The sequence below is a fragment of the Centrocercus urophasianus genome, unplaced genomic scaffold, assembly GCF_019232065.1.
Source record: "Centrocercus urophasianus isolate 14NV4802_14NV808 unplaced genomic scaffold, USGS_Curo_1.0 seq_22, whole genome shotgun sequence".
Lineage (NCBI taxonomy): Eukaryota > Metazoa > Chordata > Aves > Galliformes > Phasianidae > Centrocercus > Centrocercus urophasianus.
The window spans coordinates 3,010,780-3,287,589 of NW_024884778.1; the positions used below are offsets into that span (position 1 = coordinate 3,010,780).

Consider the following 276,810-nt stretch of genomic DNA (forward strand, 5'->3'; position numbering starts at 1 on the left):
GCAATGCTTCTGTTTTCATTTCTCAGCATTTCCTTTCTGCATTTAGCATTGAAGTCAACATCACAGGTAAGGGAAGCAGTACACACGCAACAGGGAGTCTTCTTAGATGTTAGCACATCCTGTGGCCTTACTAGTCAGAGCATCTTATAAAACTGTTTTAAAAATCCATGAGTATGATTGGAAAGCTTTCTGCCTCCAGGGGTGGCTGCTCAGTACCGTGAAATGTGTCATACAGCTCAGATGGCAGTGATATATTCACATACAGAGGTAACAATGCGACGTGGGAAATGGAGGTGTTATCATCCTTCTTATAAATAGAGTAAATTTGGGGAGAAAAATGGAGAAATGAAAGAAACAGAAAGGGCAGCAATAGTAGCAATAGGAGTTCTTCATCCCAGGTGAATAATTCAGCACTAAGGTTTAATTTCTGCTTAGAATAAGTATTTATATGAATGCGCCAAAAGATAAATGCTCCACCTAAGATTTGGCTTTTGTTTTCAAGAGATTGCCCATGAAGCCAGTACTAATGTGATTCATCACAACCTACATGCTACTGAAATAATTTCTTGTAGAGTTCTGCCAAGCACAATCATCAATCTGACAAACTGCAGCACTCATGTATGCATATCTTCTAAAATAAAGTAATATAAAAAGAAACCGTGGACTTCTAGGAGCCAGTTCAAAAAAAAAAAAAAAAAAAAAAAACACCTCTTCTTTTTGGAACAGAGTGCAGACACTCACATATCGATTGAAATAATTAAATATCTGTGGGGTTTTCTCTACACACTGTCCTGCATGGGGACTGAATCTGCATTCATACCCTTTCAAAGGCATCCTTGTTAAGCAACACGCAAAAAGAACGGGGCCACGTTGATGTATAAGCCTACTGAATATTGGCACGTTGTATGTATTGTCAGCTTAATATTGAACTAATATTTGCTAATGGAAGTTTATTCATTTATGTTATGTTCAGTAAGTCCATAAAGTGAAAAATAAACTTCCAGTAACACATACGTCATTCACTATTACACAATAAAAGACATTTCTCATAAGAGATTTAGATTCAGATAGAAGCTATAAATTAAGGCCCACGTAATGAAGAATTACAACTAGTGAAAAGTTTACCTTTGACTTTCACAAGCATAAGCTTAAGCTTCTAAGAAAAATGCACTAACATTATTACAAGATCACGTGGGACTTACAGATACTGAGCACATCACAGCACAGAAGTCATTCCTTCAGGTGAGTGCTGGTTTTCCATTGAAGATAGTCAAGTACTTTTTTGGAAATTAGTACATTTTCCTCTTAATACAATGTGAGCAAAACAGATGGAGCTATTCATAACGTAAAATGTATGTTAAGATGGAAAAGAAGTAAAAAAAAAAATCTTTCCCTTTTAGAGTATTAGAAGTCTGGCTTGGATCTGCATATCTTATCAGGTAATTGGCTCAGTCAGATAAAAATCTCCTGTAGATGTGTTTTTTTGCTCATTGCCTTTCTAGTAAATCAATCCTTGTAATAGTATATAAAACCCAACCACTACCTAGATGAGTCCTACTTATCAGGTCATTTGATGACACATTGCCTAAATTAATTTCATTTATAAAGCCTTCCCTTACCCTTTCAAGGCCAAGATTCATGGCTAATATGCCTGAATGTGCAGCATTCATAATTGGCAGAAGTCTAACATATTTGGTACACAGACAAAGTGAAGAACAGGTAAATGTACCTTATGCATTTGATGCACGCATCATGAATGAAAATTACTTGTGGTGCTACTATCTACCCAATGGCAATGAACTCATCTGCTGCACCAGATATTGTCACGAGGCCAACAACTATGGAAAAAGTTATTGCCTCTCAACATTGGCTCCTTCGGACGAGTCATTCCATGGGGACAGGAATTTCCAACTCTAAACTGGGAAGAACTTGCAGGAGGCAGTTGAATCTGAAACTGAATCATTTTGTCATCTTCTTGGTTCATGAATTGTTCGTGCACAGATCACCATGTTTTCAACTGGATTCGCTATTTAAAACATTAGGTTTATTTTGGCAAGAAACACATTTTCATTCAGTGATTATTTACAAATTACTACTTCATATTTGCAAGGGATCTTAGTCATGTGAGAGGTCTCATCTCACGTCCCTTCAATCACCCAAAAGCGCAGTGTACACAGCATGGTGTGATTACATTACTCTACATTCATATATGCCCTCAACAGGTTTTTCCAATAGTTTCATCACACCTTGAGGACAAATCACAAAGGTATGTAGGAAGTCTACCTCTCCCTGTGCAGGTTTCTCTTTCTCCTTTACTCAGAGACGATCAGCTCTGACTAGATGCCTGAATCTCAGACAGCTAACTTAGCAAGATGAATTCCAAAAGTAGCATTTCCCCCATATGCTCATAAGAGTTTTTCCATCATGAAATGCACGAGCAACAAAAAGTATTTATCACATTAAAACATTTTCCTTACTCAAAATCCAGAATGTAACCATTACATCTGCCCTGCAGGACCGAAGGGACTCGCACCACAGCTCAAAATGCTCACAGACATTTCAGTCAGAGCTGTGCCTATATTCTAGCATAGAATCAAGTAGCTAGGAAGAAACTACATCCCACTTTCATGACTACAACTACTGCTATGATGATTTGTTTCTGATCATACTGATAATACTTACTCACATGTACATCTTTGTACCTAAGTGGGGCAGAACCTTTCATCCTTTCTACAACCTTGCCAAGCGTGCTGCCAGCATCACTGATTGCAGCATAATTCCTTACACTTTCCAAGTTACATTAACATTATTTGTATTCTTTTCCCGGAACTTTTTGGGTGCAATTTCTTTTCCCAAGGAAAAGACAATAACAAAACTCTAACACAGAATTGGTTTATTTAGTGTAGAGTAGTGCTCCCTTGCTTGTTCAGTTGTGCAGAACTAATCTACACTGCAACCTCTCACTGTTAAGAGCAGATACTCTTCACCCCAGGGATAACATATCCCTGTTAGAAAACCTAACCTGCTATTAAGAAACTTTCCACATCAACAGATATTGCCATGCATGTCTTGTCTTAGATTTGCCACCAAGATGAAGCACCTCTGATAAATATTCGCAAGGAGAGACTTTCCACCCTTATTCTAATGTCTTTTTAGCCTTGCCTTTAGAGATGCAGAGATGATGATATTTACTCAGCCATTTCACCTTTCCCCTCCACTTCTCTGAGTGGCTCTGATAAATACTGGTAATTTCAAGATTTAATTTTGAGTCACTCCTCCCCTAACAAAAATGATAGTGTCATTTTCTACCCCAGAGAGAAGATTTTTGAAACAATATTAACTTGTTTTTCTGAGGCAGAAAAGCTGTTTGTACATTGATAGCAAATTCTGTTTAGTGTTTTATTATGCGCAGTGGATAAATATTAAATAGATCAATAGGAAAATAAAGCTGTTGCAAGTTGATCTCCATGGAGCGAGAAGAAATGCAATGAAAATAAGAATTATTAGGGAAAAAGAAAATTAAATTTTCACATTTGAGATCATAAAGCATGTCACGTATGCTCAGCAGTTTCCCTAATCTAGCCTTACTTAATTGCGTTCTCTGTAAAGACACATTGTTTCATTTCTTCCCCCAATAGATCTTTTTTTGCTGGGTGAGTATATAGCGTAATTACCAGCTCCCAGCATTATCTCTACTTTTATTACAAAATGTCATGATTCTGAAAAGGAAAATTTCATGCATTATATAATGTCAATCATGTGTCTTTATGAGATGGAACAGCATTCAATTTGTTCAAAATGGTTTCAAGGGAGGGGGAAAAATGTCTTTCATGAACGGTCATTCTTAAAAAGCTCTACTCCAATCCACTCAGCTCAAGAGCACGTTATGATCACTCACTTCAACAGAGATTTGCACATGTCAGTAAGAGCTTTTAAGTCCAGATGTACAAAGTTCATAAAGAGATAGGAGGAAAAATTTCAATCCTTTTTCACAAACTTCAAAGCTCTGTTTCCATTTAGGATCTCTGTAATTAAAACGTAAGTCACCGTAAGCACATAGCAACTGAAACTTACCTTGAGAAATGTGATACTTCCGTAATTATTTCTTTCACCAAAGAAATCACAAGGAGAAAGCAAAGACTTGTTTATAGCTCCTAAAACTCTAGCTCTCCAAAATAATGACAACGTATTACATTTATAGGGCATTCTGACCACACAAGGTTTTGATCCATTACACAGCACAGGGGAAAGCAGGTGACAGATATGAAGCAGAGGCTGGTATTTAGCCAAGGGGCAGTGCTAACATCCACACTCACTGTTTGGCTATGCTCCAAAGTTCTCTACTATTTAGCAAACATTTCTGGAAGTGTTGCTTGGCATTAGATAGCCTGACCCTGTAATCCATGCTCAACTAAAACTCCCACATAAGCCATGACATTTTGTAACAAAAAAATGCATCAATCACTGGAGTTCTACATTTACACATTGACCACAATGGGGCCTGAAATGTCACTGAAAATACAGAAATCTCCCAAACCAAAACAAGAGAGCAAAGGGTGATAGATCATAACTACTGATATCACAGAAATAAATAGGTTGGCCTTGACTTTACCGTGTTTTGGACTGGGGGAAATCACTGTAACAAAACTAATAGAATACCCGTGGCTTCATTAGAATATCTAAATATTACTGAGTATCAGAAAAGTCCGAGGTTGTCAGTAGAGATTTATCTTATTTATACTGTGTATCTATGCCAGTTACATACTTAAGAATATGTGTATATGCAGAACTTACAATAAACTTGCAATAAATAATTCATTCAGGTTAAAAAACAATTTATTTGCATTATTTGAATGTATTTCTGAACATATTTACTATGGGCCATATGTAGAGCTCAGGACAACATCCAAACAGTGAAGGCTACTGTCCTTAATGCAGATTCTGCTGTAGCTGTTACTTTCCTATACTGATGAATACACATCAGTTCTTTCCTCCCAGCATACACAAATTCTCCCAAGCCTGCGTTTCCATTCTGTAAAGCCAAGATTTACACATTTCAAACTCTATATTACTATGGAAAACAGCTTCATTTTAAGAGACCTCTAAGTTTTCTATACCTTTTACCTGTCACTCCATTACTTGGTAGGGTGGACCTACCATCTTCTGTTGCTGAGCAATCACATCATACAGGTTAAAGTGAAAACAAACAAAAAAGATAACTAAGGACTCTCCAGCCACCAAAAGAATTAAGTCTCAATGGGAAGCTATCCATTTGTAAATGAGAGTTTGGGGTTTTATCTTAAGTCCCACACTATTGCAGCACTGGTTGTTCAAGACAAATGATTAACTAGAAAAAAAAACTACTGAAAAAAAGATTGCAGCCATTTCCCACACATCTGAATGGAAAAGATTAGTGTAAGATGAATACTTAAAGAAATTACAGAGCATCTAGAACAGTGATACATAAAGCTATTCTTCGGATGAGGTATTTTTAGGGAGCTCACTGTGCTGGAGAGCATTATCTAATGTATGCCTGCGGTGATTACACTCCAGACAAGTCACGTTGCTGGAAGTGAAGCATCTAATTCCTCTCCTGAAGCTATGCCATCTTACAACACACATCAGAGAGCCAGGTCTCCACGGGGATGTGCCTACATCTTCTGTTTTATTACTGGACCTGCAGGAGATCAGGAATATCTTCTGTTCCAGGTGACAGCATGAGCTTGAGGGTCACTGAGCATTTTTCAGGGTTTCACACCAGCACCAATGCTACAGAGGCTTGCTGAGCGAGCAACAGACAAACCTCTATTTCATTTTTTTTCCTCAATAAAGTTGTGCTAGCTTTAATAAATTAGTACTTGGACATTGCTTAAAAACAGAATTTATCTAAACATTTTTACTCATTTACAGCAAAACCAATAATCTTTATAACAGCCAACTCATGCCAGATACTGGAAGCCACTCAAGCCTTTAAGAGCATCTGCTTGAGTTTAGGACAAGAATCATCTTTTAGCACAAATGAAGAGAAAGCCATTACTCTGCTGTGACCACAGGCAGCTCGAGATTGGGGAGCAGGTGTGCTCAAGGCAGTACCATTGGATGAGGTCAGTATTTTGTTTGCAGATACTCAAGAAAGGCTTAGCTGCAGGCGCAAGATACATGGAGGACATACCTCACCCTCAAAATAAATCAGTATCAGATCACTATTCAGGATTCTCTGGCCCACTGGAGTATAGTCCTGACAACTTGCAGACATTAAACATCAGGCAGTTTATTCTCCTGAAAATCCATCCCCTGTCTGGGGAGGGACAAAGCATTTTGCTTGCTGGCTATAATTTAAATGGAGCAAAGTTAATCTTCTGTTATCAGTGCCTCCTTCTAGGGGAGGAATCAAAATAGCTGCCCACCCAAATTAATTGTGTGTGGAGTGGTGGGACGGGCAGCAGAGGCACATTGTTATTTCCCTGTGAAGATTGTACTGTCATCATGAGCTAAGACAGCATCCTCAGTCCTTTATGGCTGAAAGTCTCCTTGTTTCATCCAGGCCAGGTTAAATTCTTAGCTTGTATAAAGCTGGGAGCCTCCCTACACTCAGTAGGGTGGGCTGATGAGCACCACCAGAACAGCTCTAGCTGTGCATCTTGTCAGCAGGAGTTGGGTGCTGTGAACTTCAAGACCTGCACAAACTGCTAGGGCTGGACTTGGGTAGAGACAAGCCAGATGTCAGGCTGCCTCAACCACCAAGCTCCTGCTCCTCTGCTTGGCCCTGGCAAGCTCCTCAGACCATGCTGTGCTTTTTGCCATCTGCCATTTACCACCAGAAACAGAGGTGGTCAGTTGAAGGCTTGCAGTGTATGCCTGCTTTGGATTTAACCTCCACATATCTAACATGACAGACACTTTCTTTAGACTGATCTTCCAAGCTGATCTCAATGGGACTGAGAGAACCCAAAGCGAGTTGTTAGCTACAGCCAGGAAAGCATGACATGGTGTCTTCAATAACTTTAACACTAATGGCATTAATTTTCCCAAAACATTCAAACTCTGAGGTACACAGTGTGTTAATCTGATCATGTGTTTTCCTTGGGCTGTTTCTGAATATTATTCACTTGACTGTCGGGCTCTGAACTTTTGTGCAATCTGTGTAGTTCTGAGTCATCACAACACATTAGTTTATACAGCTCTATCAGTGGTAAAATAACTTCAAACTGTGTGTCAATCACTTGTGGCTTTTCCACAGAGTGTTTGGCCCTGCTGACATTTGCTGTTCTCTTCAAAAACAGTGAGTGGCTCTGCAAGCCACAGCAAGAGCATTCCAAGCTTCTATTTCGTGATGACTACCATCATCACAAAAACAAACCAGCTATTTTATGAACCTTAGTATGGTCTATCCAGCACATGGAAAACGAGCAGGAAAAAGTTAACTTCTCACAACATTCTCCCTCCAACGGCCTGTAATTCCTCATGGTGAACAAGGAACGAAATCAAAGTTTAACATAAAATAAACTTGTATTTATTAATGCATTTCCAGGAGGAGTTTTATTAAGGGGCCAGAAGTTAAACTGCCTTCTGATGGGTAATAATAAAGACTATACATTACAATTTCTGGTAATATTGGCTTAGATTTAAACATACAGCTAAAGTAACCTTCTATTCCTCTTCTTTCATATAAAAGGCTACTGAAAACACTGGAGAATAAAAGAGACTGTCATTAGTTGTCATACTGTGTCTATAATTGCTTACTCTGTTCCTGAAGCCATTACCATGATAAATTTGCAGTTTTTCCCCATCTGCCAGGAGTAGTAATGTGCAATACATTTAACAACTGAATTTGCATATAGAAAGTATCATTGACCTTTGAATTTAAAAGGACAAAGATTTACAAGGACACTCTTTTGAAGCAAAGTGCTTAGTTTAGGCAAAACAAAACACCGGAATAAAACACTATCTCCTAAATATAAGAAAAGTTGAAGCTTTTATGGGCAAGACATTCAAAATCCCTAAGAAATAGCTCCCTACGAGTGGTCACACAATCAAGGAAACAAGAGTCTACCACAGGAAAAATACCAAGGCAGAATTTGCAATGCTTGGCACCAGTTAAACAGGATGCTGAAGTGCAAGTGGCTTGGCTGGAAGGTGATTCCAGCCCCCCAGAAGAAAGGACCAGCACTTCAGATAGTAATCAGACTACAGGAATAAAAGTTTTTTTTAATTATGCAACAGAGTAAAATCTTTCTAGATTTTAACTATCCTAATAGCTCAGGTATTTGATGTGCATTTTTTGAACACTGATGTCACTGAACGAATGTGTTTGTGGAACTATGTTATCGTTTTGCTACCAAATCTTACTCCCAAATGCCAGTTCCATGCAATTCCCACCTTCAGTAACTCTATCCTTTCATGAATCTGCTATGGGCAGCCATTATCAAGATAAGAACAATCAACCAACAAACAAACACTAAATCTATAAACTTCGGTACATTCCTATGAGGCTGCAGGCAGACCTTCCCCCCCCCTCCTCCTCCAGTCTCTCTCTACTGACACCCTTTTGTTAACATTGATTTTTGTCTTGCCAATAGTTCTTCCAAATAACTGTTGGGGAGAAATTGCTATAGTTCAGCTTACCATGTCATGAATGAATTATTCATAAATGTCATTCTGTCTCATAAAAACTTAAGATATTAGTTCAGAATATCATCATAAATACAACTTTAACATAGACTGCACAGACTTCAACTCCTACACCACAACGCTTTCTTGGTAAGATATGATGATTCAGGATGAAATGACATATGCAAAAGCAGGTTACAAGACTCAGAGATGACTGCTGAATTCAGAATTGCTTAGAACATGGTTATTTGGTCAACCTTAAGAGGACTTGCCAAGTCTTGTTACCGCATCCCCTTCCAGTCCTCCCCAGAACACTGTGTGCAGCTGCAGGGCACTCATTTTTCCCCATGTTTACACCACCAAAGACAAAGAATCAACACACTCATTTCCTACAATATATTCCCTTCTGACTCAAATTCCATGCGTGTTGGCATGCAGTGGTGCCTCAGCAGGCTGGAGAGCAGCATTGGCTGTATTGCAAATCATTCACAGATAGGAGATAAAAGAGTAAGTGCAGACTCCAGAGATCCTAGAAAAGTTTCTTTCCCAGCTACAAGATTATCAATCGAAGATGCACCACACACGTACAGTATCTCCATTATTTCATTTCTGATTGTGACAAACTGACTGAGAAAGGACCCTTCCTTCTCAGCAAACACATTTGAAACAGGAGGTCATTAGAAATAGAAAAACACACACCTAAGGCATATAAGAATGACTGACTGCCTACTCCCCAGCACAGAACAAGTTGCTGCGAGAAAACAAAACCTATCTGCAAGCAACAGTACAGTAGTAGACCTGAAAAAGAAAAGACTGCCTACCTATTATTCATTTAATGTTATGGCTTTCAATGGATTTTCCCCATGCTCTTTTCAAACACACTGACTTTGGGGGAGTTTTTACCAATATCCCCCCATTACAGTTTAGAGCAGTTGCAGCAACAAATTCTTAGTTTGTCTGATCTTAATCCAGTGGATTACCTACATGTTACCTCAATTTATCCCCTCTTCCATCTGTCAAAGATTTCCTTGCATTAGCACATGTGCCAGGCTTTCTGGCACATACTGGATTGATCTGTTCTTGCACGAAATTTACAGTTAATGCCTGAACAGCAGTTCATTTTAAATAGACTTGAAGACTCTCCCAACTCTAGCAATTTCTTTGCTTAAGCTTTATATGCAGTAATCGCATCTGGTATGAAAAAAAAAAAAAACCATACTAAAATCTCTTTTTCACAACTGCTTCTCTAACATCTTCTGCATTAGCAAACATCTGCTGTGAAAAGGACTTTTTGGAAAGCTTACAAGCAGCAACAAAAGAGATAGGAGTTTGTGACAAGACAGGGACAATACACAGGAACAATTTTCAGAGGTGCTCACTTAACTCCACAAAGCAAAATGAAACTGCAGAATGATGCACTGAGCTGAGTAACATTAGTAGGCATAGTTACACTCTTATCTTTCACCAGATGTGAGGTTGGCCTGCTGACTGGAAGATGTGTGGTAGCTTGGGCTCCTACACCGAGCATATGGTGGAGTTAGATTGGGAGCAGTGAGAGAAACTGTCTCTACGCAGTAACTGTGGTCAATTTTCCCAGATCTGCCTTCTATTGGCTTGCTAACAAAAACAAAATCAAACACCTGTGTACCAGATATAGAGTTGTTCAAGTGCCAGCACTGATCCATCTGCAGAGCACATCATTAGCCAACTTCTTTTCTTTGGGTGAGATGCAAGACAGATTAATCAGAGCAAACCCACAGCACCACTAAGGGAACAATGCATGCTCCCAGCCTACTGCTCTGTTTCTCTCTGTGACTTTTCATGGTACCATAATCATGATGACTCGTGATAAAGTATTCATTTCTCTCCTCATCAGGTAATTCTCCAGGCTCTGGGCCAGCATGCTGTGAGCCTCATCCCATCTTCTTTACCAGCCCACCTGCCACTTTACTGACACATCCTTCCAGCATGCCATTCCCTCAAGCAGCTTCTCCTCCTGCACTCTACAGGATAACTGAGATTTTCAACACTATTTAATGCCACAGTTAATGTCATTAATAGAGAACCGAACAGGAAGATTAGAGGGATTTGATTCAATTACCATCTTATTCAAACTAGTTGCTAAAATGATACCTAATTCAGGTTGTTCTGCTCCCGTGTGGGTATGGGCTCCTCTACTTCCACCCATCCTGACAGCTTGCAGAAAGGTCAGACCCTACCTTGGGCTGGAGTAACTCTTCAGTGCCCATGAGGCCCTTGTTTTTCCAGCACATCTCCTCAGGGAATCATAGAACCACCAAGGTTGGAAAAGACCTAAAAGATCATCCAGTCCAACCGTTCACCTATTCCCAATAGCTCCCACTAAACCATGCCCCTCAACACAACATCCAGCCTTTCCTTGAACACCCCCAGGGTCGGTGACTCCACCACCTCCCTGGGCAGTCCATTCCAGGGAGTGCACAGTCTTCTCTTAACATGTGTCATGATTTTCTCACAACTTTTGATCATCTTTCCTCACAATTACAGAGGTACGTCCTATATATTTTCATTGTTCTTTCAGAAATAAGTAGCTGCAGTGATACATCATTATCATCTAAATAAAGGTTTGTCCCAGTTTCTCTGACAGAAAAGGAATATTGCTCTCAGCTATTTTTTTTCCATAAATACACAAAACTGCAAGCGACAGAAAGAAGTATTGATTAGCTATTACCATCCTTTAATTTACCAAAACTACGATCGCTTAAAAACTTGGAAGGCTCTTGTTCGTTGCAAGTGTGCGCAAAACAATTTGGGCAAGCAGCAGCAGACAGAAAAGTGCCACAGAAGACTAGCTGAGAAACACAGATGTACACCGGCGTAACATCCAGGCCATCAGCTGCTTTTTAAGCCATGGGTCATTGTGCACGCTCCCTAGGACCACAGCCAGGAAGCTCCTTGCTCAACACACTGTTCTACTGCTGCTATATCCATCCCTAAGTTCTATATCTACTAATCCCATAATGAAACAGCCTCACACACAACTCACAGAAACAAGTTATCTGTAGGAACTTCACTAAGGAAAAAGCTACTATCACCATCCTAGCAGGAAAGCATAAGAGAAAGGGTGAACAATTTCTGTCACTCCTCTTATCCAGCTTCAAATGCTTGTTGCCTGTCTGAATGCCAGCCCAAGGCCGGCAGTGCATGCTGGGAACCCACTTCCACCTCACTCAGAGCTCAGCAACACACACCCAAGATGCTTCTGTATCCAAAGCACACCATCCAAACCAAGGCACGTACGCACAGTACTCCGCACACGTCAGAAAATAAGAAATAAAGTTAAGTTTGCAGAGAACAAGAAGTGGAGATTCTCTAGGGAGGAAGTTGCTTGCTCATCCCTTTATTCAGTTCTAAGATTACAGTTCAGTTTATCCTCTGTCGCTCACTCCTAACCTTTAGACAAAGATCTAGAGTAACAGAGCTATCAGGCTGGGATTACTTTTATATTTATCCTTGGATAACAGGCGCTGTTCTTTTGACCAGTTTATGAATAAATGGCTGGCAATTTTCTTATCTACACACTCCTGTTCACAGTTATTCAGTTATTCTAGCTATAAGTAAATACTAACTCCTATATGGAGAAGAGTGCTATTACAGAAATGAGATGCTTTCATCTCCGTCAGTAGTGATGAATCCTGAGGGTGAAGACCACCTCAGATAAATGTGAAAGGCAGAACAAACCAAGCACCTACAGCCTTATATTTTCTTGATACAGCACGGTGAAGTCAGCAGAATTTCTCTTTCAGTACATTTGGGACCAAGCCTAAATCCTGCCCCATTCTCATCCCATAGTACTCAGACCACCTCTGCTACAGAAAGACAAGGCACAGCCTGCAGACACAGCACAGAGTGAGCCACGGACAGACAGAGCTGTCAACGCAAAGATGCAACTTAGTCACAGCAGTTTCCTTGGACTAAGCTACATTACAAAGTTACTGCTCGAATGGGCAGTCCTCGCTGTGTCCTCTATGTCCGTAATCCCCATCACTTCTCCTGGGTCAGGGTACACATACTTAACCTTCATAGAGTACTGACTTGGCAGCAAACCAACCCAGAAAAGCACTTTGTTATCATTATTGTTCAAAACATTCGTTTGCTGAAGCAGAGCAGCAAATAAATACGATTCACAGTGCCACCACAGCCACTAACAGACAGGACACAGACAGCTTCAGCTTACTATGGAATTCTCCTCAGACTTGCAGAATTGTGCTCTGGCACATCAGACACATGTGGGATGGAACAGCTCAGCAGGAAAGAGGCAGAGAGAGAAGGAATCCTCTGACAGAAGCATCCATCCTTGCTGCCTTCCCCAGTACTGATGCTGGAGTGAGCCATTGACCCAGCACCTGCTCTGGCTATAGAGCAGCCATCAGGATCATTTCCTTCTACACAACTATTTGGATGATGCTCTGAAAAAGGCTTTCAATGACTCACTTTATTGAATTGGTAGATGAGCAAATGCAGAAAGGCCTGTTTTTTGAGACTGCAAATGGCATTTTGTTAAAAACTGGACTTACTTGATAATAAATCCATTTGCAAGCAAAGGAATCACAAAACCACAGGAAAAATGACAGTGAGGAGACCAGGAATAGGAAATTGCCTCCTAAATAAAGCAGGTTCCTCGACCTCCACCAAAAAAAAAAAAAAAAAAAAAAAAAAAGATTTTGAATGATCCAGGGTTTAAAGGTTATAGTACTGACACAAAGACAAAGCAGATTTATCCAGTTCAGTGTAGCATGCAGTAAATTGAAGTTAGTATTCCTGCAATACGTATTGATTGTTGCTTTATTGTTACCATGCTCTTAAGCATATTTTTACTCTACACAGGATAAAGAACAGAGCACTTGGATTAACTTCAGATCTCCTGCTTAAATTCTTACTCCAGACTGAGCACTCTTGGAAAGCAACACGTAATCAAGTCTGTATGTGCATTTCTGCAGGATATTCCCAAGCAGGAACCAATTTCCACATTATCTTTCCCATCACAGAGATGCTGATGATGCTGATCAGAGAAACAATGCAGGAAGATTAACAGAAACATTCAACTTTCACGTAAAATAAAAGCAGGTAGGATCAAAGCAAGGGTTTTGCCTGGCTCCTGCACTAAGTTCTGCAAATTGTATAGAGTAAAATACCACTTTTTTTTTTTTTTTTTTTTACCATCTTACTATTAAATGCTTTTCAACAATGTGCATTAATTTCTTCTGAAATAAGAATGGGATAATTGCATGCAGACTTTAATATTAATTGCCATGTAAGCTGTTTTAAAAAGGTTTGCTATCTCACAACTCCCACATAGGAAAAGCAAGGCACAGCTACCTTGGTGGCCAAGGTAACACTGCAGTAAAAGAAGCCTTAAATCAATGGGACAGCAGTAAGCCTTTATTTAAGAAGCGTTGCTCATTGCAGGTGATCGGAACACAATGAACTAACACTGCTACCTGCAACTGAAGGAGCTTTTAAAACCTGTGGGGCAGCACTCAAGTCAATGCACCAACCTTTTTGATTTCTTCAGCAACCTATGTCTGGATAATTCTTTCTAAATTCTAGAAGACAGACAAAATAAAGAACTACAGAGAAAAAAGAAAAAGTCAATTCCCAAGTTCTACTCCATAGGCAATAAGAAGTTGGAAACAATAATTCTAGAACAGAATTCACATGATCTCAAAATATTGCTTTCCAAGATACGTTTGACCACTCGAGAGCATAAAAAAGTTCTTAGGACTTCTCTTGGAAGTAATCAGGATACACATTAATTTATCTTAATGTTATCATTTTCTTACTCACTGTTAACTTGATTATCTTAGCAATGTTTCTCAAAAGTATTTCACTGAATAGCATAACGTAATTGGAATCCACCAGAATGAATGGACAAGCATCCATGCATGAGAGGAGCATAATACATTGGCTTTTCTCCTAAGAAACAGTTTCCTAATGGAAACAAAGATATTTTCATTAACAAGAGATATACTTTTAAAGACAGGCACAACAGGTCAAAAGTGAAGTGAAGATCATTATGCCATGCCAAATTTCTTAAGTGGTACATCCTTATTTTCAGCTGTTCTCACATTTGGGGTTACAGAATCCACTAATATGCACCTAAAGAGCAGCATTTTCCAGGCATGCTGGTTGCACCCCGTTGGCCTGTTCTGCAAGCTCTTCTCCATCTCCAGCCCCTCTATGCAGAATACAAATGGACAAATGTCATTTGACTCAGTGGACAAATGACTGCTTCCAAGCATTTGATCAGGTAGGAAGACGCCCGTAGAGCCAACTTGCTGACCCTGATCTACAGTCAACAGTTCAGTGAATTTTTAATTGCAGACTCAGCTAAAGCTGTCAGCTGGGTTACAAACCTACAGGACAGCTCTCCAGGCATTCAGCACACCAGAAGGCTTTTAGCATGAGTAGTGCAGTATGCGTAATAAAAGAAACAACACCACAAAAACCCAAGGCTCCTCTCCTCAACAACAACAAAGAAAGAGAAGAAAGGCCTGCTGCCATACAGGGCAAAGAGACAAAACAACTCCTTAGCAGCTAAGGAAGAGACAGACCTAACACTGGAAAACAGAAGAACTTAGCCTGACCTAGGGATGGTGAATTGCAACTCGGAAAGGACAAAATAATGGAAATGCAAGCAGCTGCTCCACGTTCAGCTACAACCTTTCACCTGGGTCCTCGCTGCCCAGGCTCCCTTTTGCTCTGCCACATCTGCCATATCCAGGGCCATTTCCTGCTGTGGGCACTGGTGAGCAACACTCAACATTCTATTTCCAGCACTGCCTGGGAGCTATTGAAAACACTACAGTAGAGATTCAGCTAAACTTCCCTGAACCCATCTCTCCTCCTCTTGCCACCCTAATATGGACAATTTTCCTGTTAGTCTGCTGGCAGGTTTGGCTGGCAACACAAGAAAGGTGCCTCATGGAGAAGCACCTTCTGATGCATCACTCCAGAGAGCAATTCAATTATTTATTATATTGCAAAGATCTCACTTTCTGCTACAACACTTTACTACTTATTGTTAAAAAGAAACTATATCCTTAGCAGTGCCCGCTATCACTGAATATAATGCTCTTAAGCTGTCACCTTAATGCTCAGTATTTATTTGAACTGGATTACACTGCACAGTCCTATTTAAATGGAACACACAGTAAGATTGCAAAGTAAGTGCGTGCCAATGCAGTGCTCTGAAATGTGTTTCCATTTTATCTGATTGCATATTTTAGCATTCTCTAGGACCCTCTCCTCATCAATACACCTCTCATTATATGATAATATGTCAGGAAAAACATATTAGTTGTGAGAAAACACCTCTAGACTTTCCTTTCAAATTATCTCTCCATCAAACTACTGGCCTCTAACTTTCAATCACAATGAATAATGTGTAAAAAAATTCTAAGTTCTTTTCTCCCTCTTGCAGAAAACTGTTTTCTGATTTATACCTACTGTCACATTTATCTATCAATTTTCTGTACATCAGTAACTGCTGTTGGGAAAAAATCAACAAAGAGTGACAATAATTAAATATCTATCAGTGCTGCTTAGAAAGTAACAAAGAATTTGAAGGTTTTCCTGTACCAAGCAATGCTGAAGGTGTGTTAAAATTAATTTTAGCTTCTTTTGCTTTTAAAAATTTTTGTAAAGTTATTAGAACTTCTATTCTATTTCCAGAAGAAAACAGAACATCTTTAGAGTGCTGAACACTTTTTAAGCAGTGATCTCTATCAAAAAGTCCATCTTTTCCAAACCTGATTTAAAATACATTTTAATATATCGGTTCAAATTTTAGAGCAAAATAAAAGCATGGAAAGAAAATCCAGCACTTAAACACTGTATTAAAATATGAGAGGATATTACTAAGCTGGAGAGAAAAGTGGCCCGAGAGGGAGTGTAAAAAGTTAATTTCAAAATGGAACATTAAGTATGATGGGGAGAGTCTCTATAATAATTGAATAAAACAATCATTAAGAACCTAATTTCTTGTGTAGTAAGTCTTCAAATTTTTAACTAAATGAAGAAACAACATTAAGCTAAATTGGGAGAGAAATGACGTTGCATTATTAAACTTATTAAAAGATAAACTCATAAATTAATGGGAATTCAAAAGCTAGTAGTCTCACAAATGCATCCTCACCCACAAAGCAAGCAAGTGCAATCTGCAGGTGAAACAGCACTCAGCAAAGAAAGCAGCCCTGCATGAGCTGCAGGCAGCAGCCTCTTGCTGGCAGCAGGCTGTGGCCGTGCCCTCAGCATTTCATTTCAAGCAGGCTGTAGGCATCCCAGGTGGTGTGGGGCTGGCTCACACAGACACCAAAGAGCCCTGGGCTGCCTGCACACCGCAAACACAAAAAATGTGCTGAAATAATTGGTTTTCCAGAACTTTTCAGCCTGACAAGGAGGCTACAGCCCAGCCTGGCTGCTGTGAGATATCCCATGTTTGAGAATCCAGAAGCAAATTGGGTAAAACGGGGTGGGACTGGGAACTGGCAACAACATCTAATAACTGGCAAGGCCTTCAAGGAAAGACTACTGCTTAGCCTAATTTTAGGCTGGGAAATGCTCATGCACCAGTATTGCATATTGAGTCAGTTATAAATAATTCAAAGGCTCTTGCTGTGAGAGATAGAGTACGTAGCCACTGGTAGCACTTTTCAGAAAACAAGAAATTGTGATACTGATAAGCTGAGTACAGCTTAATTCACCAAAATCCCTTTTGCTGAGAACCTTGGTGCTAGCAGTTGCTGGTTTACTGTAATCAACAGTGCCTCTACACAACTGTATTCAGCACTTTGACCTTACAGTTGACTTCGTTGTGGTGAACGTGTTCATGAATTAGGCTCATGCTGCTGCACACTGCCCGTGCTGTCCCCAGCCTCATGGCAATGAAGGACACAAAGCCAGGTGTGCAGTGAATTCTGCCACTTTTCTAGTTGTTTCTCATCAACCTGCAAATTCAATTTGCGATAATGAGAAGAAAAACAGCCTGCAATAGGTCAAAAGCAACATCTGACTAGTAACATACCCTCCCAGTGCCCAGATCCTGCCTTAAGCAGGTCTAACCACTCCTAGGGGGTCTGATGCACTGAACCAAAACCATTTCCATCCAATGAAATAGATGATAAAAAACACACCCAAACCAGAGAAACTTCTCCCTGATCTCTATTCAAGTCAGCAACACAAGCATGAACTGACCCTAAGGCTACCAGTGAGCACCCTGAAACTTTACTATCAGCCTATCTGAAAGCACACAGAGTGTTAGACTGTTGAAAAAGACACCAATCGCATACATAAGCCAAATTATATGTAAGCCAAAAGCACAGAATCTGAGATTAGACTTAATTGTATCTAAAACCCTTTTTGCCAGGCACAAGATTGCCTTAGACGACACAAGAGGCACCTGGAAGTGCAAGGAATTTGGCTTGTGATTTCCAAGGCCAAGAAGTTGTATTTCATCTGGTGCTCTCACCAGTAGCAAATGTGACTACCGCTACTCACAGGTAGTAGATAGAGTCTTTTTCCAAGGAGGTTTGGGATTCAAGTGAATAATAGAGCTATTCCAATTTAAAGTTCCAGCTGGAAGAAGTGCCTGACAATAAGAAAATTTTACCCTCCCATCATACTCCCAAGAGGAGAGCAACATTAATGCTTCTAACTGCAAGTTCTGCCACCAACAGCTCGTTCTCCCGCATGCCTTCAGAAAGCCATGCATCGTACTGCTTTTAACTAGGAGTTTATACTGCATCCATTTCTAATGGTTCCTTGAGAAAACAACAGATTACAACACCAGCAGCTTCTGATGCTTATAGCTACAATTAACCGACTGTGTGCATCGAAAACACGTATCAGGCAATGAATGGTGGCACTCCCAAGAGCCAGAAGCGAGCAGCTCCAGTGCTCAGGCAAATGAAGAAAGGCTAAGAAATCAGTGTGACTAAAGGACAAGTGAAATGTCCTTTTTCCAAGCTTCTAGTAACTGAAATACTGAACAGGGTAGAAATACCAGCCTTCTGCCAGACAGCTATTCTCAGAAGAGTTTAAGCATTTCCCCACGTACAATCTTCACCAATAAAAAGAAAAATGAAGTAGCGATTCTATTCCCGATTATGATATGCACCAGTGATTCCTGAAACAGCAGGCAAAGCAGATGTTGAGCTAACTTCATGCAACGCCATGCGACAGCCACCTTGATTGCCCTTTTTCAGCCATTTAATTCAGTAACTGGGGGAAGCAGTGACACCAATACATCTGCAAGTTCCATGTGTTCCCATAAATCAAGCATTTATATATCTTTTTTTTCCCAGGAAAAACATAAACCCTATTTGGAATGTACGTTATGGAATATTGCAGTACCAGAAGTGCCAGCAGGTGTAATGTAACGTGGCCCTGACAGCTCCAGAGCAGACAAACTGCCTGATAAAGCCAAGCATTTGCACACAACTGTGGATTCACATCGTTGTGGGGAAATACAGCCCTATCAAGTTATCACCTAGGAAGATTCATGACAGTCACCCGAGAGAAAATTCATCAACGACAATAAGCTGTCAGCAGTTCTGTCCATCTGCACATCTGCATATGGGCAACCCCCCATTCCTTATGTCCAATACCCATCAGAGGTAACAAAAAATTGCTACTGATGTATGTATTTTTTCAGCAGTGTGTTCATAGGGGATATTTCAAAGAGTTGTGTTAATTTATTTTCAATCCTAAACCTGTGCAAGTCATGGTACGCAAGACGCAGCACTAGTACAAGACAAAGAGTAAGAAAGGCTTCAATGGATGACTCCAAAATAAAAAGTCTATTTCAAATATATCAAAATATATTGTTATATATATTAAGTATCAGTAATATGATATTAAGAACAGAAGATATCAGTCTTACAAAGGCACTAGTCTCACTTTCCACAGCTCAAAATAAGGAACAAGATTTTCAGGCCAAGATTTTCTCTCTTTTTAAAAAGCCCTTCCATCTTCCTCTCATTCTGTCCAACGCATTTCTCACCCTGAGGAAAAAAATACCTGTGCTTTTTAACCAGGCAGAAATAAATGTATTGTGTAATATTGCTGATGAAGTTCAAGAGTAGGGGAATCCACTTTGTCACAGTCACTTTCAATGAACAATCCAGTTTATGATAAGTTTCATAAAAACTGCTTAATTCAACATTTATGAAAGTACTGAAGATAGATGAAAGGTGTAGGAATTCAAATCTTGCCAATCAATCATTCTGTAGAAAATGAGCACCCAGAATGATAGGAATGAAGATAGGCTTTTCATGTGCATATGGTCCACTAGATAGAATGATTGAATGTTCTTGCATTTTTAATCAAAATGTTCGTACCATTTCACTATCACATTGAAATTATTTTCTTCCATCACCACTGAATATTAGTCTTCTTTTTTTCCCCTTTTTTTGGGGGATTAAGTTGCTCGCAACATTTTCAATGAGAAAAGGAAACATTCTTTTTGAAAAGCTGCTTGATAAAAGATTCTCTCTGAAAAAGTTATATATATATATATATATATATATATATATATATATATATTTAAAAATCTTTTCAAAATGAAAGATCAGAGGCCCAGCTTTCAACCAATATAACAAAAGAGAACAAAACTGCATTGTGCCATATCTCACAACTGGAATCTCAAAGTATGCATCCTAGCAAAATTTTAGGGCAGAGACAGTCTGTTAGAAATGAATTTTTACAGATTCCCATACAAGAAATCTTTGCCAGAAATTACGCTCCTAAGTGTAACCATGCTACAAAGACTACTGATAACAACCTGAGTGGCTGGGTGCAACAGTGCTACATTACAGGGCAGATAATACCTTCTTCCTTCTATTTATCAGACTGTTTGAGAGCTAAGAGCCCAGCTGGTAATGGGGCTGGGAACTTAGCTCAGGCAGCTCCTTAGTCAGTGCTCCAACCCGAGCACAACCATGAGGAAAGCCTTATTTATTGGCTCCAAATCATTTGCAAACTATTTTTTTCCTGTATCTCCTCTATAAAAAGAGCCCTAGGCAGCTTAGCTTTGCACAGAAAGTAGGTGATAGATAGGGTGAAGGAGTATTGCCACTCCTTTTGTGTTTTTTAGAGACTACAGGAAGCAGGCTCCACTTTCCAAAAGATAAGGAAGAGAACCAAGTGTGAACTGATTTTAATATTAATCTATTTCCCCTTCACTGAAATCATGAAAGTTGCAGTTTGATACTTAAGTGATAACATATGGTGCAATAGACACTATTATCAGCTTGATGAGTTATTGCTAATAACCAGGATTACTGAACCATTTTCAGGGAGTTGAACAAGCTGGAACCAAATGCAAACTCGTTATAATTTCACATGTGGGAACATTTATCACGGTGAAGTTTTGATTGATTTTTGCCAGTTAATACCACATAAGTGCCAATGTTCTCTTTCTAGGCTTGGAATATCTAGTTGAAGAGGGAATGATTTCCTTCACATTTTGATTTTCCCATTCGGCTGATAAGACAAGTTCATAATTTGTAAATAGTATGAGACAAAAGCATAGATACAGTGAAACACAATTCATTCCACACAAGCCGAGTGTGTACCACTTCAAATAACATGCACTGGATTCTTATGTACTTACTCCTGCATAAATTCACAGAAAGGCTTAGGCTGGAAAGAACCTTAAACATCATCTAAGCTCCAGTGCCCCTGCAGTGGGGGCAGGGTTGCCAGCCATTAGATGCCCAAAACACCTCCCAAACTGATCCCCATTGTCTGATTTTTCATTTGGTGCCGCTCCTGTTGTGACTGAGATCAGATCAATACAGTTCATCTCACAACCTTCGAGTCTTTAACTGCACAGTATTCACACTAGGATGTCCTACAAGATACACTTAGCTGCAAATAATTAGAAAATATCTTCGCCCTTGTTAACTCCAGCCTGAGCTTCCATTGCACAAAAAAGGTGCATGCTGATGAAAAATAGGAAAATGCTCTCAATTTGGAGACTTTTTTGAACATTCTGAAATCCTTTTCCAAACTAAAAAAATGTAGTGGCTGCCTATTCATGCCATCAGTTGTAGCCTTTCCATTGATTTCAGAAGGTCTTGCCAAGACAGGTGAGAGTTCATCACTCTGGAGTCAGCCCTTCCTCCACTGAATTGATGCTACAAAGAAGATGCATGAACCACAGAACAAGTAAAGCCTCCTTTGCATTACTCTGTGTGTTGCGTTGCATTCCCTAAGACCTCCTGAATTCTGTGTTCTGGTTTGCAACATCCATAACACTTACAACTTCTTCACCGCAGACAGATCATCAGATAGACTGATAATAGATTGATCCTGGGTTTTAGGCTTCTGCCTGACTGTGAATACAGATAGAAAAGAGGAATCCTAGACATTGACTTTCATAAAAATTGTAGGAATTTAAGTTTCTGAAAGCTCTACCTCCTGCAGCATCTGGCAGGGGTTAAAAGCAGAGCACCCATTTGGCGCAGTCCTGCATAAACACCTGCCTCCTTAGAAAACAACACTAAAACCTCCAAACACTGACTTGCTTTGTCTGCCACAGCAGAGAAACTGCGAACAAAACACAAGGATAGAGCAGCACTCTGTGATGCCTGGCAGAGGAGCAGAGCCCACCAGGAGCTGGGATGGGCTTCAGGTCACCTCTCCCCCAGCAGTGACACAATGCACCAAAAGGCAGCCTCACACAGCTGTGCTCCTGCTTTAAGCAAGGGACCACCCATCCTCCCCGCATCCAAAAACATTGCTCAGTGACTCTCTGCTTCTGCAACTTGCCACAGCCTCTGGAAATCGTTGCTATTTTATAGAGGTAGAAAATACAGCCAATAAAATAAATCCAGTCCGATTATTTTGAAAAGGACAAAGGCAGCAGAGGTGACAGAGGTGTAATTGTTAGCCAACCTTACAGCACTTTCCAGTAGAGCTATTTAAACAGCTGATTCTATTGATAAGAAAAATAATAAACAAAGTTATTATGAAACTGTTCTATCTGGCAGCCAAAAGTCCAGTGAATCATTTATGACCATATACCTGCGTCTCCTGCCTTTTCTGTTCTTTTTCTTCCCATCACAAACTGAAGGCAGTGATTGTTAGAAAAATAAAGTGTTGTTTTTATTTCTTGAATCAACCCAAAGGGAATAAAATATTGAGATGAGCAGAAATACAAAATAAATGTTTGCAGTTCTGTAATTCTCCAAAATGTCAAAGAAAAACATAAAAACGTATGCTCCGTAAGTTTTCAGCTGAACTTGGCATGACAGTCTATCTATTATTTAAAAGATGTTGAAACTCAATTCATGAATTATTAAATTCTTGTTACATTTAGTTTCCAAGGGGAAAAAAAATTTCATTCACTAAAGAAAATTCAACTTGCTGTACAGTACTTTCCTAAAGAAGAAAACATGGAAATTTCTAAAAACTTATTAAAAAATGTAAGAAATTACTATCCCCAGTTCTACAGCTTATGTAACCACCTCATTAAAAGGATGTGCTGTTTATCCAACAGCCATCAGCAACACTTCAGCATTCCCACATCCACTGCACAAATGTTCTGCATGTGAAGTAACCTGCCATGTAAGAGTGGGGTTAGCAATAGCTCCTCATACAGAACTACCTCCTGACTCATCCAGCACCCACGGGGTCCTGCAGCCTGCTTCTTTTCCTTCCCCTGCAAATACAGAACTACATACGTCAGCCTTCACTCACAGCAAACTTTATCATTGCTTGGTTCAGCCAATAGCATCTCTGCTTCAGACTTCTGAAACTTCATTTTTAGCCTTGCTAATACAGGATCAGTTATGCTCTAGAACCAGTATTTAACAACCACAGGGATTCAAAACGAACAGCTAACTGAACTGATTTAATGAGAGAGACAAAACAAACTCAATGACTCTGCTTATAAAATCTAATAAAGTTATCTTAATGTACTCTGGAGGTTAGCTATTCAATTGGCTTCTCAAATCTATGCCAATATTCCTAGAAAGCTCTGTACACCAAGCTGACAGGTGCAGTGGTTACTCTGTATGACAAGGATTTCAAATGCAGCTACTTGAGCATATGATCCCAGTGACGGAAGACATAATAAAAGCTTATTATTATGAAGCTGCCATAACTGTCAACCAAAATTACAATAACTAGCTGATTATCTTGCACAGATAAATATCCCAAAAACACCCACTGGGGCATGTTTCCTAGAAAGAAAAAACAAATACAAAAACCACCACAGTGTGTTTGCTACATTTTTCAAATAAATTGTCTAACTTTCCAGTATTTCAAAGCCAAAAGAACTGTTGCCATTCAACAACAAACCCTACATAAAAACAGAGTTAAATACAAACCTTTTGAAACGTTCTTCCTTCAGCCAAAAATTAATTTTCATCAGAGCTTATTTTGACAAGTTATCATCGTAAGCGTAAGATACAGAAGCATTACAATTATTTTCCTGGAGTGTTTTAACCACTTTAACACTATTGGTCTGCTGACATTCCTTTTGCATCCAGCTCCTAAATGTTCCCCACTTCCATATCCAGGCTGGATGTCATGCAGCACACCTCTCCCATCCCTAGGATGCACAGTCAGAACAGGCCCAAAGAGCTTTGGCTTTTCCACTGATGGGGCTGCCTATCAACAACGCTCCTGAACAAAAACCATTCACCCAACACCCCTAGGCACCCACCCTGACTGAGAGCAGGACAAAAGGACTGACATCATTGCAGAGGGGTCAAGGATCTCACAAACATGAGAGCAGCAGAGAGCTGACTTACCAGCTTCTCATTCAAGCTGTGAAGCTTATGGTCTGTGTTCTCCTCATTAACATCAGCACTAGCATTAACATCAGACTCTCTAGCTCCTGAAGCAAAATCTTTTGCCCTTCTTTTAAATGCAATCAAAGGATGAGCAACGGGTCCTGTTTCCCAGATTACATCACCGACTGACAAGGAAAGAGCTTCCTGTTCAACTGTTATTCCTTTCGTTGTGTGTGATACACTGTATCGGTCTCAAAGAAAAATGATTTAGTCTTCTATGTAAATAGTTACTGACTAGAATGTATTTTATCCTGCATTGTCATTTGCTTTTAATAGCATTTTTAATATTCTTGCTGCAGTCAAACCCTATAAAATTTTGTTTTTGCTCTGAGGTCTTTGCAAAGATTCATGGTACAGCCCAATCTTTCAGCTTGGAAGCATACTGAAAAAGAAATAAAGATGCCTGTTGAATATCAAGTATGTCTGTTTTTCTTTAGATATTCTGCTTTATAGGTCCAAACCTACAAATATGGGACATAGTCAAAGCAGAAGGAATAAAGCACCTCCAGGCTGGGCTGGGCAATGCTGCATGATGGAGACCGTGTCACTCCAGTCTTTACAAGGGCAAGGAGGAGGAGGCCAATCACTCACCTCCATCCCTGAGAAGGTGATGGAACAGGTTATCCTGGATGCCACCTCCAAGAAAGCAGAATAAAAGGTTATCAGGAGTAGTCAACATGGATTCACAAAAGGGAAATCATGCTTGACCAAACTGACAGCCTGTGATGTCATGACCAGCTGGGTAGGGGAGGGAAGAGCATCTCCTGTACATGGAGAATCTGAGAGAGTGGGGACTGTTCAGCCTAGAGAAAACTGAGCGGGGGGATCTCAGCGTTTGTACATACCTGGTGGGCAGGAGTTAAATGAATGGGGCCAGGCTCTCTTCAGCAGTGCCCAACAAGAGAAAAGAGAAAATGCGCACAAACAGGAAGATACAAAGCTCTGTACAAAGATGAGGAAAAAATTCTTTACCTTGAGGAAGGCACAGCACTGGAACAAACTACCCAGAGAGGTTGCAGAGCCTACATTTTTCAGAGCTATTCCAAAACCCATCAGGATGCTTTCCTGTGGAGCATGCTTTAGCAGAGGGTTGGACTAGATGATCTCCAGAGGTCCTTCCCATCCCCTACGAGTCTGTGAATATTGTCTTGCAAACATACTACAAGACTTCCCTACCAACCATTACTATATCAGCGTTTAATAAAGAAAACCAACTTTTTAAAATTAACATAGTAGAGAGAGAAGCAGCAATAACATTCTCTCCACACTGTTAAAGATACAAAGTCAAGCACTCCAACATTAGAAACGCCACAATTGAGATTGACTGTGCAACCTTAATTCGCCCCCATGTGCTTGTGCATAATTATATCGTCTCTAATTAAATAAACACAAACTTCAATTAGAAGATCCTGCCTTGTTCAGCAGTACTGGATGAATGAGGAGTGAAGAGCACGCCTATAGGACAACCTTATGTCACAGGAGTGGGAAATCCTTTAAATTGACAACTGGAGTTCGAGGGAAGCAAAAATTTGGTCTCGTCTTCATGGAAATCAACAGAACCATTCCACTTCATGCTATGAACAAACAGGAACAGTCACCAAACAGGACACAACTGGTGTATAATGCTGGATGGAGAAAGTTTATGGAAATTCTTCCATCTAAAGAAGAATCGCTACTTTTCTGCCCAATCCTGGCCAAATTCTCCCACATTCACTCCGCTTTTCCTTTCATCTCATACTTTGTTATGTGGGCAATACACATTAAGCCAACTGAAATGAAATCCATGCTGATATAAACCTGAAGAAACTGAGAAGCTCTGCCCTTACCTTCCTTCAGCACCAAAAAGGGCTACAAATTCAGAGTAATTTGTCCCATCACTCCCCCCCAGCTCTTACAGGAGCCACAAATCCCTGGTTACTTTTGATTTACAATAGAAGCAAGGTCATCCTTATAATGAAAAAAAAACAAGGTCTATATTTTCAGATACTGAGATACAATTTATCACAGAGATCAATGACACTTTTATTCTCTACAGAGATGAACTATCCATTTTGCAGTAAAATTATCAAAGCATTTTTCTCCTTTTTTCCCTGTTTTTGCTGTTGTTTTTCTAAAGCCTGTTGCAGGAACTGCACCATTTGAAAACCAACTCATAAAAGTGCTGAAGAACTTCTTAGCATTAACATCCAGTCCTCCCAGCTCTAAAACATAGCTTATTTTTCTTCTACTGGTGGGCAAAAGAAAAGGGAATAGTGAAATGAGTGAAACAGGACCTGTTTGGGATGGTAGAAGGTGATACCAATGGCACCCCCTGAGTCAAGAGATGCTGAGTGAAGCTAAGCTCCTTCAATCAGATTTGCCCCTTCCCAGCCCTCAGGCCTTTCACCAAAGCAGTCACCTCTAGAGTCTGCACCAGACAGAAGAAGCCACAATGAATTATCCACGTGGTTTCCCAACATTACCTTTTGTCCCTGATAGGACACACTAAAAAAGCCTTACACAAAACACTCCACTCGAGCCCAGCCAAACATGTTTTGGACCTTGAGCTCAGCAGCACTTCTGAGCATCCAAAATCCAGTTCAGATCTTTGTATGTACAAAACTGGCTACCTGTCCAGTGCCTTTGAGTTGATTTAGAACTGTTCAGTTGCCCACTTGTTTTGGAGGAACAAATACACTACGTAGACGTATCTTGTAAGAGACACACATCCACAAGGCCATCACAGACACGCTTACTGCAGTTGACTTGCCAGTGGTAACCAGGGTTCAGCCTTTGCTACGGTGGCATCCTCTAACATCTCATGGAGAAAAAACACTTACCCACAAGCACAGCCACCACATTATCAACACCGCTGACACAGTTACAACCACATGAAAAGAAAATTTCTTAGCCATCTTTTCAAACAGTGCGAACTACGTTATGAAGGATGCGATGAACAGGTAATCACTTGGTGGCACACACCATACCTGCACCAGGCAGCTGTATCAGCAGAAACTACAGAAGAAACAGCCTAAATCTTCTGAAAGGCAATAACGTGCATTCCCACGCTGTTTGAGTTACAGTCTTTGACTTCTATTCCCACTGCATCCCATAGAAAGATCAGCCTATTAAGGAGATTTCATTTTTTAAAGAAAAATTAAATTAAAAAATCATCTGAATTTCCCTGAAGATATACACTCTCCCTAAGCTGCAATCATTACTTTCAGAAAAGGACAGGCTAGAATTTTTTGTTTCTTTCTTTGATTTTTTTTTTTTTTTTTTGGTGGAATTTTTCTTGTGTTTCTCTTCCTTTGATACAGATTTACAATGCACATTCAATATTTTCAGCCTTTAGTATTTGAATACTAGCACTTCCAAAATAATTTTCTGTTCAGTTATTTAAGACTGGGGAACGCACCTACATTTATACCATTCTCTGCTACTTCTGCATACATTTCTTGTCAAACTGTTATGGACAGACCCACATTTGCATCTTCACAGGGATCTCCTTATTTCGATGGTTTCCAGATAAAAGTTGAGAGACTAAAGGGACCTTTTTATTTCCTGTACCGTCATGCTAATTAGCCACATATCTGATATACACATTCATCAAGCACAACAATCTGGGAGAAAAAAAAAAAAATGACTTCCTTCTTCATATTTTTTCATTGTAATTACAATTCATTCATATTTCTCCAGGCCTCTGCATCAATGACTAATGTAAACACTGTGGATGCACTTACTTTTGCATGGCCTTTTACGGAGAACAGATGCTAGAGGACAACAATTTGGATGTCTTAGAACATCTTTAACCTTCCTAGGTCACTTTGTAGTACATCATCACGGAAAATCTCTATAAAATGATGAACAGCAAAAACTGTTTTTCTTTTGGCACATATTAAAAATAAGCTCCTCTAATAAAAAACGTTTGGGGCCCTGATTCAGCTCTTTGTGCTCTGTGTTCATTTGTAACTGCATGAGGAGAGAAAACGAGTGCAAAGCACCATTAAAACCACCTGCTTGTTGTATTTCACAATCACTTTACAATCAGCTACAAGGTATTAAATTATTGCAGAAGTGCATGACAATGGAGAAGCAAAGAAATTGAGATACAATGAAATCGTATGCTTGATCCAGCTGCGCCCTGAACACCATCATTTCTGTTCCATAAGCACATTTGTAGGAGTGAACTACTCAGCTTTTAGGAATGAAAAACACCAGTGGATATTCTCTGTCATCATAGATCATCAGAAACATTTTTGGACAGTTGCTGCTCTTGGCTGAAGTACTGCCCAGTGTGGAAGCACCAATCTCCCCAGAACATTCTGTGTGCCTGTGAAAGAAATACTGGAGCTGCTCTCTGCCACCAGTAAAATACTTGCAACTTTTGATTTCATGACTTCAGATAACCCCAAACCCAAAGCATCAGCCAGTTATCCTTCCAAAAGCAGACAGAAATTTGACTTACGTTGCACGATGAAGTTGCCTTACACTGAAGAAAACACCTTGGCTTCTGCAGTTTGGGAATGGACTAATGGAATCAATTTTAAAGCTGTAATGCACCAACACAACAAAAGCAGCAACCATCCAGCCCAGAGCCACACTGACCATCTCCTCTCTGGGGCTTTGCATGTTTGTCCTTCCCTGCCCTGGGCCAGGCAGTCATAAAGCTAGCAGGAAGCAGATTACCCTCAGCCATCGGATTCTGCAGTTCTAAGCAACAGCTCTGCAGTGATTTAACGGCAAATGAAAAAGCAAGGTCTCTTTGCTAAGTGTAAACTTTATCATCTGCCTACCTAACAAGCTGTTAACAAATTCACATCAGAATGAATTAATACAGGAGAGATATTATTGCACAGGCTAGCAGAAAAAGTGTGTGGGTTTTTTTTCTTCCAAACAAGTAATGTTTCCTTTTGTCTGTTCGACTTCACCAAATTTCCTAATGCCTACATATTTCATGGGTAGTCATCCGCAAGAGGGTCAGCCTCTGAGATAAGACAAGATCTGCTTGTCAGGCACATGCCAGAGCAAAGCACCTCAGTGTTTCAGTATTCAGAAGCCAGCATTAAATTTATCAGAGGTAGCAGCAGATGGGAGATGATCATAGAAAGCGTACTTTCTAATTCACAAAACATATGTGCTGATGCAGTGCAGCATCTATGCAACTTACATTAAAAATCCCGTACACAGGAAACTAATTTATGTTCACACATCTCACTTTTTGGACAGATTTTTAAATGGAATATGTAAAATGGGTACATTAAAGTACACTGGATGAAACAGAAGGCAGCATCATGTCCACATACATTTAAAGTTTGCTTTTAGATAGAACCAAGACCAAAGCTGAAAGCAAAAGCATGAAAACTGAGTTCAAAAAGCTACTGGAAGAAGAAGAAGAAAAAAAGAAAGACCCACAAAGAGATAAACCTGAGAAGAAATGAGCATGAGCTGTTTGCAGTTTTAGAAAACATAACACAAGCAGGCAGATGGCATTTCACAACTCCTTTAATTCAATGTCTACAGCTAAGCCATACGTATTCCCAGAACTCCTATCAGTGATATAAAATAGCTTACATCGCTATGGACTTGCATTTCCAGGTGCTAGACGTTAAAAGAAAGTAATAAAGGCTGCTGCATATTCTGGAGGCTCAAGCCCCCTGGTGTTTACTTACAGCTACAACCAGGTAAGGCATCCTCTAAAAAAGAGAGCGGAGAGCAGCCAGCTGACTGTCAGATCCTAGCCTGCACTGACAAGTTAAAAAACAAAACCCTCACACTGATGCATTCAGCTAGCTGTGGGCACCCACCAGACAGAACACCCTGTGCAAACTGCCCTGCCATCTTTTTCTTCAACTGTCCTCTGGTGCAAAGCCACTTGCATGGACTCCATCTTACACAACCCAATGGCAGTCTCTCCAGCCTTGTGTAAGCTGGTGATCTGGGCCAGGCCTCAGCTCAACACTGGCTGAGAGCATGTCCAGATTCTAACAGAGCTGGCAATGAGGCTCACCTCACACCTCGGGCAATCAGAGGGGTCTTGAGACACCCACTTTATGTGTGCTTTGTAGACTCTATGACCTTCTTCAAGAATTTTACATCAATTCTATTGATCCTATCAATGACAATAGATTTAAAAATAATAATAATTAAAAAAAAAAAAAGGACTGTTTTTCACATTGCCCAGTGCAAAATGGAACAGTAAAGCTCTTGAGAGGTCAGAGGTGGCACTAAACAGGAGACAAAATTCTTCAAATCTTGTTTAACAAAGTTAGCCCTAGAGAGAGGGAAATACCTGCTGTGGGAAAGCTGAAAAGTGAACATATTTCTCAGGTAGCACGTAGCATAGGGTCATGAAGCTCATTATCACCGCTGAGCAATCATCCAAGCATGACCTCTGAAATGTAGCACCATTTAAGACAACCGAAGCAATGGGTTTGCAGGATACTGAACTAATGAAAGCAGGAGGCAGACCTACTTTTTTTTTTAATTCTTCTGTCAGTCCTAACAGAAGCAGAAAGAAAAACAAGGCTAGGTAACTACATCTAGAAACTTGCTGTGCAGTGCTGAGGGAATAAGGAAAACTCAGTGCTTGGAGCAGCACCAAGGGGGCAATGGGGCTGGATGCAACCTCAGTTCCAAAATGTAGCCCAGTTCACACTGCACCACAGTGCAGCACCTCTGCATGCCCTAAAAAACAAGGACCACGAGCTCCCCCTCTCCAACACACATTCTGCCAGCACCTATCTTCCTGACAGACACATAGTCAAACACTACTCGGGGTGACAGCCCAAACCAGCTGGTCATGGTACTCTGAATTGCCCCCCCTTTGGCTTTCTGATGGGGGACAAAAAAAGAAAAAACAGCCTTGTAACAGAAACCATCACTGTCACTGTCATTTGCTTTCTTTTAGCACAATCAGATTTTAGATGTTTGGTCTGTAGTTCACTTTGCAGGCATCTTGTGTTTTAACAGGTTCTTCTTGGCTGTTTCTCCCTTTGGAAACAGTTACCCTATTTCCTCGTACTCTGTGATACACACATAGTGGATTTGTGCCTTTGTTCTCCTTTACGTCTTTAAATCCTCACGCTGTGCTAAGCCAACATACAGTAAAATAGAGAATCAAAGTCCTCACTGCAATGAATGATATTTTTCATTAATGATGTACAAAGTCTTATCTTCTGCTTTCTTAACCCTTTACCCTCCCCTACCCTTTATGCTTTGTGATGTACATGAACTTTTGCGTTACAAACTCTTCAAAGACATCATTACACTTTTATGCAATGAAATATCTTTGTAATCTATGATCAAAGGCTTGGCTATATCTGGCTGCTTTCATTTTCTTTATTTATTCTTCTTCTATTTTCATTTGTATTAACTTTTACTACGATGCTGTGCTTTCTAATTTATCAAATCAAAAAGTCAAGGCAGTTCCAACCCACGTAGGTCAGTATGCTGGTGATCTGACCACTGGGCACATCCATGGAAACACACAAGGCACGACTTAGTTTCACCCATCATTGAAATAGAGAGGTAACCATTGTTTTAAAGCAGCTCATTTCACATTAAACTCCTTTTTTCCTTAAGGTCACTAACTGATGTCCCCAGAACAAAACCCACTTCCCTTTGAGCTTTCCCCAAAGCCCACTTGGCAGAAATGTAAACACTATCTATGGATGCACAGCCACACACACTAAAAACACAAAAGCCAATACTTAAACCACAATAAATAAAGATCCCAATACCTCGTGTACATTCCCAGTGCAGTCCATCTGAATTACAGACATTCTGAAGACAGACCACACCTTTGATCAGGGAATTTTTTTCCTACATATTTTCATTTCTATTGGCAATCTGTTGGAATGAAGGCCAAACACAAACACTTGGCCTAACCAAGTATATGGATGATTACTGCCACTCCATAGTGAGACTGTGAGGTCCAGGGAGCACAAAACATCATTCTGTGAGCCACTGCCTTTTTTTTCCCCCAGCCTGTAAAATACTGAACACCCTTCATAGTTTTAATTCATACACATTCTTTTGATTTTTTAATATTTATGTTCTGCCATCCATTTCTGACCAGTTCCTTTTTTTATCACATTTTCATTTCCTTAGTCTTTCATTTCACAAAGTTGGAACTTCCCCATAATCAAATCCCTCTTCATGCACCAACTCTGGATGCTGAACTTTGTCACGAATGCTTTCAGAGCCCAACTTTTCATTTGAAAACACGCATCCAAGTTCTGAAATATTTTTCAGCTCTTCACAGTTATGTCATGAAGCTATTCTACATCATTATTCTACATTGCAACCTTCTACATCAATATGCCTGTCTAAAACAGGTGGCTTGTTCAACGGGAGCTTTTTGTTGATTCTGTGTTTTCATAAGTGGGCTGTCTGGGTAGAGGATTACTGAAGTGCAGTTCTGTAGGTAACTAGAACTGTAACTAATGCAACAAAATAGACAGTTTCATAAATAACATGGAAGCAGTAAATAAATATTATTAAATTGCAATTACTGAGCCCATATTTTTTTGAAAAAGCACATTTATTTAGCCTCAGAGCTGCATTACTGAATTTCAAGAGCACCAGAAGAAAACATGTCTAAAGAATGAGTAGACACATCAATGAAAATACGCATCCAATGCTTTCAACCCAAAAATACAGACTATAGAGCTCAATGACCATGTCCAAACCACTGCAAAGCACAGATCTTTTGATATCGCTAACTGGCAGGTTCAACAGCAGTTAAATTTAGCATCACTTGTTCTACACTGTGATTCTATTGTTTTTAATGCAGTTCTGTGCATTTGGCAATAAAATTAAAATAAAATACTATTAGCTTTGCACTCTGTTGCTCTACCCAGGAATTTAGCAGAACGGAACCTGACTTCACGCCACACGTGGCCCTTCCACAGCCTGACTTTGCCACAGAAGCTAAGACAGGTTTGTGGTTATTTTAAGCTACCCTACCCAGGCCCTTCTTTTTCTTCTTTCACAGCAAGGATGCCACCAGGCTAGCACTTCTGTTTGCAACAGCACACTCCTATAAGCAAGAGGGAACACTGCTCTAAACTCTGTACAGCGCATAACCCCTATGGGGTGCCTGAAGCTGCCCCTGCACACCACTGAGGTATTTCATCCCCAAGCACTAGCAGAGAAATGACTAAAGTAGACATTTGTACTATGACGTAGTAGAAGCCATTAAAATACAGACAGTTGCTGAATACACTGAATAAAAAAAATGGAGCAAAACACCGTGGTAAATTTAATTACTGAACGTAATAAATGTGCAGATTTTATTAGTATTCCCCATCTGCAGCTCTGCAAACCCTTTGTGAACAGCAGCACTATGTGTGGCACCGTGTCTGAAGAGCCAGCTCTGCTGCAAAGGGTCAGGGATGCAAAGAGGTGTTAACCACCAGAATGAAGGACGTGGAGATCAATCTTGGGTTGCTGCAGTGAGTCAGCAGCTTCTATCAAAACCAGTGCTAGGATCAATCAATATCCCTGGATGTAACTCTCATGCTCATTCAGCTCTTTAGGAACAAAATATACATAGGGTGAAGTTCTTCTTGCCCAATATAATACTATGGATGATCACAGCATCAGCCACTTGAGCAATAACCTCAGTAAACTCTAACAGCCTCAATAAATAGCAATTCTAGCTTTGACGTGATAGTATAACAAAAAAACCCTCAACATTTTATACCTTTCAGTGCATTAATAAACAAAAATAATCAACCCGTGCAGATGCTGGAAACGTGTATTTGAAAATGGATTAGCACCATTTTAAAGCAGAATGCAATATTACTTAAAACATCATTCTCTGGAGTTAACAGACCACAAGCCAGATTCCACCCCTGAACAAGACGTTAACAGCAATCAGAGCAATCTATATGCTTTATATGGTAAAAGTCAGCTCCAAAGAGAGGAATTCAACTAGTTGTCATTGATGTTGGGCCAAAAAAAAAAAAAAACCTTTCTGGTTACAGCATTTTTCTCTACAAGGTCAGAGGTGAGAACAATTCTTTTATTACTGCTCATAGTTCATTTTATCTGAATCATGCATGAATACAGTCCAAGAAGCTAATTAAAGGCACAAAACTTCTCTTGGATTGGACTACAGGTTGTTGTCAATTTGTTCTTACTGGAGAAGGATAATTCTTTACTGCTTGAAGTGAAGTTACATATTTCCACAAGACAACACAGAATGAAAAAGGGAAACAAAGAAATACATGCTGTACCAAAAGCCAATAAAAAGGAGACAGATTAGCTTTCAATCATCCTCAAATGGGTCAAAGAAGTAAATCCAACTTTGCAGATACATAAAGTAAAGATTCATCTTTGTCCCTGTGGTTTAAATCAAAGTTTGGCAAGAAACTTAGTATGAAAGAGAGAAGATTTGTAAAATATTTTTGTAAAACTAAATAACTGAAACAAGCCAAAGACCTCAGGAACGACTGCAGTTCCATTCCAACATGGAAAAAACATGCTGCTGAATTTAGTATGGTATGCAGACCATCACTGAACACCAAACTCTTCAGAAAGCCAGCTTGGCAAATTCAGAAGCTCCAGAGCCTTACAAAAACTGGCTAAGTGTTACAGCTTCAGCACCTTCAGCCCCATGCATGCATTCTAATCAGGGGTGATACAGATGCAGCACACTTTGCAAGTGTAAGACTGAGCCCAATATCTCCTTACGAAGTTTCTCTGCCTTGACTGCTTTGTAGCACCTCATTTACACAAGCACAACGATGAGAGGAAATTTGCTGAGAAAGATCAAGACACACTCAGAAGTGACAACCTTCTCTAGAAGCTCCAGGCACACATCCTGAAGAACAAAGTTGCTGAGAAAATAACCATAGCTTAGGTAATAAGGTAAATTTCATTCAGCTATAACTCAGGTGGTCATTTCCTTCTGCAATTGCAGCACAGAAAGGTTCATTTCTGGCCCTGTCACAGAAGCAATTTCCATAAAAACCTTTCCAAAATGTATTTTCTCACCTTAAACCCAGAATGTTCAGCACTCAGAAACTCAAATGCAAGACAAAAAAAAAAAAAAAAAAAAAAAAAAAAGAAAGAATCTTTCAGGGATCCACTTAGAATGTCTCACTCACACACGTGAGAGCTAAACTGACCGCTCATGGAAGGAATTATCCTTGCTGGACTGCCTGATGGGTACTTTGAAGTTGGGAAAGCAACTCGTTTCCTAGCACCAACCAGACTTTTTAGCTAGAAAATTCGCTGCTAATTCAGTAGTTCAAGACATCAGCAAGAGCTTCATATTTCTTTCTTCCCCTCTGGCACTTCCAATTTTTTTTTTTTCCTACTTTGGTGTTAAAGATCTCCAGTTTGTTACCATGCTCAGAGCAGCCTTATGGTGTTACTTGCCAGGCGAGAGCCAGAGGGTGAGTGGAAAATTCTGGATTGGTTTTAAGGGATCAAATGGTCTTCTTTAATCTCAAATTTTTACTGACATTTTATCATTGTCAGTTATATCTCTAGCAGGGTATCTGCATTCCTCAGCTGTGAGTGACTAACAAATTGTTCCAGGTTCTACCATTGCAGCTTTATATTGTCCCACCTTGATTAATTGAGCCTGGCTTTCTCAAAGCCGCTTAGTGCAATACCTGGTTCCATAGGATCTTAAGTTGTTGCTTTGAAATGAGGGCAAATTATTTGGCCAGCCTGCTTACCAGCTTTTGAACACTGATCTAATGTGATTACTACCTCACATTTTTATGTTTTGTCTTAGCCAAGACTGCAATTTCAAATACTATTTGACATTCCTCTCCTGATGAGTTCAAAAGAAACAAAAGGCAGTAACTAAGATGAAAGCTTTAATTGCAGGAGGAAGAAAAGACACCACAGAAATTTCACGTGGCACCATCAGCGATACACGGCATTTGTCATGAAACAGGCTGTCATGTCAGAGTGTGTGCAAATGAGGACCGAGCATCTTCAGAGCCAGGGAGCACTGCACACCGGCTGTGAGATTTGGAACTTGTTATAAAGAATTGAAACACACACAAAAAAATAGCAATCATTACTAGACACATTGGGCATTCACAAGACAAACAGGAAAAGGTGCTTACCAATGGGAAGGGAGGAAGGTAAATGTCAGTTAAAAAAAGGTCAGAGACAAAGCAGCTTGGATCCAAATCACTGAGGAAAAACACTAAGATGAGTACTTTTGAAGCTGGCTCTAGAACACCCATTGCAGTGCATTCATATACCTGTCTCCTAACTGATATTCTGCATTACTTTTGTTATTACAGAATACTAATCTCCCAATTGCAGGGGAAAAAAAAAAAAAGAAAGTTAAAGAATTATTATTATGGAAATTAAGTAAAATAGTAAATACTAAATGCTTTTAACTGTTACTGAATCAAAGGTGGGTCATGGGTTCTGTTTTAGACAGGTGAGAAAGATATTCTGGATCAAGAGAAATACAAACTAACCAGGGAGTGCAGCAGGAGTGCAACCAGGCTAATGAGAGATTCACCAAACATGACATGAAAGAAGATTAGCAACATTAGAGCTGCATACCCTAAAGAGAAGGAGGCTCACTGGGGGGCTGCAACACCTTCACATGCAAGGAGTGAAATATAATCTTTTATCCATACCTGGGACAGATAAGTTACTTAGTTTTCCTGACTAATTACAAGGAGGAAGATTTAGGGCAAACATTAGAAAGTCTTTCCAATGTCAGGGATGAGGAGGCAGAATTGATTAGCTGAGAGCTTCTCCACCATAGGAGATCTCTCAGAACAGATTGAAAAAAATATCTGTCAGGATTAATATACAGTTGATCCTGCCTTGGGGCTGATGGATGTGTTACACGACCTCTCCAACACCTTTTCAGATTATTCTACCACAATTCTGTTATGTGGTTGCCCACAAAGTCTGGAACTGGATTTGATAATGTGAAATGTTGTTTCCAAGGTTCTCTAGGAACTCACAATTGATGCAAGATAACTGTCATTTTCAGGTACCACAGAGCTATTTGTTTCCCTGCTGTAGCAACTGTCATCTTCATGCAGCTGGGAAAACATGCATAGAATTTAGAGTAATTATTATTTGGTTTGCAAGCCAGTTCTGAAGAGTGGTAGATTAGCTGTATTGCAAATATACTAAGGGACATTTCTGAATGAAATTTTTTTTTGTCAAAATCATCCTTGAAATATAGAGATCTTTAAATATTTCAAATTGCCTACTAGAAAGACTTCGTTTTTGCAGAGGTGTTATAGGTCTAACATAGCTTGATGCCTAAACTGGTTGATCTCTGGGTAAAACAAAGGATTTAGACAGCATTTTGGAAGAGATCTTGCATCCAGCTTCTCCAAGTCATTTACTGAGAAGGCTTCCAAACCAGTTCTGATTAATATCTGATTCAGTTAATTCTACCTTCAATACAAACAGAAGACTTCCACAATCCTTACTGATAAACAGAATCTCCAGTCTAAAATCTAGTTCGTAAGAAGATTGAATATCTTTTCAATAAAGTTTCCACTTGCGGCAATCATTTCTGCTAGAGAAGCTGGCAGTGATCTTAAGGTATCTATACTCCTAGTTACTCTCGTCCTGTATATAATGAACACCCACACTTCTGAAAATCTGCAATTAGAACTATGTTAACAAATCTTTCAGGCTCTAGGAAGAGAAGGGCCTTACAGTTACTTATTAATTGTGGCTACAACTGACTTATGACAGACACTTCATATTCAGCCAAAGCAGTCCTCTCATACCAGGTGTGTACTACACTGCATGAAATGTGTATCTCGTGTAGCATGCAGTTGTCTCTATACTACCTCTAACCCCATCAAAAATATAACTGAACTGAGTTGTCTGCAAGCTGCTCTTCAGTCATGAACTCTGTAGAAGATAAACCACCTGCATCACAGCCTGCACACTTCTGCTGGAGGTCAGTCTCAGCCTGTGACATGAGCTCTGTTCCCTCAGCATCACTCTGAACCTGTTTACAATGCAATCTGCTTTGATCACACAGGTTCATCTAGATCCCACGCAAATTAATTTAAAGCCTCAGCTTTAATCAAAACCATTCTTGTTCATGTTACAAGATGTGTATTTTGATCTTATCATAGCCCAAGTTTTAGACCCCTCAGAGTACTTCGTCATTAGTGGCACATGGCTTTGCTCACCAGTTTACAGCTAACTCCTGAAGCTTCATTATGAAATAACAATAATAAATACAAAAGAACAACAAACAAGAGAAAACTCTTACTGGGATGCTTCCTTTAGGACTCACCAACTCAATCCTATGCTGACAGAAATGAATCAACAAAGACCTGACACTTCACAACTATTCAAACTCTACAATAACCTGTTTTTCTTCTCTCTAAAATAAAGGTGTTGCAAAACAAGGTGCCAGTAGCTATTAAAATGATCAGCTGAATTTACAATGGCAAAAGTTCACGTTAAAAATCTCATTTCTTACCTCGTTATGAGAAACTGCACAGTGAAAAGGATTGGCCAGTGCTGTACAGTGATGTGTTAGATGACATTTTCTCCCAAATCCTAGTGTAAAACCTTACTTTACCCTGCATTACTCAACAGAAGGGAACAGTCACGTAAACTGCTTTCCAGAGCAGCTTGTTTGTTAACAGCTGTTTAAGGATGAGGTAATGTTGGATAGCAGCTTTACAACCTCAATGTACTGCTGCAGGTTTCATCTTGGTTATAAATCCCTTTCAGAAAGGGAAAGAAGAAGGTTATTACCTCTGCTAGTTCGCTTAACTTGCTGGGATACTGCACTTTGTGTTTTCTATCCAATCTCTCCAAGAAGAAAAATGTCACAAAATAACCATCTAAGTCCTTCAGAATGATAATGCAAACTCACATATAAGAAGTTTCGGTCTAGTTAGGATTTTCAGAGCAATAAAACATCTATTATGCAGCTCATGGACTGAAACGGTGCTTTTGAGGCTACTTCAGCTAGCAGTTAAAAATAAATAATAATAATAAAAAAAAAATCAATGTGTATTTTAAAGAGAAGAGATACATTATTAACTAGGCAACAGAATAAAGGGGCTTCCTTGGAATTAATCCAGTCTGTCACTAAAAAGCTTACTCAGAACATAATCCTGAACAGAACTCCTCAGCAACTCAAGGGAGGACTTCACTCAGCAAGCTCAGTGGCCAGCCTTTCAAGAAAAGGGTACAGGACAGAATCTCTTCTCTCTTTAGTTTATGCTGAGCACAGTTAGAGTTCAGGGAATGGACTAGGGACAAATGACACTGCTTAGTCCCTACAAGTTAAAAGCAGAATGAAGAGTGCTTGTGGGATTGCCTGAGCAAGTTTTACCCTTTTTTTTGTCACACTTGAAAGTCACTGATTTCTTCTGAGAAAGATTCACAACCCACAGCCATGACAGAAGAACCAGCAAATACCACCCAACGCTGCCATGTTCCTTCAACAGTTGAAGGACGTTACCACTTGAAGTGTTAAATCCACAGTCCAATTAGAGTTACAGAACAAACAACGCACGTTAGTTTGATGAATACATTCTAAATTTGTTCACACTCACCTTGTAGGCCCAGCTCTGATCCTGCTGACAACGTACCGTAGAACTGGAAACTAGGAGCACTCAATTTAGTAGATGAAGGATGTTTTCAAAAATGCTTTCTTAGTCATAGAGGCAAAGATGTCCTTGGTGCAAATTAAAACAATCTGTATGCCATTTCCAGCTCGTGTTTACTGACACCACCAATGCAACACGGACAGACGCAGAGAAAAACCAGCACGGACCTAAAAGGAACAACAGAGAGAACAGTTAGCACAGCAGCCAAAGAAGTACGCCACTCTTCTTTAGGGTGTTACATAATCATGTTTATACTCAGAGACATGTAAAACAATATTCACTCATACCTTGCAGAAGCATAAATGAAAACACAAGTTTCAGGTAACGGAGCATGAGCCATTGACTTCTTGATAGAGCACAAAACAGAAGCTTACCAGAAAATTGACTCTTGCCTGTTTGGACAAGACAGCTGGCAAGCCTGATTTAACTGGGAAGCAGAGACAGGCAACCTAAACACGCACCTACAGCCCCAACTCAGAGAATCCCTGGATGCGGGAACAGTGAGTAATTAACACCACTGCCTTTGAGGAGTACCTCTGTATGTGACCTCACGCTCACACATAAATCAAGTGGGCACAGCTTAAGCAGCTCCTGTGCAGCAGCTGTCTACAAGCATGGCCAACAAGTGCAAGGAAACACAGCCTGGCCTCACTGGCAATGAAAGAGTATCAGCTCACTTGAATTGTAAGTCACTACTCGAGGCCATAAGCCCACTGAAGTTAAGCTGTGTTTGACCATCAAGCATTCCTACTGACAAACTTTTTATTCTTTCCATCCCCAGAAAGAACTAAAATTCCCCTGAACATCTTGTATTCAGCAAAGGCCAATGCCAGCTGAATGAAAGGACAAGTCATATCTGCTTCCATGCAGATCAGCCTACAGAGAAAACCAGAGTGCCCATGCATGCACCATGCCCCCAGCTAGAGGGCACACAGCTGCCAGTTTGAGGCTACAGAAAACCCAGTCAGTGAAGTGCTGGAAAACAGCAGCACACTGCTGGGCATCCAGACTTATTCAGCTTCTTGCAAAAACACCATCAAGCAGAATAGCTTCTTCTCACAAACATGTCCTTGTGCCAAATTGCTTTTGTATTATCACAGCAAACAATGAGGTTCTTCACACTGATCTCCTGTATAACATAGGCCAGATAGGACATCCCATAAATAACACTAGAATTAGATTTGAGCTTCAATAAAGGCAACTGATCCTCATTACTATAATGCCCAAGTGGATTATACTAACCAGCCAATCTGCCTCTTTTACTTCTCTTCATAGATGTGAGCTCCTCAAACCCACCACCATCCCAGAGAATTAAGGGTGTTAGCACCCAGCTTACCCACCCCATCAGATGCCTGTGGTGCAGAGTGGGGTGTGCTCCAGATAAACATTTCCATGTGTACACTTCAAATATATGTTTCCAGCTGACTGGTCCACACAGAATACAGAAGCTCAGAAGTGCACTGCAAATGCATTTGGATGCCACGTCACTTTCTGACAGGTGCTGGAAGCAATTCAGGAAAGTTGCATTAATGCAACTTTAAAGCAAGAGGACTCCAGGCTAAATAGAAAAAAAATAAAATCCAGAGGGAAGTACATACAAACTGACAGGGCTCTTATGTCAGGCTGGTCATTTTGCCTTTTCTCCTTTCCTTTTTACTTCTCCCTTCCAGAGGGACTCAGGCATTAGGCTGAGTGTTGAACTGTCAGTTCAGATTTTCAGCCTTACGAGATGGATTTCCTCATGACTTGAGTCATGCCCGTGCTAACCTTTTGTGGCTGTGTGTGTGTACTTAATCATATGCAGCTACACTGAACTTGATTGTCAAAAGGCTGAGTAAATATAACTACACCCTCGTTATTTTGATTAAAGGTGGAAAGATGAATCTGGATGCTAACACGAAATACTGATTCAATGAATAAGCCTGAAATGTAGTGGTTTTCAATTACACTAAGAAATTGGTCTTTTGAATTTCCAAATTACGCGAGGTGAAGCACGTTCCATTTAACCTATATGTGGGGGATATATTTGCCATCTTCATAGCACTCTATGACAGTCAGTAATAACTACAAGGCAAGTGAAAAAATGTAATGTTGGCTGTTAGTGCCCTCCAGGGGCTGTGCAGAGTATAGCTTTCAGTCAAAACATCCATTTTTCTTGTATTTTAGCATGTACAATAAATTTCACATATTACGGCCCTGCTATAAGAGCATGGGTGCTACTATTCACATTATCCTCAGAGGAAAAATTCTATCTGTGGTCCCACAGACACTGGGGTGTTAAATCAAATAGGAGCAATGCAAAGGATGTAGGCATTTGTATCTGAGTACTCCAATTTCCTTTGCCCGGATTCCTGTGAAAATAAGGCTCATATACAATCATGTTGTGCATTGGTCTGCTCCCTTCCATTAACCTGGAATTCTTTGCCTGGATTCCAGTGAGCATGGGGGGGGGGGGGGGAAGTAAAGGTCATGAATATACTACATGCTGCTTGAATTCATGAAAATAGGCTTTGAGAAATGAAAGCAAATGAAAGTAATGTCCTGAGCACTGTGAGACTCAGTCCCTGTCACTGCAGAATGAGCCTTAAGGTGCAAAACCCAAAGGAAACTCAAACTCATAGCTTCTCTACCTGACACGAGTTGTTACTCGAGCCCATTTTGGGCTGCAGCTTTACAAGGATTCCTTTACTTTCCAGCCTAATTTGGAATAGTAACTACCCATCGAACACGCTCATTCTGCAAAATTAGAGCTCAAACCTTAAGTGTGCTAAAGGTAACCATGCCATATTAAAACCACATCTCCTTTCCATCCTCACAGCATTATTACCCAATGAAATTGTAGCTGTGGACTGCTCCCCTTTCACTAAAGTTGGTATTGAACAACTACTTTGTGTCAGGGATCAGGGACTGAATTTTGTGTACTTGCTAAGAGTTTTCAGCCCACTGTGCCTGAACACTTAAAAGCTTTCCTTTCAAGTTTGTTTAAGAACTAGGAGAACTCAAAGACTTTGATGTAATTAATATCAGATAATTGTTCCTAGTCTTTCTTCTACCAATTTCAAGCGGAAATAAGTCTGCAGAGCTAGAGAAGATCATCTTGGTGCCATTACGATTTATGATGAACAATCCAGCTTCAGCAGCTCTCCTCAAGCTACAGCACAATGATTCTAAACAGGAAACCTGTAGCAGCAATGACATAACATCAATTCCCAGTATTTAACATGCCTACAAGCTAGAACATACCTTCTTGGTTTGCTGCTACATTTGACCACATAGTTCATGGATGAAAAATTACTTCAGAAATCAGAATGGCAGGTAATTAGCAACACATTCATGTCTTCCATTACTTTGTTTTGTTCCCCTTAAATCATTTCCCATCCAATGCTTTCTCATTGTTTTCAAGGTTTATTTGTAGGTACTCCCAAACTCAAAAGCAGCTTTGCTTCTGGCAATGCTACTGCACTGTTTATGCAACCTGAGACGTTTGAGTTGAGCACAGTCATACACAACTAAAATCACATTAATAAGCAGTCGAAAACCTGAACAGATTTTCTGAACTAGTCCAACCTCAGTGGAAATAGAACTCTGTACTGTCATACATCAATTATTATGAGGTCAGTACCAGCTAACACCTAAAACAATACACCAAAGCATCTGAATTTTGGCCCGCAGGGGTCCTCAGAAACTGCTAGGGCTGCACGCCCTTATTTCTGTGAAGGCAACAAGAAGGGAAGTTTTAAACCACTGAGCCTGCTTCATCTGAGTCACTTCCACTTACACCCTTGAGATGAACACAGACGTTCTTGAAGAACGATCTCTAACATTCACTGCTGAAATACAAGAAGTATGCGTGCACAAGTATCTTCATCACCTGCAAATCAACGTGAGACAGTTCAGCAGCTTTTCCTGAGCTGCCCCTGGTGAGAAGCACACTCTCAGCCCAGCGCCTGCAGGTGGCATCGTTTTCTTGCATACTTCCAATCTATGCCCTACAGTCGTACTCCGAGGGGGAGTGGAACAAACAGCAAACTTTCTGAATGAGAAGAGGTTGCAAACACGACGTACTGATTTATCTTGTTCAAAACCATCAATTTAAACAATTGCTTTGTTTTCCACAGGCTGAGCTGGATGTGGTTTAGAAAATATTAGCAAGAAAACGTTAATGCTGGAGAGCACAAAATGAATTTGAGCAGATTGACAACAAAATCCACAACACAGAGCTCTGAACTGCAGAATATGAGGGCTCATGAAAGCACAATTCACATGCATCATCATAGTAGCAAACATTTTCAAATGACAAAGTTACTCCAAACTTTGGAATTCAAGTGCAGCTGGTGTTTCCACATAGATGGCATTTCATTACAAAGCTTTTGCAGAATGACTGACCTTTTCTTGAGATATTTTACATCTACTGCCAGTTAATCACACAGTGCTGGTGTAGCCTCTCATTATCCCTTACCTCCAGGTGGAAGAAATTGAAAATCAATATTTCAGGTGGCTTAAGTTGTGTGCATTTAACTTGAAACACCTTTTAAAACATTGTATCCACTTTCAAGAAAGCAGCATTTGTATTTTGCCTTTCTTCAGCCACTTGAGAAAAGTTAACCCAGCACACAGCGAGGTCTCTAACATCAGCATGCTGACAGCATTAAGGACTTTTACACACCAAGCTTTTCAACTTGTGATTAGTTTTCATCATATTCCCACACGCTTTGGCACGTGGTAAAGAAAAAAATACTTCTTTTTTTTTCAGGTAAAGTGCTCAGACCATGCAGCTGCAGGGCCATGTCAGCCAGCAGAGCTAGCAGGGACGGCAGATGGAGCAGCGCAGAGACAGGAACACCTTCAACTCCACAGTACTTTACCAGCCTCATGGCCACTATCAGATGTAGGATCTCAGAGTATTTACATTGAAAGTACCAGGACACTGATTGCAGTAGGAAAATACGCACAGATAGGTTTATGCTCGGCTCTGCTGCCAAACTGCCTAAAAATGGGAAAGAACATTTGAGGCCTAGCCACTAAAATTAATGGCTCTGTAGAAAGGCTGCAATACCTTGGCCACAGAACTGAGTGATTCAAAGCACGTGACAGTATTTCAGTAATCATAACTTCTTTTGAAAGCAAAGCTACAGCTACTCAGGGTGGTCTTGTTTGCCTTAAATACATTAAGAAGTTGTGAGTTCAAGCGCTCATTACATCAACACAGCACTTCTTAAGCACTGACAGCAGTGGATAACTTGAAGGGCTTTCAAGATGCTGATACTCTTGTCCTGTGGTCATTTCCTTAATGGCCCAATTACTTCATTCAACAGCTAGAAACATTAAGCTTCTAGTTTTTCTGCTCAAGGCTTCCTGCTGCCCTTCACTGGCACGAAGTCTTGCTGAGCTCGGAAAGGAAATCAGACAACCCATACGTATCAGCATATTTTCTCCCCCGAGTCCAAATTTAAGGCAGACAACTTACACTAGAATACTAATTTAGATTAGGTATTTCAGAACAGCAGAGTAGTTTCCCAAAGTTTTCCTCCTCTTGCTTCTCGCTTCATTAATCAACTCAGCCCTGCCAAAGTACACTGTAGGAAGATTTCTGCAGCTACTGTGGTCTGGGCATAATCATACCTCTGAGATGAATGTTTACAATCCTGTCTCCTCTTTTAACAAAAAGACAAGCAACCAGCTGCCTGGCAGCTGCACAATGCTGCAGTTAACTCCTCCAGCACTAAGACAATTCTTGTACTAAAAGGGGAGTGAAGCAAAGGGAAGAGCAGCACATAAAATGCAACAAGTGCAAGGAAAGTAGCAGCCCTTGAAGAGTGTGTTCAGTGAGAGAAGTCTGCAGAAAAAGCCATTGCTTACCAGGCATCCAGCCTGGCTCTAAAGTGGAAGGGGGGATCTGCATACACGTCAGTAAACATGGCAATGTTGGGAACACAGCAGAACCCAGCTCTCCTCCATCCTTAGTAGTCTCTGCATAACCTCTTACTGTGAGGTACACTGCCAAGCAGCAGGATCCTGCTGTGGGGACACCACACGCATCTCCCCCTACTGCTCCACACCAGGGGCTGTATGACAAAAGTTCACCACCATAGAGCCAAGGGGAGGAAATAACAGAGTAACAGCTGCAATGCCAAGAAGCTCCTGAGATCTGCAGTATTTGAGCAGGTAAGTTTTCATTGCTCTGTTCTTACATAGGACACAGCACAACGAGCTTAAACACATGCCAGAAATCTCCCGAACTTCATGCTCCTCCAGAATCCCAGCACATGCCCTCTGCTAGCTGCCTCCCCTGCATGCAAGGCACACCTGAGTTCTCTGATCACCCTGATGGTCTCAGCCTCACTGATTAGGCTAAAAATAGGAATGGCCATCTTGTTAGCACCAGAGCACAGCTAACAAGAAAAACCTCATGACATTTCAATTTCAAAAGGTTTCTTGGTATTTTATTTCTGATTTACATTTTCCAACTTTATGGTGATAGCCACAAGAAATTGTAGCAGAAATTTTGTTGTTTATAACACTCTTGGTTTCTGTTACAGCAGCAGCACAAGGTACCAGCTCCACACTATAAGTGATAGAATACTTAAAGCATTCACACTAAAGCATGCAAAAATTAGTAAAAGCCTCCAAATACTTTATCAGATCTGGACAGACGTGTCTAATTTTAACACACTTGCACACTCTGACCTTTGCATGCCACAACTCTTGCTTCTCAGCTGAGAGTTGGAAGCAGTTCTTGCACTGCTTATCTTTGCAATGATCAAATCTGTTAAGTACCAGCAGGGCCATGCACATGCTGAAGGATATACCCTCTGTAGATTTCCAGATGCAGTTCTTCACATTCCCCTCAGATATGATACAAAGAGAATTAGCAAGAGTTCTGCATGCCGTTCCAAGAAAGATACATTTGTTGGACACTGAACTTTCATCAGCCTTATAAAATTTTTGCCAAGCTTAATCAGCTCAGGACCGACAGGATATAATGGTAAATATATGCTCTTAATCTGTACAAGAACTCCACAGCAGAGACTAAGCTTCTCCCTTGCTAGGTGCTTCAGTAGGCATTGTGCCCATACACGTGGTCTTACAGCCTGATCCATCACAGCTTGCATACTCTCAAAAAGCCCTGCAGAGGAGCCATTTTGCAGCATTAAGGCTCAAATTATTTCAAATATATCCCTCCCGCTTTCTGGATCAATCATTTCCATTTACATCACCATCCACCTGGGCAGAAAACTGGCAATTATGCTTTTATATAGATTAGATATTCAACATTCACTGATGATACTTAGTGCTCAGACTCAGACACACCAGTTCAGAGCAGAAAATTATTGCCATTTTCCCCAGAGAAAAGCATTTGTGTTTGCTGAACAGAATAACTATTTTCCCCTACAAAAACTGCACTGGCTGAAGACCAAGAGCAAACAGATTTCAAACCTGTTCCAAAAACTTCCCCTTTAAATGCCCCTGGAAGAAAAGAAAGAGTTCCTATTGGAATTACTGCTAGAGCTTAAAGACCTTCACATATCAAGCCCTGGAATTATTCAGTTATTCTGCACTGAAAGAGCAATTTCAGAGCAGTTGTAGAGGTATTTTTAAACATTAATTAGTAAGCTTCTCTCTCACTCCCAGGTCTGTGAGAACACATTCTGCACAAGTGGAATCAAAGCTAGGCTTGTAGAGGAATTAACACTTGAAGTCTTTGAGGATTTTGTTCTTTTTCCTCTCAACACAAAGACATTGCTAATTCTCACACACGCATCAACACACCATCCCAAGGCAGCATGACTCACAGTGCACAGAAAAGCCTCGTACTCACCCGTTCAGAGGATGGAGATGAGGCTAACACCAAGAAACAAACCACATCCTGCCATGCTGGAGACAAAAGCGAAAATCAAACTTCTACAGCCCTCGAACAAGGCACAGAAACTATGCCACAGCTCAGGCTGCAGCTACCCTATGTGGAGGTCAGCCCTCTTCATACTCATCACCTCCAGCTGCAGGAGGACCAGCACCTGCTGCACGTTACCAGCCCAACCCCGCCTGCTTGACACAGCTGTGCTGCAGGCTGTGGGCTCCAAGGCCATGTCCCCAGCATCAGGCAGGCTTGCTGCTGGTTACTCACCATGTCTCTTTTGGGGGATAATCTCAGGGATACTCCTGTGCACCCCTGGAGCTTTGTGCAGAGGTAACACCAGACACACAACATCAGGATTTGTCTCTCTGGAAGCCTCAGGGCAGCTCAGCTCACTGCTTTTAGACTTTTTTATTCTATGAAAAAATGTTCTAAGTTCAATTATTATTTTTTTTTTCCAACTCAGAAGAAATTGCTTAAATATTTGGATTCTTATCAGGTTAAAGCGTTCAGGATTTTGAACACCTTAACTTCTTTCCTTGTGCCAGCACGTGTATGTAGTACATGTACAGCAACAAACCAATTTAACAAGCCCACCACTTGCAAAGACTTACCTACAGATTTGAATGAGTATTCACTTAAGCTTGGTAAACACATTGAGACCAGGTGAACGTCACTGATGTAATTTAAACGATGCTGTAAAATACTCAGCTGTGACTTCAATCCAGCAGCACAATTCAAGGCTCACTGCTATGCCCGAAGGAGAACCTCCATATACCTGTTCTGTGTTGTGCTACAGCAGCTTCCCACTCTTGCTGCTCTCACCCACCATTCCCATTTTCAATTGCCTAAAGAGAAATCACCTACAAGGCAGGCTGATAGATTATTCCTAAGAATTAGGCTGGAATCTTGGCATTCTTTGTCTGATCTACTGAGCAGAAGGCATTTCATGAACACTACTTGTTCCCTTTCTTAAAAATCTTTAAGCTCTTCCAGGTTTCCTTCAGTAAATTGGAGACTATTGTGCACGTGGAAAAAATAAGATAAGCATCTGCTATAATCAAACATTTCAGTGCTGTTAGTTTGGAACAAAAATGTATAAAGTGTACAACGTAATTCACATCAGATGGAAACTGTGCTGCGTTTTTTTAAATAAAAGTTGAACAGAGTCCTTCCCTTACTGTTACATTTCCTGATATGCTTTTCAGTCATCTATGGACAATGCTTCCTTTGTGAGAAACAGTGATACTGATACAGCATAGAAATACTGCATAAAGAATTAAAGTTTTTTCATTTACAGATACTATGTTCACCTCTACCAGCACGAGCAGGGTCAGCTCTTATTTCAAAAGTCAGACTGAATGGACTTAAAAGAAAGACACATTTCTTTCCAGGAATGAAACAATTAAGCAGCCAGGATTTGTTCCTGTTTGGGAATCTCTTCCTTAGAAAATAATAAACGGTACAAATGGGTTTTACATGGGTGCCCATCTCCTGACTTATGTCTCAGTGAAGGTCCTGAGTGGTACCTGAAGTGCTCTTTCTTTCTCAAATTATGAAACGAGGAGGAATTCAGAATTTGAAAGTAGCCCACTGAAATAACCCAACCATGTTTGCTAATGGTCCACTTCACTGCTTTCAGCAAGGGAATGCTATAAGATTCCTTAATCTACCTGCAAATTGATGATTTCAACTTGCTTTCAGCAACCAGGTATGTGCACGAACTGTATTCCCTGACGAGCCAGCCACCCTTGCGGGACTGATCAGCATCCTACCTTGGGTGTATCAGAAATGCAATGATATGACAAATTCTCTTCTGGCTGTTAACACAAAGCAGGTGTAAAGTGGAAGAATAAAAAATGCCAGCCGTCATGGCAGATATTGGAGAAGAGGACTGTGAACAAAGGGCTAACAGAAAGAATCCCTAGGGCCTGGCATTCTGCAAATAGGTCTGTCTGAAAGGCCTTCCCTTTCCCCGGCAGACAGTCAATCACAGGATAATTCATTCCAATTGTATCACATTGAACTGTTAGTTGGGTTACACCTAGAGCTATGTTTCATCAGTCTTCAACAAGTTACAAGACATCAGAGTAAACTTTTCCTCACCCACAGCTCCACAAAGCACATTTGCTGGTCTCAGCAGGATGATCTATCTGTATTACTGCACAAACGACAGCCAGACTCAAAACATTCTTCACGTCTTCCAAGTTTTATGTGGCTCTTGTCTACATATGTATGTCCCACCTGGTACCAAAGAAGGATATGTGTGTTTGAAATATGCTTTCTGCCTTTTTAGGCTCCTGATTAGCTTTGAAAATACCACCTGCAGAGATGACACTCAAAATCACAGGACTGTTTTAGGACACGTACCACTGATGCCATCTACACAGACTGGTAATACCAAGAAAGCACACTCTCACCACTCGAGGCAGCAATCAAAACTGAAGATTTCTGACTGATTTGCAAAGTAGCAAAGAAATGATGTCCCCAGGCTTCTGATCCCTGGTGAAGGACATTAAGATTAGCAATTGTCTCAGCACTTTTAAGAAATGGCTTAGGCCACAGCTTAGAAAAACAGGAGACTGCTTTTGATGTAATCATCACTGGTGAACTTCTGCTTGCTCATTTGTGCTCCAAGGTAGTATTATGTCACGGTCAATTTGGATGCGCTGAAACATTAGAGTTAACTGACTGTAATCCCATCTTCCCAACATTTATTGCAAGCTATCTCAACTAATGCAGCAGATTTGCACAGAGGAACAAAATTTTCTACGTGCATGCATTGCAGATAATGACTTTAGTTTGCATCCAGCTGTGCAAAAGTTGCACTGAAGTACAATAGTAGGACACCTCAGGTGTGGTGTAAGATGCAACCTTCTCAAAAGTCAGGGCGACACATCTTGCCCTCCTTCACTCAAGCAAGGCCTCAAACTCTCCTCTAGTGTGTTAAGACCTGAACCTTAACGTCCTGTTCAATATCTCTCTTTCAGAAATCACACAATGAAATCATTTCTAAAGGCCACTGCCGGCAGCGCACACGAAATACAAGTAAAAGTGCAGGGCCCTTGCTTTTTCTGAGATGAAAATTGAAAAATTATTGTTTTCTTAGGCAAACTATTATCTGGGGCAGTGGTGCTTTATTCTATAGCAGACAATAATCACTGATTTACCTTCAGTCTCACTAATAAAAGCAAAAAATGTTGCTATGGTACCTTCTGCTGGTACCTCTTCAGTCAGCTTTGTAATTTCCAGTGCCCTTTGAGTTAGTAGAATCCAAGCACTGTAACTGCCTCTCTTGCTTGGCACAGTCCTGAACTGAAGTCCACTCAGGCTGATAGGAGCCCTTACTCCAACAGTTTGGAGAAATATGCTCTGAAACCTACCAAAGTTAATAACAGAATATTCACTCACTACACTCGATCCCGAGTTAAGATTTTCTTTCTCATGCCTGATCCATGACCTGTGCTCTCTATGAGAGCTTATCTGCAGCTACATCTTTCCCATTTTTGCTCTGAGGCCTTTACACAGAATGTTTTCAAATACAGACCACATGTGTTTTAATATACTGAACTTAAATTTCATTTTACAGAACCCAAGCAACTGTACTTAGTAATTTCTTTTCCCTTAGATCTACCCATTTGTTTTTTGCTTTTTTGCTTTTTATTTTAATACCAGCCATGTACTTACTGTACTTTAATTTTCTGATGTGGCCTCACTTCAAGTTTTGACATTTTGCTGAAAAGCTTCAACAGCAATTAGTCAAAACACGATGGGATTTTGATTTTCAGCTTAATCCATACCAGAGCATAGACCGAAGCAGTTTTCTTCCAGTGAATCCAGACTTTCTAATTACACTGACTAATCACAGGAGTTGTAAGAGCGTTAGAGGTGGAGCAGTGCCTCTCTGGGTGCATGGCCCAGCCTAATGAGCAGGATTCAATGCTCACTGAAGCTAACTGGCAGTTTCCACACCAGCAGCTGTGCAAGAAAGCACGTGGGAAGTAGGCTCCCCTCCCTCCCTTGGGAAACCTTGGCTCCATTTCACAAGTTCTCATCGACCCCCCCTGCATTTAGACTTCTCTCTTTCCTTTAGAATCAGCTTTGATGATCTCCCAACACTTTCTGGTTTAACCTTTTGCTACTTTTAAGAAATATGCTGACTGTAACCAATTGAATTAACTTACCCAGAGCTGAGCAGCAATGTCTCCAGTGGTTATGGCACAGACTGGATGACCAGAAACTGAGACTGATGTAGGGCTTCGTCTCCAATCTCATTGCTAAAGGAGGATATTTAACTCTATCCCTTAACCGGTGCTGAGTTAACTCTGAATCCTGAACATGCCTAGGGCCTCTGGGCTTTAAAATCCATGCAGCTGCCATCTCGCTTCTAAACACAGAAAATACTGTTTCTGTAATACTGTTCATTTTCTCCCATTTTGGGAATGTTGCATCTGTACTGGAGATGCACAAATACTGAAGATCCCAATTCAGATATTCATACAAAACTTAAAGCCAGACAGATTTCCAGGAACCAGGACAGAAGCTGTGGCACAACCCAGCATGCTCCTCATGCTGGGGGGAAGATTGCAGGAGATTGCAGCCTGCACTGCCAGCACTGTTTCAGCCAGGGACAGAGCGATTCCAACTACCATGATAAGTCAGTTTTCCAGATGGCAAGTGCTATCAGCCAGCAGCAGGAGAGGTGCCCAGGCCAACATGCAATACATGGCCACACAAGCTGTAACAGCAGTGAGACAACACAGTGTGAGCCAACGAGCCTGTGCCCTTAGCTAACAGTGATACAAATCAAGAGCCATGCCATAAAATTACAGAACTTCTCTCTCCCCTGTATTTACACATAAAGGATAACTACCTTTAAAAACATCCCCCAGGCTGCAGCAAAGTTGCCCACGTCAGCATTGCCTCTAAAGCATCCCTGAAAATCTCTAAATGACGGAGAGGGAAGTGTGACAAAATTCCTGTTGAAGTTTGTGTTCATTTCCAACCTAAAAAGATCGAAACTAGGAAAATATGGAATTCTGTAACATAATCACCTACCTGAAAACAAGAGTGCATATGTAATGTAAGGGCTAGCTCAGCTCCCACTGAAGCAAAGGGGAATTATCCCAGTGTGACTATAGCAGGACATACAGACCATACACTGCAACAGCAAAGCTCCTTGAGGGACTCAACATTTTGCTAGGGAAGCTCACCCTTGAAATGCAATTCCCATTGTCCTTTGTATCAGGGAGAACACTTTATGCTGGCTCTGATTAGCTGACAGGGAAGAGCTTAAAGCAATGGCAGAATGAAGGATAGACAGTTGTTGCCATAAAATCACTAGGTGATGGTTTCCAAGGCCCAGGAATTTATTCTCACCATCAGTAGTTGAAACTGTCCCAGCATCCTGGGTGCTGCTGGCACAACACTGTGCAGCCATTAAAAAGCTGAAGAACACAGCACAACCAAGTGCTGAAGGGACAAGCTTTAAAGCACCAACTTCAAGTCGATGTGATACATCAATACATAAGCATGTCTTTTATCCATAACATTGACCAAGCAATTCCCTTCATGTCCTCAATACTGCTATGTGGAATCCGCAGCTGTTTGAGATAATTAAGTACTTCAGATTATTTCATAGCTCCTTTTATAAATAAATTATGCTTTTATGGTATGCTTCACAAAACTGAACTACCCCATAGCAGGTAGGAAAATGGAAAAGGCCATGAAAATATAGGGGTGGAAAACAAAAAAAAAAGGAGAAATGGTAAAATGAAAGAAAATTTGTGACACGAAATCCTGTTCCTTACTTGCTTAAAATGTTTTTTCCTTTTTCTGAAACACCAGAACTTTCTATAAAACACACAGTTGGTAAAAACTATCTTTAATGCAAAAAACAAAAAAACAAAAAAACAAAAAACAAACCACAAACTTTTCTTCAAAAGGAATGGCAATAAATAAGTTGTGTTCAATAGGTACATTTTTTATTCTTACACAAATTCTAATGCAAAAATTTTGGATTTGGAAGTATCCTGACTACCTCACTTATTTGTTAATGTAAGCATAACAAGTTATCTGATATCACCTAGCTGAAGCTATTAGGCTGCAGTTAATAATTTACTGCTCATCTTTATTCTGAACATGAAAATCATGAACTGATTACAGGTTTTCTGCAGTCATCTGTGTCAATGACTACTCTTGCCACTCATTTCTGCCTCCTTTTCCATTCGTCTGTCAATCAGCTCTACTTGGTGATGCCAAAATAACATCCCATGTTTGTGCTGGTTGTGGAATGCCAGAGCTCCAATGAAAGCACAGAGCAGCAGCCCATACAACAGGAATGCAGCCTGTCAGGTGTGATGCTGCCATGGGGGATGCATGGTGTTCACTGGCCTTTTGGTGCTTCTGGAACACGATACAAAAAGTGCACAACACAAAACACTGGTCCTATGAGCACAAAGAGACTGCAAGAAGCCATAAACTGGAACAACTCTCAGGTTCTTTGCATATCTGCTCTCATGCCTGCAGGTCAATAAAGGTAGAAAGGATGGCTGGATGTACGGAGATACCAGAGTACTAAACAGGATGCATTTCACATATACCAGGCACAGGGCTACATCCCCCTTTTTGACACCTGGCTCTTGCTGACACAAGGGTATTCTGGCAGCTTCACACAGGCAGTGCAGGGCCACGCTTTGCACAGTATAGCTATGATACCAGCCAGTGATGTGAACCTGAAGTGCTTTGTCCACAAGACCCCATATACAAAGTGCTTCTGCATCGCTGCACAGAAGGTAATGCATGCTGTTTGGCTGCATGGACTGCCAACATTCTAAGGTGGGTATTTCCTTGTTGTAATACTTACCCTGTGTAGTAAATATAGCAGAGATCTTTATAGCAAAGGAACACCTCAAAAGATTTCCTTAAAAAGGTTTCTGGTTGCACATGAAAAACTCCTTTTGACAGAGGACAGAAAGGAAAATATTGATAAAATAACTGTTCCACCCTAAGGATTTGGAAAGAAATGGAACAGCAGCAGGTGCCTCCTGGCAAGGCAGATGCTAACATATGAGTCTAGACGAACTTCAAGATTTGCAGCAGCTTTACCCATTTTTCCATCACACATCAAGAATGGATTACTCATAGTTTCCTGCTATCTGCTAAACCAACAGTTAGTTAAGTCATGGTAAAAAGCCAGGATATTTGGCTGTATTTATTTTCTTACAGGCTGTGTTTTTAGTCTTGTAAGAAACCATTCGACAGCTTTATCTCTAGCTTTGAAAAACCTACCGCCAAATCCCTGTGCTTGGCATGGCTGCGTTAGGAAGGGGGGCAGGAAAAGCCTGTCTAATTTCAGAGCTTTGCTGACAAGATAGCACCAGTACATCCAGCCACAGGACAGGCCTCTCACGCTCAGTAGGGCAGATCATTTACCAGCAGTACGTACTGCACTATCATGAAGGCAATGGAAATGTACAGTGTTTGCATTCTATTCTGAAGTCACAAATCGATACACTAAAAAGGACAACAATAAGTCAGAAAATTGGTCCCTTTTTGTTTGCTTTTAGTATAATGATTCTGTTTTTTTTTTCTGTTTGTTTGTTTGTTTTTTGTGTTCTTTTGTTTCTTCATTGTTTTTAATTACAAATGAGCATTACATCTTCAGTATTTTTCCTACCACTCTGAAGGCAGATTTTTCCCTTGGTGAGTCTGGTAAAGCATCTTCACTCCAGAAACAGAGACTTTAAGAAAACACATCACAGCTTAGCAAATCAAAAGGTATTTGAATGACTAATTCCCCTTGGTTTCAATGTGTGTGAACAGTCTGAATAATTCTGAGATCTTGGGGTGAAAATAGAGGACTCGCTAAAAATATGTTCTGGTTGTACTTGCTTCAGCTCTTACACCTCAGGATAGGGTACCCCAAATCTCTGTCATTTTTCCCCAGAGCTCTTCCATTCTGCCAAGCAGAGAAGCAGTTATTTTTTCTGCAGGCTGCCTGCTGATCTCCTCAGACAGCTTTGAAATTTTTCCAGTCCACCTCCCTGATTTTAGTGATGAAAAGGGACTGGGAGAATGACACACTCACATCCACGTAGAGTCACATCTGCAGGCAATTCTCCAGCATTCAATCTTTTGATTTGGCTGCAGAGAAGTAGGTCTTGATTGCATAGAACTTTGAAGTTTAACATTCATTTGAACATGTGCTGCCAGGCAGTGTCACTGCCACGTTCGTACCAGAAGTTGATCATCCATTGAAAGGAGGTCTGCTTATATGTTTACTTCCACTTTTGCTCATACAGGGGAAAGAAAAGGGAAATTAACAAATGAAAGTGCCAGATGTGACAAATAGTTATAAAAGTAAGACAAGAAAGGGTCCAGATCAATTATGTCTGCTGATTTGGAATAAGCCTGATATTGTCTTTTCTATTGTAGAGTTACTTTGACTCCGACGGTAAAAAAGATTTATTAGGGAACAGAAAACCTGAGTTTCTCATCACTGAGCCTTTACATTCATATGACAGTATTGTTTCTTGTACACAGTTGCATGATAGTACCAAAAGAACAACATAAATCCCCTCTGGTACTCGTCAGTCCACGTTCAAAGATGTGAAGTATTTGCTATACAAGATTTATGCACCAAGGTGATTCTCTAACAAATTATGTCAAGACATCTGAAAGTCATCATTTCTGTGCACACACATGCATTTTAAAAGAAAATCTACACAAGGATCAAAAACAAGATTAAACCACATCTGCTTGGGTTTAAACTACATTGTCTGCAGAGTTCAAAGTTGTTTCCCTTCATCTAAAAAAAATGTACCCAGCTGTTTTTTATCTTAAATTCCTACCACTATCAAGGAGCTGTTTTCATTGGCCAACTAATGTTATTTCTAGAAGTTGAACTAGTTGGGAATGGAGCTAAGTAAGAAAATATGCTTTATTCATCAAAGGTCTACCCTCCGTGACTTGACTTGACACACTGTGAAAATTAATAGAGAGGTTTCATCAGGTTTTAATGGGAGCAGTGTATCTACTGTATGTCATCATGCCATAAATTAGCTCCTCAATCTTTTTACACAAGTAATTGACTACAACTGACGCCGATAAGAAAAACACAAGAAAGAATGAAATGGAAGAGACAGAAATTGTATAACAAACAAATACAGCACAAATTCTATGCATGAGAAAGATAAATATTTTGGAAACTGTCATCAATCAGTGAATGTTCTAGATAAATGCAGGTGTTGTAGCAGTAGTGCTATAACAGTGTCAGCTACCACTGACAAATGTACACAACCAGGTACACATGTACGTGTATGTATACATGCATACACACACATAGGAACTGAGGACCTTGAATGCCTGAGGCTCTTTGTTAAACATAGAGTATAACAGGTAGTACAACAGGACAGCTTCCATCACACTGCAGTGCTGAGTGTTAAAGTGAGAAAGAAATATGAAGTTAATCTAAAGGCATAAGATGCAACAGCTGCAAGCCAAACAATCAATTTCTCTTTTCTTTATACCCTCCAAGTAGTATGAAAAGGTCTTTTTCACAGAGCAGAGACCTAGTTGCACTCCATTGGGAACCGGCCAAAGCCTCTCCTGAACCAGGTTATGTCCTAACTCACAATCTCCTAAATCCTAAGGCCAGTCTGGATTCACAAACTGAGCAGAAAAGAAGCAGTTCTCAGAGCTACTCACTGCCCTTCCCAAAACATACAGCCAGGGAAAGAGGCACGCACTGTGCTTCCAGCCAGGAGCCCTGCAAGAAGCTGCAAACCCCTGCAGAGCTCAAGCAGCCAGGAGTTGTGCAGGCTGGGAACTGAGGGCCCCAATCCTGAATTTTAGGAGCTAAGCACCCCGTAGTTTTCTTCACTTTGCAGACCTGTCCCTATTCTTTCTGATGGCAGGAATATAACTCGTTTTTATTATGCAGCAACAGGAAAACTGAACAGTTGGGCACCCTACAGCTGGTCTACTAACATCACAATCTCTTCAATATGTTCATTATTCAGTTGTCACAGATTCATACATTTGATAGCTCTGGATCTGCAGATCATTCATATCATGACCTAACAGCTGGCATTTCATGCCATAACGCTGTAACTATGTACCCATAATGTACAGAACATATGGAGCTAACTTTGCTCACCAACTGAGTAAATACTATTTGCTCCACAGTGAAATACAATTTTACACCTTTCCAATTTACATTTAACATTGTGTGGGATAAACCAATACATCATTTGGCCTGGAAAGAGGAACAGTACCAGCTAATTTATGCAACTAATCAGAAACATATTATTTTTGTTGTTGTTTGTTTTCAGTGAAATCTTGAGCTTGAAAATATTTTGGGTGGTCTTTGCTCTACATTTGTTCCTCTTCTCTTTCAAAAATCCAGCAATTCAGAGTAACCCCTTTTTATCCTATCTGCTCCACACAAATAGACCAAAACAGTGATTCAGTCTGCTGACATCTGGCTGAGAGACCACTCACAGAAGGTTGGCCTGCTGCATGCTATACTGGATGAAACTATAACTGGATTATCCAAAGGGGGAAAGTTCAGGAATGAAAATAAATCAAAGTAAAGAACAATAAGAAAATATGCTGTCAATTTATTCAGACATCTTCTGGCATACAGCAAGAAAAATAGCCCCACCACTACTTAATGCAATTCTCCTTTTCCCAGTCACGGTAATATATGTTCCAACCACTGCCTGAAAATGAAATACAAAGCTGGCCAGACACAGAATTTACACAGCTCCAAGGGAATGTGTTCAATAATGCCCAAGTGACTTAGAAATTTACGTCAAATTTTCAAAGTCCCAAAGCTGCATTTAGGCCCAATTCCAGAGTTTAAGTTTCATGCCCTTCAGTATCTTTATGCATTTGGCTTAGGCCAGCAAGCGCATTCAGCTGTAGTTACACAAGCTGAATTTTTATGGAAAAACCATGCAACTCCACGGGAGATCTTCCAATGAGCAGCCATAACGTGGCCTAGAGATTGCAACACAGCAAAATCCAATCTGTTTAAAAATTTGCTACCATTGAGCCTCACTGATGCTTCAGAGCCCTGCATGGGAGGTGAGCCGAGGACAGAAAATGAGCAGCAAAACCCCAGCTCTACCCACTGCACATAACAACTCCTTTCAGTGCTGTTTTAGGGAATTTCTTTCCCCTGCCCATATCAATACGCCCTTCATAATTTCAAAGACGGATGGATGCCCACTGTGGGGGCTGAGGTTTTTGGTTGAGTAATAGCAGTAAGGGCCATCCAACTATTCTGAACTTCAAATCTATGGAGGAGCTGGAGGGCAGCCCTTGGTGGATGGCTGGTCATAACTGTCTGTGCAGCAAATATTACTGTGTGTTCACTTTCTAAAGCATTTTTACTTAGAAGAAGACAAGTCTTGCTTAGGAAAACAATTTACAGTAATCTGCAGCCCTTCACTAACCCTCACTGCAGACCTTGAAAACTCTGTGAACAAAGAATGAGTTTTGTTTAGAAAAATCTTACGAGTAAATATTGTATAATATATGGAATAGGTGTTTATAAGGCTTATGTGTGTCTGACTCACATACGTATGCTCACAGACATGCAAATTCCTAAGAGCCTTTTGCACCACTGACACTACAAGGGAAGACATAGGCATGCTATGGCAGCAGCACACTCTCACTAACAGTCCCCTTGTCATAGGAGAGAATCTCAATAGCCAGAAGCAACAGGCATCTCCAGTTGTGCAAAGATGGTTTTTGCCTACCGACTAGAGATCAGAGTATTCCCTTTTGCCTGGGCAACTCACACCACAGATAACATCAAACACTCAGCTTAGTATTCAGTCCTCTCAGTCCCACAGAGCTGCTAACAGTCCCACAGTCATTAAGTGCCTATTTTCAAGCATCTGAATACCAAAAAATATGAAATTTTTTCCCCAACAAGATTATAGTGTTTGACTTCAGTAGCAGTGCTTGTCTTATGTAAACTTTGAATGCTATAGTTATGGGAAGGCATTGCAACCTTCCTTGCCAGAGTGGTACAAAATTAAGCAGAACCCTTTTCAAACTACAGGGATGAACCATCTGTTGTCTTTTAAAGCACACACCCCAGAGCCAGCTATTCAGCTTCATTCTCACCTACAAAGCCCTGCAAGGAGGAGGTGTGATGCGTAACAGCTCTGCACCGCCCTCCTCAACGGCAGCGTATTGCCTTCCACAAGCAGCTTTAATAACAGAGTGCTCCGGGGGGAGAAACAGCCTCAAACAAAACCCTTTTGTTTAATCACTCAAAAACATTATAAACATTCCAAAAGAGCTTAATGATCTGAGGCACAATCTCGTTGATTGGAAAGCAATTTCAGAGTTACTTGCTGTCTGAATAGACACTTTCAAACATTCTCAGATCTCCAAAACGTTCTTATTATTTCTCCAACCGCAGGGCCTGTAAGCTCTGGTCAAGTGCTCTGACCTTACTGTACAAGGACTTGAAGATAGAAACCATCACTAAACAGTCTGCAATTAAAACAGGCCAAGAGACAAGGAAGGGATATAGGCAAGCCAGGAGTGCTTCCAAGGCACAGGCAATCACCCTGATAAGCTGTTGTGGTTTAACCCAGCAGGGATCAGCAGCACACACTTCCCCTTTCCCAGTGGGATGGGGGAGAGAATTGAGAAAAACAAAGTATAACTCACAGATTGAAATGCAACTGTTTAATAAGATAAAGAAAAGGAAAAAGATAATAATTACAACAAAAACACATATATATAAATGTATACAACAAGTGAAGCACCCCCAGACCTCTGTACAACACTGTTTAGCAGCAACTATAAACATCAGTGTGTTATCGACATTGGTTTTCTCCTAGAGCATCATACCAGGCACTCTAAAGAAAATGATTCTGTCCCAGATTAAATAAGACAGTAGAGGCTGAAGGACTAATTGACACAGTACAAGCTCCTCACACCTCAGAAGCCTGATGTTAGCAGAAGATATGAAATGAATTGCTGTTCTTCAAGTAAAAGGAGATATTTTAGTAGCTTGAATTATCACTGTGCAAGTGTAAAGAAAATATGCTTATTTTCTTTTTTATATACCAGGAAACATGTGGAACCTGGATAATATTTGTCCCAGCCTGCCAGTATTTTAAATTTATAGAACCCAAATCCTTTGGGGAATGTAATAAATTTGCATGCATTCTCAAGTGCTAATGCTTGCATCTTTAGATTAGCAGATCCATGTGCAAAAGCCCATATGTATAAGCACCTCTGCAGAGGCCTCGCACACATGGAAGCCAATGGGGGGGGATGCTTCGTATGTCAGCTGTGCTCAGCCTGCATTGGATCAGAAGCTCTTCACTCCGTGCTGGCACAGCTCCTCAGAGGGCATCTCCTTTGAGGATCGATCAGCACCAGCAGTACACAGTTCCTCATTTGATTAGCATGCATCATCTAAGATGCAATAAAAAGGCTTTCCAGGCTCTGTTACCCATTAAAACACTAACGTTTCTCTTTTCAGATGATGCTAAAATTTGGTCCTAAGAATACCAGCCACAGCCCACTCTGTTCTACAATGACCGAGTCTTTCTCACCAGTGCATTTAAATAATGAAAAATTCTCACTTCCAGTTATCCTTTCATTATAATTGTTCTATTCACTGTCTCCTGATGCAAGTCAAACCAGTTTATACGTTGAACAAGAATTTGTGTTTTGCAAATATTTCCTGAGAATCTTTTCCTCAACAGAAGCATTTGAAAGCTAGCCTATTTCTATGAAATGAAGGCCTTTTTTTTCCCCTCATCCTCATGCACACGTGCTGCAGGAAACAAAGCTAACATCTGACCCAGGAATATAAAAATCCCATGAGAGCTGTCAGAGCAGTTCCCTCCAAAGCGTGCACATAGCCAGGGGTTTGTACCTGCAAAACCTGCTGTCTGCGTGTGGATCTGTGACATGCAGACTTGAAGCAGCCCACACCTGCGCGCTGTGCTAGCAGAAGGTGGCAGTGTTGGATCCACCATCTCGCCGAGCCGCTGCAAGCAGCAGCTGGCGGAACAAATGCAGCTTTAAGAGTGACAAATGACACATCCGCTGCTCGATCAGTCATCAGACATATTGTGATCTCTGTCAGGCGGCTGCAATCAAAATCTTTAATACTGAATTATCTGTTTTGTTTCCAAACTACTACTAATAATAATTTCAAAATCATCTCACTAACGCTGCTGGGGAGGTGGGAACCAACAGAGCCACAGACCATTAGCCCTGCTAGAGGGAATGTCTCTTATTTTGGGCATAGCCCTTGGGGTGCCCCAACCATTTCAGGGCATGCCAGGGTCCTGTCTGGCTGCAGTATCATTTAGGCACCAGGATAAGGAACACCTTCAGAAAATGAGATGCTTGTTCTTAAGTCAGTTAAGTCTTACAACAGCAAGTGGAGCCACGTCTAGGTATCCTTGAAAATGTGAGCTTCAGTATGAGCCCGCTGGCCTCACCATCTGGCGCAGTCAGTCCCAAAATCAACACTGGATTCAGGGTTTGCACAGAAACACTAGAACTTCCCCTTCCACCACAGGACACCGTGTCCAGGTGGTGAACTTCTGCCTCATGTCACATCTGAAGGACTCAGGCACTGAGGAGCAGCTTGCAAGCGCTCGTTCACCCACTCTGTGGAAATGCTGGAGGAAGTGGCTGCTGCTCCGACAGTCACAGGCAAACAATCTGGCTCCCAACAGAAACATAACACCAGCTGATTCCGAGCTCTTTAGCATATGAATGTGTAAATTTGCTGTGACAGGTGGGATGTTTCAATGACTTTCAATAGAAAACCAACTGCTACTCACTCATCATTGGAAATTTGTCTCCGAAATGCCAAAGACTGGTGCCCCATGCTGGGGAATGGAGCTCTGAATTGGTTTTTAAAAAGAGAGAGCGAGAGCAACAAAAATCAATGCCCCTGCTGGGTGATTTCCTGATCAGAGCACAACTAGCAAAATATTTGTTCATGCAAATGTTTCCTGCCATGAACAGCTTAACAATATCAATGTGTTTCATGCAGGCAAATAAACAGCAAATAATGGAAAGCACATGAGGCAAATGGAAGTATTTGGAATCCTCCAAATCGCAGCAATCTTCACTTTAAGGAAACACTCAGGGAGTCCAGCAGCCCAGCACTGACCTCACTCTGTAATACAGCCAGGGCAGGAAGCAGCTTTGGAAGAGATTTCCAAGACAGCTGAGCTCTTACACCTCTTTGTCAGACCTTCAGGGGGATTCTGCATGGAGCAAATATTCCAGAGGCAGCTGAGCCTCAGCAAGGAGCTCAGGCTGTCCCTCCCCATGCTGGGCCCCAGCCTCCCTTCCCAGCCGGCTGCACCCACCCTGCTTCAATGGGGTGCATAGCCAGCTCTGCAGGGCTGGAAGGTCTGACCTGCTGTCCACCGTGTGTTGGGATGCTCCTGGCTTCAGGAAGCTGCAGGGCGCTCCTCCACTGCTGCTCTGCTGCTGCAGGGCAGCTTGACACCAAGCACTGGAGCCCTGAGTCTTTGGGCCACTCCACACCACCACTTGCAAGTATGAGTGGCAAAATCTCACCAGATGAGTCTCCTGGAAAGTATCCATAGGATGTGGACACGTTTCAAGGACTTGCTCATACTTTTTGGTGGCTCCTATCCAACAGCCAGCACACAGAAAAAGAGCCTGTGTATTTTCACTCTGCTGCAATAATAGAGAAAAGTTCCCATCTGTCTCCTACAGCTCTGTTCCCCATCCAAGAGGAGTAACAACAGATCTCCAGCTGATTCTGCTTGGCTGCAAGAAGGTGCAAAATGGCCCAGTGGTCACATCAGCAGTTCAGGACAGTCCTGAAATCCTCATTGGGTCCTACTCCCCACAGCCACCTCAGTCCCCTACCATTACCACCTTCAGTCCCTGTTTCAGTTTGCTTCAACTTGTTTTTATTAACATGAACACAAACAGAGGGGCTCAGAAATTACACTACCCAAGTGACACAACTGAAGACAGATCCATATACCAATGCCTGGGAGACCTGCAACAACATGAGCTAGAACAGAGCGTTTCTTTCCTCTTTCTCTGAGCAGAATCAGTATTCAAGGGACAGAAGTGACTTTTCTTAGAACTAGATGAGCACTATTTGCAATGACCTAGCAGAGTCATGCTCGGTGAACCAACTGTCATGCTCTAAGTACACCAAGTGCTACACTAAGTGAAACCAAACAAATGAATGAAAAAAGATTAACAGCTCTAAAGCTAAAAGACATGAAGCCTTTTATGTCTCTCTCTCCAGGATATCTGGGACATTTGTTGTGAACACAAGTATACTGCACATGATTACAATTTATTGAATTAAACCCAGAATAGTTTCTGTTGTATAAAGTAGCACTTTCTTCTCTTATAATGCAGATGAAATGTTGAACTTCAATGCCCATCTGCAATACCGTGTTCCATTACAAATACATTGAGCAAATTAAACTAAGCTCATCTGGAATGTTTTTTCTTCTGGTTTGGTTTTTGAGGTTATGAGCAGGGCTTCAGGCAGCTGCTGCAATCAGTCTGTAAGTTAAATGTTGGTTTCATGGTGGTTGATGACCTAACAGAAACTGCAAATGTTGAACACTAGGGGAAAATAGTAGAATCCTGTTTAACAATGTTACATTTCCCTTCTTTTTTTTTTTTTTTTCCCCTTTTTTTTTTTTTTTTTTGTCTGAAGAAATTGCTTTTCTAAAAAGAGAAGGAAAACTTCTGCCATTCTGGAGCAACAGCCCCACAGCCTTTGGTTTCAACCCATAAAAAGCACAGTGGGGAGATTCATTTTGCTTAACAATCAACTGGAAAAGTTTCCTTTAAACAAGATACACTGCATTTAGCTTTGAAGTTCAGATGTTAGCTTCAGTTTGAATCTAACAGCCAAGGAAGTTTTGAATAGCACACTGGCAGCTTGGCTTTGCCTGCAGTGGAAGATTTATGCATGGGCATTTAGTCACAAATCCTTGTGAGTACCATGGCCCATAAGCAAAATGGCAGTGAATGCACACAAACTAACAACACACACCAAAGCTGCTGCTAATGTTTACATTACTCCCAGAGCTGCCTTGTCTCCCTGCTACCAGCTCAGCACATGGCAGCATTCACCAGGGAGTGCTTGCTGGTGCAGGCAATGTAGTGATAGCAGTGAGCAATAGCGGGCACAGAGGGAGCTGAGGAATTCCACTTCTGAGATGCACAGAGGATGTGCAGCTCTGGCCAGGCAAACAGGGATCAGGTCAGACTGGGAAGAAGTACAGAACTGCTGTATCCCTACTCTGGGAAATGCTGCAAGGAACAGGAACAGCTAAGCAACCTTGGACTTGCAGGGAAGCTGCATGGGAATGCACAGAGATACAGCCACTGCAGGCCCTCCCATGCAGGGAAAGTGTGCCAGGGACTATGCAGTGTTTCTCATCTGAAGTGTATCAGATACGGCCTGACACATCAGAAATTATGATTTACATCTAGCGTTTCAGAAAGCTCTTGCACAGATTGTTCATCTTGTTTGGTCCTGCTCACCCAAAAGGCATCCAAAATGCATCAGCTACCAAAAAGACAACTTCAAAGCTACAGGAAAAGAAAAAAAAAAAAAAGTTAAAAAAAAAAAAAACAAAAAAAAAAACCCAATAAATAAACATCTAAAGCCCAAATGGAGGCAGACAACTACACACAGTGCTCCAGGAAGTGTCACTTTACAATACGCAAAGTCTGTGGAGGTGATGACATTAACACTCACAGCAGAATGTTGCTCCCAATGCTGCTAAGAAGCAGTTGAGAAGCCCACAGCTCTGCTCCAAGGTGTCTCTTGAAGTCTCTTGTATTGTTTTGCACTTCCATGACAATAGCTCACTGTAGCTCTCTCATAACACTGCATATTGTGAAATCAGTTATTAGCTAAGATAACAGGGTAGAAAATAACCCTGAGCCTTCTTCCTTAGATCTTGGAAAACTGTTTGACTCAGCTCTATTTTGTTACCATGAGTGCAAAAAAATAGGCACTGAAAGAGTTTACAAACCCTTTTCATGTGGAGAGAAGGAACGTGAGTTTCCTTTAATCTTTCATAGCTTGTGTGTGTTAACTGCACACTTAAAGAGTGCCAGCTGATCTGAATTTTGCAAGGGATATTCAGGGACCACCAGAGTCAAAGACGGCCTGTTCTTGTGATGAGAAGGCAGCTGCAGCAGCCAGAGCAGAGGTGACTGTGAGGAATGTCATCTAGAAAAAGACAATGTGCTGAGACTCCCACAAGAGCAGGCGCTAGCTGAAAGACCTGGAGGCCGATGTCTCACACTCACAAGTTGGGTCTACCATACAGCATAGGAAGGCAGGCTTTCCTGCTCTCCGCTGCTCATTCCATACCTACAACATGCCAGGAGGGAGGAAAAAAACTGTCTCACTTAAGCACAGGTACTTTTGCAAAGAGTGCAGTTTTTACTCCACTGATAAGGAGCAACTTTAGTTTGTGATGGGTGGCTCCCTGTGAAAGTAAAGATTAATTATTATTTAAGATAGAAGAAAGTTTAAAAATGGGATAAAGCGCAGCCAACAGAGAGCAGCCAACAGACTATGTCCCTAAAGTTCCAGGGCTGCCACTGTTACAGAATGGCTAGACTTACACTTCAGCCAACCTTTGATCACTTCTCTCAGTCAAAGTACTGAAACATTTTTTAAGTACTTTCAATAGTTTCATGTTATTCTGAACACCACAGAAACATAGAATGGTTTGGGTTGGAAGGGACCTTTAAGATCGTTCAGTTCCAACCTCCCTGCTGGATGCAAGGAAAGCTTCCTTGCAAGGACAGATTTTAGTAAAGAGATACTTGCACAATGAGCAACTCCTGACAGTGGGATGCCTATTGTTGTGCCACTGCAGACAACTTGTGCGTGCTGTGAGGTGTGATGCAACAAGCTTGCTGCCTCCAGCTACCTGAATGCTGGGCTCCAGCCTCTCAGCTGTGACTTGCCATGGACAAACTGACTGTATTCAGAGATTTCTCTACTGAGCAGTATCAATGTGAATTTTATCACATTGCAGTTCTCCATATTTGGGTTGAAAATTGGCAATATTCCCGAGAAAAGTATTCCATAAAGCTAAGGAAACAAGTAATGTCTCATGTGAAGTCTGCCAAGTAATGCAAGATGGAGCTGCTATGAATTTTTCCATCAGGACATTCCTCCAGGAGGAAATTTTGTTTCCTTGAATCCCAAATGTTTTCAGGAATGTGTCATTTTCAATGACACCATGCTCTGAAACATACTGGAAGACAGCTTAGGTTGAAATTGAACATCCAGACTTTCCTGGAGTTGAATTTTTCTGCTTTCAAATACATACTTCCAATCCCTTTAATCTTATGTTCTGCCATATAAAACAGAAAAATCAAATTCAAATCTTAATTACATTATATTGAAAAGTTTCTGTTGTTATAAAGTATATACATTGTTATAAAGTAATACATCCCTCACAAAAACTCATGTCACAAGAATTCAAAACCATGTGCAAAAATCTCACTGTAGAGTAGGAAACGATGTGAAATCTTCATAAAATCATGTGAAATGGAACCCTCTGCTTCTGCATGAGAAGCCCCTGGTTGTGACTCTCATTCACAAATGAAATATATATGCAATGAAGAATTGGCCAGCTGGTCTGAAATGCAGTTACAAGTGTAGGTTCATGGATATGCTATCCATGTGATTAGTGATTAAGAGATAATTACAGATGATATTCTAAAATTACTGTAGACAGCAGTGTTACAATCCATAGAGTTCTGAAAAGATCTTGAGACATTCCTGCCCCAGTTCTGCTTCTCACTTCACTGGCTCTGACCCACAAGACCTGTCGAGCACAAGTCATGCTTGTAAACAAATGGCTGTGTACTAGCAATTACCAGTGATTCCCAGATTTCAAAGCCAGAAGGGATCACACAGGCTCAACAGTTGCATAACACAGCATTGGCATTCTCGATTTTAACACTTAGGTCCCACAGCCCAGGTTGCAAAGCCTCATGAATTTTTGCCAAGTGGTAGATTCTGGCCAGGACGAGAGCTGCTCTCCCAGTCACATGAGAACTTTCTACTTTCTCAGAAATTTTAGCCAAGCTGAAGGAAATTTCAACCAACCTTTCTGACGAATTGTTTATCCTAGCGTCTGCTTCCCAGGATGGAAGTTGTAGCCAAGTTCCCAAGATCAGGCAGTGCCCTCTTCACTCCCATCAGTAACCTAATACCACTCTGACAAGGAAGGAAGGGGGGAATGGAGATAGATAAAGATCAGCAGATAAATAGGATCTGGTTTCAAACACAGGAAGTAACTCTTTGGGCTGCCTTTTCACCCTCAGTTCTGTTTCCTTCTCCACCCTGGCTGGTTTGAAAAGGAAAGGAACTGGGCTCCTGCTGCATATCTCTCTTCACTGACTTAGACAAAGAAAGACTCCTTCCGACTCGTCTAGCCCAAGAGCACCCCATAATGCTGAAAGAGAATTGGTTTAATGACTCGGTTGCTGGGGCCATACAGCATGTCTTCCCTGGATTCAGCCTTGGCTCTCCCTCTAAACAAGAACCTGGGAAAGCATCGGGTACACATGTGAATACAAACCAATGCAACAGCCCTTGGAAGACCTTTTCCAACGTGTTTTAAGGCTGGTAATGCATTCTACAGATAACAGAAGAATACAGTATTGTTTCCTAATGCGAACTACCAGCAGTAAAAGAGATGAGTTCGTCATGAAAGGTCATGTACAAGCTGTACAAAGTCACCAGGAAGCTGAAGGGCCTGTAGATCTGGAAAGTGAGAGGGACTACATGAAATAACAAAAGCAACTGAGCTGTCATGGCTATCACAGTTTATCAGATCTTCTTCCCTAATAATTTGAATCTAAATAAAAGGCTCTGTGGAAGTATTGGATAAGAAAATACTGCAGGCATTACCCATTTTTAACAACTGCCTGGGAGTGATTATTTACATGTGAGTGCCAGAGAATTTGACATGATGGATTAGGAAGTAAAGCCAAATTCTGCTGTCAAGGAAATCAGCAGAAATTTGAAGGAATGTACTGGATTTCAACAGAGCAACTGTACATTCATATTATGTTTTCACAAGCACATTTGGTCCTTTTTGAAAAGCTCAAGGAAAGAAAATGGGGATCATTTAAGTCCAGTGTCTTAAATGATCATCAAATGGAAGAGAAGAAAAGGTCCATGTTCTGCTATCCAAGCTCCTTTCTGTTTGTTGGAAGAATCTTCCCCTATCATGCCCAACTACTATTTAGTTGGATTCTGATGCTCATCCAAGGCTCAGTTTAGCTAGTAAGAAATAAGCTTCAAAGAAAATTAGCCCTTTTAAAGGGTTTGGATGTGGTTTTGTTTTCGGGTTTTTTTTTTCCTCCAGTAGCTTTCACAGCCTTTTCACTTCATTCAGCATTTAAGATTTCAAACTTAAACAAGCATGTAATCTTTAGTCTATTGGAGCCAGTGGCAAAATTCCCATTTATTCGGATCATCCCACAATTTCATGCTACATGTTTTGCCCATGCTTTACAGTAATCAAAGCTTCTTTGTTGCTCTAGTTAATAGCAGACTGCTTCCAGATTCTGGCATTCCTAATATGAAGATAAAGAGCTACAAAATTGAAATAATACTGGAAAAGAAGGCAGTGCTTGAGCAGAAGCAATCACATTGACTGGAGGATTAAGAGAAAAGTCATATAGGTGTATGAGTGGAATATTTATAGTCATACTACAACTCAGATGCATGTTATTTGTACTGCTCTGGGGACAGCCTGCTCAAAAAGACCTCAACAGAGATCTTTTACCATCAGCTTCCTCTATTGAGCTGACACCCGGAATAATGATAAAAGCTGAAGAGTTGAAAAATGGAATCAAATATTAAAAGTATACATGTAAAAAATAATAAATAACAGAATTTGTTGACCAATGCAAAAAAAAAAACCCAAAACCCAAAAACAAAACAAAACAAAAAAAGAAATAAGCAAGAGAGCAGGTGAGGTAACTGGACACAGAGAAAGAGAGCATTTTGCTCAGATGGCAAGAAAACAGCAAGGTGAGGTATCTTCCAGTAGTGCAGTGATTTGCTTTCACGTGGAGTTAGGAGGTCTGCCAGAAGACCAGGCACCAAAATCACATTAATTTGTTTATTCCAGAAGGGGCTTTGGGATCACAGCTAAATTGAAAGAGCTTCTTCTTGGAAACCCCAAGAGCCTTTCGCTTTTTTTTTCCACCAGAGATTGTCTATTCTCACAGCTTTTGCCTACCAAACCACAATCCTGCCTATCATAGAATTAAAATTAGTCCCTTTGTTCTGAGAAATGGAAAAGGTTAGATTACAGACTTCAAGCAAGTATGAAAGTATCTATATTATGTTGACCATAACGTCAACGTTTCCTCATCTATACATACTAGTTAAATATAAAACTCAAAATACAAATGTATGTTTGTATGTACAGTCTGCTATTTCATTAAACACTTACTAGGCAGCTAACAGCACAATGTAAGAATAAATAAAGAAATAAAGGGGCTGTTCTGTGTTCAGACCAGTTGCTGGTCAAGTCTGCACTTCTTATCCTAATGCACCCAAATGGGTTAGGAAGAATACTTTAATTCACAAAAAAAAAACCAGACTACTAAAAGTTATTGAGGGTAATAAACAGGATTTACTTCTTCAATTACTCTCTTAGCATTTGCAGAACATTCTAGAAGGAACTGTAGCCCTAACTACATCTGCCACGTGAATCTAAACTCGAAGCTGTGCACAGATACAGAACAGAGAAGAGCCAATCATGTGGAACACTTTAACTTTGCTCTTTCTTTCTAGTTTTTTCAGCATTTAGTTGTCAGGTCACAATACAGTCCTAGTGAGGCTGTTTGTGTGGGATTCATGGCAGTGGGCATTCACAGGGCCTCGTGTGCCCATTAGTGTTAGCAGCTGATCTTTAGGCTAAGTCCTGCTCTTAGTAAATCCACACTTTTTTTCAACAACTCTCTGTTTTGGAGGTTAGAAATCCTCACTGTTCTCACTTGAGTGTTGCAGGACCACACTGCAGCAATACAGTGCCTTCTTATTCTCTGAATTAGACAGTGTGGATTACCCACCCCTAAAAGAGCAGATGCACCCACTGGACTAAGGAAAAATGGACAAAGCCTGTGACGGTGAGACATGGCCTAATTCAGTTTGCTCATGGGGTAGCAGAGCCCCCATACAAATAAGTTCTGCAAGAACAAAGCTTTACCTGAATCATGTAGGTCACGTCTAGACACTACTGCTCACATTCCACATAATCAAATAATTCTTAATAAGAAGTTGCCTAAATAATGGATCCAGTTCTGGCACCTTAATTCAGATAAAATAATCACTGACTCCAGAAGTCACCAATGGATTTCAGTTAGAATAAGCCACCATCCAGCAAACCTGGCAGGGTCCACTTCAATATGGTTTCAATTACTTGTTTAAAGGCAAGCATATCCTCATGACCAAAGTACATTTTAATAAATATTTTCCCTTAAATGTCTAGTAAGGCTCATGGTAATCTACTTAAGCATTATTTTCTGGAAGGTTTAAGATTCCTATAAGCTGAATTACATGTGGAAAGTTACATTAATGTGTCTCCATATAAACTGAAAGTTTATTGTTTTATTATTATAGAAAAACCATAAAAAGATTTGTCTGAAGCTATTGGTTATTGTGCTACACACATCTGGTGGAATGTCAGTTATTACAATAACTCCTTCAGAGCACCCAAATGAAGCCCAAGGCTAAAAATGAAACTAAGTAATACGATAATACTGTAAAAAGATGTTATGGAATCACAAAGAAATGCTGAGCCAAATCCAGCTGTCAAGGGAAAAAAAATCTGGCTGAGTTTTAAAAATAGCATTAACTTAGGAAGGAAAAAAAAGGTTAGAAACCCCACGACCAAGCCATATCCTCAGCCAAATCCTGGGTGCTGTTACAGCATGCTAGCAAGATGAGAAGCGCTAGAGCCAACTGCAAAGGTTCCCTGGCTAGTCTGATGTTGACAGTGTCACTTCTATTGCCAGAGATAATTAAAGGCTTCCCAGAAATATTGGCTGAACTTGATTTTGTGCCAGTCACAGATCAGGTCTGGGGACAGTAAGAGCAAGAAGAGACTGCCAAGAGCCAGCTGGAATCAAAGGAGGTGAAGATGGGCGTGAGAGGCTGAGAAATGGGAAGTTTTGAGGGGTTGTGAGCAAAAAGAGGCTGCTGAGGAGAGAAGCTCTCTCCCCCATTCCAATCCCCCTGATACAGCAGCAATCCATCCCACTGCTGAGGACCCCCCACCAGCATGGGGCCCTGAAAGGAATCCCCAGCACAGGGAAGGGCTGTGCAGCAGGACAGCAGGGGCAGCCACGCAAATTTAAGTCTGCAACAGCTGATCTTCATCTCCTCGAGCAAAGGCAAAATATGCAGCCTGTCAACCCTGCATCTGCCGCCTTAATCTCTTACAACCTTTGTTAGAGGCAACATCTATTTTCTGGTGGAAAAGAAATGCAGACAGGACTACACCAGTTGCCTAAAAAAAGGTGGTATAACTGAAAGCAGTCTTGAATGCTTTTACTTCTGCAAAAGGCCCAGACCAGTTCCAGCAACCAATGTCTATATTTATATTTATTGCTCTCCTGATCCAGCGCATATTTACCATGGGAGCTAATGGAGCAATATTTCTTCTCCTATCACCACTGCCTGCTGTGGAGTCTGGGTCTGTGGCAAAGCAGCATCATGCTGTTGCACAGCTTTCCTTCCCCTCATCTTGAAGTCAGTATTGCTTTCACGTCCAATTCCAAATTTGCCTCTTCCAAGAAACTAATCTGTTTACAATATTTTTGGGGTTATGGCAGGAAATGAACCAAAAACAGTTCACAGAGACAAACTTCCCCACATGTATTAATCTTGTTGTTTTATCTAAATCTTAAAGCTCTTTCATATCATTTACCTGAACATCCATCTTCTCCAGATGTTTAATGCTTCATGCCAGTGGCATATTGCATCTGCATCTAATAAAGTTACTGATAATTGTCCTTATGGAAGAGACTTTTTTCTTTTTTGGATCAACTACATTAATATTGTTGGCTTTTCAAAAGGCCACAAAATAATATAATTAATAATGATATTAGAGAGAGAAAACAAAATTGATAGTCTTATTGTAGAAAATGCTCAGTAACCAACTAATCTATTAATAAGCACACGTTAGAAATGTGCCCTAAGTCTAGACTTATCTCTGAACAGAAAATGAAAAATCAGGAAAAGGGGTTAAGGATAAATAAGCTAACTAGAAACATCTGCCTTTAATATTCCATTTTGACGTCAGTGAATCTTTATTGGCCTCCCAAAATAGTATTCAGTTTTGAGAAACAAGCAGCAAACAAAACATACTGTTATCCAGTTTTTAAAAGATTTTCCATTGATGATAGAAAGTACTAATCATCACTATTTAATTTTTAAAAACATGCTTTTGTGCTGCACTGATAGGAAAGCTCAGGCCAATACACGACCCTAAGGGCTATCCTGTTTCACCTGAATATTACTTGCAGCTTTCATTAAACCCACTCACAGTCTTCATAGGATAAATATTGTTTTTCCTTTGACTGTTTAGTTGCACTTGGAGGAGCACCAGCAGCCTGCAGCTCTTCTCTGACGGGCTGCTCTCAATCTCACCTAGAAGCCCAAATCCCACTGTAACTGGAGATACAGCCTCGTAAAGCATTTCTGGTGAAGAAAGAAGTAAAAAACAGCAATGCTGTGGCTATGGAATCACATTAGGCAGGCCTGCAGCCTCGGCAGCTTCTTTGCTCTACCGACTATGGAACAAATTGCATAGGGCAAAAGCTGATCCAATGCCTTCCTATCACTAGAGTCCAGCACAGCTTCACACCAGCTGAAGAGGACTCCCACATCACGCAGCTGGGACTCCAGGCTGCCTCCAGAATTGGCTGGCACAAACTACCAGTATGTACTTGAGACAGAAAAGCCACAGGCAGGCTGTGGTTGTGCAGACCCAGTCAGTTCCACTCCCCGTGCAAGCTGCATACCACTCCTGTGACTAATGGTCTGGGGCTGGGGCAGAAGGGGAGTGCTATGCAGCTAGTATTTCCTTCAGGAGGTCTCTAACACATCTGCAAAAGAAAGTGTCTGTACATCAGTTAGGAAGGATAGATTTCAGACAGCAGGAAGATGTGGCCTATTTCAGGGAAATGTAACACTTCTAACACCTAAGGAAGACAGAAACAGAAGGAAGTCACTGTGATCATGATTTTCTCTTCTGTATAAACATTTCCTTTTGAAAACCTCTTCATATCATTCCAAGCACATTTTTAATAGGTTCAGAAAAATCCCTCCTCCTCTGCATACAGAGCAAAAAACAGAACACATTTCTGCAAGCCACAACACAAAGTTTAATGACATTCCAAGCCTGATGCACATCTAGGACTGATGATGTGGCAACAACAGCCCTGCAACAACTGGAAGTGATGTGAAGAAATGGAACTGTTCTCTAAACAAAACGCTTTTGATCTCTTTTCCCTTGGACAGAAGCGTGAGCTTGCTGCTCTCCTTGGGAATTATGAAATCACTTTCTAAAACTTGAGTTTTCTGTAAACAAGGAAAGCATTTTGTCAAAACAATGCAAAAGAAACTGTTTGAAAAATACTTGGATTTTCATAACTCATTCAACAAATACTAATAACTGTGGTAGGTCAGTCAAGCCCTTCTTTAAAGAGAGTATTGCAACCTGAATCTTCTATGATAACTACTTCTCATGATTCGATTTCAGGAATGTAAATGTTAAAGAACTAGGTTAAGATCGTGGAATTTCTATTTGTCCTTTCCAGCAGCCAACACAGATTGCTTATAGCAATGGCTGTGTTAGAGCTGTAGTTCAGCCTGCTGGAACAAAGAGGACCCCACTGTCAACAGAAACACACACTGAGTTAACAATCCACTTTTGAACTCGGAAGCACAACCACCCCACGAATTGGCCCTCATATAAATATTAAATTCTATCCTTCTACATCAGCCCACACATTTCTCTCTTCCTTTACGCACAAGCCAACCCTTCTTTTTCAAATCTGTTAACTACCATAGCAATTTAACTGTTTTTTCAATCAATCATGCTGTTGTGCATTCAGGGTTCAGAGTGATACCTTCATCATGGACTTCTAATTTGGATGCTCAGCTTGAGAGATGCCGTCCACTTGCATCTCCCATGGCTTCAAATCAATGCATGCCCCAGTTTCTTCTCCTTAATTATAGCTGAAAGCAAATATTGAATGAAATTGAGATTTTCAATTTCAAAGGCAAACTCCCTCGAGTTCTCTTCTCTCTTATATTACTGTTTCTCACATTTCAAATAACTCTCTTTTAGGGCTTGTGCTTTACGCTGAGCAGCAGATCAGCAGGATTCCAGCAGACCCCCCAGAACACAGTTCTCCTCAAAACCAAATTTATGTCCCTGTTTACAGCTGCCACTCTGACACAGCTTGGATGTCAGACACTGGCCGTATTTATTATCACTTCTGTCCCAAAAGAGAAGGCTGCAGCAGAGACCCAAGTGGTTCTCTGACAAGTCTGCTATGTTTCAACTGTGTCTGTGTGTGTCTCGAAGCAAAGTTCCCTCCATGACCCACTCAACATATTCATGATGTATTGGCCTCATGGAGACAATGGTGGTTGCTAGAAGCTTTGTTTGCAAGGTGGTTCACATATTCAGAATCAAACTGCAACGTCTGATGGAGTAGCAGGGAGTGGCCATAGAAAAGGGAAGATTTGCACCAAAAACAACCCCATAACTTCACACAGGCCTGTGAAGACACACAAGATTACCAGCACGTTGCCCTATGAGCTCCACATAACCTTCGATCTGTGCTCACACTTCAATGAGAAAAGGATAAAGGCTAGAAATACTAGTTTTGGCACAGAGGTTGGGATTTCTTCCCAGTAGACCTTGTGTAAGAGCCAAGGATAAATCCATAACCAGCTGTGCCAGCTCTGAAATGCCCATCCTCACAAACATAGTTAGCAGAAGCAGTACAAATGGTTGCAGTCATAAAATCCTTTGTTCAAGATTGCTGTGTTTCCCACATTCTCTGAGCAGCCTGGAGCCTTACTCTAACTTCTCAGCTCTCCACTTAACTTTCCATCAGTGCCAACCCAGGCCACCAATTTATGCCGTCCTTGGGTAACAAACAAAGGACATGAATGACCTTTCTTTCTTCCATTTTGATTTATCCATGATTTACTGTACATTATCTAGTGCCCTCTCCATGAAGACCGCACCGTAAATATTGTCTTAATCTGCCAGGAAGCCTCTTGCTACTTTAATAACCCATCAGTACCTATTATATATAGCATAACACATAATGAAATCCAATAGCACATTAAAATAATTGGCAACTATAGACACCCTTATCTTTCACCTTCTTACATTGGAAACTTGCCCATTTCACACATCTTATACCTCCTGAGACCAATGTTTCCTTTCTCCTAACAGGAGTTTAATTGCTTTGTCCAGAAAGAAAAAAATATTCCCCTAACAAATCAGTTATGTGTTTGTTTAAAGCCTACAAGGCCTATGAATCTCTTTTATCTCACTTAGTCTTTATCTCCCTCAGTCTTTTCTAATGAAAAACAAAATAATCATTGCCTTTCAGATGACCTAGTCTGTGAAGTCAGGAATACATTACTTATTTTATGAACCTACAGATCAAAGGGCTACAGTAGCTCAGGTTACATTCTCCAGTTGGAAGTGCGTGCCTTTCTCTAATTCATTAAGAGTTAATTCCGTATTTCAACTCTTCCCATTGATGCAAAACATTTATAAAAGTTTCACATACAAACGTTGAGTCAGACATTATATACTGCTTCTTTTTTCCCATGGAATTTTCAAAATCCTCTCTATCATCCAGACTCTCTCCGGATTATAGTCTTCTCATTTCTCTAATTTAAATTAATTAAGATGACGAATGTTTTGAACTGACACTTGTTGCAGTTATAATCATTGCCAGGTATCCTTTGTAAGAGGTCAAATATTTTAGTTGTCAGCGAAGTTAGTGGGAGGAACAGCACAGGTTAGGGCAGCACCATACAGCAACACAAAGAACAGAATTTATCCTGAAAAATTTCTTTAGACATTTTCAGATAGGCGGAAGCTGTAAGACAGTATATATGCAAATGTAGAAATAGAAGTGCCCAACAATACTTCTGCTATTATAACTTCCTGAAATGCTACGTAAAGGTCTGTGATTTAAGGATCAAAGGACTGAAGTCTGAAGTAGCGAGGAGTGTGATTTTAGCTATATTACAGTAATGTGCCCTTTCATCCTGAAAAAAAAGGGTGTATCTTGCAATTATTAGTACTGTGGGGACAGGTATTCAGTTATATTCTGAATGGCAAACCATTTTAAGGATAGTGGGCTTAAGTAGCTGCTTGAGTAATTGCTCAAAATTTCACCAATTCAAAAAAGCTTCTTCTGTTTACAAGAGCAAAGATTCAGATCCTCTCCTATGTTTATCAAATTGTCTTTAAGTAATAATTGCATATACATATATGAACATTTTCCTACAAACAGACACTGTAATCGGGAAAGAAGAGATGCTGCTTTTTCCTCTGCAGGCCTTCACATTCTTTTCAAAAGAAGCTGGATATCATTTTGTCTTCATTTGAAACACATCAAAGAGATGTGAAATAATTTACTCAATATAATTCCCTGCAACTATAGAAGAAAAGGACACTTTGGGAGTACACATTCCTAGCTCTCCAGGTGGTAGGAAAAGTCACAACTTTAAAAGAAAAATGAAAAGAAAACTGAAAACTAGAAAGCACACAAGAATACAAGCACAGGGGCTTTATGGAGCCCTCCTTGTGTAGTACTGCAGCAATTTAGGAAATCTTCAGAGCTGCTTAAAATATGCTGCTGATTTAAAGCACAATATTTTAGAAGATAAGCAAGTCTCCATTATTGAGAGGACCCAGTCACTGCCCATTACACTCTGCTGTCCATCATTTAGGCTAAAAAATGCGCTGAGTATTCAGAATCATCAGCCTGTATCACAACCTTGCTCAGACATATCTTAGACCTGACTTTAATGTAATAGAAAATATTGTGATACTACAGAACCATACTGTGACATTTGAGCCATTAACTCCAGTGTAAGCCATTCAAATCTCCTATCAGTCAAGTAAGCTTTTTCTCACTCATTTGAAAAAGCCCTTCCACCAGGATGTGAAGTGCCTGATGATCTCTTCAGATCCTCCCACCTCCTCATGCCTGTTTCTGCTGGTCAGGCCAGGCATAGAGCAGATGATTTCAGACCAAACAAATAAGACAAAAACACATAGGTCAAACAGAATTATTTTTCTAAAGAGAAAATGTTTAGGGTTTAAACCAATGATAACAAAGAGAATTGATAAGGTGAGATGAAAAGAATGTCACTTTCTCAACCTACACACTAGCACAGCCCATTGCTATACTACTAGACATTTTTTTCCCATTGCTAAAACTCCCCAGAATCTTCTAAGTCAGCCCAGTGGGAACATCCAGGTGCAGTGACACAGCCCAAAACATCAGTTGCTGGAATTCAAGGTGTTGTGGAATGAGTATAGAGTGCACATGGTTGAGCTACATTTTAAGGACATTAGCAACATGTACTGGCAATTTATTTGCACCAGCCTGGATGTTTGGTGTGGGTGAATTTACTGATTGATTACAGACAGCTAGATAGACTCATCAGAGCTTGCATCTCATTAATACAGAGAAATTAAATCACTTCAGTTACACAGCTAAGGTTGAAGATGCAAAATGCTGTTACAAATACTGTGAGACTTAGCAAGCAGTACTTACCTTCACAGATCTATGCTCAAAGCAAAGGGAGTAAGTTATCTTTCTTTCAAACAACAAACTTCACTTTCAAGGCTGTGTAGTTTTTCCATGATTACCTCTGCTAATCAAAACTCTAAAGATCCATGCCTAGAACAGCTGTAGATTAGCCATGCATGGCAATCAGAAACACAGATCCCATGAATTCATTTAACATTTTTACCAGAACATTCATTTATCACTTTATTTGCCTTCTCACATCTGCCCAGACTCAGATACAATAACCTTTGAGGCAGGACTATGAGACAGTATGATACATGGTGTGAGCTGAAGTTTCAGCTGGCCAACTGTGACCAAGGAAAAGACCGCCAGACAGAAACAACAGCTGAATGCCTGACAAAAGGAAATTAAAACACAAAAATAGCTGCCAGTGGTGGCGTATTTAGTAGGAAGAATTCACATAAGAGAAATAAGAGACCATCCTCTCTCCAGCCAGCCATTCACTGTCCCTACTCACTTTTCTCCACCTTCACAGTCCTATACACGCCATAGTTACACCACTGCCTAAAACTTCAGTCTATCATCTCTGTACCCAAAAGTGCTATGTATTCCATGAACACAGAGCAAGCGTAATATGAGGGGAAAAAAAGAGTGTCCACTCTAGGAATAAAGTTTTTTTTCCACCTTTTCATTAATGTAAGTTTTAAAATATGAGCTGCTACTTCTTAATACAAACGCAGGTACCTACGGCCACTTTTCACTCAGAATGTCTGAAAGCTCTTCTACCAAAAAGATGCAACATTAAAATGATTGGAGAAAATATCAAGGCAAATATTTAGACTTCACAAGCACTGGGAATAACTGCTGCAACAAGCTTATACGCCGAGCACTTAATTCTGATGCAGTGCTGTTGAGCATTTATAAGCTGGTGTGGATTCTGTGTCAGCAATGAAGGGTAGTTTCACACCATGCTATGGGATGACAGAAGCTGGGACTCTGTATCCAGTTTCTGCTGGGGTTTAACAAAGCCAATTTTATGCTGTCACTTATTCTTATTGAGGAACTGTAGCAAGAGAGATGAAACAGCAATAACTGTAAACCAGAAGATCTGAAGCGAGGCAGGACATTCACGGTTGGAATTTTGGTATGCAATACTTCATGAATAAGTAAATATTTTTTTTTTCAGTAATGTAAGTCTTAAATTATAACATTTAGAACTTCAAAACCACAATGAATCTTAAAAGCTGGGCTTTGTAAACTAAGAGAAACCAAATATTCTAAAACATTGTCTGACACCACAGGTAACCCTTCCATTCCTTCTTTTTTTTATTCTTGCTTGGAACAGGGAGTACCTCCCATCGTTAAACTAAAGAATTCCTCACTGAATCATCCAAAGCATAACACTGATGAGATACAGCTAACCTGTTCTCCTGTCTGCTGTGGAGCAGAGGAATAAAAGCTTTCTGATATGTAACTCAAAGCAATGGACTTTTTAACAGATTTGAAGAGTTGTCTTGGGAATGCACATTTGTGAATACTGATACACTGCCTTTGTCTGCTGGAACAATGTGACAATGTGCCTTTCTTTTCCACATTTGCCCCGATTATTCAATTTCTTCAGAAAACTTTTTCAATAAATACTGAGGACTCTTGCAGCCAGAAGGCTTTGAAACGTCTCTGAAAAAAACTCATTGGGCACAGTCAATAAGGAAGATATTAGGACTTTACATTCAATTTAAAGTAGAGTTTGGAACTGTAGTTTACCCTTATCATGTTCTATTTGGAATTCAAGCAGTCAGAGAAACAAAGGCAAAATGGCATATCCCCACCTCTGACTGGATTCTTCAATCCAAAATGGGAACAAGTGTCAAAGAGCACTCTTAATTGCATTTACTGAGCTGTCCTATATATCATCTCTGTATTCTGACATACACAAAATAATCTGACTCTGGACTGCAGGCACACCCAGCTACTGACCATGACTGGCGCCAAAACTACTTCTTCACTAGTGATAAGCAATTTGTTGTTGTTGTTCCTTAGGATTCCTCTATAGAAACAAAATAACTTGAAATCAGAATTTAGGCAAATTTTTAAATATCCTAATACCAGCTGCTACTGTATATGAAGCTTTCTTGCCACAGACATTTAGTCTGTTTGATTATTCTCTATGGGAAGAAACAATATCAATTTCACTGATTTATGCCATTTCCTGAAATAAACAGCAAGAAAGGGAAAAGAAGCAGCTTATATTCATGAACAAAAAGGTGATGATAGAGTTTTTTTCCAAATGTTTGATCATATGATAGCATTTTTGAGAAGCACTCAAAAACATTCTTTTTTCCTTAAAAAGTACTGACTGCACCCCACGTGCTGCACAGAAGAAAAGAAATGGAGATACAAAATGCAGCAGCAGCAGTCACAGAAGACAACAAAAAAGCAGCTGAGATAACACAAATTAGACAAACCTCCCCCCTTTTTAAGTATTTAGACCATATGGAAGCTTCTATTTATACAAGTGCAAGACTTTTTCTACCATAAATATATTTTCTATAAAAATATAAGGACGACATAGAATCTGCAAGGATTTATCATTCATTTCCTTATTGTTCTTACACAGTCACGTCCCTTCAAATCTAGTTTCAATTATACTCACAGCTCCTGAAGGTAAAATTTATTTTTTTTTCTCACCATGCCAACTTCAGCTAAGACTTTCTTAAATACCACAGTTTCAGTCACATCAGCTCTGTGTAACTTCTCCTGTCTCGCAGTTTGAAGTCTAAGCCTGCGTTGTTCCTTCCCACATCTCTGTCAAGCCTACGTTCGCCCTGCTCCCACCACCTCCTGGTGGACGGGCAAAACACGCACTGTGTACCTGCAGACCTCATGCTGTCTCCAGTCCTCTGCATGTAGTAAGCTCTGTTATTAGTTTTGGTTGATTGATTAGGCTTGTTTAAGAATATGCAGCCATAAGGGCTGTCCATGTAAGTAACGAGAAGGGCAGAATGGAGAGGCAATACTTTTCACCAAGCTGATATATTTGGAACAGATAACCTATGAGGAATACAAGAGCAATAAAAACATTTTATTTGTCTTTATTTCTTCCATCTCATTTTCTTCCACTTCCATCTAAACTAGAGTCAGCTTGAAGAATACACAGACCCAATCTACTTAATGCCAGTGGTCACCTAGCAGGCAAGTGGCAAAGTCAGGAGTATACATACCTCAATTCTCAGCCCCAGATTTACACCCAACTCTATGCAGACTGGTCAGCACGCTTTGAGCTGTATGAGGTTCTTGTCAGTTCAGATTGTTGCACAGCATACAGGCCACGCACCAAGCATCACCCATTGCAAAAAGAACTAGAAAAAGTCACTTTTTTTCTCCATTCACCTTCATTAGTTGGTTAATTATAACTGGCCTTCAGGAAGGATCCCAGTTTCCATTCTATTCCCACAGGTTTGACTGCAGACATGCATGGTCAAGCTCTTTAGCACTGATACACAGCTAGGGCATGCAGCACGAAGACATAACAGCGTGAATTTCGATGCATATTGGGTCTCTGAGGATAACCATGGAGCACATCTATACTGAAATTGTCACCATTCAGCTTTCAGTACTGCTGCTCATAGCAGTTATATTAAATGCCCTAGGTAGCTTTCCTATGAAATCAAACCTTTGTTATCTATACAGAGATATACTCTAAGGTATGAATTAACTAACAGACGTGTTAGTAACTTTGTCAAATAATTGTGAATAATCTTTTATAATATAATTGCTAATCATCTTCCTCTCTTTCCTAGATTAATTTAAAATATCTTTAAAATGCAAACACTGTTCTCAGTACATAACATTTTCCAGGATTCCTTGTTGATTGTTTGCTGAGACAATGCCACAATGTAAAAAGCTTTGGTCCTACAAATTGAATTGTAAACTCTACCTGATAATATACTCCTTAACTGCTCTTAAACTGCACTTAATTTCAGGCATTTACATGCCTTGCCATCTTTACTTCCTACTGCTGTATTACTGAGCTCAGTACTCAGAAAAAGGAGTCCTAACGTACTGTAACATATACAGTGCAATACACTGCTGACTGATGTTGAAAAAAATATCTACTGACAAAAAGTCAGCTGCTCTCTAGACTAATCTAGGAGATGAATAATGATTTATTGGACAAATACAAGATTTTTAACATACAGAACCCTGCAAAGTGCTTGCTTCTTTTCCATTGTAATCAAACTCTACACAGCAATTCTGCCCAGAGGCATGTTGTACAGTTAGTGTCAGGAAGATGGATGGAAAGTTGAGCTTCATCAGAACAGTCAGACAGGGCTGGAGAAAAATGTCTCTTTCCTGACATCAAAGAATCAGTAAGCAGCACTTACATTTTAAGTTCTTAGTGACAAATGCAGATAGACAACATTTTAATGCTTGTTTTCCTTCTTATAAAATATTTCTAATTAGCTCAGCTTTTTTTTCCATCTACGCAAAGTAATTTGGAGGTATTTTCTCACAGCATAAGCTCATGTTCTTTGTCTGTTTCTTTTTTCTAGGGTCTGCACAGACAAATTCCACAGCAACATCTGATGATAAGATCAGACAGTGGTAGCAGAGACATGTTTCAATGATATTTACAATACATCCCCTCCAGGCCAACCAACGAGCAATTTTTTTTTAGAACAATACATATTGGCAATTTTTGAGCTCCATTTAAAGACAATTTTAGCTCTTCAGTGTCATGCAAATACTCAGGGCTTTTCTCAGATGAAACTGCTGTCAAGGTACTGGGAGCTCTGCCAGGAAAAGAGCAAACAGTTTCCTAAGAGAAGTTCATCTTGAGGAAGGCTTCTATCGTGTGAAATAGCGCATTGCATTCGTCTTTAAAAAACCAATGACTGTGTGTTTTTAAAAGTAAAAAAGGAAAAGGCACTAAAACCTATTGGTTTCTGAAAGTTCCTAGAATTCCCCTATATTCGTACCCCTGGACCACTTCTAGGTGCTGTGGTCTGAGGGGAAAGGACAACTGTGGTTGGCAGACCATTTCCAGCATCTCTCTGGAAAAGGTTTCGATTCATAAGAAGGGGACAGAGGGAGAAGCTACATAAGCTTTTTAACCTTTGACCAATAAAATAAAGCACTTCTGTGCTCCAGACATCAAACTTGTCACTGCTCAATACAGCAGACACTGAGATAAAAACAACACTGTAGATCAGCAGCTGGATATGGATAATGGCAGCAAGACCATTCGCCACTGCATTAGATAACCTTGCCATAATCACATCATAAAAACTCCTGCTTTCTGATACGCACACACAGCTGAAGTTATGAATATCTTCTGCATTGGAAGGATGCTACAGCACTGCCATCTGAGTGGTTTCCTTGTCTGTAAAACAAGTGACACTTCGCACTGTTGCAGGAAGACTCTTGGACAAGGTTCTGCAGACTGACCGAAATCAGCAAACAGCTCCAAAAGGAGAGGGAAAACCTTTGTTATCGAATTAATGAGAAGAACTGCTAACTTGGTCTTGAAATATTTCCCTCTGCAAATACACACCCTCTGCACCACATCCTCAGCAGAAAAGGCTCTTCATAGACCTTGCTAAACTTAAACTTTCCTCCGTGATGGAACAGTTGCCTTGCTTTGCTCAAAGACCACCAGATAAAGCAAACAGCCATTAGTACAGTTCCTTAATTACACCGTAATTCGAGAGGATCTTTGCAGATGAAAATGATGTAAATATGAGATTATCTAGTATTTTATTGCAATTTTATGGTCCTGTCTGTATACAGTGTCTTAAAACTTTGCAAACCCTTTTCTTGTTTGGCTTTCAGTGCCTTTTGGAGTCTTGCTAAATTTATAATCCCTTTCATTAGCTTCTTTTTCTATCTCTTTACTTGAAGATCTGGCATGCAATGAATCAAAGGAGGGATATTTATACCCATACTGTGAGAATGTTTACAGTATACAGAAAATTCTGTCTGTGGCTTTGTCATTGTATATTTCCAGAATAAATGACAGTTTTCTAAACGTACTATATTACCGTTGAGTCCACAGAATCTGTATTTATGTAACTAAAATGCTTTTATTTAGGCCTCAGCAACAAGCCAAAATTAAAAAAATATTTTAATGAATGAATCAAAAGTAGCACAGTAAAAAAAATCTGCAACGTATTACTGCTTCAAAACAAAGATTTCTGTTAAAAATCAGATACAAGGAGTCTGTTTTACAAAAAGTAATTTTGTTATTTTTATGCCCATTATTTTAATAACAGAAACTTTGATCTCAAAACTATTTTAGCATGAAACATGAATATGGTAATAGCCAAAGTTTCCATTTAGCTGCTGCTTCATGTTCCAAGAATATTGGGTTCCACTACAAGCACTACTTAATAATTTTCATATGGTCTCCAGGAAACCTCCTAGGGATTCTGATGCACTCTTTGAGCTCTCTAAAGTTTTACTCAGGTACGCAGATTTTCAAAGTTGAGACTATCAGTAACATCATTAAGGGCCTGACTTAATTTTTTCCAATGTCACCGTTTGGTTTAATGAACCTGAATTTTTATGGGAGAGTGTTCCAGTCAATCATGCTGACATTATGCACACCACGGCCTCCCCAAATTTTATTTGCAGAACTCCCTAACAAAGATAAGAAGTCATTACATTACTCAAACATCTTGTATTAAATTCAGCCCCCAGTGAAGTTTTGGAAACAAAGGAAGCAGGTACGAATACTCCATTTCCTTACTCCTCTTCTAAGCGCCATGAAAACATTCAGAATTGATGGACGAAGTCTGTTTTATTGTAATGCATTTGCCTCTTTAGGCCTACTTACAGTCTAGGTACAACATCCCACCTCCACTGTGGAGGATTCTGTAAATTCATCCTGCTCTTCCAGATGTCAAGGAGCCCAGTCTGACCACGTGTGGGTCGGCTCTATCACACACCTGTCATGAGGGCAGTGCCTCTGACACTGCCAGTCTGGTGATGTATGTGTGAGTAAATGGATACTGATGGATTTATTGAGCGTGTGCAAATCGTCCCTACAGCACGCTGTATATCAGAAGTCTAACATTTACAGAAGCATCAGTTCTGCTGTATGTTCCCTACTGAAATGAACCAGAAATGCTTCCGGGATTCCCAGCAGTGGATGCTGCTGGGGTGCAAGCAGCTCAGGCCAGGGAGGCTGTAGATCATATTTTCAGATAAGATCCAACACAGAGAAATTAAAGTGGCTGGCAGCACTGGGGGGTATTCTGAGCAATCAAGAGACAACCAGATTTACTTTAAAAGCCACTGTATGAACATAGCTACACTGGGGCTAGGTAGAAGGTGTCTTAGGAGACTGATGTTGAGTGGAATGGCACTGTGCACTAAAATTTACTCTTCATTAAGCAATAAGTTTCTAATAAGCTGAAGCCTTCATCACATCCCAAGTCAAGTTATATGTGCATTCTTTGAGTTTGTACACCTTTCCAAGATCCTTGAGGTGAACAGATAAATCTTACAAATGAATATATGCCTCTAATAATACCTCTTGAAAGGAAGCCGAATGTAATAAATTCTAGTTAATCTTGATGGATGGGTTGGAAGTAAGGTATGCAAGAGACAGCAAGCAAAAGCATTAGCACCAGACATTTCCATTACCATTAAACATGCCACCCTGCCCTTGAAAGCTGATTAACATCAACACTTCAGAGAAAATACTGGAAAATCTCCAGCATCAGATGTGACCTCGCAGTGCTGCAGTGCATGGCAGCTGCAGAAAACAGCGAGTCCTCTGAGAATGTTTTTTAATTTTCAGTTATGATATGAATATCATTAACATTTTAGAGGGCTCCAAAATTAGAAAGCTACTTTCTTCTCTCCTGCTCCCCATCAGTAAAGAGGACATACACTTGGATTTAACTTGTTTATGAAAACAATAATACAGACATTTCCCAATTGTAACTAGAGAGCAGGCTGCCACTGTGCTTCAAGAGATCGCAGCACACAGCACACTTTGGTCAAGGCACCAATCCTGACAACTGACTCCAAACTTGGGCAGCACAAAGGCAGAACCCGCTCATTCATTCTTTGAATTCAATCCTAACAAATAGGTTCTGCACTTTGAACAACATTGGCTTAGTACAGCTCAAAGTAAATTAAGTGATTATAATATAGTTACTGACACTGGAGAAGCCTGAAATCGTATCCTTTTAGATGTTACGTCCAAGCAAGATTAACCATACTAGCAACACTGGAAAGTTTATATTGCTACTGAATGGAAATAGCCTTTGTAGAGCAAAGGGCATTTGCAGCTATAAAATAGATGGAATATTTCAGTGCAGCCACTTTTACATTTAAAATAGTGGAGTTCAGCATATATTTCAGATCCAGTACTCCAATAACAAAAAGAATATTCAATTCAGAGAAAGAATGAATTGCAGTGCACTCCAAAACTCCACTGGAAGAGATGAGATGTTCACACTATTTTCATTGCAAATGTTTTTCATGTTCCTCAACAAACAACTTTTGTGTTAAAGATTTCCAACCTCAACTTTACTAACATTGATAAGACCCCCTAAGCCCAGCTTGGCTTTGCCAGCTCCCTCAACCCCTTGCCATAGCAGAGATGCTCGTATCCTTTCAGCACCTTGGTGGGCCCCCACTGAGCTCTCTCCAGTCTGTTCAGGTCTCTCTAGTGCTGGGATACCAGCACAGGACCCATGTACTCCATGTGCAGCCTCACCAGCACTTGAGCAGAAGGGAGAGATCACCTCGACCTGCTAGCAGTGCTCTGGCTGAGGCAGCCCAGGACAGTGTCAACCTTCTTCATGGCAAGCTCAAATTCAGTTGTACTGCAGGCATTATAATGTATGCAGTAAAGGTCTCCTTTGATGCACACAATTGAAGGGGCCTATTCTTATGCACATTTAAAAACATCAGAATCTTTGCTGAAGGCTGATTCTAAAAATCTCAGAGGCACCTCATCAACCACAGGCAGCTCCCACACACCATTGCCAGCACCGCACCCAGGAAGTTCTGATGGAAGAGTAAGGTTCCCAACTTGCTTCTAAGCAGCTGCAGCTGGATGTGGGAGGACCAGCACAACATCAGGGCACTGCGGCAGGCCCTGGATTTGGGGCACAGGCAGCAATGTGCTCCCCATGCTTCTCCTCCTCTCCCCTAGGGACGGGCGGCCGCCGTGCTCCGAGCACACAGCAGAACGCAGGTATGACTGCAGCAGGATGCAGCCAGCCCAGCTGCAGCAGCGCTCCCTGTTCAGATGGAAAAAAACCATCTGGATTGCACAGTTCACAAGTGGGGCAGGCATTCCAGTGTAGCCAGGCTCCCACTGACTTTCACTTTGGTTCCTTTAAAACAGACCAAGCTGCTGTCAGTTTTCCTATGACTTTCTCCCGTTTAATTTTACATCCCATGCAAACTCTGCAAACTTTTTCCACTAGAATAAGCCAGGGAAAAAGTTTTTGCCTCGTGGCATTCAGAGAACATTGAGTTATGCAAGGAGGTTGGGTTTGTTTTAAGTCTGTTGTTTTTTTTTTTTTAATTTTATTATTTCTTTAATGAACCTTAAAAAAAAATGATAGGCTTTATTTGTGCTAAAGCTGTGGTTACTAAGTAGCAGAGAAGGGTTAGAATGGAATCTTTTAGAAATTACTACTACATTTTGCAAATCCCAATTAGAATTATGGAATTAATTCCAGAGGAAATTATCAGAACATATATAGTTGTTGGCTCACTGGCTCATAGTGAGTATGAGGATGCAAACTATCATGACTGCATAGCCTGGCACACATCTGTGTCCATATACATTCCCTTCTGTGATGCAAGCAAAATCCTCCACGATTTTGGTAAGTTATCCCTGCAGAGTAATTCCATGTAGTGTCCTGCAGTTTTTAAAAGGAAGCTCCATAAATATCCCAGTAATTCTAACTTTCCTCTAGCATTAGTAGCTTGAGAAATGAGTGACTTTAGCTGCCACAGCAGTTGGTTTACAGCTGTGCCTCAGATTAAAAACCAGAGAGAAGCCACAAGAATATTTTAAAGCGAGAAAGTGTCAAACAGCCAAAATAAAATTTAATAAATGTCCATACATCAGATGACGTTCTTTGCTACCATAAGATCTACCTCAGTGTTTACTGTTGCTCGGGTTTTTAAAAGAGAAAATTCCTGAGCACTGTGGCTCTAATATCCACTTTAACATAACCAGGTTCTACTTGACAGAAAACTGATTTTTCTTCAACCATTTACTGATCCCTTTTAGGATAAACTGCACAGTGAGAGGGATCTGTGCGCTTTCACAAGCAGTCTTGATCCTGGTATCAGTGCTCCTAGGAAGCAGCGTGCATTAAAAGAGCAACACTTGTGTGTTCTCTCAGGGGACACAGCCTTGCTATGATTTCACATGAAGGTAGACTGGGAGACCAAAGAAAAGAATGCAATTCATTTTTTCCTAAATATCCCAAACCCAACCATATACAGGCAATCCTGAGGCCTTGTAAGTGAACATGACCTTCATGGCTATTTCTTCTCCAAAACAGCAGTGGCCACAACTTTGCTGGATGTTATGGAGTGAAAATAGAACACACCCATGGGATTTCTGTGCAACGGCTGTCTAGTGACATTATTCTTTTAAAACTGCAATGAATATGAGACGTGGTGTGAAGCTTTTAATTCCCGAGTGAAGGTTTATGACTTCAAATAGCAAAGATTCCACGTAAATCAGAAATGTCACCCTCGACGAGACTGTCTAAGAATAAGAGGGAGGCAAGGTCTGTAGGATGTAATGTTGTTTAGGAGACTAAATTATGCAGCAAAAAAACAACCCAAAGTTGGGGCACATAAATCATCCTTAATGTCATTGAAGAAACACTGAAGAATCCCACAAAGACTTTTTCAAAAGGGCTTGTGTGCCAGAAAACTTTGTGTTCTTTCTAACTAATTGGTCTAATAAAAGATTGAAAATTACTTTGCCTTAAAGGATTGTGCTACTCTCAACAAATTGGTTACTTGGACTGCGATAGGCCATTCAATCCAATTTAAAATAACTCCTACCACACTGCAAACAGACAGAAAAGAATATATACGAATTTATACAAAGATGACACACATCCATTGGCCAAAATAACCAGAAAACATTTTCTGTGTGTTTCACAAGTCACAGGACAGCTCAGTTAGAGCATTCAGCAGAAGCACTCAGGTGACAGTTACCCATGATAAATGATAATGCATTCGTTTCCTTTGGCAAAAGAAGAACCTAAACTGCATTACAAACATGTAAGCAGAGCTGGCGCAAACATTAACAAGCACAAGGATTTCTGGTTGAAAAATATTTGTCAGAAAATTTCAGTGAGAAATTTCTACTGAATTATTAAGACATCTATCATGGCTTGATGTCCAGTTCTGTGAACAAAACTGTTCCTGAGTTCCCCCACTTCAGGTGCTGCTCTCCGACTCCTGCAAGCTGTGTGAACTTCAGGAGGAACACTGGACCCCCAGTATGGCATTTCTGGACTACCCATGCTAGTCCTATATATACATACATATGGTCCTAAAAAGAACTATTCCTCCATACAGTGAAATCCTCCCCTCTTTTGGTTGTGCTCTGATTCCACTGAGTGAAGGAAGATGTTAATCAATTAGCTGAGATATGAACATAGCATCTATTTGAAGAAACAATATACTAGTTCTGGTAGAAATGATAAAAAGTACACTCAAAAATATCAAAATACTCAGCATTCATCACATACATTTTTTGTGTGATTACCTCTATGAACAAGAGGTAGCGTAGGAGAATCTGCATTGGTTCAGCTTTATACTACAAGTCCAAGGATTTCACACAGGTGCAACAGTTCCTTTGGTGGCAAGCAGTATGCAGGACTAACAACTCGACACTTACACTCATAATTTCTGCACTGTGAACTGTTCTTATTTGTATTTTTATCCTTCTTTCCACCTCCTGCTTTTCAATCCACCTAAAACACACCAGCTAAGGGTAACCCCCTGCAAACTAGTGCTGTTGCTTCCTGGCAGCTGTATTTTTTTCCATTAAAATAATTAGTCATACAGGCTTTTTCCTAGGGGCAAATCTAGCCAGTTAATAATTAAATAACTAAATTGTTCAACTAGTTACAGGAACTCTGACCCATCCCCAGGCATCATTTGGCTTCCACAGTGAACAGGCACAGAGAAGATGCAGCCACCTGCTACGGCGAGTGGCTCTGCACAGCTCCCAGCCAAAGCAAAGGGACTGAGGGAAGGGCCGTGCTGCAGCACACTCCGCCCCACTCCTGCTGCTAACAAACCCGCAGGACTGGCAGTCTTCTGCAACCTGCTCTCCACCACTCTGAATCTATTTCCAGATGGAAGCCTGCCTGGAAGTAACGTTGACCCCTCCACTCCTCCTGGGGGGAACTGTGGCACAGAAACCTTTCAGATGTTGTGGCAGCAGCACAAATGATAGAAAGCTGTACCACCCTCGGTAGGGCACAGCAAAGCTGTACGGGGCTCAGGTCCTCCACATGGATTTTTCAGACTTACAGAGACTGTGGAAGAGGCCTGCCACGTTTGGATAGAAGCCTGCTCTGAGCGAGAAGGGCTTTGTTATTTATATAAGGACGCTAAACAGCTCCCTCAGGGAGGATCTAAATGTAAACTTGTTTATGTGAAACGTGAAAACTAACTGTAAACTCACAAAGTTGCCATTGCACTGCAGCAGTGCAGAACAGATGCCTTCTTATTTAGGCATCCAACTATTACCTGCAACCTAGATCTTTTCCTCAGCTGTATGTTCACAATGAATTCATTAAAAAGTCAAAGCATGAAAATAGCAAACTAAACTGGACTAAATCAACCTTGAACAAGAAATGCATGGTGACTGCTGCAGAATTCGTTGTGATTCTTAAAGCTCAGGAACATTCAAATCATAGAATAATAGAATGGCCTGGGTTGAAAAGGACCACAGTGATCATCTGGTTCCAACCCCCTGCTATGTGCAACCAGCAGACCAGGCTGCCCAGAGCCACATCCAGCCTGGCCTTGAATGCCTCCAGGGATGGGGCATCCACAGCCTCCTTGGGCAACCTGTTCCAGTGCATCACCACCCTCTGTGTGAAATAATGTTAGCAGCACAAAAAGATACTCCTTTCCTTGGGTTCGCATAGCAGGAGACAAAAGAACTTCGACATCTCATTTCAGCTCATCACAGAACAAAGACAGCAAAGGTGCCTCACAAGAAGGCATCGTTTACGAATGCAACCATGACTTTGTATAGCAAGGACAATGTTGTCCCTTTCTATGAATCCTAAGTCTGGTTTATATGAAGACTGATGATCTCTTTCACAAGCCTGCCATTTCCAGTGACTAGTTTATTCTTGCTAGGATTAAGTAGATAGCATGAATAACGGGCTACAGTAGATGTTGTCAGCCAATTGAAGTGGATCATGACCTGATACTGATAATATAGATCCTACGGAATATTACTCAGATTTAAAAACATTAAATGCTAAAAGCAATGTCTGGGATATTGTTCCAGTCCAGTATTATCTCTCAAACATTTATACGATTATATACTTACACAGCTAGTTTTATCTGGAGCAATGGTTCCTCCAGGCTGATTTAAGGAACTCAAACATTGAGCCTTGAATCCTATCCTGTTATTGTTTAGAAACAATTTATAGGGAAGGGAAGAGTAGTTGGTGAACTACTTTGTGAGGCAGGTCAGCTCTGCGTGACTGTACATCCACACAGCCCAAATTCCTCATGCTGCAGACAGCTAATCATTTCTTCTTTAGCACACAGGTATATTGAAAAACACTTCAAATGATCTGCTTATATTTTATTCAATACATTCAGAGCCTAATCCAAAGCCTGTCAATGCCAACGGAAAACCAAAGTGTCACGCTGCATATTTGGAGTAGCCTGAATTAAAATACTACAAGTATCTGATTTCCTTTGGAGCTGATACGAAAAAAAAAAAAAACAACCAAAAGACTCTCAAAAAACCAAATTCTTCAGAAGTTCTGTGGAGCAGCAGTTTTTGGTGGAGAGGAATGCTGGGCACTTATTTTCATCCAAAAATCAGAGCAGTCACTTCATTCTTTTGTAGAAAGCAACCTCCCTGCTATGTTTAATGTCACAAAAATGCTAACGGTTCATGGAGGAAATATTAGATCAGTGCTAAAATACAGCTGGGAAAGACCAGGGGAAACATTGCACAAGATCTGCAAGCATTTCGTGGAATATTTAGCTGGCACTTTTCTGGACTGTGTGTGATCATTTTCTGATATTTCTGAAGGCATGATGGGAAAATGCTATGGGAAAATAACAGTCAAGTAGTAAAGCCATATGAAAAATATCAACAACAAATAATAGTGAAAGAAGCCAATTTATTCCCCAGATAAATCAATGCTATAGCAGAATTACACTTTTTGTAGCAGTATTTCTTCACAGGAAAAGCACAAGCCTAAGCTGTGTTATTTCTGTAATGGGTTGCCTTTATTACTACTCCCATCAAGCTTCTGGCATTCAGCTGCAAATGAAAGAGGCATCACTGTGACCACATATTTCAAGATACCCACCAGTATCTTACTTTCCTGTGTCCTGTCATTAACTAACTTATCATTTTTTTTCTAATTTTCTGGAATGCAATCACTGATGCATTCTCTTGTGTGGAATGAGCAGCATTTCATCAACTTATATTCACTGAACTTGTAGTTGACTCCTCAGATCTTATCACTTGAGACAGATTTCTTCTTCAAAGTTTCATTTGATATGATTACACATCAGTCTTCCCTAGCACAGCACCTACCTCCACCCCTCTCCCCTTTCCTATTTTAAAGTTTTCTCTGTAGGTTCATCACTTTTAAAGCTATGTAGATCATTTCCTGCTCTAATTTCCCCAGGTCACTTTGATTTTGCTCTCTTATGTGTTTTTCTTTAGTGTCTGGGAACAGTCTTTCCCTCTGAGGCAGGCATAAGTCCAGAGACAGAGAACTTCTACAAAATGCCACCAACAGAGTGCAGATAGAGTTTGAGCATTAACATTTACCATCCAAGGCCCCAGAAGGGTGTATATTCCAGTAACATGCCAACCCCTTGAGCAATAATAATATCCTGCCAAGGACAGCCAAGTAAAACCAGATGCCGTGGGTTGGAAAGATACAGAATGCACTAATAGACAGCATGATATGAGAATATAAGGAGAGAACAAGGAAACAAGTGGAGAAATAAAGGAAGAGACAAAAGAAGTAACAGTGATAGTATGAGAAAAGCAGGCTGTGTAGGAAAGAAAAGGAAGGCAGATATGGCTGCAAAAGGGAGAAAAATGCTTTTTAGATACATATGAAGAAAACATTGCTAGCTGTAATATTGTTGCCTGTGTAAAAGTAATTTAGCAATTAGGATCTTTGAGACAAAAATTAATGTTTTCTACAAATGTATGCCTTATTAAACGTTTGGGAAAATATGAAGTACATTTGACTGTATAAAGCTCTGACCTTTCCTTTATTACCTACAGTTCTACCCTTAATTTTGCCACTGCCATGAATGGTGCCAGCCTATTTCAATCCATCTTCAATAAATTCCCGATAATCGCATGTGTGTTAACCTTACACAGCAGATGTCAATATTGTCCTCTTACTGGGGCTAATACTGAGGGGATGAAAAATGTACAACTTAAATAAATTTCAGTAACTTGAAAATGCTCTGCATGTCTCCTGAAATAATTCCTAACACCACTTCAGTACATTAACCTTTGCCTTTAGAATAGCTATAGTCAGATAAATCATTTAACTCTACCATCAAGACTGTTACCTTTGGCTTTTTCCATTACTTTCTATCTTGTTATTCAATTACTTAAATCAGTCACTAGAGACTACTTCATAAAACTTAAATAATCTATAAAACAACCACTTATATACAATGATTTTGTCACGATTTTTCCACAGTCGGCCCAATTTTCTTTGCGAATTTTACCAAATTTCTCTTTACATTAGGAAAAAAAAAGTCATTCCTAGAGTAGCTAATGAAAAAACTACTGGCAGACACAAAGCTACTGCAGAATAAACACTCCTGTTTAGGTAGCATCTGCCTTCGGAATCAGATACATCAGTCTTTGAAGACTGGGGCTGCAGGGCCAGGCTCTGGATTCGGAGTTACCTGGGTGTGTAGCAACACAAATCCACTGTGATGGCTCATAGCCAGAAACAGTGCAGAGCAGCCAATGGCTTTACACAAACATGTATCGGGAAGATGCGACTGGTTTGCTCTTCCCATAATATCTCAGCTAGAGTTCTGATGATCAAACAGGCAGAGATGGAAAAGCACTTCCATTCCCCCAAATACATCTGATTAAGTAGGAAATGTTGAGAAGGTCCCTAAAGCAAACTTTTCAACATGCAGGATGCTGGATGCAGTCAAAATTGTAGCTTGCAAATAGCACAAAGGTTTTGCCCTTGCCTGACGTACCATAGGGGAAAAGTCTCCCTGACTTTATTGCATAAGGTTCTCTCGCAAAGAACAGTTATCTTAACAAGGGTATGGAAAATTCTTGTTGCCGTTTTTATAAATGCTGTCAAATGGAAAATGAATTAACAGAACTTGAAGAGTAGGTATGAGAGCAATTTCATAATGTCCTCATTGTTAGAAAGCAATGAACAAACATACAGAGTTAGCCATTATATTGAAAACAATCATTTTCCTAAAATAGCCCGCAGCAGTAAACAGCTACAGAAAGGGATTTGTTACCAATCATACAACACTGTGTACTAACTACTAGTTAGATCTTCTCCTGATACTTAGCAGGCTTCTCTGCTTTGCAGTCTGAGAAAGCACTGATCATAAATAAATAGCCAAGTTTCTAGCCTCCTAATTTAGCTATACAGTGAAGAACATAAACTGCAGGGAAAAGAGAAGGGGAATGAGAAGGAATGCCTGTGGAACTGATATTTAGACCATTTTTGAAACTTCATTCCTGTTGTGATATCAGCGGGAATTTTCACAGAGTATAAAATTGGGGCAGCTCTGGAGACAACTGTATCAATGCATTTCTTTGAAAACATGGAGATTTGAAACTAAAAGGATTTCACACGGACACCCCAGCTCTCTTCCTAAAGGAAGGTTTGTTGCAGAGGAGCCATATTGAAGGCCTAGGAGACTGGCATGCCAGGACCACAGACCTCAGCTCTCTGGTAGTTACCTTACCCTACATGAGGCCCTAAATGTGTCTCTACTACTTCACGTACGTTGAATTGGGGAACAAACTGTAGGGCATTAACGAGTAAAAGCACGAAAAGCTAGAGAGAAAATGTGACCTGATGTAGTGGAGCTTATGGTCTTGCGGTTATCCATGAAAGTGTTAAACCTAGATACAAATGCAGATCTCCTAGGACAAAACACATCACAATTTCCACACTAGACCAGCCTTGCACTCTGTAGGAGACTCTTCACTTCCTAGAGCATATCAGCTGCCTCCTCTGAAGTCTCTGTGAGTTCTCTTTTCTATACAACTTCCTAAGACATAAATCTCCATCTTCACCTCCCTCATCATCAGAGCTGCCAATCCTACTCACGTGCCTTCAACAGGGAGAACAGACAGATGCCGAATGAGGAGCACAGTCCTTATTTCAGCCTTGACTTACATGGATATCCATCTGGTCCTCTCTCCAAACCAGCCTCTCTCCTCTTCTCCAATATCAGAAATGTCAGCCTCATGAGTAAGCTCTCCTACAAACACAAAAACAAGAAATATGTTCCTTCATGCTCGTGGTAACTGCTCCTTTATATTACAATACCTGATTGAAAGTGTTCAGACGATTTTCAATTTTTTTAATGCCTTTAAAAATTGTTCTTGGTTATTGTTTGTTTGTTTTCAAATAGAAATAGTGTTAGCTGTATTATTAGCATTTGTTAGTTAATTTTCCAGATAAAACATTTTGCTTTTATTTTATGTGGCATTCTGGTTAACGAAACTAATTGCTCGGAAAGAAAAAATATATCTATCTCTGTACAATTAGGGATTTTTTTCCCTTGGCTTATAGAAATTGTAACAGTGCTGTAAATATACGTACAGGGCAACTGCTGAGCTAGCAAACAGTGGATGACCACAAAACTTGCTTGTCAAATACACCTTGTGCAAGTATTGAGAACAGTTTATTTTGGAAAATGTACAAAAACATCTTGCAATACCCCAGTGCTACCGATGTGGAGAAAAACAGAGCATTCCACATTATTCACAACCATCCGAAAAACAAACAAAACAAAACAAAACAAAACAAAAAAAAGAAAGAAAAAAAAAGTCAACTGATTTCCATTTTTCTTACTGAAAATAGGAATGTTTTTCCCATTTTCAAGAGAAAATGGTTGAGGTTCAATACTTTCAGAAATGCATATATGCAGACACAGTCACAGATAAAGACACAGCATCACCTCAGACCATTCAGGATCCTATTCATGAGGCCAGACTATCAAATAAGAGCAACCCAAAGGCTTTTGGATTCATCAGCTGCATCATCCTAACCACACCTATCCATGCAAAATGCCATTTGTTAGTCCTATCCGACAGATTCACATCTGTGAGTACAGAAATAGGAGAAAAGATGCTGAGCAGTGTGTGCTCACTTGCACCGTTCTCTGAGACATTGGCTGACCTCCACTATTACTGAATTCATCATAAAACCTCCTACAGAAGATGCCTTTTAATTACAGCTTGCATTTTATGTCCCACCCATTACCACTGAGTTAACTACAGTCTGGATTTAAACATTATCATTAGCTTCAACATTTAAGACGTGTAAAAGGGAATTAAGAATAGATAATGACAGTTCACTCTCTCTAAATATTTAAGTACGGGAAGAAAAGACAACGAAATGATATGGTACAGAATGCGGGGGTCTGCATCATAATTTGGTACCTTCTGCACATTTTTATATTGCAGAGGAATTTCCAAGATGCAGCATTTGTGGTCTCAGGCCAGAGCACAGGAACGGAGGCTTTTTGGGATTTCCACTGAAATTTGGCATCCTTTGGTAGTTTCAGGCAACCAGCAGCCACGTCTGGGCCTCTGTCATGTGCTCAGATCACAGACTCGCAAGTAAAAAGCAGCTGCTCACCAAAACTAGCTCCAACATCAAGTGAAGAACAGCTCAAGAAAAGCAGTATTCAATCGCTAGTATGAAGACCAAGACTGAATTACAGTGGGTACTTCCATTATTCCTGCACTTCATGAAGCCCAGACTTAAAACAGAATTCTCCTTGACAGTACAGAGGAGTGATCATAATAAAAAGGAAAAAAAAAATAGCTTCAATACTCTCAGACATCGTGGAGAGAAATTAATATAACTATCTGGATAGAGAGCACTGAATGTGAGCAATTGAAAAAATCCCCTAAAAAGCCCCAGAAATAAGCATTATTTTGCATTTATCTTTATTTGTATGAATTTAGGAATGTGTTCTTAGAGCCAAAATTCTTCTGGCCCTTGTTTCTTAATAAATAAAATACAAGCATCACTGTGACTTTAGTTGTGTGAAGAGATGAGGAGGAGGAGGAAGCAAGCTATGAAATGAGCACAAATGATGCCCATCTTTCAACTGAGGTTTCCAAGGCATTTAAGCAGCTGTTAATCAACTACACAAAAATATGTACGGAACATCAAGAGAGGACATTTATGTTTGTGCTGGATGCTATCTTCCACTTCTTGCTCAAACATTCCTTCTGATAGAAGGATTGATTCCTATTTTTTTATGCTTGTTCTGTTGCTGATCTACAATTACCTTTCAGCATCTGCTCTATTATTCCATCAACCGGCTCTCTGTACACACAAAATCATGGAATCCAAGCTCTATGCCAAGCCACAGTGTAAGCTCTTACAAAATACTTGAAATGAGTGTCATGTCAATCATCATTGTGAGCTGTCTGTGCTGTGCTTGATGCTATGCTCCACCATCATAAGGCAGAACATTTGGTCCACGCTCGCCAGCTGTTCTGCTATCCTCTGTTAACCCAACTTAGATTTCTACCAGCAGTAAAACAAAGGATTTGTATTTTGCTGATACACGTCTAAAATATATACAGTACAACAAAGCTCATAAAATCTCAGAGAATACAGAACCTTTCAAATTTAGCAAGCTCTACAGCACCAGGCAATGAACAGAATGCTGGTAAAATTGTGATGTTTTAGGTACACATTCAGTATAAGGCACGTATTACAAATATGCTAAAGATATTTCAAATATGCTCATGAGCACAGTGGCAGAAAAAAACACATACTGAACAAAACCTTATTTTTGCAGTCTTCCTGTGTCTGTGCTGCATCCCAAAGCACAGCAACGACGTGCCCGTATCCTTACAATGGGACAGCAGAATTAAATGACTGCCCTATAATTTCAGAATTGCTCCAGCCCCAGCACACCACCTCTGATGGGCAGAACCGACCACACACAAACCATCTTCCTCAGCTGTGGCAATGTAATTTCAGCCCTGCTGGCAACATGTTGGAAACCAAACCTCCTTTCAGTTTCAAACCTCAGCCTTTGAAAGTAACATTAAAGGCTCTTGTTGAGAGACTGCTTTTTAATTTGTGTTTTGCTTTGTTTTTAAAGGGAGAACTGAAATCTAAGTGTCTCCAGTAGGAAGGCTCTATTTGTGCCTTCTCCCTCAGATAATGGCAGCAGGGAGAGGGGAGCTTTGGTTCCCTGTCAGCCTTCCCAACTGCTGCCTAAATACAAGACCGCAGTGGCCTTTGAAAGCTTCCATCATACTTGATTTATAAATAAAGTATCCATTCCTACATAAACGTCACATTAAAGGGCGTCACAGAACTCAGCACAGCATCTGCCTAGCCACGACTTCACATGTAAACGTTATTCAAGCTCTTGCCCATATTTTCCATCCAAATATTTGTACAGTTTCAGATGGCTTCAGGAGCCCGGTACTGACATCACTGCTGAAATCAATAAAGCTCTGCCTCCAGCTCCACCGGGCCGGCCGTGCATCCTGCACACACAGCTGGGAGCAGCAGCCCCAAACTGCCAGGATGTCGGTGATGGACACTGCGTTATCATCCCTACCTGCTGCAGCCCGCTCCTCAGCATGTGAGGAAGCACTTTATGCTCATCTAAGGAAGGTCGCAAGGTGGTGGTCACAAAGGGCTCTGATTTAGAGCAGCTATCTCCAAACAGCCTGCAGCAAAACTTCCCTAATCGCGTACCCAACTCGCTGCATGTACAGATGCACGCTGCCTTTAGCTTTATGGATCATGAGTAGCTGGAGTGAAACGAGCTACAGACGGAACTCAGCTGGAGAAGCGGACGCCTTGGTGCTAAACGTGCGTGCCTGAGGCACCCCGGAGCACAGCCACGTGCGTACCGGCCAGGCACCTCCCAGCGGTCGGGCAGAGGACGACAACACCCCAGAGGCTCAGAAATCACTGCCCCGCGATGATGTGTGCGTGGAGGCCACTGAAGCTGACGCTTCTAGTTGGGCTTCTGTCTTACCATGAAGGAAAACACGTTACGAGAAGGACGGAGCGGCTCCCCCCGGGCCCGGCACGCCACGTGCCCCCCAGCGCTCCCGGTGCTCCCCATCACCTGCAGAGGCACGGCAGCTGCACATCGCCCCGCCCGAGAGCACAAAGCCGCCCTTGTGCCTCACCGGGGGCCCTGGGGGCCGTTCCGTCGGGGCTGCGAGGGGCAGCGAGAGGCTGTGAAGGGCTCTGAGGGCGGCACGGAGCCGCGACGGGCGGCGCACCTCCGACGGGCTCTGAGGGGCAGCACGGGGCTGCGATCGGGCTGAGGGGCGGCACGAGCTGCGAGGGGCCCGGGGGGCGGCGCGAGCTGAGGGGCGGTGCGGGCCGGGCCGGGGCGGGGCGCGCGCCGGGCTGGGTGCGGGCGGCGCCGGCAGTGCAGCGAGCGGGGCAGCGGGGCCGGGCGCTCCGCGGGAGCGGCGGACAACGAGCGGCCGTTCCGTGACGGCGCTGCGGGCCGGACTGCGCGCGGGGAGCTGGGGCTGCCGGTTCTGCTTTGCTTCCCCCGTCCCGCTCGCGCTTTGCTTACTTCGGCTGGGCTTTTTTTTTTTTCTCTCTTTTTTAAATCGTTATTATTTTTTGGAAAACGGAAGGAGGATGGGATTCGAGCTGGATCGCTTCAGCGGGGAAGTGGACCCCGACTTCAAGTGCAACCTGTGCAACAAGGTTCTGGAGGACCCGCTGACCACCCCCTGCGGCCACGTGTTCTGCGCCGGCTGCGTGCTGCCCTGGGTGGTGCAGCAGGGCAGCTGCCCCGCCAACTGCCAGCGCATCTCCGCCAAGGAGCTCAACCACGTCCTGCCGCTCAAGAGCCTCATCCTCAAGCTGGACATCAAATGCGACAACCACGCGCGGGGCTGCGAGGCGGTGGTGCCGCTGCAGCACCTGGGAGAGCACGCCGAGACCTGCGACTTCTCCCCCGCCAAGTGCCGCAACCGCGGCTGCCGCCAGGTGCTCAACCTGCGCGACGTGGAGGCGCACATGCGGGAGCGCTGCGAGGCGCGGCCGGCCGGGCTGTGCGAGCAGGGCTGCGGCCTGATGCTCACGCACGGCGAGCGCCGGAGCGGCGGCCACAGCTGCCTGCGGGCCCTGCGCGCCCACGGGGCCGCTCTGCAAGCGCGGGCGGCGGCGCTGGAAAAGGCGCTGAAGAAGGAGGCGCTGCGCGCCGGGAAGCGGGAGCAGTCGCTGCTGTCGCGGCTGGCGGCGGCGCAGCTGGAGCTGCAGGTGACGGCGCTGCGCTACCAGAAGCGCTTCACGCAGTACAGCGCCCGCCTGGACGCCCTGGCCCGCGCCCGCTCCGCATCGCCCGGCAAGGTAAGGGCGGCCCCGCGGTGACAGCGCGCCCGCCCGCGGCACCCGGCGTGTGTTCTCCGTTCTCTCCCCGTAACGAAACTGGAGTTTCCGGGGCTGGAAATGGCGCTAAGCCTCCAGGGGCTGGGGGGTCCTGGGCGGGTGTTCGGTGCCCTGGGGGCACGCTGTGCTGTCTGCGTGCCGGGGTCAGACACCTGCTCAGTCCCTGCATTTTGTCCTTAAAAGATCAATTTCTGAGGAGAAAAATTAACTTGATTCCAGGCAGTCAGAAATAGGCTATTTATAAAGGGCCCAGAATCAAAAGGCAGAGCTGCAACAACCCCCGAGCTCTAATTGGAAAGGGGCTCCCCAGCGAGGGAGGCGCTCGGAGCCAATTATCTTTTAAATGAAGAGACTCGGAGCCCTCCCGGTGACCCGAAATGCGCTGCCACATCCCGGCACGGCCACATACCGGCACAATCACATCCCTGCATGGCAGTTCTCAGTTGCTCGGACTGTCACAGCCGTGTCTCCGCCGCGATGGTGCTGGGGCAGCAGGAGCTGTGCAAGGGAGACAAAACTCATTGTTACATTGTGTTTTCTTCTTAGAGAGGCCACCATTTCAGGGTTTTGCCAACACGGAAAGTATCTTAACACTGAGCCGACTCTCCTGACTTGGGCAGTTCTGGGAGGGATGCTGACCCACACGGAGCCCCCGCACAGCCCTGCTGCCTCCACACACCTCAGCTCTGCTCTGCTCCTAGCAGCACAGCTTTCTCTTATGCTGCTCCATGGCCAGTGCTGGTCGTGTTGCTTATGTGCTATTTCACTCTGTGAAGTTAGTGAGCTGCACCAAAGGTGCTACTACCAATAACTGTAAGCTAACAGCAAAATTTCTTATCAAACTGATGGATGCAGCTGGCCAGAAGGACCGGGCTGGATTTCAGCCCTATTACAAAAGGCTGCTATGCAGCTTTCTGAAGCAGTGCCTAATCCGAAGAAAGCTGGAAGGTGTCATGTCACCACAGGCTTGTGGCTCAGCGGTCAATCACATGTCTTTCACAGCAGTTTGGGCAGCCCTCCAACACCAACAGCTTATGTCTGCCTTGTGCCCAAAGAAGTACAATCAGGAAACTTGCATCTTTGTGCTCTGGAGAGAGTTTTGAAAAGCCTTTGGTAATCACCTAGCGCAGGGGATGCTTTCCAGTTTGGGGATGTGGCCTGCTTCCAAGCTGTTCCTTAGGGGCTGTTTGCTCAGAGGTTCTAGCACAGGCTGCACAGTGTAGGATGCCGGTTATAAACACTTGGCAGGGCATTGTGTGCTTGCCTGAGGATTAGATTCCTCGCTGCCTGCATTACATGTATGATAATATAGAATAACAGACCTCAACTTCAGAGGAAATTGTATATCCAAAGCGTGCAGCACCACTGCTGTCATTATTTTATTATGAAAATACTCATACTAGATAGGTTTTGCTATAAACTGTAATTATCCTGTGTTAAAACACCTAGCACTAATGAATGGTTCAGAATGTGGTGATTCTCAAACTTATTGTAGGATGTTCTGGATTCTCTGCAGATGGAGAAAAAGGGATGTTCTGACTGCTGATGGGTGGTTGCTTGTTTCTGGAGATGTAGAAGCAGACTAGAATAAATCAGAGGTTGTTCCTTCCAGTCAAAACAAAGTGCCCACTTACAGTTCCGTTTAAAGGCTTAGTTAAGGGGAAATATGATAGTGATGGATGAAAGACCCATCATGAAGGACCCAAACTTTTGGCCGTTTGGCTGGGCGAGCTCCACACACGTAGATTTGCATTAACACAGCCTTTCTTTGTGGCATTGCATTTGTCACTCAGCTTTCCCACGTTGTTGCCATAAAAATATCCACACACAAAATATATATTTTATATACACTCAGAGAGTCTTCTGATAATACCTCCCAGTTCTGTTAGTGCATTAAACAGGTGGCTGTTAAATAATTCTAGTTCTGTTTACCACGTGTACGCTTTTCCATCCTCTTAGCCACTGAGGGAACACTTCAATTTCACAGTGTATTTACTGGATGTCTGACCCATGCTTATTCCAAAAGACAAATCTGAAGGCTTATTTAGAGGGAGACTTTATCCCTCGGTTGAGAGGTGACGCTTATTGTGGACAAGCTTAAGGAGGGAGTGGTGGAGAAGGCAGCATGTCTTACTCAAAATTATTGTTCCCTTTGATCAGACCTGTCCATCCTGAAACATCAAAGTCTAAGTAAGCAAGAAAAACCTCATACTATTCAAACAGTGCTTAATCCTTGCTGAAACATACCACTGTTCACACCTATTGATAAGCTGATGTAGTCGAGCCTTTATGTACACAGCCATCAAAGTCCTCTGGGAAGCTGTAGGAGGGAATCTGAACCAGCTCTTGGTGCTGGTTCCAGTCTGCAGTGTCAAAGCTGTGCCTGGCAAGGTGTGCTTTCAGGGTGGCATTTATACTGTACAAATGTCAGTCTGTCAAAGGTGAATGAAGGCTTTGAGGCGTGGCAAAGCACAGTCTTTGGAAGTCCGGTCTTAAGCCCTTTTGCTTTACTGGCTACAGGAACCAATTCATGATCTGGTGTTTAAGACCTGTGGTTTAGTGCCTATGTGGAGGTAGTAGCACAGGTTTTAATTGCATGAATGCCAAAGGAAGCCCTTTAAGACATGATTGTGTTCTTTCTCAGGCTGACCCAAACAGGCTCAGCTGGGCTGCAGTCAATAAACAAGGGGCTGAAGTGTTTCCTGTTACAGACAGAGCTTCCTAACCACTGTATTACCAAAGAAATCAGTCTTGCAATACATGAAGCAAAAGGCAGTCTATTAGATCTCCATTACTCAGCTGGGAAGAACAGGGAGCTGCAGCATTTCCAGTTATCTCACCGCCTAATGATTGCTTCACTGGAATGCTAGACATATTAGAGGAGGAAAGAATGGCAGAGCTCTGGAAGAGTAATTTACATCATGGCTTCCTTATGAAGCAAAAGCAGTTGTGAAAGAAATTGCTAAGACTGAGAGGAGAATCTGCAAAAGTAACCAATTGGCAAAGCAATGCACTGCTGCCTTCCATGTGCTTGGCTGTTCAGCACAGATGGTGGAGTTATCACTGAATGACATGAGGGGTTTGTCTATAACGCTACTCTGCTGCCAAAGGGACGCTGCAGACAGGGTACAGATCTGTCAGGTCTGAGCGGAAAGTTTCTTAACACCCCTGAGTTCATTTTTCAGGAATACTAAAGAAAAACACTGCAGTGGAGTGTTTGGGTTTTTTCCACAACTTTTGGCTACCTGCTTTACTACTTTTTCTGCTAGGCATACAGGCATCAAATCGTAGCCACATAAGGAGGCTTTAATGAAAGCATTCAATTCTAATTAGAGGAAGTGTCTCAAGAGCAATGTTGTAATTGTTTCTTGATTGTTCTAATTGATTTGCCTTTTTAAAAGGCATAACAGTGGAAGTAAACAGTGACACTATCACATCCCTGTCTTTCAAATGCTGAGTTATCAGTCCATGAAAGCAGCCCCACAGGACTGTAAGTTTGCTCCTTGAAATGCTGTCTGACATACAGGTTTGAAGGCTCACAGTGCAACAGCCTTTACTTCATTTTCCAGTCCTCCTCTGAGTACCTGATTCTTACTGATGCTGAGTGTAGGCAAATTAAAATAAAATTAGTTGGAACTCATTCACATTTCTCTGTAATAGGCCCAAGTGTACTTACTATGGGACCTATAGGAAAGATAAGATCACAATCTGACAAGAAAATTGTAAACCACATTTTCAGGTGAAGCCTGTTGGCTCAGCAGCTCTGTGGTCAGCAGAGCTCCACCAGCTTACACCAGGAGAAATTTGGGCTTTGTAATCTTCCCAAAATCTATGAGAGTAATTCAGTAATCCAGGATTACTTGGACATTTTTTTATGAGTTTAATAGACATTAATATTCGATTGGCAACTTCAAACTGATATGTTAGAAGAAAAATGCACAAACTAAAACCAGCTGCATCAAATTACAATGCAACTGTTGTAATTTCTGTCATTAATTGGTTATGAAAACCAGACTTGTAAGATAACTTCCTCAAACCTTCTTTGTGTTCATAACTTTTCCACCCTATGGATAAAACAAAGAAAAAATCTCAGAGGTAGAAATGTTCACAGATATCTGTGGATGCACACCGTACAGCTGGGAGTACCCTGTTCTTATTTCTGAAGAAGAGACTATTATTTAGATGGCTTTTTGTAATTGTGAGCTGTTGTATAGTCTTGTAGTGTTTTGCTGTGAATGACAGCACTTAATTGAGTCTGATTACACTGTGAGGATTTAGTTGTATTCTGTAGTGTGTGCATGCAGGTTTGTCCTAGCAAAATGCAGAGGCCTAAGTAGCATCACACTGTCACAAAGGAGATTTTGTATACGTTTATAGAAGATGTACCTTTTACGAGCACATCTGTGCTTAGGAACAAGCTTGGGTAAGTCAGGATAGCAAATGATGTGTGCACAGTCCTTCGGATATTACAAGGCTGTCCTGCCTTTCTCTGTTGGGCATTTTTTTTTTTTTTATTTTTTTTTTTTTTTTTTTTTTTTTGCATAATCAGACATTTGTTCACTGCAGAATTTCATGTTTTAGAGAATTAATACAACAGTTTTCAGTGCTGAGGGATTTGTGTTTTGCTAGTGTTAAAATTCCGAAGAAAATTGTGCTCAGCATCTCTTTCCAGCAGGCGCTGTGAATGGCAATTAGCACCACAGCCCCTCTGCAAAATTTGTAGCAGTTTTGTTTAAAGCTGTTTCTAAAGCTCGCCAGAGATTTGCTGTTGTATCACAGTTCATATTCGATACTGTTTAAAACAATGTATTGCAGCTAGCGCCAGAGAGCAACAACATAAAAATGCAGCCCTTCAGACACCCTCAAGCACTGGAAAAGTCAAGAATCTGACTACTGGAGCCGCGGAGTATTTTACATAACAGATCACATATGACTGGGTCAAGTAGTTGCAGGAACAGTATTGCATATAAATATCTTCTGTTGCTGTTAAGTGTCTCACTGTAGATCTCAATAAAAAATACGCATAAATCTCCAGGGCGGGTTTTGCAGAGGCGCCGTGGGGTGGCTGGAGCCGGGGCTGCTGCCTTCCCAGCTCTCCCGCAGAATTGTTCTACACTTCATGGGAAAAGGAACTAACAAAGCGACCCAACAGACCGGGATAGAAGTGTTATCTGTCCTGCTCATCAGCGCACACAAATGCTTTGAATGCATCTCTCTGTTCTTTACAGGGTGAAGAAACTAAAGCACTGACTCTCGTCCTTCATCGTGACTCAGGCTCTCTTGGATTTAATATTATTGGTGGCCGACCGTGCGTGGTATGTTAATTGTTAAAATATGTTTGCCCTTTCCAGTTGGGAAAAGCATGGAGGTCAACACTTAGAGGAAAAATGCTGCTGACAACTATTTGGCTCTCTTGGGATTCTTTCAGAGCAAATCTTACATTCAGATTAGTATTGGAGGTCTATTGACTGTGTGTTCTTGTCTCTCACATCTTCAGTCTCGCACACGGTCACAGCTAGTGACACTGACACAGGTGGGATGTCACTCCCAAAACGCTGAAAGCCCCGGTATCTTTTTTCTCAGACCATACTGTTTCAAAGATAGTGCACAAGTTCAGGACCGCAGCTTTAGACCTTTTACAGTTCATTAAGAAATGGATATTTACTCTCCTTTCCACCAGAGACCAGGCTGCCCTCTGTGCAGGTGAAGGGATGTAATTTAAACAACCTACGTTTGAATTCCATGATTTCAGCAGATGTTTCCTGCACACACACTCACTAATGTATTTTTTCTTGATGCTTGCTGGCAGGAGCTGCTGCATCTGACTTTAATTAGATCAAGGAGTGGAATATACCTTGTCCTAGTAATTTAGAAAAGTACTCAGAACTACTCCTTGGACTGTCGGAAATGTGACATTAATGACAATTTATTCCTGGTGAATTCACTTGAAAGTTATTGTTTATAGTTAACATTTTTCAGTTCCTTTTCTGAGAAACTGATCTGCACCAATAGCTGATTTCACAATAGACAGGGATATGAAGATACCTTATTAGTTAGAGGTTGTTTTTCACAGTTTTCTTTTCAAGGTTCCAGAGGAAGAGCCGTGCAGCTAAAAATAAAAACGCACTGTTGCTTTCTGTTTGATGTGCAATCAGGCTGCTGTCTCACTGGATTCTACATTACCATAATTATAATGACAGCTACTAGTGAGCTGGCCTAAGTCAGAAGAAAACAATTATCCTGCAAATGATGAGCCTAATGAAAGTCCATTCCTGGCTGTACAGTTACTCAGAATGGGAGGATCAGGTGTTCTCATTAGTCCAAATAGTCCCATATTAAGACATCACTAAGAATATTTATTCTGAATTACATGCACTGCTGTGGCACAGGCAAGTTTTAGCTCAGCACAGATTAGAGTTACTTCAAGGTTCAGTAACGTGTTTTTCATTTCATCTTTAAAGGACAATCAAGATGGTTCAGCCAGCGAAGGAATTTTTGTATCAAAAATAGTTGACACTGGGCCTGCTGCTAAGGAAGGAGGGCTCCAAATTCATGACAGGATTATTGAGGTATGTGAGTACACTATCCAGCCTCTTTTAATAGTCCGAGTTCTGTTGTCATGTCTTCAAATGGCATGAAGTTTAGCGTGGGTTCAGGAGAAATGTACCCTGGTAAACACTGTCTAGAAGACATGTCTGCTAAAATATGCTCGACTTGATTCAGTGCTGACCTCTGTGGCTTTAGGTATAGTTCTTACCTAAATATAGAAACCAGATTATGGTTGGTATGTGCATGTCCTGACTTTCTGAGGAGCGAGTATCTATCTGGTATGCCGTAGATATTTCTTTTTAAAGCTATTGGAAACTTGTAAGTTATTTAGTTAAAACCATATGTGAAATATCTGTAGTGTAAACCTTGATTTTATTTATCCTGGTTTCTAAGACCAAAGGTAATAAATGTTTCGAATGGCCAGAAAATATTCTACTCTGCAGTTTCTGTAGGATTTATTATAAACCTGCCTGAGGTACTCCATTACTGTTGTTTGTAACTACTTGTATTATTCCGTTTGGAGTCTGAATTTCTTCTCATTTTGCCAAAGTCTTGACATCAATAAAAAGGCCTTTCTGTGAAAGTGATGGTTGCTTGAAATGTTTGTTTGGGAAAAAAGATCTTTTTTTTTGAGAGAGAGAGAGAAAGGAGGTTGGTTTTCATGAAATGCAGCTGAGTGTGAGTCCGTTTCCTTTGTTTAGCATTTTACAGTTTAAAAAAGTGTTCTTTGCTGTCTTATTTCTGTAGGCTGGAGAAACTTTGAAACTTTGAGAGTCTGTTGTTCCAAAAGATAAGTGCTGTGTTTGTTGCCAAGGATATCATGGAGCAACCAGTTTCTCTAAGTAATGGAATTCTATTGCTCTTATGTTTTGCAAATGAGCAGTAAACAGCTGCTAAGGATTTTCTGTTGGCAGAAGACAATGTGTATTTGCTATTTTCTGTGCTGTTATGGTAAATCGTATTCACAATTTAGTAAGGATATAAAATATTAATTAAGTTTCTTCATATGGAAAGGAGTGGAGCCACAGTAGCAGAACTATAAAAAGATAAGAAGCTGAGCTGTGAAATGATCCAGAGTTGCTTAAACCATATTTATGGTATAACATAATTGGGAAAAGGTCTGCAATTTTTGTTTGAACTAGGATTTTTCCCATAGGCACATATTTCCCCAAAGCGTGTTTGAAAAGCTGACATCCGTTTCTGAAGTAGCGCATAATCACACGAACAAAACAACTATGAAAAACAAAACGTTGGAAAATCAAACTCCCCAAAGTAAGGAGATGTCCTGGTTTTCAATCTTCTTGAGTGTTAGCACTGTAACTCAGCCTGGAATTGCAACCATATGGCAGTTTGTTATAGGAGTTGCCAGGAGAAAACGAAGGCAGCTGACCTCCACAGGCCCTATAGATTCTGCTCTCTTGCAAGCAATTTTGGTCCTTACTGCTTTTCTCTGCTCCATTTTTCCAAAGTTCAGTATTTGGCACTGGTAGCACAGACCAGGCTGAGCAACTAAATACTGCTATGGTGTTTGTGCCAACAGTAAGAACCCAAGAAGAACATAGCAGGGTGAGATTCCATGCTGTGTTTCTTGGCTGCTCTGTGAGTGCAGTCTTACCTCTGTCAGTAGCATTTGGGCAGAGTTCTTCCCACAGTTCCAAGCTACATTCTCTCATAAGACAGAACTCCAGAATGAAAACACAAGGAGAACTGGTTGTATGTGTAGCATGCTAAGGGTAGCAGAAGCCCAATTGAATGCTGTGTGTTGACAGCCTGTGCTGTCTGCAAATTCGTTTTCATATTCACTCATTTCTAAATACACACAAAAGGCTGATGAAAATTCAGCAAAACGGTTACAAAATCAATGACTTTGGATGTGTGAGTTTGGATTAGGAATGCCTTGTTGAAGGCAATCTCTGGGAGACACCCAGCTGATGAGTTTTGATTCCCACTGTGGAGCAGTCACTGAGTGTGCTAATAGGTTCTTTTCAGATCAAACGGCTGAATATAAGGCCCCCCAGCCACTACAGGCATCCGGTTCACAGAACTAGAGTGGTCTGATGCAAAGCCCTAGAAATCCTTGTACTGGGGACATCAGCACCTAAAAACTACTGTATACTTTTTGACTCTGTGAAATTTGTATTTATTGCACTGTATTTAACCCTATTCTAGGTAAGGAAGAAAAGGGATACCTCTTGCATCAAGGCATCTAACCCAGCTTTGTCATACTAGACAATTAGATAGATAATTAGATAGATAATTGAAATACCCTGTAAATTACCTAGCTGAAGATCAGTAAACATTTAATGATAGTCTCTAATGAAGCAAAACCCAAAGTTCATAACTACGTCTGGCAGTTCAGCAGATGTAGGTGTAAATGACAAGATGCAATCAAAAGCCTCAGGTGGAACCCATCACAGACAATAGAGCATGCTAATGGGTCACATTTGCTTTGAAAAGCACGAGAGATGACAAAGAAACAGGATAATTATCTAGAACTGAGTTTGGCTATCTAGAACTTATTTGATTTGCTCTTAATATTATAGTTTTAAGTAACACCAGCAGGATTTTAAATAGACCCCCTCACAGAGAACTCTCATTCTAACATAAGATGCTGAGCATAAGATCTCCAAAATGATTCCAGAGTTCATGGCAGTGAACTTAAAATGGAGTAAGATAGAAATAATTTTATTTCCTTTTGAAAATGTTTCTTTATTGTGGATCTCCTGGCAGGCATATTTTGGAGCTTATGTAAAATAAGAGCATTGTTTCTCATTTTCAAAACTGTCAAAACATTTCTCAGTACTTAGCAGGGATTACACAGTGTGCAATTTGGATGCATGGTGCTGTTTATAGCTGATAGCAAATGTTGCTTGGAAGTTCTTTCCCCTGACAAACTATACTGAGATAAACCTTGAATTATGTCTGAGATAATTATAAATCGTATTTTCCCACTGGTTCGGATTTCCTATTTTACACATTTTAAAAGAATAAATATAAAAAAGTAAATCAGGTCTAATGGCTGTCTTGAATTATCAGTAAAAGCATTTTTTGGACTGTATTTCAGTAACACAGGCAGTGCCACTGTGAAGTGCTTCCACTGCTAAATGGCATACATCATCGAGATGAATGCTGCATGATCTGTGCTGCTCAGCCTTGAAAGCAGCACACGACAGAAACACAAACACATCCTTTTCCTTCGTATTTCATTTTACCAATTCTGTAACATAATAAGGATATTTAGTGTTTACACAGGACCTTCAGGAATATCTTATAGCTGTTTCCTTTGCTGTTTTATCTTATTATCCTTATTTTGCAATTGTGTAAGCTGAAGTATACCAGAAAGTATCTTCCCAAATTATCAGGTCAGAGTGAAAGACTTGGATCTTGGTCTGTTCATTATTGCTCTATGTAAATCAATGCTTTTCACCTGTATCTGTTTCCAGGTATTTCACAACTACTCTAGAAGTGAGGAAGTAATGATATTATGAGACTTTCTATAGTGTGGCTACAGGATTTTCATGTATGTCTGTGACTTATTTATTCAAAGCAAACAGCTGATTTAAAGTGATATTCTGAATTATTGTTCCATAGCAAATTGCCATATTAAAAACATGCTGAAACTATTGATTTTATTACAGAGGAATTACTATTTTCATAGAATACATTTTTGTCAGGGCAACAGAATGGTCCTAATTTCCTCTTGTAGCAGAGTTGGTTCAAGTCCCAGCCATGAAGGACTCCTCTATGCAGCTGCCTGGCATTTCTTAAGACAAAGTTTTTATTTTTAAGCACATCAGCTCTGAAAGATTATGAATTAAGTACAGCATTCTCTTCTCACTGACGAGTAAACTCATTTGTTTAGCTTCAGAGGCTAAACAGAAAGGAGGCTTGAAATGCTGACTGCCTGCCACCTTAAAGTGTTTTTAGTACAATTAGGGTACTGATGCAGTATCATAAACTGTCATAGCTGCACCAAAACCACAAGAATTTATTCCACCTGAGCTTGCCCAATGTCTCATGCTGCTCGCAGAAGGATCATTAGTTTAGGAGTTGAGAATTTGTCTCAGTGCATTTGATTGATTTTCCCCAAAGTGCACTCATTTGCTACACATTACGGGCTGCCTTTCTGTTAGGTGAGTTTCTTCACAGGTTACTCAAAGGAACAATGAAACTTTTTAGCAAATCATCTACTGTATGTTTGTAAATAAAATGTCCAATTTGCTCTGGATTCTCCATTCAGCCTGTAGTACACAGGCAGTTCTAGCAGAACAACTTTCTGCTTTTTTCTCAGCAAACCACACTGGGTATCAGAGTTAGCAGTGTAGCTTTCAGAAAGTCAGATCAGCACAGAAAGCACATCAGCCAGGCAGGAGGGCAGGGAAAGGAGTGCTCACAGCAGCACAGCATACATTGCCCTGTTGGGGAAATATGTGGGCCAAGAAAGATCTGCTGCTTTGTAGTGGACTGAAAGAGTAAATGAAGAAACTTTTCACGTGCTCTGCTGGCATGGGACAGGATCTGGTTTTTCCATGAGGTTGAGTATTTGGGCTGGAAGAGTTCCATGTACTGCCAGCCCAGCTTTCCTGCCAGCATAGAGTTGTTCCCCCAGCTGCACGCCCACTGCAGCTTATCACCACTTGCAGACTGTTCACAGGAGACTTCCACAAGTAATCAGTAAATGTAATAACTGAGCAGAGCTTTCAGTTTCTCATTTGCTGGTGCACTTTCTAAAATCAGCTTTAACATGATAAACTTTTGCATTTTCTTGCAAAAGGCTCACTGCATGCACTAACTGAACTCCGATAGGCAGAGAGGCTGAACAGAATTTTTCATTGTCGTGAATGGAAGAGTTCAGCTCTGCAAACAAGATTTACTATGCAGATACATGCACTTAGGAATTAATTTTCTGGAAAAGAACTATTTTAAGACAGCAACTTAAAATTGACTGTTCCTGTTCCTGCCAGGACATGCAAGCACACTTGAGTATTTCTGGAGAGGGAACATAGTGGGGAAATGAGTACAGTTATAGCAAAGTCAGCTTTTTTTGGTGTCTAACTTGCAGAACATTTTCCAAGCCCTTTGTCCGTATCTGCTCATGTATCACGAAGCATCCTCATGTCTGTGCTAAAGCATAGGTCTTGCAGGTTGCTCAGTGTTAAAAGGGAGTTTTAATAGTCTTAAGGGGAAAATGGAAATGAAAACAGAAGATGTTGGTTATCACTGCATTTTTTCATCTCGTAAATGGATTTGCCTGATTCCCCATCAGTGCTGCATTCTGAGCTGTGGGAAAGAGGGCAATAAACCAGACAGCAAGAGGGGGATGAACCAAAGATGTGTAGTACATGCTTTACAGTAAATATTGAATCATCATCCTTCCCACAAGCAGCAAAAAAAAAAAAAAAGAAAAAAAAGAAAAGAAAGAAAGAAAGAAAAATCCATTGGATGGATTGGAAATATAAAGTTCTGTAAAGAAGGAAACAATTGTTTCTACCCTAGTGGATGAGGAATATACTTTCTAAGTCATATGCTTATGCATCAAACTTCCTGACTGTAGGAAAATGGGAGAGAAAAATGCCAGCAATGAGACAGCCTTTTATAAGACCTTAAAAACCAAATCACTCAAGGCATGGACTGAACAACATGTGCCCCACCTCCCAAAATTCTTTGGTGTGATGATGAACTTGCTTAGTACCATGAAAAACAGGACTTGGAGAGGAAATGCAAACTGCTTTGATAACTTCCAGGCCTGCCAAACCTCACGTGAAGTGTGGGACCCAGACAGGCGACTTGTGTTGCAAGATCATAGGCTTGTCAAGCATCTCATCCTGCCTCCCACCCTCATGTTTACCATTTCCAGTGAGTGAACCCACGCTTGGTTTGGTTTCCTCTTGCTAACATCTTGTCAGCATCCCAAGGACACCGGCTCAGCATATGCAGCCCCTTGCCAGGCTGTTCTGTGCCAAGGCAGGACGAGGTCACCCACAGCCTGGGAAGGCACAGTGTGAAGGTTCTCCTGCCTGGTGTCACCTCATGGGCTGCAGGAGCAGTCACAGTGCTGTGCACAAGCCTGAGCCCTGGGCATGAACTCCAGGGAGAAAATACAACTTGAGAAATTCAGATGCTGGCTTTATGAATTATCGCTCGTTCAAAGTGAAAAATAGCTGTTCCATATTCTTTTTAGCTGAGCAAAAAGAAATGCATCAAGTTCCAACAAATACTTTTTAAAAAGATGAACATAAAGCCTTTAACAATGGGGCAATTTAATCCTTTCACATGTGGCACAATTTTTTGCATTTTAAATCATCTCCTGTTCAGTTTTCCACTTTGAAAGCCAAACCATTATGATGAACTGTTAGATTTTATTTTTAGATTTTTGAATGCTCTGAATCTTTTTAGAGAGAGCACACAGAACGTCCTATCAACTATTTTCACACATTTTGTTTGTATCACAATAATGGAGCAATCAGATGCAATCATCTCTAGTTTAGTACATATGTAGTACATTACCATGTCAATCGTATGAAAAGATATGCAAAAAGCGAGTGCAAATTAACTGGGGGGAAAAAAAAGCAAGCTCAGATCATTGCCATTCAAAATGCACTTGAGTAAAATTTGCATTAACTTTTAATTTAGAATTACAGGAAAGATGGAATTTGTCCAGTAAATGTGCAGAAAAGTTGTATGTATGTGTGAGGTCAGCAGGCCTTTCCAAAAATCCTCCACATGGAGCAGCTCACCCTGCAGTGCTAACCTGGTCTGTGCCACTGGTGGGATTTGTCTTCAAACCAAGAGCATGGTATGGAGACCTGCCTGTTGTGAGCACTTCATTTGTCTGCATTTCACAATAGCACAGTTTCCTTTTTTCTCACACATATAATATGAAAATTGAAATGAAATCCTAGAATCTGTTCTGGTAACACCTACAATGCAGTCGCTTCTAGACAATGGTCTTTATAGTGTTTAAGTCAACTTCTTCTTAATAGAGCATGTTTTCCAGCATGAAGTATTGGGTTGTTTTATTCCTTTTCCTAATTTATTCTTTATACCACGAAAATCCAAAAGCTGTTTACAATTAACCACAGTTCTGTGCTTTAAACACTGAGAGGGGACAACTTATCAGCACTGTGACTCTAATTCCAATGCTGTTGACCACTTCTCTACTTTATGCATGATGTTGATAATTTTTAAAGCAATACAACTTTGCTATATTATGTTTCACTACAAAGCACAACTACAGGACTTATAAAGTTTTTAGACTCTCATAAACAGAAATGGTACTGGGCTGATAATAATAGTATAGAGATGTTTTGCTTCAGTACTGGGGCTTTTAAATGAGTGCAGTATGTAAGTTGTTGCTTTTATAATGTTGTAGAAGTTGTGTGTTTTTTTTTAACGCTATTTGTAAAATCTTATGCCTGTGAAGGGAATTTTCCACTGAAAGTGGAATTTGGCTTTTAAAGACTGAGGGAGAATAATGTTGCAAAAATGGGAAGTTGTGAATTGCTCTGAAGAAGGGGACTGGTACAAACACTGTGTGTGAGAGACACACATCCCATCCCTGTGCAGCAGCCATTCTTCTGGAGAAGGGCCAGGTGATCACTGCGCTTTGGGCCACACAATTCCATACAGCCCAAATGTTGCAAATATCTTTTCTGCATCTAAAATGGCGCATTAATGGTGGAACGCATTTCAGTTGTGCAAGGCAGGTGCAAGAAAGTCACGTTATGCAAAATACTATCTTCTGTTGGTGCAAGCTCCTTGCTACTAGCCTTCTCAAGCCTTGTGTTAAAATATTCTTTCAAAATGATCACTGATTTATATAGCCTCGGTCGTAGAACTTCACCTATGGATATCAGGAACTGCATGTGCTCTGGCAGGCTGCTCTTGTACACCCTTTCACAATGACAAAATATAGATGGTTATCGTCTGTAACCTCAGTATACTATCCATTATTACTTCCAGTTCATCTACCAGCAGTACAAAATAACTAAAAATTGGGTTTAAGTGACATATCCAGAGGCATGACAGGTCTCTTAATTGTAAAGAGTTTTATATGGAAACACTTCAGTTTTTCTTCTGTCTGTTTTTCTTCTGCCAAAATCCAAGTAACTTTGAACTACACAAAAGTCTAAGTAACTCTGAAAGCATCACAGGGATATGGGTAATTGTGAGGTCCCACCTCCAAGTTTAACAAACAGAGTGAAATCTTGCTTCCCAGGGTGACAGAATGACAGAGGTTGGAGAGGATCTCTGCGTTGCTCAGAGCAGGGCAAGCTGAAGCCTGGTGCCCAGGGTCCTTCCTTGGGATGTAGAATAGAAGCATGCACACCCTGGGTTTGTGAATAGGCCTTTTGGGCTGTGGGGCTGGGCAGGAATCTCAGCTGCAAACTGGTAAATATTATGTATGTTTGATTGATTGGATGAACATGAGAAAGAAACCAGCAACAGGAAGGGAGAGTGAAAATGTTTCCTGAATCATTTGGGGGAAAAAAAAAAAAGAGCTTTTCAGTGCTGTTGTTTTTTTTTTTTCTCTGTCAGTTCTGCAGGCTTCCCAGCTCAGGAAGATTTAGTTTATTTCTCAAAAGGTCTTGCTTATAAAGCAGATCTTTCTCTGGCTCCAGCCAGCTCTAATAAAAATTAGCAGTAACCTTAGCAGCTGCCGTGCCACATGACTGCTTGGGATTGCATAACTGCTTTTTCCTTCTAAAGAAACACACAAAGAGATCATCTGATCTCCTGCCTTGCAGCATTCTCTGTGAAGTGTTTCTCTAGCTTGATTCCTAAACAAAAATCTTTTTCTTCTTTCTTCTAACAGTCCTCTCTTTTTAAGACCAAAGTCTGTCCATAAATAGTAACGGACTGTAGGCAGAACTTCCTTGACTTAAGCCCATGAATGAATTGGGTGATTTTTTTTTCTGTTACTCAAACTATTACTGTTTATCAACAGTAAGGCACGTCTCGAATAAAAGCTAATGTCAGCCTGAAGTCATTCAAAGAAATATTTTGCTGCTGAAACTGAGGCTTTTTAGGACTGTTAGTATTCCTGAGAGTATGCTTTTGGATGGAGATGCATTGTGGTTTGACAAGAAGATAAAGAAAGAAAAGAATCCTGTGGCCATATAATAGATGTAAACTGAACACACTCTTGGCTCGGTGCAGGTCCCAGTTAATTCACTGGAAATCCCAGTGTATTTAACCTGATCCACAAGCACAGAACAGTTGGAAGTTTAAATTACTCTTCCTGTGTGGCATGTGGAGATGGACCATTGTTTTCTGACTAATTGGTTTTCCCTCTAGCAAAAAGGGAAAAAAAAAAAAAAAAATTAAATGCTTATTCCATGCAGCAGCATTGTACCACTTCTGCAGAGCACTACACAGTGTCAAAGAAAAAGGTGGAACTGATCTATGAGCAGACGCTGCTCTGTATGAAGATGCAGTGCAACCTGTTAGATTCGATGTGGCTAAGGGCAGGGTGAGAAGCAAAATGCCTTTTGCTGGTCCAGCAGTGTTGGGGCAAACACACCAGTGTCCCACTGCACAAGTGCTTCCTGGAGCCAAAAGTCTCAGGCAAACTTGTAAGCACTTCTTTTATAAGAAATACTTGGTGGAGGCTAGCATTCATTTACTGCAATTGTTAAGGAAATCTCAGGTCTCCAGCTTGAATCCTTAAGTCAATTAAGTGTGCTTTGAAAAGAGTGCCAACTCTTCATAGCTCAGTTCATTCCAAGTGTGAAGCAGCAAAAGTGAGACAATGATAATGTCACAGAATATGAGATGTTGCTAAAAATAATGGGCAAGTTCTCATGCACTGAAGCCTTGGAACCTGCACATTTCAAGGGCACTGGCTTGCAGCAGTCAGATTCCCCTCATCCACTTGAGCTGAAGCAGTCAACCTAACCAGAGGATTGCAGAAGACTGAATTTATAGAATTTTCATGTTTGCATCTTCCCCTTTTTTCTGCCGCAGTCTTTCTTTTTCCATCACTTTTCGGGAAGACCTAGTTCTCATTTTGAATCAAAAGTTTTGGCTCCTTTTATAACATAGACTGAAGAGTTTCTAGAATCGTTCCTTTGGTAGAGGTTACCATCAAATAACTTGGAACATAAAGAAGTGAGCAGTCTTCAGATGCAGTTGCAGTTGACAAGTTTCCTGCTAGCAACTTGTATTAATTTAATTTCACACAGCCAACTCTGGTTCCTTCTTGTATTTGAAAGAGTTTTTTTTTAAATATAACCTCTCCTTGTTTTTCTTTCATTTTGGCCTCCTTTTCTCTTGCTTTGTAGGCAGTTTCCTTTGCAGCAGGGGAATTGCTGTTTCTATTACAAACCTTTCTCTGGCAACTGGAACTTTTCTTTCAGTTTTAGCCCCTGCTGATAATTAAAGTTTTCTCTTACTCTCTCTTTGCTTTACATTTACCAAAAATAAAGTTTGTTTGCTCTCTGAGGATTTCACATCACAGAAGATTTTTGCAGGCTTTCAGAGCTGCTGACTTGAACCAAGTAATAAACGTAGGAATGAGGAGGGGTGTCAGAGAGTGATAGATAATATATTAGCCTCTTGCTGGGTCTAGCAAATCTCCAAGTTTTATAGACTATTAAAGGCTGCTTTCACTGGGCTGACATTGTGCATCTCAGCTCATTTTCCCAGCTTCCCTTCCTCAGACAATCTGAGCAGTTGGATACCCGAATTCATTAGATTAATCAGAAGCATTTTAGTAATGTATCTCAGGCAGAAATAGAGAGGTCAGGGGGTCAATAAGATGCTGTGACGTTTTCTGTGGGGCTAAAATGAATTCCATGCATACGCAAAAGAATCAGGAAGAGCAGTGCCCCGACAGCCTTCTGGTGTTTGAGCCATTTGCTGTTAAGTGGTGCTGGTCTCTTGATTAGGTTTTATGCTTGCTTTTGCATAATGTGTTATAATGTGAATAGATTTGTGGAACAAAGGAACCAAAACCCCACAGCGAGAGCTAAGGCGACACACTTCTCCCTGATCCTGTTCCTTTTTGCCCTGAGTAATAATTTACCCTAAAAATAATTTCTTTTCCTTTTGTTTGTTCCGTACTCCGAGGTTCTGATCAGCATGAACAAGGGTTGCAGAGTCCAGCCCATTCTACTTGTATGTGTCTGACTGCAACCATTTAATTCCTTTCCTTTAGAAAACCTTTTTTTAAAAACAAAAACAAAAACCTAAGCCCAAAAGCTTTTATCTACTTAGAAAGTGTTTTCCTGCAGTTTCAGGAAGAAATGCAATTAGCATGGCTGCTTAATTAAACTGAGCTGTCAATGAAGCGATAAACCACGGTACAATTAACTTATCCTTGGAGAAGAATGCAAATTAAGGCTATAACTGGAGGTCTTGGGAAAGGTCTTGACTGCTTTCTGCCACCAGCCTGATAATCACACTAAGTCATTCATATTCTCAGGCCATTAGATGATGTACACCATCTTTTGCAGGAAAAAAAAGAACTATGGGAATATGTATGCAATCACAGCATCAGATGGATGCTAAAAGACTTAAGGCTTTTCATATCTATCATTGATACATTACCTGTGAGTTGTTACCTGTAATTCACATGTCAAATCATGAAAGCCCTTTCTCAAAGGGAATTGTCTTTAAGTAGCCAAGGGCAGCAGGACAGTATTTTAAAAACTGACAAAATCCAAAGACAAATCCTGACCTGAAGCAACAAGCACAGTGACCAATTAATTTGGTATCTGCTAGTGCAAAAACCTTGGTTAGCTGAAGTCAGCAGTGAAGGTTTCACCTTCACTGGCAATTTTTGTACCAAATAAAGATCAATAATGAAGTTATACCCACTTGCACTGGTGGATCTGTGGGAACTGATGGCCTCATTTGTAAAATCTTTCCTAATCTGATAACAAAAAGTAAATCTGAAAGTATTCATTCTGTTATTTTATGTTCCATGCAAACCTATAGTACAGTTTGGAACCGAATGGGAACCCCTTGGCATAAAGCTGTCTGTAGCACAAGTAGCATTGCCATAAGCTGTCTACTGCAGAAAAAAGCCTGAACATGTAAACATGCTTAACTTTAAGTACAGAATTGACTTTACTAAAGCCAAAGGGACTACTCATAGAACGGTGGAATTCCTTGTGCTGTGGGAGACCTTAAAGCCCATCCATTTCCAACCCCTGCCGTGGGCTGGCTGCCACCCAGCCTGGCCTTGGGCACCTCCAGGGATGGGGCACCCACAGCTCTGGGCAGCAGTGCCAGGGCCTCACTGTGCTCTGTGAGAAATTTTTTCCCATAATATTAAATCTAAATCTCCACTCTCCTAGCTTAAAATCTTTTGCACTTGTCCTGTCACTATGAACCCATTTACAAATCATTCTCCTTCCTATTTATAAGCTCCCTTTCAATAGTGGAAGGCTGCAATGCGGTCCCCTGGAGCCTTCTCTTCTCCAGGCTGAACAAACCTCAATTTCATATATGTAATATGGATTTATGTGTTTATAAATGTGCAGAGATACACGTATGTATGAGTATATAATATTTATATACTTTTTTATATGAGTATATTTATATGAGTATATTTATATGAGTGTAAAATATGTAGTTGTCTATTATCTAAGTGTATATATCTGAATAGATACATATTTATTGATTTATAAATATGTAAAAGTGCTGCCCACATTTCTTCCTTCTGCTTCTCAGAAAAGTCAGTAATTTTTGTGTATCAGAGTCTAACTAGATTTATTATGTACAAGTTTACAGTTAGGTTTCCTTTCGGTTGGATGTACAAATTAAACAAACTCTGGATCAAGTTCAGTTCTAAATCTACAGCCTGTTGGAAAACCTTTATCGTCGTTATTGCCTCCTAGCCATTTTGTTATCTAAATAGCCTCTGGATTAAATTATACTATTATGTTAAGAAATGTAACATTTAGAGCATTAAAAGCACTAAGTGTGTCTTTAACTCACAAGTGGGCCTGATTTTTGTTTTGCTTTATCCTTTACTGTGTCAGACAGAGGATTTCCTACCGCTGCTTGTGAAAGGAAAGCTGGGCTTGGAATTAGAAAGGAAAGCATAAAACTAATTGTTTGATGGTTTCATGTTACAGACCACCTACACTGAGGAGGCTGAGAGTTTAAGTAAATTGAAACTGTAAAGAATGAAACAGTTAAAGGCTAGCGACAAACAAACAGGTAAAACTTAGTGCAAAATTAGGGGAGCAACGAGACAATATAATTGCATTTTGTTAGCAGTTTGGTACTTGGCTTTACATGCATGAAAATATGAAAGCTAAAGGAGGAGGCACTTAGCAGAAAAGTGGCTAAATCCATTCCATATCCTGTCAGCTCTCACTGGAATGCTATGCGCAGTGCTTTGTTTATTTTCTAAATATAGATATTTAAAGTTTTCATATACAGAGCTGACAGAATTAATTTGCACTCCTAACAATCATCTTGTGATAAAAACTATGTATATTCAGATACTGCTTTACATAATTCCTTTAAAATAAAGAGAAACATACAGTAAACATGTAAGGGAGGGGAGAAAACCAAAAGCACACATATGCCAAGGAGAGACTTGTTTAAAAAAAAAAAAGAAAGCACAGGGCAAAATTATTGTTTTACTTCTTTTGGGACCTCAACAAACAATTTATCCAGAAAGTATTAAGAGTGGCTGAAATACAGAAGTCAGCTTCAAGGAAGAGACATCTGTCAGTGCACTGCATAGTTTGAAAAAATGTAATTGCAGTCCTCCTTATCAGACTTGAAAACACAACTCTTGCATGGAATTACATTTAAAATTTACTTCCGGGTGAAATATTTACCTACTTAGGATCGCTCCTAAAGCAGTTTGCTGTAGGGCCATCGTGCTACTTTATAGACATAGCTGATTAATGGCTCTGTACTATCACACTTTAACTTCTTTGTCTAGAGGGATTTCAAACAGTAACAGAGGACTTCTCTCAAAACAGGGGAATCTGATTGTAAAACTACAGACTGTTACGCAGTGTGAGCTCAAAGCCAGCACTGCCATGGATTAGATTAAGGAAGTTTAGCTTAGTGAAAATGAAAAACTTCAGATGATAAAGAAATTAAAAAGCTGTGAACTGAAGTTTAATTGCACTCGGGCTATTTTTCAGAGACAGCGCTTACACTTTGTTACTATTTGTCTGGCGGTTGGGTTCCACGATGATAACATTGTGTAGGAATTTGCACAGAGCGGGCTAAAACCTTTCATCCCCAAGCACATTTATCTTTGTCTCCATCACTCGGGTGTCTCACAGCTCAAGAGCAGGAGGCCAAGCAGATACATCTTCGCTTGTGCCAGAAACAGGTCCTACGTGCTAAGGAGCAAAACGCTCTTTCTGCTTTGGTAACCCTGGGAGAGATGTAATTTTTAGTTGTGCTCTCTTCTTTTGGGGTGGGTCTGAATCAATCTATTGTTTCATCGAAGGACAGCTGCAGAGGACATGAGGGAAGGTGGAATGAGAAAGGAGAAATTGATTCTTGTTCAAGACAGAACTAGAAGTTTTCTTAGTGCAGATGTTTCTGGAGTGGCAGCTCTCTGCAGACACCATCAGTTATGAGCTTGTAAAGGCCAATAGGTTCAGCAGAGCAAAGCGATGCCTGATGCATTTTAACAGGTGCCAGGGGAAGCCTTCTCACCTCACACACTTAAACCAAAGTAAGCTTTCAGTTATGACCTGAAGCGGACGTTTTCCCCAATCACGAAAAGAAGAATTTCACATCAGCAGCTGCCGGGCTGCTGAGCAGGCTGACACTGCCTTTCCTTTCCAGGTGCGGAGTGTTATTGTTTCAAATGCCCCTTTTAGAGACCTCTTTCAAAAAGCCCTGGGATATGGAAAGACGCTGGAAACTATTCTGAATCCTTGCAACAGGTGGTTAGAGTCAAACTGCACTGCATAAAAGTTGTAGTCCTTCCAACACTTCCATTTTAGCTGCATGAATTATGTCTTATGCAGCTTAAGCAAGTTGCACTCAATTTTCATGTGCTTTTCATAATAAGCAACCAGGGCAAATGTTATTTTAGTTCTTTCTCCTTCAAAACACACATGGACAAACAAACATCTCCTCTTGTGCTATTGCAGCGCAATAACTAGTTGTCTTGTTTATGCTTTACTTAAAATATTTTTCTTCAGGCCTGTAGGACAAAAGTTCTTTCCACTTGAAAGATGTTTGCACTTAGGCAATTAAAAGACCGTTAATGATAGAGCTGGATGAGCCATCGTGTACAGTTGCTTACTAACTGTGCTATCAATTCATTATATGGAGTTCTTTGTATTTGTGTCAAACACATCCGCATGAACTTATTGCACGGCCTGATGTGTGTGATTATCTAAGCTCAGCTCCCATGTCTGTTGACTTTGTTCTTCCTCTGGATGGAAGCAGGATTTGGGTCCCAAGATGCAGTGAGAGCACAAGTACTGCATAAAGGCTGACTTAAGCACACCTTTCAGCTCCTCAGTATCAGAATGCTCTCAAGACATTTTCCATTCCTATTTTTAGGTGGAACAAAAGGCATCAGAAACTGTCAAGTATGCAGGGCTCATGGCTCTCATTTGCAGTGTCCGCTGTCAGTTCTGAAGCCCACCAAGCCCAAGTCTGAAATCTTTATCTAAAGAGTTGTTCTCGTGTAATTACTCACATAGCAATGTCTTTGTGGAGTATTTTCAGTGCCTACATGTTTTCTCTGCTGCAGTCAGCACGAAGCCACACTGATACCATTTCTTTTCCAGTGGTAAAAGGCCTTTGATCAAATACTGGTGATAACTCCTAAAACTAATTTTGTTTGCTACCAGTGCTAAACAGAGAAATTAGTTCAGTGGCAACAACTGACCAGACTCTAGAAACAGAAGGTAAATAATGCAAGACTATTTTACATAAGTGCCAAATATTTGACAGTTTTACAACTGCCTTGTTATTTACAACAACTGTTGGTTAGGATAAGAGCATTTGCTCTTTCCATTTCTGGCCTTCTCACACCCTTAAAACCATTCATGCCTGGAGGATGTGCTAAGAAACTGTGCCTTTGTGTTAATTCCACTTGGTCATCTGAAAGACTATTTATCATTCAGCTATCACAGTAGACCCAAAGGTTTACTTGAGCAGTTCAATTCACCAGAAAGAAATAAACAAACCGGGTTGTCATTTAAGGTAGGGGCTCATAGTGGCTTTGGTGGGCTTGTTTCATGGGTAGTCAGAGAGGAGTCATATTTTTTTCTGCTTGCACTGGAGAGGACAGGCACCTTCTGCCTGACTTAACCTTTAAGCCACAGTATAAAAGTTACATGAGATCCAATGCTGTTGGTCATCTTTTATTATTATTACCCTAGCAAGGCCTGAGGAACCCTCACTGAAACCGAATTCCCATTGGCAGTAATGCCTGTCTCCAAAAACATGTGGTGTAAATATTCAAAACACACAGAAGGACGGAGTGAAGAGGGGTTGTATCATCATAGCCACCAGGGAACCGAGGCACAGACTACTTCACACAGTGTCACTTCTCAGCCAGGTGAAGAACCCACACCTGTCAATCCAGCAAGGTACTTAACCACCCTATTACTGTATATGCTGAGCTAATTGAGGGAAAGTTTAGGGGAACATCACTTCTAATGTGACCAACTGAGCCTCTATTAAAGTATGCACCACCACATCTACACCATTTTAATACATGTTTGAGCAGATCAGCTAACAAATGTTAACAGTTTATGTCAATGGAGTTATAACAGCACGAAGTGTTAGAAAATGGTCAGAGACAAGTTATCCAAACTATTTTATCAGTGAACAAAATATTCTGTGGGATTTTACTAATTCTTAGAATATAAATCAGCTACCTTGAGACTAAAAACATGGGAAATATGAAACAAAATAAGAATCTTTTCAGAAAAGTAATGAAAACAAAAGCTTACATTGTTAAAATGCTTTTAAGTCATAGCTACAGCACCTGCACTCATATGCCATAGAAACAAGCTATACCTACAACTGCTCCAAATTCCCATTTTTTTATCCATAAATTCTAAATCCAACTGCAGCTTCTAACTGCTATCCACTTCTAACAGCAATTAATAATAACCTTTTTAAAAAGAGCAAAATGTGAATCTGTTTATGGATAGAGAGAGCATTCATTCTTTGTATACCTAAGACTCCCAGTGGGAGATTTGGCAGTTTGAGGAATGTGGGGTGGGGTGGACTGTGGCTTCCCTTCAGCCCATGACATGAGATTAGCCCTGAATTACTGTTTCTGCTGCCATTTTTAGTGATTTGGTATCAGCAGCGACAGACTCGTCCATGATAAGAAGGGAGCATGTAGGCTCTGAGGGGTTCTCGTTCGGGTGCAGGACTATATCAGTCTGGCAGCTGTTGCTTTGATTGAAAAGGTATGCTGACAGTTCAGGGCAAGCTCCAACAAATGGCACCAGCTTCTGAAAAATGCACTTCCAACAGAACTACCCCCAAAGGACTGTTTATTTAAGGATTTCAGTGTTGTTATGTCTGACATTTGTGCTGAAACCTGAGTTTTTACAGTGTGAAATGTAGTAACATTAAAATGCTTGTAGAAAATATCTTTAAGGGTGTATAATAAACAGTAAACCATTACTCAGTGAGGATCTGTTGACATATGTGATCTATAGCACTAACACATTATTGCTGGTTTTAACCAAAGGAACACTTGGAGAGCATGTATTATTTATACATGAGAAGTCTTGCAGAAGAGTGATAAGATGGTAGCTGAACAGATGAATCAGAGACCTGAAGTTCCTAACGAGTCCTCCATTCTGGGACACTGATAGTGGTTCCCAGAAACAGAGATCAGCTGAGAAACTGAGATCCAGACCAGACACTCCTACAGGTCTGGGAGTCATTAAATCAAAATTGAAACTCTCAGAACATATCAGTGGTATTCAGGCTCAGAAGAAACCATTATTTCAGATAAATTTTCCCCTGGGTCACATTCTCCATTACCATGCCCCTTGTGTGGTCATTTTATTTAAAGTGAAAAGCATGTAAAACACAATTGTTCTCACTGATGGTGCCTCACTCTCACAGCAATTTAAATGACTGCACATGGTGCAAGGTAGGAGGGAGAGAGACCCAGGGGAAGTTGATATCTGGTGCAGAGAAGATGCTTATGGATTTTTTTGTCTCCAGATATCACGTTCTCATCTCACCACTAACACCTGATGATTCACACCCACGCTGTTTTGCAAAATCAGAGAGACATCTGTTACACAGAGCTTTGACTTGTATCACAAGGAAACCTGGGAGCAGACACATCACTTCCACCTGCCTACCAACAGCAGCACTGCAGGCTGTGTGTGTGAGCCTGAGCACATCTCATGGGGAAGGATTTGGGCCGTTTGCTTTGGGAAGAGACAGACAGACTCCAAGCACTTCACCCATAATAGGCAGATGGGTGCTGAGGTCGCTGCCCAGACAGACCTGTCTTTGTGCGCTGAGCCTGCCTGCTGGCGATTTTCATTAGCAGCTTCATTGTTATCAAAACCAGCTATTTACCAAAAATGTGGTGAAGAAATTTAACATGTTTCTTTATCCAGAGAGTGGAAGATGAGAGGATCACCCTTCCTTGTCACTGCTCAGGTGAAGCTGGAGTGAGGGGTAGCTCCCTCCATTGAAGCAAGAGACTTTGGAAGGAATACAAGGAGAAGGTCCAGAAGGAAAGGAGGAAGGATTAATTCTGCTTCCTGGCTACTGTGTGCACAGTCCGTGAAAGTTCTGTGGTCTGAACCTGCCCTTGATGTTTCTATGCCCCATTTCCCTGAGCTAAGTACTGCCAGGCCAATCAGTCTGCCCATGTGACTTTTGTGCTGTTCGAGGATTACTGTTATATACATCCACACACACAAATTTTACCCGTGTCATTTATCTTCTGAGACTCTAATCTTGGTGAAGTTTCTCAGATGTCTTTAAAATAATGAACATTTTTTCCACTCAAAGCATGTAAACTATTCTTGAGCCATCACTGCTTTGCTGCTGAGCATCATTTTGAGCTGCTCAGCACCAAGCATTGTTCACAGCTTGTAGACCTACAGGATACTCATGAAACCACCATTTTCAGAAACACAGCAGATAAAACCTAAGCTATATTGCTGACTTTAAAGAAATATATGATCAATTTTCCAGAGCAAACATTCAAAGATATAATGAAAAGCTGCTGTAACAACAATTCTCCCTGCAAAACTGCTGTTATGAAGTTGAATATGCCATTTGTAAGGTTTAAATTGCTTTTGCAGTCAAGTGTTGTAATCCATTAGTGATAAGAAAAGGTATTTGTCTATCGGTTGTGGTTAACTTCATTCCTTGTATTAAAAACAATTTAGTCTCTTAGGTGAACCCAGTGCAGGAAATTGTTTAGAGAGTCTGGCTGCAGAGCTGGAAAAATAAAGCAGTTAATGCTCCCTTCCCCCAGCAGTACCACGGTGTGTTACTGAACGGTGACAGCTAACAACTTAACCTTTAAGAGTTTTGCACAGAACAGCACTGCATACTTTTACTCAAAGGATTTCAACTACTTCACTCAATAAGTCTTCCTGAGTAAAGTTGTGTTGAAAAAGTCGTGCTTTTCAACTCTTCCTGCTTTGTTTTCTCTTAAATCATGTTACTTGAAGGGTTTAGATGATATCATTACTCTTATAACAAACAAATCCTAAATCTCTGGGCAAATGGAGGAAAACTAGGAATGCCTTCTTGTAAATGGGAATTGCAACTTCTCTTTAAAAATAAGCTATCAGATTTGCTACCAACCGCATTACTTTCCTTTGGGTTTTGGAACAGCTCTTGCTGAATATTATCAGCTTTGCGTGTTTGGCTAAACATTAGTAGGGAATCAGTACATTTCCTAGGGTTCCTTTTCTATAAAGATGCTGACAAATGTTGTAACAGCCCTCTAACATATGATCTAACACTGTAAGGCACGACACATATTACGTATCGCAGACTCATCGAAATTAGAGATTGGAAAGGCATATCAGATGGTAACATCAGCCTCATACTGGCACTGAACTGGTATACTAATAATCTTGGCTACTGCCTGGTACCCATTTTATTAGTGTCTCATAGCAGAATGCAGAATTAGAAAATAGGTTTGGATCCATAATATACTACATGTGTACAAGGCAGGATTTTTTCTAAACTTTTTAATGTAATAATTCAAAAGCACTGAACCTTAAGTGTTTCTGACTGTAATGCAGTCATCTCCTTACATGTTTATTATTACAAATAAGTTTCATTTTGAAATGGAGTTGGTCTCACAGGAAAGCAGGGTCAGCAGCCTGCTGGAGTCCAATCTCAACCTATCCTGAAACCCAAAAGCAGCCTTCCTGTGGGACTGAGAGCTGCATCTGTTCCAGCAATTTCAAGATGTGTCAACAAAAGCTTAGCACCCAGACAAAAGCTGCAGTCATTGGATTGGACAGTACTTCATAGTGAACATTGGATCTCTGTATCCTGCTGCTGCTGAGCACAAGGCTTTTATGCTTCAAGGTGCTCCCTGTTTGATGGCAGCATTTGCTTTGTCCTGTGAAACACCTGAATTCCATTTTTGGCAGAGAAATTGGAATACGAATGTTGTAGACAGGTCAACTCTCTCATCCGATGCACCTGACAGGAAGAGCTTTGACCATGAGACAGGATGGCTGTACCTCCAGAGGAGGGGGGTTTACAGTCTCAGCAAGTGGTGAAAGAGAGGTCCAACAGAACGCGCGATAGAGTTCACTTGTTTATCTGGAGTACTGCAGAACTTTATCGAGTTCTGAAGAGCACCAGGCTATGCCAGCATACCATCTTCCTGACAAAAGCAAGGCGTATAGCCATGTGGTGATAGCATATCATTCACAGCAAATAATCACATTAATTCTTTCTTGAGGAAAGTGTTTGGGAACCATACATCATCATTTAACATGACTGCTTCCTGATATTCCAGTGCCAGCATGCTCCTGGTAAAGCCTGCAGGCAGGAATGGACTGTGAGTGATGGTGGAGGGCACTAATGCCACAGCATCTGCGTGGGTCAGATTTCTCTTGTGGTTTTAATCTATGGTCATCTGACAGTGATTCTGACTTGTTTGAATTGAATGTAACCATATGTTCAGTTTTCAACAACACGAAAAAGGGCACTGGCTGTAAGCTGAAAGGCCTGGACAGAGAGAAGGACGGTGCTGTGTGTGCACTGCCATTGGTTCTTGATCTTCAAAGGCCAGCTTCGATTTATTGCGCCTGTCAGTCATCTCTAAGCACTTAGCCCATTTTTCCTTCTGTGTAAGTCACATCCATCAAACCTACTTCTGTCAAGCAGATAGCAAAAGGCATCAGCCCCTCTAAAAGGCCTCTCAAGCTGGAAGCAAAACAAGCACCTGCCAACCCGCCGGCAGCACTGCAGAATATAAATATAAATACCTGCAGCCTGCAGGCTAAGAACAGCTACAGGGAAGCTAAATGCCAGTCTGCTTTGCCCAGTGCACATGAGAAGACCCTGCTTTCTTGTGCCTCTTGTGCTTCTAAAACACTTTTTTTTCCTCTTATATTTACTTTGCCTCCATGCTTCAGGAGAAAGAGTTAAATCCTCCTGCAGCACCTCTGCTTGATGTGCAGGGAGATCCCTGCTGGTCTCAGACAGTCCCTGCTCCACAGCCAGAGGCAGCACAGTGAGCACTGCTGACAGGCAGTACTGGCTGCTGCTGCACCCAATGCAAGCTCACAGCATCCAAGGGACAAACTCCATTCCACTTTTATCTCACATCCTGTTTCACACAAAGGCTGAGCAGAATTATGTAGTTGGTACTCACCTGACAGATAAATATCCCACTAGCTGTAAATAGGAAACCCAATCAGTATTAGGCCATAAATATTGTTGTATGAAATGGTAACTACGGGAGGGCAGACTTCAGGCTCCCTATTGTAAACATTGTCAGATGCAAAAAATAGGTCCTGGTTTGTATACATGGTATTAGGCTATCAAGTTGTGATTACCAGGCATATGTGTTTTAGAAGCCATTTAGTTTGCAGCTGAACACTGCTTTTGATTCATGAAGACCTTTTTTTTTTTTTTTTTTTTTTTTTTTTAAAGACACGTTTTGGCAAGTTTTAGCACTTGGCTAACTAATCTCACCAGGAATACTGTAAGCATGGTTTCCATTTATAGCAAAATGGATTAAACTGATTTAGAAACACTCGATGCTGACAGTACTATTTAAAAGACTGGACAATTTGCTCCTTTTTTCTTCATGACAAAAATGAGTGGTAAACATCAAATTCCGTGCATCAGAAGGCTATCCTCTCCTTTCTGTAAAGATCAGCATAATCTTTTCCAGTAATAAAACAGAATCCCAAGCATCCTGATTTATTGTGCTTTGCTATCCTCAAAAGGCACTGAGGCATCTATGCAGCCCTTTCCAGGCAGTCACTGTATGTCTCTGCATGATGTTTCACCCACTGATCATCACTGCGACTGAGTTCACAACACAAGACATTATTTAATTGCCATTATTTGGTGATTTTCCATTCACTGAATGGTTTATGCTAGTGCAACTTCAAGCATCAAGAGATTTATGACAATGTAAAACTGATGCAAAAGGGGAAGAATCACATTCTGCTTGCTATTAACATGTCTTGTTGGAGCCTCTGTAATTACACTGAAAATCTGTGCTTTATGGTAAGAAGTATCTCTTGTAGAATTCTGTAGTAGAATAGAAACAATTCCTGAATAAAAGATGCTTGTCTGTATACTTAAATACACACAAGTGGTATGCCCATCTAGAATGAAATAAAAGTATTCATAATCAACACAAAAGAGAGTTTTTAAATTCACCTGAAAGCCATTAGTCAGTAAGTGGCAGCTAAGCCGTTTTCCGCTGTTCATGTTGATGTCAAGCAGTTTCTGACTGCGGTTATCCCTACTGACTTTGATTAAGTTGAAATGGATTACATGTACTGAAGTAAATTACAGAGAATTTCTTAATGACTGTAGGCAATATACTAGCCTATTAAAGTCCCAGTTGTCCAGCAAATATACATAAGTACTTACAAGACACAGGAATTGATCTTTTGCTTGCAATACTGGAAGAGCAGCTGACTGTCATCATTCAAATTAACTGTAGAATAATGTTACATTGCTTTCTGTGTGATTAGTTATTCTGGATCCCCCCAGTACACAATAACATAGCAACTATTGTTCAAATGGCAGAACTGTATCTGCGCCTGCCAGCATCACCTGCCAACCTGCAGGTCAGATTTGTGACAGAAGTGCAGTTCACCCTCCACACAGCTGTAATAATGAATGGCACAACAGCACAGAGAAAGCTGCCACCAAGCACAAGTTGTGTCTGTCCTCTCGGGCAGTGAGGTGACATCTACTGCAGGATATGGGCTGTGGTCAGTGAGCAAATCACAGGCCCTGCCCTCAAGAGTAGAAGTGAATAGTAATATTTTTCACTTGCTGTAAACACATTGAACAGGAAAACTCCAAATCCTCTGACTTTCAACAAGCAGGGACCAAAAGCATTTTAAGCTGAAGTCAGTGAAACTGTGTGCCTACATGATCTGATACTCAACTCCATCTGCAGTCACACTACCCATCTGCTGACTGCAGTGCATTACAGTGAATGAATAACACCGTGATACTTTCTTACAAACTTGCTAGGCTAATGCCATGAATACTTTTGTTAATGATCCAGAACGTTCCATCTGCTTTAATTATTTTTTCTCCTCTTTATATCTCAGCAGCATTAAACCACACGTCTCCAATCTGCCTGGTGGGTTGGCCAGATAAGCAGATAGCTCACCTCCCAGCATCCTACCTCTGTTCTTCCTCTCAGGGCCCTACTCACCTTTGCCACACACTTCATGTGATCTAATTGTTCTGGAGTTACAAGACAGTTATGGACAAGTGCTGTCTAAATTCAGATATGCACACGCTCCATTTTCATGGAATGACAGCAAGCATCCTAACATTTACACTCTGTTTCTCATGGAAAACCAAGAGTCAGGTTCAGATCTGCATTAAAGATCAGTCCAGTTGCTGACAAAGCTCTGGATTCCCTCAAACACTTGTATGACTGTCGCTACATAAGTCAGATATTAACCAATAGATACATTACATTAATTTATATATATTTATATATGCATACACATATGCATATTAGAATTTGTGTATACATCTTGAACAAGATTTTCAGAGCGTTGTCTTTATGATTTAGTGCTTTCACCAAAATAGATGCATGTGTCTGCTGGAATATCTTACCCTTAGGAGATCTAAAAAATATGAATAATCATGCCATATTTTTGAGAGGGAGTCTTTCTTATTCTGGCATCTTATTGCACTCTGTTATGGATACGAAAGTATCTTGAGGGCTAAGCACACGGAAATTATTCTAATCCAATTGTGCTGAAATATTTAACAGAATTTGTTGCTGTAAGAGCATTCCATTTGGCTCAGTCAAAACACAGAGCCAGAATCTTTTCAGAAATAAAAACTATGGCTTTTATCCAACTTTTATAAAAGCAAATGGCAAGGCTATCATGTTTGAATTGGTCTTGGATTGGACTCTGCGTTGCACTACCTGGTTCAGTCATTAAACAAAATGAGTTACCAATGTTAATAACAGTTTACACAAGGTGTACAAAGAGATAGCAATGATCAGCTGGTTTGCTGTGCCAGGCAGGTATCTGAGAAAAGCAAGGAAGGCCACATTTCAGTCTAACCTTTCATTAAGTGCCTGACATGCTGTACCCACAGTCTAGCTTTTATCACCTCTGGAGTTCCATCTGACTGTGGGATGAACATACTTCCCTACCTGTGTTGTTGTATTGCCTATTTATATATATTTTAATAGAGATAAATGATATGTATAATTTCATACACGTCATTTTCAGATGTTCATATTCTAGAGATCTGGATAAATTCTGATTAAATTAACTTTTCAGCTATATGAAGGTCTCAGTCATGTACTGCAAATCAGAATTTCTCATTTTAAGTTACTCAGGTGCATCGCAAATATAAGGCCTAGCTTTGAGAAAACAGCTATGAATGTTTCAAACATTGATTAAAATGACTGCAACTGCCTCTTTGGGCTTTGGGCACAGAAACCTCTCAGATGTTACCAAAAAAAAAAAATAATAATAATAAAGTCCCCTCAGTTACTTGTACCAGCAGGAAATTATCTTGTGAGCACATCCCCTTAGACTGTAATAAAATATATTTTGGCCTCCGTGAAGTTGCTGTGAGGTGTTGATGCTGACTAACATGCTACATGTTCACACAAAGCAGTAATCTGAAGGAATACAGACCCCTAAGTCTGTTACTGATGAACCATGGAGATGTTTTTCCTTCCAACCTTCCTAATCTCAGTGACTTGTGTAGGGTCAAAAGCATCCTGCTTTTATGTAGCCCTATGGCTCAAAACAGTAGGCTATGCTTACATTGATATTGTAATGATATTTATGTCCATTTTTTGCCTTTAAATGTAATATCCTGGTTTGGAGGTTATTTCACTCACAGAGGGGTTTAGTGTTGCCTTCTGATTTTAAACTTCGGTTTTGACCCAAAGGCAAACTAAGAACAAAGGGGATACAGTAGATATTGCCACTGTCAAACCTTTGAGCACTTTGTGCTGGGTGGTGTCTCTTATGGGAGCTGTTCTCCATGGCTGTTATACACAGCTGAGATGCATCCTGCAGTTCCAGGCTGGTGGGAGCACAGGGTATTTTTATTGGTAACAACCGTTATCACTAACGAGCAATCTGCATCAGGGGAATGAATGAGGCACTAAGGAATTCACAGGAGGAATTCTTAAGAGAAAAGGTGCCCTGTTAGCAGAACGTTATGAAGGGAAAATCATGAGAGAAAAATCTACAGCAAAAACACAGCTGAATAAAAAGTTATGCTCTTTAATCATCTTCTTCTATGGCAGTTAAATGTTTTCTAAATAGCCATACAAGGTATTTAAGGTGATGTGAACACATATTAGTTAATATTTGAGAACTGTTTTGAAACTCCTTAGATGAAGTCCTGCTTTCAGTATTCACCTCTACTAATGGAGATCAGAGATAAATTGTGACCACATGGTCAATTTATTACTGAAGTCAGAACGAGGAAACATGCTGACGGAAATCAGTTCAGAAATATTCACTGAAATATTTCCAGATTTCCTAACCTAAGGCCGATGACCCAGTTCCAAGAAAAGATAATGCAAATTTTATAAATGCAGAACAGCTGCTTTCTTTAAATCAGCATGTTTGCTTTCAGAAATGGGCCAGAGAGCTCAGCACACTGACGAATAAATTTGCATTGTTAGTTTCGAAACAACTAGCATTTATCTGTAGCCATCTTGTAAATCACTGCACTTTCAGGCTTAAGATCTTACCAAAATTCCACTTTGAAATCTCCATTAAATAGAACAGTGTGCTGTCCTAACTAGTGCATTCATAGTTGTGTATGTTCTAACAAAACCAGCTAATGTTCCTTGACATCTCTTATTCCGCTTTCAGTATCTAAGTCATACAAGATAGGGCTGTTAGCAAAATGAAATCAGGATGCTAAGCATAACATGCTTTTTCTTCATATTTCTGGGATACAGATACATAAGCTGCTGGTATGTCTCCCACTCTCCTGCTTGAGATTATCTTCCACAGTTCTCTATAAGAACAAACAACAACACAACCCTAAAGAGCCCTTCTGGTTTATCCTCAAGGCTCGCTTTTGGCAGTGAAGCTTTGAACTGCTATTATGCTCTGTGTGAGTAGAGCACTATTCAGCTCTTGGCTTTTCCATAGCTGGCAGTGGGTGACATATCTTCTGGCACAAGAAACTGTTTTCAGTTAAGGTCTGTATCATATTTAACTTCAAGGAAATACTCAAGTTGTCAATTTTTGTGCCTTGTTTCAGTAGGATTCATAGGCATGTCCTAGTTCCTGGTACTTCCCTAAGGCTAGACACCTTACATGTACTCTAGCCAAAGCTCCTTCTGTGTTTGTATTGATCTGTGAGAAGAGGGATTTTTATTTTTTTTTTAATCATCTTTAAAAAGCTTTATGACTGACATAAATAGGCCTCAGGATGATACAAGCAACGAAGTAGACTTGGAAAGTAAACTCAGAGCTCTTAAATCCTATGCTGGTACAGCAAGCTTAGTTTTTGCTATGTGGCTTGTGCTGAAAATATCATTTTCATCTGTATTTCTTGCATTCCTATGAATTATGAGAGTTAGATAAACAGTTTTCCCAGTCAGAATGGTTAGTTTACTGACTACCTTCATGCAGAGTTCATGGGCTGTGCTACCCAAATACTCCAGGAAGTATCTGGCACTGTCAGTAATTTTATCTTCCACAAAGCAGCTTATCTGTAAACCCAATTGCAATGGCCACAAAGCAGCTCACCTCATTCAAACCAAAGAGAAGATGATGATTTTTAGCAGTTTCAAAGGGGCCGTTGGTAGTCTGCAACCTCATGGAAATGGCTTCAGAAAATCATTGCTCTTTCTTCTAGTGATCTCCAGCAAGTAAAACAGCCCTTCAGACTACGAGAAACTGTGCATGTGCTAGAGCAAATCTGAATTGCTTTCTGTCAAGATCTCAGTCAGTCTTCTCAATTAAAGAATGTGAAGACTTGTTTAACCTCTGCTATCAGGAGAAGTCTCAGCTTCTTAAACCTAATACTCAGTGCCTGCTGGAAAAACTTCAGCAAAAGCTCAAGTCTAGACACAAACTGAGGCAAGAGAAGTAAGCCTTTTCACTCCCACCAAAATACAACTTATCCTAATTCAGTTTTATGCCAATGCTCGCCTTAACAATTAGGCTCCTAGGGACGCAACTAACCTAACAGGCAATGTACTCAAAGCTAGAAAGATCCAACCAAAGACAGCAACTCTTAACCAACTACAAGGTGATTGTGATAGCAATATAAAGCATTATTAAAAAAAAAAAAAGCAGGGCAAAACAGTGATAAAGCAGTACAGTGATGGCAATATGTCTTACTGGCAGTCTAGTGATCACCAGGCAGATGCAAGGAAGGCAGCAAGCCAGGTCTGTGGTCATGATAGCTATCCAGACAGGTCAAGAACAAAGCTGGGGACCACTACCCCTCCAGTGCAGCTCAGGAAAGGGCTGATGCCCTGAAGCTAAGCTTAAGTGGGCTGCTGGGCCCCTAGAGGGGTGGGCAGAGGCCCCAGGTGAGGCTGGTTGGGGCTATAGAGACTCTGAGCACTACAGGCTGTCTGTCTTTCCTAGGGCAGGACAAAGACTGCCATTTGTTTAGGTATGATGACTTGACTGTCTCAGAGCTATAATCTCCTCTCACAGGTCTTGCAGTAAAAATCCAGAGTGAATTTGTTGCATTGTACCACACTTAAACTACCACGTCTTCTGTGCTGTCAAGAAGCAGCACAGCTTTTCTTCCCAAGTTCTCCCTCTCCTTAATCACTCTGTGAACACATTGCTCTTTCTTAAAGCAATCTGTGCCATCGTTGGAACCCCAGCCCGTGTAGTGTCCACATCCCCAGGACACAGGCAGGTCCAGAGGGATTGCTCCACAATCTTTTTAAGTTGGCTCCAGCTGCTGTACCTTCCCTCTTAAAGCAGATCTACGTGCACTTAAGCAGAGCTTTATCCTTGTATGAGAAACAGGTGGGGGGGAAAGCCTGGTGCTGACCTGTGGTAGAACTAGCAGCCCTGCTTTCCTAGAAGGGTGATGAATTGGAACTTGTGTGCTTGTCCCCAGTTCCACATACAAACGTATAGAAGTTGCTGATGTGTCCTTACTAAAGTATTTTACAACAGTATGTACCCCAATGAGGCTTGCTTTCTGAATTTAGACTAAAATACACAGAAAACATCCCAAAATGCTGGGGGTTGGTGCTGTTTTTCCCTCTCTTGCTATGAGCCCCTTGGCAAAGCTCTACAAGCCAGTGACCGCGGCAGTTCTGTGTGCGCTCACATGTGCACATTCCCCCGCGCTGGTAGCACGCAGCCCTGCCTGTTCCCACTCTGCCAGCCCAGACCTGGATGAATGGTCCCACTGATGTCAGCCCGCAGAATGGGGCCTTGTCGCCAACCTGCACAAACTGCTTTGCTCCCTGCTTTCTTCCCTTCCTCCTGCCTGGGGCGGTCGGCTCTCGCCATGCTCGGCGGCTGTAACCGGAGCTCCTCGCTGCTCGCTGTGCTGCACTTTGTTTTTCTTGGCACTCCGCTCGCTGAGACACTTTAAAACAGAAAGCAAGTCAAAGCGCTCTTGGCTTACTTCCTTGCTTCTTTTCTCCCTTTCCTTTCTTGAACCAACTTATGAATAGAACAATATTCTCTCCTAAAAGCATTCAGCTCCGATTCTGAGATCCGAGTTGTAAAGTCTTGTTTTCCATACTCAAAATTTGCAGATATCTGACACAGGCACACAGGGAGAAACCCATCCAGGATTGCTGCGTGGGGACGTGAAGGTGCAGGCTGGATTTGTGGTGGAAACACAAATCCCTGTAGATCACTCGCTGCGTATTTTAATGACATTTAACCATAACCAGATACAATTAATACTTGAGAAGCGGGGAGCTATTCTAAGCAGCGGGATCTGAAAGTGCTCTGTTCAACTGAAGACTTATTCACCATTCACTTAGAAATATGCTGAAAACAGTCTGCAGGAAATTAACTAAAATAACATTTTACCCAAATGGAATATTTTAATTCATGCTCATGTGAAATGCAAAGAAAATGCATGTATCTGTAAGGGATTCTTGTAAGCATAGAACAAATGATCCTTCCTGTGCTTCTTTCTCAGCACCACCAATGCTTCTAGAAAATATGCAGGAATTTTAATCTCTCATGACTGTGTAGCACAGAGCTTGAGCCTATGTGGGGGATGGAAAATTTACATGTACCTGGAAGCAGCTATAAATCACAGTCAGCACAGTCTCCGGCTCCACAGACCCCTCCAGCAGACAGCCACGCATTGCACCTCATTCCAGACATTTTCAAGATGAGAATATCTACTTCTTTTTTTTAACATGACAACACGGTGCCTTGTGTATTCACACAACTCCCAGTAATCTGTTGTCCATTTTTATGCAAGTGTCTATTGAAGAACGGAAATAAAGCTACACTGTATAACATGTCTTGAAGACTGTAAGCTTTTCTGGTTGCAGTTGTGATGCCACGAAGAAAATTTAACAGCCAAAGGCCTTGACAGTTTTTTTCATCATTCAGATTCACTTCTGGGTCGTGATCACTGATGCAGGCAGCTCTGACAAGCTGGCCAGCTCTCAGTGTGGCAGGGCTGGTACACTGAGCTTGTGTGCTAAGTGCATAGTGCAGGCTGTATGGCACGGCTCACTGCTGACCGGTGGTTGCAGTCACTAAGTAATCAGTTGGATTAGCAGAAGACAGAACCAGGATCCACAATCCAGAGCACTGTCCAGCTCGTGCCCCATGCTGTAGGTGAGGAGTTCCCCTGCTCTGCAGCGCAGCACTGCCAGCTGGGGGGGTGGGGATGGGGGGTGGCTCTGGTCCCTCCCCAGAGCAGGCATGTGAAGGGGGCAGGAGTGGTCCTGAATCTCATTAGGACAAAGCATTGGAGAATGCTATGTTTGGTAAGAAGATGATGTCTTTTAAACTCGTATTCTGAAAACCCACAAAAACTGGTTTGAAAGATATTGCTAAGTTAAGTTCTCCATCATTTGTTCTGTTTGAACTCAGTGTAGTGTTAATAAATGTAAACAACTGCCTTTTATTAATAAGAAAATAATTTTAATTACTGGTGCCTCTGCTTAATTTGATGAAACTGTTTTACATCACTGGTATGTGTGCTCAGGGGATGGTACTTATTAAAGAAGTAAGTGTATGCCAATGGATGGTAGTTATTAAAAAATCAGTGTGTGCCAAAAGCTGTCCAGCCAGCTTACTGTTGAATAAGGGGTGGCATAAACATTTGTGTTTAACAAACAGGAGAGAATTAAGGCAAAAGCAGTAACACTGGACTGCCACACAATGTGTTTCTTCTATAGAACTGGTCTTCAAGATCACAATATTGACTGTTCCTTAATCACACTGTTTTCATGAGTTTCTTCTACGTGTATGAGATTGTACTGCACAGGAGCAGCACTCTCATACAGAATGCTGTGAAGTCAATCTTGCAAACAGGGATAGCATGCAGTGCATGATGTGTGTGCATGTATGTCCTCGTGAGCACTGGAGTGCCAGAGAGCATTTTAACTGCATAAAATGAGACATGCTTTCAATCAGTGAAGTCTTTCCAGTGGCTGTTAATAGCTCAAAATGAATCCCTAAGAAAAACATTTTAGGAACTTTCTGCTCCAGTATTTCTCCTGTGACTGTGTTGTCTTCTGTTGCATGGACCTTCTTCTGCTCCTCTGAAGCTCTCAACAGCTTCTCTTTCACTGTTGCTTGTGCTGTGCAGTGAGTTACCCCATCTTCTGCAGCTAAAATGAGGGAACCACTCATTTCCAGATGTGAAGACAGAGTACCTCTGGCTCAGAATATTATCAAATACCACAATGACAACTCATTTTATGGATCCTATTGCTGTAGGAAGACGCAGATGAAGTCTGACTGCTTTGTATGATCCTGTCTACTTAACAGAGAGCTTGTAGGAGAATGGGACACAGGAGAATACAATTCTGTGTAAAAAACTGGAGGAGTCACACCCCACACTATTCTTTTGCCAATTTAGAATACAATTACAGAGAAGAGGCTTTGCTTGAACCACACACATTGAAAAAAGTGGAATTAGAGGGAAGTGATTAAGAGAAGGGTTAAGACAGGGAAGATGTAAAATGCAGCCTCCTGGGCTTTGTTTAGAAATGTTTGGCAAGCAAGACTTCCATAACAAGTCAAAAAGCACATTTGCATTTTGAAGCCATGACAGAATACATGTTGTGCTCAGTAATGTTACACTTTGGCAGTTTCAGTTGGTTTTAATTAAGTTTATACATTACATGTATACATGCAGATGCACAAATGCACGGCCCAAGTTAACTATTTATCGCCTGATTTACAGGAGGTTCATAATGAAATGGCATCACAGCATTTTACCACTGAAAGTTTGATAGCCACATTTGTCTCAAGACAATCTCACATTACATACTGCATTGCATATGAACCAGGAAAAATAGCTAAAAAGAATGGAAACTGTCTTCCATCTTAGGGTGATCAAAGAGGTAACAAAAATTGCAGGTCCAGTAGCTTCTGTTCAGATCTCTCAAGTATAAATTGAGATCAGTGAAAGTTGGTAAAATTTTTTAGATAGCCAAAAGTAAAAAAAAAGAAAAGATGGAGAATGAACAAGTGCTTAACTTGCACTGAAGAAGGTATATATGTTATGAATCCAAAAGGGTACTTTTTTCAGAGCCAGGCACTGTAAAGTTGGAAGGACTAAAGGTGACTAAAAGTAATTAGAGGTTGCAGTGATAGTTTTATGTGTTATCTTTCACATTATTTCCACATTCGACTTGCTTGTTTCTTTCTCTGCGTTGGCTGATTGCCCTGTAACATCTCCCACCTCATCGGAGTGTCTCAGAATAAGGACAAATTCCATTGGGCTCCCTTCTTGATGAGCATCTTCTACGCAGTCACTGAGAGCTGCTGGAAAGGCCCTCACTTTCTGAAGTAGGAAAATAACCCTCCACAATGGAAGTCTTAAAATACAGACCAAATAAGCAAAAAGATGTCCTCAGGTTAAAGTGAGCTACTTTGGCATAGGCCTCTGAGCATTAGTTCCTGCCAGCAATACTTAGAAAAAACATAAGTCTAATTAGGACAGAAGGACTGATGTGAGTATTGGCCTTACTTTTATAAATCCTTCAATGTTGCTCCATTTAACCCTGCCAATGAATCTTTTTCTTTGATCTTGCACTAACAGGATTAAAATCAACTTGTTAAAATTGAGTCCTGAGGTCAGAGTGAAGATTCACTGAGGCAGAACTTTGTTAGTTACTGTGTTTTCTTTTAGGAAAGCAAAAAGTATTTTCTATGGGTTTTCTTTTTCCAGAAAGGTTTTATTTCAGATTTCTTTAATTATGGTGGTAGATACTACTAATAATTTTACAGTCAGCAATTTCTTTCTTAGTTAAGACTTGGAGCTGTTTGTCATCCTTCACCCCTTCAGTCTCGGGCCAGAAAGGGCTCTGTCCCCAGCACGTCATGGCATCTTTGTGTTCAGGAGGACTGACATCCCCCCTGGCATTCCCTGGAGCTCCTACTCTGTTCATAATGGAAATAAGTGGAAGTTTGAAAATTATTTTCACAGCCTTGATACTTCCTTGTATCACATGCATGCTTGAAAAGTAAAGCTGAATTGCTTTACAGAGTTAATCCATAAACAAACCACAATACATCATCTTTTGCATGGTGAAACCATATGGAAGTGGTGCCTGAGATTGTCTGGCAGGTTCCAGTGCAGTATATAATGTTACTGGAAATCTCAGAGTTACAGGGAATTCTACCCCAATTTTGTAATGAGCACTAAGCTATAAAGCACTATATCATTTGATTCCAACATCTATACAGAAACTTTATGTTTGAAGCATTGGCAGCAGCCTTGAGGTTACTCACATTAATAACAACCTCTGTAACAACGTTTACTGCTACACAGAATTTAATAGGGAAATTAAACATAGTAGTGGGTTCATTATTTATTAGTGGCCTTACGTAACAATTTTATTTTTATTAGCAGGGGTGTTATATTGTAAAAACTGCCTATGTTATGAAGTACAAAACTGTGCTATAAACCTTTGTGTGGAGGCCAGTCGACCACGTGCAACTGCTGCATTCCAGAATCAACACACTAACTTAGTCTCATGTCTAACATCATTTAGTGTACAGCTAACATGAGTAAGTCATGAGAGACATAAAGGGTTCGTATTTATGTAGGAATCATGAACTTTACTCCTTTACAATGAGTTGTCATGGAATATATGTGCCTGGAAGTAATGCTAAATGAGTAAAGCGCAGCCGTGAGATTAATTCATAGCAATTATTTCATACAGATGAAATTCTGTAACAGCTCAGCACTGTTTTAGGAAAATGCTGAAGAATCTCTTTTATAGGAAGGCCTTGAAAAGCTGTCATCATGTCATTAGTTTGTTGGAAAAAAAATATGGTCAGTTTAAAAAATTATGGGTTAGGCTTTTAGTTATTGTAAATCTTGGCTTTTTCTATTCAACAGAAAAAGAGCACTCAACCAGAAGATCTGTCCTATTCTTTCTTTTGTTTTGACATCATCTTTTCCTTTTTGTTACAACCAAATTAAAAGAGATTTCTCAGTTTTCACATTACTTAGTTTAATTTGTTTGAAAGCTGCTTGACTATTTACTTTCTTATTCCAATTAAGGATCTGTGGAGTTATGGGTACTGTTTATTTGCCTAGTCAGTTGGCTTGGGTTTTGATCTGCTTTAGCATTATATGCTGAAGCCCTCTGAAGTCACATAATATTTACTTGTAGCCTTGCTTGGGTGCAAATGAAAATCCAAATTCACATTTGTGACTTATTGAAGATTAATCAAATCCAATACACAGATCTGAACAAGGCAAGATGTGGGTCAAATTGGCTTCCTGTAAGATTTTGTTAGAACTGATTACAGAGTTGAGTAGGAAAAGAAGCATTATTTTACCCACTGATTGCATTAATGTGCTCTGCATACCTTCAAAACTCTTCATTACTGAGTATTTATACCAACAGTATAAATATTAGTGAATAAATTAGTGGCTTACAAAGTTGACTGGCGGTGATAAAATTTCCTTATAACTGAAAAAATATGCTGTTTCTCATCAGCATAATTTATAAATAGTTCAGGGTGCACTTTGAAGAAGAAAGAAGATACTAGCATAGAAAATGAGAAGTACATTTAATCCATAAATATTTGCACTGTGAAAGACGTTTTCTGCTAAGATGGAAAAATACTTCTAGTTGCAAAAAACTGCTGTCATCTTTTCACACTTTCAAACTAATGGCTGATGTGTTGGTAAGAAGTTGGCTTATTTCTCTGGACCATCTACAAATAAGTATGAATAAGCAAGTTGTAAAAGTTCCAAGCTCACATCAAAATACCAGTAACAGTTTAGGGCAGAGGTTCCAAATGAATTTCCAGTACCCTCATGTCACAGAGCCAGCCATTCATTTCAGTGCAGAAAAGCACAGAAACATTCAGAACTTGCACTCTCACGTCACAGAAAGGCTGTTGGGATTAAAACATCAGCATGAGTGGTCTGTTAAACCCGAAGTAGATGCCCCCAAGCTGTAAAGTAACTCTGAAGAGCAGCCCTGAACAGTGGATGTGCTTTTGATCAGTGGAAGTGCTTTAGCTGTGAGTCTTAACATGTGGCAAAGCTTAAGAGTATAAATGAAAGTGCAAACTACCAGAACAAAAACTAGTAAACAGTTCTGTACTGAGGATAATTTTAGGTTGCACCACTTCAAAATACAGGTTTTTCTCATGTTATGTATCAGATCTCCTTCAATAAGAGGAAGACTTAATTTAGAAACCACAGGTGGAAAGTACAGAGACCATCTTGGAAGTTTATTAAGATAATTGCACGTCTTGATTTGTACTACCTAGCTCAGTACATTGTCCCACAGACTGAAGTGATCAGGATGCAGAGAGAGGATTAGAAGGAATGAAAAGTTCGGGAGCATATTTTTCCTGTAGTTACTTTTAACTTCCAAGTTTAGCAGCAAAAAGTGTTCAGATTAATGAGAGAATTGAAGTATGAGAAGGAGGTACTTTAGTAGTTCTTGGTTGCCATAAGAAATGGTAACTCCAAGAACATGCTTATCTGAAAAAGAGACTCCCCCAGATTACATCTCTTTACAACAGAAAAGCACCAGTTCAAGTGGAATGCAACTACAGAGAAGGAGAAACAGTTCAGAAAACCTTGCGGTGCTTTCTAGATGAGACGGGATAGCTTCTCAGTTATTGCCAAATCCTCTTTTAAACTGAAAAACATATCTGAAATGCTGCAAAGCTGGGCTCTACAGCCCTTAATGAAGATCCTCGCTGTCTAACGAAATCTAGATCCCTACTTTAGGCACCCAGCTACCTGCTCAGTGCAGTGTGAAGAGGTAAGCACATGCACACACTGCACAGCATGGAGCTCACGACAAGCTGCCTCCCAGCACCTCGTGATTTGTCCCCTTTATGCACCTGAACATGACTTCCACTGCTGAGTCAGCATTACAAATGTCACTGTTATCCTTTGGTTTTCAAAAGCTTGAAGGAGAAAGTGGTGTGTCATCTTGAATGTTAGCATCTTCCTCAAGAGGCAATAATGAAAGTGTCAGTCAGATACTACCCTAATAATAATTCAGGCATGCCAGCTTTCCATAGGGAACATGAAAGATTGACTAAGGAGAAGAAACAGTGAATATCAGAGTAGCCTTTTCCTCCTAGCTTTGTAGCATTATCCCCAGATGAGAAATATTATCTATATTGGTTTATTGCTTTGTATAATCCTTGTTGACTACTCACTTGAAGCGTCTCTGGAACTCGCAAAACTGATGTTCAGATCCTTCCTGTGTCTTATTTCTCTTTCAAATACATTCTCAGTACTCCTTAACACTTTAAAAATTACATCAGCATTTTCCTGTGAACCACAGGGGGAAAAAATCAGGTAGTTTTAATCTTTACTTCATGAAAGCAGTCACTGGGCCGTTTGAGGGATTAACCAAGAGGAGCTTTAAACTCGACACAGATGCAAGCATTGTCCCACCAGATCCAATGGAGCATGAAGGGCCGCAGCCGCTGGTGGCAGCTGTGTTAGGGAGTGCTCTGCATCACATGCTGCTTGGGGCTGTGGTGGAAGGCCTTGACATCAGACAGAGCTGAACTCTGACCTTGGCCCTTGCAGCCCTGATTATCAACAAAGCAATTTGTTAAGGGTTACTTTGTGTGCAGTTGGGCATTTAGGAATTTCTAAAGCAAACAGCAAGGAACTACAAATGCACCACCTACAGAGGGCTTTCATGTTTAATTCATGAAGCACACGTTATGCACAAATTACATTAAAAGATGGCTAAGTTGTACATGGAATGGCTCAACAGCTAGGACAGCTGTGTATTCTTTTCTTTATTTCTGTGATCAGATTCTAATCCCCACTCTGGGCATAGCAGTGCTGGCTGTACCGAGCAGCTTTCAGCACTCCTGTGCTGCTGTACAGTCAGCCAGTACTGCTCACTGATTACTGACACTGTCTGAACTTTGCTTTAAATACAGAATTGCTAATTTTGCCACAGTTGTCCCATTTTGTGGAGTTTTCCCAAATGTTTATTAATCTTCCCACTGCAGAGCGAGATGATACTAAGAGGCAGGAAATATACGCAGGAAAGTCATCCTGCATTGGGTGACAGGTCAGAGCTGACAGCTCCTAAGCACTACACCCGATCCCCCAAGGCATTTGGGGTTGTGTAGTCACTTTGAATGTGCAAGCAGGACAAAAACATGAACAAAAGTGAAGTTGTGGGGTGCCAGCACTCCCACGGATCATCCAGATTAGGGCAGCCAGATGGGTATTAGCACATCAGGGAACGTTCAGCTTTTGGCCACCTGTGAAAAGCTCATTTGGAGCGATATGCTCAGCTGAACACCAGAACCAGCACAGCAGTGCTGCCCTGTTTGAAAAACAGGCTACATTTCCCTCCAGAGCCAGCCCACCATGGTCCACCTGTATGTGAAAGGAGAGGCCTGAAGTCCCAATTCAGTCTGCAAAGCTATTTTCCCCTATGTACATTCTCACAAACACATGGGCATTTCTTTTTTTTTTTTTTTCCTTGAAAATTGCTCCTCAAAACTGAACATGAAGCAAAAATCCTGCGTTGACAATTTCAGCCTCCTGGGTAAAACTGGTAAAGTGCAAGTAAGTGCACTTTATGATCAGAAAAGCTATCAAAGATGATAAATTGTGGGTATTTGTCCCAGTCCTACCTAATGGGAGGTGATGTTCAAAAGGGAATTGTGAAATACTGTTGTTCAGGATCCCCCAGTTCATGCTATATGTAAAAATGATGGAAATTCTCAGTAATGCTTATTCTGCAGCCAGGCATTGAACAAAACATACTTATGTTGAGAAATATTCCTATGACTCTATTTCAGTTTTCCAGAAAGTGGTAAGAATGAAGCAAGAGGGATAGCAAACCCATTAATTACAGCAGTAAATTGAGACTGGAGGGTTGCACGTGAAAAAATAGACATCCAGACAGAAATGGCATGTGGGATATGGCACAGAAGAGGAAACCAGCAGACTGATGCTGAAGCCAAGTGGAAATGCAGGCAGCATGCAAAGAATCAGGCCTCACCAGAGCATGCCACAGCCTGGGGAAGTACTGTAAGTGTCCTTCAGCCCAGTGTCCCTGGTGCAAGGACCTGCTTCTGGGTACCTCCTGCTTCAGTCCTTACTGGTGATTTCAGTAGCTGACAGAAATAAGTAGATCTGCACTAGGTTTTTTTTGTTCAAATCTGATGTTCTTTTTATGTAATTTACCATTTTAATTTATGAACTGATGAACAGTGGATTTTCATTTAATGGGACACGTTTCTTTAAATAATCTACTTAGGACAGAAGTGCATTTTTTGTCATGAAGAAATATTTCTGTTCCCCAGTGTCTCAGGAACACCACAGACTTGAAAGCATAAGTATTTGTTGTATAAGCAAAAAAAAATGTGCATAGTAAAGCTGAATTTTCTTGATTGTTTTCCTTGAAAATATCAGCTAAACTTTCCAAGGGAATACATTTTAAAAATCCACATTGGTTGATTAGAAACAAATCAAACCAGATGCACTAATAGGCTTCATATGCAAATTCCCAAGCTAGACTAAGTCATACGTTGGAACTGAAATTCTGTAGCAGCCTGAAACCTGGAGACTGAGAAAATATGTTCTATTCTCTTGTCACTAAGCATTACCCTTGAATAAACTCACACGTTTTACGGAGCTGCCCAGCAAAGGGTGCATGCTGTCTTGTGTAGGCTACAGAAAGGAACTCTGCGTGTGTTTCCAGCTTTCAGACTGGCAGCTCTGCCACGTGCCGCCCTCCCCTAGTTGGGTATTTAGTGACAAACCAGTCTCTAATTCTTGGAGAAAGGCGTTCTGGATTTGCAGCTGTATGTTTGTTTAGATGCATAAAGTTACTCTCTAAAGTTACCTGCAAGGTCAGGACCTATGTTGTCTCAGAGTAGCAAACATGAGCCACGTGTGAATACTGAAACTGACACGCGTACAGTAGTATAGCATCAGTAGAGAAATGCCTTCCAAGAGGGAATCTATAATGAGTGAGATGTATAATGAACAGAAATCACTGTAATGGCTGTAAGATTAGTATATGGTATCATTTGCTGAACTACTTTCGTGTCATTCTGCCAAAAATGGATTTTTCATAAATACAGTAATTGAAATGGTTTGTTAGATACTTCTTTTTTTAATTAATGCTGCACTGCTGAGGTAATGGATTGGCTCCGTTTGTGAGATCCCACCTCAATCACACACATTTAAATGTGCCTGGGAGAACACTCTTGAGCACACAAATCCATGGCGCAGGTCTTTAACGATTCTGATTTACACCAGCACAGGCATCATTTCCCTTCTGACAAACAATGCCTGTAAATACTGAATAGAAGATGAAGTATTTAGCATTTGAATATTTGAGAAAACATCTTGAAGAAAACAAAAAATTAAAAGGGAACATCTTTGTTATTCAGGGTGCCTTTGCCCAACTCTGCACCCATTTCAATCCAAGAAAAGGCTCCTGTGAGTTATCTGCTTTGACCCATATGGCACTTAGCAAAAGCTTTCAAGGGAGGTATCACCCATTATGAAAAAATAATTATTTGGCATTAAATAGCATCGTATTTTCTGATATGGTGGCTTTTAAAGTATTGGCCCCTTGCTATAAATTTCATTTGATTACAAACTCCCTTTTAATGTTGCATTTCCTATCACAAATGCAACTAATATAGGTTATCAGCTTATAAATCTGAGTTAATTAAATTGGAATATACCACTGAAAGCAATCTCTTTCTAAATACAGACTCTTTGGGTACTGAAAATCCCTCTTATTAGGAATAAATGCTGTTACTTCAAAGCAGCTAGTGAAAACCAAGTGCTCTTTCATTTTTAATAAAGAGATTTTCTGGTCTAAGGGGGCACACCTGATATTGTTTGCATCCAAAGTAAGTGGTCTGTAAGAAGTGGCCCAATGGAAGTTTAAGCCTGCTTTCAAGGGTCATCGGCTTTTCTGACTGTTACTTGATCTGTTTAGAACTGGCTAATTTGTTAATCAGAGCAAAGCTTCAAACTTACTGTGATCACCTCCTGAATGCTGTTTTCACACACTAATCATTAAAGCAAAAATTCTACATGAGATTGTCATATGCTTTACTAAAAGACAAATACATACACATCTGGCGTAATGTTAGATCATGCCTCAGATGTCAGAAGTTCGGCCTGTTCATACAGGGATTTAAAACTCATTTTCTCCTCATATTTTGCATCAGTGATTTTCCTTTTCATCTTACATACTACGTATCAGATTGAGTTGATTTTCATCTCTCACCGTTTTATGTCTGTGTGTTTCAGTGGAATTAATGCCTATTCAGATGGTGTGTAATGCAAAACAGACTCACTATTCCAGTGTATCCTAAGGCCAGTCTGCGTGGTTGCAGAAAGCATCTCAAAATGGCAGACAATTTCAGGGTTTGGCTGCATGAAAAAGTCACCGTGATAGAATTTGGATCTGATTTAAAAAAAAACAACAAAACCCACAGTTAATTGGTGCCAAACGCCAGCTTCCAGTTTGAACTTTCCCATTTAGTTGAGCTGAACCCTTTCCTAAGAACTTCACATTAAATCACAACATTCCAGTCTTCAACAACAAAGTGTCCACACAAATTTCTTACTTAAATTTTGCGAGAAGAATCTGAGTTGTACCAGTTTCATTTTCTCATATAAACTACTTCCCGTGTAACAATATGCCTCTGTGTGTAAGGGAAATAGAAAATCGTGGAATACAACATGTATGTCAGCTGGAAAATAAGTGACCTGCTTCTGAGAATATTTATGCATTTTCTCCTGACTTGGCTTGGAGAAGAAAACATCTTGACAAAACATCAGCTGTGAGCAGGATGTTTCTGCCATCGAAAATCCACATACTTGAGAGGCTTCTGGAAAAATTAAATGCTGTAGTTTAGAGTTGGGAGAGTTTATTGGAAAGGCATCTGCCCTAACATCCGCCAAGCAGGAACTGCTTTCCAGAGCAGTTATCATGCTCTGCCTGTTTGAACCGGTCACTTAGGAGTTACCATAATAGTGTGTGCTCTCAGTTGTTTTATGCATAATTAGCTGGCAAGAGAAATACACTGTGAAATCGTTCATAAAAAATACTTTCACACTTATATGTATTTCCCAGGTTTTTTAGACCCCCTGCCAGTAGGATGTTTGAAAAGGAAGATATGTTCACCACATCATGTCTTCATCTTCCTTATTCTGGGTGCATATAAATCACTGGGAAAAAAATGCTGTAAAGTTCAGAATCATTGTTCTTTATAGTCTTTCCAGTCTGGAAGTCAGATACATGACTGCAGACCAGTCTCATTGCATGAAATAAAATATTTTTCCGGAACACCACGGTTAGTCTTTAACTGATTTACTGTAGTTAAACAGTAACAGTGAGAGTGTTCATACTACTAAGACTGGTGGCAAAACCACCCTTACAAACAAGCCATTCACGAGAACAGGGGAGCCTTGGAACAGTCTGAGCTTTTTCTCAGCATTGCACTGTGGGGCAAGACTAGCAAGGAAACGTCAGCCCAGCTCTGCAGTCCAGCTGGAATAAATTCTAAAATGAAAGCTCTCAAGATACCAAGTAAGACCATTCGTGTTTTGAACGTTACATGGGGAAAGATCAGTCTGTGCATGAACATCTGCAGCATGGGGAAATCACCACAATGCCCTGGCAGCCTTGCTATGCAGGAGATTAAAAACACGAGAATCTCCAGCACTGAGGACAGTCGGCATCGCTGCACTGCAGAGTGAGGTGATCTGTTATGAACAAGAGCTTCTCTTTTTTGAACTGGCTAGAGAGGGGAGCTGACAAATAAAAATAATGAGGATTATTAAATCTGTTCAAGGTACGTGAGCTAGTCTTTCATTCCATCCATTTCCACTGCACTGGTCAAAATACTTTTGGAAAGCAAGCTACTGAATGCTCTGCTAAGTTCCCATTTCACAGAAAGAGTCTTCTTGTCTGATAGGTGATGATCTGTTTATTACATGAAAACTGTTCCAGTCGAGATAGCTTGAGAAATGGCTTCTCACCCACTTTCGCCTTTCTCTGTCCATCCTTATCGTGAGCACCCCTTCCCTTCTGCTTGGCACCTCACTAAGTTACACTGTGCTACTGGTGCATAGGCAATGCTGATACAGTTTTGCAAACGTCCAGAGAATGTTTTATATGAACCTTGGTGGCACTGAACCAGGCATTATAATAAGAATTTGTTTGAAGACTTTGGGTAATTCTGTGGTATTTAAATACCAGACTGCCTGATTGCTTATGGACATATTAGTATCTGTTAACCCCATGGCCTTTCAAAATGTCTGCACTTCTGCACAATTCTTTGTGTCAACACCAAAGAGCAGCTTAAGTGTGGTGGTAGCTGAGGGCACATGGGGCCAGCAGAGCCCAGTCGTGTTCCTGCCATGCTGCAGCTCAGCTCCAGGGCTCCCTACAGGGCACTGGGTCACTGCTGAGCCTGAAACTTCATCTCATCATGAAGAAACATTCCTCCTTAAAGCAATGATCAGAGCGCAAAATAAATACCCTACCTGGGGTGGAAAGGATAAAGCAGTGGTTATTTAATAACAGTGCCACATGCACAAGGAAATCTCAGCTCAAACCCCCTCTCTTTTAGGCTCTCATGAGTAATGCCCAGTGCTTCCCTTTGGAGAGGCATTTTGCACAGCTGAAGCCTGCTCAAAACAGGTGGTCATGGTTGTTTTGGTGTTTGTTTGGGGGAGCTTTACAGCAGAACTACAGCTGCCATGTTTTAGTTTTCAACACATTCAGAAAACAGAAACAAGTAGTCTTTGTAGAGCTACAGACAGTCACAATAAGCCAAGTTTTAAGGCTGATTCAGTGTTTGTGCAGTTCTCACCAAGGGAAATTTTTTTGGTATGAGCAGTAAGATTTTTCTGATTGCTTTTTGCGCTCAGATCACAGCTTTGAAAGCTGTTGACACACATGCACAACAGACTTTGCCTTTTATTTTTTTCTGCCCAATTGAAAGCAGCTTTTCTTTCCTTAGATTTATGATATCTTGTTTTCCTGAGTATTAAAATACTTCGAAAAAAGACAGAAAAAGATCTTAATTTTCCATAGGCAATATGTTTTAGTAGAAAATTGTGAATACTTATTTCAATCCGAACAGTGAAAGCTATTAGGACACAGAACTACAGTATGAGCAAGCAAGCTGCACAGAATAGTGTTAGGCAAGAAAAACATGAAAACAGCTCCCAAACCTGAGTAAATTTTCTGGAAAAGTTTAACTTCACTTGTAAGCATGTGCAGCAGGATGCACACAGGATGTGTTTATCATGTCCTTTAATGAATCTGTGCTATTATTTGGAAATGAGTTCAAGCTGCATCATCTGTCCCCATAGAATGCAACAGAGCCCAAGTCTTACGTGGGAGCTGGAGAGCCACTCCTTGCAGCAGAATCAGCTTTCATCCTCAAACTCCTACCTCTCTTCAGAGATGTGCCCAAATGCACCTTGGAGCTCCTGGCATAGCTGTTCTGAAGTGCATGGTTTATGCCTTTCACGTGGTATTTGCCAAAAATGAAGAAAATATTCAGGTTTCTGCTCATAGGTAACTCAGAATGCTGAAGAATACTGTTTTATCTGCTGGTCTGTAACTCTGTGTGTCCTTCAGATGAATTTAATGGTCTTCAGTAGAATTCCCTGTTGTCAGGTTTGCCTGCTTGTGCTCCCTGCCCCATTCGTGCCAAGTTCCACAGTCAGCCAGTTCAGGTCTTCATTCTGCTCAAGACTGATGGGCATTAAATCACAACAATAATTACATTATTTTCCTTAGAATCAGGAATTCTTCTCAATTCAGGGTATGGTTCTGAGTCTTTTTGACACAAAAGTAAGTTCTACCAGTGTGACAAAAATAATTATGCATGTGGTGTGCAGTTTCTTGGAGGAAAGCCTGAGGATTTGTCTACGATTTGCATCTTGCCCCTTGGCTTTTACATAATTAGGTACATCTCTAGGTTTGTTTTTCAAATTGAGACCGTGAGAGGAGTCGCAGTGAATTCCTGTGTGAGCCCACAGGGCTCAGGGCTCTGTCTGCCAAGGTGCAAGGCTTTTCCCAGGAAAGGAAACAAAGCCTTCATTTTAGTTAACTTAATAGTGTGTCCTTTAGAAAAGATGGGGGAATATGTTAACAAGGAATGAATATAAGAGAAACTGAGAAATTTAATTTGTATATCCGATAGAATGATCTTCTTGGGTTTTAAGCTTTTAAATCTTAAGATGTTCTTGGAGGGGAAGTCAAGTTCTCATTTTAGGGAAAAACATCAAGATGACTAAGATTGCATGCATTTAATCTAACTCCACCGATGTTTATAGCGCTGGACACACAGTGTTTTACTGCCATAAGATGAATATTTATTAACAATTCAGAATGATCTGTTCCAAAGCGCACAGTGCTCTCACAGTGATGTTTTACCACAGAAGTCCAGGTGTTTCCTGTCTCAGCTTGGAACAGCTGCGAGCTTATGATAGGTTTACTGAGCAATGCTTTTATAAGTTTAATGTGCAGCAAAATAACATTTTACTCTATCTTATCCCTGAAAATGCAGATGATTAAAATCTTTAATGATAGTATTGCCTAATGTAATGTGGAGGATGGACTTGATGTGCACAGGGAATAGTCAGCATACTTAATTTCAACATCCCCACGGTAGTTGCAGAAAGATAGAATAGGAAAGTGAAAAACTCTGTGGAAATTGAGTTTTTCTGCATCGTGTCTCCTTGTGACATTTGCGTTGAAGGCAATTCCAATTGAAGTATTTGGAGCTTTGTTGAACTGTCCAGCTAGGCATACAAGCCCATTTGGTTGCTTGCATCTGAGCAAAGAGTTTCAACTCCATTAAGGCAACCTGCCTGAGCAGTAATACATATGTGTCGAATACATCCAGAAAGAGTTTTGATTATGACCGTCCTTGCAGGAGATTGCAGCTCCACACTCTCCTTACCCAGAGGGATGTGAAGTTGCATTGAGAGAGCAGAGCTGACCTGACGAGGCAGTGCTGTGCACTGCAGTCCCTCTCCCAGCCCAGCACCGGGGGCTGCTCACACTGGCAGCTTTCCTTGGGAGAAGCGGGAGCAGGGAAACAAACACTGAGATGATGCACGGGGTGCCCTGACATACAGTAGCCAGAGCATCCATGCTCCAGGAGCAGAAAAACTCCCAGGGCCAACAGTTGTCATGTAGCTCTCATTAAAGGGTTAGAGACTTTGGTTTTCACAGTGATTGTAATCTTGATAGAATTTTACTTACATCTGAAACCTGTCATTGTAGAGCTTGAACTATAGAGTGCATTGTGCCAGCATTTCCTCGTTACCAGTGTATGTGTCCAAGCCACTGAGCACATGTCCAGCAGTAAGCAAACTGACCTACTTCTCCATGCTCCCAGATGGAAAGTTTTACCTTAGGATTAGAAGTGCATGCCATGTTTAGGAAGTATGCTCTTCTATCTGTTGGTTTACAGAAGAAATTAGGTTTTTGTTTATTTCTGCTTATTGCCAGTAGGCCAGTAAATCTCCCAAGCTGTAGATGCTCTAAGAAACTCAGAGCTGTACTTCTGTCAACAGTTGTGCACTCATGTGATCACCACATCATGACTCGGAAAGAGTTCAGCACTGCTCAGCTGCTTACCAGGTTCCTTTCTTCTGAAGAGCCAGCCTTGCCAGTAGCTGAAACCGTGGGTTGAGTTACAGGCAATGGAAAGTGGTTTCCTTCACAGGGCTTCCCTGGGAGACAAACATCAGCAGGACAACTGCTGAAAGACATTGGCCATTATTCTAAGTTCATTATAATAAGAAGAAATTATAAGAAGCCAGGAACAAGCCAAGGGAAACCAATTAATGCCAATTAAGGTGGCTCCCAGCTAAGTTAGCTCTGTGCTGTAATGCTGTGAGCGTGGTAGAAAGGAGGAAATTCCTCCTGGTCCTGCCTGTGCTCACAGGGCTCCTGCCGGCTCCAAACCCAGCACGCTACGTGGTGCTTTGGTGGCTGCGCTCCATTTTAAGAACTGCTCTGTGAGTAGGAGGGAACAAAAAGCCTGGGCAAAATCCTAAGCCAGGAAGTGAAGATATTATTAGAAAGTTCATCTGAAAAAAAAAAGAAAAAAAGGCACTATTCCTTCAGCTGTCCAGTGAAGATGAGATTGCAGAGCTGGGCGGACTGGTGCAGAGCAAATTATTTGGTGGCGTTCTTGCCACGTGGAGAGAAGAAAAATTGCTCTGAGAATACACTCGTCATAAATCACCCCACGCACCCAGCTCAGCGCTTTTCCCGCGGCGCACAGGGCTCCGAGAACTTCAACCCCCCTTTCTGAGAAGGCCGTGACGTTTTGTACTCCCGCTCCCACCGCGTCCCAGCGGATCCCGGCGGATCCAGCCGCCGCCCCAGGCCGAGCCTCGGCAGCCACCTTGCGGACAGGGCGCGCGTGGCAGCTCCGCAGCGGGGACGTGGGGCTGCAGCGGAGTCACGGCGGCTCTTTTCGCATGGCTGCGACGGGCAGAGAGGAGGGCACGCCGCATCCCGCCGGCTGGTGCCTTCTCGTTGCCGTTGCTTGGGTGCATGGGGTGCTCTGAGGGAGGCAGGCAGCACGTCTGGACGTGCAACGCGCTGGAGTTCCCTAACTTCTGCCAGCTCTCCCCTCTGACTTCTTTTTCAGTCTCACATTATAGTCTTGAAGCTGTTCGTCCTATGCTTGGGAATAGTGGATATTGGGAGCACTATTATGCAAAGCATCCTAATCCTTATATCAAGAAATGTGCATATGAACAGTGTCCTTATCCTTGCATGTTTTACCCTGCACGCCCAGGAAGGTGTGTCAGATACCCGGTTATGTTCTTCTGCTACAAGAAAGCCTTTCTGGAGGCTGACCAAGCGCCCTGCCGTGCATCCCCCCGTTCAGCTCTGCCCCCAGGAAGACAGCCCCTTGTTAATTCAGGATTTGCTAATTGTTCTTTTGGTTTGGAACACTGGAAAGGAGTGCACACCTATCCCTCTACTTTCGCTGACTCCGGCTCTTTTTGGCTCAGGCACCCCAGGGAAGTGGTGATTCAGCCATCCAATCATGGAACAACGTGGGATTTAATGAGTAACACATTCGTACTTTCCATTCTCGGTCTGAGAAAAAGGCCTATAAATAAAGCAGATTTGCTCTAAGATCAAGAAAACCTTTTTCATAGATTTTCATTAAATTTGAAATTAGATGTACAGGCAATTATGGATGAAAATGTTAAATACCCTATAACCTATGGATATGACCTAGTTTAATAGAATTTTATAAATGCTTGAATTCAATTAAATAAAAACTTTTTGTCTAACGTTTGAACTGTTTGCTTAGCTCTCCCCAGAGCTCACAGTAGGTTACTGCGAGCCAAACAGCATTACGGCATTTGTTTAAAATGCCAAAAGGCTTAGGATAGATCCCATACACTTCTAGCTGAATCCCTGGTCACCAAACAGCAATTTCTGGGCAGAAGCTGCTGTACTAAATAATTGCTAGCTAATAAATATATTTTAGACACATTATAAACCTGGATGATAAACCTGCTAGAGTAAATGAAATGTTTATTGCAGAGAAATAGAAAATTTGCTGTTTTGACCTAGGTGCGTTGTCATGGAAACCAAAATCTTTCTTGTGCCATAAAAAATCTGCTTGTCATCTGATTTGAGCTAGTTATTTGCACAGGTGGTTTTCTTAGCAGACAAGTACTTAGTAAAAACAAATCCATTCTTTCTCAATAGTTCCATTATGTGTTCCCACAACAATGTGTTTCATTTCACTGGCTTTGTAATTAATGATCCATTATCAACTAATTAAATCACATTGAGATTTTATGTGAGTTCATCTGTTACACAACACTTGCTCACCAATCCTATTTCCTGGGTGTGTTAACCTTGGAAAAGATTTAATTAATGGTGAGAATGAAGTACTGTAGGTTGCACGGTACTTCAGACAGCCTAAAGTAATAACAAATGTGAGCACATAAATATATCCAACAATTTAATACCAATTTCCTTAAATGAAATAAAGCAGCAGTAGGAATAACTGAAATCAGATTTCCAATCTGTACGTAAAACTGTTGTAAAATATCAAGTTCATATGGCGGCAGACAATGGAAACTGAAATGTGAACTATGCTAACAGTTCCAAAATGTCATCCAAAAGAAAATTTAACTTAATAGACAACATCTTTGCTGTTAGGCCTGCTCCAGCCCTCACTGAGATCAGTGAAAAGAACCTTCATTAACTGATCCTGGATCAAACCCTTGATTTGCAGTCCTTGGGGCAGGGCTGTCTCCGGCTGTGACAGCACATCACACAGTACAGCCATTTTCTAATTCTGGTTTGGCTTTTCTACAGCATTATAAAAAGCAGTAGTAGTAGAACGAAGTTGGAAGCGGCTATTAAGGCATAAGAAAGAACTTCTGATCATGTACTCTATTTTCCACAGAAACTTTTAGACAAAGACAACACATTGATAGAGTTTTCAAAGCAATTCCTGTACAATTTCCCTGGCATCTGGCAAACTATTTGTACTTGAGACTAACGATATCCGTAATCAAATGAGACCCTGAGACAATTTATCATTTATGTCTCAATCATATATCTCTTAAGTTATTTAATAGATAGCAGTGGCACCTCTGCACAGATTTACGAAGACTGGCAGGCTATTCGTGAGCCTCCCTGAGCTGGTTCCTACCTCAGCCTTCTCATTATGGCATCTCCATGTGTTCTGCAGCACTGCCTTGGACCACTTCTTTCCTGAAAGCCTCACATGTGCAGCTGTGGCTCGCTGTACTGACCACAGTGCATGGGGCCACACATTGCAATGTGCAGAAGTGTCCCACAGGGTAGCAGGAACCAAGGCGGAGGGGGCCGAGGAGAAAATGCCAAATCCTGCTTGGAAGGGGAGGGAAGGGTTAAATGTGAGATTTCCCATTTGAAGCTACTGGATCTGGAGGTGTTTTTGCTGGCATCTGCTATAAATAAGAAGCTATGCAGGAGTAAAGATTTTGAGAGCATATTCTAGGTAAATAACCGGCCTTTACACATTCCTTTTGCAAATGTGGCAAATAGTGTAAACAGCTTTTTGAGACCAATTATACAAGCTATGTGTTTAGTCTGCAAACTGGATGCAGTTAACTGAAGCTCCTTTGTCTGTACTTGGAAAGGATTTGTCAAAGATTTAGGAATTAGGTTTTATACATGTGATGGAATGTTAGCTCATGTGCAGCCCGGGTGCCTTGGAAACGCAATGCTTTGGGGTACTTGAAGAAATCACACTGGTTAAAAAAATTATTTTCTATATTCCTACAGAATTCATCACTGAATTTGGCACATTCGTAGAGAACAACAGCATATATGCTCTGTAACGCATTTAGATTAATACTGAAAAAGGACTTTTCTCACATTATTCTAATATTTGCTATATCTGTATGCCGCTAGATGGCACTAGAATACTGCAAGCGTTGGAAGGACATAATTTTGCTCCTGCATTTGGAGTTTATCTACACTTTTACTTTTGTAATTCATTCTAGGTGTGATGCTGATGAGTATGCAGTCTGAACTCACACACATTGATTCTCTATCTCCCTCAGATGGACACAAACACATACACACCACATGGGAAGGTCAAAAGCTGAAAGTCTCAAAGTCTCTCAGCAGAGAGACTTAAGGGGAACTGTAAGTGGAAGCATTTCCATCTCCAGTAATAAAGGGGGGAAGAAACAACTGTGCAGTGTGCATAGCAGCACAGGTTTCAAAAGTTTTGAAAGGAGTCAGGAAAAGAGGGGACTGTGGCTGAGAAAGCCACAGCTTTAACACTTTAAAAACACCCCTAAACTGGGAAAGGCTGTGTTTATAGAACAGAAATTCTACAACAGGCTTAGGAAAGAAGAAAGACTTTCCAGATTGAATCTGAGGGTAGATAAGAGTTACTCTAGGGATATTATATTTCCTTATCTTGGAGAAGGAAAGTGTTCTGTCCATAATCTTATGCCTTCCCAGGAGATTAATGAACGGCAAACTAGGGCCAGCTCTTCATCTGCTGTTGGCTTTCATGGCTCCTCTGACAAAAGTGAAGTCATTCTGACTTAAAACAGATGAGGATCAGACCTCTGTATGTTTGAAGCATTTATCAAGCAAGCAGATAACATCTTCTATTGAAAGTTTGTTGTGTTTTGGTTTGGGTTTGGGTTTTTGTTTTTTTTTTTTTTTTCTCCAAAGAACAGTATTAAATTATGTGCAAAGTTTAGGATTTTGTATTTTTTCTAAATTGTGCTAACAATATGCTTTTCATTGAAGCACTCAGAGGTTCTGGTTATACTTGCATTTTTCTCCAGTTGATCTCATCCAGGCTAATTCGTTGTATTTAAGTAGTAATCCTGTGGTTCCAAACACAGGAGACTAAAAGCACAAACTGTGTACCCTGACAGATAAGACTTGACAGCTTTAGCTGTAGTGGCTTAAGAGGTGACCACCTCCAGCTGTTCTCCCCATACCTCTGCCTTCCAGCATCATCGTCCACTGGAAAGGTTGACAGAATGGAACATGTGTCAACACTTCAGGTGCCCAGTTCGCAGCCTGGCCTTTCAGCCTAAAGCGTTGGTGAGGAGGTGTGAAGTACAGCAATAAGCTGGACAAACAGACAGACGGACATACAGATATGCTCCCTGCACAGTGGCAGGAGTCAGCATCAGCACTAGCAGGCAGCTGGGATAGGAACAACTGCCCCAGCCACATCTGTCAGAGCCTGATAATGGGAGCCCAGGACATTGACAGACCTGCAAAGCACACACTTAAATCCAGCCCTGTTAACGTAACATTTGAGCACCTTCTCACAGTGTTGACTTCACGGATCTAAACTAAAGCCAGTCAAAACTCCCCAACTAACTTCTGCTGAATTCTGAATTAGGAGGTAAAATATTTTTTGTCCACAGTGCAGTAATGTTACTTCACAGTAGTGAATAGCTGTCTTGTGAAGGCTGTCCTCTTGCACTCACAGGAAAGTGTCACTAGGGTGGCTGCAGAGAAGCCTGAAGCACAGAGTTGTTTTTTTATAAAAAAAAATAGTTACCCAGCATTTGCAAGCCTGGTAATTGTAGGGTTTTTTTGTTGTTGTTGCTATTGATTCAGTGAAAAAGTGTCAAAATTAGCTTTAGGCTTCCTTGTGTGGGGCATACCTTTAGCATCTGAACTATTATTATACTATAATCTGGTATTATACTGACTGCAAGTCACCGAGTAAAGAAAAACCGTTATCAAAGTACAAACTACTCAGTTTCTGCCGTATGGCTGTTGATCTTAGTAGTGGACGTCTCAGTATGAGTTCTGTGTGGTTAAGATTGTTGCATTTAATCTGGCTCTTCAGCTTCTGGTCAAAGCAGTTGAAAGATGCTGCCTTGCTGCAGAGAACGCATGTGATATTCATTCATCTGCAATGAAGTTTCCAATTAGTTCATGTCCAATTGAGACTGCTGAGACATGTATCCTGGCTTCCCCGGACAACTTGTCTTTTTACAGCCAGAAGCATTGACAAGTGGAGGCAGAGCAATTTAGCCATTTGGTCAGGATTAAAAGACTTTGCATTGCAAATAGAATGCTGGTGTACAGAAGTCTGGGAATCTGTACCTTTGGCCCCAGCCTAGGGTGGACAATGAAGGCCAGATGGCCAATGAAGACTTTGCTTGGAAGGAAGAAGCAGTCATTGCAAAGAGGACTGAAGTAGCTCAGAGATGCTGTGGGAGCTGGTTTAGGGAGCAGGTGAGATTGGTGCCTTGGTGTCAGGGTGGATTCCAGGGGGGACCCTCAGCAGCACTTCCCACTGGGGTGGTTGGGATCCTGGAGAAGACTTAAGGAGCTCAGTGACTGCTGTCACAGGGAGCAGTGCTGGTTAAACAGAAAGCACTTCTGTATCACCTTCATATGTGTGACATACAATTGCTTCAGGTTGAGAAAGCACATATAATTAGGTATCTGAATATTAAGCCTCATTTACTTGGAAATGTTAACAGAGCTGTAACCCTGTGCAGTATGGCAAACACTTCATGGCATGGGAGGCTTGAGTGTCTCTGCTTTTTTCCCCTGCATATGGATGGTGTTTGTTAAAATAATAGTGAAATACCAAAAAACGTCAGGGACAGTGATTCTTAAAAAACAGTGTAATAGAATTTGTTGTTAAACTTCATCACTGTGTACCCATGAATATTTACATATTTTTATGGGCCTATTCACTGGCCACAGCTGATTCAAAGCAGTCTGATGCTTGAAAGTGTCAGTAAATAACAACACTGGTGTGGATTCCATGCTTTAATAACTGTGTTTGTTTAAATGCTCTTTCTGTAGTCAGCTGCATATTCTAAATGATCGGAATGATCAGGGGGTTCTCCAGACAGATACGTGAAAACATTATCTGACCCACTTGTCATATATTGGATTTTTCTTTATAATCTCATTAAAAAGTGTGCAGTGAACACAAAACCACAATTTACCTGGTGTTGTAGATTCATTAAACATCAAAAGGGTGTTTGATGGAGTAGAATAATCCTATTCTGCATCCTTCATTGAATGTCTTTCAGAATAAGTTTATTCATTTAATTAGAAGGTTTTTGTAAGTGAAGATTGCACTGGTTTTACCAGTCCAACTGCACTGCCTCTTGTGATCCCAAGCACCCTCTATTTCACTGTACTTAGTGTACGTGTGTCAGAATATACAGTAGGAAATATCCCCACAAAATGGGACTTACTTTCAAAATTGTGTTAATTCTAATTCAAAAGTGAAGGATCTGAGAAGCTCCATTATCTTTTAAAGTGGAATTTTCCCTTCAAATCCGTGGATTAGTCATGGCAGACAATGAAATGTTGAACTCAACATTAAACGGGATTATTAAATATCTTTTCAAGGTAGAAAATCACATGCATTATTCTATTCCCAGAACAAAAGGACTACGAATTAGTTCCTCTCTTCATTCTGCATAAAGCAATGAATACTGCCGTGGTCATATTTGAGCCTCAGAGAACTTTGCTGATTCACATACACAGAAAAATATCTGGGTCATTTCAACATGAAGGTGACATTCTCTGTGATTAAAACTTGGTGTTGCTACAGTGCTGGGAAGGTTTGTAGATGCTGGGATATTGCAAATCGGGATGTTGTAGCTAAGGCACATTTTGACTCTCCATCATAGTCTTGTATGCAGAGAAACAATTTTGGAAAGAGGCCGTACATTGTCATTTACAGCTCAGCACTCTGGAGGAAGCGTAAAGCCATTTCATTTCCATTTTTCTCTTTTACATTTCTGACTTTTGGGAATGTGACCTTTTTCACATCTAGATCAATACGTCTGTAACCATTAATTCTAGGAAATCCAGGGCCTGCTTGTAACATTTGAGGTCTGGATACATCAGACACAAGTCTCTCACTGCTCAGGTTGGTGGTTAACCAGGCAGATCTCTTCCTGATTGATGCCACTGGCTTCCCAGGGAAAGGATGCACGCATGCAGGAGAGGTGCAGAGTGCCTGTCAGTATCCGAGCGAGCAAGAAGGGAATGAGGCTGCAATACCCACCCTAGCAGCTTAAAGCAAATGTTTTCTTCCATAGTATATGACTCTCTTACACCTGTACTGGGTTAGCTCTAAATTTACTTCATGAACCAAATAAATGGAAAAAATATCGGATGGAAATTATGTCGGCCTTGAAGGAACCTTTGTTTTTGCATGGATATGTGAAAGGGTCTTTGGAAGTAGGGCTGTTAATGAGATCATTTGAATAGGCTCTGTAAGTGGCTGCTGATCCCAGGAGGCTGAAGGAAGTGCTCATCTTTCACCTTTTGGCCCAATTCACTTTGAACAATGACAAGGTTGCATGAAATGTATTCCATGGGGACTGCTTTAGAGAAAATGAGGTGAAAGGCATTGGCTAGCTTTTCCAACTACTCCTCAGTTGCTGAAGGATGCCTCTGAGGAAAACTTTCCCTTTGCCCACAGCTGGAGGCCACAGCCCACATGGTACAGAATGTCCTTCAACTGCAGAAAGCAGTTCATTTTGATTCAAGATTGCTTCAAAACTCCGTACATTTTTGTACTGAACCATTCATGGGTAGACAGGCACGAAGAAGTCTTACTTGTGGTGCACAGCATCTGCTGTGAGCAGGTTAGAGATTTATTACGAATTGACACGGTGCAGTGCTTAGAACTGAGGCATAAAGTTGCTCTTGTGTTTTTGGGATGCACCGGTGAAGAGGAAGAGGCATCAAAAGTAGCCAATTGTGTCCAGGTGCTTGATTCTTTTGTTATTGTAATTACTACTTGGAGGCAGGGTAGTAATCTGGTGTTTTTGTTACACAAATCCATATTAGCCCAATGGAATTGCCATATAGTTTGAGGAGATGACAGGTGTTAGAAATGCTCAGGCCAGTGAATGAGGCACAGCCCTCTTGGAGAAGCTCATAGCAAGCAGAGCAATAAACCAGGGTTCATCTCTAACCCACCCCACATACAGGGAATGACACAGCTGGTTATCTAGGCAGGAATTTGATGGAGAGAAAGAACTGAGTCTGAATACAAAATATTTTGGATAGGGGAGATGTTGCTGAGTATTTTCAGCTAGTTTTTATCACCTTTTTAAAGCTCCATCATTTCATGGTATGAAATAAAGTTTAACTAAAGTATTTTACTCTGTATTTTTCAAGTCATAAATCAAGCTTCGATGTGCTTCCAATCATTTCTTGTTCTGCCACTGTGTCCTGGCTATCCTGCGACCTCCATTTCCATGTTTGTTAGCAGATTTGTCTCACTTAGCTTCTGTACAATCCCTGCTTAAGGCTGTGGCAAGTAAAACAAGAGAGGTACAAAGTCATGCCAAAAATCAGTCCCTGAGCTAAGGTTTTAGATTGAGTCAGCATGTGGTGGGGTTCATCAGGCTGGCGGTGTTTTTCTGGGGTTGCTGCCATGTGTACTTCAGCAGCGAACCACGCACTTTTGAGACAGTGTGGGTGTAAACCTATCCCCATTAAGTCAGTGGCAAAATTCCCATCAACTTCAAGGAGATGAGGGTGTCTTCTCAAATCTCTGGGCTCAGTGTGATATTTCTTCTACCTATTCTGCTGTGCCAGCACTGTGCTTCTCCTTTGTTTCCCTGATACGACAACTCTTGTTCAATGCTCAGCCCTATTTTGTTGCTGTTTGGTTTTTTTATTTTTATTTTGTGGTGCTTCCATCCACCCCTTTCCTAAAAAATAAAACATTTGCTATGATGACAAAGTAATTGTCTTGTCCCTTTGGATATGAAATAAATCTTCAATATAAAAACCAAAAAGCACTGAAGGTGAAGCAGCTCTCAGAGCAACAAGGCATGGCACAGCTGTGAGTGGTTTAGGAATGAAGACCGACTGACTAATGTGTCTGCAGCACTAGTGATAAAAACTCTTCTATTTGAAGGCTTTTCTATATGATAGTTTCCTATATTTTATCAGCTCTATTTCACATAGTTACCTATGCATGGTTGCTGAGAGAAACAAATCCAAGTTTGTTTTAAATGGATTAGTTGAACTTCACTAAATGCTTGTGTCGACATTCTCATTGGAATTAAAGCAGCATTAATTCACTTTCATTCACTTAGAAAATTGATTAACTCTATGGGCAGAGCATTGCAAGCAATAATATTACCACAGCTTAATGAGTGCCCATCCATCAGCTGACCTTCAATAACTTCTTGTCTGTAAGTTCCCGTTCCACACACTTGCAGGGCTTTGCTGTGTAGTTGTTGGGGCTGACAGCCTGCATGGGGCCGGGCAAACAGTTAGGCTGACAGGCTGGGCCTGTAAATCTCCATTGCCTCGGAGTCTGACCCCAATCTGTCTGAAGCAGAGACAAGCCTTAACTTTTGTTCAGCCTTCAGACTTCTGGAAAGAAGCTGCGAGGCCTTGGGGAGTGCTGATGCTGCAGTCCTGTGTGACTCTGGGAGCCAGAGAATCTGGGGAGCGGTGACACATTTCAGGTTGACGGTCTGTAGGAAGGCACACATAGATGGGTAACAGTCTGGCCTGCGAGGTGCTGGCTGGAGGCCTGCTAACCCCTGGGCAGAGCAGAGATGAGCCGACCCGCTGCTCTGCCCAGCAGGGCTGGCTGCAAGCATACAGCACGGGCACCATGGGCGGTGCTCAGCTCAGCGCAGCAGCCCAGGTTGACAGCAGTGTATTTTCAGCTTTGTCTTCGTTATTTCCGACAAGCTGACCGATAATTTAAGAACTCTACAAAGTTGACTATACACTGAAACAACTTGAATTATATAATTTCAATTAATGAGCCTCAGTGAAGGAACTGAGATGAACAAGGAAGGCAAGCCCATGCAGTTAGCAGTAGCTGGCATGGCGGGGCTTAGGAGATGTGAAAGGCACATGAGGAGAGAAGGGGGATCACAGACAGAGGAGCAGTAACATTGGTTGTGGTAGAAGCAAGGACACTGGTCTTTTAATTAGATAAAGCTGACAGAATTAGTTGCTTATTACAAAAAGCCACCAAAGGATATACTTTTAAAAACTTATTCAGCTCTCCTTTCATCCAGCAAAGGCCTGTTTCGCTAGTTCAGCTCTATGAAATTTGGTATTTTAACTGAAAACGTTCCAGTTCCATTCACCTCTTTCCCACCTTTGCCTCTTCTCCCGAACTGACCAAAAATAAAGACACAATTAAGGGCGAGAAAAATCTCAACACGAATCCTACTATTGTGTTCATCTGAGTGTTGCTTTAAAATAGCTATCGTGGAGTCTTTGCCATTATCTATGGAAAGCATGTAATTGTGGGCATTTTTAAAGGTCCCATCTGGCTCCCCAGTACATTCATTCTAATTGTGGAAAAGCAGGGATACTCTTGCCTCTCATTAGTATAAGCCTGCTTGCTGTGGTTTCTTTCTCATAACAACATAGGTCAAAGAGGAGGCACCTTAATGAGATTCTTGGTATCATAAACAGGAAATACAGTTCATTTTATCTTCATTTGCAACTCAAAACTTCATACTCAAATGAAAACACTAATTTTCTTTAATTGCTTCTTTCTTTTTTTTTTTCTTTCTCTTGGCCCTTCATCTATTAAGTGGGGCAATTATAGGAAGCATTTTTATTATAAGTATTAATATTCCCATTTATGAATTAATTTACCAGCATAGGAGCCAGGAACTAAAGGATAATATAATTTTAATTCTTTGGTTTTATCTCTGGAAGCAGTTGTTTGCACTTCTTCAACCTCACGCTAGTCAGAAAGGAAGAATTACATAGAGTTAATGCTGAGATGATCAAAAAGAAAAGAGCAGGGCACTTTGGCCTTCTGTCAGCACATATTTCATGCACATCTTCTCCATAGCCATACTGAGGCCAAAGATAACAATTAGCCGTATTTCCTCTAGATGCTGGGAAGGAAGAATAGTAATAGTGCTTCAAGATTGCCATTTTATTTCTTACATCCACAAGACAATGCTTAGGAGGTGGTTATTCACTGTGTTATGCACTGCAGTGCTAAGCTGGGTGTATGGGAGAAATAGAAATCAAATCAAACAATCCCTCTTCAAGTTTACTTATGCTGCAGTTCAACATACATTGCTTAGCTAGCAAAAGCTGGCTGCAGCTACAGAGCAAGCAGGAATGCCAGCGGAGAGCTGGGTGAGTGGTTCACGTTGGAGCTGGCAGATCAGGGCAAGGTTAGCGGGTTCAGGTGCATTGCTCTCCTCTCACGCAACCCCACATGGCAGGCTTCGAGCTCATCTCTTCATTTGAGCTGAGGCTCAAATGTGTCATGTCCCATCTCAGTTTCACCCACACTAATTTGCAATCCAGGCACAACATTGCTTTCAGTTGTGTGGTGTCACAAGCAGCAGCTTGCAGTAGTGAGGTTCACAAGCTACTTGCACAATCCTATTCTTCAGCTTAGGTGTTGCTACCAGTGCAGGGCACAAACTCAAAGAGTTTTGTAACTAAATTTACTCTTTTATGAAGACAAACCAGGATGTTGCCGGTTGTAAAAAGTTCATTGTGAAAATTTCCTTATGTTTCTTCTGCTCTTATTGATCCTGGGGTATGAAACAAAATAATATATACCCAGTTGCTGCATATTTAGTAGTCAGTGTAAAATATGTGTATTTCCTGATAAAAAATAGTGAAGCTGAGAGAACTTAATCCGTTGGCATCTGGGAAATATGAAGTTATACAAACAGGATTGCACACACGTTGCTCAGCTGTGTTGCATTTCTGCTTATTTGAGATTGCATTAAGCTTTGTTAGTTCCACAAAGCTTATCAGGGGAAGACTGGGCACAAAACTGAAGCCATTTTCTAGAGCAAGTAACTCAAGTGGGAGGTCAGCCAGTGGCCAAAGCCAGCACTGCAGCCAGCACTGAACATCCTAGTTTTAGAAATTTAGATCTGGATCCAGAAGTTACAGTGAAAGCTGACTTCTTCACAACAGTTGTATCTACAGGTACATCATCTACAGAGTAGCCAACTATGTAAAGCTGTCTTTTCTATGTTACATACATTGGCTTGAAGTAACTACAAAACTTGTTAAGCCTTTGTGCACTACATCTCTTTTAATTTGTCGGGATCAAGCTATTCGTATTTTTAAGCATGTATTTTCTGCATACCTCATAGCTATTAGGTGTGCTATGAAAATTCAGACCTGAAAATTGCCTATGGTTTGATACTGGATGAAATTTTGCCTGAAAAGTTGTCATACTTTTAATGAACAAATTGTCTTTGAATTGTCTCATTTGGACATTTAGAATTAATGTTTTCCCAATCAAATGGCAATTTAATTGAGTTTAAATTAAATACTAAATACAACAGCTATAGAGTTTTCATATGCTCCTTCAAATTACTGCGTGTTAGCATAAAAGTAGGTTACTATCCCTTTTGGGAGTGGGATCATCCCATGAAATCAAGTGGCAAAACCTCACCAAAGTCACTTCTACTGCAGCATTTAATTGAAGAACGAAGTACACAATCACTGCATGCTTTTTCATACAGCTGCTCTAGGGATGACATGTGGAAATAATTTATGTCTGATTTATACAAGGTCATTAGCACTCATACAGAATACAAATAATGATACTCATATAACATTTATCATGTTAGCAAAATATGCTTTTTTTGTGAAAAAAATAATGGCAAAGGGTGTATCTTTGGAAATAGAATATTTAAAGGTTGCTGTCTGTTTGAAGCAGCTCTGTCTGTTAGTTCCTAATGGTTTATTTTAAAAATACTGCAGCTAATACATCCACAGTGCTCTAGTATTTGCTGTCCTTAGGAAGAAAACTTAGTGCAGTATTCTCCTCAAATCCACCCTATTCACAAAGCAGGTGAATGCCTTATCCTTCTGTAAACAATGCTTTTCTGTCTTTTCTATTGAACTTGTGCTCTCACTGAGTCAGATCTTTCCTCAGCTGTGTTTTCTTGCATCACTCTCACGGTCGCATCACAATATATTAGCATATATACACTGTTTTATGATGGTTATATGTCACTGCTATTTTCTAACAAAAATGGTAGGGTAATGTCATGAGTGCTCAGAGCAGCAAACACTGATTGTATAGAGACATTTTCTTCATTTAAATCCCTCCTGTGACTGTTCCACTCACTCAGACCTCTGCATGTGGTGGAATGTTCTTTTCCCCCATCATCCTGTCTTTGCATGTCAGAAAGGCAATTTACAGAGTGTTCGGGACATGCATTCACTGGGACCATCTTACCCATATCAGTCTGGCCACAAAAAACATCATCTGCTAGTTAGAGCCATACAATGCAAGTAGCAGCAATGCCATTAATGTGCAAGGCTCTGCATCTTCTTATCCATTATCTCAGCCCTTTCCTGCTAAGCACACATATCTCTCACTACCTGGCAGCTGGATCCGCTCAGACGCGCTTCCTCAAGACTGTCCATATTCACTGATTAAGATAAAATTTTGCGAACAAAAGCTGCAAAGCAATATCTCATATGCTGTTTATTGTTAAGGGGATATCTAATAGCTTTTAAATTCATTTAAGAAAATGGGAGCAGTGAGTCACATGTAATTATTCCCAGATAGATCATTAATTACTTGATAAAGTTTCTACATAATGCTGCCTTTTGCTTTTTTTGCCTTAATGATGGGTTGTTTCTCATTTATCTCAGTTTGCTTGTCAGTTATTCCAGTTCCCTTTCATCCCCTATCTGTGATATGTATGTAAATATTACAGATTGAGATTGATAAAGGTTTAAAAAAAGGCCGTTGCTTTATTGGATTACAGAAGAGTTTATGAGAAACTCATTTGATTATTGTGTTACAATGGTACCATTTGCACCAATACAAGTATGGATGTTTTGGTACCTAAAACAGGGACTGCGTTCTTCATAGGTTTGTAATTCAGCTCTAGAAATTTTAGTTTGACAAAGCCAAACAGGCACCAATAAAAACATTACATTTGCAACTAAAATTGCTCTTTTAAAAAAGTTCACCTGGCTACACAAGGCTCGATGCATTTAATCACAGCTTCAGACCAAGTCCTTACAACTTTAAACACGCACTGGAAAGAAAAGAGAGAGGTTGCAAGTGCCTGTGTTCTGCATGAGCACTCAGTTCCTGCTATATCTAACATTCCCTCAGTGTAAGACAGGACCTTCTCAAAGACTACATTCAATTACAGGCAGCTCTTATTTGTACTGCCTTTGGAAATCAGACGTAATCAGAATATCTGCTCCGACATCCTTCAAAGATCAGATTGACACAGATGGATGAGTACTTCTATACCAAACAAAACCAGCACTGAGTGGTCAGAGGGCTGACAGCAACCAGAGCAGAGTCCGACTTCCACCTCCCACCACTGCTGTGCCCAGCTGCTTTCAGTGCCTCACTTCACACAGCTCCCCAGCACCAAACACCTGCAGCAAACCTGAAGCAGAGTAGCTGCAACTTGCTGAGAAGCAGTTGAACTCTGGGAATAAATCCTCCATAAATCCTCCTCCATAAACACTTGGACATTTACAAGTGTAGGCTGCTTTCATGCTCCGATACCCCCAATGCTATTGTGAGGTCATTACAAAGTTGTTATTATGCTGCCAACTAAAACACGTCTAGCTGAAACATTTTAGATTAGCTTCACAGTTCCACATTACTCTCTTTATTTCTCCATAAATAAACGAAAGTGAAAGAACTACCACAGAGAAGTGTAGAGAGCTGAACTCAAACATCTAAACTGTGTTTGAATCCTGACTGCTCTCAGTATCCCAGACACTGAGCGCTTTACCCTGTGGCTGTAGATCTTTACACTGTGAGGGATGCAGTGCTGCTACAGTAATCATTTCAAAGTGTCTTTCCTAAAGATAGAAAGGATCATCTGCTGTCTCATGAACTGATAACAAGACCATCATTTTTGTTGCACTATTGCCCTACATCTGCTCTCAATTATTCGGCAGTTAACTTAGTGCAAAACTTGGTGGGATGTATGTCAGTAGCAACTCTTAAAACTGTCTGCAGAAGCTAAACAAAGCTTAGCAAAGTTAAACACTTGCAAAGATGCCCGGTTGTCACTGATAACCAAGCTCAGCTGCCTCTCCAAGCTTCAGACATCTCAGGACTGAAGTGAAGTCAGAGCAGGCTGAGACTGTGCGCATCCCAGGCAGAGACATTAAGGAACGTTTATGGTGCAGGATTGGGAACAAGGCTCAACTGTTAAGTCTTTAGCCCTCCACAAATTGTGTTCATATCAACCACAGAGATAATCTCTGATGTAGTGTGGTCATAAAATAAACTAAGGCAACATCTGATTTTCTGGACTCTTTGATATTTTCTTCAAGTTCTCATGGGATGCATGCACTCCCCAGAACCCGATACAAAGGCCTTTGAAGTCCACATAAATCTTTCTACTGAGTCCACAAAGCTTTGGACTGGGCTTCTGAGAGTATGGCTGTAGACACATTCCCTATCTCTGGATCAATATCATAAGCTTCCCTCACTTTTAAGGAGAAGTTCTGTTTTTAGAGAAGCACAGTACTTTGTAGACCAGCCAGAAATAGAGCAAACTTTCTCCCTTACCACTTCAGCACAAGATGGAAACTTGTTTTAGAGCAACAGGCCACTATTGTCCCAGCTTAGCATCTTACTGTGCTTTAGGGCACTGGTTGCTGCGGGATTTGAATGCCATTCCCGCAGGACAGCAACTAGCTCAGCCCGCTGGGCTGCTCAACTGGCATAAATCAAAGCCATAGCACTGAGATAAAACCTTTTCCAGCTGTCAGCCTACCAGTCAACTCATCTTCTTGATACAGATGTATTTGACATGTGAAACTTTGCAGCTTATTAGCAAAGCTCTCCTGTACGAGAGGCAGAGCTTTCCAAAATCAGACTTACTGAGGTTTTGTAGTATAACCCTTTTGTGCAATACATAAATATGAGCCACTAATCAGCATGTGGTACTTACCTCCATCAGCAGGGGAAAAGTGATCTCTGTATTTCATGTTAATGACTGCAAAACAGTTACAACTTATACTCATTTCATCTTTAAATTTTCTAAATATGTCGTTAAATATTGGGAAATAATATAGAAAAGGTCCAAACATTTTATTTTCACAGCATATCATCAGTTTATGAAATAAGCTGTTTTAGTCCTAATTTGATTCTCACAGAAGTCCATGACTGAGTTGACTGAGGCAAATATTTCACTTGGGGGCCCACTGTAAGTTTTAGAACACGAAGGAAATTTTTAAATAATTCAAATAAATTTAATCTAAGTGAAAATAAGTGAACTCTGTTGAATTAAAAAGGAGCCAAAGGTAACTCTTACACATAGTTCATTAATTACTGTACCTTGATTTGCATGATCCATGCCATGATTCCAGGGCTGTTGTAGCTGTACCCCAGTGCAGTGCCAGGCAGTGAAGGTGGATGTAGTTACAAGCCATGGGAGAGCAATCAGTTGGACGGGCATTTCCTTCATGACTCAAGTTCTAATATTTTTGCTTTCTTAAGTTTTCCTTTCTACCCACTGTTCATATATTTATCCTTATCTTCCAGATATTTCTTGCTTTTTTTTCCATTTTCATTCACTTACCAAGTTTCTTTACATAATAAAATAAGTAAAGGGCCTTAAATACCTCACGCTGATTGTTTTCACTGAATGACTTATTTTCTTAGCTTTAAGAAAAAAAACCTTTGAACATAATAATGGCATTTGCTATATTCCTGAAACTGGAGGAAAATTATAGGGCTGAGCTATTTTAATGCAGCCATCATCTCCCTTGATTTCTTTTGGGGAAAAAAAAAAAAAAAAAAAAAAAAGAAGCAAGAGACTGTATTTATCATTGTCAATAATGTTTGATTTATTATTTAATATACGTCATGGCATAGGAATGGGTTTGGGGACATAAATTTAAATTCCACTTTTAGCAGGAGGTTTGCGATATAAATTATTTTTCACTGAAACATTAATGGCTGAAGTGTTGGAAAACAGTCTGGTGTTGTACGATCCTTTCTAGAGGGCTGCATAATATTTGTTAAATATTTGTTCAATCTTTTTGATTTGAGTTTTGATTTTACTTCGTTAGCCATTCAGAACTAGGTTCCTTGCTTCTTTCTTTTTCACCTCCTAACTGAATTGGTAGTAGGGAAGAAAAGAAAAGGCTGCTTTGTTTTTTGAACCCGAATGTAAAGAGGCCATTTACATGTTACTGCTGGGGATTAAAGCTGTGGTGTTTGAACCTTCTGGGCACGTTCTCAAATATCAGGCAAGCTGAGCATGGCATAAACCCAAAGAGCAAGTACAGATTACAGCTACCTGGAAAGTCCTCTCAGATCTCAGTGTGGCCTTGCAGACAGTGTAAAACAGGGCAGCATCCACAGGCTTCTTCATACCTCATTCACTGTTCTTTCTAGAACAGATTAAAAAAAAATCCAGGTGAGCATTTCATAAATAAGTACATAACTGAAGTGATCCCCAGACCAAATTTGTTTACTTAGTAGCTCACCAGTGTAACTTCTAGAGAAATGCTAACATGCAGCAACAGTGTGCAAACCTTTCAAAATAGGTATTTATCTGCAGAATGCACTGCACCCATAGTCCTTCATGCAACAGCTGATGCCACATAGAAATTTCATGAGAGCAGAGTCAGTGTACTGTCATTTCTGGAATAAGAAGTTGATGAAGTCCATTGAAGCCAGAGCTGCTGATTACACCAAGGACAGACCATGAGAACAGCCAAAAGTTTGAGTATATTTAGGGATAGCAAGATAGGACGTGAGCAACCTAGGAGAGGTGATTGACCATGGGAAAGTCATGATTTGAGTGAACCTAGTAGAAAAATAATTGAAAGACTTTTAAAGAGCTTTCAAAATCATTTTTTAAATTAACTTACTTAAAATGTCAAGTGCTTCGGTTGTTATAGAAGAAAAGGAAAGGACCTTCTGGGTATCTGAGGAGCAGGAGGAACCTAGAAACCCACTGAACTTCAGAGAAAGGATGAGGGGCTGAGAGCCCACGAGGACAAGCTGGTGTACGAGTCAGCTGCCTGTGAAGGAAATCTTTCTTCTGCTTTAGGGGAGGATGCAGGGGGGACCTGTTATTCATCTCTGCTCCTAGAGCTGCTGGCTCTACTGCTCCACCTTTGAAATAAACGTGTTCTATGTGAGATACTTACTGAGGGTGGTGGTGAATGGGGTTGGGCTTTTTCACCTATTTTCCATCTTAAAACTTGTCCAAACCTCAGCATGTACAACATACTAATAACTCCACAACAGATGTATTTCTATTAGACTTTCTATTGAACACCAGTCTAATACCTGTGCTTTCTTTATTTATGATGAGATTGTTTCCAGCTACCGTTAATTTATTTTACACAGCCCATGATGTAATCGTTAAGCAGTTGTAATGAAGATTGAAGGTTTAATAATGCCAAGTGTTACAAATTTCTATTTAATCATTCCTAAATCGATTAGTTACTTTCACCCAAATGTCGTGCCATTGAAACACAGAGAGCTAAAGATACAAACCACTGTGGCCAGCGTTTGATAAATGTTATTTTGGTGCAGTGGTAATTGAGTTATTGAATTTACTCATCTTCCAAATGATGTTTGCATTGTCTCAGCCATATGTGTTTAGGGCCAGGGGAAGGTCATTAGGAGCTTCAGACCGGGGGCATGTTTGGGTTAAAGTGATTTTGAACAGCCAGTGTCGAGGTTAGTCAATTAAAAGAAATAGCACAGTGAGATGCTACAGGAGGGCATGTTATAGGCTGGTCAGCAAGGAGGTCCCAAAGGCCTATTTAAAATAGTCTAAAGATTCTCTAAGTGAATGTCTATGCCTAGCCCCAGGCCCTTTAGCCACTGACAAATTGCTGTGTAAGATGTCCCTCACTTAAAAGAAGTTGTGGCAATAAACAGATGTCACGCTCTTATGGCTACACACACGACAAGCCATTAAAGACCAAGGTAATACATAAAATGGTTATACCTTTAATGTAAAGAAATACATCCTTAAGTGAACTTTCCTAAGAGAAAATGAAGGCTGCAGATGAGGAACAGCAAATTGTTTGTACCTTTGGTGGTAGGGACCATCCAGGGCAGAGTCTCAGCAGTGACCCATCACTGCTGGGCCCCATGTGCTGAGCGACTGCACCACATTCAGGGGATTATTACTTTGATAAAGCTGTTTCAGAGATATAGTGCAATAGATAATGTATGTATATCTATATGCTTGCACACAAAGCATGTGAAGGCTTTGTTCTCCCAAAAGAGTGCATCATTTCTGCATAAGACTATGTGCTAATGAGTGCATCTCTGGCAGATCACCTTTCACTGCAGTGGAGAGGACATTTCCTCTCTTCATTAGATAGCCCCTTTCCTGAGCACCCAAGAACCATTTTCAGTGGAGTTCAAATATCCAACCCGTGATTGCTGCCTGCATTTGGGAACAGTGTAGGATTCAAAAGAAGGGAGTTCTGTCATTTTTCAGTTGTTTATGAACAGACTGTCAGGACCAGATGAGAGCAACAAGCAGAAAAAGTCCATGTTTCTGTGTTCTCACATAATTGCAAAGATTTTCAGGAGGCCTGATATCCTCTGCTCTGAACAGTCAGTGGGAAGAACATCAGTCTCACTTAAGGTGAAAAATGGGGCCGCTTCATTTCTAATACTCAGCCAGCTGCTGTAGTAGAGGCTATCCCTGAGTTCTAAAACACTGGGAAAAGTCTCATACTCTTCAATATTTCTGATGTGCAGTCCTTAAAAAAATCTATTGTTGTATAAATAGTGTTTTGTATTTGATTTCTGTCCCCTAAACACTATTTAAATCAGAAGTAATAATTTCTAATCCTGTAAAATGCCCAAAGCTTAAATCAATAAACATTTGATGAATACATAACCCGGGGACATTCTACATGGCTGATAAATGCTCATTGTAGGAGTGCCTGGCAGCTTTGGTGGTTAAACCTTCACTTTTATATAATTTAATAGCTGGCGTCTTCCAGCACTGGACACATCTTAATGATAACTGCACAAGGAGTAGAAGAGATTATTGTGGACAAATGAAGCAAAGCCCTTTCCCTTGGTGCCAGTAAATGAGCAGCTGGAGCTGGGGCCACGGGGCTTTGTGCTGGCAGCCATCAGGACGTCCTGCCCCCATCCCTGACACTGCCCATCCCCTTCAGCCTTCTTTGTCTCTTTCCTTTTACCCAGTGAAGCTGCCCCAATATATCCATGAGGTTTCTTCCTCTCCAGCCTCCCCTGTACCAGCAACTCTACCTCCAGTAAATCAAAACAGTTTTATATATTGAGGTTCCAAAAGGAGAGGTTTCCTTACACGCAGAAGGGTATCCTGTCCTGTGTTGTCTAGCTGCTCACTCATTGTCAGCCTCCTCAGTTACTCTACCATCTGCCAAATTTGTAAAACCTTGTACACAATCTTTTTTCTTCTTTTAGCTGAGGGCAGCTCTTTAGGAGAGAAATATGGAGCTGACAATTACACTGCTTCCTGCTGTGAATGAAGCATAGGACATCCCTAGCCATCAGGCTTTACAGGGGACCTAGAAGTATCTTTAGCCTTTCTTACATGTGTTGATGAAGTTACAGAGACACAAGCAGTTTGACTCTAGCAATAGAAATCAGCTGGGCAGTATATCCTGTTTTAATGTAGGTCAGTTGTTGACTTCTGCATCACCCAAGCAGAAACGATAGGGGAAAAAAAGTAGAAGAAAATGAAACACTAATTATTCTTATCTCTAATGATCAACGGCAAAATAAACAGAGCATTTAGAGATTCTGGCACATATGGGATTCTGTGCATTTGTTTTTTCTATTATTCTAGCCACCGTGTCACCACATCTCACATTACAAGGAGCAATTAAGTGAAAATGTGAGCAGGCAGTGCCCCTGCCAAACTGAATCATGGCCCTTCTTTTGGCAGCCTCATGCATGAATCCCTCCCCTTGGGGAACACCAAGCAGTAACTGATTTGCCAACTGACATGATACATTTATTTTTTGGTGCATGTGTGTCATCTTAGTGACATTACGCACCCATTGCAAACAGAGCTTTTGTGCCAGCACAGTGCTCTATTTTTAATATTGCTTTAATGTTCAGAGATTAACAGTAAGTTCCAAGGAGAAAGGAAGTGTCTTTTCATAGGTGTTTGCTTTGTTCCAAATTGAAATTCATAGCCATTTGATTTTAAAATACACCTTACAATATATACAGATGTAGCTGTATTAAATTACCTAGTTTGAATATAAACAGCTGCAGATGTAGTAGCTGAGAGCACCTGGGGAGTTATATTCTACAGACTTTGGATTTTCTGTACAATTTATTCAATTAAAGTGTGAAATGTGTCTAAAAGAGTTATTTGAAGGGCTTTCGTTCTCCTGCCTCCTTCCTACTCTCCTCTTTGTTTTGTATGGAAGTCCCCGAACACAGTTTGTAAGGAGAAGAAGAGGCATCTTTTGCTGAGGAAAGCACGTGGCTGCACAGCAAAGCAAACCAGGCAATGCCACTTCCAGTTATCTGGTACATTAGAGAAGCTTTGAATATTTAACATAAAGCTATTCACTTAAATTCAGCTTTTTTATATTTCCTCCACAGCAAATACTTTATTTCAAATCAAGACAACTCACTAGCTAAAGGAATACTGCAATGATATACGGATCAAAGCACACACCGAACCTAGTACGAAGCTTTATACAGAATCACATCTCATCTGTGGAAATGAGTATTTAAGGTATCTAGCTATAGCTACAGATCAGCTTGTTCCAACTGCCTGAGCACCTTGGCAATAGCAGTTATACACCACCATTCAGTGGCCTGAACCTGGAAGCTTGCTGGCACTTAGGCACTGTGAACAGTCTGAGTAGGTCTCCATATCCTGATTCACAGGGCTGCAGGTCCTCCTAAGTCCTGCATTCTGTCTGTGGGTGTGAGGATGTCAAGATATCTGAGATGGATATCTGTATTTTGGGAAAAACAACCCTACTACTTTAATACTCAGAAATACCATTGATATACGGCAAACTTTACAGTTATTCCACAGTAAGCTTTTGTCTATTTAATACAGTAGCTGAGTCTGTGCCTTTGTACGGTTATAGCATTACCAGGATCTTGGTATCCAAAGTGAAAGTGCAGAGCAGACACACCTGGCAAGCGTTGAGAGATAAAACATGAGCTGGCTGCTGTTGTCCCTTCACTTTTCCAGCTGCTTTTTGTGCGAGGGAAGATTTCCATTTGCTCACTTTTCAGTTTTGACATTGTGTATCTTCTGCTTCTCAGCAAATGTATCCATAAGTGCTCATAGCCTTTCACAGCATAAGGGCTATTAAAGTGGCATGCTTCCTGATCATTTAAAAAAGTTTCAAGCAGCAATTTAAGCAGTCAGAATTGTCAGCCTTGGGGAGAGGTATTGAATAATTCCCTGGCTGTGATACTTGATGGAGGAAATAGAAATGTGACTTCTTCCCAACAGAAGTTCAGTCCTGCACTTGCTGCTGATGTGGATCAGGACTTTCAGGACAAACTTCTCAAAGTTGAACAGCTGTTCAAAGCCAACATGCAGTTCCAAAGCCTTTAATACAAGCACTGTTCAACTTATTGTACTTTTAATAAAACATAATAAATTTAATAAATAGACCCCCTGTGGAAGGAAGATTTAATATTTTTTTTTCCTAATTAGACTTCAGACAATGTTATATTATGTGATTAAGGGAATGGAACTTTGACTCAAATTTCAAAGTGGTGAATCTCAGGTTAATTCTGCTAATGGCAGTTAACACAGATGGCTAAAAAGAGTAATTATCTGCTTTAGCTTTCTGCCAGCTGCCACAAGCGAACTTTTAAAGCGTTTTCCTTAACTGCTCAGAATTACACTTAATCACACAAAACAGATACTTAATCCTGATCAGATACTGCAACTCAAGAGTCAGATTTTAACCCTAAGCATGTGACTTAAGAAATTACCATCGTGTTCAGCAGCACAACACAGGCAGTGCGCTGAGACAGTTGAAAAGATTCATCCTTTCTCTTCCAGGTAGGAGCAAAGTTTGCAGGATAATCACAGAAGCTCTGTAGTCTGATCCAAGTAATTACAGAGGAACCAAAAGGCTGCATCTGCAGCAGCAGGAAAAAAATCACACAATTTCTTCCTGCTGATACGTTTTCTCTGGCAAATGGTCACTTTTAAAAGCCACAAAATCAAATGAATAAGTCACCTTAAAAATGACTTACTCAACAACTTAAAGATGCAACGTTAAGTATATCTGAGTGATGAGTCAAGGCTTTTCTAAGTTCCTAAGATATATTTTAACAGAGATAATAATCCCATTTCTGTTGGGGCAGCATTTTGCATTAAATTGATGTTGGGCATTTAAAAATCACAACATGACACCTTTTGGAAGTTTCTGGCTATATTATATTTTATAATAGCAATGCTGGCTCTCCCACCATTCAGAAGTGTTGTATTTGTTGGAAGAAACAGCAAGTCTTCCCTTTCTTCTTTACTCTTGATGTGTGGGCTCAACAAGGACAAGTTCAGACTGCAGAACTGAGAAGTCTTCTAATTCTGCTCACTGACAGCAGAAATTGGCTTTAAGCTGAATCACCACAATGAGCTGCAAAGGCTGTAATGCAAATCCTGAGCTCCAGATAAAGTGTTTGGGAGAACAGGATAAAAAAAAAAAAAAAAAAAAAAAAAAAGGGAAAAAAAATACTATTCCAAGAATTGCTAAGTCAATAATTCTCCATTACCAGTTCTCCTAAATTCATTAGAGAAAGTTCCCAACACAATGCACAAGGTGTTAAGAGGAAAGTAAATTCTTTACACGTAAATGAAAACCAAATCTGGGAGCAGTTGCACATCTCAGTATAAAATCCTTGCACTCGGTAGGAGTGACCTGTGCTGTGTGTAGTACAGCTGTGTGTGAAGGCACGTTGCTTTTTGAAATGTATTCTGTGATTTTGAAATAAAATAAATTCATGAACCCTGTGATTTAGCATCTCTGTGCTTTCACAGCTCTGCATGTTCAGTGTATGAATGGCAGTGTGAAAGGAAAGCCCTTCAGAAGCGCAGACCTGGAAGGCAGCCTTTAGAAGCTTGTGCTTCTTCACCAATCCGAGGAGAAAGAGAGACCTAAAATATGAAATCAGTGCTGGCTGATAAACGTCACAGAAAAGTATTCCTGAACTTGATCTTTATGGAAAAGCATTATCTTTGGCACTAAGATGGATATCAGGGCTTGTCACTGTGCTCCATCCCAGTTCTGTTTCATGAATTCCTTTAATGGAGCTGACTGCCACTTCTAAGGCTGCCTGCCTCAGCTGCATGAGATGCCCATGAGTAGGTGTGAGAAAGCAAGGGTCTGAGCGCATCGTTTACGCTGTGTGTTCATAACCTGGCAGGGAATGTTAGACTGATAGCAGTACTTGCCTTTGTTGCTTAGTAAATAACAAACTACTGTGGCACAAGATTAGCAATGGTCAAGGTCCACTTTTTTTTCCTCTATAAGGAACATGTTACTCTATTTCTAGCTTCAGTTAAAAATGCTTTTTGTAAAGTAGCATTTCAGACATTTGAGAGTATCAAAAATTATGACACACGGAATTTAACTGTAAAAGAGTTTTTCCAGTGAAGCTATCCTTATTATCATCTGCCTCCAGCTTTCATGTGTTGGTTACAAAAGTAATAATGATAAGAGTTCATAAAACAGAGATATATTCTTACAAATATTGCCAAAAGGACAATAGCTCCTTATAATCAGCTCTGGCGCTGGGCAGCGGGTGCTCGCTGCGTTTTGTTGCTGGTGGTGCTCACTGCTCACAGGAAATGAAAGCAACTGCAGGCAGAGGAAAGATTAAATACAATCAGTGCATCCCTGCACGATAAGTAACGGGCTTTCTGAGTTTTAATGGACTAAATAGTGTAATGTGTTTAGTTTGGTAACCTCAGAGTTTAATCAAGTATTTTTAAATTCTTAAACAGGAAATGGCCTTTTCTCGGGAGGATATTCATATTTGCAGTGCATAAATCAATCCTTGAGTCACACGGATCCTGAGCTCAGCCTTTTCTCTGCCATTAGCATGAATTCTTTTTCTGAACAAACTCCCGGTCATTCTGGCAGTGTAATGTGATTTGATGAGTTGCTGCTGCTGTTTTTCCAATGGTTTGTTCCATTCAAAGCCTTGCCTTAACGCTGCTTCTCCAAGCCGATGTCAGGCTGTGGATTATCACAGACTGCTTCCCAGGGGTTACTTTGGGGAACTGGATGCTAACTGGGTGCTGCTGGCGCAGGCTGCTTGCCCCAGCAAAGACCTCCTGTGCTGTGCCCTGGTGGACAGAATGCCATCTTGCCCACTGCAACAGGTGCTGCAGACAGCACTGTAAAGTCTCGTTTTTTCTCACCTTTCACTTCTAAACCTTCTCCACAGTGTGACTGTTTGGTTCAGTCAAACTTGAAAGGTTTTGAGTCCCACTGCCATGCACAAATGTCCTCAGCTCCAGCTGATGTTGAGGGGAGTGGGCACACTCTCACTGAGCACAGTAGGTAGCTTTTTAACACTGCACGAGTGTCAGATTTTAGACCAGATAGCATGTAGCTATGACAGCTGTCTTTTAAATTATGCAGAAGAACAAGCTGAGGACAAGTGTAACTGAACAGTGGCTTGTTAAAGGAATCTGCCTAATGCAGCAGTGTTGATTCCTCCAGAAAGCACAAATACAGGATCGTTTTGCAATAAAATTAGGTAAAATTGTAGGTGCACGTATTTTCTGACATGCTTGCTAGGTACCATGATTTAAATGTTTATTTCCAAACATAAAATATGCACATACACTCACATACATATCTCTCTCTTCTGAGATTACTGATAATTTATCCTGTTCCAAAATGAGACAGAAAATCTACCAAACGTGTATCATTAATATATCCACTCAATGTATGTTTTTGAAAAATCTAATTCATAAATTATGCATTAAGCTAGCAACTATACATGCATGCATTGACAGGATATTATTATGACAAAGGCAGCTATCTTTTCAAGAAGTAGGGGACATTAAAACACTACTGAATGACAAGCAGAATCAGGAGCCTTTCAGCAGAATTTAATCAGAGACTGTTCTGGAAGCTAAGAGACAGTGCTGGGAGTTCCATTCTTTCCAAAGAATCAGATGCCTCTGAGTATAATCTGCATACAAATCCCTGGTTTACATGTGAGGATCCCCACAGACTATTGGCTGTGGTACCTCACGCACAAGAAATATTTTCAATATTACAGCTCGAATTTAGAAAGGTCTTATTATCCAAGGTTGTTGTTTTTCTTTTCTTTCCTTCAAATTCAAAACAAAATTAAACTTATAATATAAAGAAGGAACTCTGAGTGCAGAGATGGAAAATATTTGCAATGCTTTCAAGTAAACACTTAATCTAAATGGAAAGTGTTTGAAATGTTCCTGTGTAAGTTATGGGAAAGGTTTGCTGAAGCAACTTTCAGTTGAGGAAGACACAGTAGATACATCAAATCTACCAGAGAAAAAGAATCTAGCTCTGAATACAGCATTACTGTGCTTCCAAATGTTTCTGAGTGAAATACCAGCGTGCACAGCTTCATGTAATCAGCTGGCACACTAAGAATTATGAACTGCTCAAGAAAAAAAAAAAAAGAAAAGATAGCAGGGAAACGTGCATTAATTTACAACATTTGTTATGAATTTCATGATTTTTAAAAAGCAGGAAATACTGAATGAAAAAGGTGCACCCGATATTTGAGCTCATAAAACTGTATTTTGGAAGATAACCTTTTACAGCTATTATATTCATTGACATTTGTTTTCTGTTCATTTGTTCTTCACTACTGTTTTTGTGGTATCATGCCACCATGACCAAAGTGACAGACTTTCGTCTCTGCTGGATTAATCAGTGTGTTCTTTGATCCATAACATATGCTCCTGGTAGACATTTAGAGTCAACGTATTCAAGATTTGTGGTCTGGCAGTTCAGTGCCTGACGTTAACCCAGCTGACAGTTTAAAGTGTTTAAATTTTTTATTTGAGCCTGTCTTTTGTACGTAAGAGAAGTTAAACAATGGAACAAACACGCGTTGCTATATGTTTGGGTTAATATCTTTGCTTAGAGATTCCTTTTTTCTGGCAATGTGAGGTTGCCCAGACAAATCTCACACCCACGTAAGCACCATGCGTACATTTTTCTGCACATCAGAGGTCCAGGATTCCCGTATTCACGGCCAGGTCAGTCTGCCTGCATGGAGGAGGACACGGACTGCACACCGTGGCTTTGAGGTGGCGGGGTCTGTCAAGGGCACTGCTCTGCTGGCACTGCGGGGGCACAGCCAGTTGCTGCAGCCAATGGAGGAGCCCTGGGAGCAGATACTGAAGGTGCTCAAAATTGCCCTGCTGTGACTTAGAGGACTTTGTGTTGAGAACCCAGAACCAGTCCTGTGAGATGGTGCTGGAAGACAGTGCAGGATGCAGAAGGAGCTGGGCTCTGCACTCAGCTCTCCACCAGGAGCTTTGCTCCTGGCCCTGCTCGTCAGCACAGGATGAGGACTTGGATTGAGCTGCAGAAGCAGATGATTGATCCCAAGTTTGCTCTGCTCAGGGAGCTGTGTTAAACTTGTTAAATGGTTGCCTCAAAGAAAACTGGGTGGGATAAAGGTGACAGAAGGAGCAGGGTGGTAACCGAAGATATTTTTCTTTAGAATTTCAATTAAATTCATTGATGAGTTTCAAACTATTTAATTATTTTTTTTTACTGGGAGGTATAGAATATGATTTATGGCCCAGCCCCTCCTATTCTGATCATACTGCTGTAAAATGCTGCATAATATATTACTTTCTATTATGACATGCACAGATAGAAATGGCATTAAGCTATTCTCAGAATAGTCTGGTCTTGAAATTACCTACATAAGGCCAGTGCTGAAACTCCCTTTGACCTCAGGGTGCTGAATTATGTCCCTATCCCCATCTTCAACTACAGTGGCTGACCTGTATTGGGCCCCAAGATATATACTGTGCAATACAGAGAAGATTGCTTCGTGGCTTTATATAAGAAAAAAAAAAAAGCATTGTCCTGCCATGAAGAATTAAACAGAAAATGAATGGAGAAACCAAATGTCAGCTGCTTCCTTAGACTTCAAGGTTCAGGAAACTCTACTTTGTGGGAGTGGGAAAAGAGTGGCAGGCTGGATTGTAAGAGAGTAATTGTATTATAAGAAGATTATGGAAGATTATTTTGCTTGCGGGCCCCAGATTTCTGCAAAAACAATCCTGAATTGCATCTTACAAGGCAAAATGAATTCACCCATTCCTCTAAATGACAGGGTTTTATTAACGGCACATTCATTTGGTGTGCTTAAAATTAAAAGTAGACTCAGTACAAAACGTTACATGTGTCTTTCTTTCATCTGACAACATGGAGCTCGATGAGATTAACAGTGTGGCAGTTCATAGCAAGAAAAAAAATAATTGTTTTTTCAATAGACAAGCCCTATAATAATTCAGAAATCAATATGCATCCTCAGAGAATTTCCCCCAACAGAGGTTTGGAGAAAGCAGGGTGCCCTGCCTGCATTTCCTTATGAATGTGGAGCTGCTGAAGTCGTGGCTAGCCTGACTTCTTGTTTTTTTTAATGTTTAACTATAACCACTGGGACTGGAATCATAGCTTCTACTGGCCTCATATGAATATTAATAAGACACCAGGCCATGGAGCTCCTCGCTGATTTTGACAGTTTAAAGGATCAGTTAGTTAATTAGAAGATGACATGGCACATCTCATCCCTCGGCTCCGTCCTGCCTTCTGTCTCCTCTTTTCATTTTCTTTTTTGACACGTTAGATTACATCATTACTCGTAGTTTCACTTGTTAGCCACACCATGAAATGAGAATATTTTAAGGTTTAATTATTTTGTTTTCTGTTCGCTGCTAAGAACATGAAACTCAAAGAAAGCACACAGAAACTTGAATACGAAGGACCCAGGAATATGGGTTTGGCAGTTTGTAACTGCAAAATACAGCCAATAAACAGGAAGGGATTTTAAGTAGCAGAGAAAATCATGTTGATCACCGTATTAGCAACTAAGCTGTTAAGTAGGTGCCCTCATTGTCTGTGTTTTATTTGTGAGTTGTTCGATGTTTTCATAGGTGCCTTTCTCAGTAACCTGAAATTTCTTCCCTCCAGCCATGAGCTGACTGTGCCTCCAGACATGTACATGTAGAATCCAGTATGTTCATTCCACTGTGCCACCCTCAGAAAACGTGTGTGAGTTGTCTGTCATCATCACAGTCAGAACAGGCAAAAATAATTGGAACAGAAAACATGGCACTATGCAGCAGCCCTCATTTTTGAAAAGGAGGAAGGATAACAAAGATGGGCAGTGGATAACATGTTTCACTACAACGTTTGCGTATTTCTCGATACTCCGACATAGACAACCCATATCCCAAAATATAAAAACAAATAAAAATGAAGCTCCAAATCATACAGTAAACCATAAAAACTTGAACATTTTACAGCCCGGAAATGACAGAAATTCTGGACTTGCAATGGTAGTTTGAAAGAACCAAAATCATTTATTTTGTGTATGACTAAATGATCTTGTTAAGTAATACTTGTCTTTTAAGTCAAAATTCTATCTGTAAAATTCTTATCAAAGATGTTGATCTATTCTCACAGAGAAAGCAAAAGAAACATGTGCAGCTCACTTTCTTGGTAGGCTTTCCAGTCTGAGAAAGAAGATTCTGCAGGAAAATCTCATTCCACTTCCTGCATTGTGGAGAGCCTGCAGCTATGGGGCTTCACTTTAAATTATGAGAGTAGTGGGTGACTGTGCGTTCCAATAGGAATGAGTATTTCTAGGTTATTATGGATATTCATCACTGTGTCTGTCTGTGTACTTTCATATTTCTCTTATCAAACATTTATATTTCTGTATTCATTTCAATTCTCCTTAATCAATACTGGTTCTCAGAGTATGTATACTGAAGGAGGGGATAGCAGAGAAAGTACATCTACACAGTAATTCTGTGTGGTTAGCCAATACAATAACCTGTGTAAGTAATTTATTTTTTTCATTAAGGCAAATGTGTGCCACTGATTCACAGGGCTGCACAAACAATACAGTGCTAATAAGAAGTGGAAATAGCTTCCACCACCACTTACGATCGAGGTAGATCAAGTTAACTTAGAAGGAGCAACACTGAGTTTTGTGGTCTCCAGGAATGAACTGTACTCATTGGACCAGAATTGCTTGTTCAAAGTGAGCAAAGTTAGATGTGAAAAGTTTCCTTCCTGTGCTAAAGAAGGAACTGTGGCTCCAGAATATCTTCTATCAAATCAGTGACACCACAATAGTATTGATTTCATAATGGAACAAGAAATGAACAGTGTAGCTGCAGTTTTGTAGGCTGGCAAGATTATACTGTGAACGGGATAAATGGAAACCAAGCACCACACAAAATTGTTGGTGTATTTTATACACTGAACAGTAGAGAACTCAGAGTGCACTAGAACACTCAGCAGGACTGTAGCCATTTTCTGTGTTCTTCTGTATTTGGAAGAAGACCGTTTCAAGATTATGTCTCTGTTGGCACTAGGAAAACACAGATGAAGTTCACAGCACTGGCACAGCCTGTCCCTGTGGCTGCAAACCACTCGAGTCACCATGAGCCTCAGTCACTTGTCTCCTACCCACTGGGTCTGATCTGTTTTGACAGCACTTTGCTGAAGCAGAGATGACTGCTGCTTCATGCGTGCAGGACCCAGCATGGCTCAGGCTCTGCTGGCCCCTCTGTGTGCCCATGTTGGAATGAATCACAGACCAATTCTGATCTAGTGCCTATCACCTTCAGAGGAAATGCAGCTTTCCCACCTTCAAAGACAAAAATAAATAGTTACATTTCCTTTGTTCCTAAGAGCCTTAGATTTCATTTCATTCAAGGTCTGCTCATCTTCTGGGTTTTTTTCTGCTAAGGAGGGATAGAAACCAGATATCTCATGTGTACCTGGACCTAGAAATGGATACAAAGGCAAACATATCAGCAACTTTTTTCATACAGACTGCTATTTACCATTAATACTTAATATTCCCACATATCCTTTTCATGAGCTGGTTAATATAAAACCTAATGAACCATAGATGGCATTCCTGTTTTGCTCTGTTTCAAATTAAGAGTGGAACAGCACAAACTGAGAAATGAAAGCTAGTATCTTTTCAAATAGAGAAGGCTTAAAATTCATTATATGAATACGGTAGCTAAAATATAAGACTTAGTAGAGGCTGTGATACTTAGCAGCTCTTGGTAATTTCTGACCGTATGTTATTGTTATTCTGCTGACCTTACAGGGAGCTCATCAGGAGCCGTTCAGGTCAAAGAGTAGAAGCTTTTGGACACAGCCAAATGGATTTTACACCTTTGTCTCTTTCTGACATTACTGTTGTGCTTCAGCAAACTGCCTCATATTAGATAAATCCTATTGGCTACCTTTCTAAATCACTTCAATTTTCTTTGTCCCTGGGCTACAGTTATACGATCGAGATCCAAAGCTATCACAGTCTGTGATATACTATTTTACTTGCTCGTTTATATTAGAATGAACTTTATTAGCTTTTGGGCACGTGTCTATCAGTTTTAAAGATTAAGTATTATGTCGATAGATTCTATGCAGCATTCAAGTACACTGAATCATTTTGCCTGCTCTGAAATTATAAAAGAGCATTATTGCTTTTACAAAAAACATTTTGATTTTGAAATGAACCATCACTCACAGCAGTCTGTGCTTACCAATGCTATCCTTCTAAAGTGATATTTCACAGAAAAAGCAAAGTGGAGATAGAAGCTCTGTAAGTAATTTTAGATTTGACAACACATGAACCTTGTAAACACAAGCGTATAACTGCCAAGCAACTCTACACTCATATTCTTTCATGATCTGCTTTCATCATTCATATATTCTTAATTTTCAATTTAATTTTCTTGTAAGAGTGCTAACAATGGTCACAGTGTTCTTACCATGTAAAAAGTTACACTTGGTGCAGCCTTAAATTTGCAATTCTTCTTAAACAGAAAGTATCTAGTTAAATCACCTGTAAAAAATTACAAAGGCAAGATTGCCTGTTTCAGCATCAAACCCAAGAAATCAAAGATGCTTTTTGAGAGGAAGCTGAGGTTTCTTCCAACACAGAAGAAGCTTTTAGAGCACAAATCCTATAATAAGATTTTCTCATTTCCTTGCCAGTCTTCCATACTTCTGGGTTTGTGTTTTAGTGGCTGAATACAGTTTGGGACAAATGGGAAAATGGGCAACGATGCTGTGTCCAGGACTTGAGCTAAAGTACAGCTCCTTAAAGCTGTGCCTCCAGGTCCCTCACTCTGGCATTGCTGGATTGGAATTACTGCTGGTGGTGATTTTGGAATTGCTTTATTAGTATGTGAAAGAGCATTTCTTTTTTGATTAGTTCATTGTTGGTCCTCTAGCAGCTGAACCCTTGTTCCACCCACTCCATAACCGTGTCTCTGTGAATCCAGCTGGTACGTTCTCTGGTTCAGGGATCACCTTTTGTCTTAATCTTTGACCAGCATTTCTTGGCGCTGTGAGAATAGGCACCTGAACAGGCGGCCCAAGGAGGAGATCTGTAGTCCATAGGTCAGCTCTCTGCATCCTACTCTCCAGCACAAGGTCTCAGTGGCACATTAAACAGTTACTTACCCTATTCTGACCTCACCATTTCTTCTTTGTAAAGATTGAGTGGACACAGTGTGCTCATACATGCTGTATGGCATTGCTTACAATGATGTTGCTCTAATTTTCCTGCAATGTTACTGTCTTTTTCAAGTGGCATTAATTAAGGAGATACTGGACTTCTTAAAGAGCTTAGAGGACAGAACAGTCCCTTCAATGATTTAACAATAAATATCATTTCATTTAAGTTACTTCTGAGAATTGGAACTCTTTCAGAGAAGCTAAGTGGAGCAAATAAGGATCTCAAGACAGCAACATTAACTGATGGGAATAAAGCCAAACTTTTACATTTGCATTCACATCCTCTCTTGTGGTATGTTTTAGTTTAAATATTTTGGCTCCCATCTTGAAGCTTCCAGTGTACAGGCAGATTGCTATGCCCATATGCAAAAAATTGCAGAATGGAGATCTTTATATTTTTAGCATGCATTTAATTTTTGTGCCTACACAATGTCATAGAAAATCCTCATTTACTTTCAATTATTTAATGAAAGACTTTTCAGAAGGGGATTTTTAACATAGGTCCACGTCAATTAAATGTATTATTAAGAATCAAACGCTTCCCCTGGCTATCAGTGGATTGCACTATTGAAAACTTGCACATAAGCATAGGGAAATAGAACTCCGAGCACTTTCTCCACAAAGAGTCTCTCAAGATTTAATACAGGTAACCCAATGGCTCTAATCAAAAGGAACCCTAAAACACTGAATTCCAGATACTTGCTTTAAAGTCCAGTTGTGCAGCACAAACAGTTTTCTTTCACACCACTCTATGTAATCATAATCTGTACAGTTTCCTGACTTCTGTTTATAAAACACACAAATGTGAGAATTATTTATAAAGTCACAGCTGTTCTCTTTCCTAGCCTTTGTTTCTCTGAAGTCTTAAATATTTGTAAAAAATAAGAAAAGTAATTAAAGTATTGATGCATTAAGCAAACATTTCCACAGTCATGCTCCTTAAATAGGACTCATTTGTTTAAAAAGAACTTGATAAGTATATGTACAGAAATATAATGTTAAACAGTTACTTACATACAAACAAAGCCAACCTGCGTTTAAAGAAACAAAATAAACAGTGCCAAACCATTACTAATATTGTAGTCAACCACTCAAACGTTAGGAACCCCCAGAACTGAGTGCAGTGCTTGGTGTTTGCCCAGATCTGTGAAGCAGCTATGTGCCATCTGCTCCTTGCACAAAGGACGTGAGTTTATTCTTGCTGGTGGGAACTGCTGTCTAAGAGCCAGCACTTGGCAATGCAAGTCCTTACCCTTGACAAAGCTGGCAGCGAGGCTTTTTAGCCTTTAAGTTCCCTAATAATGTGCCCCTCCAGGGTGCAGGTCCCTCATGAGTTCTACATTTCCTTCTTTATTCTGACTCACCAGCCCGTGCAGACAGGACACTATCAGTGCATAGGTCTTGTGCATTCCCTTTACCTGCCAACATCTGACAGGCTTCATCATAAAATAAATCAAACATCTGAGTAGCAAAATTTAAACTAGGCTTGCAGTTAGAAGCCTAGGGATTGCATGTTGCAACTCTGACAAACACAGACAGCAAAACCTGCCCTTAGGATGGGACAGGATTTGCTCGTAGCCATCAGACACAACCTGCCTGGAACCTGCTGCCTCCTGGAGACGAGGGCAGCACCCTGCAGTTTGCAGTGGCCCCTCACGCTCTGGCTGCTTTCCATTTTCAGTTCCTTGGAAATTAGCTTTTACACATAAAAGGAAATGCCTGATAGTTGGAGCCAGATATCTTGGTAAAAGGGATTTTGCAGACTTGGTCATGTGTAATCAGATAGGGAGCAAATAATCTAGATAAATGCTAATGAAAGCTTTCTGGCACCTTGTATATTCAAAGGCTATTTACCATTGTTCCTAGTCAGCTGGCTCGGGAACTTCCCATTCAGTCTGATTGCACAGATTCAGCTGGGACCAATATAATATTCATATTACGTATGATGTAAGATGTTCTCTATGCCTACATTTTGCTAAGCTCATTATTTGTGGCATGAGAGGCATTGAGACCACACATGACACATTGTTAACACAGATGACAGACCCAGTGACAAGCTGCTTTATCCACACAAACCAAGGCAGCTGGTTTACCTTGACCACATACAGCATGTTTATTAGCTTCTGTAACACACAGGCTGGTCTGTGCACATATGTTACAAAGCTATGGCAGTCACACACCCTGTGTAGTTCAGGTGGCTTTTGCATGCTACCTGGGTCCAGCAGTGAGGATCACTGCACATCTTTGGTTTTGGTGCCCATTCCTGAACCTCACAAAGAGCAATTTGGTAAAGGAACTGAAGTGCAGAAGTCTCTTTGTATCATCTGGCATCACCCACAGAGTTGGTTCATCACTGAAGAAATCTCGTGAGAATTACACTCAAAAGTTGAAACAACTTTTTACTGAGAATGTGCAAACTGCAGCAGCTGAAAAGCTGACCAGATTTAGCAGTTTTCACAAGGACAGCACCAACCATCCCTGTGCCAAACTTCAAATTCTTGTTTCAAATTCCATTGATACTAAAACTTTCTCAAAGAAAACATACCCAAAATTTCTCATAGACAGGCAATGTATTTTTTCCTGTACTCCTACTCTTGGAATGACTAGAGCAGAATGGCTGAAATACACCTTTTAAAACAAAAATCCACCCTGGACAATGCCCAGAGTAGAAGCTTTCAGCCCAAATGTTTGAAGTTTAGCTATACTCACATGAGAGAGTGCCACAGTTTCTGTCCATGAGATGAACAGGAAAATATGAAGTAGATTTCAATAATGGAAAATATCTCAGTTGAGCTAACTGCTGGCCTGACTTTTAGGCTAGCTTATTTACCAGAGCAACAGTGCAACAAAGGCAAGCACACCATTAAGCCATGCTGCTTGCTGCTGAGCAGTGTGCATCCAAAGCATCACATACATGAGAGAGCTCTGCTGGACTTACTTTCCTGACCTGATAGAAGGATTATCTTTTTGAATCAGATGAATCTTCATGAAAACAGATAATTACTGGTCTCAGGGGTAGTTATTAGATATAATGAAAACTTATCTCTTACAGCCTATTACATCACCATAGAACAACAATAAATTGATGCATTTCTGTTGAAATTACAATTGAAATACCATGCGTGTTTCAGTTTTATTTCTCATCATATCCACTGCATGCTACTTCTGAGAAAAATTCCTGACTGTACCCAGCCACCTGAACTAAGTTTAACATTTAAACAGCAAGTGGCATCTAAGAATTAACATAATTCCATTTAAAAAGAAAAGCCATAGGCCTCATCTTTGAAAATTTTACCTCAAGTTGCTAAATCAAATCATGTAACCCAAAATTTTCCAGAGCCATAAACTTCTTTACAGTTTTGCTAGGATTGGATTTTTTTTTTTAACTTAATTCAGTTATCATAATTTTCCCTGCTTTGAGGGAGCACTAATTGTGACCATGAAATGGTAGAGTTCTCAATTCTTGGTGGAGCCAGGAGGGGGAACAGCAAAACTGCTGCCTTGGGCTTCTAGAGGTGGACTTGGAATCGTTCAGAAGACTAGAAGGGGGAGTCCCCTGGGTTTCTGTGATTCTGTAATTCCCATATGCAGGAGCTTTCCAGTTGTCCAAGATCCACAGCCATGGGCTGTGAAGCAGCTGTGGAAATGCCCCCAGTTGGATAGAAACGTATCTAACAGCAAGAGCCAGAACCCTTCAGCAGAGAGGGCCAGCAGTAAGACCTGGTCAATCTCTGTCTTGCTCTAGCCTTGAGAGTTCCTGTTGCAGCAGGAATACTGTGGGAGAAATATCACAGGGATGGAGCCCCTACCTATTTTAGGAGGTTTCTGACATTTGGCAGGGATGTGAAGAAGTCTCCCCTCTTTGTTTCCCAGAGTTGGGTAGACTGCTGCAAAGACGCATTCTCCAGAGTGCAGGGATCCCTGGGATCCCTTCTTGTCACACTCTCTACCTAGTAAATCTGGCACTACAACATATACTTAGCATGAACTGCATTTTGGTAGATGACCATTTTAATGCAAACTGTGTCAGTATAATTGCAGCAACAGCTGGGCATCTTACAGCAGGATACCTATGTACTGAGGTTGTACACCAAGGCTGCACATGATCCTCGCTCAAAACTTCCCCTGAAATCTGCTAAGCCAACAGTCAGAAACCAGGCAGATGACCACAGCATGAGATCAAGGCCTTCTGCCACGAACCCACTGTATCTGAATTAAACTTTTCATCTCATTCTTCTGTTATTCTGGCTTCTTTCCTTTGTAGCAGAATAAATTGAATATTGAAGAAGATTGTAAAAGTGCACACTTTCTAAATGTTTCAATATATCCTCAATCCAAACTCATAACACAGGGCAGCGTTTCCTGCAGGGTGAGCAATAGCCATAAAGCTTGCACTCACGGGTACTTTTCTAGTTTGTTGGGCAGCCCTCTGATGTTTCATGTTTTACATCTATGGCACAGGTAGATGGAAGAACTCAAACAGTGAATACATGCCATACTTATTGTACATCTTTTTTGTAAATGGGGAACATTTTTAGTTTTAATAAAACAGAGAAATCAGCACAGATGGCCATTTTTCAGTTGGTATAAATATTAACCTAAAGCTAATCTATAAATATTAATCCATTGCTTTCTTTTATTTATTTTTTTTCCAAATCCACGTACATTTAGCAGTAACATCTCTGCTGTTTGCAGTCAAGTCCTGATGGCTGCACATGAGCTTTCAGGGATAGGGATGGCCTTTCTGTGTTGTGTTAAATCCCTAGTTCAGTCATCTCCTGCTATAACTGAGCTCCTCAGATGCCAACACAGCATGAGACAAAAATAAAAGCTTCTGAGCACATTCAACTTTGCTGCAGCCACTGCCGAGTTGCATGCTATTAGATTCATTGCATTGTGCCTTACATTTAAAATGTACTGCTGGTCTGCTTAAATATGTTAAGAATTATCCTGAGGGACCATAGTAAAATGTAGTCATGTTTATTTGTAATTGCTACAAAATGGTTTACAAAATTGTTAGTGTCTTTTATTATGCCTGCTACTGAAGCACTTGCCTGTTAATTAGAGAAATTTCAGCTGTCATAGTTGGCAATTATAGCTTCTGTATCACTGTCTGTTATGAATAGTCAATGAGAGCTGATTAATATGCATGAGTAGCAGTATATAGCGCGCTTTGGCGCTCAGTACGGCAGCCAGAGTGAAGCAGCAGAGGGAGCGTTGTGTGCTGCCAGGGGGAGGGAGAGCTGTAAAGAAAAGAGCAGGGCTGCTCTGCAGCGTTCTGTGCGATACACTGCGAAGTGCTCCAGGTCAGCCGACCCACCTGGGTGTTTCAAAGGATACCTGCGTGCATGCTTGTTAACACAGATCTCTGTGGCTGCACTGCTGAACAAGGAAGATATTTTCTGCCACTTGTTTAAACATGGGATGCAGTTTGTGCACTCTACAGAAGCAAGAAGAGCAGTACAAATTACTGTATGAAGTTTGTCAGGTAAAGCATTAGATTTCATTTCTAAAAGCAAATGTTCTCTTTTAGGCTTGTAACCACTGTTAATGACAGGAAGATGGAATACCAAAAATTGCTTATACAAGTGGAAATGAAAGGGTCTGTTGCCTAATTTCATGTGTGTAAGATAATGATTATGTTTTTACCTTCCCTACTTGACACTTGCAGAACATCAAATATTTAAATATATGCTATTATACCTCAAACTTTTTGCATAATTTTATATCAAGAAACAGGGCACTGCTTTATTTCTCTAGTATGCATTAGTAAAATTTCACAAGGAGGGTCGTAGCTTGATCACACACTTTGAGCAAGTTAGGAAGACACAGGTAATGACTGATGCTCACAAGGTTTTGTCTCTGCTTTACGAGTATGTGTAGATACTTTCTGTGCCATGCATTCATTCACTGCTGAGTCTGCTTCCTGCCAATATAAGTTTATGTCCTGTTTTTTTCACCTCTGAGTGCAGGAATATCAGCTAGCAAACAGCTAGAATTGATAGCAGATGAAAACTAATACTCTGCAGATCTTTATACACTCAATTCTTCATACTGAGCAGCTGATAAGTTTTAAAAAAACGTGGTAACACACCAACTTCTATTATAAAAACATCATTTTCTGTCTTTCTGCTGTTCTTTCTGTCTGTATTGTTTATCTCTCTGAAATTTCTAACTTTGTTGCATCTGGAGTATAATTTTGACCAAAACAGTGATGGCCAGGTCCTTAAGGGACACACTCTTACTGATCTCTTGAAATAACCATCAGCAGATTACAGTTAATCCCCAATAACACAAAGTGCATAGAAAACAACAGCTAAATGGGAAATATCCAGATCTCTCAAATTGTACTTTACTACTTTGCCATTCCTAGTGCTGCTTAGGACACATGACAGTTGCCAAGTGACACGAGGACGTGGGGGGGTGACATTTCCCAGCACTGCCATGTGTTTGCTTGCCAGCAGAGGGTATTGCTCAGCATCACAGAGCAGTGAAGCCCTGGTCTCTGCTGTGCTGCTACCTGCATTTGATCACAGATACCGATGGCACCGACAACACAGTGAATAATGTATGTGTTTTGTATGCTATGCTAATAGGGAAGCGATTAAATTTTAAAGACATAGTTTTGATCTAATTCCCACTTGCTTACCCAAAGGACACACTGTTGCTCTGTGGAGGAAAAAATAACTAGTGAGAACAAATAGAAAGACATGCTTACTGTCGATTCTATTTATACCAACTCACTTCCACTTGCTAAGCTGCTGTGCATGTGACGATGGGAAGAATTTCAGACAAAGATTATCAGATTTCTTGGACATTGGTTCATACTTCATACAGAGAACTGGCTCCACGTGCTGCCTGCAATAGCAGAGCTGGTGCTGGTTCTGCTGGTGAGCCCTCAGCTCAGATCATGCAGTGGCTGCTGTGATAGTTACTTATCCCCCAGGGATGCCAAGTTTTCATGCAGTCTAGATTTGATGACTATCAGTGAATCCCATTCAGAAGTTTAACAACCAGAACAACAAATTATTCATAATTTGTTTACAAAGCTTTTGCAATCTTTGATGTGAAACGAAGGAATCGGAAAACCTTTGCAACTTACTGACATCTCTGACAGACGCAGGGCAGCATTCTTTAAACACACGTCCTTAAAATCACTCACAGGACCAGTTCTGGTGATACCTGAGCTGACTGAACTACCTGGTGCTGACTGCTGGTGCAGGCTGACAGGGGTTTGGATTTAGAAATCAACCTGCAACGTCTTGCAACCTTGCAGCTCAGTGCATAGCAGCAGTAATTCATGTTGAGCATGAGATTCCTTTGGGGAAACACAGTTGGAATATCCTCAGCTCCTGTAGAAGTGAAAGGTGCCTGTAATCCTATAAAACTCGGATTTCTAACGTAGATCTGGATTCTCTAAGACTACAAACCCTGATTATTCCAGAATACAAATTACTCTGCAAAATTATTTCAACAGCATGCTACTTTCTCTCAAGATAGGTGGGAGGGAATTCTATAGCTTAGGGAGAATGTCCAGCTAATTAAATATCTCGATGGCTATAAAAATACACCCTCCTATAACTTGAGAGCAATCAGTAAAAATTTAACGGTAAGGGCTATGAAGCATCATTTTCATTAAAATACCAGGATATGAAAGACAAAGTTCTGAAGTGTGTTAGCAGTAGTATCTCTTACAGTAGGTTTTATTTTATTTATCATTGGTGTAACCCTCATGCTGTGTCATAAGCTGACAGTGCCATTCCTGAGAAAACTAAAAGAAGTTTTTATCAAAGTCTGAGTTAGACTAAAATTTACATAATTTGGTTTTAGGAAATATTGGGCATTGTTACAAATAAATCCCCTTAACCTTATTTTTAGAAGGTTAATGGCTCTGAGGTGTAGGAATTCAGAAACACTTGCAAGAATTAATAATAGTACATAACTGCACTTTCTCTATTAGGCCAAGAGCTTTAATGTGGCTGGGAAAACAATGCTTCAATAAAATACAATTCAGAAGGTCTGATACATCTGGCTCTGTAAGTCCTCATAACAGAGAGCACAAAGAGGATCAAACATACCAGGGCTCAGGCTTTATCCCTTCCTCATCCATAGATGATTCAAAGAGATCCTCTTCATTAAGAGCTTTGGCACATTGCCTACAATTTCTTTTTGGGCTGCTGTGAGCTTAATGATGCAGAACAATGGTCTTCCCTCTTGTTGAACACATACCTTATTGTACCTTTAATCACATAATAAAAAGCAAATTAAGACACCTAGTCATTAAAGGCTATTGTAGCTGTGCATATCAATGCTTTGCACTACAAATACAAAGGGGATGTGGCAGCCTGAAATCTGATGCTGAACAGTGTCACCAGTGATAAGCATGCTTGGGGCAGCAACGTGGTACATGTACCATAGATGTATCCTGAGGTTCACTTCCCAGTTGCACACAGCATATGAAATGAAGTAATCACATGCTATTAGAGTTTGGGCTTCGATTTATATGGAAATTTTCTGCAGAATATTTTTGCTGGTGAAAATAGAGGCACAAAAGGAAAGAGTTTTCTGAAGGGTAAAATCATAAAGTTGGGAAGATGTTGCAGACCAGTTTTCCAGTTTTCTTTTCTCAAAGTCTTTAGTTCCTGTACAAACAACAGCAGAAACATGGGCACTTCCTTTTGTAGGGAAATACTTTGGGGAACAAGAGGTAATCTCCACTGAAGGAAACTTAGAGAAGAGTAAACCACCTGAAGTTTTTGGATTTGTAAAACAAAAATAAAGATTAGGACCTCCATTTTTTAACTACCTATCACACCCTAAGCACACATGTACACACATTCTGAAAGGTAAGCATTTCCTAAGTAGACATCTAAAAATTCCAAGGGTAAGAACACAGGATTTTAAATCAAATGACTCTCACTGCACAGGCAATGTTCAGAGCTGTTCCCTGGATTCAAGATGATGGAGTTCATCTGCTTCTCAGGGTAGGAATATCGTAACAACCCACCAAAACCTACACTTCAAGATGAGAAATTGTGGTTTATGCCAGAATGGGTACCAGCTCCTTACTCCAGGCTTTTCCTCCAGAACAAGGACAGAAACACAGGCAGGAAACAAGCTCACAGTGCCGCTGTCCTGGCTTCAGATGATCTGAGGGCAGATGACTTGTACCTCTCCGACTGTTGAGCTGGCACCTCTCACATAAAATGACCTCGTAGTGTTTTCAGAACATGAAAGCTCTGTCCACATGGTCTTTGCCAGGCACATTTCTGAGGCAAGTGTAACAACTGCATTGGTAGAAACAATAGTGGGCAAACTGGATTTGTCCTTTAAACTAAGATAATTAAACTAAGATATTATGTGGCTAAAGTAATATAAACACCAAGGTTAGCATACAAATTGCTGTGCTAATGAGAAGCTGGTAGTGATGAGGAAGTAGCTGACACTATATTTCATTTTCAACTTCCAGCATCAGCTATTGCAAGGAGACTGATACACAAGCCAGCTGCACTGAGCTGATCTGTGTTACGCCTCCCTTTGTCATTAGAATTCTATTCACATATTTAGAATTACAGAAAATAAAGCAATCAGTGTTAACAAAGGCTGATTCAAGGACACAGACTGACTAGACTTAAACATTTCTGAGCAATGATGTTATCCCAAATCAGGGCCAAATCGGAGCCTTGTGCCAAAACAAAAATCCACCTCAAAAAGAAATTTCTAATCAAAGCTGTAAGGTTTGGGGAAAAAAAATAACTATGCATATACGTGTATATGCTTTTCACACCTTCAAATTTAATTGGGCAGCCAGACAATTAGTTAGTTAGTCTGCATTTCAGTCACTTTCAGTGTTAAGACTGAACTGGCTATGCCAATTATAGTAAACTGGTCTACTTGACATACAGTGTATGGCTTCAAACACACTGTATGTACACTTTCTGTGCTGCAGCTGAAATTAGGAATACTGTTGAAGTTATATTCTGTCACTTCACTACCATTAAACTTGACCTCAATAACAGTTGTGGACCTATTGCACGTACTTCAAAGTAGGCATGTTTGCTTAAACAAGACGTTCATTCCAAGGGCTTTGCTCTAGACAGAGTTTTCTACTGCTGAATTAGTTCAGCTGTAGAAAAACTCTGCTTGACATACTGGAGACTCATAATCTTCAGAAAACTGCCCTTTAATGACTGTGGCGTCTGTCTGTGGCTCAGAAGTCCCCTTTCTTAATTAGACATTTACCAGAAACTGGCAATTGAAATTTTCCTCTTCACTTGACAATGAATAATGTAATGCCTCTGTTAGAAATTCTCTGAAGATAGTCTTCATTGCATGTTAGAGGGATATTTTGGTGATTAAAGGAACATAAACAAGTTGTGATATGATATAAACAAAATGCCTTATGGTTACTTGCAGTATAAATGGATCACTTGACCTACTGTGTACCTGAAATGTCTTACTGCTTCATAGTCTTCCTAAAATCTGCAGTGCCTTTTTTCTTTATATTTAGCAGATATATTGATTAACCATAGCATAGCTCTATTTTTTTAATTATTATTTTAAATGATAAATGATTGAAAAGATGGGGTTTGTAGTGCTTTGCACTTATACATCTGTTTAATGCTATGAAGCAGGTGGCAAGAAATCACAAGGGAGAAGGCACTAGGGACAATCACTCAGTGCTTTACTGTCACATGTCAGATATGGGCTGGGAAAAAGGAAACATATGGACTAATGAAAAAGAGCAGATTTAATAAATGTGTTTTGTTGTGTTCATTAATAATGAAACAAAAGGTCACGCTTCATTTTCAGTAGGACAGTACAACTCTACACTTATACATCAATTGGACTGTTTCTTTCAGAGGCTAAGTAGGTAAATGTAAGCAGATCCTGCTAGTCCTGAACCAGTTAGGAATTTGACAGGAGGGTGGAAGAGTAAATAATAAAAACACATACACTTCACTGTATACATCCATACACAGCACTTCAGTATTCACTAAAAAGTGACTGTTGAAGCAAGCCTTCCTACTATTCAATGTATCTTCAAGTAAAAAGCTAGAGACTGTCATCTAATAGAAAAACTGAAGCATCACAGTATAGCTTTTATTGCTTGATTCAACCCAGTGGCAACTTGGGGTGTGATCTTGTGGTAGGTGATGGGGCACACCCTGCACTGGCACAGGAAAAAGGCACTGATTTCATTTCTAAGCGCTGAAATTTCTTCTGGCTTTATCCGAGACAATACCTGAGATGGATTCAGCAGAATTTGCAAACACTGCCTTCAGATTCCCGAGGAACACTTGAAAAATAAAATGTTTCATAGAAAAACTAATTGTACAATCAGACTATTTTGCTTTTGTGTTTTCATGGACTGTATGCATTTACATAGCGAATTAGGTCCAACGGCACCATTTTTGAGAAACTGGACATTTATACATTAAAAAATCACAGTTGATAAGAAAGACTTTTTTAATTTAGAAGGCTTGCTCATAGAGTACAACATGGGCTCTTGTACAAAACCTTATTGTATCTTATAGCTGCTATCAATTTTAGCCAAGTAAAGGAAAATTAAGGTTGTTTTTTTTAACGCAAGTAGCAAATTGGAAATTGTAGGACATGTTCAAGCAGCATGGGCTGAAAGGGCAGAAATGAGGTGATGATGGGATTTCTACCTACACTACAGCTTCTAAGGTTTGTGTTCTGTAGGTGACAGCACGGCTCTGCTCCTGGCACAAGACCACAAGGTGCAGACACCTGCTATCAGGTAGCTACCGAAAGAGCAGGCTCCCAGCTGAACCAGTTGGATCTGGCACTGCTGCTGGATTCCCAGATAGCAAAACTGGGCATTTTTTCCATCTCTCCCTGACAGCAACTTCAGTAACCTTCTTCAAGATAGACATCTTCAGAGCTAACCTGAACTGCTCTTTCCCTGTCTTACATTAAGGGGACATTTGTGGAAGAAGGGAGGGGGGTGGGAGGATGGACTCAAAAACTGCAAATGGCAAGCAACAGCGCAGAAATGGGAACGGGCACGTTGTGAAGTAACATCACTGCTGGAGCATCGTTCTTCAAAATATTTGCCCATGTTTTCCATACATGGGCAAATCTAGAAAATGAGAAACAGTGGGTAATTGCAGTTACTGGGTTATCCTCATTAGCAATTTATAATTATTTATGGCTGTTGTTTGTACCTCACTCATAAATATAATTGATTGGTTCTCTTGGGTCATGCAACTGAGATGGCAGAGTCATTAAAAAGGGAAGACCTGTAAACTTGTCTAGTTTTATACTGACTGAGGTTATTAAGCCATGAACAGATACGTAAAACATTGTCATTTTAATACTGACAAAATATGTACAAGTATTTCTGCCCTTACTTAAAATCATTTAACGTGATAAATGCATGTTTAAGAAAAAAAGACTTCAAGTGTGCTCTGTATACTCTGTATGTAGAGAAAGTGTAAGAATTTCAGAAGACCCAACATTGATCTAAAACTGTTTTCTTTGAAGCAAATGATAAAATAGGAGCAGAGCCTGAGAACCCAGCCAGAAGCAGGTACATTTCTGTATGCAGTGTGCAGTGCTGGTGCTGTATTATCAATACATAAATGAGCTAATTACTAACAGAATAAAAATTCCTTTATTTCAGTGGTCTTTTTACCAAGATTTTCTGTTTGGAAGTAAATGGTTTCAAGAACAAGTGTATTCTGTACTCTTAAGAAAAGAATTTTTCTTTGGTCTGAACTATTTTGTCATGGATGGCTCACAAGGCAGAAGGAAATGCACACACATGGAAACAGTCCATTACTAAACAATATTATTCTTTTTTCTAAAAAATAAAAGAGAAGAGAGAGAGAGACTGTCCATATGAGGGAAATAAAAGAGGGATTAGATGGAGAAGAATTAAGTGCAAGAAGAATTAACCCATGTTTTGAACCTTCCTTTTCCAATTCCTGAGGAAAAGGAGGTTTAGAAAACAGGCTTTTTGCTGCTCTAGTTTCTATAAAATCTTTCAAGTTCTGCTGCTTTTTCGTAATATGCAGACTTCTTAAGAACTTGCTAAAGAAGTGAATCAGACCATAAAGAGTGTTTTAAATGGAGCACAGACGACTGTAGTCTGACAAAACTAATGTTTTTATAGTGCACTTCCCAAGGATTTGCATGCATTTCTACAAAGAAAAGCTGCTTACTCATTCTTAAGCAAAAAAAGTTTTCTTCTGTGACATTCATGAAGCAGAGAAGAGCCAACAAGCTGTACAGAGCATACAAATGCTTACCATCCATGACATTAAATCCATATAAATCAGTTTAACTTGATAGAAGGAAAAATAATTTTCTTGTACAGAAATCTTTCTAGTTTCTGTGGTATATATCAAGACCCAAAAGACATCATGCATTATTTAAGCAAAAATAAGTACAAAATATTTAAAGGACACAAAGTAAACTCTTATGCTCAGGGATTTTTATGATGGCATTTCTACACCAGTAGACAAAGGAAGAGCCACTGATATCATCTATCCGAACTTCAGTTAAGGCCTTTGACACAGTCTCCTGTAACACCTTTCTCCCCAGACTGGGAAGATATGGGTTTGATGGGTGGACTGTTGAAGTAACTGAAAGAAACTGATTGTGAGCTCATACCCAGAGAGCAGTGGTCAGTGGCTCAGAGCCGGGATGGAGATCGGTGACAAGCGGTGTCCCACACGTGTCGGTACTGGGACCAGTGCTCTCCAACATCTTCACCAATGACACAAGACAGAAGGAATGAGTGCACCTTCAGCAAGTTTGCAGACGATGCCACGCTGTGTGGTCGACATGGCCAAGAGTCAGGATGCCATTCAGAGAGACCTAGACAGGCTCCAGCAGTGAGCCCAGCTGAGTGTCATGAGGCTCAATAAATCCAAGGACAAGATCTTGTGCCTGTACTGTAGCCTTGATTCACAGAATTTGTATCTGTATCTCCTGCAGTTGTTAACCTCCTATCTGGCTGCACCACACATTTCATCAAGGGCCATTCTTTACATTCTAGTCTAACTACAGCTTTCTCATATTGTTTAATTCCAAAGCAAAGAAGGCACCAAAGCTAAGCATTTTAACATTTGAGCAGTTAATGTATCCATCTTTTTTTGCCATGAAAGATCCCATGGTCTCTGTCACGTGGTCTGTAATGTTCTTAAGAAATTATGCATATTTGTGTTTTTTGGCAGTCTTCTGAAGCATTCATATGCATGGATTTTTTCTTTCTGAGTTATTCTAGATACAACTATTTATAAAGAGCAATTTTGCTGAGTACAATTGAGCAGCATTAGGAATAAATTTTATGTTTGTACGGTCACTTCTTTAACAAAGTCGAACTGCACAAATGTATTCATTGGCTTTTAAGCACTGGGAGTTTCTCAATTGTGACAAATTTTCCAGATAGCAGGAAAACACCTTAATCAATCTGATCTATTGGCTTACGTTTCAAAAGAACTCAAAAGTAGCCTCAAGTACTAATTCCACATGGACAAAAGCACACTGGCTCTGTACACATAAGCAGACTTAAGGATCACTAGTTTTTATTACCCAAATGTAGTACTCCCTTCCTCATATCTTTACAACGAAAGAAGTGTTATTATTGTGCTGGAATAGGAAATAAAAGTAATTTAAAAAAAACACATAAATATAAACTAATCAGTGCTCAGTATTTAGTGTACGATGTGGCACTTTGCACCATTTTTCTGAGGGCCTAATCTGGAGCAGTATAATTTCCCAACTGCAAATTGCTTTAAAGCATATTTCTCCATCATTGCTTCCTCTTCCATCATTCTTCATTTGGAATCTGAATAGCTAAGAGTAATTGCTCTGTGCAACCCATTAACCCTTATTTTGTTAGTGCAGTTCTCAGTAAATCAAATATAATAATATACACCATGTTGCCTACAACTAAATGCAGACGGAAACAAAAACCTGCAGAGCTAAAGGGATTCTACCCATTGTGAATTAAGGAGTCAGTCCATCATGAGAGATCCACAGACTGACCAGAAACGTGTGAACGGCTTCTGGCCAGAGAATGTTGCCTAGTATGATGAGGATACATTTCTGTGCCATACATCACAGAAATACTTGGAAATAACTCAATTATGCAATAACAACTTCTGATACAAAAAAACTACTGCCTTATTCCTACCTTTTGTCAGTCTGATTTTGAAGTTTGATCATTTACATAGCAATCACATACAAAAGCACAAAGGGGATACCAGACCACAGATTTGCAGCAATGAAACGTCCTAAGGAATCTCAGCAGACCTCTACTACAATGCTTGCAATCCAGGTTGCTTTCAATACTAGGGAATAAATTGGAAAGCTATCTCCTGTGTATGATTTTACCAGACTTTAACACAAAGACATGGAAGGTAGCTCACATAAAAAGTTTTTTGCTCAACAGTTATTTTAGCACATTCTGGAGAAAACTATCCTTGCTGCAATTTTGGATTCTTTTATTTTGGTGGCTCGCTATACTTAGTTGTACCAAAAGAATTAGGATGCACACAGTGAAATTTAATTTATGGCAAATAATAAAACTGGAACTATAATCAGCATTTCCTTTTTCCAGTGAAAACATTACACTGAGCTTAATTTTACAGCTGTACAAATTGTTTTAAAGTAATCTGCTTGATTGGGCAAGTTAATGATATCTAATTTGACCGGGCCAAACTTTACACGTTATGCATTACTGTGAGCAATTGTGGTCAATACAACTGTTTGTGGAATGCAAATGCAAGGCTAACATCTTCCATTCTCAGCTGGCTCTACAAAAAACTGGTGTCTTTGTCCAAGATAAAGCAAAGATGACAGTGTAATAAGTATTATGTGGTCGAGGTAATTCAGAGGGAATTCAGCCTTTTCAATCGATTCTGCACTCAAGTTAACCCTCTTTATTATTGTCCAGCTTTTTGCTGCAAGCAATACTTGAAGTATGGGCTCAATTCAGTTACTGCACTGAGTGATGGTACCCTGTAAGCTGCCCCACTTACTTTGGAGGGACTAAACATGGCAGATTGCAGTATGAACTAATGCTATCTGCTTACACAGAGAGCAGAATCTGGACATTCATTTTAGTGTTTTCAATCATATTCAAGAAACTAATGTGACATTGTCACCACACTAGCACATTTTCAGCACATTTATGGAAATAATTAAATGACAAAGAAGTACCCACTACTAAAACCTGGCTCTGTATTTATACCCACTGGTCTTACTCCTTGGAAAAAATATGATCTACTCTTGGACTTGAGAAACCCAGCTCTTCCATGCAGAAGGCAGGAGTTTCCACTGTGAAGCCCCCACCTCTGATAGATACAGCAGTGCAGTTTATCAAGTGAATAGTTTCTGTCTGGAAAGAGAACAATGTAAGACATTATTCATGAGGTGAGGATTGCTATCATAGGGCTCCTCGCTCTCACTGCTAGGAGAGCTTTCAAATTCTGAATTGCGTTTTGTGTCTGCACGTGAGCCAACACTTGACTCAGCCCAAAGAACGTAACAACAACTATGTGACAGTAGCACGGTGCTGTGGGATTGCAATGTTCTTATTCAGCTTTTGCTAAAATTGCTCTGGGCAGCTTCTCTTTAATCGTTTCTTTAAGTCTGTGTTAAAATGACAACAGTTGGCAGGTTAAAAGATGGTAAAATCCTACTATTTCTGTAGCATAGCTCTTTGTAAATGAGCCCTGAGACCTTCCACATTTTCAGATGTCTCAGCAAACCACACGCCCAAAGAAATCTCCATTTTAGTGCATGACCGTCATGTCTCATCTGAAAAAGTATTTATCATACACAGGTATACACTGATACCTAATTCTGTAATAGCAATTTTTGGCCCACTAGTTCAGTAACAAGATTAAATGATTAAAAAACAAACAAACAAACAAAGAAAAGCAGAAAAATTACAGGAGAATCAATAACTTATTTTGCTTGAATGAGGGCTGAGAGATTTCTAATCTTCAAGAAATAAATGAGATACTGGTTTGTACTTTAGTTCAGTGATCCCAGTAAAATCTGCTAATTAAATTTAAATGCAGGGCACAGGATTTGTAAAGTCATTCCAGTGACAGGTGAAAAAGAGAGATGCATAACATCGCATAAATCATTCCTAGTACTTGCTATGTGAGCATTTAGATGGAAACCGAGTCTCTTCCATTAACAGCCAGCAACAACAAAGCTACCCTCCACTTTTTGGCTGTTCTTCACATTGTTTTGCTTTCTCTTCTCCCACAGGTCAATGGGAAGGATTTATCTAAAGCAACTCATGAGCAGGCAGTGGAAGCATTCAAAACAGCCAAGGAGCCCATCGTGGTGCAGGTGCTGAGGAGAACTCCACGCACCAAGATCTTCACTGCTCCCGAGTCTCAGCTGGTGGATGTGGGCACTCAGACAGACATCACTTTTGAACACATCATGGCTCTAAGCAAGATGGGCTCACCTACCCCACCCGTCTCAGTGCTGGACCCATACCTCCTACCCGAAGAGTAAGTAACCGTGCAGCACTTGAGAATCCTTGCACTCCTTAACATGGCATGCCAGAAGTAGTTCATAAACATACCTTTATTTGCTGGTGGTTGTGTGCTCCCAGATATAGCCAAGATTCATATAGCATTGATTCATAATTCAAAACACTTTCACTTTCTCTACACATTACAAGCTATTACTCACATGAGTAATGCCACTGAGTCACAACACAGCCTCATAAAGCTCATTTTTTTGGCGTTTGATGGATAAAGTTATTGCTTCTTGTAATTCCTCTCATTGCCTCTTTGGGTTGCCTATGTTTTAACTTTATTTTTTATGGCTGCCATAAATTGTATAATGCTAAGAGTCGCTACATTCTGTTCCAGTGTATTAATTACTTTATTATAACCCTGCAGCGATGTTACTCAAATAAATTATTTTCTAGGACTAAAATTACTTACCAGTGCTGTCATGGATGTTTTAGAATCAAATTTTAATTATTGTTAATGGTAGCTTGATGTTTTGTACGTCCAAATAAAAATGACAATTATCTCCTGGTGCACACACACCACGCCCTCACATGCTGTTCAAGAGGAAAAGAGCTCCCCAAGGACTCCATGCAAATTGCCTGTCTTGCCACATACCACCCCAATGGAAAAAGTAATTGAAATGTGCTGAATGCCTCAGTTGTTGTGTTGTCTCAGACTGTGATCTGATCAGTCCACAGCAATACCAGGTTCTGAGACAACTCTGTCTGGGGTGAGAAGCTGTGCCAACATGCTCATGTGCTGCCTGTGCAGTATGGCTCTGAACAGGAGCTCCACTGAGAGCCTGAGAGGTGAACACAGCTCACAGACACAGCCAGCACGCCTCTCCAGACAGCACTGTCAGCTCTCCTAGCAAGTAGAGTTTGACTGCAGACAGGCACCAATCTTGTATAGCTCCAAAGTGACTTGTATGGCATGCTAACATCTATGTGTTCAGCCAGGAACTGCTCTTCTGTGTGCAGTCTATTCCTTGGGGCTCTCAGTGCTGATTGCGTGAAAGATGGTTCAGTCAAATGTTACTGCACTGCTACTTATTGTCATCCATTGAAAATTCAAGCACAGCTGCATGTTTTAGCATAAATGCTCAACAAAGCTGGACTTGAGCTTGTATGCAGTGAACAGGAAATAGGGGTTAGAGCAGAGGTCACATTTTCTTAGGGCACCTCTCAAATATTTTTGCAAGAGGAGCTTTCAATACCTCAGTCAACTACCTGCCACTTTCCAGCTGCAAAACCAAACCAAAGATTAATTCATGAAAATTCCATTGAAATACCCACATAATGGCAGCCCAGTCCTGCAGGTAGCCTCATCTCCCCTCCATCATTAGGCACAGGTTCCAACTGCTGGCCTTACTTTGAGCTCTGGATGTTGGTAGCCTGCCTCACTGCTATCCTGTATGTAAGGGGAGTCAGACTGCTATTACACTGTGCTGTTACCCAGTGTGTACAAGCAAAGAGGAATGCAAGTTTCTGAGGATGTTCTTTATGCTTTCTTATTACTTCCTGTTATTTTTCCAAATTCTATTCAAATGAATGTAGTCTGTGTTTAGTGAATTATGTAACTTAACCAGTTAGCAGATGCTTTTAATTAAATACTATCACACCTACACAGAAACATGTATCTAGTTAAGAGAATTGAAAGTAGAAATAAAATTGCAGCATATAAAAGAGTGATCACAAAAGAATCACACTGCTTAAACTTGCCATGCAGACAACAAAGCTGTTGGAGAGCTCAAGATGTAAAAAGCACAGTGCCAGTAGTGAATGGCAGCATGAATAGAGTGGTGCATATTTAAATGGCATTTAAATCACTATGCACAGCCTGTTGTATTCAAGTCAATCAACAAAATGCTGTTGATTTAAATCAAAATAGTTGGGTGGCGTATTATTTTTAAAATACTTAATATGATTTTCTGTCTTCAGGGCAAAGAAAAACTACCATAGAAGTAGATTTTATGTACATCTCTGCAAATAACCCAAGCTCATGAATAAATAATCTAGTATTTCTTCTTATTTTGCCACCATTCTCTCTGTATTTTTCTCCTGGTCAGCCTTATACTTGAGGAAAAGTCACTAATCAAATGTTAAGACTCATTGACAAATCTCTCATTCATCATCAGGTGTCAAATGTTTGATTCATGTTGCAATACATGCAACATGCTGTCTAATACATTTATTGGTATAAATGCTATAATGCACACAATTAACTGCGTGCACCTTCATGGTTTGGTTGTTAGTCTGTTCTGTTTCATGATGACTTGCTATAAGCTTGGAATGCATTGCTGTGCTAACTATAGAATTGAGTGCTACTGTAACAAATATATTTTTTTCTCCAGTCATCCATCAGTACATGAATACTACGACCCAAATGACTACATGGGAGGAATCCATCAAGAGATGGACCGAGACGAGTTAGAGTTGGAGGTACTCCATGTTTAGTAACCAGTTCATTTACTGAAAGCCTAACATGTGGATGTCCTGGTCTTTATATCCTGTATGAAGTGAAAAGACCATTTCAAAGCAGTTAGTTTTAATAACATTGCATCTCGGTTACTTTGCAGGTTGCAAACCTTACTGATACCTTTAGCAATGTATTTAACAATGTGCCATGGAGTGATGAGCTAGATCTTCAGCTAATTAACATAAATAATGAATTCCTTAGTTCCATCAGGTAAATTCTCTATGACTGTGCTGATTTAGATTCTCTAGAAATCTCAAAGGTTTTTCAGGTTTGCTCAGTGGCAGGACCTATTCCACACAGTCATCATAAAAAAACACTTGTTTCCCTTATATGTTCCCCAGCTGAGAAACAGACATTCTCAATTGCATTACTTAGAAATATTTTATCTTTACAAGAAAAGATTAGAACAGCTCTGACACTATACTAAGCTACTCCTTCCTTTTTCATTACTGAAATTATGTGAGGATACATACAAAATCAGAGGTCAGTCATGAAGATATGCAAGTTCATTTGCCTGGCACATCTTTAAAATTCACTCGTGGTTTTCATATTTGCAAGTGCCATCAGAAGATTTTTTTCAGTTTTCTCATTCTGAGTTTTTATAACCCTTTCCCAGCCACTCAGAGTGCAGCGTACGGACTGGAGGCCCTACTTCTGCATCTACTTAAACAGTCCTGGCCCACTGAAATGCTTTTCACAATTTATAATAAATGGCAGCAAAGTACCTCAGTACTTCTAAATACTTCCAGTGATATTTGATCCAGAAAATACGTTCATGATTAACAGTAAGTGACTAGATGACTCCTAGCTTGCTCGCACATCTCACTTCTTAGATCTTGGTCCTGCTACAGAAGCTGTCAAAGCATGTGATGGCAATCTATCTATAGTCCTGTTTAAATCAGTGACAGATTTATCAACAGCTTCAACAGAAGCAAAGTTCAGTCATTCTATGAGCATGAAGTTGTTCCCCTCTATAAAAGTGTTTGCAGAATCAAGGCCTCAATCTCCATAAAAAGTTTGCAAGCTGTCTTCAAATTTTGCAGATCTGGTAGTAATTCATCTCTGTATACAAACCCAAATAGAAGTCAGGATAAAATCAGTGTCAGCAAAACAAACCCTGTTTAGCAGACTTCAAGGCCTTTCTTTTAAAGAAATGCCTTTTTTTTTCTTAAATAAAAAGGAACACAAATCCAGTCTTAAGGGAAAACATAGAACAAATTAATATTTTCTGCTAGTGCCTTTTCAAAATCCATCTTTTAGGAAATCTAATATTGTAGATAAATCATATTGCTTCTATTAGAAGGTCAACCACTTGAGCTGAAAACAGTTTAAACACATGCTCTTTAGTAGCCAGACATTAATATGGCTTAAACCACAACATTAATAATTTTGACATTGATATAGTACTTGATGATAAAAGGTGATCAGCTCAGTAGCACAGGGGGACGAATGTTAGAAAAGTCTCTGTAGCCTAATAGTATTTCTTACAAACCACTAAAGATTCCTGTTCAAACTGCAGTGACTATGATCAATGGTAAGGTCAAAGTGCTAACAGGGACTCAACTGGCTAGTTGCTTTTTTGTTTGCCTCTTGATAGATATGTTTTAAAGCACCACAAAGGCACTGTTTCATTGACTGCAGCAAGAATGCCTGAAGTAAGAAAGCCATCAAGTCAGCCCTATGGGTTTCTGTGCCCATAAAACGTGCTTTGAATTTAAATCAGCAGCTCCTCATCCAAACTTTTATGGTCTACAACTGAGTGGTTAGTGATTTGTACCAAGTAAACAAAACACAAAACAGTGAAATACTGAGTTCACAACAAGCTTTTAATGTAAATAACTCTCAGGAAGGAATTTATGCTGGCAGTATTGCCAAGACACCAAAATTGTGTTCTCAGTTTTCTCTCTCAATATGTATCTAAAAACTGAGGATTTGGAGGTAACTGCCATATATTTCCTACTACTAAAATGAGCAAATATTATTTCCTTTCTCTTTAAGTTTGCATGCCACCAGGAAAGGAGGACTAAATCTTGAATTCTATTCTATTTCTGGATTCAATTGCAAATTAAAGTACATTCATTTTTCACAGAGGCGCATCCAGAAGTCACTTTGGGTTCATCAAGGAAGAATAATGCCACTGCAGGCTTCCCCAGCAGCATTATGCATTAATATGTTTATTCAAACAACCATGCAGCCTAAGCAAGGGCTTTCTCAGTGAGCTAGTTTCTCACATTACAAAGGAGAACATCCTAAATATAAAAGGACACTTGTTCTCTCACATCTGACTTTGTCCTTTACCCCCTCCTATATCCAACTCTGTGTTCTTTCTGAGCAGAGAACGGAGCTCATCAGAGCTGACAGCACAGCTTGGAGATGAAAGGCAACACGAAACATTTGCTAGCATCTAGAAAATCTCCTTTCTCGTGCTCTCACTCCATCTTGAACATACATGAACTTTTCATTAAAAAAGCTGAAGTTGCTCTTTGCCACTGACCTCATACCTATTCCAAACAGCTGCGACCACTCTCCCCCCCTGCAGTCACAGCCCTGATGCCAGGAGGACAGCAGTGTGCTCTCACACCTTAGCAGTGACTGGGCTGAACAGTGGGCCCTGCTCAGCAGGTATCTCAGAAGTCAGCTCAGGAAAAAAAAAAGAAGTACAGAGAGAGACAGCACAGCGCCCTTACTGTGCAAACTTCAGGCAGTACTTTCTGAACGTTTGCACTATTTTCTTTTTTTATCCATTACTGCCCACTCCTTCCAATTTTCTACTGTTCATTTCTGTCTTGTTTGAGAAAGGACTTGGATCTTTATAAATACACAAGCATGCCATAATTTTAAATCACCAGTACAATAATCCAATAATCTGTTGCATATGAAGGCTCTCTTGAGTTTACAGAGGTTAATTTACTATTACTACTTATTCCTAATCTATTATTATGGGCAGTTGCAGGTACAATGTCATAGTGCACATCTATTTCCTCCTGCCTTCTCCAAATGCCATGTGGATTTAAGCAGCAAGCACTTTGAGCCCTCCTTGGCCCTGCATTTCACATGGAGCCTGTAATCTGTCAAACAAATCTCCTGTGCAAGCTTGTTTTTCTCAAACATCTCTCAAAATCTCACTTTAACCTGGCATAAAGAAGCAAAAGATTGAAAGCATTTGTGTAAAACTTGCATCATATGTGAGATTTTCACAATTATCATTTTAACACATCCCTTGATACTGACACATTTTGTCCATAGCAGCATAGTCTGCTAACTGGTTTGTGCAGATCTAGACCAGGTGCTGGGACACTTCAGTGTCCTCCTTCCTCATTGTAGGTGGCTGATACATTTCATACAGCGTTCATTACAACAGCATCTGAGCCCTGGCTGAGCACTAAATATGCTTTCATCTCCTGCCTGTGCAGCATGCCTGTGCAAACTGAATGAGCAGGTGCCTAGCAGGGCTTTGGAAGCAGGCCAGGCACTGCCGTGCATGCAGTGGCTGCTTCTGCAGCAGGAGCACACAGCACTGCAGGCTCACACACTTGGGCCCTGGGCAGGGCAGCAGAGAGGGGAGTAAAACACAGCAAGTCCAACGTCATTGTCCAGACTTAAACCTTCAAAGTGCTTTGGGTCCACATTAATTCCTAGAGCTTAATTAATTCCTAGTACAATTACTCAAACTACCACAATATCTGGACCTGCAGGTGCCAATTTTCTGTTCTGTTTTTCCTTTTCATGTATCTGTACGTTACACAGATCCCACCCCGAACAAGGGAAATAACCTTTGCTCGGAAGATGCTGGAGTTGATTCTTCAACTCCAACTGGAATTGCATACCTTCATCTCCCAAAAATTTCAAACCTTTATGATTATATTAAAACTTTATTGATGCAAAGACCCATAGACAGCAGCTGTTCCTACCACTAAGTACACAAAATTATTTTATCTGGGTAGCATCAAACCAAGTTATTCCATTCCTGCCAAGGACTACAGGGATTGTACCCAAGGGTAAGAATGTCAACAAATTACTCATAAAAACTGAGGTTCTAAACACCTGCTCTAAGAGTATTCTATTTGCTTTAGCTTTTGGGTGCTTTATTTCTGAGTTTGTTTTTAAAGCATATGTGTCCTCTTTTTAAAATATATACTATTTAATATACTAGATCATTTATTACCTTCCAGTGTATTAAAAATGTCAGAGAAAGTTTACTTTAAATATAGACATGTAGTTATTTTTTTAATTATCACAGTACTCCCCATACTCGTGTACTGTTGAAAAAACACCTATTGTTATTAAAACATGCTGAAGGGAAGAGGGAAGAACTAAGCTACTGCCTTGCTGCCTGCACTCCAAGAAGTGCTGGCAAGTGTTCATGCTTACATAGGATCTGTTTCAAATATGACCAAAACTGCCATATATATATATATTTTTTTTTTAACACTATATATGATTTCAGTACCAGCATAACAAACAGCAGTGAGCTATAGCACTAATTTCTCACAGTTATTTCACAGTATGAAAACTTCCCTCAAAACATGAAGTCTTTTTGCTAAAGCAGGCAGGAAATACGCCTGAATTATGTCCAATTCAACACATTCTCACCTCATCTCTAGATCACAGCTTGATTGCATCCAGAATAAATGAGTTAGCTGCAGTGGTACTTCCAAGGATTAATCACATCAACTAAGACTAGAATCAAGTCTACTTTGTCTCACTTCTACTGAAAACTTTTTACCTCCTCTCTAGAAACCCTCCAAAGCTTTAGAAATCTTAAATTAAAAAAAAAAAAAAATTATTAAAGCATTGTGTTCATCCAGTGTGTAACAAAAGAGAGTGAAAAAGAGAAAAAGAGCAGCAGCTCACCATGGATGCTATTGATCGAAACCATTTGAATACCATCTGAAATGTCACTGACATTTACAGCAATGCTTCTTGAAAAAAAAGAAATTACACATGTTGACAAGTAAATAACATGAGATTGCTGATCTTGGCAGCTGTCATCTTGACATGCCAATAAATTATTCATATCAGCTTGTTTTATTATCTTGCCCTTACAAATGGCACAGTGCAGGTCAAAACAGAAGAGACGCTCAGAAATAATGAATCCTGTTAGCAGGACTTTTCACAGGAACACAAGGTCCTAGCTGGATGCATCCTGAACAAAGCAAGGAGAGCCCCCAGCTCACACAGGGGCTGTTCCCCCTTCTTAGCACAGGTCCCTTTGCCCTTTCTGCCTGGCCCCATTCCACCCCTTCACTGCAACAGGGCTGAAGTCCCATAGCCAGGTTTAAGCTGCAGAGAAGCAAGGCCCTTTTCAAAGCCTTGCTCACCACAGAGAGTAGAGTGAAAAAAAACACAACTTGTTACTCCTTCTCTAGCTAGTGCAAACCAGCCTTCCTCCCTGTGGAAGAGACGATGCAGCAGTCACAACAAGACAGTTAAGTGTGTTAGGCTCCCTAGGATCCTTGTGTTCTTGGGATGTCCTTCAGAAGGGAGGAGAACAGAGATGTTTACACAGACTACACGGCAGCCAGGAGCATCCCACAGCTTGGTGAACATCTTGCAACACTTTTATACAAACCAGGAGCAAACCTAGGAGAAAAGAGCCCACAGGAAGTCCTTGTGGCAAAAAGTCCTGGGGAAAACCATGTATTTTAAGATGGCTTAAATGTCTCCAAGACCAACCTGATCACCGCCCTGGAATGGTAAAAACACAACCTACTCACATGACACCTTTGCAAGATATTGAAGTATTTCTCTTACTAGCACCAAATGCTTTGTTAACCATATATTGATCTTCAATCACACATATGAGAAACTTGTTACATCATTTCATAAAAATTATACAAGTTAAGGTAATAGAATATTATCTTTTTTCCTCTGAAGAGACAGGAAAAAATCCCTGCTTATAAGAAAATATGTAGATCAGCTGTGGCAAATATTGAAATCATACTTCATAAGCATTTTAGTATTTGAAGTCTTACCTCTACATGAAATATAGGTAATTTTTTTCTCTAAGATCAATAAAAGGTCTGTTTTCAAAATGACAGTGTATTGATTGAGGGGCCAAAAATGCCTGAAGTATTGATTGTATGCACATAATCACGTTTTGCTCAGTAAGTTAAGTTAGTCTGCACGGTAAAATGAGAAGACATCCACTATATCTCTTAAGCAAAATATTTCCTTTGTATTTGAAAAACAGCTTCCATCTATCACAAGTATCTCACTGTCTTTTCTCTCTTTCTTGTCTTTTTTTAACCTCAGGAAGTAGATTTGCACAGAGTGAACAGCCAGGACAAGCTTGGTCTTACAGTGTGCTACAGAACGGATGACGAGGATGACACTGGTATTTATGTGAGCGAGGTAAGATTGGGCTGATTCCCCTAAGATGAAATTTGTCTTTTAAACTGCAGTGCTGGATATTTAAGGCAACTCCTGGCTTCTATTCGTACCATGTTCAAATGACAGCTAGAAAGTAATAATTGGAAGAAATCTAATTATTTTTCCTTTTCTTCAAACTGAGTGAAATCCTGTTCCATTGAAGTCCAACTCCTACCGACTTCAGTGAGAAATCTTTAGAAATACAGTGGAAAAAAACAAACACACAGCCTTCAGAAGGCTCTTTATTCACTTGGAAAGCAGTGTTAAATTGACAGTTTCTCCAGCATTGAACAGTATTAACTACCCCAGAACAAATGCTTGCCTTTGTTATTTGTATGCATGTTCCTTGTTCTGAAGTCTAGAGAAGAGAGCTGTGATGTTACCCTATTTCAGTCTGTACAAACACCAAATGTGTGTTGTACTTGAGACTTACACTCATTAAAAATACCAGAGTTTTCACCTGAAACATTTCACAGTAAACATTGCTTCTTTTCCATTGCATCACAGGAATACATGGATTTTGCAACGTCTGATTATCTCTTATAATTTATAAGACCTCTCTTTGGGTGGCTAATGGCTTTTGTTATATTGACATTTAGTGCTCATTTTTCCCTAATATATTCTCAACATTCAATTTCAGATGACGTTTTCAGAGGATTTGTAATACATTCTGTCTTTCATTTTTGTTCTCAATTATTCCAGAAATAGTATAAATGAAGAAAAAAAAATCTACATGTTTATTTGCAAAGATATGGGGCTCATTTGTCTCTCTTTACTTCCTTTCATAAAATAAGTAGCATTTTATAGAATCTTTTTATCACACGGATCAATTCCAAACTTCACAACAGGAGTTTGGGGAGGAAAAATCAACTAAATCTAAACTGTTCCTTTGGAATGCATCACTTAGGTTATAATCCTTCCTGCTCTGTAGGCAAAATCTTTAGGTTCTAATTAGAGTACTGTGCTGTAAAGCAAGACGTTAAATTATGAGGTAACTAAATATCATGCAAACATGACAAACCTACAGTTCCTGAAGACATCTGTCAGGAAGTAGTGTTTTGGTTTTGACTTTGGCATATTAATCTGCATTTCATTATGTCTTCCATAAGCAAGGAAAAGTCCTGTAATCACTGACAAGATGGAATCAACTATGTAGCAGCAATGACAGGCACAGTGGCTTACCACCAGTCTTATTACTAATGCTGGGGTTACGCTGGGAAGTAAGAGGCTGAGGCCTAAAATCTCCAGAGTGCTTACAGTTCTCTTATTTTGTAGATCGATCCCAACAGCATTGCTGCCAAAGATGGTCGACTCCGAGAAGGGGATCGCATTATTCAAGTATGTGTAAACTGTTGAAAGCCTGGTAACACACTAAAACCTACTGCTGCAACCATTTTAATTCCACATCTTCATTTCAGCGTCATTTTTACAAAGCACTCCTTTAAAATGGTATCTGTAGAATGGTTTGGATTGGAACGAACCTTAAAGATCATCTAGTTCCAGTCCCCCTGCCATAGACAGAAACAGTTTGCACTAGACCAGGTTGCTCATAAAGTTCCTTTCACCATTCTTATAGTCCCTTTTAACTTTCTGAAGACAACTGAATTTCCTCTGCTACGTATCAGTCAAATTTTGATATTCCTGGCCAGATAAAGCTGTATACTAGCCTGGTCTGCAGGCTGAGGATTTTGCCAGAGGATTTTATCTGTTTCCATATTCTGATACACCTTGAACTTTTCCTTCTACCACAAAAAATAAATCCATTCTGACCGTATTTGCAGAATCTCAGTGGACAGCCTCATTAACAGGGTGTCTAACACTGCAGGCTGAACACCCACTTCTGCATGCCAGAAGGAGCAGCAGTGCAATCTTACACCACAGTGATTTTGATGGAAGTGGTCTATCTCCTACATGGAGACTAAAGCATGTAGACATCCACACCCCATGTAGTCTCTGGGGATGGTGTTCGTAGCTTCACCTGTCCCATACGAGGGCATTCCTTTCCACCCACATGAGCTGACTTTGCTCACTGTCTAGTTTCTGTTCTCATAACAAGCTCTGTGCATCACATGCACAGCTTTGGAACAGCTTCATGCATCCATTGCCTGACAGTTACCTAAACATGGCTGTCGATTCAAGCTCTCTGGCTTGTACTGCACTGGGATCTATCCAGCCACGCAGCCCTCTAGAGCTGGCCACAGCAGTATTTAAATATCTGTGTGAAAGGATGTCATTCTGTTGCTCTTTCCTTTAAAGATCAATGGCATAGAGGTACAGAACCGAGAAGAAGCCGTAGCACTTCTCACCAGTGAAGAGAGCAAGAATATCTCCTTACTTGTTGCAAGACCAGAAATTCAGGTATTGTAGTAATAAATAAATAAAGTCTTAATTAAAAGACTTGCTGTTTTGTAGAAAGTATTTACCATTGAAGAATTTTAACCGAAATAAATCTACCAAATCTATCTAAAACCGTATTAAATTGTTTAACTGGACATACATGTGGTATAAAATAATAGAATGCAGTAGTCATTATACTTATAGATATGCATTATATTACAGTTCAATGTATAAGAATTTCAGTGATTTATGTATGCTGCAGTGTATGTTACAACTGTCAGTGCAAGATACTTTGGATGATTTCAAGCTGTGGCTTTGAAGACCACACTGAATTCTAAATCCTACAGCTATTGATAAATCATTCATTAAAATATCTATTATTTAACATTTTAATAATTATTATCTTTATAATATCATCTCTTAATGTAGTTAAATACTGTCAAGAAGCATCCTCAACATAATAAAAGGTTGTACCAGATCTCTTCGTGGAGTGGGGATTAGCACAACAAAGATGCTGAACAAACAGCACTGTTGTTTCATCTGTCTCTTGCTCCATGTGCTGGGAAAGCAACCCTTGCCAATGCACCCAGAAACACGGGGTCATACTCATGACTGTCTTGTTAGCCTACATGTTTCTGAGCTCTCTCCCCTGGGGCTGACAGGTTGGGAGTAAAAAGACTCACATATCCAGTACCAGCATTTTTGCTCCTGGCTCTTTGTGCTGCCTCACAAGTGGTGTATTTAAGCCTTGCACCCTGGAGTATTTTATACATCCTAATCAAATGACACGCAAACCAGAACAGCCCTGCTGCTCAGAAGCATTTCCATGGGTGAAAACGCTGTGTTGGTTTCATGCAAAGTGCTGTTGACATTAAAGCCATGCTGTTGAAGTTTGAGGTGGGAGAAGGTAGAAGAGTGAATGCCCACACTCAGTAGATGTGTGCATCCTCACAGGACATAGCAGCACTGTCACAGGAAGGAGTCTCTTAAAATTTCCCAATCACCTTCCACAAAGAAGGAACCTAATTTACAAGTTTTCATTCTTTTGACAACATTTGGTTTGGTTTTTTTTTCCCTTCTTTTTCACATAGCTGGATGAAGGATGGATGGACGATGACAGAAATGATTTTCTGGATGACTTGCACATGGACATGTTGGAGGAGCAGCACCACCAGGCAATGCAATTTACTGCCAGCATGCTTCAGCAGGTACTGCTGTTCTGTTGTGCAATGGTGTCAAAGCTTCACATCGCACTCAATATTCCGATATTGAGCATGACTGAATACGTTTAGTGTCTCGAATGACAATCAAAGCAAAAAGACTGCAAAATCAAGATATCATATGTCTATCCACAAACAACTTCTTGGGGACTGAATTATTTTTAAATGTTACCTTTTTCATTTTTTCCATTATGACCACATGATCTTCTCAGAACTGCAGCGTTCTGGCTGTGGATCAGTGGCAAAAGTAGAAGCTAAGTACAGTATAAGTAAAGGAGGCAGAGAGCTACTGCTCCCTCTATAAAATACCCTATTTGACATACACATACATATCAAAAACTGCCTGTCTCCCAAAGCCATAAAATACAAATGAAGAACTGAGGCAAATGACTGTACTGAGGTCTGTATATCTGACAAGAAAGGCAAAGAAAACGTTTCTGCATAGCAAGTTTATGCAGAGAGACAGATTTGGACTTGGATTCCCTGTAATCCTGCTACAATCAATGTAACCATACAAGTTCATGAATAGTTTCTCATTTTTTGTCTGGAGTTTTTAAAAACTCTACAGCCATTGTGGGAGCCACATTTTTGGAAGAGAGATATTCTCATTTTGGCACCGCAGTAGGACTGGATAATTTTGTGCAGCTAAATGCCAGAAGAAACGTGTTGAAATCTTGCATTCTAGTGTTGTTCCTAACTGTAATCAGACCAAGTTCTTCTGAAAAGGTCATCCAAATCAAGGTGTGTTTTCAGTCACCATTTCCATGCTTTCTAAAAATCAAAGTGCACCAAGCATAACAGGTAGCAATTAAGAAAACTATTACATAATAGACACCCTGAGATATTTTGTCCTTGCAATAATTTCTCTTTGTCTTTTGATTTTTACTGTTAGAAGAAGCACGAGGAAGACGGTGGTACCACTGACACAGCCACTATTTTATCTAACCAGCACGAGAAGGACAGTGGCGTAGGGCGCACAGATGACAGCACTCGGAATGATGAGAGCTCTGAGCAAGAAAACAATGCAGATGATCACACCACTTCCTCTAACACTTTAGGGAGCCAGAAGAAGCTGACATACAGTCATGACACCCTTGGAAGTGGCGATATGCAGTTCAGCAACGAGTCGTTTATCTCAGCAGACTGCACAGATGTCGACTTCCTTGGCATCCCTGTAGATGAATGTGAGCGATTCCGGGAACTGCTGGAACTCAAATGTCAGGTGAAGTCTGCCAACCCATACAGCCTTTATTACCATACCAGCACTCTGGATATGAGCAAAAGCGACCAAGAAAGTGTTGACAAAGAGCTGGAGATGCTGAATGAGGAGCTGCGCAATATTGAGCTAGAGTGCCTGAACATTGTGAGAGCTCATAAAATGCAGCAGCTGAAGGATCAGTACCGGGAGCCCTGGATGCTGCATAACAGTGGGTTCCGCAACTACAACACAAGCATCGATGTTCGCAGGCATGAGCTCTCAGACATTACAGAGCTCCCGGAGAAGTCTGACAAGGATAGCTCGAGTGCATACAACACAGGTGAGAGCTGCCGAAGCACGCCGCTCACACTCGAGATTTCTCCTGACAATTCCTTGCGCAGAACTGCAGAAGGCATCAACTGTCAAGGTAATGAGGGAGCAGTGGCATATAGTGTCTCCCAAAAGAATTTATTTGCTGGCTCAGAAAGTCATGAATCCAGCACTGGTAAATGCCATTCAACTGCAAAAGATCCTGACACTAGCAAACAGATGGAATGCAAGGAGAGAAAAGCCAGTGATGGAAGCAAAAGCCCCACTCATGGCCAAAAACCTTCTGGCTCCTGTGTCTCCCCATACCACCACTCTCCATATAAGCATGCTCATATTCCTGCTCATGCACAGCACTATCAGAGCTACATGCAGCTGATCCAACAGAAATCAGCAGTGGAATACGCACAGAGCCAAATGAGTCTGGTGAGTATGTGCAAAGACTTCAGTGCAAGCCAGAGTGAGCCGAGGATGGAGTGGAAAGTGAAGGTCCGAAGCGATGGAACCCGCTACATCACCAAGAGACCAGTCAGGGACAGGTTGCTGAGAGAACGAGCCATCAAGATCAAGGAAGAGCGCAGTGGGATGACTACTGATGATGATGCCATAAGTGAAATGAAGATGGGCCGGTACTGGAGTAAGGAGGAGCGCAAGCAGCATTTAGTGAAAGCAAAGGAGCAGAGGAGGAGACGTGAGTTTATGATGCAGAGCAGGCTGGATTGTTTAAAGGAACAACAAGGTGCAGAAGAAAAGAAAGAGATGAATATCATTGAACTGAGCCACAAAAAAATGATGAAGAAAAGAAATAAAAAAATATTTGACAACTGGATGACAATCCAGGAACTGCTTACCCATGGAACAAAGTCACCAGACGGAACACGAGTGTACAATTCCTTCCTGTCAGTGACTACTGTATAATCATCATTGCTAAATTATGTACATAAAACACTACCATTGGGGTAGAAATCAATGCCTCGTTCAATGTGGCAAGATTTTTGTATATAAGATACAGTCACCGAGTTTATAGTTCAAATACTGAACTCTACGACTGTGGGTGCCAGAATCTCCATTATAAAGTGGAGAGAAAGTTTGCCCACCCCAGCTCCTCCAGAGGCAATATTAGCAGTGCTTTTTGGGATACTGATTGTACTTTTTTACTTGTTACCTTTTACATAAAGTGTTTAAATATCAGAAATGTAGTAACCATACTTACACAGGTAATTTGCTTAAACTATATTCATATAAAAAGGTACCCATGCTCTTCTTTGTCTAAAAAGATGCAAAACCCACAAGAGCGACTGCACATAGGTATTTTTTGTGAAATCATATTTTCTGATACTATTCTGCTGTTGGTCACTTCTACACTGAGTGCTGTTTATCTATATTTAGCTCAAGGTTTAAACTCAGAATTATTGAATTCCTAATAGAGCCATTCTCTTGTAATATTTAACATTTATCGAACAGCAGTTTTTATAGTTACCATCAACACTTAAGCATTTTTCTTTCTAAGGTTTCTAAAGAAAGTATATAGGTTTCATCTGAAAAGCCTGAAGCAAAGAGAAGTATACTGCAGCTTTAAAGATTTTAAAGCATGTTTGCAAACGTTGCAACCTCTTGAAAAAAATGTGCATGTACAGCTGATTTGTTTATATAAGACAGTTTGTGGAATTTGAAAAGCCCATGGTAGTTACCGTTTGCTTTATAGATTTGAACGTATTGAATTATAAAAGCTGTTTCATTAAATCATCACTAGCTGCAAATGTTAACAAGTAAAATGAAGTAAAATAAATTATTGTTTTATATTTCAAATGATTTAAAATGTTTTGACTCCTTTACGGTTGCGCCATGCTGGGCGTTCTTCCCTAGAGCACAGCTGCCTTGTCTGGGCTGCTGGAGTCAAGCCTAACAGGAAGGACTGGATCCTGACCTGGTGGAGATTCAGCAGGTTAAGAGGCTTTCTTAAGGGGGAGGGAAGAGGCAAGAGAGAAGTAGCAGGAAGATGAAGAGTGAAATCGAACAGGGCAGATGTTCTCCTCGCAAGGCATTTAGGATGACCTGTAAGCATGAAAAAACAGGACTTCCACTCTTCTGTTTTGTTTCATATTATCTTAATGGTATATGAAACTGACCTACAAACTTCAGCAAAAGTTTGCATTAAAAATAGACAAATTTATAAATTAAAAGAGATGGAGGAAAGGACAAAAAATGAGTTTCAAAGAGATATTTCACTCCTTTTCTTGTTTTCTGTTTCTAAATAAGAATTCAGATATAAACTTGATTTTTTTTTCTGGATAAATAGCAAACTGGACTCATTATTAATAGCTCCTAGATTCTTCACCCTCTCTCCCTTCTCGCTTTCTTCCACTAAAAAATTCTCCTCCAAACTCTTAATCAATTGCTGTTCTGAACTCTTCCATTGTAACTATTCAGAGCCAAAATTATAACCTGAATGATAACAGGCAGAAGTTGGAAAGAAAAAGATTAACAGCTTCTCAGTACCCATTTTGTCTGCTATCAAGAAGCCAGCAACAGATTTGGGGCTTTTTTCCCCATTCCTTTTGTGGGTCAGCATACAATTGGCATTGACTACATGCCTACCATATTCCATGCTAAGCTATTTTAAATACTAGAAAATACATCTTAATCTAAAGTAAATTGCCACTGCCACATCCTTGGATGTGTTTAAGGCCAGGTTGGACGGGGTCCTGGGCAACCTGATCTGAATGTGTGTGTTTGGTGGCCCTGCTAGGCAGGGGGGTTGGAACTACATGATCCTTGAGGTCCCTTCCAACCCGGGTGATTCTGTGTGTGTCTGTGTGTGTTTCACTGCCCCTTGAAGTCCAACACTGCTAACAATCCTCTGTAAATATACCTTGAAATGATACTTTCCTTTGGGATAAAGTACTGCTGCTGCTGTAGGCTATGGAAGATTTTTCTATTGACTTTGTTAGAGCCAGGATTTCACTTGATTCACTAAAAGCTGGTTGCTGTCTGTGCTGTGGCACAGTAGGAGAAGCATAATTGAGAGTTTCACGGCACACTCACATATGATCCTTCCTGTCTCTGTCTCACATCCTCTTTAAAATCATTGTGTTCAGTTCATCCTCGTTGCAGGTGAGAGTGCCATAGCAGAATAAAGTTCAGGTATCCAGATGGACAGGCAGAGCTGTAATTACTGTGGAATCACAGTCCTTAAAATCAGGCATGGAAAAGCACTTAAGCTGTCTTTATTCTACTTGTAAATTCTAGAGTAGAATTTGAAACACTCTAATGAGGTAAAATTATCATCAAATTGCGATGGCTTCTTTGGAAAAAATAGGTTAACAGTTCCTTTAGGTGCCGGTTGTATGAATGCTGAGCATGTATGCATGCATGTAACAGCAGAAACATATTTGAGAATTCAAATGTGATGTGTAGAAATTATAGCAGAGCAACAACAGCACAAATTGTGCATTCTTTAGGATGCTGAAATAAAGTTATTGGCCAAGAATTACTCAGATACCTTTGAGATTTTCCACACTAATCATTTGTCATTTTGGTCACTTAAAAATCAACTACCTGCTTTAATATTACAACTTGTTAACCAACAGAGTTTCACAGAATCTGACAGTTATCCTGAACACCTGGGCAGAAGTTAAGCAAACGGCAGGTTTAGCTTTGCCTTGCTCCATGGGCTACCTTGCCACACTTGCCCTTTTTTCAGTGCCTTGCCAAAGTACTTTATGTGGTACAGGAAAGGGAGGCTTCCGTTCTTTTTATTGCTTTCAAGGAAATGCTCAAAATTACCAAAATATTAGTGCAAGCCTGACCTTATAGCAGCAAAAAGAATCATACTAGGAAGTCTGTGATGTCTAAATGGAATTATTTCAAATGGCTTTTCTAAAAAAAATTGTAGTACATTATTGTGGTGTTTCAAAGATAACAATAGAGATTGCTGATGCTGTCACAGACCTGACACCTCTGTCCCCAGCCCATGTTCACAAATACCAGCAAACCAAAGATTTGAATATAGGTTGGCAGGATTCTTCACAATAAAAATAGGCTCTGTGTCAAACTCAGGTCAGTTTCCCTAAATTGCAGAATGCTCTCAGATGTAAGATCTATAAAAATGTAAAATACTTATTTGCAAATAGGTTTAAAATCAGCATGGAATCAACCAGTTTAGATGTGCACTGAAATGGGAAAGCCCTGAACCAAACCTAACAGCGTTTTTTTGTAAATTAAGAGAATTTGCACATTAGGGATGGCAAATAAAATGAGGTAAGACTACATATTGCCTAGGGACTACTGGTTGGAGAACTAATTAGGATTATAAACAGAAAGTATGTAAATTAACCAAATATAATTATCTACTAGTGGCCTTTGGAAATAGGTTACAGGATACTTGTTAACAAAATTGCTCAAATGCCTGGAAGCCTTACAAAGCAAGCCATAAGCAATTTAAGCTCCTATTTTTGTTTTATTTTCAATTATTCTTAAAGCAGTTGTAGTACAAAGGATTTACTGGAACATAAACTAATTAGAGAGAAGTCAAAAATCAAGATAGAAGCTGTCACAGCAGATGCTATACCTCCATCCCAAGGAACAGAGAGGTACATTTAATAAAACCAAGAGGCCTCTGGTTTTATCGAAAGTAAATTTGTTATTGAAAGAAAATAGCAAAGATTCTGCTCAGGTTTCCATCCCAGCAGCTTTATTTCTCCATCAGAGCAGCTTCTGTGAGCCCCCAGCTAGAGTTAGTCTAGAGGAGTGGTTGTCTCTCTTGCCAAAGCACAGCTTCTCAGCAGTACAAGTTTTAAATGAAGATGTGATGTTCACTGTTCAAATGCAAACATGCAGAATTAATGCCACTTTTCTCTAAGTGTCTGTCATGACAAAAAGCTATATGAGATTCAGGGGCTTCTATTGAGAAAGCTGCTTATTTCCCATGCGTATCATTGGAGACAGAAGACTGACCACTGCAGACTGATAACACTTGATAGTAAAGACAGTGGTATACATTTTACATTAAATATGATGAGGCTCACATATAAAGGCTAGGCAGGCTGCCTTCACATTTGAGTTTTAATATACAGGCCAAACCCAAAGCTCACTTACGTGGTCTGAAAGACTCAAAGCTGCAGGCGTCAAGTTTGATTCAGCTGTCCCCTGAGTAGCACAAGCTTGTTCACACACAGAGTTCCAGGCTGCAGGGGGATGGCCCTGTCCTTGTTGGCAATTAACCAACACAGTTATTCTAAACTGTACAAGTGAGGGGTACAAAGAGAGAGGCCATCACAGAATGCTTTTTGGAGGAGATTTTTAAAAATCAAGTAATAATAAAAGCAACAACCTGGTAATAATGCTCCAGTCAGTGTTTTAAATTTACAGAAATACAGTACCGATGTTATTACCATCAATGTAGCTCCACTGAAATCAAAGCCCATTTAAAAAACTGGCCCAATATTCTTACTTTTTCCATGCGTACAAAATCAGAATAATTTTTAGAAGATAACTGAATTTCTCCAGTATTTCTCCCAACACCTCTATTTACACATGAAAAGCCAAGCTGAAGTAAGCCCAGATAGCCCATACTTATTTCTCCCTGCAGATGATGTTGGTCGTACTTCTCACATCCTACTTCCATCTCTCCCCTTTCCACGGAAATGAGTCGGCTGAGTCAAAGGGAGACCAGAAAGCATAATCACTGCAGATTTCCAGTTGGATTTCAGCCCACTGAAGACTAGAGTTCTCTTGCATATACACATCATTACATATGGAAAGCTCTCACACACAAAAAAGCCAAATTTGGTTCTGCTTGTATGTTCTGAATTTGTGTTTAGTTGTTTGGTTCTTAAGGACTGACTAAAAAGGTCCACATGTCATACAATAAGCATATATTTCATGTTAAATTAAGAAGTTGTTTTATTGGAACTAGAAAAATCCTCAAAGGAAGTTTTTTTTTTTATTTCCACAGCCTTAAAGATCAAATAGAATCATAGAATAGCTCAGGTTGGAAAAGACCTTAAATATCATCAAGTCCAGTGTGGCTTGCTCTGCAACCCAGGTAGGAGATTCTGTTGTAAAATACAACCCTAAAGGACAGCACATGCCCAGAAACAAAGGTTCAGAATCAAAATGCTAACAAATTCTAATCAGCAGACATGCAAAGGGGCATGACAGTTTGGGTGGCTGGGTTGTGGACCGCTCATTTTGGCCAGGAGAGCACTTGGTCTGTCCTTCCAGATAAATTTGCCAGGGAGGAGCTTTAAGAGTAATTTCTTTGACAATCTGTCCTTTTTATGTTAGGCAACTGCAGGACCATGCAACAGGGAGCCCCATTAACTGAGAATAAGAACTTCTCTGTAGAAGTGAACTTTCAGTGACCTTCTCTCAAAGAAAATACTTTATCATATTGGAGTGTGGGCCTCCCAGGTGCCACAGCAAGGTTCACACCGAGTGGATTCCATTGTCCCCATTAGGAGAGCTAGCTTTGATTTTCGATAATCCATCCTCCAGCTTAGCTGGTCTTTGTTGGCTTAGAATGCCATAAACAAAGACTCCCCAAAAGGCAAATCCAACAATAATTGTTTAATAAAAGTAAATCAAAAGCCTTCAAATTGAAGGGAGCAAAGTTTCGTCAAATTTCTGCTTAGCTCCGGTTAAATGTAAGTATCCAGCATTCACTAGCCATTGGGGCTTGAGTTAGCAGCCAAAATAAAAGTGGTAAGGTCACATCCAAATAATTTGCACAAGAAACAAGACTCAGTTTTGCCATAAACTTCAGCAAGCTCAGATGCCAAATGCAGCAAAAGGCAAAGCCAATTTTCCAGAAAAACCTTCTCTGCTCTAATGCATTTGAAATCTTATTCAAAGGAACTCCACAGGCTTTTCTCTCCACAAATGGAACTCAAGACAGAGGAAGCTCTACATGCTTGTTTGGTAAGAATTTAATCAGCCATTTTCAGTATTTCCATTCCAAGGTCTTCAAAAATTATTTCCAGTAAGGAAAGATTGACCCCTTCTACCACACACCTTTCTCCTGTGCCAGTGTGTATCAATGCAACTGAAAGTTTTTCTTTAATCTTTCCAGAAATCCTTCTGGCATCTTTCTGTGTCTCAGTATTACAGAACAGTTGATGGAGGAGTGAACCTTTGGAGATCAACTAGTGCAAACCCCCACTCAAACACCCCCACTGCTAAACACAACATAAACAAGAAAACGACATGGTGCAGAATACAGATTTAAGGCAAAGCCCACAGGCACAATGAAGCAGACACTTAAACTAGGACAATAATTTCAACACAGCACGCATTTCACATCCTAGACTTGCAAAGCTTTTCATTAAGCATCCTAAGTACCATCTTTCATTGTGAGCTCTGGCAGCACCTCAGGTTTTGTGAAAGGCAGTGTGTGACCCACAGGGTGGACAAGGCACAGTCTATGAACAGGATCCTTTGGGCCCCAGAGCTGTGGTAAGCAGCACAATGGCCCAGGCCCTTTCTCTTATGTGACCATGAGTGCAGCTGGACCATGAGGTTAAGGTGGCACCTGTACCACAACTGCGACACAGCTCTGCAGGTGGCAGGCATGTGAAGCAGCTATGCAAGGCTCACACTTGACAAGCAAGCCCTGGAAAATGCTTTTGTATTTCTTCCCTTCAAATACGTGCACTGCAAGCAGAACACAAACCACACACCTGGAGGACAGAGAAGGTTACATGCTTTTAGGCACGCTCACAACAGTATTGTTCATTTGAATTATTCAGGCTAGAGAAAAAGTCACGTAATTAAGAAGAAGTAATAACTGCCTCATAACACATCTGTGCATGTTTGTGAGCCACATATGCCAACTCTTCTCCTTCCTGAGTCCTGGAGCAGTCTCTAAGTACTTTGTCTAAGCATAAATGGCACCAGTCCCTCCATGGAAGCTCTGCTTCACTTGATGAGAGGAGCAGACCTCGCTGGAGAAAAGTAGCCTCATTCATCAGCATGAATAACTTACACATCAAATGATCACAGACAAATGAGAAACAAAAACAAAGCTAGAAAGCCCTTTCACCACGTCTTACAGTAATGTAGCATCTGTCGTTTTCAAAACCAAGTCAAAATGAATGTGGCAATTTCAGTTGCCTGCATGTGGCTGATGATGAGTGCAGAGAAATATTTCTAAATTAAGTGGATGAACATCCATGTGGCTAAAATAGTACAAATAGGACCAGGCACAGCTGGTACTTTGTCTGCTAACATGGAGATTAGTGCCATCAGCAGGGGCACACAAGTCTAACAGGCAGCAATTCTGCTAAATAACAAGTGCCTGCCAAAGGGCTTGTATGTTCCCAGCATAACTTTAAACCTCAATTCATCACCAACATCTCAGACAAGGCTGCCTAAAAACAGGAGTTCAGATTTTTGCCCCTCCCCACTAAAGGAAGAGGAGATTTGCTTCAGACTCAGATTCCCTGTTCTGCCAAATCACAAACAGAAGCAATGGACCCCAGCAATAAACCTCTTCATGTTCTCCTTTTTTCCATTAAGTATTTCACTAGCACACCAAACTTTCTTAAACCGTCTCTCGCTTTCCTGGTTGATCAGTTCTGGTAACAACAATCATTTGTTAAGAACAGTCAGGAAATGTGAGTTACCTTTAAACGGTCGGTGACCAGGCATATTATTTATCTGAAAGTAAGAAAAGAAAATTTTAAGCTATTTGGACCAACTTAAGAATCTTCACTCCAACCACGCTCACAAATGTAGAGAGCACTTTTATATGTCAATTAAGTCAACAATGTTTGAAGATCAATAGACTAGATAGACCTCGGGTACATAACTGCCTGTGGCAAGCAAAAACTTTCCTGTTCCCAAAGGTGTCCCATCCTCCTCTTCTAAAGGAGTGGAACTACTCCAAAGCAGTTTATGCCCAGTGGTAAGGTTATATGCCATCATATAGGGTTAAAAGGAATTAGAAATGAGCACCCGCGGTGAGAATAGAGCACTGCTTTGTGAGAACATTCAAGCCTATCTCTAGCAGGAGAGCAGTGCTTAAGCAAATGGCATTTACGAAAGGGAGCGACTACAAGCCTGTCTCAGGGTCTGTATTTCAGCTGGACATCTTCCACTTCATGGGCCGATCTGAAGTTTGCCTACTCACAGGAGTGACATTCCTGTGGGAGGTCTCACTGCAGAAGAAGTCTCCAGGACTGTCAGCTCGTTGTCAGATGTCAAGAGGAACTCAGCCAAGACAGGAGGTCGCCAGCTAAAAAAACACTGGCACTGAATAAACCATCTATAGCCATTCCATTCAGCCACTGACTGCAGTTGCTTCTCCCTGCATGACCAAACATCTCCTTCACACACAGGGCTGCAGAAAGAAAGCTTGTTTAAACACTGACACAAAGACCTTTACTTAGACAGACCATCTGGAAACACTACAGCAAGTTACTCACAAGACCACAACAGGTTCCACTCTCACTGCATTCTTAGAAAAGAAGAGAAAAAGGAAGCAAACTGCTGACACAGCAGATCCTCAGGCACGTCACCATGCATGCCAGGACACACAGTGAGGTGTTTCATCTCTCTTCTGAGACACTTCTAGTTTCTTTCAAAGCAAATGTCCTCTGTGTGGTACTGGAATACAAATTCTGCAGTAACACTGCTGATGGGAATACGAGAAGAAGGGGATGCCAAAGCACAGCAGCTGTGTATCAAGTCATAGAGCCAAGGCCTCCAGAGCGGGTGAATCCAAGGAGAGCTCGGCACCATTGCTTCCTCTCTCTACCAGAACAGCGTTTAACTTACAAAAGAAGCCGATCTACACAGGCTGCAGGATTCCCCTGGGATGCCCTAATCCAGAACCTGAGTCTGAAATCTCAGCTTTCACAGGCTCTTCATGGGTCTTGCTTACTATCTCTGTAGCTAGAAAGTCTTTTCTGAATCTTAAAGCGTTTAGAGTAAAGGCTGGGGACAGCTGTGCCTGCCTCGCAAGCACAAAGCTTCAGTTTTGCATTTTATAAAAGGAAAACAATTTGCATGTTGATCGTTCATGCTACAGATTACAGGTAAATGCGCTTTCACAGATTTCAACTGACAGTGTCCTGTCACCCACTGCAGGCACAGGGATCCTAAGAAGATTCACAGGCTGATTATTAGAAAAGGTGAAGCATTCAGCCTCTACCCTCAAATCCTCTCAATATGTTGGCGTCATTTACTACCGCACAGCACAACAAATTGTTTACAGTACATATTTGACTGAAAGTCCCAAGAAAAGCAGCAGCATTAAAATTCAGTAATGGGATGACAAAACCATTGTAAAGGTGATTTGGCTTCTAAGACAGTCAGACAAAGACTGCCGTTTCAAAATCAGAAAGGCTTTGATGGGAAAAAATGAATAATACTAAGCAGGTGATGTACCCAGATGACAACCATTATTTAGGAACTACGGTGCAAGCTGGAATGAACAGAAGACTAAGAAGATAAACTGGTCAGCTCAGGAAGTTCCTAAACCGTTACTGGATTGAATTTGTAAGGGCTAACCCTGGCAACAACAGTGCTTTGTAGAGATGCTTTGGAAAGGCATCTAGGCAGCATTATTAAAGAACAGATTGTGCAGTACATAACCTAAATTTGCTCCAATATCACACCACAATGGCGCAAGCAAATAAGACAAAAGAACCCCACAATCAGTGTCTTAAGACATCAGCTTGGATGACAATGCAGCAATTGAGCTGCTAGAAAGCGGGATGAAAAATGCATTCACTTCTGGGTCTTTTCTGAAGCAGATACCACAAGCCCCTAGTAGCTTACAGAAAATAACATCTTTAAATATAAATCAAACCTGTTCTGAACTGCTAACTGTGCTAATTCTTCAGAAAGGAATACAATTAGATCTGTATAAAGATAATTTTAAATGATGTTTTATTTTGTTTGATAGCCATATGAAATTTTAGAGGCTAAAACAAATCCAAATATTGGGTTATTTAAGTATAAGCCTGGATTATTCATAGAAAGCTGGGAAAATCCAGCAAAAATAAGTCTCTGCCAACATCTGACTGGAAAGTTCTGAAGGGGCACAGATGAAAGAGCATTGATGATATACTTTGTAAATCTGCACTCTATGATACAGTGCATGAACAGAAATTTAAACTGACACAGAGCATGAAATAGCTTGGAGTCCTTAATTCAAAACCTAGTAAAGATGGTGCATTTTGGTTAGGGACACATGAATGTGGGTTCCTCCCTGTAAGACAGAAAGATTAGTTCATATCCTTGAGCAGCTCAGCAACAACTCAAGATTGAGCAAAGTTAAAATCAAACCAGAATTTGATCTAGAATTTCTTGTTAGTAATTTAAGCCATAGCCGAGGGAAAGTTTGTCTGCCAGAAGATGAATGATTTATACCCATTAAGTCACCATCTCCAGACATTTGCTTTCCTGACAAGTCTCAACTGAGGCTTTATTTTCACTTTGGCCATCTTTAATTAGTAGGCAAGTTTTACTGCTTCATTGTCTTTCTACCCACTCACTTGTAGACAGGCCAAAGTATTGACAGCACGTAATCCTCCAAACCTGGATAAAAAGTTATTGGCAGCGATCCACTGGAGGAATTTCTGAGGCAATGCTGATCATAGAGAGATGGAAATCTCTGTGAAGATTTTCCATTGGAGACTGTCCTCATAAAGAAGTGCCCTAGAGGAGCCTTGCTATCACAGCCCAGAATTTGTTGGGCACCACAATGGCCCATAGTAACCATAGTTTCAAGTCATCTTTTCTTTAAGCTCTGATCAAGCTGCTTCTTTTGTCTGATAGAAACAGACTTGTTTTTGCTTAGCAGCACTTGGCCATGAAGTCAAACAGATTCTTGCACCTGCAACAGCAAACATGGCTGTAGGTTAAGTTGAAGAGATTTTGCAGGACAAAGACGTGAAAGATATGGAAGGAAGGTTAAATATACAAGATACTAAGATTAGATTTGCTCTTATGTGAATAGCGAGAGAATGACTGATACTGCCTAATAGTTGCACCTAAATCTGTGTGCTTTTTTTTATGCGTTTTTATGGCTGGCTGCTTCGTGCCAATATGAGCTACAAACCATAACTTTAATAGCTTCAACCAAAGAGTTATGGTAATATCAGATACTGTGGATGATGAGCAAATAACAGCAAAACTGTAATGAAAAGTATGTATTTATGTCCTTGCTATTAAACCCAAAGCTATAAACATTGACAGCCCTAAGAGTAGCAGTTTCTATTGTCATTGATTAATGCCTTGTTTTGAAGAACAAGGAGAATGTGAAATGAGAAAGGAATAAAGAGGGCTTTTCTCCTCTAAATCTGAAAAAATTGCATTGGCTATTACAGGTGGAACATGATTTTCTGGAGCATTTTCATATAAGGCAAAATGTCTAGCAGTGGAAATACAGTCAGAGAGAGACCTTCTAAGAGCATTGAATTACACCACTGTGCACCACCATTGACCATGCCCACTAACGTGCTTCACGTTTGTTTCTTATATGCTTTCCATTAGCATAGCTCTCAGCTGACAGTGTAGCCATATCCATCATGTATTCACTGCAAAGTAGAGTTTCTTTTAACACTTAGGTAACTTTTGTCTCAAAAATTCTGAGGAGAGAAAGTCAATCCAACGCCTTCCAAACAAATCAAGGCAAAAAAAAAAAAAAAAAAAAAAAAAAAAAAAAAGTATAAGATGGCAACAAAGATGTAAGTGACAACTTAAAACTTAATCAGAAGACATTCTTATGTCTGCCACAACTAGAAAACTATGGCACAGCACCTGGCTCCATTCACTGTAATGCTGAGTTCTCCCTTTCTCCCCAGCTACACGTTCAGAGGATTACATTTTCCAGTACAAGCCTTACCCCCACATCTGCTTCTGAATGGGAAAAAAGAGGTCACGTACTCTTATTCCTGTAATGCTACCACCTTCCTCCAATCTGATAAGAGAGAAGATTCACTTCTGCTTTTTCTGCTCTGACGAAATGTTCATACAAACATATGCTGAGAGCACAAAAGATTTGTGCAATTCTTCCCTCCAGCACCACTACTGAACTTGTCTTTTAACCTTGGCTTTCCCTCTCACCGTGCAAACATAACACCCAATAACCACCTGGCAAATCCAAAATAGATCCTCTTGAGATTTCCAGCAGAGAAGAGCCTAAAGGCTCTTTTTTCAATCATTTTAGATTAAAAAAAAAAAAAAAAATGAAATGCAGAAAGAAAGGAAAGAAAGAGCCAGCTAAATCTGTATTATATGGGAAGTCTGAGACTCACATAAAGAGGTGAGCTTGCACCTTTTCCTGGGGACAGTCACCATGCTCTTTAAACACAGTGCATGGCACTGCCTCAGTGCTACACAGCTCATTACACTGGCAGTTCATCGATTCTCCTGCCAGCCCACTGACCCTCTCCCATTAAAAAGGCATCAGCTGCTCCCTCTATTAACATTCCTCTTTCTCAAGCCTTGAAGCCCATCAGTCAGGGTTACACATATCCAGACCCACATCACAACTCACTGCAGTTTTCCAGGTAGCCATGATGGGTATTAGTCTGACACTGTAATTCCAAAGGTTCTCTCAGCAATTACTCCAACAAGCTCAGCAGAGAATTAATTTTGCTACATTAGCAAGGGTAGAAAAGATGACCTTTGTGGTCACAAGCCTGATATTTTTCCATAACTGAAAGAACTGAAAGATAACCTATTTCTCCTGAACGTCCAAACTCGTAATCGTGCAAAACTTGTATATTGTTATTTACATGCACAGTTCTTACAGTGGAGGAAAGATGCTCCATTCTATGAGCCTTCACCACGGACCTATGGCTTTGTGCTACTTCTTAAGGGAATCATTGTGCGATATTTGATTTTTTTCTTTTTAATAACCCAGACTGTTATTGTTATTGCTGCTGTAGCTGCTAAAGAGCTCTAGGGGGAGATGCAGAAATAGTCTATTCCCTTGCGTAATGCCTGAAATCAAACCAGAATACATCTGCCTGACGCTACGTGCCTGTTATTGCTTCAAAGCTGGTTATTAAAAACAAACAAAAACAGTTGCTGTGCCACACAAGATTCCACCTCCTCCAAAATGGGAGGGCAATTTAATCCACTAGTGAAATGCACCTATTAGAATCAGGACTTCTTCACTATGTTATGACTCAGGCAAGTCAAGATAACCACATGTATTTATATCCTAAATTCGTTGGGATGTAAGAAATACACAGAGTTGCCAGCTCAAGTGAATCCCACCTGTTCAGGCAGTTCTGTATCTGTGCTGTTTGCACTGAAGAATGGTGCTTTTTACAGAACATAACAGAGCACAAAGACATCAGTGACACAGGTCAGTAGCCTCACAAAGAAGCAGGTGACTAAGACAGTGACAACCAGTAACTAGCTGAGACATTTGTCTGTAGTTTGGTGCTACACCCCTCTCAGAAGAGCTGAGCAAGTCCAATAATCACCTGGAGGGAAGATTTCTGCTTCCTTAGTGAACCAATGAGGGCACTTAGCAGAGGGCAGCAGGACAGGCTGCAGGGAGTTCCCTGTCAGGAGCTCCAGGGCTTTGTTGATGATTTTAGAGGAACTCCACAGATGAGCCTTGCTGGCTGCTATTGCACCATGATCCTTCTCCTTCTGAAAGGGAAGAGATAGCCAGTGAGAACAGGGGAGAAGGTGTGTTCTGAGGAGATTTTAAAAGCAGGAAAATAAGCAGCTTTCTTGCTTACAGAAAGAAATCAAGCATGAAGTCAGTTTTAAATACTTTGAACACACTGGCAACTCCATGAGCATGCGAAAGAGGCTAGCAATAAGTGAACAAGAAAGAGGATATAAATAAATAACCAAGTACTAAGGATAATAGAAAATCTCTACAAACTTTAAAGAGACTGCTTCTCTTGAAGTACATATAAAGCACACAAAGCTAATCAGCCATTTAATGGACACTCCTCTAAATTAAGGGACTATGGAAAGCTGGTGTTTGGAGATAAATGGATTTTCTTTCTTTTAAATGTTTGTACATTTAGGAAAGATGCAGCTGGTCTTTGTTTTCTTGAAAATAAATCATTCGGAGACATTACTCTTCTACCAGCAGTGAAATTTAGAGGAAAACACAAGCAAATAAAACCTGGTGAACACACATTATGCTAACTGCAGTTGAGAAGGGTTTGGTCTAGGGGTTGGCCTTTTCAAGCAATTTCTTTCAGACCAACTTTTCATAAGTTTTGACTGCTAAAACAATGTGTCAGAAGGCTCATTGCATCCAGCTATTATATATACTGCAAATCTGATTTATTTATACTTTGTGCGTTATAAATCTTACAAACTGTGCTTTTACACCATGACTATAGAAATCCTACTCCACGCTACTCTTTGAAACATGCTTTCAAGCCAGTCACAGTAAAAATCTCCTTTAGTATCACATGTTGTATAACATGCTTTAAACACCTGAGAATACACACCTGAAAGCATCTTGCAAAAGTCAAAGTTCAGACCCCAAGCCCGGTGTTGCAATTACTTGTGCACCGCTTAGAAAACGGCAAGCTCACCTCAGGTTTCCTGTCCTCACTCTCCTTGCTTCTGGAATAGTCTCAAGCACCTCAGCTAAGAACGTGCTCCTAAGAATTGCACGAGAATCAGCAGCTGCTATTTTCTTATTTCACAGCCATCTGTCTTCATGCATTTTTAATGAATCATTTTTGTTATTCATTCACACAAAAGTTGTACTTAATGTGTTATTTGTAGATTACCCCATTATCAGTCAACATATTCACTGCTGAGAAGATAACCAACATGACAAGATCTTTAATGCAGCATGTATGCTCTATTTCACACGTGAGGAGTAATACCAGGACTTTTTGGTGGAAAGAAGGGCAAACCTTTCACAACTGCATTATCTTTCCCAGCATTTTGATTTCACACACCTACGTAAATCTCTCCAGAAACCATCCAAACAGACTCAAAGATATTTACAACTACATCTGAGAAAAGCAGAACTCCAAATCCTTGTTATTTACACACACTTTTAGCCCATTAATCATCTCAAGAAGTTCACATACATGCAAATTCAGGACAGGATCAACCCCCACTGAGCAATGCAGGCTGAAAAATGAATTCACCTTGGTGATTCACATTTTAATTACAGAGAGATTTTTGTGTCACAAATGCTCACTTCATGAAATTTTAAAACTAGTGGAAGCCTTAAGCAGTGGGAGGCATAGAGCGAGTAGAGGCTGAAAAAGATAGAGACACAGAAAAAGAGGAGACTCAGATGAGAGTAAAGGCTCAAATCATACATGAAATCAAAAGATCTTAGAGGCTGAAGAAGTGGCAGGTCTATAGGAGCCAGCAGGAAAAGTGTGAATGCGTTTTTAATCTCCCAAGGCACAATGAGGAGTGGAAGTCAAAAAAGGATGGAAGCCCCAATGGAGAATAGAGGCCAAGAAGAGAATTGAGGCCATTGGGAAATGGAGGCAAAAGTTAGAAGGCAAAAATAAAAGTGGAAGGTTGAGTGGGGCATGAGGTTCAAAAAGGCTGGGATACCCATGGCTGAAACAGCATGAGCAGTGGCAAAAAGGGTGGGAATCTCTTGAGTGAATGGAAACTAAAAGTAGTGGGAGGCCAAGAAGAGTGGAGGTTCAAAGAGCAGGAGAAGCAGGGAGCAGCAGAGTCTGAAAACAGAGTAATTGTTCTTGGTGTAGTCAAGCCAGCTTTTGTGGTTCAGTATTTACAGATTTATAATTCATGAGTTTAAACGTATAATATCAGACAAATTTCCATGTAATATCTTCCTATGACAGAGCCCCCATTTTAATCATGACTTCTAAGATAGGAGAGAGGAAAATGGCAAACACATCAGTATGATATATCAAAACTTTACTAGTGCAATAACAGCCATGGGTTTATGACCCATTGGCTAAAACAAACAAAAATTAGATCGTTTGGCTGTGGATGCTGGAATGCAATAGATGGCTCCCGAGCTGGGGAACTGAGCACAGGCTGCAGTGATTAATGCTTGAATGCATTAAAAAGCTTGATGGTGTAAAAACCATTGAACAGAAGAGAGCAATATGGCATACAAACAAAACTAAAACAACCATAAATAACATAGGCACCCTTAAAAAGATTTACAAATATTTATTCCACATATAAATCTCTTTGCAGTTATATCAGAAAGAAGACTTGCATTTCCTTAGCTGAATCATACAGAACAGAATGGAAATATCACTGCAGAAAGAGGAAAGCATCACATTTTCCAATCCACACAAGATGTCATATAACAGCATCTTGGCTAAACGTTTCCTGAAAACTTTGACAGTAAAATCAAGTTCATTGGCACTTGTATAGTTTATTTACAGGGTCTCAAGTAATAAGATAATGGAGGAAGAAAAACATAGAAATGAGTCTCATTCATAGCTTCAGAAGGTCCTGTTCTCTGGACAGTCACAGCATTTAAGGCCATGCCTGCATTGCAGGTTAGAAGTTTTTCCATGGAAAATGTTTCATGTGCTGAGCACTAAGCAGCATGGGGATTCTCACAGGCAGAAGAACACAGTCTGACATCTACTCCTAAGAAACAAATATGAGATTTTTGCATTCTGGCAAGTCCAATTTTACCAGCAGTTTTCAGTCAGGCAAGAAATAGTTGCTTCTTCATTGTTCAGCTTCATCCGAGGACAGAACTTGCTGCAGGATGCCTTCCACTAACATGATAATACCTGCTGTTCTCCGTTCCAGTCTGGTAGCCAAATAGCACATCTAAATAGGGAAGTACTGGGCCAAATCTTCCTGTCAATGCTTTAGAGATGAAATCAAAGGCTGTGAAAATTTGTCTAGCAGTTAAACACAATTGAATGCATTTTTCCAGCCCTATGTGCCACTGCCAAGCACCACGTATTCCTGAATTTGATTTTAAATTTTAAAATCTTTAGAATCTTGACATGAATCAATCCATGAGCTGAAGTGCAGAAGGCATATCACAGCTTTCTCTGCATGCTCCAAGTTTGCTCTGTGAAAGTCAGGCCAACTTCAAAATGAAAATCATCGGAAAAGAGCGTGAGTGGAGCTGAACCTTATGCTACATTGCTTGTAACATGGAGAACCCTGGAAAAGCAGAGAATTCAGGATGCGGCACATCACAAAGCAAAGCATAACACTCCCCTAGCTCAAGTTACACACTGAGGGCTCATCCTCTTTGCTGGCATCTGTGGCCAAAGACGTGGTTTTTGGCTGCTACACATCACAGGGGCTACAGTTAAAAGCCACAGGGCAATGTTGAGACCACACAGTTGGCCTGTATCATAAGAGCAGCTAGGAAGGTAGAATTTTGTACGAAGACTTTACACATTTGCCCCATCCATCCACATCGGGCACTCTCTGTAATTTCACCAGTAACAAATGATGCCTGAAGCCCAAATTCTGTGGAGTCCTGGTGCTTCCATATAATTTGTGGAGTTCACACCTGTTTCTGAAAACAAAAGGGGCCGAAGTCTCACTTGAAGCCTGAGGACTTGGCTCATAAACACAAAACCACATAAGAATAAAGCCTCAGGATTTTTGCTTATTTTATTGCTACAAATGTTAAGTTTAAAATTAATATCAAGCAGAGTAAAGTGGGATAAGAAATAAAAGAAACATTTACTGCCTTAGATACAGGTCTACGTCCCTAATATTTCCATATCAAGGCAGTGTTGTCTCTGCTTTAGCAGCAGGCAAGCATAAAACATGCTCTTATTGAAAACACCATGAATTTTTCTGTCCTTTTAAACTTAGCTGTGGAAGGTTGCATAATATAAAAAAAAAAAAAAATAGAGAAAGAGAATTGAAGACTTTCATTCTATATAAAGCAATTACCATGGCTGTCAGCAAGAACAAGATTTACTTACATGGAAAGGGTAAAGAGAAAGGAATGTTCCAAGCAGTTCTGAAAGGAAAAAAAAAGACAAGGTTGCAATACTTTCTGAATCCCAAATTTAATAGAGGCCATAGAGATGTAGGGTAGCCTATATAACCCCAGTTACCTCGTAAGTCTCTTTCTGTACAGGTGATCTCATCAAAATTAGGACAGCTACCCAGGGGTGTATGGCTCTTCAGAAGATACTTGCCTGACAGAAGCTGTGTGACCACAGAAACATTGCTGTGCAATTCTGAGGTTGTCCCAGACAGTCAACAGCAAAACTGGAAGCTGTTACAGGAAGTCTTACAGAGACGTCTCGGAAAATTGTACTGAATCTAAACACTCCAGGAGGGGAGCCACAAGTTTCCCCGGTGTTGCCACCATGCCAGTAAGGTTTACCAGACAGCCCAGGTAAAGCAGAGCACAAGCAGTGTGTTCTTATGCAGTGTTATTACCCAAGGAGATCAAAGGGAAACTGTTACTCTAACTCATTCAAAGCACCTTTGATTCTGGGTGACTGGAAAAAAAAACAAAGAAAAAAATCGATTGCTACATCACAGCCTGAAAACTTTAAAATGTCCATAGACTGCACTTTGAAGTAACACTATGTACAAGATAAGCTCCTTCTACGGTTTTAATCATGGCACCAATATAACAAATAATCAAAGTCTCACTCAAATCTTACTGCACTTGAAATTTAGGTATAACTAATAATATGAAATAAAGGTAACTGCTGGAAAGATTTCTTATGCTTAAAATATAAAGGAGTAAAACATAAGGAGTAAAACACTCCTGGCTGGAGAAAGTGTCTTCCAGGGTATTTCTCAGCCTGTTTAAGCTGCAGCACCCATACTGGGCAGCTGCTGAGGCTCTGACAAACTCCGATGTAATCACTAGCTTTTCACAGTGTAAGACTTTCTTAATAGTTTCTTAGACTTTAATAAGTCTATTAAAGACCTTAAGATTATCTTCAAAATGGTAAGAGATAGAAAAAAGTACCAAAAAAACCCGCAGTTTTTACATGAAAAGACAGTCAGCATTGCCAACCTGCAGAAAGCAGAGCAAACAAAACAGTGAGCAAAGAGGCCCATGACAAACTCCCAAAGTAGGCAATGGAAGTCTCAGCCTAACAAACTGCTTGCTAAGAGTGAAAAAAAAGAACAGTTAGGGATTCATCCCATGTAGCATGCAAGCTGTAAGAGCCCTTAACTCTGAATTGTTAGTTATTGCAGTGTTGCTGGTATCCATGATTTCAAATTCTCAGCTAACCCAGACAACAGATCCCTGAAGACAGACTTGAATCCTTATCACAGAACATACTCAGTGCCTGTACAGCCAGCAGGAAAAGTTAGTTTCTGAAGTAGAAACGCAGGAGTTAAGATAAAACTACTTTTAAATTGCTAAGCTACTGTTATAAAAGATCACACTTAAATATTTACACCTCTACTAAGCATTTGTATTTCATATTCCCGCTTGAAGCAGGTTTTTATTGCTGAGTTGTAATTGCCTGAAATTAGCACCTTTCCCTAAAAATGCTGACAGATCATTCATTGTAGCAGCGCTGCCAGGCACAAAACACAGCTATAACACTAATACCAGTCTGTTTAAACAGGAAATCAAAGGAAATGGAGCTCTGGATATTAGTATCAGCCAGCAAGCCCTACAGCAGTCTGTCCCCTTTGCAGGCTTATGAACCTCACTATGCTGATCAGTTCAACTGCCAAAGGAGGCCAATGAGTCCATCAGCTTACACTGCCTGAAAAGCTATCTGCCATGGCTTGCATTGCTACTGTGTGCCTGTTCCTGATCTGCAGCACCAGTGTTGTTGTCAGGGGACAGCAGATCAGCAAAAGGCCAGAATTCAACTGGATGCCACAGATGAATCAAACATCCTACCAAGAACAACTTCACTGACTGCTTTCAAAATAATAACAGTGACACGATCACCTTGGTCTGCCACCAGCAGATTGTTTTGTAGGTGTTCATTTCTTTCTCCTTGATTCATTACACAAAAGCAGCCAGCATGAGGCATCTCTTGTCCCAGAATAAACAGAAGGATGAAGGGAACTAAGAAAAGGAAGGAGATGGTATTGGATGCTAAGCTACTTCAGTCTTTTGTTGTGGTTTCAGCTGGGATAGAGTTGATTTTCTTTGTAGAGGCTTGTATGATGTTGTGTTTTGGATTTTTGATGAAAATAAGGGTGATAGCACACATGTTTTTGTTATTGCCAAGTGGCACTTACGCAGAGCCAAGGATTTTTCTACTTCTCATGCTGCCCTGCCAACGAGCAGGCTGGGGGTGCACAAAGAGCTTGGAGGGGACACAGCCAGGACCCAGACTGACTCAAGATGCAGTCCATACCATATGGCATCATGCTCAGCAACAAAAGCTGCAGTAAAGAAGGAGAAAGTGAGGAAGATGACATTCAGAGTGATGGCATTTGTCTTCCAAAGAAACCATTACCCATGATGAGCTCCTTTTTCCTAGGAGCAGCTGAACACCTGCCTGCCAATGGGGAATTCCTGGTGAACAAATTGCCAGTTGTGCTTTGCTTGTGAATGCAGCTTCTGCTTAACAAGTGAACTCTCCATCTCACCAACCCATGAGCTCTCACACTTTTATCTTTCTTATTCCCTCCTCCATTCCACCTGAGGAGAGCAAAATGCTGTGCAGTGCTGAGCTGCCTATTGAGTTAAACAGCCTTTATACTTAACTTCTCTGATTTCAAATTTTACTTGTATTTCTTTTCTTTAAAAAAAGAAAAAAAAATGACAGCAGAAATATAAAAAAATGAAGTTTCAAATGCACTGATATATATAAAAAATACGTATACTTTTACATGCAGAAAAGTCCTTGGCTCTGTGATTTCCCCCTCAAACCCAAGATATTTCAAGTAGACAACTTTGTAAAATTAGAGACATAGCATTCATTTCTTCTGGCCCTTTCATAGTGGCCCTGAAGTCCAAACAGGCACACAGGAACCTCCAGCAAAATCCCCTTGCCTCCACTGCCAGCCCTTGAATGAGGTCTGGGAAGGGGTGCATCCTGGCTCTACCCTTTCCATCACTCAGGCACATTGCACCTGAGCTCCCCTGGGATGACCCTGCCTTCCCACCAGCTGCCCAGTCACCATTCCAAACCACGACTCAGCATTTCCACTACAGTCTGACAACATTTACTGCACTGCTTGGAGAGTCAAAATAATTGCATACATCTCCTTGAGAAGCACCAAAACTAGAACAATGTCTGCTCTGATTGCTACCATGATCAGCAATACTGGCATGCTACTCTGTGGCACACTGCCCAACCACAAGTTCCCAAGCAGCCCACCTGTTACATAGCACAATGTCTCTTTCCCACAGGTGGACAGAGGCACAAGGAGCTCAGCAGTGAGGTTCTCAAAAGGCTCTTAGCATTGATGTAACCCCAGCTCCTTTTGATTTCAAGCAGAGCAGAATCATGTCAGCACTGAGAGTTACTTTGGTAATCCAGGCCTGAACTCAGCAAGTACTGACAAACTCAGTATAGGATCTTAACAACTGTGAATCTTTTTTTGTTTTCAAGTAATAACATGCAGAAGAGCTTTTTTATTCTCAATGGGTCATTCTGCATCATTTTTTCCAAATGCTTGGATTAACCTCCTGATTGGTTCTAATCCAATTGCAGGCCAAAATGCAACATATAACCCTGTAACACACAGCACTGTTTTATAAGGAACAGACTTCCTGACCAGTAATCTTAGAGTTCAACATCTGCTTTTTACAAAGTTTCGTGTAAAATATCTGGTGAAAAAAGCCTCTACTTCAGCTCATCAATTTGCTTTTCAGCCACACTGAAGTTTAGTATCAGGGTTCATCGATTTTTCAGCTTTCAAAAGAAGCTCTCAAAGAAATCCATCCTTTGCCTAAACCCTTCAAGTTACAACATGCTCACCGCCTGCTTAACTTTTACACAGGCAGCCTGGGCTCAGCAGGGAACAGCCTGTTGTAGACAAGATTTCAGTACAATTGCAAGGGAAAATGCTACAACTCAATCTGAAGTGGGAAGTGGGAAATATAAAAAAGACCTTCTGAAAATCAAGTTTATAGTCTTTATCAACATACTGCATGTACAGGCACCTGTGTGCTTGCACACATGAAGTGCTATGGACTTGCCTCATGGCACCAGTTGTAACTGAGGGGAGTTTGTCTATTAGCACGACTCCTCAACATATTTCTGCAGAGTTGGGAACAAAACAGACCTATGTATTATATAACAGTACAGTAATTATATATGACATGTTACATATTGTTGAAGGCACGCAACACAGCAAAATACTGGGCAATGAGGCAAATAACCCAATGAAAAATTGTGATCACAGAGTGACAAAAAGCGAACCATGAAGGCCTGAAAAATATTGGCAAATACAGACCTTCCCTCATGCTCCTCCCTGACCAGTGGCAGACAATCCACACTGTAGTTATTATCAAAGACAGCCTTATGAGCTTGATATGGTCAGATGATTTAGCACCTCCAGGTAAAACCTTTATACTGCATCTGAGTTTACTACCCACTAGCGACCCCACTATTTTTTATCAGTTGGAAGAGGATAAATTAGACCTTCCATGTAAATTTTATGTTTTGTCACCTAGATTTATGATCGTAGATGCACCTACTGCATTCAAAGAGGAAAAGCTGTTTTAAATGACTTAGAAATAGCCACAAATCCCAGTGCATGTAAAAATCATATATCCCAATTCAGGCCAGAGAAAACTTCTGGATGGCTCAATAGAGTGCACCTGAGGAAACCCTGATACACTGCTATAGCAATCAAGTTCATGTGGAAGAAATTACCTTATCACAAATGGCCTTTGTATTTCAGGCTGGCACGAGCCCAAACAATCATTTTTCATTAAGGGGAAAATAGCTTAACATTAAATATCATTTTTAAGGAAGCTAATCATGGAGTACACAGCCCCTCAGTAACAATAGCGCTGAGTCTCATAAGTTTCAGCCTACAGCAGCACTAGAAATAAAATGCTGCAGAAATACCAACTGCAGGATTTGTATATAAAGAGCTCTACTATTAAGAGTGAAAGTGACTAGGTTAAAAATCACAAACTATCTCCCTAAGCAGGTACTTAGATATTGCATTTTAAAGAGCCTAATACAGATGCCAATGCATTTGTAAATATGGTGACTATAACAACTTCAACCACTAAAGATGAAACCAAACTACCTTTCATTTCAGAATATGACCTGCATATCTTCCTCCACAGCCCTGCATTTGTGAAGATTCCCAGAGCAGAGTATTTTGATCAGCTGGCTGGTTTACCTACTAACGGGTTAATAAAAGGATTAGCACACGGCTTTTTTTCCTTCCCCTTGCATTGCAGTGCCAACATTTTCCATATAAGGAATAAAAATTGGGACAAGTGACAGTTGTAATGGGATGGACAGGTGTCTGATTACAGATAATATTGCCATTGTTTACCAAGCCACATCTGAGCTTCCTACAAATGAGAAGGTAAAAAACCAGCTAAGCTGTTTGTAATTTAGAAAGACAGATCTTTGTTGAAAGAGAACTCTTACCTCTACATTTAACCAGGATGGTTAAACGACCAGTAGGGCAGTTCAGTGTGCAATGTTATCAATCTTACATCAAATAAGCTCTCAGAACTTTTACTAAAAATCACTATTTATACATAAGATTTTCAGAAATTGAATAAAGAAAAAATATTGCTTAAAATGAGTCACATGAAACACGAACTGAAGCATCATCTATTATATATATATAGACACACTTAACGTATGAGGGCTAATCTGAACATAATGCCTTCTTTATTATGCTGCCCACAATGTCAAGGCAGATATCGATGGTATGGCAGCTGAGGTTGAACCTTCCTACCAATATTCAGTTAAATTTTGACACCATGCAAGAGATGGCAGCAGGGCAGTCTGACAGAACAGCATTTGACACGGAAGTACACATGGAGCAAAGGTGTGCCACTGAATTCCTACACGTGACAAAAATGGTGCCTGCTGGCAGTCACCGATGCTCGCTGAAGGTCTGTGGTGACCAGAGGATGTTAGCACAGTGAGGCAGTCAGTAACTCATTTCAGCAGTGGCAACAGCAGGTCACATCTGCTGGTACAGATTTTTATTTGTTTAATTCACAAGCACAGTATACAGTTTCTCTCTCATTGCTGGTGAAAGTGCACAGCTAATGGTGGTGATTATGTTGAAGAACTGTTTGCTGTATCCAATAGTGCTATTGCACGCTAAATTTGTTGTCATTTCCATGGGAAGAAACAGAAGACAACTTTCAGAGCAACCTACATAATACACCAAAAGCATATATTAGCAACACAGATGTGATGCATTAACATTTTACATCTGTAGATGACAAGTGAGAGAGATCTCATACGAGGCTTTGAGTAATGAGGTATAATTAAGTGAGGATATCTTAAGAGTCACCCACTTGTCATCCAATTGTTTAAAATCAAAACCATAGCATTTGTTTTATTTGGAAATCCAGTACCACTCGAAGTAGAAACATCATCATAACCTGATTCCAGAGCTGTGCTCTTGTTTCGATGGATATGCTTCTTGAAATTTTCAGCATCCCAAATGCTGCAGAGTAATGAGTTGTATTTGATTTCACTCAGAAGGGAGATTTGTGTATATCACTCTCCTGACCAGACCAAAATAAATTAACTTATCACAGTAGCTGGGAGTCCACAAAACTAGCTTCTGTAAAACTGCTGATTCCTTACGTAAGCATTGGGTATATCTATCCCAAATTGAAGTGCATTATACAGAGTCAGCTAGCTCTGCACCAAAGCAGTGCAATCTCATCAGAAAGCGCTGAGGCTGAAGAGCAATGCATGAAGTGCAGGCATGTGCTGTCAGCCTGGAGCCCTTGAGGCCTCTCTTTGTCTTCTCAGGTGGATACTGATGGTCTCTGCAGCCCATGCCTGCACACAGCACCAACTCAGCAATGACCATAACTCATGTGCCACTATCTTGTGCATCAGAGCCACAGCCAGAGGTAGAATGATTCATTGATCTCAACCCAAATACTGCCACAGTATGTCTGTACAACTCCTCAGGTAATGCTAATCAACTCCAACTGAAGGAAATACATATGCATACATAGACAAGTGCTAAAGGTAGTGCACAAGCCAGTTTTTTGACTGGTTTCAATTATGGTTCTGAATGAAGTCAGAAAAAATCCCTGCCATGTGAATCAGGAAGAACCCTTGGCAAATACCTACTCCGTTTTGATTTGTCGTGCAACATTATCCTGCTGCAACACCACAGCTCACCACAGGCAATATGTAAAAAGCTACCCCATGGTACCATTATTCTAATCTAGCTTCATACAATTGCATGGCCACTTTCTTATTAAAAATTACCTTTAAAGTGAACTCAGTGATTGAGATAGGCAGCTTTTTATTATAGCAATTCTTACACAATTGTATAGATGCAGAATTGCTAATAACACATGAAACGCCATTGGAAACATACAATCCTGTGCCACCAACTTGCTGAACAAGAAGTGCTGCCTGAAGTGTGAGAGCTAAATAGATCATTTGACTTTTTTTTTTTTTGCCCCTTCATGGAGACTCCTGGCTCTGATATCACAGGCCATTCTGCTTCTTGCTCTGCAAGCATCTTCTAGGGACCAAACCGAAGTCACTGGCTTATTGTATAAACACCTTGGTAATGGAGCATTTCAGTTATTATTCACCGGGATCACAACTCAAGTGAAAGAAAAATCTTCCAATTTCCTTGCCAACTGCCAGAGATATCAAGGTCCTTTTTCACACATTGATTTTTTTATGTTATTTACTTTACAATAGTAGGAATATCCCTTTCCATGTTCCAAATATAAGGAAGCTAAAGAAGTAATCTATAAGAGTGTAAGATAGGATATTGAACTAGATTCCCTGAAGCAGAAGTCACTGACATAGAGGTAATATTTCAAAAGGATGTTATTGATTTCTGACCCACACTTCAGCATTCCATATTCATGAGAGTTCATACTGGATGAAAACAAGTCGATACAAGAGGCATATGAGATTTAAAAGGCTACAAAGTACAGTAGGATAACAATGGATAATTTGCACATGATGCTTAATGAGCAACTACAGAAAAGCCAGCTTTCTCTTTTGCCTATGCCCAGTGCAGCTTTTCCTTTTCCTTAGAGTTAAAAAGTAAGCTTTGAGATCTTACACAAAGTTAAGTCAGGCCACTATCTAATATTCAAGCAAAAACCTCTGGTTTTAAGGAGATTGTAAGCTTCCTAGCAGGACAATATACGTATTCTTACATTTTATTAGCCAATAACAATATCAGCTAAAGGGTGTCCAAGTAAAAATATGTAAAGTTTGCTTTTGTTAATTCAAGCAGTTTAGGATAGTTCAGACAGCTTGTTTGACAGAAAGGGGATGCACTTCTTTCACTGGAAGTGTAGCCATTTAGAAAACAAACGCTCCCATGTCCCTATAGGAAAGTTCCAGGGAAGTCATGCACCAGGTGATGCTTCCTTGAACTGAGCAACGTGGCTTTGTGTGAGAGAATACATGCATAACTGAGAACAGTACTATGAGGTTTTATTACTTTCTGCAGTACTGAATCCACTTCTGGCCCTGTTTCTTCCTGACTAAATCTTGATCAGTGACAGCCTTTTCAGTTTTGTCTCAGTCTCAGGATTTATAAGCAACTGAAAAAGGAGATCTGGCCTTTTTGATTTGCCAGAATAATCAAAACGGCTCATAAAAATCTAAGTAATAAGACTTTCACATAACCTCCATTGCTATTCAGCACAAATTACCTAAAATCAAATGCCAATCTGACAAAAAAAACCCTCAAACCCTTCATTTTACCTCTTTAAGTAGGCCTACATACTAACACCACGTATTGTCAGATTAAAATACGAGACAAATTAACTCTCATTAAGAAAATGCACCTGCAACACAGCCTACCAACTGTGAAAAGCAACTGTTCACTAGATTTGCATTTGTATTGTCTTCACCACTCATTAACCAGCCCTACTGAATTTCGCTGATCAGTCGCTAGCTGCTGTGTTCAGCAGGAGACAACTTTGGAATTACGACAATTTTGAAAAATCAAATGATTTTTGCTAAAAAAGGAGTTCCAGCCTTTTAAAACTCATTCCCTTTCAGCCTTTAAAAAGCCGTTCCACAAAATGACCATTTAGCTGTAACAAATGCTTTGAGAACTACGATCTGCCTTTTAGATTTTTTTTAGGATTTATTTTTTATTCGGATGCTTATATATAGCAGGAAAACAAAAGAATACGTAAAATACAAGCTGGAAGTACCACAACAACTTGACATAAGAGGCTGAAAATGAAAACCAGCTTCAAACTCCAGACCTAATCCAGACAGAAGTGTTTTCAAGCCACTCACAAAGAATAATACGGAACTTCATTTTGGATTAAATGTTGTCCTGCACAGCAATTGGTTTCATCAGTTTCTGAAGGCATGAAGTACAAATAAAGTAACAAAATCAAAGGTTAAACAGCCCAGTCTTTGTTTCTCATTCAAACTGGGCAACTTGCAGCATAAAAAAAAAGGCTATCAAACCATTTAAGCACTTTCAATCATAATAACCTTAATGACACCACGTTACCAATGATAAATTTTAACCAAAATAATGTCGGTAGATTTCCTCTCCATATTGTACATACTGAAAGCACCAGATTTCAATTGAGAAATCCAAAATCAGGATCAAATCAAGAAACAGATATCAGACAATGTAGTAATGGATAGTAAATGGATAGTGGAAAAAAATTGCTTGAAAGAAGCTCAGCCAGCTTAAGTTGCATTATTCGTAGTGACTCTTTTCACATAAAAAAACACGTAATTGTTAGAAAAGTCTCAACCCATTGCATGTTATGTACATAACTTAAAGCACAGGAACCATTCCTCTTCAGTAAACATTGAAATAAGCTTCATATTTAATTCAGAGCTTAAGACTATTTTTGTGCATTCCTCCCCCCCCCCCCCTTAATCCTTTTCAACATTACCATACAGTTTAAGTGCCACATTTGTCTGCTTGAGGCACTTGCAAGTGGGACACTTACATTTAGAACCTCTTTCAGTTGAAAAATACGATTATGTGATGAATAAATGTTTAGCAACATTTGAAACAACGTGTACAAAAAATTGCAGCCAGTCCAGAAGTTCTGAGCCATGCACTGAAAGCATTTGCAGACAGGTGCAATAGCAGGGACAGGAAATAAGAGGAGGCTTGGCTATGATGTTTACACCTCACCTGCTCTGATAGTCCAGCCTAACTCAGATAACTGGCTTGTGGCAGAGTTCTGCAGACAGCTTCCTGGACCTGGCCCACAACACTCCTATTCCATTTTTGTCAAATATCCAGCCAAAAAATTCTGTTTTCTTCAACTAAACTCACTCAGAGAGCACTGCTCAGTTGTACTAATTATTCTCAAGAGACTTGCTCCTCATATGAGCCATCCTGCTCAGTGTACCAACCCAAACATTCAGCTTATATTTCTGAGAGACAAACACAGGCATCCCTTCCTGTAGGAGGAGTCTTCTACCCTGTCCAACAGTTTGTGTACAGACACTGAAGTGAGATGGACACACAGCACGTGTAGTGATATTTCCCATTACCACAGCTCAGGTGCACCAGACCCAAACTTTGTACTTCACAGCCCACCACGCACTTTTGTTCTGTGCCTCACACATCATACCTAACAGAGTTAGCTTTTGAATGCTTACTGCTGAACATCTCCATACACTTGCAAGCACACATTCCTAGGCACTTCAACAAACACTTTGAAGAGAGCTCCTTCACAGATGGCAAATGGAAAACTAATGCCTCATAGACTTCATTTAATTTCTTTGTGTGCACTTTCCCCTTCAACTCATAGCATAATTAAACTGAAAGATTTAATACTCATGGATCATTGGGGGGGGGGGGGAGGGGAGGGTGGAAATCAGAGCAGTGATTTCAACTTACTCAACAAACCCTGCTCATTCTACATTCATGCACCAACCAATTGGTCATGTTGTACGTTATCCAAAACAAAGGAAAATCCTTACATAATGCTCTATCAAGTTCTGTATCTCTGTAATTTTCAGATGAATTATTCATGCACATCTCATGGTGGACTCACAAAGGTAATGCAGTAGGCATGAAAAATGCATCACTGTCTATGAGATACATTTATGTTGGAATCAAATGTGAGTTGTCTTTAAATAAAAGATGCTATACGGATATTTTACACCTTTATAGCCATATTGAGATCTATCCATATAGCCAAAAACTATAGGACTGCTGTTGCCATGTATTAGGCCTTTTCAAATAACTTGTGGTAATTTCTGTTCCAGGCTTGTGACTTACAACAGATACATTATTTAGAAAAGCTGTTCATGGGAGGATTTCAGACCAAGGCATGTCACCCAATAGTCTATGCTCAATTATCTGTGTTATTACACGTGTTTTCTGATATGATTTACCACACTATCTACATACTAGACTAAGAGAAGCCACCACATTTTTCTCCAAAGATGAATGAGATGCAAACTTATTTTCATATTTCTAGATGATAATTTTTGCAAAATCAATTGCCACCAGGAGACATAACAGCTGGCACTTCAAACACAAGGTGAGCATCCTGGTAGAACTTCTTACAACACAGACTTGTCTGTGCCCACAAGAAAGAACAATATGGCACAACTCCAGAAAAGAACAAGAGCTACAACTGCCATAAAGCAATAAGAAACCACTGCAAAGCACATGGTATTAGCACAGGTAGTAAAAATCAACAGTAGAGGCCACACATGCACATGGTTGCCTTGGTCAGAACAAAGGTGCAACGAAGACTGCCAAAGAGCAGAGGGCAAAGTAGTAAGACATTCAAAGACAAGAATTATTCAAAGACAGTGCAAAAGATGTAAACAAACACTCAGACCTCTGGATAAAGGCAAAAAGGGGTCTATATAATCTATCTTTAGAAATAAACAGGTCAGCTATTGAGAAAATGAAATAAGAGGTTGGACAAGGAGCTTAGTACAGGAGAAATTCACAGCTAATGGAATATACACACTGATGTTACGACTCAAAGGACACTGCTCAAAGTCTGATTTTTTTTTTTTGAGATCCTGATCAGAATTGCAGAAGCAGTAAAAGGCACACTATAGCTGAGTACCTGCTGCTGGGTACAATTAGATATGTTTCACAGCTTTTCAAAATGCTATACTGGCGATCTCAGTAACTCTACCCTTTGTTTCACAGCACCTTTGGCATGCAACTCTGCAATAAGTGGGAAATAACTTGGAAAAAATGTTAAGATAACAGAAAAGGGCAATAAAACCATTCATTTCACTCTCTTAACATCCATGATGACACAATGCATGTGAACAACTTGAATGTTTCCTGTCCCACTGCTGGAAAAACATGACAGATAAAAGATGTTCTTCTGCCTTTGCAGGAGCACAAATGGCTGGTGTCATTTTTATTCCTGTTCTAATGTCCTTTTTATTTTTTTTTTTTTTTAACTAATTCTCCTCCTCCAAGACTCCATTTGAAACTGTGCAATTTCACCTTTCTGAAATGTCTCTTCATGCCAGAAATCGAGTGATTGCATTGGTGACCCGTGAACATACATCTACACAGAACTTGATGATTACCAGAACAAAAAATTTGAGTCGCAACCTGAACCCTTCACTCTCCTGTTGTGATCACAGATCAGCAGCTCACCTTGCATTTGCACTGGTATCAGAAATGAAGCAAAATATGTAGGTACTGAATGAACTGGAGCTGTTCAGAGAAGCGAGTTTTTCTAGCCTCTCATGAGCTGCAACAAATTTAATTCTCAATAAACAGCACGTTAACATAAGTGTTCTTGTGTTCTTCTATATCTAAAAGGCACAGGTTTCTCCCTTATTTCACATGCAGAAGGTATTATCCACAGGCAGTTTTAAAAATGAAATACATTCAGACTTTGGAATGGGTGAAACCTCACAGTGTTTTCTTTAGGTTTAAGTTATTACTCTTTAAAAGGAAATTCAATACAAACCCATCCTTAATTACTTGAGAATTAGTCCTATATAAATATTAGACTGTAAACTAGGCTGTTCAAAAGTAATTATTCTGCTTCCTGAGGTCTACCGAGGAATGAATTATACTAAAGCAGCAGTGTGCCTTCATATTTTATCAGCTGAGAGAATGAGAGATTTAAATGCTTTAAGTTCTCCTTGAAATCCAAAATCATGGGAAAGACCACCATACACAGACACATACATGAAGGGAGAGAGACCCTTATGTGCTGGTAGCTGTCCTGTTGCTTTCAGAGCACTGTTTTTCTAAGATTTTAAAAACTCACAAGCAGAGGATTCTCTCTTCAACTACCAGTATTTTCAGGTAGGTTCTAAATTTAGGAAGCCAAAAGTTCTGAAAAGTTCTAGACAGGACAGAACAGGTTCAGATCCTTGTTATTTCAGATATGCCAGTTAATAACTACTGAAGCATCAGTGACAGATGGAACAAGCTGCATCAAGAGAGTAACAACTGAACTGCCAGCCTCCAGGGGATATTTAGCTACAGATGGGCACCATACGTAGAGGAAGACTTCAAGTACCATTTGCACCATGATGTGTATCTTCATCTTGTGTAAGGGAACTTAACAGAACTGCGCCTTGGCATCACACCACTCCCTGAAGATCTGGTGTTCTGTCAGGAAGCACTATCAGTCTCCAGGAAGGGAAGAATATATTTAGTAATCAATCTCTATTGGCATAATATTGATCACTAGCAAACTGCAGATGTTGAAGACTGATCAAAACAGCTGCCTTTTTGACAGGTGTTTGCTTACGGATAGCCCAAATAAGTCCTTAACACCACAGATCTACTTTAGGCTTGGATAGGTGATAACAGTTAAAAATGTACAGCTGTGCCTTTACCTTCCCACCACTACCAATTGATCTGAAATATTTCAATCCTTTCTAAGTACATACAAGGAAGAAAAAAATCATATGTAGTCATTACTTCACAGATGCATCTATCACATGTAGTTACACTGAAAGACGACCTGCTCTCATCCCCGATACTGCAGTGCAAAGTGCCATGGCATTCTAACTGGAGCTCCTTTGGTGACGGTTTCTATGGCATACGTAACCTTCAATTGGCAGAAAGGTACAAGTTCAGTAGGAATTGGTCTTATATATTCAGTGAACATACCACGTAATAATGCTGATAACTTGACTTTCCTTGTAAGGACTGAATAAGATTGGTTATTTAATCAGTGTTGAATCATAGATTATCACAAATTAATGAACGTGCATGATTATTCTTCGCTCCCAGCTCCATGCAGAACTGTGCTTGTCATGCAGGCATCTCCTTTATCTATACAGGAAAGCAATCCCATTCAATATTTTTAATAAAAATCCCTACAATATCTTCCAAGATCTCTCCATGAACAAACATGAGCTGCGATCATCTCTATTCCTTGTAACTGAAGTTGCATGCTTAAGTCCTGATGACACCAAGTTTTATCTAACATCTCGTTAAAAGAAATGAAGGTTAAGAAGGCAGTTAAAAGCACCCCTTTACAGCTCATCATCAAACCACTGCCACTTATTTTAATCACAGTTAATGTCATCTGCTGTCAGGAGAGATTTTTATAATACATTGTCACCGAGATTAAAAGTGTAGCATCAATTCTATATTCATTTTTAGGCTGTGGAAAAAAAACATATGAAAATCATTTGATAAAAGGACAGTCTCTGTAATGCCCAACAGAGAAAAGCCTATCAAATAAAAAACTATCGAAGAAAATTACTAGCTTGTGTGTATGTGCTTACAAATGAGTTAAATAATATATTCCTCATTTTCAACTGGGAATGCAGTTGCACATTTCTGTAGATTTCAATTAAAATATCATCTCTAAGTGATATCTAATACATGCTTTGTACAAAGAGCCTGGGTGTCTCAACCAAATCTTGTTTGGGGATTAGAGGCATAGCAGTTCAAGTGAAGCACAACAGCATCTGTGTGCCTGCATTCTTAACAAAAGCCTTTGTGCTGGAGGAGAGAAAAGCTCCAGTGCTTTTCAGTACTTCATCTATGCAATCCTGCAAAAAGAAGCAAGCAGGTGCATGTGGGGAACTCCTGTACACTGAGAAGGGAGGATTTATTTTGTTTTTCCCAAAGATCTCTTCCAGAAAACTTTTTATTTAGCTGGATTGGCTGTAAAAATCCCTGGGCAAAGATACTTTCACTGTTTTGAAGTAGCATCAGTCGCATGCTGTCACATGGTATTGATAATAAAATGCAGAGTGAATCATGGGAACACCAGGCATAGCTTCTCAGATTCTGCTGTGACAAGGTTTATCATATTCTAACAAGTGAACAGATGTTTGGTAATCATTTGCCTTGGTCAAACAGCAACATCAGTATTGGCCTTACCACAAATAGTAGAGAAATACTGAGTTCACTGTAAGCTGGGATTTTATTTTATGCTGATCTCACTAATTTTCAAAGTTACTCTCAGTAGCAGAAGTAGGGTCATGCAGGTATTTGCAACATCTGGAGAGCAGACTAAAGTCATGGGGTAGGGGATGATTTTTTTTTAATTAAGTGCTTGAACAGTGCAATGAAGCCTCAATTAAGATCTCTAGAGGCTACAACCATCCAAGTAATAAAGCCTCAATGGTGATGTAGCTTGCCACGTGTATTTGGCAGATGAGATCCCAGCACACCAGTTAATTATTTTGATTTACAAGAACACACATGCTCACTGTTAAGGAGTGCTTTGAGCTGCTCTTATTCAGTGGATGCTGGTCTGAGCACACTACAGACTGTGACAACATTCAAATCAGATTTCAAGCAAATTATCATACACAAGCACTTGGTCTGGCTTCCCTTCACCATTCCCTCTTTCTCCCATACTCTATGCTCTATTTAGTGCAAGGAAATGAAGCTCTCTCTCTTCTGGGCAAGCATCACATTTTCACTGCATTACAAACCGGATGCTCAAGTCATGTTCACTCTGATCTCTGGTTCATAAATCTGAATAAACTATTGCTACCTTTCAAAGAAATCTGAATTAAAGCTGTCCTGAAATTTCGATACTTGAGAAGATTGCTTTGAGTAGATGGCACATAACTAAGAAGACATGCAGTTTTTGAAACAGGTTTTTTTTGTTTTACTAAATTTCAGATCAGATAAAGCTTTAAGCCTAAAAATAGGAGTCTGGAACAGGATAACCAAAACCAGAGGAAAAATACCTTTCCTCAGATCAGAGTTCTGAAGACCCAGTTTCACAAAGCCCCATTAAACATATTAGGGTACAGACTAACAAAACCCTGCTGGGTAAATTGCTGCTGACAGTTGGAGCTTTTCCAATGAAAATGTCTTATAAGCAATAGGGACATCTCAAATGAGAAGGTTATTGGAAATCCTGCTCTGAAACAGCTGCTATTTCTCAGGTTATCACCCACTTGGGAACTCATGTCCTTGCACAAAATGAAATTTTGCATCAGTGAGCCATGGAGCTGATTCTAGAATGCTCGTAACTGCAGAAGGATACTCTCAATCTAGTCTCAGATGTGACCCGTTTGGTTTCCTCCAAAAGCACCCATGCCAGACAAGGCTCTGGCATGAAGCTGCCCACAGACTGTCAACTACATTGTAATGACTTATGATGAACATGTAACAGGATAAGTTCCTACATGCCATCCATCATCTTTGCTTCTGTGCACAACAGATTTGGGATAACAAGATCATAGCAGCCTTCGAACTGCATGTGGAATTTTTCCTTCCCTGAGGAAGTAACCATAAAATATAAATGCCATATAAATACTGGCATGTGCTTACCTCCATTATCTTGTAGACAACTTTCAAAATCAAGCATGAAGATTTCTGTGGCTAGATACATATTTTATATTTTGTCCTCTGTGATTGAAGTATTTTTTTCTATGCTTTCATGGGTTAGCAGCATAGGAAACTGCATATTTAGCTGTTCAATCTCTCTCTTACAGCTTAAACACAATTAACTTTCATTTGATGCATTCTTCCTGTCTGCACTCATAATGCTCCCTCAGGAAACGAGAGCCAATAAGTCCGACACAAGAGTAGAAAAGTAAGGTACTGACCAAATATTGTATAATACTATATTATAGGCCTATGGGAAAAAAGTTAATTAAAGACCACAGCTATCCTTTGGGAAAATGCTTAATATATTAAGCTCCTGCAGCAGAACACACCACAACATAAACAAACCCTCTCTCTTCAGGAGCTCTGAGTATATCACACATTTAGGAAAAAAACAATCAAAACCTGACACTATTTCATTGGTCTTAAGCTACAAATATGTTAAATAAGATATGCAAAGAACAGTCTTAAAAATACCACCTTCAAGAACTGTGAACAATGCTGTGGACTAATACCTTACAACTTGAGTTAGGAACCACTTCATCTATTTCAGGTGTTGAAACTCCAGAAATTTAACAATTAACAAGCATTTCTACATGGTTTCTAGTGCTCAATAAGCACAGCAACCCAGCCAGCTTCTGACCTGCTGAGCAGTGATAAGTCTGACACAAAGGGACCCAGGCAGGGAAAAAAATAAAAACTACATAGCCAAAAGCAGGAGATGCAGCAGAGATGTGAGGTTACAGCGAACCATGCCTGCTTCTGGCCTTAGGAAGGCACACACCACAGAGCCATTTAGAACATTTACATCTCAAGTTTTTAAAAATCCAAGCCAGAAACATTGATGATGATCTGGAAGCTGAACTTTGAACTTGTGTGTTTAGCACAAGTGAAGAATAAACACAGTGAAAGAACAGCTCCATACACACAGCTGAGCTGAGACTTTCATTCACACCAACATTTTTAAAATCACGTGACATGCAGCTTGCAGTTCTCAGCTTGGACATCTGGCTTTTTTTTAACCTTGCCATGAAGATTAAGTGATGCTTGCAGCTTCCCTCCCAGATACATACTTTAACCAATAGACATCACAATACTTATTTGAATGGATATCTTGAAAGAGGGAAAATGAAGACGTGGTCCATTGGGCTACTACCAAATCTGTCACGTCTGCCAAAATCAGAAGTCGGGGCTGTATGCTAGAGGCAATGCTGCTAGCTCTAATAAAGAGGTCAGCCCCCTGCACAGGATGCTCAAGGGACTGACAGCAATGACAGTCTGGTCACCTCAAAAGAATGTCCTTCTTGGAATTTGTTTGGAAACTTCTTTTTAAACAACTACCCACACACAAACTCTTTATTAACTTGCCTTATTTTTCTGTTTTTAAAAATTAAAGCATGCATCTGCAACTGGGCCACCCACAATCTGAAACAAGAGACATTTGTCTAGCATTTTGAGAGGAATACATAGCAAGAAAGGCACAGTTTCTGCACTAAAAGTACGTATATTCAGTAAGTTTAAAGTTTTAACTCAGCTCCTCTCCGAATAGAGCAGTTATACCTATGACTTATCAGGCAACACATTGTGTTTACGCTTATAATTACAAGGAACTTTCCCACAAGCACTCAGAGGATTGTTTCTTAAAAATAACCTCACATGAAAGAAAGGTTAAGCACAAGATGTTGTTTCATTAAGACCACTGAAGAATTTTACTAGATGTTCCATCACATTTCACTAACATCTTTAGTGCATACACGTGCATTTGTATAATCTGTTTCAGGTCTGTTCAATCTGACAGTGTTATCATTGCTCTTATATAGTAATGCTGGCAGAAGGGACCTGTAGTTTATTAGGCCTTGTATTGCATCTGCCACAATGCCCTGGGGCTCAGATACACTCATCTAATCCAAACATTATTCCATGCAATTACACTTCATTGTTAACTGAATGTATTCGGTACCACTTACATTTAACTGTTGCTGTTCTGAGGTTTTCTTCAGATGGGTCAATGCTTGTGTTCCCAGGAAGCTGGTGGTATAATTCAGGTAATTCGAACTGAAATGCAAAGTTAAAATGATATGAATTAATATAGCAACAACTGGATTAAATAACAGTACAGAAAACAGCATGGCTTTGAAACATTTGGGTCGTATGTTTTAAAAGCAGCAGGTTTAAAACTTAACTAGGAACCACGTGGTAATACCACCCCAGCACTGCTGTGTCAGTTTAGCTGTATTCTGTGCCATGCAACCATTCCATGCACTCGGGCTACATGTATTCCACCATCCCTCCCAGAGCCAGCATCATTCCCCTTCATCCCAGAAATTCTTTACAACAGAATAAAAATCTAATGAGATCAAGCCTGAGATTTTCAGTAACACGAGATGAACACATCTGTATAAACACACATTTGACAAGTATGAGTTGAAAGAAAAAGGAAGGGATGAGGTCTGTCATTCACATCTGAGGTGACAAACCTCCAAGGCTCTACCAGTAAAGACAAAATAATTTGATTCTCTTGGTTGCTGGGTCACTGCCAATTTGTACCAGCAACAGTTTCTAAGAGAAGAACTTGCCCTAGTTGTCTCTTGGACCCAAGAACAAGGAGCACAAAATTAGTTTGCCAAATGTTAGCACAAGCCACAGCACGAACGGTGAGACACACTGAGGTTCTTTGGGAAGTAAACCATGGCAAGCCACCCATTGCTCCTCAATACAATTAACTTCATTTTGCAGAGTAAATGAAACAACCAAAAAGGAAAGTCAGTCCATCCAGAGCATTTGAATGAAAGTTGTGGAGCTGCTCTGCAGAAGCATTTTGCTAACTCACACTAAATCTGGCTGCTCAGCCTGCAAGTGTAAGAACGCAGCTTCATACAAACTACTTCAGACTTGGAATTTCTCATTCTTTTATTTGCAGCTGAGAGACAGCACGCAAGCCAACAGGCAGGAATAGAAAAGGAGGGGAACTTAGTGACAACATTTGCTTTCATTATCGAGTCAGAAAGCTCTTTGCCACAAACTACATATAAGCCTCTGCCTCGGGTACAGTAAAGAACCAACAAAAGCCCAAGACATGAAAACAAGCATTTGCCACTACCAAATTATTTTGTCAAGTTACGCTTAAGGGATGATTGATGCACTTTAACATGAAATAACATTAAGTTTGGAAGCTCTCTGAGATGCATGGTCATCATTCATTGGTAAAGCTTAAATTTTCCTTTCAGTGGGAGAGAAATTAATTTGGAAGCTGCCAAGAATTCTTTGTATAATTACGTTCTGGAGCAACTAGAAAGTAAGGTTACATTATTTATTAAAAGATACACCATTGCTAAACTTGTTACATATAATAAAACAAGTTCCCTTTCACAGCTTGTTAATTTAACACAAGCACTTACATAGGCATGTTTACTCATGCAGCATATTTACTCATGCAAATATTCACATTTTTCTGAAAGTCTTGCCTAACTCAATGCAATGTCCTGCACAGTCTGAATTGTTTTATGTTCAGAAAAAAGTACTCTGTGGTTGTGTCAGAAGAATCACTGCTTCCTCCCAAAAACAGACTAATTAAATAATTAGTAGTACCAACAGACAAGCAAAGATTATCTTAAAAATATCATAAGACTGAAAGCATAAATCACAATAATTCAAATAATCTTTGACCTATACACAAGCTGTAAGGGTCAAAGGTGGCATTAGATTATGTATTTATTGCTTGACTAAGCCATTATTCACCAGTCTTCATTTTAAGAGGTGGGGATGATGGGAGTCTTGTATGAGGAAAAATATATCCTGCAATCTTCCATACGCATGGTGGTACAGCTAACTTATCTTTTGTTGCTCTCTTCCCAACTTATGGCATGACAACTTCAACAAGAACGACTCACAATGAGATGCAAGACTTGAGCAGAGTACAGCAATGATGAAGTTTCCTATAAATTTGTAAGGAATGCATGAGTCCAAAGTGATTCGGACCTGCACTGCACTGCTTTTGCCCATTTCTTCCAGAGTTCCTGAGTTCTCAAAAGTCTGTGTGCAGACCCTCTGCAGAGAGGAACTGCGCATTCGTCAGGCATTCAAGAAAGCAGAAATCAAGACCGGATCTTCACAGCTTTCACACAGATTGAGAAAGACAAGAACTCCATTAGATACAACACAGTTCTAGAGAACAGCTTCAGGGTCCAGGTGACACAATCCTTTTCAAGGTTGTGATGATAGAACAGAGCAAAAGCCTTTTGTGCATCTCCTGTGAAAAAAAATCTACTAGTCTGAATTATTCTAAGAAAAGATGACAGCCAGCATCCCTTAGAAGCATTCAACCCTAAAACAAAGCCAATTACAGTGTGAAAACATTAAACCATGGCATTACTATATTCTATTCAGAAACAAATTTAAAAATCTGTGTGCTTGTCTTTGTTTGCAACCAGCTGAACGAATCATTCTTTCTGATTTCAAGTGAAGTTGACACTCCTGAAGCATTCAAAAAACACGTTTTCTCACTTCATTCTGTATTTATGGCTCAATCAAACAGCATTACATACTCTCATTCTGTTCTAAAGAAAGGATTTCAATTCCTGTCGAAGGCACACCTAAATCCCTGCAAGTATTTTGCTTTTATTCCACTGAGGATTACCACAGAAAGCCTGTGGGGAAACAACTGCAACAGGTAATCAGAGTCCAGCAAAGAAGGGGTGAAGTAAAATTGATCAGAAAGGCAAAAATCATTAGACCACTGCCACAAGAAAATGCTCAGGAAAAACAATTCCTTTAAGTATTAATTGCCTCCAGTCAAAATAAGAAAATCTGTCTAAGCAATGTATCTTTTATTGAGAATTCACAAAATCCCTGGGGTGATGTTTGCACATTTTAGTTGACAAGCATCAGGTTGAATATGAAAGCCCAGCTTCATATAAACTAAATTACACTCAGTCCCCACTTTTCACACTTCCTACTGGCTAAATGCCATTGAAGGCCTGAGATGGGCTCGAGGGCCTATGGCTACACACTGTGCTGAGGGAAAACTAAACAGCAGTTGAAAGTGGTAATAACGTGCATCTTGAACAAGCAGGGAGTGAGCAAACAAGAATTACAGGGAGAAAATTTGGAGAGAACCACTCATGCATTGCAGGCAACTTCCCACATCAACACCAGGCCCTGGTGCCCCCTGAGAAGCCAGACATCATCAGTCAGAAAGGGTCGCAGTGCTCCGAGTCTTCTAATTACTAATAATTTGAGCCCTTTTCTTCTGCCTTTAAGCATGCTCAGAAATTTTGCATTAACTGCTCAAAGATGTTTGAGAGAAAAATCAGTCTGGTGACACAGCTCTTCCACTGCGGGGAAAATCCTATTCGAGATTGATTAAATCTGAAATCCAAGGGTCATGTTTGCTAAGTGCAACCATTTGTTCCAAAGTTTCTCAAAGGGAATTGTGTGCGCTCCTGAAAGTTGACAGAAGCACTGCATTCAGCTTCTGCTATATTTGAAGAAGTGGGACCTTGCTCTGTTGGGATCTGTGGAGCCCTTAAAGGACATGGTTTATTCCTTATGGAGCTTGTGAAATGGAAACCTAAGCTTTCCTTCACTCCTTTGAGTTGGATTCTAACCACTCATGCCAACTTCCACTCTTTGCAAGAAGAAATGTGTGCAGACACCTTAATACAAAATGTTCATGAAGAATGAAAAAGTAATACAACTTATGTATGAATGTGCATTCAGTTTCCCTTGTATTCAACTCCAACAGAGAGAAGCAGCAGTTCCTGTAAAAATCATTTTTGCTTCATGGTTCCAAGTGCAGTTATCCAGCACACCCTCAGGCAGTTATTTGCAGTATTTACATTTTTTAACCACTTATCAAGAGAAAATCCAATTGTGCCTAATCACAGTGACTCTGCGTGTCTCCTATTCTCATATATGGAAAAGTGTTTATTACCCATTTGTAGTAATTAAGGCACCAATGTTATACAGATCCATAAAACCAACTTCCTTCAGCAAACAAAGGCTTTTTTTTCCCAAATTTACAGCAGCAAAAATTCTCATCTAAAAATAAAAGCTGAATTATAACATATAGCGTATTTTGAAGAATAAACTGACATGGAGATTAAAAATCTTAGAATTGCAAAATTAAAATACATTCCATAAAATAATTGGTTTTACAGCATTGGTAAGGAAGTAAAACATTTAATGAGCTGACAATGACACTGTGATATATTTGACATCTGTGTTTGAGCTTCTTTGTTATGAAATGGTTAAGTAAACTTGTTTTTACAACTACATACAGTTAGCAGCTGAATGACTCCACCAAGTCAAGCAATTTGTTTAGAAAACCCAGTGAAGTAATGGGAAGTGCCAAACCCAAAAACCTGATACAGAATACTTCAAGTTTAGGTTTCATTATTCCCCTCTATTTACCCCACAAGCTCTGCTGGTCGCTCAGAGCATCTTACAACCCTGATTCTGTAGTACTCATACAGTACTGTGCATTGCTTTATTTGGGGACAAGCAGTGCTATAGGAACATTGTCAGCAAAATTCCTCCTACAGTAACAGAGCCTCAGTTGTTCATCCTCCCAAATTACAGCACTAGATGAGATACCGGAGTAAGGTGAAATACCATGGTGGGAATCAAGTAGCTGCATTAGCCAGCTGTAATTATACACACAGAAGCCAGTGAGACCAGCTGAAAATCAATGCATCACATCTAAGTTAGCTATCGGGTCAAGACCTGAAAGCTCCATAAACAGGAGTCCCACCTCTACCATACCACATCTGTCAGGACTTCAGAGGACTAATGGTATTCAAACAAGATCAGAAATGCTAGGGGGAAATCCCAAAGCCAGTTAAGTCCATAGGAACACCTGCATCAAGCTTTGGGTTCCTTCTACACATTTGTTCTCTGTAGAATCACTGCACAACCACAGAACTTCATGCAAACATCCATATGTAAGTCTTACTCCTTGGAATGACCCCCAGTCACAGGCATTTCTCCAGAAGAAAAACAGCTTAGCATTTCTTGAAATGCTATCCTGCTCTACATCAAATCCTATTATATTTTCCTCTCTTGGCAGTGTTATATCTATAAACTAACGCATGAAATCAGAACTGCAATACTTCTGAAGTGTTTTCATCTTCCAGCCATGGGGTAAAACAAACTTTGTTCCTTTGTAAAAAAGCCCTGCTGTGAGCTCCCATACAAATCCAGCCACCACAATGGCCACAGTGACTTTCTCCTGGAGAACTGTGGAAAGAGGGACTCCAAGTTTTCTCATGACATGGAGTTTAAATGAAATGTTTGAAGGAAGTGTCTCACTGGAGCTGTACAAAGGTTTTGTAAAGATGCCCAAATCCTAATAAGTTTAAATCTCAATGGAATATGTGAGACCTGGACTGTGTTTTTGAGGTTAGCAACCCCCCCCCCCCCAGGCAATCCTGGGCTTCAGTTCAAGCAGACCTGTACTGACTTACACTTTATTTCAAATGATGCCCTAAACTATAGTTAAGAATTTTCACCAAAACCTCTTCTCAATCCAGTGCTCTTATTTTTTCCAGTGAGATGAGTCCTAATCCATTCACTCAGTAAATAGAGCAAAGGTGAAGAGAGCTTCCTCTCCACATATCATCCAGATAACAAAAAGAAACTCCAAAGACAAAAATAATGCAGCACACAGCCCCAGTACCAAAAAAAGGACAGAAAAACAGCTTTCCTTACACTTCTCCTGATTAATATTCCAATTACAGAGAAATACACATTTCAGCCTTCAGCACAGCAAGAAACAGATATTTGGAAAGGGGAAAAGCAATTTCCTAGCAACATTTCTATTTTGTTTTTCCTCCTTTGATTGCAAGAGTGCACAAAACCAGGTGCTCAGCAAGAACAAGTCAATAGAACACCAAGGTGAGCACCAACCTAAACCAATGGAGAGCTGTTGAGGAGTAAACCCACCTCCGCAGCAGGGGTGAACTTCTTCTGACAGCCTCCCCAGCCTTCAGTTTCTGCCACAGTGGAACAAACTTTGAGGTAGTGTGGCTTTCATCTGGGGAATGAGAACAGTCCCTCTAAGGCTCTGAGGGTCCCTCCAGACTGAATGAGACCACGTGGGATCAGGTCAAGATGTGCTGTCAAAACTGTTACACAGCCTCCTGTGCAGATTTTACTTTAGTAGCTGTAGTAATACTCCATCTTTTATCCCCACATTCAACCTGACAGATCCAGATACTAAAAGTGTCCAGTAAACATCCCAAAGGAGGTAGTAAATTTTAAGGGTGACAGAGTATGTAACAAGTTTAGGGACAGCTCCAGTCTTTATCGAAAAAGAAAAAAGCCTTCAGTGTGAGGGACTTCATGTCTAACATGCACTGCCTTTGTTACTTCTCAAAAACCAAAATCCATTTAGCAGTTTAATACCATAATGTAAAACATAGCAGAAGTTAAATTACTAATAATTCATACAGAATTTTGCCTCTGTGAAAAAGGCTATTTGCATATATATATATATATATATATATATATATATATATATAAGTAGAGTCAGCATATAAAACTGCAGTAAGTTTACATATTAATGTTCTGTAATGAAGAACGTAAGCATATAGGGCAAAAGAGACCTGTAATAGCTAAAACAGGTTCATCCTTATCAGTCTGAAAACACATTAAATGTAGATAAATAATACATTTACAAGATGTTATTACTGTATTTCAACTTCACACCTAAAAGAACTTTGTTATAATGAAGCAGGAATTCATCTGATTAAGTTTGTCTACAGAAGACATTCACTCCAAAGCAAGATGGACCATACAGCATGGACTGCTTCATGCAGACTCCCACTATGAAAAATCAGACTGCGTACCTAAATATTGGACATCTTAGTGCATTGTACCAACAGTGCATACATAAGCACCACAGCCAGGTCAATGACATTGATTACTCTTGCATGAAAGATGGGGAAGTTCACCTCAGCAACCAAACTGAAGCATAGCAATACACTTAATGCACACGTAGTCTCCGTCTGGTCCTGGACAAAGGGATGCAAACATGGGAGAAAACCACACGGCACAGAAGGCATTGGAATCAAAAATAAATGCGTGTTCCTCCCCCTACACTGCTAGGGCAAACCTGTGGAATACACGTGCTGGGCAGTAAGTACCCAACTAAGTCATTTTTGGGACAGGAGGGTGGCTCAGCAAGCAGAACAAAAAGCATCTGTCATTGCAACTCACAACTTCAGTGCTAAAGGAGTTGCAGTTCCAATCAAGGATTTCTGGAGAGCATGGTAAGAATCATAGATCTGTTCCTTCAAAATCTCATCATCTCTGCAGGTGAGCAAAGCTTGCAGTGCAAAACAAAATACACGTCAGAATCAATTTTATCAAAGATGTTAAGATATATCCAATATAAAATGAGCATTTCATCCTTGTTGCCATGTGCCTCCTAGAGAGCAGTGAGAGGTTGGTGCAGAGAAAAATCAGTACTGATGCTCTATGACTAAGATGTCTAGAAGTTTGAGTGCACTGACTTCAGCAAAACACTGGGGGACAGCCCCCAGTTTGGAGACCCTCAGTCAAGACTTGACCTTAAATTCACACCAAGTAAGGATAAGTTGTTTATTCTGTTTTCAGACCTCCTTTCAATTTTATTTCTTGCAAAGGAGATAATAGAGAAACCATTTTAAAATATGTACCCTGATTTTTTTTTTAAACCAACCTTAACTTACATGTATTCACATAGTGGGTCCTTATTGAGTCATAGCCTTGTCAGATGAAAAAAACAACCTAATTCTTAAACCAGAGATAAAAACCACACCTGCTTTGCCTGAAATGCTCAGCATGGTATTTCCAGTAACAGTTCTTAGGAGCATAACTGCTCAAATTATTTGCTATAATGGTGCCACACTATGGTTCCCAGCAGAATTGGAATTGCTGGATGCTCATCTCCACAAGGAAGGAAAGGGTAGTGTGGTGCTTATGCGAAAATTCACTAGTTTTCTGCTATCAAGGGAACAATTTTCTCCTGTGATAATGCTAAGCATAAACACATTGAGTTTTAAGACTGCTGAAAATAAAATTGGTTTGAATAAATGATTATTTACATAAAAATGCACAGCCAGGACTGCCATCATTTCTCCACTTTGCTATAGCAGGCTAACACAAACTACTGTCCACCTGATGTTGGCTTGTTGTATTTGTCCTGATATGGACCTTTATCACATAGAAGGACCACTGCATGAGCAGTGTTTGTGTTTCATTATTCAGGAGAAAGTGAGTTACAGCTCACTCCTAAAGCAGATGTGCAGTAAGACCAGCTCCACTCCCTGGAACATCGTTCATTTTACTTTTGCCTTTGAATAGTACATTCCTCAGTCATCACTTGCATCATTACCAGGAACTGAGAACAAAGAACATACTGCAGCACAAAATGGATTCATTTTAGTTTTCCTTCTGTAAGCGGCCTCTCATGCAAGTCCTGCAACTTCCCATCCTCACTTTAAAATAGCCTCTTCAACTGAAAACTCTTCAGAGGTGATACCAATGCTGGAGATGCTACAGATGTTATGAGGCAATCTATCCTGGGAATACAAGGTTAAGTTTTATACAAGTGCTAATGACACAGACTGTTCCTTTAACATTACACGAGAGTTTTATATTAGTTTTAATAAAGGCTTGGTTTCCCGTTATTTTCTAAAAAAGCACTATCAATTCTAAAAGCAGAAACAGGAAAATGAGATTTGCTTGACTTGGGGTCCACAGCTGAAACACATTATTGGAACTTTTCTGCAAGTCAGGAGTTGCTATCAGAAAATATACAGAAGTTGCTGGAAGGCTTAAGGTTAGTGTGACAGTTACAGGAATAGACATAAAACACTTTTGACAAGCTACTCTCCTAGACTTTGATTCAGCAAAGCACTTCAGCATATGTTCTTGAGCTCTGCTGAAACAGAGCCCAGAAGTGACACCCCTTCTGACAGCTTCCTTATGACTGCTGCAAGTTAACCTTCTCACGGGAAGCTCTTCCCTCCCTCCCTCAGGATGGAGCAGACATATGGTACAACAGCCCCGCGGTGCTGTGGCACCTTACTGGAGGATGGCACCTACTTGCAAATGGCATAAGAGCTGGTGCACATGGCTCTTCTGCTTTGTTTTAAGCAGCACAGTTTGATCTGGCACAAACAGATGAAAACTAACGCAACTCTTACTAGTAAACAAGAACTAGTGATGTAAAACAGCCCCATGAGCAACTGCCTTAAAATCAAAGTGAATTCTTTCTTGACAGCATTTCAGTAACACCATTATTGACTGGCCTACCCCACTGCCTGTTAACAAAATGATTATTTGGACAAGCAAAAAGAGAAAGTTCAACTAACTGCCTACTGGCTTCTATTATTTGTATTCTCCACTGTGTTATCTACTCTGAGATACTGGGCTCCCAGCAGCACAGTGCTGGGCCTTGCTTTGCACTACAGGCTGGCAGCATCCTCCTCAGGCCTGACATCCGCTGCATGATCCTGAACACCCTGAGGTCAGGAAACCTGGCATACTGCAAAGCAAACATTTTGCTTCTAACAGAATTCAGTAATGACTGAGAACCCACCTTCCCTTTTCTTTTGATACCAAGCATCTCCTTCCATGCAGCTCAACACTGACTGGGGTAAATATGTTAGAAAGAAGAAAGACTTATTTCTTCTGGTGCCAGATCTACTAAGCAGTCAGGATTTCTTGAGGAACACAGAGGTCTCCTGCAGTCTTTCTCCTCCTTTCCTGAGAACTACTAAACTTGCATCACTTGCATGTGCCAGTGAAAAAGAATTAAAGCCTGCACTGGGCAGCATCTCTGCACATTTCCTTAGGCAGGTGTTCTCTACAGTTCATTAGGGAGATGCATACAAGACAAGCTAATTCAGGAGGAGTCAGGAAGCCCAACACCAAACCAATGAGAAGCCTATCAGGAGCCTGATACCAGCATCACTAGGAGCGTCTTCTTTCTCAAATGCAATGCTCTGAAGCAGCTGATACCATCTGCTCTTTTCTAGAAGTACTCTATAAAAAGTTAACAACCTTATTTCTTCCTTGCTGTTGTCCCAGTCCTCAAGTAGCCTCAGAAACCCACTATAATTCAATGACTATAAGCATCATTTCCATCTACAGAAACGTGAAAAGCTAGGAAGAGGTTGCCCATTCCTTTTGTTTTCAGGATTAGAAATGTTTAGTCTAGACTGACACAGTTTGTAAGTGACAGAAATTAGGGTCTGCTTCCCAGAGAGAAAAAAACAAGGCTGTTGGACATGTGCTTTACGTTCCCTAAAGCAAGATTTAAAAATCTCTCTATCGATCCAATAGTTAACCAGCAAATATTACACTCTACACTGTAAGGAGGTGATTTACAGGAGACCTAAAGAAACTATAAAAGGAAATAATACCATGACCTATTGCTTAACACTGGCAAGTCAACACACATAATACTTCTTTAAATCCCTGGTTCGTTCAATTCCTGACAGTCACCTTTATTGAGTGGCTGAAGACTTCATGCACAAACTCGATTTTCATTCCCCACCACCATCCCTTAATACCTGTCCAGATATAATACTCTTTGTGCTAGCATTTTAATTGAATACTAAAAAATAATAGTTCACTGAATGCAAGATTTACTGTAACACGTAAAAATAAAATGACAATAAAGTCATACATATAAATTAAGCAAGAAGCCCTGTAATCTAGTCTGTATCAATGCTGTATTTTCTCTCCTGTCAATGTCTCACTCTTCATCTCCTTTGTAGTGTAATAAATTACCATTATTGGTAAATATTTATATTCAGTTCTGTAGCATCAAGATACTGACAGCTCATACAGGTCTCCCAGAAGAATGCTCCCATCATCCTGAGACAACACAAATATTTATCACATTTGCCTTTCTAATGGGTTTATGCCTTTCTGGGGATGACTTCTAGGATCATCTTTATTCTTGTCTCAGCAACTTCTAGCTAAGAAAACTAAAACAAATTAGGACTTTGATAGCCACATGCATACTAGTTAAAATCAATAGCTTTAATTTCCACATTTAAACCTACAATTTTCATCTGACAGGCTCAGCAGGTTTTAACGCACACAGCAATTTACTTTTACTGTTTTAATTGTTTTTAGTCAATCACTTTTATTGCTTCTCTGCATCTGACTAAACAAATTAATAGAGCTATGTTCATAAATGATTACTCTCTGAAATGGCTTGATAGATACATTTGCCAGTTTCACCTCCAATTACTGCCAACATTAGTAATATTTATACCAAAAGGTACATTTATTCAGGTTCTATAATTAAGTGAGCAACAGGAATAAAAATAGCCAGAAAATCTATTTTGTGAGCTCTACAGTAGCAAGTCTTGTCCTTCTAGCAGCATTCTCTCCAAGCCAGATAAAAAACCAGCAAGACCTGCCTGCAGAGTGGGCTGAAAAAAATCTGTATCACAGCAAGAGTCCCACTTGAATTCTTGCATGACTTCTGCCTGAGAAAAAAAGCAGTACATACGTCTGCTGAAATAGAAGATCCTGATTCATTAAATGAAGCCCGGTGTTATTCCATAAATCTTCAGCTCCTCTGTCCCTTGAAGAAAGAGAGCACAGCCTTCCCACACACAAGCAGCAAATTGCCCCACTATCTGGAAGCACCTGAGATGTTCAAACCCAGACCTCTAGAGCTTTCGTTTTTTAACTATAATGGGAGAAAAAGTAAGCTAAAGCAAAGAACCTTTCATCAATAGTTCCAGAGCCACCTTTCACTAGCAGTATCAGGGACTGAACACCTTTAAAGTTGAAGATTATAATTTTCCGCTGCTTTTTGGATGTCTAATCAAATCTAACCACTAAAATAGCTTGAAACTTCTATGAAAAACACTTTTAAAAAGAGGCTTGATCCAATCAGGTAGAGAAAGCCTGAAATTATTTTTCCCCACCTTCCTTCCTTCTCTGAAGAGCAAGTCATCTTGAAGATCTCCCCTCTTCCTCCATTCAAAGAGAAATGAAGTGCATGGAAGAGCAAGGCCACAAACTCCAAGTAGGAGAGGGTATTTCTTGCTTTCTGGACCTAAGCTGAAAGGAAGAGGAGATCCAATGGCCTGCCTGGCCTCAGCACAGCACTGTGGGTTAGCTTACAGCAGGTGCTGGAGCACACCAGGCTCAGCCCAACTCAACGTTCTTGGCTCTCCAGAAATACCTAGCCATGCTCCTCCAGAGGATAACTAAATGCTCCAGCTGTAATTAACACATCCAGTTTTCCTTCGACCCACACCTGCTTTGTCTCCACGCTCGTGGTGTACTATAGATTAGGCAAATAAACCTTTGGGGAGAGTATGTCCTTCCCTGTCACTGTGTTTCTCAAACATCTTCCCTTGGGAGTGCGGAAATACTTGGTCACAAAGCTCCCATCCCCACATTTACTGAATGTGTTCTTTCTGAGTGGCACCTAGAGTACTAAACCAGCTGCTGCTTTTGTGGAAAAGTAGTGATTGTAGAAGCGATTCTACATTGGTCAAAACTGCTGACATCAAATCAGTTTTTCATTTGGTATTCCTGCTTACGACCATGCGCATTTGATTTAAACCTTCATTGAACAGAAGCCCTTGGAAAGACGCTGGGCTGTAAGCTGTAGGAAACTGATGAACTACATAGTCTGGTTGAAAGGCTCTTTACCTTTCTTTTAGAAACCTGCATAATATGTTATATGAAAGAACCTGGATTGCTAGCTGAGGCTGCTAGATACCTCATGAATATATCAATTTTTAGTCCCTAAGCTATCAAGCTTACACTCTACTGCAATAACAAGAAAAACATTAAAGCATGTGTCACATCAGAAATGTGACTTACCACACATGTAAACTGCAAAAAATGAATCTGTTTCTTGTTGAGGTTCATGCAAAATGTAATTTGTTTTTTTTTTCAGGGTTTTCCATTGACTAAGAAACCAATTCAAGGTATAAGTAGATACCATTTTTATTTTACATTCCTTGAGATTAAACAGATATTTAACCGACATGCAGTTTGTACAAACCCATCCTTCACTGCCCTTGTTTTGCACACAAGGAGGCAATACAGCTGCTCTATAATCCCATCCTTTTGTCATCAGGCAGGACAGCACTCACTGAAATGTTAAACAGAGCAACCAGCTTGTTCTGATGGCATATCCCACAATACGCCTGTGATCAGGACTCTTCAATAAAGAGCTAAGTCTAATAGAGGGCTAACTAAAGAAATCATCTATCAGATTGAGTTGCTGCTGCTCTTAGCAGAGATTGCAGGAAGAACAAATAAAGCCAGAGGTGGTAACAGCATATCCAACCACAGCCAAACACGGCCCCTTTGATCATACAAAGCCTGCTCCTTCCCACCAGTGCTTTACAGCAGAGGCGAGTGATGAACAGACACCGGTCACAGCCACGCCTGGGCACATCTGTACTCCTGTGGAAAAGAACTGGCGTGATCTTCTTAACTGTGTGCCCGTGAGGCAGCTCAGCAAGGCAGCAGCCTCAGCTCAATGGTAAACCTGCCTTGAAATGGTAACAAGCTGCAAAAATACCCAGACGTTTTTCTGCAGGCCAACACCGTGGGACATCAGCCCACAGAAGCCTCTGCAGAATGATTAAAACATTATCCCAGAGTGAATTATTTCGTACAAAATGCACACATGCACTGCTGGGCTGCCTCATTAGCACAGAAAATCTGTTGAGATGCTGTTCTTGATCACTTGTTCTCAAGTGTCAGAAGATCTCAAGCAAGATCAGCCTTATAGCAGGAGCCATACCATGCAGAAGAGCCTTTACATCCCTGTCAATCCTCTCTAAATTAACTGGACAAAGAAGTAGCAGTTAAAAAATAACTTGTCAGAGATCACCTACAAAGTCTACTGCAGAATGAAGAAGCAGGTACAGATCTTGATTTCTGGTCTGGTTTGATACAATCCCTTCTAACCCCAAAGAAGGAAAAACAACATGAGGTAAGGCATCAGCCTACAACAGTACTGTAACTGTTACTCTCTTGGGAAGTATTCATACACCGCCGACCAGCACAGCCCATATTTTGGAGCCGGGGACAGAAACCAACACTAAAACTTGTTCAAGTTTTCAGCAAGTTTGCTGCTTGGCAGGGTCCTTCCATCTCATCTACCTGGGAAAGACTTGATACAAGCCCCCCAACATTCAATAAACGTTTACAGAGACATTACACAGTGTATTTCCAACACATACAATTGTTTTGAGAATGCATTGTTTTCTTACCCACTCCAAACTCTCTCTAGCATATGAGCTTATACAGAGCTCACTTTAATGAGCCAAAAAACACCAAAAAATAAAAATATCAAGGTCAGTAGATCAGTACATTGCAATTAAACACATTCCAAATTCTGAATCCAAGAAAACAGCCTTTGTAGTGATACAAGAGCTGGTTGTATCTACCAAGAACTCTACTGCTGCCCTTCAGACCTGCTCTCCATTTCCAAGCACACAGAAGTTCCTTTACTGCCAGTTCCTCTACTGATGGCACATTTTATTGACAAAATACAGCCAAGCCACCTAAAGCAATTTCAGCTACAGAACCTTTCACACAAGAAGGTAACCAGTTCCCCCATCCACTTGCAGTAGATTTAGATCAGCAAACATGCAGACACATTCAGATATTTGAAGTCTCATGTCAGCTGACAGTTAAGGACAGGGTAATGCTGTAACAGTGCATGCAACCCTGTGCATGCTGGAAGCAGAGCTTTCTTTCCTCAGCCAGAAGGGCTGTGGATTCCCCCTCTGCCACATGCTGGTCCATCTAAGCCTTTTCACTCTCTTCTCCAATTTCCCCTTTCCTTTGTCTCACTGCTTTCTTGAATTGAGTTTCTCATTACAGTTCTTCAAAAATTCTCCTAAAATAACTAATGCCACTTAAAGGCTGCAGTCTTTCCACTCTTAAGAAGTGCCAGATGCATACAAGTCCATTAAGAGTTCAAGTACGGGCTTGGAGCTGCTGCACCTAACAGCTAACCAGCAAAAAGTAAGCTGCACAGCCACAAGCAGACAAGTTCCCCATGGCACAAATACTATCACTGCTAAAAATGGCAGGCTCCAACATAACATTATATTTCTCTTAATTGCAATTGTATAAAGGAAGAAAATATTTGCTCCAGTATTCATGGAAGAAATCACAAATCTTAATGCACGCCAAGACTCAGAGCTACACATTAGACACACTTGCTAGGAACAGTTTTAGAAACTACTTTTATTAGGTGTAATCCTGCACTCCTGTCTAGTCTGACCGACCAAACATCTTACAGTTGGCCTCTCAGATTTTGTCCATACATCACTCTAAGCGCTTGTTTACTACCAGCTGCTTCTGACATCTTTCCAGTGCTAATTGTCATGCCCTCTCCAGCTTACTGTGCTGAATAATTCCAGGGCTTGATGGGAGAGGGGGAGAAGCCATACAGCAGCACATTACTCCCCCTCCACACACTTCTATCAGGCAGGTTGATGAAAGAAGATGCACTCCCTAACATACCTGTACTAGTTTAAGTCCCAAGCAGAGACTGCTAGAGGAGAAGTGCAGCAGAACAGTGCCTGGCATCACTCTGCAAGAAACAGGAGAGATCCATGGATGCAAATACCTACCACATAAAAACATCCCTGGCCTTGCATGACCACATCACACAGTTCAGCTCTGTTGTCAGACTGGGGGCACACACAAGTGCTGCACACAGCAGCTAGCAGTCTTGCTAACTATAACTAAACTTCTTGCTAACACCTCATGAAGAAAATATACTTCTATGTGGAAGCGAGTGCATTTGTTGCATTGCTTCTCTTGTTCAGAAAAGAGCATCAAATCCATACTGCTCCCTAAAGATGCTCCACTCCAAACATTGCAGTTTCCTAGAACACAATGTTGGCATAAATGCAGATAGCCAATACATGGAATACATTCCTCTTTTCATCCATTTTCAGGCCTTTCTGAGAAGGGGGCTATTGCCATGACTAGGAGGTCTGGAAAGACCAGAATTACTCAGCTTAAGCTCAGTCAGAATGATTTCAGATCTGTGCTCTTCCCTCCTTTCCCCTTTAGAATGGGCAGTACTTCACAAACCCACTGAACAGTAGGTGCTTCTCATCACACTCTGCCCACAGTCATTCTATCCAATTTCCTAAAGTGTGCCACCTAACAAGAGAGCTAAGTTAAAAATCCCCACTTTGTCACATCTGATCCTCTGGACCAGAATTATAAAAATTAGAGCTCTCATCCCTCCTTCTAAATCCACATCCTTCCTTTGCTGTGTCAGTGCCCCAGCCATTTTATTAATGCATCTTAACACAGTTGTAATGCAATGGAAAGCACAGCAACGACAGCAGAGCAGCAAGGTCCAAGGCTGCAGCAAGTGAGGATTTGCTCAAACACAACAGCTGAGGACACAGAAATAAAGGAAAGCATCTGCTTACCTTCAGAAGGCCTCAGGCACAGGGACCTCCAGCAAAATCCCCTTGCCTCCACTGCCAACCCTTAAATGAGGTCTGGGAAGGGGTGCATCCTGGCTCCACCCCTTCCATCACTCAGGTACATTGCGTGCAGCTGAGCTCCCCTGGGTTGGCCCTGCCTTCCCACCAGGTGCTCAATCACCATTCCAAACCATGACTCAGCATTTCTGCTACATCACATCTCTTCAGCAGAAACAGAAAAGTTTTATTGAATTAAAAATAGGAGGGTTTTTTTTTTTAATAAGGTTCAAGCCTGAAGAAGACATAATAAGCCTTGCCTATACAGAAACAGCAAAAATTCCACTCAAACACTGTAGAAGTCCAGCCTCTTTCTGTTGTATTCCAGTACTGCTAGACTCATGAATTTCTCCTGCTACCAGCTGACAGACATGCTCAAAATAAATGAGATGCTAACAGGAAAGATCCTCACTACACACTCATGTGAACAGAAGGGTTGCTTTCAAAGTCCACAGTTTCCAAGGTCCAAAGAAGTTTGAATCATTTTTGAATTTCTGTTTTTACTTGGGTTACTGTAGAAAGCTGTGATGATCTATGGCTGCAGCCTTATTGCTGGGCACTACAAAAGTCAGGTCTGTGTGCTGCAAAGGTTGAGAGAAATGCAAAGATTAGGTAAATGTTTTTCATTCAGTTTCTAAATTGAAAGTTCATTCTAGTAATTAAAAATTAGGCAAGAACTTAATAATCTATAAAGGTGAGCCTCCACTGTAAGCAGTTTAAATTGGCAGAACAAAAATATTTATGTTTAAAAGATGGTAACTTAGCAACTACAGAATGATTTAGCTCTCAAACTTCATAATTCTCCAAGTTGACACACAGAGAGATGGGAGCTGCAAGTGCTCATGGAGGGCATTTCCTCCGAGTGAGAAAGCTGCCGAAGGCTCTGTGATACTCCTGCACAGTGCCTCGGAAATGCACGCCTCCAGGACAAACCCTTTAAGGTCACATAGCCAAGTTTTCTATTTTAGCAGAGCAAATGCCACAGCTCTAAACAGAGACTCTGCTCCGTGTCCTCGCCACACGCAGGGCCCTCTGAGTGCCTGTATCTAAACAAGACAGCTGAGACCTGCAGTTAGAGAGAGAGATCTGAAGAGGAAGGCCTTTGGTACACGAAGCACAGCTCTTGGACTGAGTTGAAAGTCAAAGAGAATGTAGAAAGGAATAAATAATCAAAAGAACAGAAGTAAAAAGAAACTGATAAGACTCTGAGAGGTACAGATGTATTCTAAGATTCCTGGAGCACACACACAAAAAAACAACAAACAACGCTTTTCTTCTTTATTCCCTGCAGAAACAGAGTCCAAGTTGTATGGATTCAGGAAAAGAAGAAGAGTAAGTTGGGGCATTGCCCAAAAACCCAGCAATCAGAGCACTCGTGTTGGTAGGGAAAAGATACGTCAGCAACCTGCTGCAAGGAGTTCATTAGAATCACTGAACATGCTGTGCAGTCATTTACCTGGGCCTGCTGGATGAGGACACCTCAGCATCAGAACATCTGAAGGCAAGATGCTGGGTGTGGTAACTGCATGGAGTGAGGCCCATGAAAACATGGACAGTCATTCCTTGTTAAGATTCCCAAGGAGATAACTGACGCCAGTGAAAAGTGGGAGTCTGTCTCACAAATAGTTGTTTACCTTGATGGAGAACCTAGTGTGTCTCTTTAGCATCTTTATAAGTTATTAATAAAATGCCACACAGGGCTGGAAGTTCAGAAAAGAGCACTGGGGCTGATTTGTAAGCAAAGATATAAGCAAATAATGTGAAAAAGTGTGAAACAAGTGAGGGGAGTGGCTCCAAAGGAAGATCTTAATAACCGAAGCCGCTCATCTTTCACTTGGAATAAAGGTAGAGGTTATAAGAAAAGTTTATAATGCATGAACCTAAAAGGGGCAAGATTTAAAACGTGAAGAGAATCCCAAGTTTGTTAGTTTAAAAACTAAGGCAAAGCAAAACAAATTTGGAAGCTGATATCCTGACGTGGAAGAAACCAGTTTAATTTCTCAGTAGTAAGGAGCGCGGGTTTTGGCAGCGTTGCGATAGCAGCTCAGTTCAACGTCTCAGCAGAGCGCCTTGAGCTGAAGAGCGAGGCGAGGCTCAGCAGCGCTCGGTCGGCGCGGAAGGCGGCTCCGGCTGCGGTGCGTTCCCGGGCCTATGGCGCCCCCTGCCGGCCTCCCCGCGCAGCGCCGCGCTGCCCATCCCGTTGGGTAACGGGCACCGAGCCGCCCAGCCCGGAGCCCCAGGCCGGAGCCGGTCCTGCGCAGCCCTGCGACCGGAGGGCGTCCCCGCAGCTGTTCCGTGACGGCAGCGCCCGCTGCTCGGTGGCAGCCCGGCACCGGAAGGCACCGCTCGCAAACAGGATGAAAGGAAGCCAGAGGGATTTCCAGGTCTTTCCTGGAAGGGTCAACTGAGTTTTAGTGTCGCTGTCAGCTGTTGCAGACCTCTTCCCCATTTGGCAGACTGAAACGTAGCTGCTGAGGTGCGACAGAGCCCCTGGCCTCCAGGACGGCCCTGCTGCAGCTCTGCCAAGTGCCACAGCCATGTGCGTCACCAGGGGAATTCGGGTTTCCATCACTGCCACAGCCCGAGGCCCGGCATCTTTGGATTCTCAATTCCTGCCTCACGCATTGCCCTCATATTCCACAGAGCAACTCTGCATTTTCCCCTCTCAGGTTTCTCATTAGAGCAACTAGGCTGCACATGAGTGTTCTCTCCCTGCTCACTTATTTCAGGAATTCCCTTCTTCTGGTGACCTCAAGGGCAGTACCAGCCCCTTTGCTGCCCTAACCAACCCCACACCCATTGCTGTAACACATCTCTGTGTTGCTGCCACAAAAGACCCATATTTTTGTCAACGTTTTGTATTTTACGCTCACATTTTTGTTTCCCATGAGATTATAGAAAACTTGAATTAGTGCTGCTTGCCAGTCTGCAGCCTGTCTTGAATCCTACAGGTGTTCCAAAGACAGAATTGCTTATCTGCACAGAAATGCATGGCTGAGAAACAGCTGCACAATAAAACCCCTCTTCTCCATCCTGCTTTTGAACTCCAATTCCCCCTCCCTCTTCTGTAATCAACAGAGGAGATTGAGATGAGGCAGGGAATATCAGCTTACTTTGCTGCTGAGATTACTTACCTTAAATACTCGGTGAAATTCTCACAGCTGGGTTGCCCATCCCTGAGGTTCTGTCTTGCTGTGTCCCTACTGTGCAGGGAGTCAGGCCTCGCGGATGCTGTGCAATGCAGGGTGCAGTGCTGGGTGCAGTGCTGGGTGCTGTGCAATGCAGGGTGCAGTGCTGGGTGCA

General features: G+C 40.6%; 1 protein-coding gene across 1 annotated transcript; it reads left to right on the forward strand.

Annotated features, from left to right (window-relative positions):
• The first annotated feature begins 100,755 nt into the window (after positions 1 to 100,755).
• On the forward strand, positions 100,756 to 221,023 carry PDZRN3 (PDZ domain containing ring finger 3). Its single transcript, XM_042823835.1, has 10 exons — positions 100,756 to 101,611; positions 106,879 to 106,965; positions 108,112 to 108,219; positions 205,023 to 205,273; positions 207,636 to 207,723; positions 214,016 to 214,114; positions 215,408 to 215,470; positions 216,389 to 216,490; positions 217,561 to 217,677; positions 218,582 to 221,023. The coding sequence occupies exons 1-10, from the start codon at positions 100,895 to 100,897 to the stop codon at positions 220,130 to 220,132; spliced, it is 3,183 nt and encodes a 1,060-aa protein (XP_042679769.1). The 5' UTR covers positions 100,756 to 100,894; the 3' UTR covers positions 220,133 to 221,023.
• Positions 221,024 to 276,810: the final 55,787 nt, after the last annotated feature.

Coding starts and splice junctions, on each gene's coding strand:
- PDZRN3 (XM_042823835.1), top strand. CDS start 100,895: ATGGGATTCGAGCTGGATCGCTTCAGCGGGGAAGTGGACCCCGACTTC. Junction 207,724..214,015: donor GAGACGAGTTAGAGTTGGAG/GTACTCCATGTT, acceptor TTTTAACCTCAG/GAAGTAGATTTGCACAGAGT. Junction 214,115..215,407: donor CTGGTATTTATGTGAGCGAG/GTAAGATTGGGC, acceptor CTTATTTTGTAG/ATCGATCCCAACAGCATTGC.